The sequence below is a fragment of the Taudactylus pleione genome, unplaced genomic scaffold, assembly GCF_031769625.1.
Source record: "Taudactylus pleione unplaced genomic scaffold, aTauple2 ptg000154l, whole genome shotgun sequence".
Classification (NCBI taxonomy): Eukaryota; Metazoa; Chordata; class Amphibia; order Anura; family Myobatrachidae; genus Taudactylus; species Taudactylus pleione.
In genome coordinates, this window is record NW_028284556.1 from 9948935 (window position 1) to 10237292 (window position 288358).

Consider the following 288358-nt stretch of genomic DNA (forward strand, 5'->3'; position numbering starts at 1 on the left):
ATAATGAACCTCATTGAATAAATTCATTATTGATAATAATGTACATGCAGGATACTAATTTCTGATATTACATAGACAATTCGGGTTCAACGTAACATTACATATGGGATCTGTTGTGATTCCTAGTAATAAGGAATCCATTAGATATTATACATACAGGTTTCACCCTATATATTTATACATGGGATTCGTGGTAATTCCTAAAGGGATGATATAGTAAACCCGACTGTCAATTTTCTAATGAGGATGTGTGTGAGATTCAACTCATGATAATTTGGGTTCTATTTAAGACATTACTTATGGGATGTATTGTGATTCCTAATGAGTGAACCCAATAGCATGTTCTATGTGGGTTATTATTTCTGATATTACCTAGACAACTCTGGCTGAATGTAATATATCATATATGGAATCTGCCGTGATTCCTAATAATAATCAATTCATCCGATATTGTGCATATAGGTTTTACCCTATGTACTATGTATGGGATTTGCAGTAATTCCTAAAAGGATGATATAATATACCTGGTTGTCAATTTATCCTAATGAGAGAACCCGATGGCACTTTATATGTGGATTATTAACCACAGATTATTAGAATTGTGTACATTATGATCTATTCATGACAATTGGAAATATGGAAAAATCTGGTATCAATTTAATCCCTAAGTGCTCTTGACATACTTTTATATAACAAATCATGTTCATTAAGGGAAATTATTGAGTAACTCAAGATATTGAGAGTGAGTGAATGATGCTCTAATATTGTGAATTTCAGTTACCAGGGCTGTGATATTTTATAAACACATGGTAGCAGTGACATAACATCAGATCCTGAAATATAGGACATATATTTATTTTTAATTACAGCGTACTGGTTGTCCTTGTTCTGCAGACACCTACCGGTTTTAGATATATAGAATATACAATGTTATGAGATAACTATTACATTGATATAACCAGACATTATATAAATAGTAACACTAGACTTGTTTTTATTGAAATGAATGAACAAAAGAATATATAAAAATATTTTGCAAAAATATTTTATTTTTAGAGGAGACAATAAAAGTTATATTTTAATTTATATTTATTGTGAATAATGGGACATTAATAAATAATTGAATTTCTTGACATTTAGTGAGTTAATCTGAGTCCGTGAGTGCCCCAATATAGGAATACTTTTTCTTTCTTCTTTCTAAACTCTCACATTGGTCAAGTTTTTGAGTCTAAAAATGTGCGAGTTTGCATGTTCTCTGGCTCGATTACATTGGCAGAGTTTAAAAAGTGTGAGAGTTTACTGTTAAACTCACATTTTCTAAACTCTCACCCCATTACATTTGGCCCTCAGTTCCTGAAGTTGATGTGTTGGAAGCAGGAAAAATGGGCAGGCGTAAGAATCTGACCGACTTTGACAAGGGGCAAATTGTGATGACGAGACAACTGGGTCAGAAGAGTATTCTCAAAACAGCAGGTTGTGTGGGGCGTTTCCAGTATGCGGTGGTCCAAGGAAGGTTAAACGGTGAACCGGCTTCAGACTGATGGGCACCCAAGGCTTATTGATGCGCATGGAAAACGAAGACTAACCTGTCTGGTCCTATCCCACAGAAGAGTTAATGAAGCACAAATTGCTGGGAAAAAAAAAAAAAAAGTGTTAATGATAACTATGATAGAAAGGTGTCAGAACACACAGTGCATTTCAGATTGTTGCATATGGGTCTGCGGAGCCGCAGACGGGTCAGAGTGCCCATACAGACACCTGTCCACAGAAAGCACCTGCAGAGGGCACGTGAGCCTCAGACCTGGGCAATGGAAGAAGGTGGCCTGGTCTGATGAATCACATTTTTTTTTTTTTTTTTACATAACGTGGACAGCAAGTTGTTTACCTAGGGTAGAGATGGCACCAGGATGCACAATGGAAAGAAGACAAGTCAGCAGAGGCAGTGTAATGCTATAGGTAATGTTCTGGTGGGAAACCTTGTGCATTCATGTTGATGTTACTTTGACAAGTACCACCTTCCTAAACATTGTTGCAGAACAAGTACACCCCTTCGCGGCAATGGTATTCCCTGATAAAAGTGGCCTCTTTCAGCATGAAAATGGGCCCTACCACACTGCAAAAATTATTCAGAAATGGTTTAGCGAACATGACAAAGAGTTCAAGGCGTTGACTGTGCCTCCAAATTCCCTAGATCTCAATCTAATCAAGCATCTGTGGGATGTGCTGAAAAAATAAGTCTGAGTCATGGAGACACCACCTCGCAACTTAAAAGATCTGCTGTTAATGTCTTGGTGCAAGATACCACAGGACACCTTCAGGGGTCTTGGGGGCCCCCATGCCTCAATAGGTCAGAGCTTTCTTGCCGTCACAATGGGGATTTACACAATATTAGGCATGTGGTTTTAATGTTATGGCTGATCAGTGTAGGCTAACAGAAGACAGTTAACTAAGTTTAAAAATAAACAACAGGTATGTTGGTACAACTGATTAGATGTGAAAATGATACACAAATTTAATTAAACTAATAAATATAATTGGCATACACAAAATAATCCACATCATATATGAGACAAATAATTAAAGAGAATAATAATTTAAAGGATGCAATTAACAGAACAAAATGGAATGGCATTAAGCCTCATAAATGACATACAATTGCATTGGATAAAATAAATAGATACAATTAAGAGAACAATTCACATACAGAACAAATTCAGTATCACACAGGACAAAAAGTTATCAAGTAAATAAATACAAAGAATTCATACAATGAAGAGAAAATAAAATAGTTCTACTTCGCTTTCAGTTTAAATATAGGGCCTGATTCAGCTGCAGACGTAGTTGCTATCGCAGCTGCTAACATGGTAGCAGCTGCGATAGCTGTAATATGGTAACGCAGCAGGTGGTGTCATGCCTCCTGCATGCATTAGTGATCCAAGCTGTGTCCAAGGACACAGCATCGGATCATCTGTGATCCCATCTGCTGGCTGAGTGACCATGGGTTCACTCAAGACGGCCGCTGCAGATGCACAAAAGAGGCCAGGAAATCATCATCAGCCGACGGAGATCCTGACCTCTCCTATCCCCCCCAACGTTGGCAACACTCCTCCGTTTTGGGTAACGTAGGCTGTCTGCACCCCTTCCCGTTGCGAAACGGCAGCAGACTATCAATCTCTGACAGTGTGCTGCCAAACTCCATCAACATCGCAGACCTGTACTGGGGCATACGCAGATTCCCGACCATCGGGAACCTGTGATCAGCGCTGAATTTACAAATGCAGTAATCTTATAATCCATTTTCGGTTGGGTAAATTTTGGATAAAGCAGACAATTTTATGCTCCTCAATCCAGCAGAAAGAATAGGTGTGGTTAAATTGCCAGGCACTATATTTGCTTGAGAAAGTGAATATTGGCTGAAGTTGTGGTCTCCAAAAATCACTCAAAAATTTTATTTTTTTATGATTGAACTAGGTCAAGAACATCTATTCTAAACTTATCCAACATTATTCTATTCATGGTGATCTACCGGAACATCAATCATTGGACTATCACAACTTTACATTTCACCAGCGGCTGCTCCTCTCTGCAGGAGCCAGGTATTCACCGGAGGCTGAAGTCCAATTTATTTACATTTCTCTGGTGGCTGCAGAGTTGAGCAGCCACCAGGGAAATGTAAATGAGTGAGGGGTACCATCTGGCTGATCGATCAGCAGTGATCGCCAGCACGGCAGACAGTAGGGGATTGTGCAAGGATGCAGTGGGGCCATTGGAGGCTGCATCTGACAGGCAGTGGCGTAACTAGGGCAGGGCGAGCGGGGTGCGTGCCCTGGGCACCATGGGACCGGCGGCACGGGGGGGCGCTGCCGGCCACGGTACCGGCCCGCCCTAGTTAGCCAGTGTAGCGCCGACCGCAATGAGTGCGGTCAGCGCTACACATTTACACAGGACCGGCGCTAGGCTTCCAGCGCCGGTCCTGTGCTGCACAGCTGAGCCTGTTTCCTCCCCCTGAACGCTTGCCCAATAGCGCTAGGAGGTGGGCTCAGGCTGTGCATAACACACGCATCGCCGCCAGCAATTTAACAGTTAAACAGCAGCCAATGAGAGTCAGATAGACTCTCAATGACTGCTGCAGCACCCACTGTGTATGCAGCTCAAGACCTGGACTGTAATGGCGGAAAAGTCCAATATTAGAAAAGGTGCAGTCTCTGACAGACCAATTGTTTACTAGAGGAAATCACTTAAAGCAGTGTTTCCCAAACTCATTCCCGGGGAGCACTAACAATGCATGGTTTCCATTTTTCCTAGTTGGTGCACAGGTGTAGTCATTACTGGCTGACATTTTAAAAGATCCACAGGTGGAGCTAATGATTTCACTTGTGATACTATGAGGAGACCTGGAAAACATGCACTGTTAGTGCTCCCTGTGGAATGAGCGTGAGAAACACTGACTCACAGCATGAAAAGGTAGGTGAATAAATAGTCACTATCCCAATGTGTCCAGATATTAAATGTTACCATTTGTATGGGGTGATGACTCCATTAGGTCTTTTAGCAAATAGAATCCGCATCTGATTTTGCGCTGATGATAACTTCTCGCTTGCTGGGCTAGATATTAGCAGCAAATGCCAGTCTGGATAGGGATGATAAAGTCCAATAAGTGGTACAAACCGAACTGGTTATAGCAGCTTGATGCGTTTGACTGTGGTAAGCGCGCAGAGCTGGCCCTAGGCATAGGCAACATGGGCAAATGCCTAGGGGCATGCCAAGTCTTTGACCATCGGAGGTTTGGGGAACATGGATGGCAGCTTTGGTAACAGCTAAAATGGGCACTGGTCCGGTGGAACTAGCAGCGGTACAGCCGGTGCATAGCACCATGGCCCACCACTATGAAGGGGCCTGCAGCCGGCCGCACCCGACAGGTACTAATAATGAGTCAGACAGACTGACTCATTACAGTACGCTGGCAGCCGCAGGCCGTAATAAAGAGGGAAAAGTAGGAGGTCCGGCCGGAGGAGGGGATCCCTCCACTCACCTCTGGTCATCTCTCCCCCGGAACCGCCTCTCTGAGTTGGTCCTCTCCTCCTGCAGTTGATGGCAGGGATCTGACGTTTTATGACTGTCCCCGGCGCAACAAAAGAAAACACAGGGAAGAGAACCCTGCCAGCCCAGTACAGCCAAACCAGTCCTGTGACCGGTCTGCCTGACCTGCTCCTGGTAAATTATGTATGTATACTGTATTCGTGTGTGTGCATATATGTATATAGCTATTTAGACATTATAGATAAACAGTATATATATTCTTTTGCATACCTCTCAAATGTTCCAACAGTACCATAACTGCAATGTCCTGTGGGCAGGGGGATTAGAGGGGGGGCATTCTGTCAGCGAATAATGGATGACTGACCATGTTTGCATTTTTTAATGTGGGGGCAATGTATATGATTTTTTTTCCTGTGGGGGCAATGTATATGATTTTTTTTCCTGTGGGGGCAATGTATATGATTTTTTTTCCTGTGGGGGCAATGTATATGATTTTTTTTCCTGTGGGGGCAATGTATATGATTTTTTTTCCTGTGGGGGCAATGTATATGATTTTTTTTCCTGTGGGGGCAATGTATATGATTTTTTTCCTGTGGGGGCAATGTATATGATTTTTTTCTGTGTGGGCAATGTATATGATTTTTTTCTGTGTGAGCAATGTATATGATTTTTTTCCTGTGTGGGCAATGTATATGATTTTTTCCTGTGGGGGCAATGTATATGATTTTTTTTCCTGTGGGGGCAATGTATATGATTTTTTTCCTGTGGGGGCAATGTATATGATTTTTTTCCTGTGGGGGCAATGTATATGATTTTTTTTCCTGTGGGGGCAATGTATATGATTTTTTTTCCTGTGGGGGCAATGTATATGATTTTGTTCCTGTGGGGGCAATGTATATGATTTTTTTTCCTGTGGGGGCAATGTATATGATTTTTTTCCTGTGGGGGCAATGTATATGATTTTTTTCCTGTGTGGGCAATGTATATGATTTTTTTTCCTGTGTGGGCAATGTATATGATTTTTTCCTGTGGTGTCAACGTGTTTGAATTGTTTCCTGTGGCGACAATGTTTGAATATTTTCCCTTTTAGGGGCAGTGTGTTTTTTTCCTGTAGGGGCAATGTATATGAATTGTTTCCTGTGGCGACAATGTGTTTTTTTTCCTGTGTCAGCAATGTATATGAGTTGTTTCCTGTGGCAACAATGTGTTTTTTTTCCTGTGGAGCAATGTATTTGCTAGCCATCAAGCACAGGAAGGACTAGGGGCTGGGAAACAGCTGCAGGGGCGGACACACAGAAGCTGCATTCTTATATTGTACTTCAGCAAGCAGTTTCACAGGTAGCCAGGCTGCTCTAAAGAGTGAGTTTTAGACTAATGTTGGGGACACACCCGAATGACCGGCAATTGTTGCGATGTTCAGGGCGATTTTCCTTCACCCTGGACATCGCATGATTGCCGGTAAACCATACACGATTTAACGAACGACGGAAAGATTACTTGTTCCGTCCTTCATTAATATGTATTGTGTCGCATGGGATATCGTGTGATTGGCTGTGCACAATATGCCCGATTTGATGTTTTGATTTGCCCAAATCAGGCCGATATTGTGCAAGTGTGAAGCTGGCCTGTCAGATCAGCATGAGTGAGGGGTGCTGAGCTGACTGCTGTGAGGGGTTCTGTGTGCTGGCCGGGTGAGTGGTGCTGCTGCTGTGATCTGTGCTGCTGGGTGAGGAGCGCTGTGCTAGGTGCGGGATGAGGATTGCTGTGGGTGAATGTGATGGGTATTGCTGGCTGCTGCTGTGACCAGTGCTGCTGGGACAGGGGTGCGGGAGGCACTAGCCAAAATTTTGCCTAGGGCATCAAATTGGTTAGGGCCAGCTCTGTAAGAGTTGTATATATTGAAGTGCTGTACAGAACAATAGGGGAACTGGTCAGCTGATATTCTTGGTTCAAGAGTAGCTGTGAGTCCGGAACCTATGTACTTATGTGTAGCCTGGACCTTTTGAGGCGTTTATAAACAGCCAGGCTGGTTTTGCCTTTGAAATGCCACTTTATCATGCCGATGCCTGCATCTGGCAAGTTATTACATTTACACCTTAAGCTGGATAAACTGCTGGATGTGTGTACCCAGCAATGCGACCGGGAACCCCCCCTCCGACGGGCCAACATAACGGGCAACCAATACACACTAGACAATCCGGTGCCCGACCTCTGAAACTGTGAGGTTTGTATACACTAAACTATCAAAATATGCTTTTAACAACCCTTTGTATAGCCTACAATTTCTATATTATTTGCTCCCTCTTTTTAACCTATATATTATACAACATAAACTATGTTACTCACATAACACTCTTCATGGTACATAACTGTTCCATTCATAACCTAACAATTTCTTATACTAGAATATGCATGTTACCTAACCACTGGTGGCTGCCTGCCATAAATCAAACAGGGCAATGTTCATCAAGGTAAAGTCACACACAACACAAAAAAGCAAAAACAAAAAGCACCCAGAAAATAAGAACACTTTTTTGTTATATCTTAAATTTTAATTTATTTGTTCAATACTTTTATATTACAAGAGGATCCAAAATGAAAAAAGTCCATAGTACCATTTGACCCAAAGAAATCAATTTAGAAGATACAAAACCAATTAGAATTAGACGCATGTGGTGTACCAGTACGCAGTTACATGATGATACCATAATGATTAATGCAGAGACCCTGGTTTTAAGCAGTGCTGCCATTTTCCTGTTCTCCATAACAATAGAATATAGCCAACCTTTAAAAAACAAAAACATCGTATGCAGCAAAAATGTTTTTGCAACTCCGCAGTACCTCAACCTAGTTTATGAGAATTGTGCGATATTATTATGAAGCACAGTACTGATCCTGATAATGCAGGAGAATATTTATTTTTGTATTTTTTCACCAACGATTATTCAGAAACTATTTATCATACACTGAAAATATCAGACTTCTTCCACATATTAGAAATGACACAATGCTGATTGAAAAGATTTTGGCTTGTACAGCATTACCATAATGGGTCGCTTTTCATGAATAAACAGTTTTTTAAACTTGTTTGCTCAGAGCAAAATCTGTGTAGGATTACAGCTGACATCCCTCTATTACAAGAGAGATAGTAAAACAAAAACACTGTAAAACAGTTTGGAGAAAGAGAATTTTTGCAGCTGTAGATATTGTACCTTTGACAGATGGTAATATTGTTATCTATTTGGCTTGTTAAACTTGCTCTCTTTAATAATATTTATATCAAAAGTCCATATGTGCAAATTAAGGCTTCTTGTAGTCATCAATTTTGAAAGGAAAATAAAAATCGATATTGGCAGCAAGAACATCTGATATTCTGGACTCTGTTCTAAGCATACTGCAGAAACATAACTTTCTTTGATATTAAGCTGTATACCGATCCCATTACTCTGCTCCAAGTTTATAAATTATTTCCAAAACACATTTCAATACCTTTGTTTTGCCACTGGCTACCGTGCACAAGACAGCAGCAGATATATGTACATATATTTAACAAACACTCTTCACTTAAAAGCTTCTGAATTGAAACCAAAACTAGGATATTATTAACACACATTTAAATTATAGTTTAGATTCAAGACAATGGTACCTGTAAATATTACCAAGTAGGAGTGCATTTTTCTTTTTATCGATCACTTGGAACTGTCCCCTTTCATTGATTTAAGCTGTACAATAACACCCTGCCGGCAGGAATAGCGCAATGCTTTTTTTTTTTTCAGCCAACCTGAGTTGTAGTTCAAGTGAATAAATAGTAGTCACCAGCGGCAGAGCATCCAATATGCATTTCTGACTATCATTGATTATTTAGAGCAATTTACATCGTACAAGAAGAAGATTCCAGCTCCCGTATTTAAAAGACACAAAACAAAACGTCCCAATCACTACATATCCAATTTAGAGCAGGGATACTTTAGAAAATAAAAACAAGCATCCAATGCAATAAATCGCTGTCAAGGGAAAAAAAAAAAAAACCTTCTTAGTCTTCCCTAATGTACATGTATACATTTATATTTAACCTATAAAAGGTCAATAGAGAAAAAAAAAAAAAAGCCCTGAAAAAACAAAGTAAGTTATGGTTATTTGGTTGCAGTAGCATTGTCCATTCAAACAAGATTTTATTTTAGGCACAATTAGGAGGGATTGAAATTGCAGAGTTTGTACTAGATATTAAGCATATCCTCGTCGCTGTCATCATGAAATGAAGCTATGTTCAGCTCATCCTCTTTTTTATGCTGGACCGGCCTAAACTTTCCAGTCTTTTCTTGTCCTCCATTTACTATTCCTATCAAGTTGTCGTCCTGGCCAGCATTGTATCCGCCTCCGGCCTGCTTTGCATTCCTCTGTTTGCTCCTTGCAGACTGTATTCTGACCTCAGGTATCGTCAAGACTTCATCTTCGCTGTCAAGATCGTCAACATGCAGTGAAGTGAAGGCTTCGGCCTTGACGCTTCTGATGTGGCCGTTCTCGTGGTGTGGTTTTGCATGGTTTGCGGACACCTCTTCCATAAGCCACTCCGTTTCATTGTCCACCTCTTCTTCAGTATTGATCTAAAGGATATAAACCAAATGAGCATCACTGCATACATATAGAAATCTGCTTTAGGAATTGCTGTTCAAATTTCTCTGTTATCATTCTTACTACCTTTCAGCCAGTTAAAGTGACAGATTTAATAGAGTTTGCAGATGTGCAGCTGAATAAAGAAAAACCTGGGATTATTTATCATGGACTATATACATATTCTTAATTCTACCTCCATCATTAACGTCCTGAAAAATCTGATTCTATATATGCTGCAGAGGGATGGCGCTGCCATATTGCAGGTATTGCGATGATCATTTGTGACAGCAATGCAAGAGCCAGGTAGTATTATTGCTCATTCTATACATCTTACCCTCTGTACCACTATAGATTATTCTGTGTATGAGGAAGATTTTAGGGAGGAAATGTATATGATGACAGCAGGCTAAATAACTTCCTTCCCACCACCAGCTGTCACTGGCTCATTGCAGATGCCAATTGGCATAACCAAGCGGCTGGTCCTGCATTCATCCTATGACAAAGTAAATACTGCAGGAGCAGGTATCATGGAGAGAGCGAAGAGAAGCAGTTTGCTATTTAGTGTGTACATTTACATCATATTGATACATCCACTTTGTTTTTTTGTTTTGCCTATAATCTCCTTATACTGCTGAGCATTGGAACTTACAGACTGAGTATAAGAACGGTTGATAACTATACAGAGATGATACGTCAGCACGCCAGGGAAATGAGTCGGTCTAAGCTGGTGTTAGAGTAAAAGTTGCAATGGAGGCAGCATATACCTCCTTCCAGGTTTCCCATGACTGCTGTCCCAACAGTACCCTTTTACAGCATGCAGGGAGCCTGTAGATCAAAGGTGGGCAATAAGCAGCCCTCCAGCTGTTGTGGAACTACACATCCCAGCATGCCCTGCCAGTGTTTTACCATCAGGGCATGCGGAAACCATGGCAGGGATTGCTGGGATGTGTAGCAGTTGGAAGGTCGCTTATTGCCCACCCCTGCTATAGCGGAACCTTGCTACCTAAAAAGACCTCTCCCAGACACGACACCAAGTGCGCTGGGTGTGGGGAGAGTCAGCCCTGGGTACCTTTGCATGCTACTACAGATCGGACTTTGTGATAGCTGCTGATTTAGTAGGTCTGGTTGAAATGATGATTTATCTAATTTCGGGACTCTTGGTCCTGGAGTGCACTCAGTGAGATGGAGCATAGTCAGTATATAGTTAGCAATGTGTGAGGCTCAATCTATGCGCCAGTGGCTCCCAAAGTTTTTTAATCGCGGCGCCCTAGTGCATCAGAATTGTTTTCACAGCACCCCTAAGCCAAACGTTTGTTATTGAGATATTCAGAAAAAACTGTAGTAAATTGTGCTTACCTGTCATCCTTAGGGTCAGTTATGTGGTGGTAGACAGGTTTGCGCTTCTGTTTGTCCACATATTTATATTACATTGACCATAAATAATTTGATTTGGTGCTGGACCACCAACCTGAGGCACCCCTGCAAGTGTCCCGAGGCACCCCAGGGTGCCACGGCGCACAGTTTGGGAACCACTGATCTATTCTCATTATTGAGGAAACTTTTTTTTTTTATAAATATCTAACAATCTGAACCATCGGGAACTCATCTTTTTCTTTTTTTGTTAACAATTTGGATTTAACAAGACCAGCCAATAAACTGCAAATGCAGAAGTGTATTCAAGTTGTATAGCTCAGGATACCAGGGAACCCATGAGCTGTGATATTATCTTTCCCCACTTTGGAGATGTTAATGAATCTGTGTGTGTGGCTACTGGGAGAGAGACAGAAAGGGATTACTATGGAAGATGCACATTACCTTGGTGTACTTGTAAGACACATTGGAACTTCTTCTACAGCAATTGGTTATCTTGTACATCACCGTTTCCCTTCAAATAAACATAAAATTTTGCAAGTGTAATATCTAAGATGTCACATGTTACATGTTATAGACAATATTATATCCCATACATACTATATTTTTTGGTTTATTTCATATAGATTTATAGAAAATGTCTCCTAATCTAAACATGTAAGCATCTGAAATGATGTATTATATACCCATTTGGTAAAGAAGTGAGGGGTATACGTCTATGGTAGTAGACAGTGAGTCCAGTATATATAAATGAGGTATAGAAAAGGAAGGCAGTTATATACAGGGGTGCAATCGGTGTATAACCTGTAGCTGGGTAATAATGGAGGCAAATAGAAATAAAATGGCAGGATAACAGTAAATTTACCATGTTATTCAATCTATTTTTGGCATCTTGCATGGTGCGTAATGTAATTAACTAGAAAATATAATTCCCCCGTGACCACATGAAGAGGCCAGCCTACTGGTACACTAAGGGAAGTTAGTGAGCAGCTTACCTTCTCTCTTTCTTGTATAACAGCAGCACTATCAAACAGACAACAAGAATCACCAGGAGAATGCTGAGAACGGCACCCACGGCTTGGCTTCTCCCCGATAAGCCTTGGTACCGTTTCTGATTATCATCAGGATCCTCGGCATTATTCCCAGTGTCCTCCGATCTACCAAACACAATAAAAAGAAACCAGTTACATCAGGGAACACAGAAGTCCTGCAACACCACAATCAATGCACAGATGTTAAAGCAAAACGGGCAGAAAAGAGGAAATGCTGAAAGAAAACCAGCAGAACATCAGACACAGCAAAAACTGCCCCAAAGGAGTAATTTCTGCAAGAACGAAGCTTCCACTACAACTGATCTACCTTATAAGCAAATGTGTAATTAAACCCAATATGTTTGCAGGAGCCATTTCATTTAACTCTTATATAAACCCTCCTGCAACATGAACAAAATAAATCCACTTTATTGGTCTGGTTTCCTTCTGTGCTTTTCATGTACTTATATAATTAAGAAAAGTAGTTCTTTCCTTTGCATTGGGTAAGGAAACAGCTGTAATCAAAAGAAACCCAGTGCTTGAACCGCCCTAATGAGCTCAGGATATGGTACTTTGCCAGCAACAGCCTAAGGAAAGAGTCGAGGCCGCAAAGGTAAAGAGGGACACTCTAAAGCCTTTAGAACCTTGAAACGTCGATTTATTCTGTACTGATGTTTTCATCTATTTAAACACTTTTACATCAAGCCAACTGGGAGTGCTGCCTCGTTCCTTCCTTACTTTTGTGGTGCTGCCATGAATCACTAGAGGGAGAGCCTGTACAGTATTTGTTTGAAGGACGGCACCCCTATTTTTTTCTTTTGTCCAGAATGACAAATCTTTTGTAATATATATATATATATATATATATATATATATATATATATATATATATAACCCATTTGAATCCGGCACTCATAATGAAAAAATTTATACTAGCCCAGGTGCCCTCTACGCACACGATCTGAATCCAAATCTGTGTCCAAATAGTATCCAAAGTGTAGCGGCACTCACGGGACTTGTTTAGAGCAAGAAATTATAAACTGCTAATAGCAGGCTTGAATTCCAACGTTTCAGATATTTAATCTTTTTTCAAGGATATAGCACAATTGTAAACGTACAAATCTTACCTTATGTAGTAACACCACACGTGCAACACTTTCCGTCCAGCTCCCGCAACTCGTCCACCCCCGATGACGTCACGCGTCTGCGTCCAACCTGACGTGACACGTCATTGAGGCCATCAGAGAGCGGGCGGTTGCCTAGAGACAGGACGCCAACAATTAATGCAAATACACCAATACCATTAAGAACAAGACACACATCCATAAAACAGACACTATATATAAAGGAGCATCTAATACTGTCCGACGAGTGATGCCAACCTGTCACAGCTAAAGTGATAATGGCAAAACCAACATCACATATATAAATCGGGCAAGGTTTGAGAACACAAATACCGCTAAATTAAAGAAAACAACTTAGCGATAATTAGAGGGAAGAGACACGGATCAACCGGTCGCTCGTCATTTTAAGGAAATGAGACACACTTTACCTTCCCTCCGTTTTAAAATTATTGACTATGTTCCCCAAAATATCAGAGCAGGCAATAGAGAAAGAGCTCTATTGCAATTGGAAGCAAGATGGATTGCTAGACTGAACACTGTTCAACCTTTTGACTTAAATGAACAATTATCGCTAAGTTGTTTTCTTTAATTTAGCGGTATTTGTGTTCTCAAACCTTGCCCGATTTATATATGTGATGTTGGTTTTGCCATTATCACTTTAGCTGTGACAGTTTGGCATCACTCGTCGGACAGTATTAGATGCTCCTTTATATATATTGTCTGTTTTATGGATGTGTGTCTTGTTCTTAATGGTATTGGTGTATTTGAATTAATTGTTGGCGTCCTGTCTCTAGGCAACCGCCCGCTCTCTGATGGCCTCAATGACGTATCACGTCAGGATGGACGCAGACGCGTGACGTCATCGGGGGTGGACGAGTTGCGGGAGCTGGACGGAAAGTGTTGCACGTGTGGTGTTACTACATAAGGTAAGATTTGTACGTTTACAATTGTGCTATATCCTTGAAAAAAGATTAAATATCTGAAACGTTGGAATTCAAGCCTGCTATTAGCAGTTTATAATTTCTTGCTCTAAACAAGTCCCGTGAGTGCCGCTACACTTTGGATACTATATATATATTATATATTCACAGGTAAACACACCTATAATGTATAATGAAAATTTAAACAAATTCATCAATTGAAAATAACAGGGTCAGTTGATGTGCACTTACACAAGTGGACAAACCGCAGATGTGTGCCAGGAGAACAAGTACTGACAATCCGCTGTCTCATGCAGGAATTCTGGCCTGCCCTCCCCCTGTGTTTGGCTGCAATGGAAGACTATTGTGGAGGTGGCATTTTTTGTTGGATCTTTACCACATTTTGAGTTGGAAGAAAAAACCACATCTAAGTCATCATCTGAGAGAAAAAAAAAGATGTAAAAAATAAAAGTAACTGATTAATAAAGTATCATTCTTAGACAAAAAATATATATATATACACACACACAGCATGTATATATACACAGTACTGTGCAAAAGTATTAGGCAGGTGTGGAAACAATGCTGCAAAGTAAGAATGCCATTACAAATAGAAGTGTTAATAGTATATTTTAATCAATTAAAATGCAAAGTGAATGAACAGAAGATAAAACTAAATCAATAAATATTTGGAGTGACCACCCTTTGCCTTCAAAACAACATCAATTCTTCTAGGTGCACTTGAACAAAGTCAGAGATTTTGTAGGATTATAGTCAGGTGCATGATTAACCAATCATACCAACAGGTGATAATGATCATCATTTTCATACGTAGGTTGAAACAGTCATTAACTGAAACAGAAACGGCTGTGTAGGAGGCTCAAAACTGGGTGAGGAACAGCCAAACTTTGCTACAAAGGTGAGGTTGTGGAAGAGTTTCATGTCACAGGTCAGGATTAATGATGTCCTCAATGCTGGGAAATACAGGCAGGTACTTATCCATCATGCAATACAGTCAGGGAGGCATCAGATTGGCTCCAAATTTATTCTGCACCAGGACAATGATCCCAAATATACAGCCAATGTCATTAAGAACTATCTTCAGCGTACAGAAAAACAAGAACTCCTGGAAATTATGGTATGGCCCCCCACAGAGCCCTGATCTCAACATCAGCGAGTCTGTCTGGGATTACATGAAGAGAGAAGGATTTGAGCAAGCCTACATCCACAGAATATCTGTGGTTAGTTCTCCAAGATGTTTGGAACAACCTCCTTGCAGAGTTACTTCAAAAACTGTGTGCAAGTGTACCTAGAAGAATTTATGCTGTTTTGAAGGCAAGGGGTGGTCACACCAAATATTGATTTGATTTAGATTTCTCTTCTCCTCATAGGTGTGATACACCTATCCTTTTTATGCCATATAGCCCGAGACACCTGGCGCGATTCTCATGGTGAGCTCTTTTCCCTCAATTTTGCAATCATTGTTCATATATAGGGTCATATCCAATTATCCGCGAAAAGCCTAGTTTTGGTGAAGTGTTCGCAGGTGCAAACTTTTCCCACAAAAAGGCATATCGTGCTACCCTATTCCCGAAGTTTTCACACAAGCGAATACTCCATAGACAAACACTGGCGAACTGTTTTCACTATCTCAGAACAGGTGGGTAAATATGCAAGATCCCTATTTTTGCCTAAAAATGTGGGGACTTGTTTCAGAACCCCTTGGATACCAAATGACAAAAATAATTTTTAATTAGCTTAATTTGGCCAATAATGACATGTCATTTTTGAAGTGAAAAAGTCTCTCTTTGGTACTTTGGGGGGCTATAAGGATGGGACAGGTGTTTGAAACATTGCAGATGGCTGCAGCAGGTGTATTTTTGCCATTTTTTAAAAAGTGTACTTTTATGACACAAAAATATACTTGCACCCATATTCATGTAACCCTAATTTTACTGCAGCATTTATTTTGCCCCCAAAAAAACACTTTGCTTTTTATCATTTTTCCACTGTTACACAAATGTGCTAATAACAGCTATTAAACATAATTTACGAACTCCAAATACTCTTATTAGGTACAATAATACACTTCTAAATAGATTTCCTATATTAGCCTTTTTATGGGGTACAGACAGATTTTCCCAAATCTTGCTGTACTTTTTGCAGGTTTCTCCACTAATAGTTTTTACGCGAATGCATTGTCAAGTCTTTTGCAATAGGATAGTGGGAGAAATGGGAGCGCGAATAGACAAAAGATGTGAAAAGATCGCACCAGATCACCGAATTGTGCAAAAACTTTTCCGACGTTAGGTTTTTGCTTTTTCGCGGCTAATTGGATATGGCCCATAGTGTACTAGGTACTGAGGATTAGTTTTTGTATCGCAAAGGTATTCGTATAAAATAATATTGGACCTGTCTTTTGCCCTTTTTTACACAAACTGCATACTTTTTCATACATTTTACTACATATTCCTTATTTTTGCATCTTACCTTGCTTATAGTGTACTAGGTAGATAGGTATAGTGTTTTTGTAGTAAAGGAATTGGTATAAAGATGCAGATTACACAATATTGAATGGTGCTGGTCACTCAGACCTGTCTATTGCCTTTTTTACCCTAGTGTGCAATTTTGTTTTTTCTCAGTTTTGCTACTTTCTCCTCCACACTTTTCGCCATCATCGCCGTTTTTTTCAGGGATAAAGTATCGGGTGCGTGCCAGCTCATCCCCGTATTCAATTAGGATCTGGCGAAAATGGGACCCGGCAGAAAGGTAAGTAGCGAAAAGTCCTGTCAGTTTTTGGGGAAATCATGCTGTCACCCCCAAAAGATGTTCAGAAAGGGGGGATCATTATGGGTACCACCGATTTAGCCTGCTGAAGGTAGTCAGGGTTTTTAAATAGACGTGGCAGGTGCATACATGTGGCTTTTGAAGAAGTGGTGAAGACTAGCACTTAGTTTTTTGTTTTTTATTTTGGGGGGGGGGGGGGGGAGGGGGGAAATAACTAGTCCCATCAAATTGAAAGTACATGAAAATGGGTGCAAGCATATTTTTAAGTCCATAAGTCATTTTTAAAAATTCTTAAAAAATCAACCTGCCGCTACCAGCCACATTCTAGAAAACACCTGCCGCATACTTGGGGACCCCGTCAATTTCGCTAGTTTTAAAGTTTGTCCCCCAACATTATTTTTTTTGCACCCAAAATTAAAGTATCTTTTTTTTGGGGTGTCCTAAGGATTTTTTATTTTTTTGACACAAATTACATTAAGGGAACATTCCAAAGGACGCAGGCTATTTTTTTTTTTTCTGCACCCCAAAACCCCAATTCTGCACTTTTTTTCGCTACCTATTCAGTGGAGTAAACGTATCCCCGATTTTTTTAACAAAGACTTTTCGCACCTGCGAAAAATCTTTGAAATTGAATATGGGGATAAGTGAAACTGGTGAAGATAACAGACTTTTTGCATCAAATTGAATATGGCCCTTAGTGTACTTGGTACCTAAGAATAGTGTCCTGGTGCAGCAAAGTTGAAAGTCTGTGATGCACTAAACAGGGCTATTTGGCGCCATTTGGATATAGTTGTATGTGGACACATCTGTAGCTAGTGACCCGACAAATGACGAGTGTAAAATATACAGTTTACATGTTGCAAAGGGAAGGAGGCTTTTTAAAATAGAACAGAAATAACTCAATGCTTCAAAAATCTCTATTTTGAAAATAGTCAAAGCATATATCCCTAAATATGCCGTGTGAAAAGGGGGGTTAGAGACCCCACTGATCTAAGAGCAAATTAATATGAGTGGATAAACTGAAATAAAAACAAAGTATAGGTTGAGTCTCCCATATCCAAATATTCTGAAATACAGAATTATTTTGGAATGACAGATAATGAAACCTTTGATTTTTGATGGTTCAATGTACACAAACTTTGTCTAAGGCACAAATTATTAAAAATACTGTATAAAATTACCTTCAGGCTTCGTGTATAAGGTCTATATGAAACAAATGAATTTCATTTCTGTACACAAACTTCGTTTGAGCCACAAAATTATTGAAAATATTGTATAAAATTACCTGCAGGCTGTGTGTATAAGTTGTATATAACACATAAATGCATTCTGTGTGTATATTGGGGTCCTATTCCCAAGATATCTCATTATGATATGCAATTATTCCAAAATACAGAATATTCCGTTATCCAAAATACCCCTGGTCCCAAGCATTTTGGATATGGGAGACTCAACCTGTATAATATAAAAACTGAACACACTGTCTCTGCAGAATAGAAACGTCCGTATAACCCCACTCTTCTTGCAGCAGACTTAGCCCCTAGAATAGTCCTATCTGAGCAAATAAATGTTATTTTTGAGCAGTTAAGAGTAGGTGTAAACACTTGTACATAAATATATCTATAAAGAAACCTTAAATTAAATTTCTTTTTCATTTCTTATTTACTCTGGATCGATAAGGAGTGAAGGAAGAGTGACCTCACCGTCAAGGTAATATTTGGCTTTCCCAGAAGTGCCGACTACTCTAGTGAAATTTCCGTTTGTCTTTACTTGGCACACACTGGCACCATTACATTTCTGATAAGCAGAGTTCTCTCTCCCAGAAAGCTGAATTTCATACACATACTGATCCTTCAGCCTTAGGTCACCACTGGCACTGAATGATCTGTGGACAGAGAAACACATTACAGCAAAGAGAAAGGTCAAACTCAATTTGTAGATATTCTCAGAATGTTTTTTTTTTTTTGAAGATGAATCCAAAATACTTGGTGGCTAATATCACACATAATTCAACACACATATATGAGCAGCAGTGAAAGGGCTTCTGAAGCAACGGGCATGCCGTCATGGGACATGGCATGTCCCAACATAACACAGCCAAGTCCACACCTAACTGAGGCTAACAGCTATGTTAGAATATTTAATGCTCAGAGTTATAAAAGCCATCTGAACTATACGTTTGCTAGTTTAAGATTTCACAAGATAAAAATACTGGAAAAACTGTACTGAAATAGGCAAAAAAATTTTCATCAAGGAGGTCAATTCTATTGGGTACTAGTTGGGTCCTGCAAGCTGTTCTCACGGCGAACAAGCACTGCGAATGTAATTTGCAATTCAATCCCATCCCAAACTCGTATTGCTTTTCATAGGAAATTTGTGTTTTTATGTGCGCATCCTCCTGAGCAGGTGAAAAGGTAGGAAAATCTCGATTTTAAGGCAACAATGCTGGGACACAGGGCGTCTGGTACACCCCTACCAATGAATAATCCTGCTTTAGGAGAGATTTAAATAGCATAATTTGGCCGATAAAGACATGTCAGTATTCAGGTGCAATTCTTTAAAAAGCTCAATAATAGGGTAAATGATATGGGACAGGTATGTGGAGGTGTAAATGATGTGGGACAGGTACGTGGAGGTGTAAATGATGTTGGGACAGGTACGTGGAGGTGTAAATGATGTTGGGACAGGTACGTGGAGGTGTAAATGATGTTGGGACAGGTACGTGGAGGTGTAAATGATGTGGGACAGGTACGTGGAGGTGTAAATGATGTGGGACAGGTACGTGGAGGCCCCCCACATCCGAAAAGAGTGTGGGGCTTCACTGGAAGTGCGTGGCCTATCAGAAACAGGGCGGAGTCTCGCGGCAACCCTAGTTTATGTCACTATAGGGGGTGTGCCCACCACTCTCCGAGATGCTTTTCAGCCCCCAGTCTCTCCTTACACAGGTGAACAGATGCGCATCTGTTCACCTTCTGCGCACTCGCTGCTGTTATGCAGAGCAGCGGTATGTGCGCTCCCCAAAGCTGAATGCGGGACAGTTGGGAGGTATGGGGATGGAATAGCAGAGTGTGGAATGGTGGAGCCAGTGTGAGAGGGGGATGGGGGAGCACAGTGTGAGGGGGGGTGATGGGGGAGCACAATGTGAGGGGGGGGATGGGGGAGCACAATGTGAGGGGGGGATGGCATAGCACAGTGTGAGAGGGTGGATGGGGAGCACAGTGTGAGAGGGTGGATGGGAGAGCACAGTGTGAGAGGGTGGATGGGAGAGCACAGTGTGAGAGGGGGGATGGGAGAGCACAGTGGGAGAGGGGGGGTGGGAGAGCACAGTGGGAGAGGGGGGGTGGGAGAGCACAGTGGGAGAGGGGGGGTGGGAGAGCACAGTGGGAGAGGGGGGGTGGGAGAGCACAGTGGGAGAGGGGGGGTGGGAGAGCACAGTGGGAGAGGGGAGATGGGAGAGCACAGTGTGGTAATGGGGGTTTGGAGAGCACAGTGTGGTATGGGGGATTGGAGAGCACAGTGTGGTATGGGGGATGGGAGAGCACAGTGTGGTATGGAGGTTGGGAAAGCACAGTATGGGAGAGCACAGTATGGGAGAGCACAGTGTGAGAGGGGAGATGGGACAGCACAGTGTGGTATGGGTGTTGGGAGAGCACAGTGTGAGAGGGGAGATGGGACAGCACAGTGTGGTATGGGTGTTGGGAGAGCACAGTGTGAGAGGGGAGATGGGACAGCACAGTGTGGTATGGGTGTTGGGAGAGCACAGTGTGGTATGGGTGTTGGGAGAGCACAGTGTGAGAGGGAAGATGGGAGAGCACAGTGTGGTATGGAGGTTGGGAAAGCACAGCGTGAGAGGGGAGATGGGACAGCACAGTGTGGTATGGGTGTTGGGAAAGCACAGTATGGGAGAGCACAGTGTGAGAGGGGAGATGGGACAGCACAGTGTGGTATGGGTGTTGGGAGAGCACAGTATGGGAGAGCACAGTGTGGTATGGGTGTTGGGAGAGCACAGTATGGGAGAGCATAGTGTGAGAGGGAAGATGGGAGAGCACAGTGTGGTATGGGTGTTGGGAAAGCACAGTATGGGAGAGCACAGTGTGAGAGGGGAGATGGGAGAGCACAGTGTGGTATGGGTGTTGGGAGAGCACAGTGTGAGAGGGGAGATGGGACAGCACAGTGTGGTATGGGTGTTGGGAGAGCACAGTGTGGTATGGGTGTTGGGAGAGCACAGTGTGAGAGGGAAGATGGGAGAGCACAGTGTGGTATGGAGGTTGGGAAAGCACAGCGTGAGAGGGGAGATGGGACAGCACAGTGTGGTATGGGTGTTGGGAAAGCACAGTATGGGAGAGCACAGTGTGAGAGGGGAGATGGGACAGCACAGTGTGGTATGGGTGTTGGGAGAGCACAGTATGGGAGAGCACAGTGTGGTATGGGTGTTGGGAGAGCACAGTATGGGAGAGCATAGTGTGAGAGGGAAGATGGGAGAGCACAGTGTGGTATGGAGGTTGGGAGAGCACAGTATGGGAGAGCACAGTGTGAGACGGGTGATGGGACAGCACAGTGTGAGACAGGTGATGGGACAGCACAGTGTGAGACGGGTGATGGGACAGCACAGTGTGGGATGGGTGTTGGGAGAGCACAGTATGGGAGAGCACAGTATGGGAGAGCACAGTATGGGAGAGCACAGTATGGGAGAGCACAGTATGGGAGAGCACAGTATGGGAGAGCACAGTATGGGAGAGCACAGTATGGGAGAGCACAGTATGGGAGAGCACAGTATGGGAGAGCACAGTATGGGAGAGCACAGTGTGGGAGAGCACAGTGTGGGATGGGAAAGGGCACAGTGTGGGATGGTGATCACAATGGTGAACAGGTGAGCACATTGTGGGATGTGGTAGGTATGAGAGACTATAGTGTCAGAAAGGGGAACACAGTGGCATATGGAAGCAGTATGGGATGGGGATCGTATGTGTAAAAAATATATATATATATGCTTATGCAAAGGAGCTAATACCAGTCCCAAGCTGCTTAGGTTAAGTCCTTCGAGATCAAGTAGCCGGCAAAATCAAGCCAGCACCGAGAGACGAGAGGATCTGGTGCATGGCGAGCTGAGGGAAAGACACACAAGCAGAGTCGCTGCGGCAGGTATACATAGAATAAGGCAAGTGTGGGGCATGGAGGAAAACTGTGGGGGCTCAGAGGTTCCCCAGAAAAACCACATATAGGCATACCTCCCAACTGTCCCGCTTCTGGTGGGACAGTCCCGCTATTCATGTACTGTCCCACCCGCGGGCCACAGTGTCCTGCGGTGGGAGGAGCTGGGAGAAATACATTTCACAGCTGCTCTGCACAGCATCTCTTCACTGTGTAGGAAGGGCAGACTCAAGCAACTGGCTTGTTTCTGCCAGGGACCCTGGAATGTGGGGCCCCGAAAAGAATAGGCGCACCGAGCCCCATGATTTCTGTTGCCAGACCTGGGGACAGGTACATGGAGATTTATATAAAAAAAAAAAAAGAAAAAGAAATAATAATAATAAAAAATACAAGTCTGATGTAGAAAATCTATGTGGGAACCAGATATCATCTATAAAGGTATTTACCAAGTTTTAAAAATTGAAACTGCACCCAAAGGAAATACATTTTATGTTATGTTGAGTACAGATTCCTTTTCCAATATGGTATAAAATATCTCAAATGGTTTGAAAAGAATAATATCAGCATATGACATAAACCCACATATATAACACTTACTTGATGTAGATGCTAGTTAAGTTAAGGCTCCCACCATTTTGTACATGTACTATTCCATTCGTCATGGAGGCCTCTTTTGGATCAACAGCACAAGCTGCGCGCGTTTCCCACACAATTAAATAGTGACAAGATTGCGAATCAAACCTAGAGGAGACATACCAAATGTCACTTGTCTAATCATTCATGAATGGATGGAATTCTAGACAAATCAGCGGAAGGTTGACACCTATATACTTAGTACTGACACGATTGCAACTCCAATGGGAATTACCAATAAACAGCACAATAGATAATATAACATGACGGGCTTAAAATGTCCATCCAGCAGTTGTGCTTTAGAGTGGAAGGGAGGCGGACAGGGATGAGATGGGGTGAAGCCTCCCATTCACTCATGCACTAAAGGATGGAGCAGTGAATGTCGAATGGAGCAGGGCACACAACCTCTCTTCACCCTCCAGCACTGTATGAGAGTAATGATCTGTACCCTCCTGTCAGTAAAAGGAAGAGGTACCACCACAACACTTGCAGGGGAAAGAGGGGACTAAGATGAGAGAGAGATATGGGAGTGGGATAGAGATGAGAGGGAGAGAGAAAGACTAGGGTGGAGGGGGACAAAGTTGGGAGAGAGACATGTGGGGTGAGAAACCAGACAGATTTGGGCAAAGATGAGACAGACAAGGGGCATAGAGATGAGAGAGGTTAGAGAAGAATTGAGACAGATGTAGGACAGGGGAGAGGCAGATGGGGGGCATGAGGGACATGGATGAGAGAGAGAGGGTTCATGTGCTGGCAGGAGGGACAGGAATTAGAGAGACAGAGAGAGAGATGTCATGTGTTGTCCATGTTGGCATCAAGTCTGGAAATGTCATGGACATAATTATCTCACATTTCTGTCCAGTCCGCATGTTTCTTAATTGTCTGTGTGGACTGCACACATAAAACAGCATAGACTACAATGCGTTTACCGACATTATACATGTGTTCTATTTTGAATTCATGTATAGAATATGGTTAGTCTCAACCATCCATTAAAGTTACTTGTAATGGTGACTGTACATAATTTTCCTATTTTTGTAGTACATATTTCCCTGAATAAAAGAGCAAACTGTTGTATAAATATGAATTGACAGAGAAATTTTAAGAGACACATATAAATCAATATTTTCATTGTGGTCCAAAGTCTTTACCAATGTTACGTTTTAATGTAGGTAAACCATGTACACCCTTTGTTGTATGATTGAATGTCCTATATTACAAAGTTACTCATTCTGTACTTCCAATTACCTTTGTAGCATTGGCTTGCCAGTTATATTTGCACACTTCAGTTCTATTGTAGTAGACAACCTTTTGTCTTTTCCACAAGGGTCTCCATTTGAATAGCTCAAGGACACGACATCATCTAGTAGGTGCAGAAGATACTTTTAAATAGGTTGATTAAGTAATGCATCCTGCTAACATACTATTGTATCCTCTACTTCAAATCCACAGAATATAGACCCCATTAGTGTAAAACATAGTGCTAACATTTTTATGTTTGAGCCACTGAGCCTGATCACTCATGTCTACCAACCAAAGGATATACATGGATTGTGGAATAGGTCAACATTCATACAAGGGGAATATATGAATGTTGACCTATTCCACAGAGAGAACCTGTGCCACTTTCGCATTATGGATGCTTATACAAATGGGGTCTTTTGGTATAAAAAACGACACAATCCACTTAATTTATCAAGAAACGGAACAGAAGACACCATTGTAGATACTAATAATTTGTATCCTCTGTGATAAGGACAGTTGATTTAAGATAGAATCTTAAAACAATTGGGGAGATTTATCAAACCTTCAAGAGAGAGAAAGTTCCAGCCAATCAGATCCTGTCATCACGTTACAGGCTGTGTTTGAAAAGACAGTAAGGAGCCGATTGGTTGGAATATTCTCTCTCTCCAAGGTTTGATAACTCTACCCCCAATATCTTATTTTTTCACATTGGCAGAGTTGTATGTGCTAACTGCACTGTTTCCAAAATAATAGTTTTAATCAGCAAATATCTTTAACCCTAATGCCAAGGGTAGCAACACAGATATACAAATGTTGCATATCAAATTAATCAGTGCAGTCTCGTGAAGCGGTTTGTCGACTCAGACTGCGACAAACCGAGCAAAAAAAGCTACAAAATAAGTTGCTTGGCACAAGCAGTGTCACACGGCGCATCGAGAAGTAGCAAACAAAGGCTAAGATTCCTGTGGCCAATAAACTTCCAGCGTAGAAAGCGACAGGCCGTCACTACCTTAACAATGGAGCTTTATTTCATTGAAAACTTTGACCAGATACACTTTACATGCGACGGCACAGAATACTTAAACCATGTCCATAAAACAAATAAAAAATCAGTTTGACCACATAAAGAGCTATTCAAATTGACTAATGGGCATATTTAGCAGTATTATTTTTCCCACACTTTTCACATTATTTTAGTTTCACCTAACTATACTAAAGGGTAATTGTATTTGCAAAATCCTCCTCACATCCATAATTATCACATTGTTTTAGTAAGCAGATCGCATTTCCCATAATTGTACTGGTAAATGTGATCTGATTAGTCTACTAAACTTGAATTGTAAAAAATATAACGGGAGAAGCCTTGGAGATGGCGTTATTAGGGCTTTCCCCCATTTCACTGACTACTGCTCTGTGATCAGCCTTGTGTGTCTAAATAGACCGCAAGCTGAATATGTCAGCCAGCATCTCCGTTTAGAACTCAGAGCAGCTGGCCGGGGTCAGGGAACAAGATCGCTGCAATCAGCTGACCGGGGTCACAGAGGAGCTCACCAATGTGCCTTAAGAACATGCTTCGATCGTCTTACGATTAGTGCAATGACCATAAAACTAGTCTAAACAAACTGGGCACTATAACTTACCTTTCACAGTTACATTCTGAGTATGAATTAAACCTAAAATCTGAACATGTCCATTGCTTTCCCGGCATACACTTGCACTTCCTGAGCAGGCGTTAGGCCCTTGGTTTACCCTTTGACAAAGATTTAGATAATACCTATACATAATAAATTAAAATAGAAATTAGGTGTGCAATGCTCAATAAAATGTAATACTAACTTCACACTATATCATGCCGCAAACAGATTTCCAGTCATTCAGTGTGAGATGAACACAAAATACCACTAAGAATAATATACAAAAAGGACGTAGACAGAAAATCAAATAAATAATGCAGACACACAAGCACAGTACATGACACAGAAGAAAAAAAAATTACCTCCCAAAAATGTAAAAAAAAAAATAAAAAAAAAAAAAGTAATACTGAAGATGACTATACATACGTCCTTTTTTTTTATGGGACAAAAATCATTGAGCATTAAAACAATTGGGATTATGCACTGACAAGAATCCTTACCATGTTGCGTTAAGCCGCATATCCACTACACGATTTTTATGCCCGATTGAACGATATCGTTATCGTTCATAAATAGTTTGCAAATCGCTTGCAAAAATTTCTAAAACGATCAGCGATGCGCGTGCCCGCTGGTCGTTTAGACATCTATCATTGTGCAAGCATGCTGGACAATCTGACGATATCGTCAGGTTCAGCATGTTTGCAGATGATTGATGACCCTGCACTGAACGACTGCTCGTTCAGTGCAGGCTCATCACAGACTGACAAACGACTGCACTATTACAATGTTGTAATCGTGCAGTCGTTTTCAGATCTTGTAGTGGATGGGCACCTTTACTTTCCATAAATTTGGAAAAATGTCCTTTCTCCATTACCAATAGTAGTTACACAAATTTTATGATTATAGTTTAAAAAAAAAAGACAAACTGCATTTCAAACTTAAGCTGGGCACACACTGGAGCGATGTCGAAACGAATGCCCTTGAACGGGGATTTCCTGTCCACACTTGAAAGATAATGAACGACCTTTATTAACTTATTATAGGTCGCTAGCGATATCGCTAGGTTTGATGTGCAGCACATCAAACCTAGCGAACGCGGGAGCACGCAATCGTCGGTAAACAATGAGCAATGCAGGCGATTTGTCGTTATGAAATGGAAAACCATCTCAACATCGCTCCAGTGTGTACCCAGCTTTAGTGTTTCCGATTTGGTGTGGCCAAAATACCAACCAAAGCTTTGCCTTGAGTATTATGCTGGAACCACACTAGACTATGTGTCGTCCGATCCCGCGGATTGGAGCAACATATCAGGTAGATCGTCTAGTGTGTACCCATGATATGCGCGCTCCCTTGGGTCGTTAGCGACATTGCCCGTCAGCCCTATTGCAGGGGAATGTTGCCAACGATGTCATGCTGCATCGATGTCCTCCCCGTCGGACCCGGCATTGGCAAGTGTGTATGTACTTGCCGCACGCTGGGTCCCTTTGCTGGCGATGTCACGCTGGGTACACATAGTCTAATGTGTACCCAGCTTTAGTCAGTAGCAACTTACTTATTGCCATTATCAGTGAAATGCCAGGATCCGGTCATTGAAGACAGCATTCTCAGATCATAGGTCTTGTGGTGCATTATGAATTTGCAGTCCAACTTCCTTGGAAGACAAGTTAGCTGTGTTTTCCATTCAAAAGTAGCCGAGCATCCGCTGGTCTCACTGAGCAGTGCAGGGTTTCCCTTTCCAGCAGTTTCATCACATTTAAACAAGATGGTGGACTGTCTCCTGTCATGAGCTGGAAGTGAACAAGTTTGACACTAAACTAACATTTTACTGTAATCTCCAACATCTGTTAACTAACAATTGCTTTTTTCATGCAAGGATTAGAGATGGTGATAATTTGGCCACAGAGTGACAGTGTTCTTCTTTCTAAAGGATAGTTCATTCTCATTTACCATGTCCAGAAACTTTGCAGCTTGCACAAACATCTTAATGAACAGTTGTAGAACAATGATGTACACTTTACAGACTGTTGTAATATATATATATATATATATATATATATATATATATATATATAAAAAGTCAAATATTAATATAGTGGCAAGGTCTATAAGATTTAAGCTGTGCCGTTATAATTGTCAGGTTTGCATAACAACTCAGGCTGTTACAGGTAAGATATGCGGTTGATGCTGGGCGACTATTCATCTCATGAGACTTAGCTGAGCCCCTACGTAATACTGGGACAGAGCAGCCATCACATCACTTCCATTTGGATGTTCTACAGAATAAAAGTACTTAATGGGACCCAAAGTCATGTGTAAAATGAACGTGGACCTAGGCAGTGTAGGGAAGCTTAGGAGAAGTGCTGATGAGACAGGGACCTGAGGCGAGGGGCTGGGACGAGAGAGAGAAAACTAAAAGAGTGAATAGGTGAGGCAACGAGATAGGACAAAGAGAGCACTGAGTTATGAGAGAGAGTTGTGAGAGAGTGCTGGGGTAGAGACCGAGAACAGGTGAGAGTGTGCTGGGGTAGAGATAGAACAGTTGAGAGAGTGCTAGGGTAGAGACAGAACAGGTGAGAAGTAGCACAGACGAGACAGCTAGAGTAGAGGTGAGGGAGAGAAATAAAGAGCAGGGGAGAGGGGGAGAGATAAAGAGCCTGTGTGAGGGGTGAGGGAGAGAGTGCTGGGGTAGAGACAGAACAGGTGAGAGAGTGCCGGGGTAGAGACAGAGCAGGTGAGAGTGCTGGGGTAGAGACAGAACAGATGAGAGAGAGCTGGAGTAGAGACAGAGAACAGATGAGAGAGAGTGCTGGGGTAGAGACAGAGAACAGATGAGAGTGCTGGGGTAGAGACAGAGAACAGATGAGAGAGAGTGCTGGGGTAGAGATAGAACAGGTAAGATAGTGTGCTAGGGTAGAGACAGAACAGGTGAGAGAGTGCTGGGCTAGAGACAGAACAGGTGAGAGAGTGCTGGGCTAGAGACAGAACAGGTGAGAGAGTGCTGAGCTAGAGACAGAACAGGTGAGAGAGTGCTGGGGTAGAGAATAGAGCACAGGTGAGAGAGTGATAGGATAGAGAAAAAAATGCACATTAAACAGAGAGGCAAGGAACAGAGATAGCACAGATGAGAGACAGCTAGATTAGAGGTGAGGGAGAGAAATAAAGAGCCTGTGTGAGGGAGAGAACAATTGTGAAAAGAGGGGTCATAGGGGTGAGGCAGAGATATGGGGAAGAGAGATTTTGTGTCACTGTTGCCTATAGCTATGGTTGGTTGCTATAGGCAATTCTCCACTTCGGTTTTTCTTAGGAGGTTTGCTATATCTACCCCTATATGTACCGTATGTTACCTCCACCAAAATGTACATTGCATGCTACCTATGTACTGTACAGTGCTCTTCAGTGCGCATGTAACTGATGCTTTTCAAGTGTAATATGTTTTCTTCACACTGTCAGAAGGTTGGCCGTAAAATTACTCCGTGCCATCTCTGCGAATAAAGGTTTCTTTCTTTTAATAGTTTGTGCTCTTAAGTATTTTCTGTTATCAATCTGACAGAGTATAATGCTAACTTTAAAACAGCAATATCATATCTATATCTCTATGTGAGTATCCACCGTCCTACAGCAGCTAGGTCTGGCTATCATAGATCTTGCTCCAAATTATTGATAACTTTGTGCAAGGTGACTAGGCTATAAACTACTACTATCAGTTAGCCAGTAATAATAATGCATCTATTTTTTGTAGACCAATGAGCCTGAGGGAGAGAAGAAAACAACAGCTGCAGTACACTAATGAAGAAAGAAAATTAGACTTATGTACAGAACAATCTGATGACTAATATCCCTTGCATATGTATACAATCCTATTATATGTCTATTTGAAAACATGGGTCAATGGTACTGTATGGAGCTTTGTGTGTGTAAACAGGAACAGCAGACATTATAGTAACTTATCACTACTATATAAGAGGAAAAGGCTTACCTGATGGGCAGTCGTCTCCTCCAGAATACTGAAGCACTATCATATCTTCCTGATGGCGATACTCCATTCTCATTTGCTTTGTGCTTCCAAAAGAATAGGCTGTTTCCCCTGACTGAAGGCACACTGCACCGTCACATTTACCAGAAGGTACATTTTGGGCAGGAGAACACACTCCGATGTAATAAGGATTAGCATCAGATGTCTACATAAAATAATACAATTAAAGAACTCATTCACATTAGGCATTTTACTACTTTACAAAAAACATTCTGAGAAGCTCCATCATCTATAATCTTGTACATGGATCACTGAACTGGGCACGCCGATTCGAGCCATGACTGACCTGCAAGGCAACCGAAGGAGACTTCAGAAGATGCGCATGTTGGGTTAGAAGTGACTAGGCTGTCACTACCAAGGAATCAGTATGATTCAAATCGACACCGGAAGACCGGCAGGAGTGAAGATCCCAAAAGGGGATTAAGGTAAGTATCACTAACCCTACTCCCCCCCCCCCCACTAACCCTTCCCTTAGGGGTGCCTAACCCTAACCTTCCCCCCTAGTGCCTAACCCCCCTCTAATTGCCTAAACCTAACCCCCCCGTCCCAGCGGCCTAAAACTAAGTTCCCCCCGGGAGCCCCTAACCTAACCCTACCCCCCAGCGGATGTCCGCGCCCGGCTTACCTTCGTTTGGTATGCTGGGCGTCAGGCTCCCGGCGTAGGTATAATGACAGGCGTCGGGATTTCAACGCCTGTCATTAGTACCCTGCCGGGATTTGACAGTCGGGAAACCGGCAGTCGGCATTTCGACCATCGACTTCCTGACTGCATACCATTACCACAGCTAGAATAAAGTTCTGCCTCTGCTTCCCACTGGTAGGTGTTTTAAGCAATACATATTGTATCACTTCAAGTACAAAAAATTACCCAAAAGCACCATTGAACAGTTAACGGCAGTGCAGATGTAGAAGTGGGTACAAACTGTCCTGGTCTACCTTGGTGGCCCTGCGGAGAGGATTGTGATGGGGCAGATGGGCCATCATTTAAAGGCACAATCCGAGTTGTATGGTGGACAAATACCTTTCTATTATTCTGAGCAATAGGAAGATGATTCTATGATAGCCTAGACCAGTGGTTCCCAAACTTTTTGGAATCACGGCGCCCTAGAGTATCAGCATTGTTTTCACGGCACCCCTAAGTTTAAGTTTGATATTGAGAAATTCTGAAAAAATCTTAAAGTAAAGTGAAGTAACTTTTGCTTAATGGTCATCCTTAGGGTCAATTATGTGGTGGTGGACAGGTTTGTGCTTCTGTTTGCCCACATATTTACATTACATTGAGCATAAATAATTTGATTTGGTGCTGGACCAGCAACCTGAGGCACACGTGCAAGTGTCCAGAGGCACCCCAGAGTGCTATGGCACACAGTTTGGGAACCACTAGCATAGACTGAAGTCTCTTTTTTTCTAATTGGTTACTAGTAATCGATCACACTAGCTGCTTCTCCAAAGTGTCACAGTCTGTATTTGATCTTAGAGAAAGCATGCACCAATACCTATAATAGCAAACATAATAAGATGTTCTATATTAGCATTGGAGCTGGGCCATAATACCACTCTGGTCAACTTGGTGCTCCTTGCACAGACTGCTGTTGATCCCATCAGTTGCCCTGTTTTCATGTTTTAGTTTCCAAACCTGTACCTGCTATAGTATAGGGATTGTTAAAGTTGCAAAAGCTGATATGTCCACTCTACTAGTATTTATTGGACCTAATAATTTGTCTGCATCTTTGTGGGGGTGCTACCCCTTGACCTCATATATCAGTACACACATAGAAGAATAAAAAGGGAGGTGGTCTTTTATTGGATTCTAACCAGGATCATCAAGAGTCAACATTTAAAGCTAATTTTATTGATACTGTATGCTTTAAAGATTTGGTATTTGATTAACTTATAAATAGCAAATACAAATATAAAAAAAAAAGTATAAAGTAGGAAAAGGTGAAGTACTGTAATAAATGTTGTGTGCCTAGTGCTGCATATAGAGTATCAATAAAGCTAATAGCCTTTAAGTGTAAATCGGATATCTTAATTATGTAGCAGCAGGGACATGTGCCCTGGGTGACAGAGGGAGGGGGCGCCAGCGGGGGATCTGGAGCCTCGCTGAGCAGGGAGGGTGCGGTAGCACACAGTTGTACCCTCCCAGGGGCTGTGCAGCATTAGCCTGCATGGCTCCTCCTCCAGCAGTCTCGGTAAGACCTTCCTGACAGGCAGTTGCTTGATGTTTCCTGCTTCCTGAAAACAGTGGCAGCAACTAGAGAGGAAGAGATTCAATAGAAGAGATCTCCAATAGATAAGTTATTGTATGAGGGCACGGATATGGTTGAGAATAGTTTTCATACTTTCTGGTAAGTAATACTAAGAATAAGTGATCAAGAATTTAATGGGGTTAATTAGGATTAAGGGTTTTGTATGCGACTGTGGGAAGAAAGTTTAATGTACATAAATTAATTATTTTTTTATATTGGGGCTAATTAATTGTATCGATATGTCATGTTTCAATAACAAGATTAAAGAAAAAAATATGAATATTATGAAGGTAATTACTGTAAAAGGTGTTAATTATATAAAATTGGATTGTTTCTATGACGCTAAAGATTTGAGGAGGGGTTAATTATTGATGAGGTATGATATTGTAAGGCAATCAAAAATACTTTCTGTATTGTATGGCATGACACTCCTATTATAGTGTTCATTCTGGCACCCTGCACCTGTCACAACCTGTGTAGTTCCTCTTTCCTGCCTGGGGTGTCGCTTTCTGCTCTGGTGCTTCGACCACACTCTGGTCTGTATATTAGCAGTTTGTTGCACCAGCTGAATGCGCTAGAAGCACCACAGTACAGAGCGACACCCCAGGCAAGAAAGAGGAACTGCATGGGTTGTGACTGATGCAGGTTGCTAAAATGAACACAATATTATATGGCAGTCACTTATGCTTTATATATTGTACGTGGTCACTGATGCTTTCTGTATTATATGGCGGTCACAGTGTTGTTCTATTTATTATATGGTGATCACAGTGATGTTCTCTGTATTATATGGTGGTCACTAATGCTCTCTATATTATATGGCGGTCACTAATACTATCTGTATTATATGGTGGTCACTCATGCTGTCAAAATTATATGGCAGTCAAATGGATAAAGTGTGACTACTATTTACTGGTAAAAAGGAAGGAGAGGCACCAAGAGGAATCTTTGCCCCAGGTGACAGAAAGCCTAGCTTCACCCTTGTGCAGCAGTCATGGCACATACGAATTAACATTTCGTACAGCGAAGCACATATCCACTACACACCAGTGTGTTTTAGATGCATGACAAACTGTAAATGATGCAATAGTCCACTATACATTTATATACTTCTACTAACAAGGACAGAGCATTAAGAACACTGAATAACTGATACTCTGGGGATACTAGGCACACAACATTTTAATTCATCACCTTTTCTTACTTAATGCACGGTTTAAATAAATTAAAGATCGAATCTCTTGATATATTTGTAAAGTATACCAATAAAGCAAATGTTTTAAAAGTTAACCCTGGATACATTTTCCCTTTTTTTCCCCACCCATCTCTGACTGCAAAAGAATGACTAGTAGTTTGTGCAGGTAGCACCTAGCCGGAACCATCAGCTGACAGACTGCAATGAATGATGAAAAAGAACTGCAAGAAGCTATATTACACAAAAATGGAAGGAACGTTTTTAATATAATGGCTACTGCGTTTGTGGCTATTTCACGACCAAGATGAACCACTTTAGGATTAACACAAGTGACAAGGAAAAGCATCACAGATTTGTAATGTCTATTATTGCCCTTCCAACCATCCTCGCAAGTAAAGCACATGGGGCAAAAAAATAATCAGGATTAAACACATGACCTATACTATTCTGACACTGCATATAAGGAAAGTGGAGCTATAAAGGCCAGGCTGAATTACTTTGTATGTGTCCCCGGTGAGGCTGGACAAGTTGAACGTGTATTGGAGCTGCTGGTCTGTCAATAAACATCCTGAAACACTTTCATCATCTGGACACACTAATGGGGTGTCCCACTCAAATAGATAACTGCAGTCAGAACGCTGGTCAAACTGTGGTTTTCCCTGTAGATGAGAGAAAGGAAAATATTTTATTGTGCTCCAAATAAAGTCTTGTAGCTAGCAAATCTATGGGCCTCATTCCGAGATTTACGCAATGCTGATATTTACGCAGATTGAGTGACATTTAGCCATTGTGCATGCGTGAAAGCTGCACTGCGCAGCAATTGCTTTGCGATTACACTTGCACAGAAGATTAACTCGCAGAGTGAGGGGCAGGTACTCAGTGTATGGCGGAGGTAACGGAGGGTGGATAGTTAAATGCGGGCGTGTTAGGTTCTTTAAACGCTGGTTCATGGGTGTACATAAATTAGCCATTGGGATTTCATTCGCAGCATGAGAGCTCTCAGAGTGTACAGTGTTTGCGACAGGTCAGACGTCACTTAGAAGCTGCCTGGCTGCTCGATCTGCATCGATATTTACGGTGATGCACATCGGAGAGATATGAGAAGGCAGCTGTAGGTGTCCCTATGCTCGGAGAGGCTTTAGAAGACATTTGCATATTTTCGCTAATGTGATCCGTAAGAATTCGCTGATGCAATTGCATTAGTGTAAATCTCAGAATCAAGTTTCCATTCATAAGCTGTGTTTCATTGTGTCAGAATAGCATTTATGCACAAATTTAGTACAATACAAATAATTAAATTTCTTAGACAATAATATCAACGCTAACCAACAGGCAGCCCCGTGCAGTCTCTTGTGGTATGGCATAGCATAGCACGGTTAGTGATTGTGAAACCAAACACTCTCACTGCCCAGTCAGATTCCCTCTCCATTAACTAAAACAGAACCTGAGAAGAGGTAGCTGTGGAGTCACTGTTTGAACTTATTGTGGTTTCATTTTCTGAAACCACTTGTGATTCCTGAAGAATAGAAGCAACTACAATTAATTGGATGAAATGGCTGGGCTTCCTCGCTACAGGTCCACCACATACAGGCAGGGGCAGAACTATGGGAGACAATTGAAGCGTCTGCTGCCAGGCTGCAGTTCTGAAGGGGCACCTCCTCCATTGTCCACAACATATTCACCCCACTTAGGGCTGTAACTATGTACCCGGGAGTGTACCGTGACAGCCGCCCAATACATGGCACCCCTTCCTGGCACCTGAGAAGCCACCATACACTAGTGGAGAGCTCAGACCATCAGCTGCTGCCTTAGTCTATATATAGACTGTATGCATGCAAATTCGCCACATTACAGTGTCAGCAGCTGTGACAAATGGGGGGCACCAAATTATAACTTGCTTCTGGGATGAACTTATGCCACTGCATATAGATGTGCAGAGAACACTAACCACCTTCAAACAGAGAATGATTAATGCAGGAACACTTAAGTGGAGGGATAGAGAAGGAGCTTAGATGGGCATGACACATTTATGGTTGCATGAGTACAGAATAGTAAGGTTATAAGTATGGATTTTGTGATAACTGCAACCAGCCAATACTATTTTGAACACTTGATAAAAGTTTTCAAAATGGCACGAACCAACAGATATTATCGGGCATCAGTGGGTATCGGGATTAACACCCTCCAAATAACCAAAGACATCCTGCAGGTCATTCCTTGTGCCCAGTCCCTACCTACAGTAAGATATACAATGGAAATCCCCCCAACAAGCAATATTACCTACATTTCTGCAACAACGCTCAAACGCCTATCCATACTATTCATGTTTTCACCACTTTACCATACATGGTACATACATAAACAATTTTAGTATGTAATAGCTGGAGTACCCGGCGTTACCCGGGATTTTAAGAATGTTTGTTTACATATCATCCTCCAACCAACATCTCCTTAGGCAGACCTCACGAAAAGTGTGGCAAACTTCCCCATCAACAGTCCTAAGGTCTTCGAAGGAAGTAGGACCTGTAACGGTGTAAAGCAAACTTCGGAGATAGAAGCATTCAAAATTTGTTGGATGTACAGTGTAAACACGGCCAAGCGTTTCTGTTGCTCTGATACCAGGATGACCATCTACAGCGACCGCGTTTTCTGCGCATAAAAACTTTTCGAGAAGCATTCCATGTGTAGTATTTTGGCAGCTCACAGTACAGCAGGGTCCTTGCAAAATCATTTTGACACAGTTTGAAGAAAGAAGTCAATGTTGTTGCGTAATTTGGTATAGTCAGAGAGCTGAGAATGATGGCGAAGCCTGCTAAAGCTCTCTTCAATAATAAACATGACCACACAAAACGCTTGCTCCAAGGCCCTACACATATGCTGTGAGGCCCCATAATGAGTGTACAGCAAAAATAGTGTTTTTTAATAAAAAATTAACAGTAATTAATTTCGATTTAAAAATTTTTTTGTTGCCTCAGCCGTGTTTTAATACGCTCGTATGTAAAATTTCACGATCTTCGCTTGTAAACTGTGGATTTGTATAGAAAGGCAGAAGGACAAATTCGCTTTTATGTAGTAGAGAGGGTAGAAAAGAAAAAATAGTAGATAAGCTAAATCCTATTCTAATTCCGGGCCTAACCTGTAGAGGGCGAATGGTATGCAAAAATTGTGGTTTTTAGTCAATTAAAAATTAACAGTAATTAATTTCGATTTCAAATTTTTTAAGTTGCCTCCGCCATATTTAAAACATGCTCGTATTTAAATTTCACGATCTTGGCTTGTAAACTGTGGATTTGTATAGAAGGACAAATTTTCACTCCTATATAGTAGATATATTCAGTGCAATGTATGGTTTTATATTTAATGTTTTATATGTAGGTTGTGTAAGATGCAAGCATTTTTTTTTCACAGGTTTTTAAATACTTCTATTCCAAAAACTGTTCAATGCCTAGTTGACAATATATGGGTCCTAGAGACAACAGGTCCGCGTCATTTCTTCATCTTCTCCTTTGGGTAGTTTTTAGTGCGGTTGTGTTCGCAGTGCCTGTGGTGTCTACAAGTTATCATACTCCTGTGTTGATAACCGCGCAAGCTAACAAGCTTATTTTATTTGCACACATATTGATAGCAATTGGTCGCTACAGGTATGGTATATATTTTCTTGAGATTGATCATTTCGACATTTGTATCAAATCACGTTGACACTGATGAAATGTTGACATGTTTAGAAAGTCAACAAAACATCAGTTGTGGTCGAGTGGTCACCATGACATGGTTCACAGGCTCCAGTGGGGTCTTCTGGGTCTGGCGGGGACGTCCTGATGACGTCTGGCAGATCCTGCAGTGCTTCCAGTGGCAAGTCTGACTAACCCAAAAACCTAACCCTATCAGTCCCCCCCTACTGCCTAACCCTACCAGCCTAACACTAACTCTCCCTTGCCGGTTCAGCAGAATGTCGACATTGTGAACAAGTCAACATATTTTTTTTTTACATTTTAACAATGTCGACATCATAACTGCTGACATTGTTATGCTGACATTATGACTACATCCCATCACTACAAGTATTTAAATATATCCACAGTCAAATTGCTGCTAATCTGATTAGTAGCTTTGAGATATACAATTATCTAATACTTCAGCTGCATTTTTCTGTGATCTTCGGTTATATTCTTGTGCTAACCACAGTTATTTCTTTGCTGGACCCCGTGGCACCATTTCCTGAGCTCTCTCTACTTGCATAGTGTCAGATGCCATAAGTATATCAGAGGCATCACATGCTGAGCCAATACAAGCATTGCCTCATTTACCAATTAGACGCACATAACCAGAAAAATATAGGCTTCTATTATCAGGTCAGTAAGCACACAGATACACTTTTCATGCCTTTTCAGGAAAACTTGTGTCTCCAAACCAATAACACATAGGGGATTATTCACAGTTAGGAACAAATTGCATGTAGTCACCAACATAAAATGCATAATAAAAAAGCATGTTGCTACCTATATAGAGCAGGTGGCAAACGCAAGAAGAGACCTAGGCCCTCATTCAGAGCCGTACGCTCTGAGCAGAGCGCACGCTCTGAATGAGGGCCGGGCTCCATTTTCATGGAGCGTCCTCCTGGACGCTCGTATAGCTGTGGGTCACCACCCACAGGCTATACGAGCGTGCATTGTGATGGCCGCGATGGTCGAGACCATCGCGACCATCGAAATTGCGAGCCGGAGCCTGCGGTTGAGGTTTTCAACCGCAAGCTCCGGAGTGATTTTGGCTCTATCAGAGGCAAAATCACTCCCACTGACATCACTAGTGAGGTCAGTGGGCCGGCTTCTGACGGGAGGCGTTCCCGTGGGAACGCCCCCGTCAGGGAGGCACGCCCCCAGCACGCCCACCAAAGGGGGCGTGCTGTCAATCAACATTGACAGCACGCCCCCTTTGATCGGACACAACGAGCGAAGGACTTTCCTTCGCTCGTCGCGTCTGGCGCATGCGCACGACGGAGCTCCCTCCGTCGTGCGCATGCTCAGTCCATAACATCGACCCACTTGCGGGCGGACAGCCGCTCGCGAGTGGGTCTGAATCAGGCCCCTAGTCAGCAGAGGTAGCAAAATGTGTTTTCGGGACGCATTTTACATTTGTGATTACTTGCACCTTTCATTCATATAAAGAGAGCTGCACAGACCCCTCAATACATCCCAACCCTGTCTTTATCCCCTTCATTCAATGATCATAACTGCCAAATACGGCAAGTCCTGCATGTGTATGGCAATTTATGTCACATGCACAGTGCAGAAAGCCATAATCGGTGTGAAAAAAGGCAGCAAAATACATTTGCGTCTAACTCTGCATGATCCCCATAGTAATTTCAGGGGTTCTGAGAATCATGCAGCTGCACATTACTGCTCGCACGCATCAATAATTACAACAGAAGAAAGTTAGTGGTGCTGTATATGTAGTGACCAAACTCGCTTCATTAAATATCAGAACAAGTTTGAGTTGATCATGACTGAAGATGCAATGTACTTACCAGATCTGTCCCCATATTACAATGAAAGATAATCAGGGTGGAATAATTTGATTGGTTATCTGAATCACATGGTGTTGGGCTGTCCATTTTGATAGAAATTGTTTGCCCTGCTTGATCAATCTGTGGGGCACTAGTTGAGTGGCCAATGTCCTTCAAAAACCAGAAAGTACATCATTATAAACCGCCAAAGGTGGAGAAAGCACATAATAATTCACATTTACATTACCACTCTGTGATACGGGCACATTTTAATGCACAAACCAGCTTACAATGTAATAACTTTAAAATAGTTTTCATTAACATCCTCAAAGAAAGAAATTACAACAATGCATAAGGTATACACTTATGCTAAGATAAAATGTTACTGACAGTAAATCTGGGTGATGTTATTTTATAAATAAGATAAGTTATTGGAAAGAGGAAGGTGATGAAATTGTAGCAGATATTTTGTTTTTGTGTGGCATATTCCCAGAGGAACCAAACTATTTTAAACTTAATATATGAATTTTTTTTATCAATTACGTTACCCAATGCCCTTTTAGTATGTAGGTTTATTCCGTGCAGGGCCCTCTCTCGTCATGTGTATTATATGTCAAATTATTTATTCCTTAGGACAGCCCAAAAAAGGTAGTTTCCTTTTGGGGGCGAAAAAAAAATGTTGGGGAACAAACGTATAAACTAGCGAAATAGCCTCAGGGACCCCCATGTATGCAGCAGGTGTTTTCTAGAACGCGGGTGGTTGCAGCAGGTGGATTTTTGAAGAATTTTTAAAAATCACTTTAGGGGACTTAAAAATATGCTTGCACCCATTTTCATGTGCCCGAAATTTGATGGGACTATTTATTTTTGCAAAAAAAAAGATAAATGCTATTCTTCACAGGCATACTTATGCACCTGCCACGGCTATTTAAAATCCCCAATTACCTTCAGCAGGCCAAATCGGGGGTACTCATAGTGATCTCCATGTCATACCACCTTTTGGGGGGGTGACAGCATGATTTCCCCAAAAACTGACAGGGCTTTACGATACTTACCTTTTCACCACATCCTAATTGAATACAGGGATAAGCGGGCATGCACCCGAAACTTTTTCCCTGCAAAAAACGGCGATGATGGCGCAAAGTCCGACTTCTCACTTCAAAATTGAATATGGCCCTTAATTAAATGATCTGAGCTAAAATCATTGGTGTCCATGTACAGAATGAAACTCCCCTAATGCAATGGTCTGTATATAAATGAGTAATGAGGTTCCTTAGTTGCTTCCCAACCTACACGTGTATGAATATATTTAGGCACGTTAGTAGTGGCCATGCTTGACAGTAGCAGCAGAAATACGATGCCATCTGCAATCCTGAGTGCCTAGCACTTGCTACTCATGTTCAATCGTAAATCTATGAAACCATGCTAAGTGCAAAACCAAGTTCCTGACATTCTGCTATCCATGAGTAATCCTGGTTTTTGACACTTAACACTCTGCCACCCATAGGCAATCTTGATCTATGGGGCCGATTCAGCATTGCGTAGAAGTGCAATGCTGAACGCAGATTTCCGATCATCGCAAATCTGCACATGCGCAGAACCCGTTCTGCGAATGTGCAAAACAGGTCCTGCGTGATCGCACACAGCCACTGCTATGCCTCTGCCTGATTGACAATTTTTGTATGTATTTCAGATATTTGACTCCATTTGCAACATAATTCCTAACAATAATATTGGAAAATAGGAGAATATGATTTGAGATAGGTAACCAATCATTAGAAGAGTAACTACAACACACGTTGTTCAAGGAACACTTAATTACATAGAATGAATCTCTCTTTTTCTATTGTAACAAGGATGTCTCTGGTGTTTAAAGGGCTTTCTCTGATGTATTTTAAAGGTTGTGATTTCCTTGGTTTTGTCCATAACCCTACCCATCTAATTATATGTATTTTCAAACATCTAGGTTCTATCATCATTATTTATAACCTGTAGGCAGATGTCACAGAGAGAGATAAATACCTATAGTATAAAGAAGGTACTTATTTGTATGAGGTCACAATGTCATAATAAGTAAGCATTCACACCTTAGTCTAAATGTACACTATAAACCTCATATTTGGTATTAGCTATTGTATTATATAACAAATATCACTGAGTGACAGAGAGGGAGAAACATATAACTTACAAGTAAAACCACAACAGGGTATGAGAGGCAGAGGTGACAATAACGATCCAAAAGGAGCCGATAGTCCCGATTCACATAGTGAAAATATATGACAGCAAAGGTTGGGAACGGGGTCCAGACGGTCAGAATGCCGACAGCACCATCCCGACGGTCAAAATCCTGACAGATTTAGGTAAGTATTCCAACCTTTTCCCTAACCGTCCCCCTAACCCACCTCTCCAGTAGCCTAACATAACCTACCCCCTCATAGCCTAACCCTAACCCTCCCGTCCCGCATTGCCTAACCCTCCCGTCCCGCATTGCCTAACCCTCACTCTGCCCCTAACTCTAATACTTACAGCTGGAATGTGTCAGGATTCTGACGGACGGGATGCCGCTGTCGTTATTGTGACCGGCGGCATCCTGACCATCGAGAAGCTGACTGCATACCGGCAGCAAGTATGGTTTAGACTTTCTCCCACTCAAATAATGATATCTTTCTTTGTAATGAATGTGGAAAGAAAGAATAAAGAGGAAGAGGGGATGTTCCCCAGGCCCAATTTCTACAGTATATTCGCGTCTTTCTTAGGACTTATGACAAAGAGGGGCATGAGGTCTATTTACTAAGCCTTGGATGGAGATTAAGTGGAGAGAGATAAAGTACCAGCCAATCCGTTCCTGTCATTTTTCAAACACAGCCTGTGACATGGCAGTTAGGAGCTGACTGGCTGGTACTTTATCTCAATCCCAGGTTAGTAAATAGATCCCTTGGGTCTCCATAATCGTCTGGAGCCTGGGAAACACCAGCTATATATGCGGCCATGCTGCCATAGTGTTTGTGCAACTTCCCAGAGATATCATCTCTACTGAATAATGGCTGGGGAAAGTACATTAGAATTGGACCTCCAGATAACATAGTAAAGTCACCCTTTAACAAACGCGTGTCTCTTCTGTGCAATTTAAAGATTATTGCAGAACAAAAAGCGTGTTACCAAAAAATACAGTTTCAAAAGGACAATATAGTGATGACTCACATTTTACAAGAAATTGGTATACAAGGCCATTGCTATTACCATTTCTCTTGTGACATAAGAAATCATCAACAATACATTTTTAATGCTTGTGCACTTACGATGTATTGTCCACTAGCAGTCACCAAGCACGCTGCTGCCCCTGGTGGACATTTTACATCGACATCATTATTTAAAGGCTTGCAGACGTTGATGTAAAACTCTGAAGAAACATCCTCCTGAGTCCCTTGCACAACTTCATAGTTACCAAAGCGCATCATCAGAGGACTCAGATCAATAATGGAAGTGCCGTTTTCCACTGAGCATTTCATCTGTTGCAGGAATAAACAAACAAATAATTATTGGACAATGGACTATCATTTAAACACATCTTTATATTAATACAAAAAAACAGACCATCACATTGTTTTTATACACACCTCTTGTTCACAGACCAGGGGTGTGTGCCAGGAGAACTGCCATGTACACGTGTCTTGAATGAATGAGACCAGTGACGGCTGACTGCCGGCAGTATTGACTGCTCCACACACAAAGGTAAAGACACTACGGTGTTTCAGTAAAAGGTTACTGCTGCAGTGCTCACCATCCTCATAGACTAGTCTCAGCACCTGGTCCGAATATGTGATACGACTCTGAGACTTTCCTGCACTAAAGTGCTTCCCACCTTCCGATATACACACACCTGTCCAGCAGACATTTAAGAACAGTTAGCAATCCAGCAAGATAGCTTTAGCAGCTGTAACTTATCTGAAGGGGTCCTGATATAAACTCCTATTTCATGCTTTTATCTGAAAGCTATTCTGCCATGATATCATGGAGAGAATACAAGGGAAAGATGGGGAGGAGAATCCAGATAATGGCAACTGAATGTTAAGCTCTGCAAGCAGCACCAATTAGATGTCCTATAGTAAGAATGATCTGACACATTCATCATCGGCAGTTTTACTGTTAGCAACTTTGTGACAATGGGGCTATAAAATGCAGCCAATCAAAGCTCTGAAAGCCTCAGATTAATTGACAGCTACTCAAATAGATCATTTAATGCAATTGATCACATAAAACGGATGGCTTTATTAGATAGATCTGGTCATCCTGTGACCAGGCAGAAACACCTAAGCCAAGAGTGTCCGCCCTTGTAAGCAGTCTGTTGACCTCATGAGGATAATTGCAAGAACAGACTTTCTGCTCTGTCTGATCAAATCAGACCCAATTGTGAGAATGATCAACTAGCGCAGTGATTTTCAACCGGTGTGTCGCAACACAGCCAGCCCGGACACACACTGGCATGGCTACGGACGCACACTGGCATGGCTACGGATGCACACTGGCATGGCCACGGCACAGAAAAGAGACAGGCCGCGCAGGCGCACACACCACTCACACAGTATGGGTGGTGTGAGGCAGCTGCAGCAGGAGTCCAATAAAAAATATCTGAGCCTGACAGGAAAGCGGAGCATGTGAGTGTGGCACTGGACTGGGTGCACTGGCTGACATAATGTAGACTAAGGGGGCACTACGATGTGGCATAATGTGATCTATGGGTAGCACAAAGTGGTATAAGGTGAACTGAGGACAATGTAAAGATATCACTCTTTAACAAAAAACAAAACGTATGGTGTGCCACGATAATGTCAGCATTTCAGTGTGCCTCAAGTTGAAAATCTCTGATCTGGTTTAATTTAGTTACATGTTCTGCAACCATCAATACATCTGTACTTATATCACAGACACAACTTTCTACACAGGTTATTTTCCACTTACCAACTCCAGAGTCACATAATTTATTCTTAAGATCACCGCATATATTCAACTGAATTGACCTTTCTCCATCCTTAATAATATAATCATCCTTGCTTGATAATGATGACAGATCAAAGAGATAACCTGAAGGGGATAGTTAGTAAATTTGAACTCTATTATAGTCAAAGTACATCTAATGAGAACTATTACAATCACAAGGTGATTAAGCATATTATCTTTAAAAAAAAAAAAAAAAAAATCAAACTTAAAAAAAAACATGTATTAGTCTGTTTGTTTGTCTTTCTGTCTGTCTGGTTATGCATTCGGTCACTCCTGCACCGATTAGGATGAAACCAACGCGAGGTGGTCCAGTTGGATCCTGGACAGGTTTTATGGGGGTTAGGGCCCTGATAGGACCTCCCGTTGGTGTACGCTGGCCAGACTTTGACCCAGGAGTCTGAGTGGTAACATTGGATAATAATAAACTAATAGAGAGAAAGAAGACTTCTTGTTGGGGGCACTCGTTTGTAAATGAAAAATGTTAATATATAACTTTTAATATTGTATTATTAAAAAGATAGACTAAACAGACGGACATACATAAAACACATATTTAACCTTATAGTTAAGGGAGCCAACCCATATAGGGATAAAATACCCTATATGGAATCAAAAACATTGTTTGGCAACATAAAGTTAATCGAGTAATCCCTCTGTGATATTAGATTAACCACAAATGTGATGACAATAATGTGTCTGATGAAAGTAGCGCCACACAACAACCAGCAAAGATACAATTATGGCAAGTGATAATCATCAACCATAATTCAATAAATCAGCAATATATATCAGAAGATATAATCCATCTGAGCATAGGACCACAACTATCTCAAGTCAGGCTCTAAAACAGAACATATGTACATATAATTGAAATAAATACACAACTGTGTGTTGCACATATACAGAGTCCAAAAGTCTGGCCACCCCTGATATACAGTATTGCTGTGTGGGCAATTCTCGTGCTTCTCTTCCTTAAGAAAAAGTTAGATTTGATCAGGTCACTGGAATTGAAATATTTAAGTGAAGTATAACATCTGTGCACTGTACGATACTTCAATTACACATACAGCATTTAAAACACTACTTTATTACAAAGGGATTTTTTTATTCAAATACAATTGAGGTTTCCTATGAATAGTATAAGCATCATTACCTGTGGCAGGGTTTGTGACCTGACAATTATCGTGTGTGTTTATCGTCAATGGGCATGCAGCAGCCGTGCTCCACAACAAATTGAAGTCACAGTCCTCCAATGCGGTGATTAATTGAGGTATGGAGTCCTACAAATAAAAGATAGGTAAATGTAATCATTTATAAGAGAGTAGTTACTGTTAGGTAAGTGCTGATGTCCCTCCGTTTTAGCAACTCTAGACAAACTATGGGCCTCATTTATCAATGAGTGATTCTAATCTTAAATGGTGCTCCAACCAAACAGCTCCTGTAATTTCCTAACACATGACAGTTAGGAGCTGATTGGTTGGAGAACCATTTAAGATTAGTAACTAGTGATAATATGGTAAGAACTTACCCTTGTTTTCTCTATTTCTACGAAGTCCATAGGGTTCCACAGGATACCTTGGGGTATAGGCAGATGACTTCAGACATCAGGCACCACAGAGTTAAAGTTTTCAGCCTCCCAGGATGCACTGGGGTCCCCTTCCTATACCCTGCCCCTGAGCCAAGGCAAACCAGTTACATAACAAGCTATAGGCTGGAGGAGGAGCAGAAAGAGAGAGAAGAAAGTCTGGAACACACAAGAATCACATTCTCACCAGAAGGAGATGGAAACCTATGGACTTCGTAGAAATAGAAATAACAAAGGTAAGTTCTTACCATATCTCATATTTTCTACTTCAGGGTCCATAGGGTATCCACAGGATACCTTGGGGATGTCCCAAAGCAGTATCCTTTAAGGGTGGGGATGCTCCTGTGCTGGAAGGAGAATCCGCCGCCCGAAGGAAGCATCCTGAGAGGCGAAGGTATCGAATGCATAATACCTCACAAAGGTATGGACAGAAGACCACGTGGCTGCCTTGCAAAGCTGAACAGCAGAGGCACCACATCGAGCTGCCCACGAAGGACCCACAGACCTATTGGAATGAGCCCTAACAGAGGATGGAACAGGAAGGCCTTCATGAATAAAAGCCTCAGAAATTGCTATGCGAATCCATCCTGCCAAAGTTTGCTTAGTGGCAGGCCAACCCTTCTTCCGGAAGCCATAGAGGACAAACAAGGAGTCCGACTTCCTAAAAGAATTGGTACGGTCAACATAAATCCTGAGAGCCCACATCACATCCAAGGTGGCCTCATAAAACCGAGAGGTCTGGATAATTAAAGGCCAGCACTATGATTTCCTCGTTAATGTGGAAACTAGATACCACCTTCGGGAGGAAACTAGGGCGAGTGCGAAGCACCGCCATGTCCCTATGAAAAATTAGAAAAGGAGAGCCCTCAATTCTGAAACTCTTCTGGCCGAAGCAATGGCCAGAAGAAATACAGTCTTAGCTGTAAGCCATTTCAAATCCACTGAGCCCAGTGGTTCAAATGGCGGTCCTTGGAGAGCCCTCAGGACCACATCCAGATCCCAAGGAGCCACTGGTGGAACAAAGCTACGCTGAATATGAAGTACACCTTGCAGAAAGGTGCGGACATCAGGAAGAGTAGCAATCCTACGTTGAAACCACACTGACAGGGCAGAAACCTGCACCTTCAGATAAGCAAGGCGAAGACCGTGATCTAAGCCCGCCTGTATGAAAGCCAACACCCTGGATATCCGCAACACCTAAGGAGCATAGCCTCTAGGGTGACACCATTCAAAGAAAGTACGCCATACTCGATGGTAAATCTTGCAGATGCAGGCTTCCGAGCTCTGTGCATGGTGTTAACTACAGAGCTGGAAAAACCCCTGGACCTTAAGAGGGCAGTCTCAACAGCCACGCCGTCAAAGACAGACGAGCCAGGTCTCGGTAATGACAAGCACCTTGAGACAACAGGTTCGGACGTAGAGATAACAGCATCGAAGTGTCTATGGAGAGACTCCGAAGATCTGAGTACCAGTACCGTCTGAGCCACGCTGGAGCTATCAGCAAGAGCGTGCTGCCTTCTTGCTTGAATTTGCAAATCACTCGAGGAAGAAGGGGGAATGGAGGAAAGAGGTACGCAAACTGAGGTCCACCTGACCGACAGCACGTCTACCAGAAGTGCCTCTACGTCTCTTGTTCTTGACCAGGTAGCTTGTTGTTGTGTCATGAGGTCTATCTCTGGAAGGCCCCACTTGTTCACCAGTAGCTGAAACACCTCCTGGTGAAGAGACCATTCTCCTGGATGCACGTCTTGACGGCTGAGAAAGTCTGCCTCCCAGTTGAGGACTCCTGGTATGAACACTGCCGATATGGCAGGGAGATTGCCTTCCGCCCAAGCTAGAATGCGGGACTCCTCCACTCCAGGGCTTGCGGCAGCGAGACCCTACCGCAGGGTCTCATCGCAAGCCCGATGGTCGCTATGGTCTTGACCATCGCGACCATCATCATGGACGCTCGCATAAGCTGTGGGTGGTAACCCACAGCTATGCGAGCGTCCAAAAGGCCGCTCCAAATTTAAATAGGACGGCCCTGATTCAGAGCGAGCGCTCTGGTCAGAGCGTCCGGCTCTGAATCAGGGCCACTGCCCGAAGTTCCAAGGTGTTTTTCTGAAGCGCAGATTCTGCTGGCATCCACATTCCCTGGAAGAAGTGCGGACCCGTCACCGCTGCCCAGCCTCGGAGACTGGTGTCTGTTGTCAGAAAGACCCAGTCCGCAATTCAAAAGGGGCGCCCCCTGTTCAGGTGAGCAGTGTGCAGCCACTAGGCAAGAGACAGACGTACATCCGGGGAAAACGCCATTGTCTGTGTCTTTATCCGATGGGGCAACCCATTCCATCTGGAGAGGATCAACTTCTGCAGAGGTCTGGAGTGAAAGTAGGCGTACTCCACCATGTCGAACATCGACACCATGGATCCCAGTAACCTCATCGCCGAGTGATTAGACACCCGGCAACTCTGCAGGCAACTGCGTACTTTTGCCTGTAATGCAGAGATCTTTTCTTCCATCACAAAGATCCTCTGTTGTTGAGAGTCCAACAGGGCTCCGAGATTGAGCATCCTCTGTGAGGGAGCCAGGGAGGCCAGTTTATCAGCAAGCCGTGAGTCTGCAACACAGAGACTGTCAGTTGCAGATGGCACTGAAGTATCTCTGGAAACCCTGCCAATAACAGGAGGTCGTCCAGATAGGGCAACAAGCGGACCCCCTGCATCCGCAAGTGGGCTGCCATAACTGCCATGACTTTGGTAAACACTCGAGGCGCCGTGGCCAGACCAAAGGGCAGTGCCTGAAACTGGAAATGTTGGTCGACCACTGCAAACCTCAGGAAATGTTGGTGTGCTGAAACAATGGGGATATGCATGTAAGAGTCCTGAATATCTAGCGACACCATAAAATCCCCAGGCTCCATCACTAAAGTGATGGAACGTAGGGTCTCCATCCGGAACTGAGGAACCCTCAAGAATTTGTTGAGGGATTTGAGGTTGAGGATGGGCCGGTAAGGCCCATTGGGTTTCTGTACCAGAAAAAGATTGGAGTAATGCCCCGATCCCCTCTGGGACAACGGAACGGGCACTATAACTCCAGCCTGGAGCAGAGAGTGTAACACCTTGTAGGAATTCCAGGTCCTTGTCTTGATCTGACTGAAGGCCCGTGGTGAAAAACCGTCTGGGAGGCCTGCGCCGGAAGGTGAGGGCGTACTCCCAAGAGACCACTTCTCTTACCCAAGTGTACATGGTTGTTAGACACCAGCACTGGGCGAACTGAAGAAGCCAGCCTCCCATTTTTGGGGTCCCCCAAAGAGAGGCCCGTCCCGTCAGGCGGAAGGCTTATTGTCCGACTTGGGAGTAGGACGTCTTGTACTCCAAGCCTGCTTCTTAGGCTTGGCAGATTTCTTGGCCCCTGTTTCGGAAAGGACTGTACTTTGGACTTACCCTGGGCTCTATAGGGCCGAAAGGATGAAGAACCCGACCTTGATGGAACTGTAGCCGATGGCAGACATGCAGACTTAGCTGTTGCCAGAGTGGCCACAATTTTGTCCAGATCAGGGCCAAACAGGACCTGTCCATTAAAAGGCAAGCATTCAAAACCCTTTTTTAGAATCCGCGTCCGCTTTCCAAGAGTGCAACCATAGGGTGCGGCGAGACGCCACTGCTGCCGAGGAAATTCTAGAAGTGATGAGACCTATATCTAAGGCTGCCTCATTAATGTATGTGGCTGAGTCTCTGAGATAACCCACTAACTCCACCTGCTGGGTGGCTATGGCTCTGACCACCCAGCACACGGCCATAGCCGGTCTGGATGCACCCCCAGCAAGGGTATAAATGGATTTCAGGCATATTTCAACCTTGCGATCCGTAGAATCCTTCAAGTAGAACATGGAGGGCATGGGCAATGTAGCACTCCTTACTAGGCGTGTTACATGAGAAACCACTTGCGGAGGAGTTTCCCTCTTGGAAAAATAATTATCCGCAAAGGGGTATGCAAAGGCCAAAAGTTTTTGACGCTGGTACCGCTTGCCCGGATTTTTCCACGCCTCCTCTAAATGATCCACTAACTGACCAGATAGAGGAAATACAGTGGCATCACCTTTAATATCCTTAAAAGAAGGCGTATTTGGATTTGGCCACGGGGGGATCGTCATTCCTCAATAACCAAGGACGCACGGACTGCCCGTATAAGGCCAGGTATATAGACTTTAGACAGACTCTGCCTCCTTAGTACGGAGGGCCTCCTGGTCTGAAAAGTCAAAAATTTCAGTCATCAGACGACATATCATCCTCATCATACTGAGCCGTCTGAGACACTAAAGGCCGCTTAGGAGGCCGCAATGATGACTCCCCTTGTAAAACGTCCGACAGGTGTTGCACCGTATTGGACAATGAATTCACCCACGCAGGCTCCTGCGAGACCTGGGGGGTGAAAGCGGGAGACACTGGGGTACCATCAACTGCCTGGGGAACCCCTGCATGGGTGACGACACTACAGACTGCTGTGACAACCCCATCTGGGGGAACGCAGACGGCATCGCTAGCTGGCCCACAAGGGTTGTAAGTTCCTTAGCAAAACAACCCCAGGGCGGTTCCTGCACAGGCACAGTGACAGAAATTGGGCGTGATATAAGATAACATGCCCTACATAAACCCTCAGTGTTTCCATCACCCTCCGCTAATGGTACATTACATGTGGCACACTATAGCTGAAGAGAGAAATCACGTTCACTCACAGACATGATGAGTGTAACGGAGTGTATGTGACTCCCCTCACAGATAAATGTTCTTACAGTGAGGCAATGAACACCCTGCAACACCGCACCACAAGGGCTTTAGCAGAGGAAGAACAGGGACAGTAAAATGGCTGACAGTCAGAAGTGAAAGTACAGGCAGCAGCACTAGCAGTAAGTCACATACAATGCCGAAATAAATCCCTGCACTACCAGCACTATGATCAACTACACAGACACAGAGCCGGGTAGAAAACAGTGCTGTATAGACTGACCTTAATCGAAAGAGAGGTATGCGGGGGGACCCGGATCGCGATTCCACCTTATTCAGCATCCAACAGCGTTTGCACACTTGCTAGAAAACGGCCGCCGAGGGGCAGAGAGGAGGGGGGCCCGGGGGAGGAGCACTGACACAGCCCGCCAGACCGCTATGGAGAGGCACTGTGCAGCGGGGGAGGCGCCGGCTGTGAGACAGGGAAGGTGCACTCCCCTGGAATGCAATTAACCCCTGGGACGCTGGAGCTTAATCCGCTCTGCTCAGCCCGCTGTCCCAGGTGGTCTAGTGGAAGCGCAGGTTAATACCTGGCTCCACGTGCAGCCAGTCCCCAGGGAGCCCCTGCCTGGGGACTAAGGACTATGTATCGGCGGGTACCCTCCGCGGGACCCAGCCGCTTACCTGCCCCCTTGAATCCGGCCACTGTCCGGGTAATCCGGGGTCACCGCTAGCTGTGACCCCAGACACCCACCAGCATCCCTGGATCAGTAACGGCGTTCTGGTCCGGCGGGGTGGAGGAGTGACAGCATAGAACGTCAGTACTGACTGTCTATGCAGCTCATCTTGTGCAGCCACAGCTGCCTTGAAGAAGAACTTCAGGGGCCATTACAGCCCCCCTAAATGGTGATCCGACTCAGAGCTGGGCACCTATGAAACTGATTTGCCTTGGCTCGGGGGCGAGGTATAGGAAGGGGACCCCAGTGCATCCTGGGAGGCTGAAAACTTTAACTCTGTGGTGCCCGATTGTCTGACGTCATCCGCCTATACCCCAAGGTATCCTGTGGATACCCTATGGACCCTGAAGTAGAAAACAAGAATATCACTTGGTAAATTGTGAGACGATTTTGGGGGCGGGGCAGGGGGGCGTGACCGTGCGATCGGATCATTATGACCCTGCAGAGATTACCGGGGCCACGATGACGCGATTTAGCGCGAATCGCGTCATCAGCTGCCGGGCAATTATGAAAGGTGGGAGCGGACGCCGGCGGGAATTGCAGGTGGGTAGGGCGGGAGGTGCCGGCCGGGAGACTTGTCCACTCTTCCGGGGGGGTCGGAAGCGACACACAATTTTCAGGAGGCTCCCGACCAAGTATGATGCAATGAAAGGTGCTAGTATGACTGTTAATAATACTCATGAATATATATATATATATAGTTGCCCAGAAGATGGCCAAGTACAATGCTGAATGTAAGAAGGTGAATAGAGAAGATACTATTTAGCTGTGACATATGTCATTTGTTGTTTATTCAGATCTCACTATAAAGTGCAGTTTTATGCAGGTAATTGTTTAGCCCCCAAATGTCACTTTTTACTAAATCATGATTAGGTTGTGTTCAGATACATTAGGCCTTATTCAGGGATAGGAGTAAGAGCAAAAAATAGGAGCAAGGGCAAAAAAAGGTGAAACCATAAAGATTTATAGTGGGTAAGGGGCATTTCCTAGGTTAATTCTAAATTTCAGTGTTAAAACAAGCAGCCAAGTACTTGTTCACAGTGGCGTAAATTCATCCCAACCAACCAAGAAAAAAAAAGTGACAATAAATGTGGTGCATATCTATTTATTAATCTATACACACGCACGCACACAAAAACACTAAAACACCTCTGGAGTGAGAATGATCCTCTGGGACCTTATTAGCTGGTACTGTCCGTTCCACCTGGAGAGAATCAATCTTTGCAGAGGCCTGGAATGAAACTGAGCATACCCCATCATATCTAAGGTAGATACAATTGATATCCAGGCCCTGCATCGCTGATAGAATGGATACCCTTCGCTTGCATAACAGTTTGGGTACTCACAATGATAGGGCCGCAATCTTGTCCTCTGGTAGAAACACCCGAGAATCTACCTGAGAATCCAGAAGTGCTCCCAGATGTATCATCTGCTGTGCTGGAGAAAGAGAGGATTTCTGTCAAATGATGATCCAGCTGTGTTTTTGTAGGCAGGCTATGGTCAGATGAAGATGGTGTTGTAAAACAACTGGAGTTTGTGCCAATATCAGAAGATCATCCAGATATGGTCGTATTCTGATTCCCTGACGCCTGAGATAGGCCGTCATGACTGCCATTATCTTGGTAAATACTCGGGGGGCCGTTGATAGGCCAAAGGGCAGTGCCCGGAAATAATGTTGTAGGACAGCAAAACGTACAAATTGTTGGTGAGATAGCGTAATAGGAACATGCAGATACACATTCTGAATGTCCAAGGAAACCACACAATCCCCAGGCAACATTGCCAAAATAATTGAACGGTAAGTTTCCATACGGAACTTGGGTACATGAATAAACCTGTTGAGGGTTTTTTAATTTAGAATAGAGAAATGAGACCCAGGGCTGGCTCGAGGTAAGTTCGAAAAGTGCGGTCGAACAGGGGCGCCACCCCATAGAGGGTGCACCCCTCCCAACCATGCCGATTTTCGGCGGGATAGTCGCATTTTTCGGCCACTGTCCCGCTATTCCACCCACGAGCTAAAGTGTCCCGCTGGTGCTTCGGGAGGTTGTGCACCCCCATCGCCGCAGCTGCGTGGCGGTGCCGGCCCCGGAGAAGAGGAATGGATGCCGCGCGCATGTGCTCAGCAGTAGCCCAGCTATTGAAGGAGTTCTGGGCGCGCCCCCAGCCCGACGATAAATGGGAGGCATGCCGTACGGGTACGCCCCCAATTAGCGGCACTTAGGGGGCGTGACCTATGGTAATTAGGCCATGCCCACTTTTCGGGCGAGCGCGGCTTAGCCGCCCCGTGCATTACTTAACCGAGCTGCGTTGTTCAACACAGCATCAGTCAATCTGCGTACCATCGGCCGGCTGCAATGACCCATAGGGTCCCACAGCCGGAGTTTAAAGGAAGAGGCCCGGAAATCTCCGTCACCCGATGGAGCTCCTGGCCTCTTCCCTCCCTGCACCCCCTCCCCCAACGACGAGACATGCCTCCATTTCGGGTAACAGAGGCTGTCGCCGCCCCCTCCCCGTCCCCAAACGGCAGCAGACTGTCAATCACTGACAGTCTGCAAGCGGACTTGCAGACTCGTTCTGCACATGCGCAGAATGGGTCTGGCACCTGTGCAGAATCCCAAAAATCAGGACTCTGCGTTCAGCAGTGCTCGCTGAATCAGGTCTGTGAGCGTCTCATATACATCAGGCAGGTAGGAGGAGTGACCCAGACGCACGTAAACCTTTGAAGGGACTGCGTCTGGGTCGGAGCTGCCGGGAGAGCACCTACCTCCCCTAAGCTGCATCAACCGGCCGGGTACGCTGGCATTGTGCCAGCAGAAGTGTCTGCTGCCGATCCCCGGCGTCAGACGATAAGGCCCTGGTGGTCTAGTGAGGACGCGGATGCTCCGAGCCCTGACTGAAGCGGCTTCTGGTGCGTCTCCTATGCCGGAAGCAAGGACTGCCGCGCTCGATAAGCGAGGAATCGCCTTACCAGTCATCTCCATGCATCCGGTTGCAGACCAGGTTCCAGCATCGCTGCTAGCAATCTCAGCCGAGACCCGCCGAAATCACCAGCCCTGTTACGGGTGTTGCGGCCCGGTGGGGGTAGATGGAGTCACAGTACATGCGTTTCAATTCAGACGCTCAGTACTGCCAACCCAAAAACATAAAAAATAAATAAAACATAAAAGCTTAGGACTGCCTGAGCAGTCCCCTGTTACAAAGGTGCGCCTGAATCCTGTCGCACCAAATGAACAACTGAAGGCCCGTGGCTGGGGTATATATGGAGGAGGACCCGAGGAATCCTGGGAGCTGAAAGCTTTAACCGTTTGGTTCCTGAATCTCTCCAACCACATCCCTGTGGATCTCTATGGACAGTGAAGAAGAAAAGGTAAGTGTTTTATTAAATATTTTTACAAAAGAAAGATGATGCTGGGCTGGTCCGACATATGGGGGAAATGAGGCTGCATGGGATAGAAGCACAGCACAACAAGACCACAGGAGGGGGGCAAAAGCCACAATCTTGCCTAGGGCCGGCTCTGTATCTGTGGTACTAATTTTAGGCTATGTTCAGACTATTTTTCACTGCAGCTCATTCAAGAACTCTTAAGCTGGGTACACACTCGAGCAATGTCGTGCATATTGTGCAGTATATCAAACCTGACGATATCTCATGCGGGACCATGCAGTATAATGAAGGACGGAATGAGTGATCGTTCCGTTGCTCAGTACATTGTTCTGACGCGTGCCCAGGATCAGATGTGTCAGCCCGTCGGGTACACATCACTCAGTATGTACCCAGCTTAAGACATTTTGGATACACTTTTCTGCGGTCTAAGGTCAACTATTAAATACAGCTTGTAAAACAGTCAAAAACGAATGCTGGGTACAGCTGACCAACGATAGTTGGTCTTTCCCGTCGGCTGGTGTGTACAACCGATATTGGGGGTATCCAATTAGATGCAATAACCTGTTTTCTCTCGTAAATCCGTGGTCATGTGGTACAATTTTAGGGAGAGAACTTCTGTCCCTATCCTATTACATGTATTTAGAGTATTGTATTTAGAGAAACTTTGTAATTTTTCTCCAGAGAATTATTATTTGATTTTTTTTTTACCCAAAAAAATAAATCTCCGTAGTAAATCACGCAAAAAGGCTAACCAATTACAAGCGAGCGAGAATTTTTTTGGTGTTTGGGCTGCCTTTATCGGCAAATTCTTTTAACCACCTCTGAGCAGGTGATAAGTTGTGCAAAACCCTATTTTTGGCTAAAAATGTCGGGACTTGGTGCAGAACCACTGAGACACCCTTCTTAATAAATAGGCAAAAATTTTATTTTTTTATTAGCTTAATTTGGCCAATTACGACCTGTCATTTTTGGGGTGAAAAAGTGCAGGAAAATGGCTTAAATGATGTGGGACAGGTATATGATAGTGTTGTAGGAGTGGGATAGGTGTATTTAAGATTGCAGGTGGGTGTTAAAGGCGTATTTTGAAGGTTTTTTAAAAGTGGCTTAAAATGACCCAATATATAATTATATCCACTTTTATGCACCCCAAATTTAAATAGAACATATATTTTGCAAGATCTGTATGTGGGAGATATACACAAGAGCAAATGGCGCTAAAAGGGGCTATTCTAGGAATTCCAAACACAATTCTAAAATGTATCAAAATTATTATAGTTACAGAGCTGCATTATGAGGCAATACAAAGCATCAAAACAGACTTTGCAAATATATGTGGGCTACACTCCCAGCCAACCCAGCGGCCTGCTGGCCAAGTAGGGAAGCACACACACTTAGCACTCGGCTGCTCGATATGTCTAACCAGACATCACAACTGGACGAGCATTTAAATTTGCCCACCCAGTTGTAATGTCATTATAAGCGGTTCATGTTGACAGCATAACAGATCAGTCGGATGTCGTTCACAGATATATCGCAGAACTTCCAACATGACCCATTCCATCAGGTACACAATGTTCTGCTCCTGGACTTCCCAGGTAATTTATAATTGCAGCCATCTGTGTTGAGCTAGTTAAATGATCAGAAGGGTGTTTCAACACAGGTGGCTGCAATAATAAATTAAAAGAGAAGTCCAGGAGCAGAACATTGTGTACCTGATGGAAGGGGCCATGTTGGAGGGTCTGATATCGTGTATACACATGAACTGATGCACTGAATGATATATTGCTCGTCGTCTGTAAAGTGTGTACCCAGCAAAAGAAATGCCCTGCACTGCACTAAATCTGAAAAGATGATGCCTTTCTCAGCCAAGAGAAAAACAGAGCATCTATAAAATAAAAGCTATGGCAGAGGTTCCCAAATGCTGTCCTCAAGTCACCTCAACAGCTCAGGTTTTAGAGATATCCATGGTTGAGCACAGGTGGTTAAATCAAATTGACTGAGGTAATAATAAAGTCACCCGTGCTTAACTACGGATATCTCTAAAACCTGAACTGTTGGGGAGTCTTGAGGACCGCGTTTGGGAACCTCTGAGCTTTGGACTGCATGTACTTCTGTACTGTCACCAATATGTTCCATGGAGCAGTGGATAGGACAATTAATTTATTAATTCCTAATTTGATAAAGAAACAAGTTGATTCTTCACCTTCTGTGCATAGATGTAGATTTTTGTAAGAAACAGAGTTGCTCACTGTTTGCTGCATTACATGAAACCAGTGGTTAGAGCTGAGCAGTGTCATATCCCAAAGGGCATTGGAAACAACTCTACCAAGCGCATACAGAAAGAAAAACAGAAAGATAAAAGTGGGGAATTCAATTATTTTCGCTGTCGGCAGTAGTATTGCGCGCCGGTGACAGCTATTCAATTGTTCCTGTCAACAGGCACGATAGTATGATTTATGCTCGTAGCCCCGAGGTGACAAGCAGAAATGTTCGAAAAATCCTTGTTTTGGGCACCGCACTACCTAGGACTGTAGATGGGTTCTATTTGGGTGCGACATGTGCGGAAAAAGCAAACGAACAACTGAATATCCTGCAGTCAGTTTAGATGCGGAATGAGGCATGATCGAGCACGCAAAAACAACTGCATTCCCCCCTAAATGTGTAAAAGCAAAAATATAAAGGTGTTCTCATAAATCTAGCCTCAATACGCCATGCAACATGAGACGTCTAGTGTTAGTGAACCGCCAGGTCCCGTGTAACTCAGCTCGCACAAGAGTCGCAAATCAAGATAATCAGTAAAGTCTTGTGAATTGGTTTATCGCATCCATTTGCAAATAAGATGCACACTTGTACAAGCTGAGTCAGACAGGTCCTGGCGCGCTGAGAAGGGCTGTTTGGTGCGACTGCAATAGTATATGAGGGCACATCGGTATTTATTAATGATACAGGATCTTTTAAAGATGAAAGCAATCATAAAATTGGTAATTAACTTACGACTCTGTTTATATCACACTTGAAGCGTATGGTGGTTGTTCTGTTTCTTAAACCATCTGGACAGCGATCTCCATTTTTATACTGGAGAATGGCAACTTCATTTTCCCACTTTGGACTTGACGCAAGCTCTCCCAAATTTATGGCCTTCGCGCCGTCTATTAGGCAGGCGGCAGCGCCATGTGGACATGAATCTGTCCATGAACAAACAGAAACGTTTTTAAAATGTTAATGGTTTTTCTTAAGACAATGGACATTACAATTTGAAATTGCATTATGCTGTTATGTTCCCACCAATATCTATCTATAAGTAGGCTGTGTGAGACTATGGACAGATGCCCAGTACAGATGGCTTTTCACTGTATGTAATACTGTGCCGTCTTAATTTTGTTTTGTGCTTTTCTTTGCGGATAGAAGTTTAATTGGATTCATATTTTGAAATGCCTTCATTTGCACTTATTTACACCACACACTTGAAATGAACACTACCACCATGTGCTTGTAAATAAAATAATCATTTCAATATTACAGTATAGTACAGAATGTCTGTCTCACTATTATAGTACTGATTATAAGAGTGGTTCATTTGTTATAATATTAGAGCGAAACAAGGTCAGGTAGAAGAAAAGAGAAACCTTGATATAAGGGAGGGAGGGAGGCAAGGGGTAACAAAAGAGGACTTGTATGGTAACTCTGGTAAAGAAAAAAAAAAACAAGTGTGAAGATATAGAACTGCCCAAAATCACAGTGATACAAGTTATAAGCGCATAAGTAGCACCTAAGGGTGTGACTATGCAAAACTGAGGATTCTATCCTGGGTACCAGACCAGCTTTAATGACGGACTTATTTCTGGCAGCAATGGGAGCAGCACCAGCGATATTACTTGTTCAAATGACCTCTCAGTAGCGAGAGAAAACATAAAAACATATGCACATTAATTGTTATATCAAAAAATATGGATTATGGTTAATGTTTTCTTCATCCAGATCTACCAATCACAGGTTTACTAAAAGCAAAGTGTGTACATCGCGTAAAATAAAACAGAATGGATGGTGAAATAAAGTAGTTTAGAAATAATATCCTTACCCTTCTCTGGCACTAGAGGCATACATATATTTATGCGGTACTTTTGATTAGATCCGGAAAAAAGTTGAACTTCCCAGTTTCCACTGTAATTGGATAATGGTGACAGATCATAGGAATTTCCTAGTGTGTCCCTGAAAATTAATATCCAGAAAGAAAAAGGATAAGCATCCGTAAAGGTTAGGTAATTTATAGCTACATCTTACATCTTAAAAACGCCTTAACACTTTGGGCGGAATTCAATTGTTTCGCCCCCCCCACGCACCCGACAGGAGCTATTGAATTGTTGATCCTGTCGGGCGCGATCAGCTGCCGACGCACCATTTCAGCTCGCACCCCCCAAGGGGTGCGAGCTGAAATGGGCGAAAAGTGACCTGTTTGGGCGCCCAAACGGCACTTTGCGCCATTGTGCCCAGCACTTGGGTCGGGAGTAGCCACTTTACGTGGCTAAACCCAACCTCTATGAGCACAATCGGCACAATAACAGGCATCAATTAAATAGCGCCCCGCGACCTCCTGTCACTTTAGACAAGAGATAAGGTGCGCTAAAACAATTGAATACCGCCCTTTGAAGTTGTTTCATATTCAGTGAAAGTATTTGCAAACGTTGTAAAAAGAAAAGTTACTTAATAACGAAAGCTACAAGAATAACACAGTATTATTAAAGAAAAGGCTTGCCAATTCAAATTTGAGTCTATATTACTATTTATGAAATGCTGTAAAAGCGACAAACTGCACACCCTACATTAACAATATAAAAACAGACATTTCAAACTCAAGTGGAAAGCTCTAAATTAAAATATCTGGGCATATACATATATAAATTACTTTACCAACATTTCTAGGATGTGTTTCTGATGGTAACTTATTATAGTACGTTGACTTTTACAGATCTGCTCTCAGGGTGCCTCTTACCATCAGTAACCCACCATTAGTGACCTCTCCTACTGGTTCTTCTTTCCCACTAGAATTACCATGTTGGGAGATTTAGATCTAAAATCACCTGTCGTGCTCCCCCTTCCAAGCAAAATCTAGAAGGGTAGGACCCAGTGTTCGTGGCAGCAGACCTACAGTCTTCATAGCCAGAGCACTTTCATCAGTAACTAAAATGCATGTAACTGTTATGCAGGGTAAAGGAATTGCACATTAAGTATAAGATGGCGGGCAGCATGATAACTTGTTAAGCAGGTCTCAGAAAAGTGTAGGGTGGACATAGGTCTGTAAAGAACAGGACACTGTCACGGTGGCTACAGAGCATTATATGGGGGCATAGCCATGTGATAGACATGAGGCGTTATGCTGGCACAGAGCAATGCACGGTGGGTATGTGCCTGTGGTGTTGATCAGGCTGTAAGGCTGGCAAGGCTGCCATCAGAAATGATGGGGCCCGGTCCTGACAAAATAGGCAGTGTCTCGGATGCCACTTGTTGCTGATCATTTCAGTTTGCACAGTATATTCTGAGAATTATCTCTGATATCCATTTATATTCATATCTATTTATATTCATTTGTATTTATCATCTGCTACATATTTCACACATCTCCACACACATACAATTTTATATATTTGTAGCACTTTTAGCATTTTAGGAACCCACATTATTAACTGACCATTGTTTTAATATATGTTCTACAGATACATACGTATACTTTGTACACTATATCAAGAATAGGAAACACAGGAGAGTAACATAGAATTCATACCACCATGATACTCCATATATTTTTTTATGTATTAATGCTTGTATTTAATAAATGTATGAGTAGAACCCTAATTTTAATACCCTTTCTTATTATTATGTGTTGAACACAGCATAGACATATATCTTATGATATATCTTTATCAGTTCACACCCTCTATCCCTTTACCCGCCCTCTAATTTTCCCGTGTGCGCCCTATAAGATCTACCAAACAATTCAACATTTATCTGAGTGATCAAGAAAGTGATCACATTGATCTGTGTCAGCCACAATAACCCCGTTTTCCCACCAGATAACCGCTCTGCCCATACTGTTTCATCTCCTTCATTAAAATAGCGCAGATTACACATCACTCTCTATATCTTTGCACATGTAGTATATGGTGGGTGTAAGTCTGGTATGCTGAGCGCTGTATACTGTCAGTATGGGACTGAGAGTTTTGAAGTGAGCACGGTTGGTGGGTATTAGAAAAATCTCTTCATCATGGATCGGTTTTAAACAACACATTTTACTGCGGGAGCTATCAATCAGGTTGTATTCTGAATTATACACATAGTACAGTAGGTAAAAACAGTGGCATGGCCTTACTTGAAGGAGCAATCAACAGGTTTGAAGGGACAGGCACGTGGTGTACGCCACTGAAACATGTATGTGCAGTCAGGAGTCTCTTTTAGGAAGACCGGCTGAAATTAAATAATACAAGTAACATTTTTTACAAAGACTGTAACAGCAGAAAATGATCTATATTAAAGTAATTAATGTTTATAGTCAAGTAAAAAGTTGTAGTAATGTATAAAGAGATTCCAAAAATATAATGGCTGTTAATAACAAGCAATGGGCCTATTTCAGAGTTTCACGCTATGCACACAGCAGCTGCACCGGTATACTAATGATGTAGCAGGCGTCCGAGGACAAGAGACTTCTCCTGCCTCCATCGCAGATCCGAGCGCTGCGTCCAAAAATGGATACATCAGATCACCATCGAGACCTTAGGTTATATATTGAGCCACTATTGCAGCAATTCCCAGTTCTGCCAACGTCGGGGTCCAGGAATCAGGAATATGCTCGATTCCCTGATCTAGACCCGAAAATGGTTGAAATCAGGGAGTTGGGGGATTTTTTACGTTAAATTACCCTGTTCCGCCGACGGATTGACGATCATTGATAGTCGATCCGTGGATCGGGTTAGCAGAACTGGGAATCGGGACTTTAGATGTATGGGCCCCTTATATCTACTGAGATTGGCCGCCTCATCTGCGCTGCTGAGGCCAGTAAATTTGTGTCGGAAGACACAGACACTGGCCTTGGCACAGCCAGAAAACAGGGATGACGCTGCCCGGTGGCACACCCTCCCTGCCCCTAAAGGGCCGCAGCCTGTCATTCAGGTTGCAGCTTAGGGGGCACTGCGTGTTATGACGCTGGACTTGTTCTGCAGAATGGGTCCTGTGTATGCACAGAATGAGTTCTGCACTCTACCGAAGTTGTACGCAAGTTTTCGTACAAGTCTGAATCAGGCCCAGTGATTATATGTACATGGGCGGACACTGAAACCCTGGCCACACACTGTGATATTGGGCATTAGATCCTTAGCAGCTATGTTTGTAAAGTTGATTAGAAGATTACCAGGAACAGGCCCTGTGTTACCCTGTAAATTACCTGGCTGCTCAGATGCGGCTGACAGGACATTGATCCTGTTTACTTGACCTGTGTGTGGCTGGCTTAAGACCCGGATACAGACAATAAACATCATATTTTCTGACAGTGGGAAAGTAACAAAACCGATATAAAATTCAGCTTAGTGAGGTAACTGTACCAACCTTTCCTTCCGTCTTGTCACAGTGGAATATTATCAGAGTGGTACGTGTATACTTTTTGTGGCACACTTCTCCTCCAGTATAATTTAACATAATTAGTCCATCTTTATAAATCAGCTTTTGATTCGTCAAACCTAATTAAAAAAAATGAAAATTTAAAAATGTATGAAGCAATACACAGTGTAACATCACTGATATTACTAGGTATAAGAGCAAATACAGTACAATATAAAAACAAGCTACTTTTTGTATTATAATTTTTAATACAGACCATGATTTCCATGCTAGAAGCCTATTAGAAGAAAGATACTATTTTATACATTTCTGTAAAATAATCCAAATGGCTTGGAATGGCTCTTATTAGAAATAACCTACCGTTACTGCTCTACTCGTGCAAGTCAGTCACCACTCACTGACAGTACATGCCTACTGCGCAACACCCTAGTGCCCCCAGCTGTAGGAGAATAGTTGCTGCCACTACCAGACGTTGTCACCAGTACCAGAAGCCACTCTGTGTGGGAGGCATGGGAGGGGGGATCATCCACTGCTGCGCAAACTAACTTCCAGAATCTTGCTCCATAGTCTATAGCTCCACTTTGGCTGCAGGGGCCTCCAATCCCCCTTTGGAAGTAAAGCAGTAAAAACAGCCAGACCCTACTGTACTCTAGCTCCAGGGTTCACACACACATTGGGCGGAATTCAATTCTTTCCAGCCCCTATCGCGCCTGACGGAGCTATTCAATTCTTGCTCCTGTCAAGCACGATGAGCTGCCAGCGCTACATTTCAGCTCGCAGCCCCTGGGGGATGAGAGCTGAAATGTGCGAAAAGTGACATGTTTGGGCGCCCAAACATCACTTTTCGCGATCGCGCCCAGCACTTTGGTCAGGTTTAGCTGCTTTACGCGGCTAAACCTGACCTCTATGGGCGCGATCAGCACGAAAATCTTGAACAATTGCATAGCGGCCCGCGATCTCCTGTCACTTTAGACGGGAGATGCGGGCCGCGAAAACAATTGAATTCCGCCCATTGTGTCTGGCGCTCAATGTGAGAGATTCTAGCACTGCCAGCTCTCATTACACGCACTTTGGAATGGGGAGCAGCAGCCTCCTAACACTGGACCAGTAGGATACGGTTTATTCTTTCACTTTTAAACACAATCTTATTATGAACATTATATATATATATATATATATATATATATTCCATAGACAAAAAACCTTACGGTTTCATATGTCCCATTAAGGCTGCTTAGACATGATCTGAAAATTCACAAAACCTATTGATTTTCTGCCACTCAAACTTCAAGAAGCAATGAAATTACGACTAATGGACGTGTTCCTTGCGCAATACAGATATGGTATGCCATCACACCCTGTGGTTAACTGCAGATTCAGCTCTCACAGAATGAGATTGCTGTCACTCACAAAATGGTGGAGCTGCTAATTTGACGCCGCAGAAGCCCTGGATGTGCAGCGGCCGCGCAAAAGAGCTTACTGGCCACCGCGCTCCAGGTGAAGGTCCTGGTAAATAAAAGATTTAGAAGACTGTCTGTGTGTTTTATTTGAATATTTATTTTGCAGAGGTACTATAGTTGCCAGCAGGCCCTTAATACCCCGCCTGCTGGTACTTGTGGTTCTCCAAGTATATGCCCTTATATTATATATATATTAGGGATGTGCGCCGGACCATTTTTGCCGGATTTGGTTCTTATTCGTCGTCTGGCTTTGGATTTGGATTTGCCAAACTGTGGTGACTGGCTTTTTACAAAAATTGACAAAAAAAGCTAAAATCACATAAATTGGTCTTTTTTTTCTTCCTAGAGTATTATTAACCTCAATAACATTAATTTCCAGTCAATTTAGACCATATCACAGCTTATAATATTGTTTTCAACATTATTGGTCAAAGGTTGCAGTGAGCTGACTGGTTACTAAGCGACAAAGCAGCAGCACAACGACACAGACACCACAGTATAAAGCACATCTATGACACATTGCCTCACAGCAGTGGCAGAAATGAAAAGTAGTGCACCCACCCAGTGGGGTACGGCCAGCAGAATCACAGTACTTGTTTACATAGTGGGCTACGGCCCAAGGAGTCACAGTGCACAATCTTATTCACAGTACACCGCACATAGGACCTGATTCACATTACACCATAAAGTAGTGTCTCTTATTTATGTTACGACACACAGTAGTGCCCCTTTTACACAATGCCCACAGTAGTGCCCCTTTTACACAATGCCCACAGTAGCGGTGTCCCTTACACAATGCCCCCAGCAGTGGTGCCCCCTATGCAGTCCCCTTAGTAGTAGGGTCCCCTATGCAGTGCCCCCAGTAGTATGCCCCCCAGTAGTATGCCCCCCATTAGCATGCCACCCAGTAGTATGCCCCCCATTAGCAGGCCCCCCAGTAGTATGGCCCCCCCAGTAGTATGGCTGCCCCCAGTAGTAGGCTGCCCCCAGTAGTAGGCTGCCCCCAGTAGTAGGCTGCCCCCAGTAGTAGGCTGCCCCCAGTAGTAGGCTGCCCCCAGTAGTAGGCTGCCCCCAGTAGTAGGCTGCCCCCAGTAGTAGGCTGCCCCCAGTAGTAGGCTGCCCCCAGTAGTAGGCTGCCCCAGTAGCAGGACCCCCTCAGTAGTAGGCTGCCCCAGTAGTAGCCCCACAGTAGTATGGCCCCCCCAGTAGTATGGCCCCCCCAGTAGCAGGCCCCTCAGTAGTATGGCCCCCCCAGTAGCAGACCCCCCCCAGTAGTATAGCCCCCCCCCCAATAGCAGGCCCCTCAGTAGTATGGACGCCCAGTAGCAGACCCCCCCCAGTAGTATAGCCCCCCCAGTAGCAGGCCCCTCAGTAGTATGGCCCCCCCAGTAGCAGACCCCCCCCCAGTAGTATAGCCCCCCCCCAATAGCAGGCCCCTCAGTAGTATGGACGCCCAGTAGCAGACCCCCCCCAGTAGTATAGCCCCCCCCAGTAGCAGGCCCCTCAGTAGTATGGACCCCCAGTAGCAGACCCCCCCCAGTAGCAGACCCCCCCCAGTAGCAGACCCCCCCAGTAGTATAGCCCCCCCCAGTAGTATAGCCCCCCCCCAGTAGCGCCCCCAGCCCTAGCACAACTTTCACAAGTAAAAAAAAAAACCAAAAAACTGACCTGATTCCTGATTCCCCGCTCCCGCGCCGTCCGCTCTGCTGAGCCTGTCACACACTGCGGAGGGAGCCGGAAGACGGAGCTCATGTGTGAGCTCCAGCCGGCTCCCTCCGTGCAGCAGCCAATGAGAGTCTGTGTGACTCTCATTGGCTGCTGTGACAAACACACAGCTGCCGCTGGCGGCTGTGTGTTTGTGTCTGTGTAGGGCAGAGCGCTATCACAGCGCTCTGCCCTACACAATAGGAGACCTGATGTCGGATTCTCTAGTGAGAATCCGACATCAGGCGGCCGCCGTTCGGCCCCGAACGGGGATCCGAGTCAGGCGGTGAACACCCGAACAGGGTTCGGGTGGACTCGGATCCCCAATGTTCGGAGCGGTTCGGATTCCACAGAATCCGAACCGCTCATCTCTAATATATATATATATATATATATATATATATATATACACACACACACACACACTTTAAATTGTTTTCAACAAGACATGCTTTTCCAGCAATATGCGAGAACGTTACCTGCAGCATATGCAGGTTGTGGAAAGTTAGGGACCTGTACATTAAGCAGAAACTATAGGAATAAATTTGTGCTTTTTTTCTAATTATTTCTCCTCCAACCATCTGGAGAATTTGTTTATTTACTCTTGTGTTTTGTTTTTCCTTAGAGGAAGATTTTTTTATTAAGGGCTTTATTAAGGGCAGTAAGTATAACATAACAATAAAATTGTTTGGGTTACAAGCCAATATTTCTGACACAGAAAGCAAGTAACTAGCTAATAATCCCACTGGTGTATCTCATATATATACACACATATATATATATATATATATATATATATATATGATTAAAGCTATTTTCAAGCATGAAACACACTTTTTGTGCCCCTTAAACTTTATTAATTACTCGGTTTAGACAAACAATGCTTCCACATGAACAGTTATGTTGGTTCCCCCATGCAGAGGCCGGACATTTATATATTGTGCGCTGCTTGCTCCCCACAGTGTAATAGTAGTATACTGCATTGGAATCTTTATTTCTGCATATGTGATATTTCAATAAAAGTTTCCAGGTTGATACATACCTGCTAGCTTTCCTGTGTTACCCTTCACTTGACAGGATGAGATTGTGCTTCCAGCTGGTGCTTGGGACTCGCACAGAGATCCCGTAATGCTGCCGCAGACCTTGAGCTGGTACGTATAGTCACTATCTAGCACTTCCACAACCTTTTCACCTAGTGGCTTTAGGTCATACACATAGCCAAATTTTGGATCTGTTACTTGGCAGTTGTCACCTGTAAGAATGTTAGAAATAAGGGCTATATAAATAAGTCAATACAACTGAACAAATCCTGAAATTAGGTGCTGTTCTAAATGCACAGGACAAAACTATTAGGCAATATTACAATTTTAAATACAAGAAAAGTGATAAACAGATTCTGTGTAAACCCACTGGCCCCCAATCCAGGTGCACTCATCACCAATAGTAGAATAGGGAATTGGTATGTAATGCCGGCGGTTTAGCCGCCAGATCAAATACCGACAGCGGCAGCCCAGCGGGTTGCAATCCCAACAGCTGAAGGTAAGCACCCCAACATTCCCCTTCCCCCCCCCCAATCCTCACTTAGGGGAGCCTAACCCTAACCTCCCCCCAGTGTCTAACCCAAACCTCCCCTCTCCACACCCTAAACCTAACCCTCCCATGGGTGTGTCTAAACCTAACCCCACCCCCTAGTGGTGCCTAAGCCTAACCCCCCCCGTCCCCTTCCCTAACCCTCCCGGCGGGGTGCCTAACCCCAAATTCACCCGGGTGTCCCTAAACCTAACCCCCCCTTCCTTTGTTCGGTATGCCAGGTGTCGGGTATCCATAGAAGGGCTACTGATAGGCATCGGAATTTCGACGCCTATCTTTAGTCCCATGCCGGAATGTAAGTGTCGGAATATCTGCGGGCGGGATAGTGCCCGCCGGTATCCTGACTGCATCCCGTAGAATGGATACAGAATTCAATGGCTTTTTTTTGTTTTATAGCCCCCTACCCTTATAAGGTGTAGAAAGCATATATGAGTGAGAGCACCAATCACAAGCTGCAATCTCTTGTTTACAGCCTGTGATTGGTCATCCCTCTCATTTCTCCCAAAACAGGTCTTGGCTATGGTTGGGGTCCCTGTGCTCTCAAATTTTACTAGATGATGTCAAGAAAGGTTGTAGTAAATGTATTGACAAAATAACCCAACAGAAAAGGGAATTATTGTAGAAGTCCAGTAAACACAGTTGAGAGGAAATAGGTTCTAGGGAGACTTGTTTAGTGTATTTCCAAATGAATGGACATCTGTAGAGGCAGTAGTCGTTTTTGAATAATATGTGATCTCTGCTGTGTGACATTTGCGTGCCAGAACACATTTTTAGCCAGCTCAACCCTGGTTTTCTACAGAATGCAGACGAGATAAGAAAAAGTAGGCACAGACCTTTTATTCTTTGGTGGTTGTGGGATCTGTGAGTCTGCTTAGGAGATGAGGGAATTAAGCAGTAAGTTGCAGAGGCCTGATTGAACTAAAATGGTTTACTTCTATATGATTGTTTAATCCCTAAGGAAGTTGGGCTATACACCCCATCTCAATAACAGTGTAATTTCTGTGGCGGCTACTGGCGTACGGTCACAGGTTTTTGCGGAAGGCATTGCAGCTACTGGTAATCACATCGGCGGTACCAAATCCCAAAACAGCACCCCATGACACCCCCTCAGCGGGAACCAGAGATCACGATGGTAGATGTGGTTGACAGAATGCCAAGAGCATTCCTAACTGTCCAACTTTATGAGAACTCCACAAGAAAAAGATGAATATAAAATGATAATAAATCACTTAGAAAGCTGCCCCAGCAGCTAAACGATGATGGTGGCCACTCCATGGGCACAGGAAGATAGAAAGATTCCTATTGGCTTCTTTGAGACAGATGGGATGTAGAGGGGGAGGTCCTAGCTATAAACAAGTTTATTTTGATATGCCAGGTCCACACAGCGCCAACACCCCAAGGCTGCCAGAATGGATGAAAGAGAAAATAGAGACTTGATTCATACACTTTTCATTGTGTTTAATAAAAAAAAAGAAAAAAAAAAAAGAAAAAAAAGAAGAGGAGGTGCGTGGTCATATATCTTAGGCGTAACCGATTTACGCATCCTTGCTCTTCTTTATTTGCAATATTGGGCTGTCAGTGGGTGTTATCTCTCTTCAAAGATGTATAAGTGTGTGTTTGGGGGAACGCATTGCAATGTGAGGGTGTCACTGGAGAATTTATCTGTGTAATGCATACAGTACCTGACAGTTATGGGGGCTATATGTGCAATATATCAACGTCAATTAGGGTTATGTGCTCTTCACACATAGGAAATTTAGAGAATATGCATATTCCTAGACTATGAATATTCTAATTTTTAGCTATGATGTCCTGTAACCTAATAACCTCATTTACCTAAATATTTTACACACCACACAGCACAGCACGTCTAGACACTACCACCACATTCGCTGGCATGAAGATCCCATGTTCCACAACTGAAAGTGAATATTGGCTCTCACTCATGTCAAATGCAGCACAGAAACTATAAGCACTCATTAGTTTTCCCCACCTTCTACTCTCACAACAGGACAGGCTTCCGACGTTCTCCATAGAAAGATATATTCACAATCATCTTGCTCTTGGAAAATAGGGGATCCCTAATTAAAAAAAAAACAAAAAAAAAACATTATGATTATTATTATGAAAAAGCTCTGAAGCACAACATACAGTCACCCATGTACAGTGCATCCGGAAAGTATTCACAACGCTTCACTTTTTCCACACTTTGCTATGTTACAGCCTTATTGCAAAATGGAATAAATTCATTTTTATCCTCAAAATTCGACACACAGTACCCCATAATGACAACGTGTAAAAAGTTTTTTTGCGATATTTGAAAATTTAATTAAAAAAAAAAACCTAAGAAATCACATGTACATAAGTATTCACAACCTTTTGCTCAATACTTTGTTGATGCAACACTGGCAGCAATTACAGCCTCAAGTCTTTTTGAATATAATGCCACAAGCTTGGCACACCTATCTTTGGGCAGTTTCGCCCATTCCTCTTTGCAGCACCTCTCAAGCTCCATCAGGTTGGATGGGAAGCGTCGGTGCACAGCCATTTTCAGATCTCTCCATAGATGTTCAATTGGGTTCAAGTCAGGGCTCTGGCTGGGCCACTCAAGGACATTCACAGAGTTGTCCTGAAGCCACTCCTTTGATATTTTGGCTGTGTGCTTAGGGTCGTTGTCCTGCTGAAAGATGAACCGTCGCCCCAGTCTGAGGTCAAGAGCGCTCTGGAGCAGGTTTTCATCTAGGATGTCTCTGTACATTGCTGCATTCATCTTTCCCTCTATCCTGACTAGTCTCCCAGTTCCTAGAGCTGAAAAACATCCCCACAGCATGATGCTGCCACCACCATGCTTCACTGTAGGGATGGTATTGGCCTGGTGATGAGCGGTGCCTGGTTTCCTCAAAACATAACGCCTGGCTTTCACGCCAAAGAGTTCAATCTTTGTTTCTCATGGTCTGATAGTCCTTCAGGTGCATTTTGGCAAACTCCAGGCGGGCTGCCATGTGCTTTTTACTAAGGAGTGGCTTCCGTCTGGCCACCCTATCATACAGGCCTGACTGGTGGATTGCTGCAGAGATGGTGGTCCTTCCGGAAGGTTCTCCTCTCTCCACAGAGGAATGCTGCAGCTCTGACAGAGTGACCATCGGGTTCTTGGTCACCTCATTGACTAAGGCCCTTCTCCTCCGATCGCTCAGATTAGACAACCGGCCAACTCTAGGAAGAGTCCTGGTGGTTCCAAACCTCTTCCATTTATGGATGATGGAGGCCACCGTGCTCATTGGGACCTTCAAAGCAGCAGATATTTTTCTGTACCCTTCCCCAGATTTGTGCCTCGGGACAATCCTGTCTCGGAGGTCTACAGACAATTCCTTGGACTTCATGCTTGGTTTGTGCTCTGACATGCACTGTCAAGTGTGGGGGCCTTATATAGACAGGTGTATGCCTTTCAAAATCATTACCAATCAACTGAATTTACCACAGGTGGACTCCAATTAAGCTGTAGGAATATCTCAAGGATGATCAGTGGAAACAGGATGCACCTGAGCTCAATTTTGAGCTTCATGGCAAAGGCCGCGAATACTTATATACATGGGATTTGTTAGTGTTTTTTTATTACATTTGCAAAAGTCTCAAAAAAACTTTTTACATGTGATCATTATGGGGTTGTGTGTGTAGAATTTTGAGGACAAAAATTAATTTATTCCATTTTGGAATAAGGCTGTAACATAACAAAAATGTAGAAAAAGTGAAGCGTTGTGAATACTTTTCGAATGCACTGTACATATACTTGTAACAGTGTTTGCAAAGAAGTTCCAAAAATGATGATCAAAAATAATATGAGATATGGTAAGAACTTACCCTTGTTATCTCTATTTCTACGAAGTCCATAGGGTTCCACAGGATACCTTGGGGTATAGGTGTGACGTCAGTCGCAGGGCACCAAAGAGTTAAGCTTTCAGCCTCCCAGGATGCACTAGGTCCCCCTCCTATACCCCGCCCCCGGGCCAAGGCACCTCAGTTAGTTACCAAGCCATAGGCCGGAGGAGGAGAAGGAAGAGAGAGAACAAAGATCTGGACACATACAAGAATCACATTCTCACCAGAGGGAGACGGAAAACCGGTGACCAGAGCAAAGCCCATCTGCAGCACAGGTGCGACAGGGCGGGAGTCCTGTGGAACCCTATGGACTTCGTAGAAATAGAGATAACAAGGGTAAGTTCTTACCATATCTCATATTTTCTACTTCAGGGTCCATAGGGTATCCACAGGATACCTTGGGGATGTCCCAAAGCAGTATCCTTTAAGGGTGGGGACGCTCCTGTGCAGAAAGGAGAATCCGCCGCCCGAAGGAAGCATCCTGAGAGGCGAAGGTGTCAAACCTGTAATACCTCACGAAGGTATGGACAGAAGACCACGTAGCAGCCTTGCAGATCTGAACTGCCGAGGCACCACGTCGAGCTGCCCACGAAGGACCCACAGACCTAGTGGAATGAGCCTTCAGAGAAGGAGGGACCGGTAGGCCTTCATGAAGATAAGCTTCAGAAATAGCCATACGGATCCAGGCTGCCAAAGTTTGCTTTGAAGCAGGCCAACCCTTTTTACAGAAGCCATAGAGGACAACAAAGCGTCCGACTTCCTAAACAAAGAAGTGCGGTCAACATAAGTCCTTAAGGCCCGCACAACATCCAAAGAGGCCTCACCCACGGAAAGACCCGGTGAGTTAAAGGCCGGAACAACTATTTCCTCGTTAACATGAAACTGGGAAACAACTTTGGGAAGAAACTCGGGCCGAGTGCGGAGCACTGCCCTGTTCCCATGAAAAACCAAGAAAGGGGGTCTACAAGAAAGAGCCCCTAACTCAGAAACACGTCTGGCTGAAGCAACGGCCAGAAGGAAAACAGTCTTAGCTGTTAGCCATTTAATATCCACTGAGCCCAGTGGTTCAAACGGCGGTCCTTGGAGAGCCCTCAGGACCACAGCCAAATCCCAAGGCGCCACAGGTGGAACAAAGGGCGGCTGAATACGGAGAACACCTTGCATAAAGGTGCGCACATCCGGGATTGTAGCAATCCTACGGTGAAACCAGACAGATAGGGCCGAAACCTGTACCTTCAAAGAAGCAAGGCGAAGCCCATGATCTAGTCCCGCTTGCAGGAAGGCGAGAATCCGAGACAGACGAAACTCCCGCGGTGCATGACCTCTCGGTCGACACCACTGGAAGAACGTATGCCACACGCGATGGTATATCCTCGCGGAAGACGGTTTCCGAGCTCGTAACATGGTACGCACCACAGAGCTGGAAAACCCCCAGGACCTCAGCATGGCCGTCTCAACAGCCACGCCGCCAAAGACAGCCGAGTCAGGTCCGGGTGAAGACAAGGACCCTGAGACAGAAGGTCCGGTCGTAGCGGCAACCGCAGAGGACTGTCCACGGACAGACCCTGAAGGTCTGAGAACCAGTGCCGTCTGGGCCACGCGGGAGCTATCAACAGGAGCGTCCCTCCTTCCTGTTTGAATTTCCGGATTACCCGTGGAAGAAGGGAGACCGGAGGGAACAGGTATGCGAACCTGAACGTCCACCGGACGGACAGAGCATCCACCAGAGACGCCCCTTCGTCTCTTGTGCGAGACCCGTACACCGGCAACTTGTTGTTGTGCCGGGACGCCATGAGGTCGATTTCTGGAAGACCCCACCTGTCCACCAGTAGTTGAAAAACGTCCGGGTGCAGGGACCATTCCCCTGGATGAACGTCCTGGCGACTTAGAAAGTCCGCCTCCCAATTTAGCACTCCCGGGATGAAGACCGCTGATATGGCCGGAAGATTGCGCTCCGCCCAAACCAGGATCCGAGAGACCTCTACGAGAGCCGCCCGACTGCAAGTTCCTCCTTGCCTGTTTATGTAGGCCACGGTGGTAGCATTGTCCGACTGGACCTGCACCGGGTGACCCTGGAGAAACCGCTGTGCCTGCAGGAGAGCATTGAAGACCGCACGGAGTTCCAAGATATTTATTGGAAGCTCCGCTTCTGTCGGTGTCCACCTGCCCTGGAACAAGTGTGGACCCGAAACTGCTCCCCAGCCCCGAAGACTGGCGTCCGTTGTCAACAGGACCCAATTTGGAACCCAGAACGGACGTCCCTTGTTGAGGTGGGTCGTCTTTAACCACCACGCAAGGGACAGGCGAACCTCCGGGGTGAGCACAATCGTCTGGAACTTCAGAGACTGAGGCAGCCCGTTCCACTTGGACAGGATCAGGTGCTGCAGAGGTCTGGAGTGAAACTGGGCGTATTCCACCATGTCGAACACCGACACCATGGAGCCCAGTAACCTCATCGCCGAGTGTAAGGACACCCGGCGGCTGTGCAGACAACTGCGCACCCTTGACTGTAAAGCAGAGATCTTGTCCTCCGTCACGAAGATCCTTTGCTGTCCCGAGTCCAATAAGGCTCCAAGATGCAGAATCCTCCGAGACGGGATTAGAGTGGACTTCTGCCAGTTGATTAGCCAGCCGTGCCGTTGCAGCAGTGCAATGGTCAGGTCCAAGTGGTGTAACAGGAGCTCTGGAGATCCTGCCACCAATAACAGGTCGTCCAAGTACGGCAACATGCGGACTCCTTGCAGCCGCAGAGAAGCCGCCATGACCGCCATAGCGTCCTGTATGTCCAATGACACCATGTAGTCCCCAGGTTCCAGCGCCAGAATGATGGACCGTAGGGTCTCCATCCGAAACTTCGGGACCCGCAAAGACTTGTTGAGTGCTTTGAGGTTGAGAATCGGACGATATGACCCATTGGGTTTCTGTACCAAAAATAGATTTGAATAGAAACCCTGGCCCCTCTGGGAGAATGGAACAGGCACTATAACTCCAGCCTGGAGCATAGTGTGCAATACCTTCCGCAGCTCCGTAGCCTTGTTCCGGTCTGATGGTAGACCCGTGGTGAAGAATCGAGCCGGGGGTCTGTGCCGGAAGGAGAGGGCGTACCCGTGAGAGACCACCTCCAGAACCCAAGTGTCTGTCGTAGTGAACGACCAACACCGGGAGAACTGCAGCAGGCGGCCTCCCACCCTGGGATCCCCCAAGGGGAGACCCGGATCGTCAGGCCGCAGGCTTGTCATCTGGCTTGGGGGCCGGACGTCTGGTACTCCATGCCTGTTTCCGGGGCTTGACCGATTTCTTAGGGCCAGCCTGTCGAGGAAACGACTGTGGTTTGGGCCTGCCCTGGGCCCTAGATGACCGAAAGGACGATGGTCCAGAACCAGAAGGAGCAGCGGCCGACGGGAGACAAGCAGATTTGGCTGCCGCCAGCGTGGCCACAATCTTATCCAGATCCGGACCGAAGAGAACTTCTCCGGTAAACGGCAACGCTTCCAGACCTTTCTTGGATCTGCGTCCGCCTTCCAGGATCGCAGCCACAAGGTGCGACGAGCAGCTACCGCTGCTGAAGAAATTCTAGACACCAGAGTACTAATGTCTAGAGCCGCCTCGTTGATGTAGGTGGCCGAATCACGGAGATTGCCAATCAACTCCGCCTGTTCGGCCGGACAGTCGGATTCAAAAGAAGCCTCTAATGAATCCGCCCAGCGCTCCATCGCTCTGGCAACCCAGCAAATGGCCATAGCCGGCCGTGCTGCCCCCCCTGCAAGGGAATAAGCGGACTTCAGGCAGATTTCTACCTTGCGGTCCGTAGCATCCTTAAGGGAGGACATGGATGGCATCGGCAATGTGGCACTACGGACAAGACGGGTCACGTGAGAATCCACCTGTGGAGGGGATTCACACTTAGCAAAATAATTATCCGCGAACGGATAAGCCACCGCCAGGCGTCTCTGCGGCTGGTATCTTTTGCCAGGTTGTTTCCACGCCTCCTCTAAATGGTCCACCAACTGACCCGAAAGAGGAAAGACTGTGGCATCGCCCTTCACATCTTTGAAAAAGGCATACTTAGATTTAGCCGCTGGGGGAACTTCGTCCTCAATCACCAAGGCTGTGCGGACCGCCCGAATAAGTCCAGGAATATATACTTTGGACTTAGCATCAGCGTCCTTAGTATGGAAAGGTTCCTGATCGAAAGGATCCAGAATCTCCCCATCATCAGACGTCCCTTCGTCATCCTCATAAGGAGCGGACAGAGACGCCACCGGCCTTTTATGAGGCCGCATCACAGACTCCCCTTGCAACACATCCGACAAGTGCTGTACAGAACTCGTCAGGGAGTTAACCCACGCTGGCTCCTGAGAACCCGGGAGCGGGGAAATAGGGAGACTGTGGGGTACCACCAATTGTCGTGGGAACCCCTGCATGGGTGACGACACCACAGACTGCTGGGACAAACCCATCGGAGTAAACGCGGGCTGCGGAGCTAACTGGCCCACTAAAGCTGTTAACGCCTGAGCGAAACAAGCCCAGGGCGGCTCCTGTACCGGTGCTGTAACCGTAATAGGCCGCGCCATGGACAAACACTGCCGGCAAAGGCCCTCCGCGCTACCCTCCCCCTCCGCTAACGGTACTTTGCACGTGGTACACTGTAGCCGGAGGGGAAAATCACTTTCAGACATGATGGCACCATGTATGTGACCTCTCTCACCAATTAAGTATTAAATAGGCGAGAGACCACCCTGCAGCACCGCACCGCAAGGGCTTTAGCAGAAAGAACAGGGACAGTAATAAAGCTGACAGTTTAGAGAAGAAAAGTTACAGGCAGCGCTAGCACAGTCACATACAATGCAGAGAAATAACAATTCCTGCACTAACAGCGCTGATCACTCAACTACACAGACACAGGGCCTGGTAGGACACAGCGCTGCATACACAGACCTGAGCCACAGCGGAGGAGAGGTATGCGGGGGGACCCAGACCACGATGCTTCCTTCCAGACTTCCAGCAGCGTTCACCATGCGTTGCAGAGAAGATGGCCGCCGAGGAGCAGAGAGAAGCTGGCCTGGGGGAGGAGCGCTGACACAGGACCAGTCAGCACAGTGCAGAGAGGGCTGTGTACAGCGGGGGAGGCGCCGGCTGTGAGACAGGGAAGGCGCGCTCCCCAGGCATGCATTTAACCCCTGGGACGCCGCAGCGCTACCGCTCTGCTGCGGTCCGCTGTCCCAGGGGGTAGTGGAAGCGCAGGTTGGTCGCCTGGCTCCACGCTGCAGCCAGTCCCCAGGGAGCCCCCTGCCTGGGGACTTAGGACCATGTGATCAGCGGGGACCCACCGCGGGACCCCGCTGCTTACCTCTGTCCCCCTTGAATCCGGCCATGGTCCGGAACATCTGGGGTCACCGCTAGCTGTGACCCCAGACGCCCACCAGCATCCCCGGATCAGTACCGGCGTTCTGGTACCGGCGGGGTGTAGGGAAGACAGCATGGACGTCAGGACTGACTGTCCATGCTGTTCATCCAGATGTGCAGCCACAGCTGCATGAAGAAAAAGCTTCAGGGGCTCTTCTAGCCCCCACTCCAACAGGTGCACCCGACTCCGGCCGGGCACCAAACTAAACTGAGGTGCCTTGGCCCGGGGGCGGGGTATAGGAGGGGGACCTAGTGCATCCTGGGAGGCTGAAAGCTTAACTCTTTGGTGCCCTGCGACTGACGTCACACCTATACCCCAAGGTATCCTGTGGATACCCTATGGACCCTGAAGTAGAAAATGACATATACAAATTACCAAATTTAGCTTTGTTCAATATCTAAAAATGAAGACACAAAGACATAAAAAAAAAAGATAAACGTACCAAAACATGGTCACACTGAAAGTTAATCCGTGTAGAGTAATGCTTCTTATCTGTACATTTGTCCCCACTCATATAAACAATGGTGAGAGAACCATCAGCCTGTGCCTGTGGGCTCATCTGAATGACACCGAGATTAATGCTTTTATTGTCGGAAGTCTTCATGCAGGACCCCACTGCATTCCCTAAAGAGACAAATACAAATGAGGCGACAGCTAGCAAAGCAAATACATTACAGAGTTTACGTGTTTGTGACTCCTAAATTATAGTGCAAATCACAGTGCACATCTGTTACTGGTAATAAATCTGTATGTAGTTTACTTCTGGCGTCAGTATGTGCAAGGATGACCTCCATAAACTTACAAAAATATATTGTGTATAAGGAAATAACAAGTTACACACAGAAATGACTAAACTCCATGAGGAATGTATGATGTATGAAGAAGGGGCCATGCCATTGGCGTCACTAGGGGGGTGTGGGCCGCACCGGGTGACACCAAAATACCCGTCGGATGGTGTCACTGAGCAACCACAGCGCAAGGAGAGGTTGTGGGCTGTCCCCAGCAGCTGCTGGACTGTGGGCCTGATTTATCAACGAGTTTTATCACTCACAATGGGCGGAATTCAATTTATTTTGCGGCCCGCATCTCCCGTCTAAAGTGACAGGAGATCGCGGGCCGCTATTCAATTGTGCCAGCGTTTCACACTGATCGCACCCAAAGTAGTCAGGTTTAGCCGCGTAAAACGGCTAACCCCGACCAAAGTGCTGGGCGCGATCGCGAAAAGTGATGTTTGGGCGCCCAAACATGTCATTTTTCGCATATTTCAGCTCTCATCCCCCAGGGGCTGCGAGCTGAAACGTAGCGCTTGGCAGCTGATCGCGCCCGACAGGAGCAAGAATAGAATAGCTCCGTCGGGCGCGATAGGGGATGAAAAGAATTGAATTCTGCCCAATGAGTGATGGGGCTGGGGCAGAGCCACACATGGGGGGGCTGGGGCAGAGCCACACATGGGGGGGCTGGGGCAGAGCCACACATGGGGGGGCTGGGGTAGAGCCACACATGGGGGGGCTGGGGCAGAGCCACACATGGGGGGGCTGGGGCAGAGCCACACATGGGGGGGCTGGGGCAGAGCCACACATGGGGGGGCTGGGGCAGAGCCACACATTGGGGGCAGCCAATCTGATGGTCTGCTAGGCTGCCTGTCACAGAAGTCACTCCATGCTGCCGGGCCGATGTGTATGGACAGCCGCCTGGCAGCTGTCGGGCAACTCCCCCTCCCCAGGTGCAGGACCCCCAAAGACACTTGCCGGCCCTGTGTGAGTCTCCCGGCGGCCGCTGCAGCGCAGCGCCCACTATAGCACTTTGTGCAGCCGCTCTGCCCGGAACCAAAGTCATCATTTAACCCCCACCCGCTACCCGTTTACACTTACCTGAGGATGTCTTCACTCCGGGTGCAGAGGGCTGTCATCGTCACGCTAGGTCAGGAGCCGTCCCTGTAGTGCCGCTGGTGCAAAGCATGACAGTAAAGGCGCCAAAGCATTGCTTCTGCCTTTTATTGCCTATAGCCGGGCCAGGGTCAATCAATCATTCCATGAGGAGCCAGGGATTGGCCACAGCGGAACGCGTCCCTGGGGACCCAGCCATTCTGAAAAAAGTGAGTCCGTGATACCGCGTATTTGCGAACACCGATCATGCGCAATGAGTTTTATCACTTGTTGTGAGTGCTAAAACTAATTGATAAATAGGGCCTTGTGTGTGCAGAGACCAGGGCCATGACATGCAATCACGCTCCCAAGAGTGCCACACACAAGGGGGCATGGCTTTGCGGATCAAAGGTATGCCCCCTTGCACGCACCTGAGCCTTTGACGCGTACACATTCAAGCCACAGCCGCACCAGGTGTCACCAATGTAAGCGACGCCGTTGGAGCATGCTTCCTATAAAGCAGTGTCTCTTACCTTACTGGAATAAATACACACTTCGCACCTGTCTACAGCTGTGATAAGTTTGTGACTTTCCACACTAGGCATCAAAGAGCTGTGCACAAAGAAGTCTGGTTGCTTTAAAAACATTTATGTAAATATGAAGAACAGGTATTTTGGACCTGTCATTCACTGGGTCAAGGTTTTGTTTTTTCCACCCATCTATCTACAACTTTTGTTTTTCTCCCTCTCCTTATCTATGTTGTGGACTGGCATGCATTTGAGATACTGGCTTCTCGCAATTACGGCTATAAACTAACATTATTCCTGGACAAAAGTCCATGAAAGATGAAGTTTTGCCTCTTTCTGAGACCCAATTTTTGGCGGGAAAAATCTGAACTTGGCAGGAAAATTCAAACCTATCCGAGCCTGCACATCCCTATTTAAAATTATTAAATTTGTAGATAATATAGTTATTGTAGGTCTGATCAGGAATGACTATGCAACAGAATATAGAAATTTAGGGGTCTATTTACTAAGCCTAGGATGGAGATAAAGTGAACGGAGATATAAGGCCATATTCAATTAGAGGCGAAAAGCCTTTTTCGTCTATTTTTTTGCAAAAATTTTGCCTAAAAACTTTTTGCCTACTTCAATTCCAGGACAATTTCGTCTAAGCGGAAACTCAATGCATTGAATTTGCCAAAAAGGATTCTCCAATGAATAGCAGGTGAAAAGAAGTGCAAAATCTTTATTTTGGGGTGCAAACGTGGGGAAACTACTCAGAACCTTTGGGACAGCCCCCCAAAGGACAAATCTGCAAAAAAAAAACCCAAAACCTAAGAACACCCCAAAAAAGACATGTCATTTTTGGGGTGAAAATGTAAAAAGTGGGTGGACAAGCATAAAAACTAGCGAAATAGGCTTCTTGGGGGGCTGCAAGGATGGGTGAGGTGTTTTGGGGATTGCAGCAGGTGGATTTTTCAAATTTTTAAAAAGTTCACTTTAGAGACATAAAAATATGCTAGCACCCATTTTCAGGTACCCCAAATTTGACTGGACTACTTATTTTCACCAAAAAATACAGCTTTATGCCATTCTTCACCACTTTTACAAAGACGCTAATAGCAAGCAATTTACACAACTTAAGTATGCAAAATAGTCTTATTAGGGCTATTAGTACACATCTATATTGATTTCCTATGTTAGTGCATCTTTTTCTGGGGTGCAGACTGATTTCCCCAATTCTTTCAGTACTTTTCGCCTGTTCCGCAGCCGCCTATTTCCGTTTTCGCCTGTTTTGCAATTGAATTAAGCGGAATGTCGGGACGCGCATGGAATGATTTCGCCTCTGAAACAGGCGAATGAGGCGAAAAGTCGGACAGGGGAAAAATTTCTGACTTTTCGCCTCTAACTGAATACCCTTCAAAGTCCCAACCAATCAGCTCCTAACTTCCATGTCACAGACTGTGTTTGAGAAATGACAGTTAGGAGTTGATTGGATGGGACTTTATCTCCGTCCAAGACTTAGTAAATAGACAGTCTCTAGATGAGAAACATGAAGTTGTAAAAACCATTTGATTTTAAATTGAAGAAACCCAAACAGCTCATAGTGGATTACAGGAGAATTAGGAGACTGTTTCTTCAACCTGTAGTTTTGGATGGCATGGTTCTTGAGGATGTGAAGTCTTTCTAGATTTTTAAGGATAAATATTTCTAATGATTTGTCCTGGTTTCTCTACACTGAGTCTTTGGAGAAAGGCCCAGCAATGGAGTATTTTTTCTCAGAAAAACACAGACATCAGGTATGTGTAGGGAGACTTGTAAATGTTTATGATTGTATTGTAGAGAGCGTTCTGACCTACGGCATTGTTGTGTGGTATGGGAACTGCACAGCTGCTGAGCGAAGACCCTTAGAGAGGGTGGTCAGGACTGCAGGGCACGTGATTGGGCTGAAATTGCCAAGTGTCCAAGAAAACTATCAAAAAAGGTTTTTAACAAAGGCTCAAGACATACTTATTGATAAGTATGGCTTATTTAATATGTTGCCCTCAAATAGATGGTACAGTTCAATATTGTGTTGTACAACTCAACTAAATACATTTTCTTTCCAACGGTTATAAATAGGTTGAACAATAATAGTGCACCGAGCTGGAGTTTCTAAGTAAATTGTATTCTTGTTTTAGGATTATAGATGACTTGTATATATGTTTCCTTTGGCAATTCATGTATGTGAACTTGTTAATGACAATAAAAGCTATTGATTGAATCTTGATAGAAAAGGGTGGAGGGCCCTGGCCGTAAGAGCTTACATACTATAATACAAGACAGACTATAAATATCACCTTATCGACGCAGCTTGGTAAGATGCAGGAGAGCTGCAGGTCCCACTGGCCTGGGCCATTAAATCTCAAACACAGCGCCCAGGGTTGTTTTAAAACGTACATTTATATTGTGTGCATGTGTGTGGTATGAGCGACTGCAACTGCAGTGAGTTTATTTATATACACTTATCTGTATACATGGTTGCTTAACAGACAGTTGACATGAGCAGCTGAATGTCTTATCGGACTACAATTGACGTCTCATGATGCATACACATGGTACAACCTGCACCACCAACGATATCGCTGATAGATTTCCCTTCAACTTTCTGTTGTGCAGGGCAAATGATTTTGGGTGTACACACTGATAGATATCTATGATAGATATGTCTGTGAAGTAATCTTTTAACATCCAAATCGTGTTAAAATCGTTCAAGTTGGCCTGCATTTACGGATGACCATAGATATCATTATCGCCCATGCAGGAGCGCGCATCGTTAGTCGTTCGTTGATCGTTCGCTGCATAAAAATGAACCATATGAACGATTTATCATCGATCGATATAGTTATCGTTCATTAAAATCGTACCGTGTGTACGCACCATTAGACTATTTTTTTTGTTATTTATTATTGTGCCACTAATGTATCCAAAGTGTAAACTTGCCTTTGCATCCTCGAGTATATGGAACAGGTCTGCATATATTGAGATAAAAGGTCCTTTTTTTTGTTTGGTCAGATGAGTCAACAGCTGTCCATGACTCGTTTTCCAGTGTAAGGTCACTTAAATCATAAAAATTCCCTGCAGAATCTGGGAAATAAACAAAAAGCATTAAATGTTAAAGGAAGCACAAAGAGCAATCCACACAACATCATAAACAATTCGTACGCCACAAGATTTGCTGTAACCCACCAGTAACTTGGCAGTCAACAGGAGCTGGGGCACACGCCATTGCAGTTTTAAAATCAAAAATTGTGTCGTAGAGATTAGTTTCAGAGTTGATCTCCTCTCTCTTGAATGAAAGTTCACCAGGATAGAGATCATCATCACACACAAAATTTATTATAAATTTGTCTCCCTGCCCTGCAATGCAAAAATATAAAGGTTAGTGTTATCCTCAGAGACCGTGCATGTGTGCTTCATATTTCATTATTACAGACTGTCAGTGATGAGACAAAAAATATAAAAATAGAAGGCTGTATACAAAGCTGCAACATATAAGGTAAATAAGTTAGGAGGTGGTAGGTAGACAGACGGGCAGGGTAAACTATTTTTGATTTCTACCAACACCTTAAAAGCCCCCTGTGTGCATGGCATATATGGCTACCCTACGACTCCATTTTAAAGTAATTCTATTTCAGGCACATATGGACAGCTTTGCTGCAGAGGCATAATAAGAATATATGTAAAATCACACGTCATGAACAGAACTGGAGGGAGAAAGACCTACATAAATGCCCTAAGTAACAAATTCATGAACACATGAAACTGCACATAAATGCGAACTCTCCTCTGCAAAGGAAGGACTATTACAGAACCATAGAGATACAGGGATAAGGCACAGTCAGCTGCCTGGAAGCTTTTCTTTTTTTTTTCTTCTTGTTCCAGAAACTCTTTTTCTTCCAGTGCACAAATTATTTATATAGTGTAAGTGCAACCACGTTGTCAAACTGATCACATGTCTGCCATTACCTGGAGGAATGAAAGAACGGCCAATGTCAATGTTTTCATGAATATATTAAAGCTTCTGTACTGCTGAGGGCCCGATTTCCAGCTAAGTTGCAGCAGAGCGCTCTGTCAGTTCTGCTCTTGCTTGATCTAATTGTTGAACATCCCAGTGGTAACAGTTCTCACAATGGGACGTTGGACACTAAGGGGTCTATTTATTATGATAAATATATCAGAAGTGATATTTCAGTTTTAAACTCGCCACAAGTTTTTAGTTAAAAAAAAAAGGGGCCATTCATCTTTATCTTACTAAAGTATCACTTCCGAAAAGAGACAGCTTTTCGGAAGTGTGAAATACTTCCCCTGCTTCTCCGGAGCTCTATGGGGCTGCCTGTGTCTTTGCCATCCCCTCCACTCCGTCCGGCAGCTCACTGAGCGGTGTGCAGCCAGCGCCGCACTTATAGACTCTGGGCACTAGAGTGTGCCCAGAGTCTATAGCGCATGCGTAGGTCACCGGGAAAATAGCCGCAGTGGCCACTTTCCCTGTACTGCGCATATGACGGGAAAATGGCTGCGACGGCCATTTTCCAGCCGTTTTTTACAGCGCAGACACTGGTGCCAACTCCGGAGAAGTAAGTATAATATGGGTGCAGGGTGTGTGGTGCGGACCCCCTTGGACCCAGGGTCCCGTGTGCCCCACACACCCTGCACCCATTATAAATATGCCCCTGCCCCACGCTCCATCACCTCTGCTAGTGCTTAGTCCTGCACTCATACACTCGCCCCCCCCCCCCCCCCGCTGCCGGCTCCATCACCTCTGCTAGGGTTAGTACAGCGCTCGCACACCTGCCCCCTGCCCCAGACTGCCCACTCCATCACCTCTATGTTTATTACTACACTCGCACACCGACCCTTTGCACAAGCTGCCATATAAACAGCAGCTTATGTGGACTTTTGGGAGCTGTACGCCATCTCACAAGCTCCTCTGAAAAATAAAAAATGTCACCTACTTTTGTAGAAATGAAGTGACAGGGCTATTCATTAACAGTGTAACGTAGGAGATATCACTGATATCTCCTGATTACATTTTCCCTCGATGATTCCCACAGTCCCCATACTTTAGTACTTTATTCCACTTTAGTGGAATTTAATTCATCAAGTTCCGAAAAAGCATTTTTCTACAAAAGTAGGTTTAAGTTATATATACTCCTAACTGTGTAAGTGGCCGGGAACACCGATGATGATGCAGCAAAGGACTCACTTTATTCAGCAGCCTTCAGAACGTGACCCCGATATTCATTTGCCGGGTCCGAAACAGCTTCTATTAAAGTCCACACATCCAGTGATAAGCGCCCCCCGGGACACAGTGTCAAAAAGTCCAAATGGCTCATGTACACTGTTCATTATATTTGTGTTTTTCTATGTTACTCTTATGAGCTGTGTAAATAAAGAATTTAAAAAAATTTAAAAAAAGTCCAAAACCGGAGACTCTCAATTAGCGATCCTGACTGGCCGGGAGGTCTGTACAACATAGGCTGCTGTCTATGCAGTCCTTTCCTCCCTTGCAAACCAGGTGATTGACAGCCGATGTCATCAGGAAGCGGGGCTTAAAGGCGGGTATCCACTAATAGATATACAAACGAGAGCACGATTACGACATTGCAGTCATCGTGCTGTCGTTTGTATGTCTAGTGATATGCCTAGACTGAACGTTCACTCGTTCAGTCCAGGCACCTCCCCCATCCCCGCACATGCTGAATCTGACGGGATCGTTAGGTTGACCAGCATGTACGGGCGATGTCGGAAGCGACCAGTGGGCACGCGCATCGCTGGTTGCTTCCGACCAAAACATGCCCGATGCATTTGCGATTTGCAAGAGATTGCACGATAATGACGTCGTCATTGTGCAATCGCTTGGTTAAATCGCTAAGTGGATACCCCCCTTAAGGCTTATACACAGATGCTTATCACTGGATGTATGGACTTTAATAGACGCTGTGTCGGACCCGGCAAATGAATATCAGCGTCACGTTCTGATGGCTGTTGAATAAAGCCATTGGTGTCACAAGTCTATCTACAGGAGCTTATTCAGACCCGGCAGGTGACACGGTAAATGGAGCTCCAGCTTCCTTATAAAAATCATTGGGGGCTGTTGACAGACATTTCCACCATATAGGAGCATAGTTAAAAAATTGCTCTGACCCAGGCTCATATAATAACGGATTAAAAGCAAAGGTCTTTTTTGCATGAATTACTATCAGCAGTACAGGAACCACAGATTACCCTAATATTGGTTCTCAAGTCTGAGTCATTTGACTGCACACCGAGCTCTTTTCATAGAGGAAACCATAAATATATAAGTGGTGGGTGCACTCTTAGCCCACTTTAATGTGGCTTTATATATTTTATAGTAACGAGTTGATATCAACAAAGGGTTAATCTCTTGATCCACAGAGCGGCCCATGAATAATATTCTTCACCTAACTAAAAGGAACAGCCTTTCTATATGACCTGCAGTTACAATTAGTAACAGATAATGGAAGTGTAACAATCAATTACATTTATGTCTTATTAAGTAGAATCAGTGTATCAGTTTGAATGGTATTTTACTCCGTCTATGATTGTTATTTTTTATATATACACAATGGATTTTAGTTGAATAAATATAATTCTTACGATGTATCAGCATGTTCATAGAACTGATCCAATACTTCCCCAGTCTTGGCATGGATCATCATAATAATAAAATAAAGGTATCTGATTGGCAGCAATGCACAGATGTGTTGTACTAGTTTTAAGGGACCAAAATGTTAATGAGGGACAAACTCCCGCCAAACAACACTGCCAGTGGATGGATGTCCTCACTTTGCTACTACCTGTAGTAAGATTGTAACTGACAGACATGGCGCTCGGTGAGGGCAATAGCGGACATATGCGACAAGGTATGATGGGTTGTGGGCTCTGACCGGTCTCTTTCGGCACTAATGTTATATTCAGTAATTGACTGACTGTAGTCGGTCTGTTAATCTGCACAAGTCTTTTTAGCCTAGGTCAGCCCCATATACCTTTAGGAGAGAAATCGGGCTGGATTTTTTCCTGTTGAAAGGTTTATTTACTATTTATACATATACAAACAACTACAAATTATATGTACATTAGCTGTATCTGGGCCTTTTGCTTTCTCTTACCTGTTGCTTCATGTATTGCTCCATGATAAGTCAGAGTGATGGGACCTTCTGTAGACAGCTCCAGACTTTGGCTCGATTGGACTGGTCTAGATGCCATTTTGTTTTCAAATTCACAACCAGCAGCTTCCAAGTCACCAACAAGGCCACAATCTTTAACAGGGCCACATATATTTAGCTATTAAATAATAAAAACAGAAATGGATAAAATAGATGCCAATAACCTAAATAAGGTCAGCATAGTAAGCAAATCCACAGAAACTCTATTAAATGACATTTATTACACAATAGAAGCTTATATACCGATACAATTTAGCACCATTACTGATGCCCTCTCAGCTGCTATTAGTAACTGTCCAACACAATTTAGGGAATTTGATTAAGTTTAAATTTGTAATGTACTTAACTGTACAGAAATGTAGAACCCGAAGATACTAATTGCTGCGATTATATAAAAGTTAGCAGAATATGAAGCAGTTGTCAAAATAGGAAAATAGGTACTGTATATATAAAATGGAAGATGCATCATGAAATAATTCGATTTATCTGTAAAAAAAACATTAAAAACGATGCTAAAAGTTTAAAGAAAAGGTCTACTTATAACAGTTAAACAAAAAATATCCTTCCCAAAACATTTAGGGCTCTATCCACTTACTTGCAAATACACGCGGGAGCGAGTCAGCATGGCAGCAGGTGCACTTTATGGCAGCCTCCCAAAACTGCTATGGGGCTGTGAGCAAAAATTAGCTAATTCGGACTGAGAGTGGGCCGTGAGGGGTGCGAGATGCAATGCTGTTACCGGCGTATTAACACCATAGCAACTGGCACCCTTCACGGCTAATTGGATTAGAATAGAAAAAAAAAAACAGAAAATCATTGACCGACTCGCTTCACAATCACAGTTTAATCCGTATATATCAGTTCCAATAAGTTCCTAGGACTTTTACATGTTTGTTTTTTTTTGTTTTTTTTTTTAACTTTCTTGTAGTTGTTGCTGGGAAAAAAAAAAAATTTCATTGCATCCCTTGGGTGACCCTGCATTGACACATCGGAAATGAATAAGAAGTGCACACAAAACGTCTTCATAGAAGAAATCTCATCCTTTTCTTGGAAAAGTAAAAGAATAAACCAGGAAATATCAGAAACCCACCTACCTTATAGGTTTTCCCGTTCCCTTGAACAATATATCCGGAGTCGTTCTTCAGGGATTCAAAATGATACACAAATCCAGTGTTTGGGTTTTCTACAGAGCAGTCCTGCATGCAAACACAAATCTGGTTATACATCTACAATACAGCAGAGCCAATAAAAGGTAACTACAAATAATATACATTGTTAAGAACATTATTTGTAGATGACATTTTAACCAATCTCAAGTACACAACGTCCTGTGATCAGAAATTCTATCCTTTTCTGTAAATGTTGTTAAGCTAAACTGTAGTAAAGTGCAATGGAATATGCTGCGCTATATAAGAAACTGCTAATAAATAACTAAGTATGCTTTTATATTGTGTAATCCAAAGGTTCCCAAACTCTGCCATTACATTCCAGATTTTAAGGATATCCATGCTTGAGCCCAAATGGTCAAATCACATTGAGTGAGGTGCTAATTACCGTAAGTCACCTGTGCTCAAGCAGGGATATCCCTAAAACCTGGACTGGCGGAATTTGGGAACTTCTGTTGTAGTTTATTTCTGCAGTTTTAAGTTAAACAACATTACAAAAACAAATCGTTTCCTTTATGAACACAATTTATCTATATTATATGGATCAAATATATACTTAAGGCGAGACCATGGATGAAAATATTTGCCTTCTGTTTATCCAGGATGATAATTTGCAGCATATCACATTATTGAGCAGTTGAACTAGATTCCAAAAAATATAGTCCTTACTTTAACTGACAGCTTGTACCGTAAACAATTGAGATGTGGAGATAAAGATTTCCATTACATCAGCTCACTTACCCCTTTTCCATGTACATCTGTGACAATAGGACAAGCTGCTTCCGTGTACCATGTAAATGTGGCCTGGCAATTCTCCTTTGAGATATATATGGGGCTACTAGACTATAAAAACATAAAAAGAAAAATATATATTCAGATTTGAAAACGTGAGTAAAATTTTGGTTTGTAAACACATAATGCTCCCCACAAACCTTCAGTTTTCTGTTTGATCTAGTGCAATTAATGTCATGTAAATAGAACACTCATACCTTCCTGAGGATAGATTATACAAATTGGAACTCTTTTTAAACTGAATAAAATAAGGATACTTGATGTGTAATTTTTCTACAAATGCTATTCAAGCAGTCTCATCACACTATTTCCTTGGAGCATATGGCTGATGTGTTGCATTAAAAAAATGGGATTTTGGTACCCACCGATAAATTCCTTTCTCCATTTTCATAGGGGACCCTGGAGAACATACAATGGGGTATAGACAGGTGAGAGAGTGGAGCCTAGCACTTTAAATTTCTTTAGAGGTGTAGTTGGCTCCTCCCCCTCTATACCCTACCCGACCTCAGGTAAGATTAACCAAGCCTGAGTGGAGATGGAGAGCATAGACAACAGGGGAAGGAGAGACAAGGAGAAGTAGGAACCAACTAAAAATGTCCAGGACAGAGAACAGTCAGCAAAAGTGACAACAGGACACGCTGCAGACAATCAAGACGCAGATAAAAACTCACCAAACACTGTAGTAAGGAATAGCGATGCGAGGGCGTTTAGTGTCTCCTGGAATCGGAGAAAGGGATTTATCGGTAAATACCAAAATCCTATTTTTTTGATGCAGAAATGTCATCCAGGACCATACATGAGGTCCAACGTAGTTCAGGAGCTCAAAGTCATCCGATTACAGGTATCAGATGGGTTTGATGTAGAAATCACTACGAGGTTGAGATTCCATAGGGCGGAAGGAGGCACCAAAGGTGACTGGACTAAAGAGCTACCTACATAAGGTTTATAGATCAGGTAGCAGGGCAAGAAATACTGATAATCCTACTGAGAAGGCAACAATCTGTACCTTCCATGAGTCAAGGCAAAGACCAGTAGCCACTGCCGCCTGGAGGAATGACAAAACCAGGACAGCCAGAAGGAAGTATTCAAGAAAAAACACGGCGTGCACATCATGCGGCAGAAGACTTCTAATATGCTGGAAGCGTGCCAATGACACCGGCTTCCGGCCCAGGCCTAGTAGGAATGACAAACTTTGGGCTACCTGAGAGCTTCACGAGTATGGCTGCAACAGCCACAATGACAACGAAGATGCAGCAGAGTGAGGAACAATAATCGACCCTGCATACGAAGATCCAGGCAACATGGTAACAGCGATGGGTCACCAGAGTTAAACTACAAAAGATCCAAGAACCACACCAGGCGAGGCCAATGGTGGAGCTGTGCTAAAAAAGTCGGAGACCCCATGCCACGGACCTCTAAGAGAGGGCGTAGACCAATTGGAAAACACCAGCAAGGATCACGTGTACCATAAAAAGCCACCTATTCCGAGGGAGAACCAGGAAAAAAAAAAACTATGTCAGAGTGCAAGAGCAACAAGGTCAGGTAGCAAATGACATTCCCCAAGGATGTCATGTAAAGCCTAAGAGGGAACTGCGAAACCTAAACAACTCCACCTGCATAGCAGCTCAGACTGCATCAGGACCCAGAAAGATCCATCCAGTATACTCCTGGTTCATTCTTCTTAAATATCTGTAGACAGCAAACCAGAGGATAACTAAGGTTTGGGGATAGAAAAATGGACACACTCAGGAATTCACATGTCAAGAAACCTTACAACCCTTCATTATTGTCCCCTATGGATTTTACGATCAAATCTCCAGTCCAGCTTCAGTGAGAAACAGACCTTCGACTTTCTTTCACCCTTAAAACAATTAGAGTCTAGTCATCTCTCTTCTTTCTCCTTATCGAAATACACTATACCGAAAATGCATGTTAAACTGTTAAATAAACTGTATTTGAGTCCTTCTAGACTGCACAAGATATGGTTCACAGTTTCTAAACTCTGCTGGCGTCTTTGCCGCTCTGACGGTGCTCTCTTTCATTTTTTGGAACTGCCCCAGCCTTGCATCCTTTTCGGGCGGAAGTATTTACTCTTATACAAGACATCCTAGGTCTTACTCTACCGCTAGACCCGCTGCCTAGCCCTTTACACTGGTACCCCATCACTGGGGGAGATTAATTATGGATTGCAACAGCGTACACAGATCAGCCGATGGTGTGTACTGTGCATGAGTATGCACCGCAGTGCGCGTTCGTGAGTTAGCATTACAATCGCACTGCGATTCACCTACACAGATACAAAGCCGACGCAGACCGAGGGACGGTACATCAACATTTGGAGGCGGTGACAGGGGAATAGTTGGAGAAACGCCGGCGTGCTTGTCCCTTAGCCACTGCGACGGCAAACACAGCTTGAGTACATCTGCGTGCGACGAGGTTAGCAATATCTGAGTAAAGTCAGACCTTTTGTAATTGTGCGTGTAGGGCTGATGTTACTCCATGTTCCCAATGTATACGCACTGTATCACGGATGTGAGATAGCGGTAGGGGGGTCTCTATGCTGGCTGTGCGATGGATTTGCGATTACATTCATTAGCATATTTTCGCAGCAGACCTGATTGCATAATCACAGCCGCAATCCGTAATGAATCACTGTTCCCAAATCTGCCCATTATGTCCTCGGTCACATTTTAATATTTGCTAGGGCTACTATAGCTCAACATTGGACATCCCCCCTTCCTCCATTTGCTAAAGTTATAGCGAAAACGCAATTCCATTTTGAAATGGAGACGAGAGAAGCTGGTTATTCTATGGCTCCCTCTTCCCCTATTATGAAGTGGGATCCATGGAACTTATGTCACAGATGGTAAGGGTGCACCCCATGCACAACCTAGTTCATGGAATCCCTCTTGCCCTCTTAACCTATATGAGCCCCCACTGGTGGATTCAGATGTCTAATTTACTAATTTCCTATGTAATTACAGGTTTAATATATGTTTGATGTCTGTAGATGTCCTGTTACCTTTCCCTTTATTTGCCTCTTTATCCTTCCCCCCATGTTATACCCCTTTTCTTTTTTTCTGTATCCTCATAACTTTTTTGCATACACCCTAAATTTATTGATGAAAAAAAAAAAAAAGAAACCAAACGACCCATACTGCATGGTGCCCAGAGGTGAGCTATAATAAAAGCCAAAAAACGCAGAAGACTGCCGCTCCCTGCTATTTCACCCTAGTAGACGAAAAAGGACAGCATCAACCAAACCACAGCCACCTAGAAGCAGCAATGCGAGGCCACTTCGCGCTCAGAAGAGAGTTCCTCCATATTGATGATTAGTCTGGGCACATTGATAAGGCAAACTAAAGTTGCTCCAGGTGAGGCCTGAAATCACAACCTCGGCACTGATCTACGGATACTGTCTAATAAATACTGTATGCTGACCACTGGAGCACATACAAAGGTAAAAGTATAGAATGATAGTCCCCCTTTAAAAATGTTGTACCTTGATGATGGGTCAATAAAGAGCTCCGAAACATCTGTGAATTAATCACATTCCTGTGCTGTGTCCGTCATTCAAACAGAGTGCCGCCGGATTGGTATTTATATATACAGTACATCTGGAAAGTATTCACAGCTCTTCACTTTTTCCACATTTTGTTATGATACAGACTTATTCCAAAATGGAATAAATTCATTTTTGTCCTCAAGATTCTACACACAATACCCCATAATGACAAAGTGCAAAAAGACTACACCGACTCATCTATTAGCCAGGTGAGATAGAAAGGCCAAAAATTACCAGACAACTAATGGTTCAAACTCGTGATGAAATGACCACAGCAGTGGAGGCTTTGTCTGCCAGGACACTGGAATCAGAGACCCTCTACCTATTAAGGCAGAGCCTAGGTACACTGGTCTATTGTAGCACAGACACAGACGTTGTAGTTAACAGCAGTAGCTTATATTGAGTAGCAGGGTTTAAGCTAAGACAGACTACAACAGAACTGTTATGACAGTGTTAATGTCCACTAGAATAAAAAGGTATTTACTGTATCACAGTAGTTAAATTGATAGCTCCCTGCCAGCTACTGGTGCAAATATATATATGGCTGAAACGGGATGCGGTCAATGTCCCCACTGCGGGGATTTCGGCAGTGGGGTTGGGGGGAGGGTTAGCGTTAAGGGTTAGGCACTGGAGGGGGGGGGCGGGTTAGGCACTAGGGGGCAGGAGTAGGTTTAGGGTGCGAGGCGGGAGAGTTTAGGTTTAGGTACTAGGGAAGGAGGTTAGGGTCAGGCACCGGGGAGGGAGGGTTAGAATACTGACTGACAAGTGTCAGTATTCTAACTCTGTCTGGATGCCGGCATTGGGATTCTGACTGCCGGCATCCTGTTCCCATCCCAGCTGAAACTGCACATCTACTGCACCCTAGCAGGCATAGCCAGGAGGACTCTGCATGCATTGCACAATAACTCTATTTAGCCGCAATGCTAATTACTGCACCAACTGTGTGCAGATAAATAAAACAATAATGACACTGCCTGTTGCTTTTATGTTACTTCTCAAGATGCTGGTGTCTGGACTGTGTCACTGGTGTTCCGTGGAACACTAGAATGACAGGCGGCCCACGTGTGGAATTGTACCTGCTTGAAGAGAGTGTCCTGCCTTTTCCTGGGCTACAGGTATGGCCGGGTACATGGGGAGCATTAAAGCCTCCGGTCCATCCGAGCGGAAGTTGCTGCGCCGCCACTAAGCATCACCTCCAGCCCCCGGAATTCCATAACGGCACCGCTGCTAGCGCTATGATAGCGCTTGTGTACAGGTCAATGCACAGCAATAAGCTACTGACCTACAGCGTTAAATTATCAATGAATGTTAAAACAGGAGGGCTATGTGTGCAGTAGGAGCTCCCTGCTTGTTCCCTATGGGATACAAATTTGCTGCACTGCTCTAGGAAACTCTAGGTTATTTTATCCTTCTGTTCGGGGAGCTATTAAGAAATTTCGACTATACTGGATCAGAGTAGAAATGTGCTGAGTCGTACAGAAGTATTGCACATGTCACACAGCCGTGCTGGTCACTCACTCATAATGCGCTCTAACTAACCGCGCTGCGCCGGGGTACCCGCGACTTTGTAGAAGACCCCCCTTCCTGCTAGACAAGGAGAGTTGGGACATAGTTACTGCTGCTAGCCGGCCAGTGCGTGGTGGGCACACAGTGGTCCGATGACCCGTTGCCAGGGATACTGGACACTAGTCGCAGTAAGCTGTGGCGGCCCCTCCGGCGGCTCCTACGGTGCAGAAAAACTGCCGCAGTTTGCCTGTTGAAGTCTTGATAGACATCAAGCAAATAAAATTAAAAATAAAAAAGTAAAAATGGATGGAGACAGCCCTAATGTGCATCCGTCTCACTCGGGCACTAATCTAATACAGAGTTCGGGTGGGGTATAGAGGGGGAGGAGCCAACTACACTTCTAAAGAAATTTAAAGTGCCAGGCTCCACTCTCTCAACAGTCTAAACCCCATTGTATATGTACTCCAGTGTCCCCTAGTGGAGGAAGAAGAAATAAGCAGTGTATGGCAGCTTCACTAGTATTGCAGAAAAAAATGTTTTCTAACCAGAATAAATCAAGCAGATATGTTTATATTTAAACAAAATGGAATTTCTATTTACCTATAGGGTATTATTTTCCTTTTAAACTTTTTTGTAACACGATGATTTAATAAAGTTTAAGTTTTTTTTCTTCTAATTTTACCCCCAAATAAGGAATAACAAAATAAGCTATAAAAAAGATGAACAATACAGGAATGTAGTGAAATCGACATCCTTACCGTTGATCCCTTCTTGCATGTAAGATGTACTATTGACGAATAAGTGGTGTTCTCCTCTTCCAAATTTATACATTCAGAGCCATTTTTGTACTCAATAATTATTCGTCCAGTTTCGTCTATAATGGGTTTGCCACTTGCCACTCCCAAATTTTTGATTGCCACCGTCTCAGCCGGCAAACCCTGCAATGAAAAGATGGGCATTTAAATGTCTGTACAACAGTAAGGATTAACCACTTTACCGCTGAGCCTATTTTGGCACTTTTTGCCAAGGTCTAATTGGCAGGAATTATTTATGCAGTACCCAAAATTCATAAGACTTCAATTCCCTAATAATAGTAGTAGTAGTTGTTTATTTCTTCTCAAAGACAATCTATTAAAAACTGGCAAAAAAGTGTGTTTTTTTTATTGAAGTTGCAAGAAAGTGAATTAAAGCAAGTGTGTGTCTATTTCTTTTGATTATTAGGGATCGGTATGATTTACCGCCAGACGCATGGGGCACAGGGGGAAGAGGGGTGGGGCACAGGGGGAAGAGTACCTCCAGGCCCCCTTCTCTCAGAAAGCACCCCGGACAGAGCTGCTCCAAACCAGCTCTGGCACTGTTGTCTGGGAACAATTTTGCTCATCTCCAGCCATCGTCACCCTGCGCTGATGCTGGTGGCAGAAGCTGGAGACTAGCAGAATCAGTCCCCTCCCCGGCTAGGGTGGTGGCCGACCAGGCACCTATCTGCTTTCACTTGCTCTCCTCCTCTGCCCGCCGATGATGAGTCGACGGCACTGAGCTACAGATCTGGGGGAAGACGACGAGGAGTATGAGGCTTGACTCTTTAGCTGACCTGACAATGCTGGGGCTCTGGGAGCACTAAGCTGAAAGCAGCCAACCCCACTTAGCAGAGGTCAGTGAGCAAAACTGTAAGGATATGGGAGGGGGGGGGGATAAAAATTATTCAATATACTTTATAAGGCATGGAGTCAGAGGGGGGATCATTGAATATATAAGGGTTGGGAGTGAGGGGGAATCATTAAATCTATAAGGGATTGTGTGAGGGGGGGAAATCATTAAATATATAAGGGATTGTGTGAGGGGGGAATCATTAAATATATCATAATTGACGGGTCATAGGCACGCCGGGAAGGTCTTTTGTCCATGGTACTACTAAGACTAGCTATGGTTAGTGTGCCGATAGGACCAGGAGGTTCTTCCCCACGGAGGTGTCGGGAGAGGAGGTACGCACACAGCGGGGCAGTGCTGACAAGAGGGAGAGGACCCCGTCTTTAGTGCCCTGGGCACCCGAAAGCTTAATCCAGCCCTGTGGGCACCACCAAGTGTGTAGGTGCCAGGATGGGGAAAACTCTACACATTACGAGGGGAATTCAATTGACCACGATCATTTTTCGTGGGGTAAAAACGCAATTGTTTTTTTGGGCAATTCAATTACCCTCCATTTTTAATGCACAAAAAAATCCCGTTTTGGGCAAAATCACAGAGGATCCGGGCAAGGTTGCCGGATCCATGCGTTTTTGCATATGTGGCAACGAAAAAACGGCACTTATCGGGGGTTTTGTTTCACCTGCCCCTGGATCTACTCCTGGCTGACCTCTCCTCAGCGCAGCCTATTTTTTGTCCTGCGGGGGATGTGGTCACTCCTTTTTAACAATTAGGCCACACCTCTAATAAGTCCTGTCTTTGGGGCTAATCTATGTGCGGACCTGGCATAGTACAATTTTCTGATTTTAATCAATTCTGTCAAGTACCTTCATAGTAAACTTTGGGCCAATGGTGCCCTGAACTAATTGCTAAAAAAACTGAGGCTGCCAGGAACCGAGAAAGTTTGGGAACCATTACACATTACTATACGCATCTATGGTCCCTCACCTACAGATGTGTGCACATACGTCTATCCTCCGTGCAGTACAAGTTGCATTGCACAACGCCTTAGAGTCGTGTGACTCGGAGCCTAGCCGTGGCGGGACTAGAAGGGCTGTTTAACACGCAAGGAGGTTACATCAGTAACTACCAGCACTAACGTATTTGAACAGTTCAGCCTATAAAACCTTAGGTCACATCTCCTACTCACTTACTACAATACAGTGCTGATGCAGCTACAAACACATTACATGTTTCATTAACCAGCTTAATAAAAAAAGACACTAAGAGCAATAGTGGAGACCTGTGCATGGAAACAGAGATGGACTTCTTCAGTGACAACAGAGAGAAGGAAGTTTATACTCAAATTTTCACCAGCTCAGACCCTAATCCAAACCTTCCATCAGCCCAAGATCCAGGTATACACCAATATTTGTTTTTCAGCATTTAATAGATCCTCTTCAAAGTCTATTATACAATCTATATGCCTTGTACTGCTTGAGACTGAAAAAGAGAAAGCTTTGCAACCATGATGGACCAGTAGCTCCCAATATCCATCAGCTGGGCAATGAAGTTTATTCTGTACTACACAGATTTGGTTGTACTATATCATTATTTCTATATTTATTAGTACTCTTACAAATCCCTCTTGCTCATTTTCCTTTCCTTCATGTATCCCATTCTCTCATGCTTTCCTATGTATCCCAATTTCTGCTATTCTGCCCTTTCACTACCTGTATGGATGTTACCCTCAACTGCCACCTTTCACCAATCACAGATATCGGCAGACTGTTTTGTGTTTGTTTGAATTTGGAGTCACTACTGCAGAGATACTACACACTTCTCCAGGGATAGTGGTGCAGTGAGCTAAGGGCCTGATTCAGGATGGATCTCAAAACTGCGTTCGCAGTCAACCGGCCGCTGTGAAAATATGCTAATGAATGCATACGCACTGCCACCGCACCATATTATGAAGATGCCCAGCACTTCATAAAGACGCCCCCTTACCTTCACTCACATCCGTAATAATGTGGAAGATTGCGAAAAAATTGGATCAATCAAAAACCACCAGACCAAGAAGCAGAATAGTGGGTGACCTGACCCTTCCGCAGGAATTGCTAAACTTCCTGCATGCAGTAAGTACCCAGGCTGCGTATGGGTTCACTGTGGATAATTTATGCACGCCCCTGCAATAGTGTTCGAACGCACTGACATGCCTGCGTTCGCAAGACCACTCCCCGTCACCACCCACAAACGGCAATTCCTGCCAATCACTGAGTACTGTGTACTGCCTGCGTTTGCATTCCCGATCGCCGCGCCTGGTTCAGCCTTGCAATCCAACCTGAATCAGGCCGTAAGTCTGAAAGTTTGCTGAATCTTGTTTGAGATCAGCTTGCATTACTTTTAACCCTTGTGAGAACATTTTATTGTGTTTATTTATGGTTTTACACTATGGACGTTTTTCTATAACTGACGCATAGCTCTATCAGATCTATCTAACAAAGGATTTGAAGAAACCAACTATTGGTTTTGTGACAAGCCTTTTTATGTTAGTTTATTACAAAGTACGGGTCCATCTGGCTAATTTATTATTTACCATTGTGATTTAATATACTATGGGTGCTCCCTTGAGTTTATCTATTTGTATTAGAGAAAACTAAAGTTTTATCAAAAACTGTAGACATAAGTAAATATAAAACAAAATAATAAAAACTAACAAATAATGTATTGTACTAAATAGTTTTTCCCCAAAAGCTCCATGGTAAAACAATACAAATCCTTTCCAGTATTTGAAGGAATATCAGGGTAAAGGCACTGATATAATACTTCCTTCAGTCAAGATACGTTTTAGTTCTTACTCCACACGTGGTATATTTTCATCTCTATTTTTTCTCTAAGTTGTGCTGTGCTATGCAACTGGTGGCCCTCAATTTCCATGAAAGCTTAACCCAATCTGTTAAAGTCAGACACTAGGCTGGTCTCCATGTACTGTAGCTCCAGCTCTCATAGCTGGACTGGAGACATTACGGGCTCTATTTACTACAATCCGCATATTGAATGCAGATTGTAGTGTGATATTACCGAGTGAATTCGCATTGCGAATTCAGGCAATATCACAGGGATTTACTACAAATCCCTTACAGGGACAGAGCTTGCGATAAAGCTCTGTCCCTGCAAATCCCCTTCGGAGCCTTATCACGGTATTTTCGGAAAAAATACAGTGATTAAGTGCCCGCGCATGCGCCGACCGGTCGCCACTGCTACCCCCGGTGCTAAGCCCCGCCCCCGCAATCATGGACCCCCGCCCAACCCCCCCCCCTCCCTTAATAGCACTTACCTGCATGCTCCGGGCCTCCGGTGATGTTCTCCATTCCTCCGATCAGGTGATCTCCCATACTGCACTGGGGCCCGATCACCTGATGACCGGGCCGCAGTGCACTATGGGAGACCAGCTGACCGGAGGGGAGTCATCACCGGAGGCCCGATCACCGGTCCCTGGAGTCAGGTAAGTAAATTTTTTTTTTACTAATTTTTTTTCTCTTTTCTTACAGTAATCAGCTTGCGGTCTGTTTAGACCACACAGCTGATTACTGGGACCGACTCCCGGCTCTGCTCTCCCCGTTAGAGCAGGGAAGGAGGCCGGTAACCGGGGGAGACCCTTGATAACGCCAACTCACAGGGCTTTCCCCGATATTTTTTCACATTTTATTTTTAGTAACTCTGGTCGGATCACATTTCCCATTACAATTATGGGAAATGCGATCTGCTTTACTAAAAATATGTGATACTTAGGGGTTGGAGTAGAATTTTACGAATTCTACTCCAATTGCCCTGTAATAACTATAGGTGATACTAAAATAATGTGAAAAGGGTGTGAAAACACCTTTTTTCACATTATTTTAGTAAAAATAATGTTGATAAATAGAGCCCTAGGAAAGAGAAAGAAAGAAGAGACTACATTCTCTTTTATGTAGAAAAATCCTTTATCCATGTCTGAGATGAAAGATAGGACAGAATAGTAAACAAGTTGGCAGATGAGCACTGTACAAGCTAAGTCCTCATACTTAACACAATAATTACACAGTTATGTTCCTAAATCCCCAATTCTATGAATATAGTGTCAGGGCTTGATGAATGATAACCTGCATAACAGTATACTTTGTGCTGCCCTGCAAATTGTAGCTGCTGTAAACAGTCCGAAGCCAACAGAAGCTGTGTATATATAGTCCTAAGCTTGCTAATGTCCAATGCTGAATAAGAAAAACATGTTCCCTTCAGCCCAGTTCAGCAGGAAGTCCATAAATCCACACACGTACCGCATTCGGAGCAAAGGTTGGTCATTTCATTCATATAAAGTAATAAAAGGAGATATACTTACAGAATCTTTATTATTTTCCATCTGACACACAGCAGCAAAGGGATCACATCCTATGACTGGCACCAGGGAACGGCAAACATTAATGTAGTATTTGCTGCGCCCGTCTATGGCAAACCAATTGGAAGAGTGTTCTCCTTGTACCTTAGACAAGCTGTTACAGAATACAACATAAACGTTGGTAATTTATATATCGTTACTGCTGTTAGAAGTGCAGTTGAATAAACTGTGGAGCTATGGTAAGAAGACCGACCATGAAAATTAAAAGCAAAAAAAATCTACAAAATCAGAATCCCTGAGCAAATGGGCATCTTTACAGTCTGTTTCTCCTCTACTGTGATTAATGTTAGACACACAGGTACTCAGAGATCAATGACCTTTACAGAGAGACGCTAGAGCAGCGCACAAGGCCATCATACCAACACACAGCTGTAGCAAGATGGAGTAAAGTAGAACATGTTCTAGGTTACCTCATCCCTGTTCCATTATCGGGTTTTTGTGAAGTGCCTGTGTGCATGACACCTCTGCCTCTCTATACAGAACAATGATCTCTCAGTGAGCATCTGTCCTTTCTCCAAACACCAGGCAGAAAAGAGAGAGCATGGAAGAAGACATTCATATTTCCAAGGGCTTACTACAAATCCAAATGTTTACATTATCCATATAAGTTTTATTCTTACAGTCGCAGGACTTCAGTCAGCAAATTTAAACTTTCTCTCAAGATTTATGGTATTCAGGGATTTGAAACCTCCAAATCCATTAATGTTTTTAAAAAGTAATATAGAACATGAAATAAAATATAAGCATTTCCTAAAGACTAACTAAACAGGTTGACAGGCTATACATTTAACAAACTGCAAATAGCAATAACAAGATAATAATATAAAAAAAAAAAAACATGCAAAGTATAAACCAGTTCCAATTAGTTCTTAGCTTCTGATTAAGTTCAAATATCACCATATGGTTATTTGAATCACAAATAAAATAAAAAAATACCATTACAAGTATTTGGCCTCTGGCTCCCCGGACCCCACAGCAGTGATGCAGCGGTCTGTGACTACCGGCATCACTACCTAAATCATAGTACGCGCGGGTGACAAAAGTGCGAGGAAGGGAACTTCTCATATGTTATATAGTGAGCTCATTATTGTCTTAAAGAGGCAGAAAATATGTGAAAGGTGAAAAACTCCACTTCTAAAATACAATGTATTACAAATAAAAGGACCAACATCTTCCTTCAACATTGTACATATAATTTATCAAAGATAACACGTGGTAAAATGGTGAATACTATCCTAGGCTTACCTGGACAGATCATATTGCTCATTTGTATCTTCATCCACCACAATACACTCCACCGGTTGCCCAGGACAGGCGTATTTTGTGTACCACTTGAAGTTATATGTATAGTTATCTTCTTTCTAAATGCACAATATTAATTAATTTAATCCTTTAAAACGATCACTTGATACTTAATTTTAAACTGACGTTTGTATTTCAAATGTTATTATTTTACACACAGAAGACCATGGGGAAAATGAAATTATAGCAGTAAATTTCAGCATGCTAATTGATCCCCCTGGGCTATCCAATTTTTATTTGGGACCTCAGCAGGCTCAGAAAAAAAAATCCCTGATAAATTAGCCTGTTTTCGAGAAGCCGCCGGCAAAAACACATAGGTCCGTGAAATTATTATAGATTTAATTTTATTCACCCGCAAACAGCACAATTGTTCAGCATATGTACCACATTGAAATGTCCACGATGGTCCCACAGACAGAGTAGAATGTGTTGCCACTGTGTTTGAAACAGGGAGATCAGCCTGCGTGTAAGCTTGAGAGATAGTCATGCGCAGCCATCTAGCCAGAGTTTGTTTGTTAGTCACAAACAGCCTTGTTTGTGAAAAACATAACAAAAATAGCATCTGATTTTCTAAAACAGTTTGCACGATCCACATAGATACGGAGAGCATGAACCACATCCAGGGAGGCTTCACCTACAGAAAGGTCTGAAGACTGGAAAGCTGGAACCACAATCTCTTCATTCACATGAAAACCAGACACTACCTTAGGAAGGTAACCCATCCGTGTACGGAGAACAGCTCTATCCTGGTTAAAAAGCAAAAAGTGGGAGCGACAAGAGTGCTGCCAAATCAGAGACTCTGCGGGCAGAGGAGATAGCGGGAGAAAAAATGTCTTTGCCGTCAACCAGTTCAAATCTACTGATTCCAGAGGTTCAAATGGGGGTGCCTGTAGCCCCTTGAGAACCAAAGACAAATCCCACAGTGCCACCGGTGGGACAAAGGGTGGCTGAACTCTGAGAACACCCTTAGAAAAAATTGTAACATCCGGCAGAGAAGCGATCCTTCGCTGGAACCAAACTGACAGCACAGAAACCTGTACTCTCAAGGTGGCCAGGCGGAGAAGGAGGTCTAACACAGCCTGGAGAAAAGCAAGTAACCGGGAGACCCTAAAAACCTTAGGGTCATACTTTCTGTAGGAACACCATTGACCAAAGGAGTGCCAAACTCTGATTCAGACAATGCTTAGGGCAGCCTTCCTCTGCCCCCATCTATTACACAGAGCTGGAGAAACCATTGGCTCTTAAGGTGGAAGGCTCAAGAGTCCGCCGTCAAGATAGTCTAGGTAAGTCCAGATGCAGGCAGGGACCCTGCGTCAACAGATCTGGCCATAAAGGAAGAGAAAATGGAGTGTCTATGGACAGATTCCATATGTCGGTGAACCAATGGCTACTAGTATTAATGTGCCGCCCTCCTGCTTGAATTTCCTAAGGAACCTTTGCGAGGAGGGAAATCGGAGGAAAGAGATACACCAGCTTGACGTTCTGCCCAGATCACTTCCCACATGGCTGCGTGACTCCCTGATGGTTGAAATAGGTTACTGTGGTCGCATTGTCGGACTGAATCTGGATCGGCCTGCCTTGCAGTAGGTCCTGTGCCAGGATGAATCTCCAAGAAGTTTATGAGCAGGTGACTTTCCTGATTTGTTCATTTTCCCTGAAAGGTATAATAACCTGTCACCGCCCCCCCATCCGCGAAGACTGTCGTCCGTGGTGAGGAGCACCCAATTTGAAATCCAGAATGGGCGACCCATGTCCAAATGAGTCTTTGTAGCCCAAACCTCCGCAGTGAGAAGAATCCTCTGTGACCATAGTAGATACTGCCCATTCCACCGGGAGATAATCAATTGTTGCAGAGGCCTGGAGTGAAACTGAGCATATTCCACCCTGTCGAAGGTGGATACCATTGACTCCAAGACCTGCATCACTGATAGAATGGATACCCTTTGCTTGCGGAGCAATTTGCACACTCGCAACAATAGGGCCGAAATCTTGGCCCCTGGCAGAAACCCCCTTTGTGCCTGAGAATCCAGATATGCCCCCAGATGTACCATTTGCTGTATTGGAGAAAGGGAGATTTCTTCCAATTTATGATCCAAACGTGCGTCTGTAGGCAGGTAATGGTCAGTTGAATATGGTGTTGTAAAACAGCTGGAGACTGTGCCAATATCGGAAGGACGTCCAAGTATGGCACTATTCTGACTCCCTGACGTAGGCAGTCATAACCTCCATTATTTTGGTGAAGACCTGAAGGGCCAAAGGGCAGTGCCTGAAATTGGTAATGTTGTTGTAGGACAGCAAACTGTAGAAATTGTTGGTGGGATGGCGTAATAGGCGCATGCAGATACGCATCCTGAATGTCCAGGGAAGCCATAAAATCCCTAGGTTCCATCGCCAAAATAATTGACTGAAGATTCTCCATACAGAACTTTGGTACACGGATAAACCTGTTGAGGGTTTTCAGATGTAGAATAGGGCGATGAGACCCATTTGGTTTCTGAACCAAAAACAGATTGGAATAATAACCCCTTTCTTGTTGAACCACAGGAACTGGGATTATCACCCCTGCCAACAGCAGGGAGTAAATAGCCTCCTGGATGGCCATGGCCTTGATAGAAGCCGATGGGGGAGTTGTAAAAACAAAAAAACAAAAAAACTTCTGAGGAGAATGCCTCCGGAAAGTGAGGGCATACCACTTCTCGGACCCAGACGTCTGTTGTTGCTTGATGCCAGTAATTCACAAAATGAAGAAGTCGGCCTCCCACCCTGGGATCCCCCAGGAGGAGGCCCACCCCATCAGGCAGAGGGTTTGTCTTCCAGCTTGGAAGCTGGACGTCTGGCTGGCCAGGACATCTTAAGGTGCCCATCCACTTAAAGACATGAAAAAGACTGCACGATTACGATATTGTAATCATGCAGTCATTTGTCAGTCTGATGTGCCTACACTGAATGAGCAGTCGTTCAGTGTAGGCACATCAATCATCTGCAAACATGCTGAACCTGACATTATCGTCAGGTTGTCCAGCATGTTTGCCCGATGATAGATGTCTAAACAACCAGCGGGAGTGCGCATCGCTGGTTGTTTTAGACATTTTTGCAGACGATTTGCAAATGATTTATGAACGATTGAACGATATGGTTATCATTCAATCGTTCAACTTAATAGTCTAGTGGATGGGCACCTTTAGTTTGCTGCTTAGTGGTCCCGCGAGAACTAGACGGTCTAGAGAAAGACTGTCCTTTTGCTCTTCCCTGAGGACTGCCTCAGGATGGTCCTCCTGAGATAGACCTTATAGAAGAACCCGTCTCATCATCTGACTCCTCCGATGATGTGTCTGAATCTACATGCTGGGCAGACTGACAAAATTATATCATTCGCTTAGGTGCTTTAATGGCTACTGGTCTGTTCGTCTGCAACATTTGTTGAAACGCAGCTGATGACAGAGACTGACTTGAGTGGGCATAAACATCCATCCAGGATGGATGTATAGAGGGCGGCAAACATAGCAGGCTGGAACTGCTGTGGGTATCCCATTACGGGAGGCAGCAAGGGAGTAGCCAAATGGTCCACTAGCTGCATCATAACCTGAGACAAGGAGGATACCCAAGATGGCTCCTGTATAGGGGCTGATAGACTGGACTGGTGAGGTGGTTCTTTATAACAAATAGCACACAAACCATCCTATATAAAATCCTGAGGGGACAAGCCCGCCAAACAACTTTTACATGAAACCAGCACCGGGGCCTCAGTTTCCGGTTTCCCCTTATTCTTAGACATAATAAATAAGTGCAAATGTGACTGCCTTCACAAGCAACAATAAATGTGAAGTACAATTTGAGAAACAAACAAATATATACAGTATATATTCCCCACACACCTGTAGCAAAAGGATTGAGGAGAAATAGCAGTGATAGTTATACCTGACAGTACAGAAAATAAAGGCAGTAACAACACAGCAGAGCTAGCAAAAGTCACATACAATGCATATATAATATACTTGCAATGGGCCCTGAATCAACTGTTCTAAACACAAGGTTTGTTAGGATTTTGAGTGCTGTATAACCTGGCCTGTGTGGAGAAGTATACAGGGAGACTAGACCCAAATCCTCCTGAGACCAGCAGCTACAGCAGAGCACAGATAGTGGTCGCTAGGTGTCTCATATAAAGAGGGTAGGAGGAACAACCCAGACGCGGGAAAACTTCATCTGGATCGGCATCTGGGCTGGGGGAGGGGCTGCGGGGGAGAGCCGACCTCCCCTATGCTGTATTAACTGACCAGGTACGCTGGCCTTATAACATGGCAGCTGCCACTGTCCCAAACGCCAGACCGGTGGTCTAGTGGGAGAGCGGATGCAGAGGTCGCCCCACTACAGCAACCTCCGGCAGGTCTCCAACCGCCGGAGGTAGGGACTGCCACGTGGTTCCCCGCGAGCAGGGAACCACCTTACCTGCGTCCCCATACTTCCGGCTGCAGTCCCGGGTCCCAGCATCGTCACCAGCCAAGCTCAGCTGGTGCCCGCTGAAACCACCAGTCCGGTCACTGATGTTGCGGCGCTGACGGACGCCTAGTGCTGCTTGCTCTGAAGTTAAAATAAATAAAAAACATAAAATAAAAAGCTTGGGACTGCCTGAGCAGCCCTCCTTTAACAAAGGTGCGTCGGAATCCTGCCGCACCATACGAAAAACTGAACCTGTTTCAGGGTGTATGTGGAGGAGGACCTGAGGCATCCTGGGAGCTGAAAGCTTAATTTGGTGCCTGGATCACTCCAACCACACTTCCCCCATGGTATCACTGTGGACTCCCTATGGGCCCAGAAGAAGAAAAATGAGCTTTAATTGAATTGCTTAAATGGTGAAAAGTCCTATTTTTCGCCCCTAAAAATATATTGGGCTGATTGAATACCCGGGATATGTCAAATAAATGTACATTGCATTTTTGCCCTTAAGTTATTTTTATTCAGTTATTTCAATAAAATCATATTATTATACTTTAATCTGGGAAAAAAGGGTAAAGAATTCTTAGTACAGAGCAACAGAGTGTTACAAATCTGAGTCATTGAACAGACTGCGTTTATACTGTTATTGCCGACACAATAATATAGTCACACTTACAGCAGCTATGAAACACACTACTCTTCAGCGTTTTCTCGTACCTGATATTCCGGCTGACCAACATCAATATTTCGGTCACATAGGAAGGTTATGAGTGATGACCGAGCGGTTTTCTTATCATCATTGTAAGGTGTTCCTTCCATATAGTGGAGCTGTATCATTCCATCATAGTAGGAAAGCTTGGAATTACCCTTACCAATATTCCAATGACTGTCTTTACTGCAGAAACAACACAAAATGGTGTGAAACCTATAAATAAGTACATCAGTAACTAGGCTCAATGTACATAAAAGGACTGCAGATTATTTACCTTTTTGTCACTTGACATGCGCCCGAGTTGGCTTCACATGGTTCTTGTATTACATTGCCACAAACATTTATATAAAAATCGTATGTGTCCGTGGTAAGACTGTAGCTTCCATCTTTCTTGGTCAGTGGTGACAGGTCAAAGTAAAAACCTGCAAATAAAACAATAAGGTTGGATGTCAAAACTTCCCATTATATACCTGTGTGTATAATTATTACATTACAGTCGGCTCTGTTATACCGCTTTCACACTGCTAGCAATAAGCCGAGTTATTTCAAGTGAATGCACAGCAACCCGGGTTATTGTGCAGAGTGAAAGGACTCAGTTGAAATAACCCGGGGCATTTCAACCCGGGTAACGAGCAGGGTTGAACACGGGTTCAACCCAGCTCGCGGTGCAATGGGAACGGGTAACAGGTTGATGAGCCTGGGTCCCGTTCACAGCATATGAAGAGGCGGCGCTTGGAGATGATCCCATCTCGAACTCAACACGGGATGGCAGTGATGTCATCATCTCTGCAATAAGCCCGGTCGTGCCACCAGTCTGACCTGGGATGGATCAGTTTACAAAATCCTGGGTGCGACCTGGGTTTGCAATAGTAAAGGGGTATAATTAATATTCTAATTCTCTCATTGGCTACAATATGCTTTTAAGGCCAAAGTTTTTTACACTAGATATACAAACATCTGCTATAACATTAAAACCACCTGCCTAATATTGTGTAGGCCCCCCATGTGCTGCTAAAACAGCTCTCAGTCATCGAGACATTGACTCCACAGGACCACTGAAGGTGTCCTGTGGTATTTGGCACCAAGACGTTAGCATCAGATCCTTTAAAATGTGAGGTGGGGCCTCTATGGCTCAGACTTGTTTTACAAGCATATCACACAGATGCTTGATCGGATTTAGATTTGGGGAATCTAGAGGCCAAGTCAACACCTTGTCAAGTTCCTCAAACCATTCCTGAACATCCACACAGAAATATATATACTTTGTAACAAAAATATTTCACACACTTGTGGCTGCATGTTTCAAATGTTCATATACCAGTGTTCCTTTTTATATCAATGGACTATAAAGGACTTCTTATGTTCACTTAATTTATGGTTTGATTAATAAACATCTACTTTAGACCTTTTCCCTATAAAACCGCCCCAATGCAGACTGGGTTATGCTCCTGACGAAAGTACTTTGGTAAAAAAACGCGTTGAGCTATTGAGCGCTTGAGGGGAATTATAGACTTGTGGATTGTCAGATGAACAAAACATTGGAGCACTCACTGGCCAGTACTATCAGCTCCACAATTATCCAAAATAGGAGGCAACAGTTAGTGCATGCTCTTGTTTCTATATTCAGTAAAAGACGCGGCAGATAGTGAATAATCAGAGTTCTGGTATAACATACCTTAGATAACTCTTTTTCTTCGAGGTTCATAAGGTCCACAGATTCTACCTTGGGGTATGTAGTGGAAACGATCCATTGCACCAAACAGCTTTCAGCTTTGCAGCTCCCAGGATGCATAGGTCCTCCTCCCTATATATCACGCCTCCAGCCACACGCATTCAGTTTGTAAACAAGCCTAATGGTAAGAGACGGATAGCGGAGAAGGAAGAACATCGCACACAAGAAACACTCATCATACGAAGAGGGAATCAGGGATATGAAAAAACAGAAGAACAGATCCCAACTGAGGCCAGGTGCGTCAGGGAAGGTGCTCTGTGGACCCTATGGACCTCGAAGATAAAGAGTTATCTAAGGTATATTATACCATAACTCTTATTTTCTTCTTCAGGGTCCACAGAATCTACCTTGGGCACATCCTAAAGCAGTTCCCTTAAGGATGGGGTTGCTCATGAGCAGAGAGGAGAATCCAAAGGAAGCATCCTGGGAGGCAAACGTATCAAATGCATAGAATTTGATAAACGTATTGACAGAAGACCAAGCGGCTGCCTTGCACAGCTGTTCAGCCGAGGAGCCATGTCTAACCACCTACAACGGTCCGACAGACCGAGTAGAATGTACTGTCACCTTGTTAGACCAGGGAGATCAGCCTGTGTATAGACCTGAGAAATAATCGTACGCAGCCAGCGAGGCAAAGTCTGTTTGATTGCTGGCCAGCCTCGTTTGTGAAACACATATGACAAACAAGCTAGTCTCATTTCCTGATGGAGCTGGTACGATCCACGTATATACGAAAGGCTCGAACCACATCCAGGGAAGCTTCACCTGTAGACAGGTCTGAAGACTGAAAAGGCCGGAACTACAATCTCTTCATTTATATGGAAACGGGAAACTACTTTTGGAAGGTAACCCGCCTTAGTAAGTATAACAGTTCTATTTTGATGGAAAATCAAATATGGAGGGCGACATGACAGCGCTGCCAAGTCAGAAACTCTACGAGCCAAGGCGATAGCGAGGAGAAAAAGGGTCTTCCCTGTCAACCATCTTACGTCCACCATATCCAAAGGTTCAAAGGGAGCCGTCTGCAATGCCCCAAAGGAAGAACCAAAGTCAAATCCAATAGTGCCACTGGAGGGACAAATGGAGGTTGCAGCCGGAGAACCCCCTGCAAGAATGTTCTAACATCCGGCAGAGGGGCAATTCTCTTGATCAAAACTGACAATGCAGAAACCTGAACTCTCAAAGTAGCCAGACGGAGACCCAAGTCTAATATTCTCTAAGTATTCTTGCGACCTTGAAAATCTTAGGGTCATATTTTCTGTGAGAACACCAAAGAAAAAATGAATGCCAAATTCTGTGATAGCTGCGGGCGGAAGCAGGCTTCCTTAACCTCAGCATCATTTGAATCACAGAAGTCGAAAAACCCTTGGCCTTGAGGACGGAAGACTCAGTCATGCCGTCAAAGCCAGTCGAGGTAAATCCTGATATAGGCAGGGACCCTGCAGTAGCAGATTCGGCCGCAGAGGCAGTGGACTGTCTATGGATAGACATGTCAGGTCGGAGAACCAATGCCTCCTGGGCCAGTCAGGGGATAATGAACTTTCTGACGACCCTTGGGAGGAGAGAGATTGGAGGAAACAGGTATGCCAACCTGAAATCCCATCTCACCGACAGAGCGTCCACGAAGGCGGCTGATGGGTCCCTTGTTCTGGACCCGTACCTGGGGACTTTGTGATTGTGACGTGACGCCATGATGTCTACGTCCGGTACTACCCCTTGTCCACCAAGTTTTGAAAGACATCCGGATGAAGAGTCCATTCTCCGGCGTGTATGTCCTGGCGACTTAGGAAATCCGCTTCCCAGTTGAGAACACCTGGGATGAATATTGCAGCTAGCGCCGGAAGATGGCATTCTGCCCACAGCAGAATTTCTGCCACTTCCTTCATGGCTGCCAGACTTCGTGTGCCTCCTTGACGATTGAGGTAGGCCACTGCTGTCGTGTTGTCGGACTGACCCTGGACCAGCCTGCCTTGTAGGAGGTCCTGCACCAGTATGAGCGCCCTGTGCACTGCCCGAAGCTCCAAGATATTTATTGGTAGGAGACTTTCCTGAACCGTAAACTTTCCCTGAAAGGTGTGATGGCCTGTCACAGCTCCCCATCCTCGCATGCTTGCATCTGTGGGGAGTACCACCCAATCCGGGACCCATATTTAAATCAGTAGTCTCCAGCCACCAAGCGAGGGAGAGCCAAACCTTTGGCGAGATGCGGATCATCTGCGACCTTAACTGATGATACTGACCATCCCAATGAGCCAGAATAAAATTCTGCAGGAACCTGGAGTCGAACTGGGCATAAGCCACCATGTTGAATGTGGATACCATGGAGCCCAGCACATGCAGTGCCAAGTGTATCGACACTCTTGCTTGCAGAGAAGACTGCGCACACAAGACTGTAGTGCCACAATCTTGCCTTCTGGAAGAAGAATCCTCTGTCCCAGAGAATCCAGCAGCGCCCCCAAGTGCACCATTCGCTGAGTGGGAGAAATAGAGGACTTTTTCCAATCTATTATCCAGCTGTGCTCTTGTAGGCAGACAATGGTCATCTGGAGATGACATTGTAACATCTCCTGAGATTGTGCTAATATCAGGAGATCATCCAAATAGGTCAGTATCCTGACTCCTTGTCATCTGAGATGAGCCATCATGACTGCCATTATTTTGGTAAATACTCGAGGAGCTGTGGCCTGCCTGAATGGTAGAGCCTGAAATTGGTAATGTTGCGGATCTACCGTCAATCTTAGAAATCTTTGGTGAGATCGTGCAGATATGCATCCTGTATGTCCAAAGAGACCATGAAGTCCCCAGGCTCCATTGCCAGCATAATTGACCGTAGGGTTTCCATACGGAATTTTGGCACATGGATGAACCTGTTGAGAGACTTCAGATTCAGGATAGGGCGATGTAACCCTTTTTATTTTTGAATCAAAAATAAATTAGAATAACCCTTTCCCTTTTGCATCACAGGAATGGGGACTATGACTCCTGACTTCAGAAGGGCCCCAATAGACTCCCGGTAGGCCGAAGCCCTGTCAGGGTCTAAAGGGAGGTTTGTATCCACAAACCTCTGAGAGGGATGCCTCAGGAACATGATGGCATAACCCTGAGAGTCCAGTAGACTAACCCAGGCATCCGTAGATGTCTGGTACCAGGCCTGGAAGAGCTGTAAGAGTCAGCCTCCAACCCTGAGACTCCCCCAGGGGGAGGCCCATCCCATTAGACAGTAGACTTACTATCTAGCTTGGAGGCAGGACATTTGCCTGACCAAGATTTCTTGGGCTGACGTGTCTTGCGGGCATGACTTCGTCTAGAGGAAGACTGACCCTTCGCCCTACTCTGTGGGCGAAAGGACTGAGCTGCCGACTGCCTAAATCAAGGAGTAGTCATAGATGGCAATTCAGCCGACTTTGGTGTTGCCAGAGAAGTCATTATGTCATCCAGCTCTGGTCAAAACAGTACCTTCCCCGCAAAAGGCAAAGATTCAAGAGCCTTCTTGGATCCTGCATCCACCTTCCAGGTTTTTAGCCAAAGGGAACTTCGAGCTGCAACTGAAGTCGCCGAGACCCTAGAAGCCAAAATACCTGCGTCAATGACCGCTTCCCCCATATACACATCTGCTTCCCGCATCTGATAGAGAAAAGACGGCTGTTCTCTGGTAGCCTCAGACATAGTACCTTCCAGAGCCGTCATCCATTCTTCCTTAGCTTTCGCTACCCAGGTTACAGCCATAGCTGGTCTGATAATAGTTCCAGATAATGAAAACTGATTTGAAATGACCGTCAAGTTTCTTATCTGTAACCTCTTTTAGGATGTTGCAGGAATGGGTAATGTAGCGCTCCTAATCAACCTCGTGAAATGAGCGTTGATCGTCGGGGGAGCTTCCCATTTATTACACTCACCAAGTACAAATGGGTACCGAGAGGTTATATTCCTTGTAGGATGGAAATGCTTCCCAGGAGTACTCCATGCCTCAGACATAAGATTTGTCAGTGCTTGGATTGAGGAAAATAGTCTTTAGTCACCTTTTGATGCTTAAAGAACACCTTGGCTGTCGGCGGGGCCTCCTCTTCCTCTAAGGACAGATCTAACCGCTCTCACTAGAGAGGGGACATCCACCAGAGACTGATTGTCTTCTTCTACTGAGTAAGCCCCAGAACTCTGACTATCAGAGTCTGAAGAAATGTCCGGGTCGTCATTAGGCAACGGATAGGAACCTCTTATGCCCTGCTTTGCCGCCACTTTTCTATCTGGCTGCTGAGGAGCTATAGACAGCAGCATACTCTGACTAGAGTAAGCAGTAGAATTAACCCAACAGGAATTCATGGGGAAATATACATAGAAAGATGCAACTGCTGTGAATATCGCATAGAATGGGGAAATACCGCAGCTGGAGCCCGCACTTCTGTGACTTTGTCCACTAAGTTCGACAAAAGCTGATACCACCCGGGTGGATCTAGCGCTGGAGCGCTAGAAGTACTGGCTTGAACAGGTAGCTGTTTACAACAGAGGCTACACAAACCATCCAGGTTAACATCCTGCTCAAATGGGCCTGCCAAACAACACACACATGATCTGAGTACTGGCATCCTTCTCACCTACGCCTTTAGACATGACAAATGTATAAATGGTGCAAGGTATACAGTATAAATGCAATGTGACCCCTATCAATGAAACCCCACCCCTACACCTTTCAGAGGGATGAGGAGAAACACAGTGATAGGTATAACTGACAGGTTTGAAAGAAAAAGGCAGTACAAGACGGCAGCTAGCATTAAAGTCACATACAATGCTTAAATACGCACAATTCCGATAGCAAATGGTACTCTAAATCAACTAGTCAGCCCCAGAGGGGTAATGGTATGATATAGAGTTCTATATAGCAGTCCCAAAGGAGAGGTATACAGGGAGTCTGACAACCTCTGAGACCAGCAGCTACAGCAGTACACACACACAAACGCGATCTGCTAGCATCTCACCACAAGGTGGTCAAATATAGCAAACTAGACACTGAACTCTGTACCGGAAGTTGCGTCTGGGTTGGGGGAGGTGCGGCTGCGGGAGCGACTGATCTCTCCTAAGCTGCGATTTTAACGGCACGGGTACGCTTGCCTCATAGTAGTAGACGCTTACTAGTGCGTCTACTACCCGTCCCTGGTGACAGACGTTAAGGACCCGGCCGCCTTAGTGAGGACACGTCACACGAGGCCTTCCCCCGCAGCTGCACCAATGTGTCTTCTACATCGGATGCTAGGACTGCCGCGCACTTATCTGTCATCTCCGCGCCAGACCTGCAGTCCGGACCTCAGCACAGGCGCTAGCTAAGCCACACTGAGTTCCGCCGAGAACCTCAGGGCATATAGCGGTAGTGGTGTTTTCGGCCCCAGCGGAGGTAGTAGGAGTCGCAGTACCTGCGTCTTTAACGGAGCCTAGTTCTATTAAACTCGGTAGTCATTGAAACCAAGTAAATCATAAAAGAAAAAAGCCTGGGACTGCCTAGGCAGTCATGCTGTATAACAGGTGCGTCTGGATACTTGCCAAGCACCAAACAAAAAAAAACTGAATGCCTGTGGCTGGGGGCGGGGTATATAGGGAGGAGGACCAATGCATGCTGGGAGCTGCAAAGCTAGAAGCCGTTTGGTGCAATGGATCGTTTCCACTACATACCCCAAGGTAGATTCTGTGTACCCTATGGACCCTGAAGAAGAAATAGCAGTTATCTTCACTACGGCTATGCAGGCTGCTACATGCTACACACAGGACGAATCTCCCACTCACTGCAGAAAGGACATCGGATGTCCAGCTCGGATACACGATTGCAGTGGCTAGCTACACAGGCTACTATATGCCTCATACGGGACTAATGCTCTATCCCCGTTAACCTCAGAATAAACCTTGGAGCAGCGCTTCAACTTGGACACCCGGTATTTATCATTCGTCATACTTTTTTACCTGAACTATGCTATTTACTGTTGCACATGAGGGCTTATCATCTGAACACCCACAGTTTTCTCCAACTGCAATGTAATTCATTTTTTTATTTAATTACAAGCTCTTCATACAAATTTTCATGTCTATTGAGATTTTTTATTTTACTTTTATATGTATATTTGTCCATTTTGTGCATACATATATTTCTTTATATGATAGGTTTTTAATAAATGTACCTATATTTATCATGAGTTTATACTTTTAAAATATATTAGGTGAGACGACAGCGCAGTCTTGCTTGTTGTACTTTATACATCCACATGAATGCAGAACATTGCGCAGAGCATCACACTGCTACTGCTGTCTGTCATCCTTCCCATAGTGCATCCTGGTGCTAACTCTTCCCCAGGTAGACGACGCAGACGCATGATGTATAAAGAAAATGTGATTAGAGCAGACCACCTTTTTCCATTGCCCCATGGTCCATTTCTGCTCACGTGCCCATTGCAGGCACTTTTGGCAGTGGACAGTAATCAGCATGGGCCCTCTGTGCGGTCTGCAGCTACGCAGCCCCATATGCAGAAAGCTGGGATGCACTTATTGTTCTGACACCTTTCTATCATAGCCAGCATTAACTTTTTCAGCAATTTGTGCTGCAGTAACTCTACTGTGGGAAGTATTAATCTATCGTTTCCCATCACTGTCATAATTGGTTACTCCCCAAATATAACAGTCAAAGTAATAAGTAGATTTTATTAATTATATAAAAAAATGGGGGGGGGGAGGGGATAATATTGGCAACAACACATAGAACTACTGCCCTGTAAGCTCACCAGCCTGCACATCAGACACTCTGCAATCATCTCCTTCTGTCTTTGATAAGACACAGGCAGCAGCTGTGTGCCACTCAAATTCATAGTCGCAGTCATCTGCATGCTTCAGTACAGGGGGGCTCTCACGATTACCTATAAATGTCACAGATACTATAATTAGACGGAGAAGGTAATGAAATGGTAACCAATTAGACAAATGCAAATTAATAGAAACTGTACACGTAAATCGAGTCAAAAGGGAAATCAAACCCTTTTTTTCAGTCTGCACAGTCATCCTGCCTACAGACCTTCTAGAGACTAAAATGGCTGACAACAGGAAACCATAACTAATAGTGGTCTCCTCAGGTACGGGGGTATGGATGGAGCTATGAAAGGACAGATGAGTGCGCCTGCTGTACATTTTACCTCGATGTTGATAAAGTACAAGGATACACTGCAGGTCTCCATGGCCGATAGAGTACACATGGCCTTCTTCAATTAAATAGTTCATGGATACTCTGACAGCTAACAATTTTATATTTCCTAGTAGGTAGTGCTTTCTTTCATAAGCTAAAATCAATAATAGCGCTGCATAAAAAATGGTGCTCCTATATATCATATCTACCCGCAAATGATTATACATGGAAACACTTGAAAGAAGGTATGGCTAAGTGGGCACTGCCTTCCAAAGGGTTACCCTTGATGATATATTAGTGTTTTGCAGAAGATCAAATTCCCAATTGGTCTCAGCATCCTATACAGAAATTAGTTTGAAACTACACGGCTCCTACAGTATCTCACCCCTAAACTAAAGGTTCCTAATTGACGCCTCACCCACATCAGCTTGTTTCAAATGTACAGAAATGGAGGCTGCCCTCCTGCACTGCATGAGGTCTTGTCAAGGGTCAGGGGTTTTGGAAACTTGTCCAGGAATATGTTCTGAGTGTTTTAGGCATTTACTGACAAATGGGTGTGTTGAATATAAACTCTTCCAACCCCACTCTTCGATTAAAACATGGAAAGAGATCACTATTGGCTAAGAACACCCCATGGAAAATCACTGATACCCCTAGCCTAGCACTATTATTACCCCAAATCTCTCACCTGTTCACTATGGACTGGACTGAAATGTTCAATGATAAAAGTGAGCAGGGCAGAAATGATTTTCTATTTGGCTCCCACATGTTAAAAATGTATCTTCACATGCCAAAATTGCCTTTAGGGCTGCTTTCAATTGACATCCTGGTATAACATGGAGGTACTGGCCATGGGCTTCCCACTTTTTTGATCTTTCGTCTTTTATTGTTGTTTACCTATTTTGTTAGCTGACTTAGGCTGGATTTTTTTTTCTATATGTTGCCGAAAGACATAGTGAGTTTTTCTGTAAAGCTAGGTTTGACTGTTTTTTATTATAGATGAGCGGTTCAGTTTTGGCTCGGTTATGTTCGGATCTGAAAAACAAATCTTATTGGTGTCTGATTCTCACGTATTTTGGATAGCCAATAAGATAAATTCGAACCTGCACTAATTTTGCTGTAAATAATAGATTAGAACCGCTCATCTCTAGTTTTATGTATACCCCATTTGCAATGGTTTTTTACTTTGAACTTTTCAATAAATTCTACAAAAAATAAACAAATAAATAAATCAATTAACAGCAGCAACATCAGGAAATTGGCCCTATACTCTACAATGGCCAGGCCCTTACCTGCTTGGATTACAGTATGATGTACATGTATGACATTAAAGTATGCTATATTTAAAAAAACTTAGAAAAGTACCACAAGTGTATCATGAGATGAATATGCTGTATGCACTGCGCATAACAAATTTGTAGCAATAAGTCACCAAAAATATGTAATATATACATAGAGAGCTATAATCATGAACATACTAATGAGCCAGAGCAGTCCTATTCACTACCCCAGAGTTTCCCAAACTCAGTCCTCCAGGCTCCCCAACAGTTCAGGTTTTAGAGATACCCATGGTTAAGCACAGGTGACTTAATTAGTAGCTCAGTCAATTTGATTTAACCACCTGTTCTTAACTATGGATATCTCTAAAACCTGAATTGTTGGTGAGCCTTAAAAGGACCGCATTTGGGAACCTCTGCTATCCTATAACCAAACCCTTCTCTACGACTGTCACTTAAGGTGACCATACAGCTGCGACCAATCATCGCGATGCAGGGATGCGATCGGAAATTTCCGATCGCCCACCATCGATGTTCTGCGATCTGTCACCGGATCACAGACATTTGGCATGTTAATTGTCGGCGATTTGACGATCGCAATAATTTTTTGATCGCGATCATCAAAATCAGATGTTGGATTTCTGCTATCCAGCGATGCCGGGTTGCAGCATCGCGGCAATCCATCGCAGATGTATGGGGCCCATTAGTCAGAGTGCTATAGTTTATGCACACAACTTCCACTGTTTTTAAGCGTGGTGGGATAAGAAAGTGGTTCGACCATAAATGTCCAGCATAGGGCCCAATACATAGTCAATGGTCAGCTATGAGATGCAGTGGTAGATTGAATAGTCAAATACAACTAATAGAAAAGCAATGTACTCTATCCTGGGACACCCACTAATCCCTAATTACTATTTCTTCACTGGTGTTACCAATATATTGTATTGTTGCCATGGCAGTGTGCACATTTGTCAAAGGCATCTGTTCATAAAATTATCATAGTTTGTCTAATCACCTGCTAAGAATACATCAGGCGATATATTGGACGATATATCGTACAGACACGGATCGGAGCGATATATCTTCCATATCACTCAGTGTGTACCCACAATTGTGCATTCACGTGAGTTAACAGCGATGCCGTCCCATATGATGTGCTGCGCGTCAGATGGGCCAATCAGGCTGATGGCATGCAAGTGAATAGGGGATGGAAGGTTATATTGCGCGGTTGTACACCAGATCGTGCAGTGTGCACGACTGCCCAATATTTCATTCCATTGGTTGTCAGGTCGGCTGGGAAACACGTCATATTGATGTGTAACCGGCCTAAGAGTACACACAGGACTGCTCATGTCCACAATGTCCCAGACTTTCTACGCTGGACAGAAGTAGAAAAATAAATGGTGTGTAATAAATAATAATAATTGTAACGTAGGAACCAGTCTGGAGTACATGATTTGAATACTTATTTTCAAACACTAAAGAATAAGCTAAGAACGGCATCCGAGTACCTGGACTGCACAGAAGTGTTATGTTGGTTTGTATCCTTTTTTTCTCTGCACAGGTTGAGCCTTCTGTGTATTCAAGTAGGATATTACCATTAACCATCCTTGGAGGAGTAATAAATTTCCCTAAGTTTTTCTTCTGCCCGGAATGGTCTGTAAAACAAAATAAAGCAAATACCTAAAAACCAACATAGGATAGATTTGTCAGATGAACAATCTAAACGATTTGTTGAACAATTTGACCAACGATTTGAACGACGAACGATTTTTGACTGCATTAAAATGAATGGAATTGTCCAAATCTGACTGCAAACACATCAGATGTCAGAGATCGTTACCTGACCAGCGGGAACGCGCATCGTTCATCTGACAAACATGTCAGCTATAAAAACAGACAAAATCTCGGGTGCACAACTCCAAATTGTTGATAATATATAAATGCAATAACATTTGGCAATCAGTAGAGGTTTTTAGCATAATCTTGGCCATGGTTATGGGCCTACCCACCATATCCAGGTAACCTCTTTAGGGTGAGTCCCTAACGAAGTCCATGACAAAACGTGTTAGGGAGGGTCTCTGTGACGTTCTGAGCACCAGCCGAGCGCTGCTCCCTGGTCCCTAGTTGAGGTGCAGTTGTCTGCCGAGACCTGCAGCCAGCAGGTGACGACGACATGCTCCACCCGGCAGTGGATGCGGTAGGAGCCGGCTATCTGGCTGTGTGTGTTTTACAAACCATGTGGTATAAAGCCCACCCTGTTTACTTGAGGTACGGGCACAACTGATTTGTGTGCACCATTGATTTTAATATTAAAACTTTTATGCACTATGAGGCGCCCTCTCTCGTTACTTTTTCACACAATTATATATATATATATATATATATATATATATATATATAATATGAGATATGGTAAGAACTTACCCTTGTTATCTCTATTTCTACGAAGTCCATAGGGTTCCACAGGATACCTTGGGGTATAGGTGTGACGTCAGTCGCAGGGCACCAAAGAGTTAAGCTTTCAGCCTCCCAGGATGCACTAGGTCCCCCTCCTATACCCCGCCCCCGGGCCAAGGCACCTCAGTTAGTTACCAAGCCATAGGCCGGAGGAGGAGAAGGAAGAGAGAGAACAAAGATCTGGACACATACAAGAATCACATTCTCACCAGAGGGAGACGGAAAACCGGTGACCAGAGCAAAACCCATCTGCAGCACAGGTGCGACAGGGCGGGAGTCCTGTGGAACCCTATGGACTTCGTAGAAATAGAGATAACAAGGGTAAGTTCTTACCATATCTCATATTTTCTACTTCAGGGTCCATAGGGTATCCACAGGATACCTTGGGGATGTCCCAAAGCAGTATCCTTTAAGGGTGGGGACGCTCCTGTGCAGAAAGGAGAATCCGCCGCCCGAAGGAAGCATCCTGAGAGGCGAAGGTGTCAAACCTGTAATACCTCACGAAGGTATGGACAGAAGACCACGTAGCAGCCTTGCAGATCTGAACTGCCGAGGCACCACGTCGAGCTGCCCACGAAGGACCCACAGACCTAGTGGAATGAGCCTTCAGAGAAGGAGGGACCGGTAGGCCTTCATGAAGATAAGCTTCAGAAATAGCCATACGGATCCAGGCTGCCAAAGTTTGCTTTGAAGCAGGCCAACCCTTTTTACGGAAGCCAAAGAGGACAAACAAAGCGTCCGACTTCCTAAACGAAGAAGTGCGGTCAACATAAGTCCTTAAGGCCCGCACAACATCCAAAGAGGCCTCACCCACGGAAAGACCCGGTGAGTTAAAGGCCGGAACAACTATTTCCTCGTTAATATGAAACTGGGAAACAACTTTGGGAAGAAACTCGGGCCGAGTGCGGAGCACTGCCCTGTTCCCATAAAAAACCAAGAAAGGGGGTCTACAAGAAAGAGCCCCTAACTCAGAAACACGTCTGGCCGAAGCAATGGCCAGAAGGAAAACAGTCTTAGCTGTTAGCCATTTAAGATCCACTGAGCCCAGTGGTTCAAACGGCGGTCCTTGGAGAGCCCTCAGGACCACAGTCAAATCCCAAGGCGCCACAGGTGGAACAAAGGGCGGCTGAATGCGGAGAACACCCTGCATAAAGGTGCGCACATCCGGGATTGTAGCAATCCTACGGTGAAACCAGACAGATAGGGCCGAAACCTGTACCTTCAAAGAAGCAAGGCGAAGCCCATGATCTAGTCCCGCTTGCAGGAAGGCGAGAATCCGAGACAGACGAAACTCCCGCGGTGCATAACCTCTCGGTCGACACCACTGGAAGAACGTATGCCACACGCGATGGTATATCCTCGCGGAAGACGGTTTCCGAGCTCGTAACATGGTACGCACCACAGAGCTGGAAAACCCCCGGGACCTCAGCATGGCCGTCTCAACAGCCACGCCGTCAAAGACAGCCGAGTCAGGTCCGGGTGAAGGCAAGGACCCTGAGACAGAAGGTCCGGTCGTAGCGGCAACCGCAGAGGAATGTCCACGGACAGACCCTGAAGGTCTGAGAACCAGTGCCGTCTGGGCCACGCGGGAGCTATCAACAGGAGCGTCCCTCCTTCCTGTTTGAATTTCCGGATTACCCGTGGAAGAAGGGAGACCGGAGGGAACAGGTATGCGAACCGGAACGTCCACCGGACGGACAGAGCATCCACCAGAGACGCCCCTTCGTCTCTTGTGCGAGACCCGTACACCGGCAACTTGTTGTTGTGCCGGGACGCCATGAGGTCGATTTCTGGAAGACCCCACCTGTCCACCAGTAGTTGAAAAACGTCCGGGTGCAGGGACCATTCCCCCGGATGAACGTCCTGGCGACTTAGAAAGTCCGCCTCCCAATTGAGCACTCCCGGGATGAAGACCGCTGATATGGCCGGAAGATTGCGCTCCGCCCAAACCAGGATCCGAGAGACCTCTACGAGAGCCGCCCGACTGCGAGTTCCTCCTTGCCTGTTTATGTAGGCCACGGTGGTAGCGTTGTCCGACTGGACCTGCACCGGGCGACCCTGGAGAAACCGCTGTGCCTGCTGGAGAGCATTGAAGACCGCACGGAGTTCCAAGATATTTATTGGAAGCTCCGCTTCTGTCGGCGTCCACCTGCCCTGGAACAAGTGTGGACCCGAAACTGCTCCCCAGCCCCGAAGACTGGCGTCCGTTGTCAACAGGACCCAATTTGGAACCCAGAACGGACGTCCCTTGTTGAGGTGGGTCGTCTGTAACCACCACGTAAGGGACAGGCGAACCTCCTGGGTGAGCACAATCGTCTGGGACTTCAGAGACTGAGTCAGCCCGTTCCACTTGGACAGGATCAGGTGCTGCAGAGGTCTGGAGTGAAACTGGGCGTATTCCACCATGTCGAACACCGACACCATGGAGCCCAGTAACCTCATCGCCGAGTGTAAGGACACCCGGCGGCTGTGCAGACAACTGCGCACCCTTGACTGTAAAGCAGAGATCTTGTCCACCGTCACGAAGATCCTTTGCTGTCCCGAGTCCAATAAGGCTCCAAGATGCAGAATCCTCCGAGACGGGATTAGAGTGGACTTCTGCCAGTTGATTAGCCAGCCGTGCCGTTGCAGCAGTGCAATGGTCAGGTCCAAGTGGCGTAACAGGAGCTCTGGAGATCCTGCCACCAATAACAGGTCGTCCAAATACGGCAACATGCGGACTCCCTGCAGCCGCAGAGAAGCCGCCATGACCGCCATCACCTTGGTGAAAACACGTGGTGCTGTTGCCAGGCCAAAAGGTAACGCCCGAAACTGGAAGTGGTCGCTGCTGATTGCAAACCTGAGGAACTGTTGATGGCGCCAAAGAATAGGGACATGCAGGTAAGCGTCCTGTATGTCCAATGACACCAAGTAGTCCCCAGGTTCCAGCGCCAGAATGATGGACCGTAGGGTCTCCATCCGAAACTTCGGGACCCGCAAAGACTTGTTGAGTGCTTTGAGGTTGAGAATCGGACGATATGACCCATTGGGTTTCTGTACCAAAAATAGATTTGAATAGAAACCCTGGCCCCTCTGGGAGAATGGAACCGCCACTATAACTCCAGCCTGGAGCATAGTGTGCAATACCTTCCGCAGCTCCGTAGCCTTGTTCCGGTCTGATGGGAGACCCGTGGTGAAGAAGCGAGCCGGGGGTCTGTGCCGGAAGGAGAGGGTGTATCCGTGGGAAACCACCTCCAGAACCCAAGTGTCTGTCGTAGTGGTCGACCAACACTGGGCGAACTGTAGCAGGCGGCCTCCCACCCTGGGATCCCCCAAAGGGAGGCCCGGACCGTCAGGCCGCAGGCTTGTCATCTGGCTTGGGGGCCGGACGTCTGGTACTCCATGCCTGCTTCCGGGGCTTGACCGATTTCTTAGGGCCAGCCTGTCGAGGAAACGACTGTGGTTTGGGCCTGCCCTGGGCCCTAGATGACCGAAAGGACGATGGTACCGAACCAGAAGGAGCAGCGGCCGACGGGAGACAGGCAGATTTGGCTGCCGCCAGCGTGGCCACAATCTTATCCAGATCCGGACCGAAGAGTACTTCTCCGGTAAACGGCAACGCTTCCAGACCTTTCTTGGAATCTGCGTCTGCCTTCCAGGATCGCAGCCACAAGGTGCGACGAGCAGCTACCGCTGCTGAAGAAATTCTAGACACCAGAGTACTAATGTCTAGAGCCGCCTCGTTGATGTAGGTGGCCGAATCACGGAGATTGCCAATCAACTCCGCCTGATCGGCCGGACAGTCGGATTCAAAAGAAGCCTCTAATGAATCCGCCCAGCGCTCCATCGCTCTGGCAACCCAGCAAATGGCCATAGCCGGCCGTGCTGCCCCCCCTGCAAGGGAATAAGCGGACTTCAGGCAGATTTCTACCTTGCGGTCCGTAGCATCCTTAAGGGAGGACATGGATGGCATCGGCAATGTGGCACTACGGACAAGACGGGTCACGTGAGAATCCACCTGTGGAGGGGATTCCCACTTAGCAAAATAATTATCCGCGAACGGATAAACCACCGCCAGGCGTCTCTGCGGCTGGTATCTTTTGCCAGGTTGTTTCCACGCCTCCTCTAAATGGTCCACCAACTGACCCGAAAGAGGAAAGACTGTGGCATCGCCCTTCACATCTTTGAAAAAGGCATACTTAGATTTAGCCGCTGGGGGAACTTCGTCCTCAATCACCAAGGCTGTGCGGACCGCCCGAATAAGTCCAGGAATATATACTTTGGACTTAGCATCAGCGTCCTTAGTATGGAGAGGTTCCTGATCGTAAGGATCTAGAATCTCCCCATCATCAGACGTCCCTTCGTCATCCTCATAAGGAGCGGACAGAGACGCCACCGGCCTTTTATGAGACCGCATCACAGACTCCCCTTGCAACACATCCGACAAGTGCTGTACAGAACTCGTCAGGGAGTTAACCCACGCTGGCTCCTGAGAACCCGGGAGCGGGGAAATAGGGAGACTGTGGGGTACAACCAATTGTCGTGGGAACCCCTGCATGGGTGACGACACCACAGACTGCTGGGACAAACCCATCGGAGTAAACGCGGGCTGCGGAGCTAACTGGCCCACTAAAGCTGTTAACGCCTGAGCGAAACAAGCCCAGGGTGGCTCCTGTACCGGTGCTGTAACCGTAATAGGCCGCGCCATGGACAAACACTGCCGGCAAAGGCCCTCCGCGCTACCCTCCCCCTCCGCTAACGGTACTTTGCACGTGGTACACTGTAGCCGGAGGGGAAAATCACTTTCAGACATGATGGCACCACGTATGTGACCTCTCTCACCAATTAAGTATTAAATAGGCGAGAGACCACCCTGCAGCACCGCACCGCAAGGGCTTTAGCAGAAAGAACAGGGACAGTAATAAAGCTGACAGTTTAGAGAAGAAAAGATTGCAGGCAGCAGCGCTAGCACAGTCACATACAATGCAGAAAAATAACAATTCCTGCACTAACAGCGCTGATCACTCAACTACACAGACACAGGGCCTGGTAGGACACAGCGCTGCATACACAGACCTGACCACAGCGGAGGAGAGGTATGCGGGGGGACCCAGACCACGATGCTTCCGTCCAGCGCTTCCAGCAGCGTTCACCATGCGTTCTGGAGAAGATGGCCGCCGAGGAGCAGAGAGGAGGCTGGCCTGGGGGAGGAGCGCTGCCACAGGACCAGTCGGCAGCATGCAGAGAGGGCTGTGTGCAGCGGGGGAGGCGCCGGCTGTGAGACAGGGAAGGCGCGCTCCCCTGGCATGCATTTAACCCCTGGGACGCCGCAGCGCTACCGCTCTGCTGCGGTCCGCTGTCCCAGGGGGTAGTGGAAGCGCAGGTTGGTCGCCTGGCTCCACGCTGCAGCCAGTCCCCAGGGAGCCCCCTGCCTGGGGACTTAGGACCATGTGATCAGCGGGGACCCACCGCGGGACCCCGCTGCTTACCTCTGTCCCCCTTGAATCCGGCCATGGTCCGGAGCATCTGGGGTCACCGCTAGCTGTGACCCCAGACGCCCACCAGCATCCCCGGATCAGTACCGGCGTTCTGGTACCGGCGGGGTGTAGGGAAGACAGCATGGACGTCAGGACTGACTGTCCATGCTGTTCATCCAGTTGTGCAGCCACAGCTGCATGAAGAATAAGCTTCAGGGGCTCTTCTAGCCCCCACTCCAACAGGTGCACCCGACTCCGGCCGGGCACCAAACTAAACTGAGGTGCCTTGGCCCGGGGGCGGGGTATAGGAGGGGGACCTAGTGCATCCTGGGAGGCTGAAAGCTTAACTCTTTGGTGCCCTGCGACTGACGTCACACCTATACCCCAAGGTATCCTGTGGATACCCTATGGACCCTGAAGTAGAAATATATATATATATATATCTAAAAGAGAAATGGCATATGGGGGCGCTCAATAGTGCATAAAAATATTTAATGAGACACAGTAACAATGCTGGACATCACAAGGGGTATGCTCGTACCGATGTGGAAAACAGGGTGGGCTGGTTACCACATGATTGAATAGATAAAACAACCAGGCTAATCACCAACACGTCCTCCGGAGATCTCGCAGGTTGCCACTCCGCAGATCACCGTGGATGGACGCGGCGTGTCGGGACCAACGTGGAGCACAGGAGCCGGACGGTGACGCTGGAGCGGGATGACGTCACATAGGCCACGCCCTAACGCGTTTCGTCAACAGACTTCGTCAGAGGGCTGGCCTAAGTGACGTGGTGGCCTAATATTTATTCACCAGATCCACCAATCGGCGGACCTGGTGGGCGGATGTGTCTAAATGTCAACAGACACCGCCTCACAGTTGTGTAATTACAAACACCGAGGTTTAAGCCTCGGTGCTATAAAAGGCCATTATATTTAGCCACAGTTTACTCATATGGTGTAGTAAGCACATATTAAAATATCTAGAATCAGTACTAGACAGCATGGTTGTCTCTTTACAACCAATTATGCTAAACATATCTTATTAAAAAACACATATAAACAACTGGTAACAATTAAGATCACATGTATGGGGCAATAGTCTGTCCCCAATTTATACAGAACCATATTTATAACATTAAGACATGACGCATTTATACATACTAACATATTCACAGACAACAAATAAGGCACACAAATAGTGTGTCTCTAAAAAAAGGTGTCTAAGGCCTAAATAGTATCAGTCCTATTGGATGAATGGCGTAATCTCGTACCCCTCTTTCAATCCATTAGGGACTAGAGTGTCAAGACTTAAGATCCAAAATGTTTCACGTTTTAAAAGGGCTACATCCCGATTACCTCCTCTTTTCCGATAGGTACCATTTCAATCCCTTTGCATTTCAAACTTTTAGGGTCACTATTATGACACAGTTTAAAGTGCTTGGGAACACTATGATTAGTGACCATATTCCTGATGTTTCTCAGGTGCTCCAAAATTCTTATCTTTAGGCACTGCTTAGTTTTACCGATATATCGGAGTCCACAAGGACACATAAGCAAGTATACCACATAAGTGGAGTTACAATTGATGAAAGAATTGATGTTCCGAATATTTTTATTTTTATTATTATTTATAGTGCCCTTCTTCTCTGGCTTGTTGCAGATAATGTTGCCCATATCAATATACGGGCAAACCTTGCAACTGCCACAGGGGAAACACCCTTTAATATCTAAAAAGGTTGATGAATTTCCACTCGACGCTGCTAGAGGAAGAAGTTGACTTTTTGACAAGAAAGATTTCAGGTTTCTTGCTTTTTTATATACAATACTCGGGTATTAAGGTAAATGTTCCACGAGTATTGGATCCAATTTCAATATATGCCAATTTTTCCTAAGAATTTTAGATATTTCTCTTTCTGAACCTGAATACTGTGTAATAAATTTACAATCTTTCCTATCTTTTTTAGATGTTTTCTGAATCGTTTTGTATTCTAGCAGTTCAGAGCGACACTTAGCTCTAGCTTTTTTGAGTGAGGATTCAATGATCGCCTCCGGGTACCCTCTCTCCCGGAACCTATCAATATATATTTTGGATTGTTCCTCAAATTTCTCTATATTAGTACAATTTCTACGCAGTCTAAGGAACTGTGAAAAAGGTATATTATCTTTCCACATTGGGAAATGGCAGCTATTATATTGTAAATAGCTATTGCTATCAACTGGTTTAAAATGCGTGTAACTTTCTACAATAGTGGTCTCTGGAAATCCCTCTGTGGTGAGTACTAGATCTAGAAACTCAATAGATACAGCATTAAAGTTAGAGGTGAAGCTCAGATTAAAGGAATTATTATTAATTTCACATACAAAGTCAGTGAATTCTTTTTCTGAGCCCTTCCATATAATTAAGATGTCGTCAATGTAGCGCTTAAAAAATACTATATTGTGGTATTTTTCATTCTTTAGAATCTCCTGCTCCCACATACCCATGTATAGGTTCGCCAGGCTCGGAGCACAAATCGTGCCCGTCGCGGTACCACATCGCTGTAGGAACCACTCACCCAGGAACTCAAAATAGTTATATTGTAGGACAAATTTGAGACAATCACAAATAAAATTAATCCGCGACTGAGATAAATTAGCATCATCTGTAAGCGTACTGCGAATGGCTTGAATGCCCAGTCCATGCGGGATCGCAGTGTACAGAGATTGAACATCTATGGAACCCCACTTATAATTAATATCCCACTTTATCTCACGCATCATCTGAAGCAAGTGAGTGGAGTCTTTAACATAGGTATTCAACAAAGGGAGATATTTTTTAATATACACGTCCACAAACTCAGATAATCTCGAAGTTAGATACCCAATGCCTGCTACAATAGGGCGGCCAGGGGGCTGTGACACATTTTAGTGAATTTTTGGGATATGGTAGAAAACTGCCATAGTAGGAGAGTGATTAAAAAGATAATTGTATTCCTCTAAAGACAACACTTTTGCATTAAGCCCTTTTTGTAGTAATATTCTCAATCCTTCTACAAATTCCGCTGTGGGATCTTTCTCTAGTTTCAAATAAGCATCTTTGTCACTAAGTAATTTATATGCTTCGGTGACATAGTAATCACGATCCATTCTAACTATGCCACCGCCCTTGTCGGCATTTTTGATGACTATATCAGAGTTAGCTGCTAAATTTTTCAAAACTTCAAGCTCTTTTTTACTCAGATTCTTAGGTGAAACACTAGTGTTTAGATCATCAATATCCTTTTTGACCAATTTGGAGAACATCTCAATTTATGGTCCTTTAGACTCTACTGGAAAAAACGTAGATTTGGGCTTCAATCCTGAGGATGAGTGACTTGAATCAAATTCCCAGTTTTTTATCACTGCGTCATTTTTCCTAATGAAATGGCGCTTTAAGGTAAGTTTCCTAATAAATAGATTTAAGTCAATGTAAAAATTAAACTTATTTGCGCCGCATGTCGGTGCAAACGATAAACCCCTTTTTAGGATGTCTTTTTCCTCCTCGGATAATATGACCTTAGAAATATTAAAAATGCCTTTCACCTCTTTATCTAATTTATTAGACTTATTTTTGGTGCTCTTTTTAGAAGCCCTCTTTCCTCGTGGTCTTTTTCTCCCCAGCGTCTCTTTATACTGAGGGGAGTCCGTTGTATATATCGGGATGGGTCTCTTTGAGACCTGTCCTGACCTAAAAAAACTGATTGATGTAAATCATCATCATTCAGAGAACTGAGTCTCTCAAACCTATTAGGGTGAGAGAAGTTCTTTACATTTTTAGTGTGAGAGTCAATCCTAACCCGTGAACTGGTATTTTTAGGTATTTTCCATTCCGGTTTATAACCGATGTTCACTTTCTTAGTGGGACTTAGGCACTGATTGTATTTAGGTCCTCCATAGTAGGTCCTCCCCGATGTTATATGTGTTTTAGGAGGAATAAAGGGAGGTTGTCTATAAGTTCTCTGTGGAACTTGCTTACGTTTGATGTGCCATGTCCTGACCTGTTGTCTCACATAATCATCTTTATCTCTCTGAAATTTTTTATGTTTATTATCGATAATTTTAGTTTCAATATTTGCCACTTTTTGTTCAATCTCAAAAGAGACCTTCTGATATTGATCCTTTTCCTTAAGTTTAGATACTTCTGGTTCAAGTATATTTAATTCTTTCTCTACCTCCTTTAGAATTTTCTTTTTTTCAAATATAAGAAGTCTCATAAGTTCAAAGGAGCATTCATCTAAAATACGATGCCACTCTTTGAGAAATTTATCATTCTCATATCCCATAGCAGGTTGCTTAATTAATTGAAGGCCCCTGGGAATTCGCCTACAGGTAAGGTAATTGTCTAAACCTTTAATATCCCACCAGGTTTTAGTTTCCCTGATTAACAATTTCTCTAGGGAGTGAAAGATATTTTCTGCACCTGTTGGAATATCGGGACCCTCTGGACAAATATAATTGTCATCAAAAATCCTCAAACATTCCTGTGATCTTTTCAGGTTTAAATCATTACTCCTGAGCATCTTAATACTTAGTATAGTCACAGCTTAATGTGAACAATATCAAACAGTTTCAACGATAGAATATATAGCTGCACAGTACATATGAGATCAACAAAGGCAAACAATAAAAGAATTAGGACCGGCGCTGACAGTCTATCTTGGTATGCAGTCAATAGGTGAGTGCGTATACAGCTCACCACAGAACGACCAATGTTAGTCTTGAAGCAGTAGAGTCCACACATTGAGCTGGGACCGCTGCTCCCCAAATGATAAACAAATGAATCCTGGATCTCACAGGATGATGGAATCTAAAAGAGAAATGACATATGGGGACGCTCCATAGTGCATAAAAATATTTAATGAGACACAGTAACAATGCTGGACATCACAAGGGGTATGCTGGTGCTGGTGGATGGTTAGACACATCCGCCCACCAGGTCCGCCGATTGGTGGGTCTGGTGAATAAATATTAGGCCACCACGTCACTTAGGCCAGCCCTCTGACGAAGTCTGTTGACGAAACGCGTTAGGGCGTGGCCTATGTGACGTCATCCCGCTCCAGCGTCACCGTCCGGCTCCTGTGCTCCACGTTGGTCCCGACACGCCGCGTCCATCCACGGTGGTCTGCGGAGTGGTGTGTGGCAACCTGCGAGATCTCCGGAGGACGTGTTGATGATTAGCCTGGTTGTTTTTTCTATTCTATCATGTGGTAACCAGCCCACCCTGTTTTACACATCGGTACGAGCATACCCCTTGTGATGTCCAGCATTGTTACTGTGTCTCATTAAATATTTTTATGCACTATGGAGCGCCCCCATATGTCATTTCTCTTTTAGATTCCATCATCCTGTGAGATCCAGGATTCATTTGTTTATCATTTGGGGAGCAGCGGTCCCAGCTCAATGTGTGGACTCTAGTGCTTCAAGACTAACATTGGTCGTTCTGTGGTGAGCTGTATACGCACTCACCTATTGACTGCATACCAAGATAGACTGTCAGCGCCGGTCCTAATTCTTTTACACATATATATATATATATATACACACACATACACACACACACACGCTGGGGCCTATTTATCAATATTATTTTTACTAAATAAAATGAGAAAAGGGGTGTTTTTAAACCCTTTTCACATTATTTTAGTATCACATAAATTTATTAAAGAGCAATTAAAGTAGTTTTCATGAAAAACTACTCTATGCGCTTTAATTTGCATATTTTTAGTATGCGGATCGCATTTCCCATACTTGCAACGGGAAATGTGACCTACCTGAGATTTACTAAAAATATATTGTAAAAAAAAAGAAGTGGGAAAGCCCTGTGATAAAAACGCAAATCTTCAGATAGTGGGAGACCATCTGACCAGAGCCCCAGAGGGAGGACTTCCCCAGAGCACTGATCACTGAGATAAGTATAAGTTGGGGGGCCGCGGGGATAGGGACGGAGGGGGGGGGTTTTGGTGAGTCGGAGTTGCATGTATTGTTGCAAGTAATACAGCGAGAAGACTGTGGAGGGGATTCGCAGGGACAGAACTGTGGCGCAAGCTCTGTCCCTGCAAGTGATTTTTGATCAATTCCTGTAATAATTCCCGCAAAAATATCACACTACAATCGCATTTCAAATGTGGATTGTAGTATATCGGATCCACTAACCTTTTTGCTAAACATCTTCAGACAATATGCAGCCTGGTCCTCAAAGAACCTGAACAGACCAGGTTTTAATTATATACACAGGTGAATTGACTAGTACCTCATTCATTTTGGTTTAGCCATCTGTGCTCAACCATGGATAACCTTAAAACCAGAATGCAGGGCCAGCCCTAGCCAATTTGATGCCCTAGGCAAGATTTTGGCTTGTGCCCCCTAGCACCGCCATTAGTTCCACCTCTAACCCAGCACCTCACTCCCAGCAGCACAGATCATAGCAGCAGCCAGCAACACCTATCACATCCACCCGCAGCACCCCTCACCCAGCAGCACAGATCACAGCTGCAGCACCCATCACCCCTCACCCGGCCAGCACACAACACCTCTCACAGAAGTCAGCTCAGCACCCCTCACTCATGCTGAGCTAACTTAGTAAAAAACTCACTCTTAAGAGCTGCCGCCCCTGCAGTTGTTACCCCAGCTCCTAGCCATTCCTGTGCATGGTGGCTGGCAAATACATTGCCCCCACAGGAAAAACACACACTGCCCCAAACATGGAAAAATTCAAACATATTGTCCGTCGTCCATTATCCACTGCCAGAGGCCCCCATTAAACAATGAAGCATAACCTCTTTAACGCTCGCTGAAGGGGTTATGCCTCCCTTTCTGGTTTTAACAAACAACGGTAACATAAGATTACCGCTGTTTGTCAAGCATCAATCTAGAGCAATGCGTTCCCTATTACTGGCAATGGAGACCCGGAGGTGCCTTTCCGGCTTCAGCGAAGCCTTCCACGCGCTGCCGGGTCCCCGTGTCATGCACATGCGCATACAGAACGTTGTGCATGTGTATTACACTGGCCCACCAGTGAGCGGAGAACCCCGCCGATGAGGAGGACTTCGTGGGACCTCGACAGAGGAGTAAGTATTGATAAATACCAGAGGCATTTTCATTTATATCAGTGATACTAAATGAAAAATGCCGCTGGTATTTTCGTTTGTTTATAAATGTGGCTCAGAGTGTTGTTATATTTGGTAGGAAAGCCGGACAAAAGAGGATTGTAAAATATATATACACACACATATTATATTATTATATAATTATATATATATATTATATATATATATATATATATATATATATATATATATATATATATACATATACACACACACACACATACATACACAGTCCAAATAGGTCCACACTCTCGTCTTCAATAATAAATTGCTGGGGTGACACACCCATATGGGATCACAATAATCCTCTTCATGCAAAAGTAGAAAAAAAGGGGGGTAGCACTCACCAGTCTTCTTAAAAACATCTCTTTATTGCATCTCAGTAAAAATGTTACACCATTTCAAAATCCGATATTTCGGTCCTGTGCATGGACCTTTGTCAAAGGTCCATGCACAGGACCGAAACGTCGGATTTTGAAATGTTGTAACATTTTTACTGAGATGCAATAAAGAGATGTTTTTAAGAAGACTGGTGAGTGCTACCTCCCCTTTATATATATATATATATATATATATATATATATATATATATATATATATAATACAAAAGGTGGAAACAAGCGCCCAATAGTGTGATATTGTTGTAATAATTGTTACACGCACCACACAAATATGTTCTGCGTACCATATATACATATTTGTGTGGTGCGTGTAACAATTATTATAACAATATCACACTATTGGGCGCTTGTTTCCACCTTTTGTATTTTTCATGTTATCTGAGGACCATACAGCAAAGGTCATCCCTGGGAGACTGTGAGCAGCCACCTTCAGAACTGGGAATATAGTGTGTCAAAGTGGACTTGACTTAATAGAGACTGACTCTTCGATTGGAAATAACCTGTTTCGGACAGCGCTGTTATCAGTACTTGTGTTGTTTGTATGTATATATATATAGAGAGAGAGAGAGAGAGAGAGAGAGAGAGAGAGAGAGAGAGAGATCTCTCAAGATGGCTATATACATATATGCTCACACAGAAATGTAATATACTGTACTGTAAATGAATGTATAGTTTACCAGCAGTAGGACAGGCAATCAGGTCACAGGGCTGGTTTAGCTCAGCCTGTGTCTGCTGGACTTTTCTTTTTTAGCCCCGGGGACTGTCACAAAACGTGAGATCCCCAGCGGCAACTGCAGGAGCAGAGCGGACACACTCCGAGAGGCGTCGCCGGGGGAGAGATGACCAGAGGTGTGTGGCGACAGAGAGACCTCCTCCGACAGTGAGTCAGACTGACTCATAGTACGCCGACACTTGGCAGCTGCCGCGCGGGCCGTAGTGAAGAGGGAAAAGAAGTCGGCCTTCTTTTCCCTCTTCACTACGGCCTGCACGGCAGCTGCCAAGTGTCGGCGTACTATGAGTCAGTCTGACTCACTGTTTGTACCTGACTGGTGGGGGCGGCTGCAGGCCCCTTCATAGTGGCGGCTCGACCGTGGTGCTAGGTATCGGCCGTCACTAGTTCCATCGGTCCAGCGTCCATTTCGGTTGCTGTCCATGCCAAAAACTTCTGCCGGCCCTAGGCTTGGAATGCCCCTGGGCATTTGCCTATGCCTAGGGCCGGCTCTGCCAGAATGGTTAGGGTGCTTTGAAGTCAGAGTTTGGGAACCACTGATTTATCAGCACATCAGGTATAATTTTCCATTTAACTATGTAAGATGCATGTTCTGTACAGTCTCCTAATAAAATAGATTTTGAAAGGAAATAAAGTGTATTCTTACCCACTGCACAGATTGCTGCATCTTCCTCACAGCCCTCAGCACCTTCTTTCTTTAAGACCTCGTGGCAGACATTGATATAATAATGACTCTTATCTGACTGATATGAATTCACAGCCACCCAGTTTTGAGCAGTGCTAGACTCTGAAAGAAAGGAGAAGACTAACTACAGCGAACTGTGGGATCATTTTGGTGACTATATGCAATATTTTTCAGTTATTTTTATTTATTTAATCTGTAATTATGGATTAAATTGTACACGGAGAGATTTAAATCTGTTTTCCCTTTCAAAGGAAAAGTACAACAATATAATGGTTGAAACGGTATAGCCTTACAATAAAGAAATTCCGTATAATGTTCTTTGTAACAGTCAGGATAAACTGACTTTCTGATATACACAGCCTACTCACTGTTTCTAGATTACATCAAAACTAAAGAAGTGGGAGGATGTTTGTTCAAGATTCCTTTAGTATTATCAGAAGGATAGAGAATTTGATTAAACCAATAGACAAAATATTTACTTTATGAGGAGATTCAATTAGCTGCGGTATTTTATCGCGGGCTAATTGATCACTGTGGGCTATTCAATTAGCCCCACTTAACGGGGATTTCTTTTCAGGTGTCAGGAGACCCGAAAAGAAATCCCTGATAACTGTGCTGTTATCGGGTGATAACAGCCCATTAACGCACAAATCTGTGAACTTTACATGGATTCAGTGTGTTAACGCTAGATAACCAGTGTTAATGCCTGTTAACACATTCATTTAACAGGCGTTAACACAGCTATCGGGTGAATTCGGGAGGCTAATTGAATAGCCCCGGGTGTTAAAGCCTGAGGCTACCGCTCGTTATTACTTGTGGTAATCTACTGCAGTTAATTGAATTCTTAATTTAATACAATGATTGAACACTCAAAGGTCATTTTACAAACTTGCAAAACTGTACCCAACAGTGCTGTTTTTTATCATTATGAGGGTATATAATGCACCGAGTTTTATAGGAAGAGAACAACTCTGCATGATATGGGCCTCTGCTGTGGGGATGTAAAATAAGAATTCACCGATGGGGGGTGAATCGGGACATTTGCAGCTAGATGTGGGCTAGGCACAATGATGCTCTGACTTTTATCCACATGCGTAAATCAGTATTTTGTTTCCTAACATGTATGAAGAAGTTTATGGTTTGTGGAGTGCCATAGATCCTAATTGTCTGTAAATATTTTATGGATAGTCAGTAAATCAGGAGTCTTCTTGTACTTTAAAGGGCACACATATGAATAAGCACATTTATAGAAACAGTCCAAATTTCCCCTCACTCATGTTTTATCTATATCAGAAATAAAGTGGGTATGCTTATTTTTACCTAAAAGGCGGACATATTTGTTGTACCTAAAGGACTTTTATGAAGCCCAAGAAAAATAAGTCATTATAGCAAAAGAAGATGACAGGGAATCACTGACACATGAGAAGATTAAACACATACAGAAACACTAATGTATAATTCTGATCATTAATCAGCAACATAAATCCTAAACCTAGCAGATAATGATTAATATAGTAACTGAAGACATGAAAGCACATTGAGTAGGACACACCACTATTACAGTACATAAAAGTTGGGCTAAAATAAATAAAATAAAAATAATCAACATTTCAATAAGACTTTGACAAACCAATAACAAAATATTTCTCCAAAAAAATTTTGGCACTATTTTCAATATAACAAAATATTTCTAATTTTACACTAGCAGTACCCATATGCAGAAAGTGGACATGCAATGATGTGAATGAAATACAGAGAGCATCCACAGCGTTTTTCACAAATGACCTTCAGCCTTTTGGTGGGATGAAGTATTTGACCCTTTAGGTTTAGAAATTCGTGGAACCCTAAACAAGCCCTAATATATGGCAGACACCTTATTTTGGCACTCTTATTTAGGTCAATGGACGCACATCTTTCCTAGCTCCTTATGAACCCCTGCTAAGTATGGCGCAGCCCAGTTAACCAAAACTGGAGATACAGGATGTCTGGCTGCTCAGGAAACTCTGGACCCCAGTGAACATCAGTGTGAATGCAGATAGGAGCAGGGACTCCTGCAATACGAACTAGGGTCAATCTGCACTTCCCAGGTCAAACCCCAGGTTGTAACATTAATCCCTGTGTAAGCAATCACAGGGAGAAAAATCATACCATTTACAGTAAGAGTCTTCTCAAGATATACTATTCAGCTAAGTAATACAGAGAATATTATAATCTGCTCCTTGCATATAAATCAATTACACCGAGTGTTACTATCATCATATGTCTGGACTCAAAATACACTGTCCTCTCTTTGTTACTAATAAACACAACTCACTGGCTTGTTCCCATTTATAATCCTCATGATGGACGCAAACATTAGACCATGGAAGAGCTTGCTGCGGATTTAAGACATTTATTCTCTTTAAGAACCATGAATATGGTCTGCCTCTCACAGGAAGTGTTATTTATTAGGCATCCATTTGTGTTAAGTGTAACAAAAGGTGTATTATTTATTGCCAGATCATGAATTAATGGAGACCAATGTGTTTTGCAACATTAGATTAACCCTTTCCAAATTCATTAGCAACGTTAGTGCCCCTGAATCTCTTCAAGAGTCATATTCACAAACTTATTTCATGAAGACTGAACTAACGAAGACAACCAACATTTGCTCTAATGAAGACAACGGGATGCAGTCAATATACCGGCAGTCGGGATGCCAGCGCGGTTAGGCTGCTGGAGGTTAGGTTTAGGCAGCAGGAAGGGAAGGTTAGGAAGTGTGGGAGGGTTAGGACACTGCCTGACAGGTGTCGGTTATCCTAACCCTGTTGAGATGCCAACGTCAGGATTCTGAACGCCGGGATTCTGAGCGCTGATATCCCGTAACCAACCCAATACAACAACTGGGGATTTATCGTATTTATTTTTCAATCTGAAATAACCCTTCTCATTAATATAACCTGATGGAACAGTTAACACCAATCACCCTTAGATGAATATCCAGTAACATTAGGTAAAATTAATACAGGAAAAAAAGAATTATAAAAGGTTTTACAGTCGTTCTTCAATCTAACCATACATTGATCAAACCACCATTATTTAAAAAAAAATGTATTTGTATTATCTAAAAATATATTCGTAGACGTCAGTTCCTCTTAAAGTGGCATTTTATCCAATGTGTTTAGAATATCCATAAGGTGATTTAACACATGCAGACAGACAAGACACACAAACAATTTACCAGCATTGCGTATCAAATCAAACAGGTTGAAATGTTTTTTCCTGGCTTCCACATGGCAAAGGTCCTCCTTTTTTTTGGGACATGCATATTTGGTCTCCCAGGAGAAGAAATAGGTGCAGTCGGCTTCCGCAGAGAAACTTGGCTCACCCTTCCCTTCATTCACTGTAATAATGGCAACAGCAAAATTATAGTTAGACAGTGATAACAAGGACTACTTCTATTGGGTGTCAGGGGATTTCTGGGACATGAGCAGACATACATACTGTAATGTTGACCAACAACACCCAACCTTGATTGTATATAAAAAAAAAAAAAAAGAAAATACCACTTGGCCATCTTTGTTCTAATGCTGACAGTAACGGGAGATGCAAGTAACCTGCCCTGATGTAGGCAGCAAATAATATGAGAACAAAATAGTGCTGCGCCTAGCCAAAATTTGTTAGATGGGTCAATTAAAACATTTATTTATAACATAGGCATAAATATCATGTATAAACCATGCACATCTGAAGACCAGTGTTATTAGGTCATAAATGTAGATATAAATATAAACAGTATGTTAATGAATAATACTCAGCATAGGTGCATAAATAGAATCCACAAGATAACCCCTGAAACTTGCATCAGACAATCCAATCTATTTGTGCGAGTATTGAACTAATAGTCCCATAAGTTTCCATCAGATTTCTCTTTTACCAGAAACACATGGGTTTCATAGGTAGACACAGTAACACTTATTAGTTGCAAGAATGTAATCGTAAAAAAAGTCAGATGGTTAAAAATAAAAGGCCCACTTCACTATGAATACTGAATGAAAGGTGGTCTCATATCCTTAATAGTTGTTAGTTAGCACAGCTTCAATAATGGAAATGACAAATGGATGCAGTCTAATGAATGATACAATGAATGCTCCGTGAGTAATCAGAACGTATTGGTGTTATCTAATTACTGGTAGCCGAAGGAGTCTCGTGATTCACATAGATATTAGCAATGTTGTGTCAGCAGCTCTTACATTGCTCTGTCTAGGCACTCCAGTTGTCCGTGCTTGCTGTGATACTCCCTGCGGTGGTGTTGGACTGCGGGTCAGTCCTAGATGTAGTAACCGCCAGTAGCAGGTGTACGTGAGTAGCAGCAAAATCAGTTAATAGCGGAGGTGTTGCTGACAGGTAAATTCCTGATGCTGGTACAATGATAGGACGTGGCAGCAGTGTCCAGGGTATCCTTAACAATATGGCTGCCTCTCATACAGTGAACACAGGCAAACTAGTGGAACAATGTAAACATTGCTAATTTTGCAGTGTAGAGGGCTCTGGGTTGACACTAAAGGTAAAACTGCAAACTTGTATCCCAGATATTCCCCCTATACACTCCACCAAAGATGCTCAGTTTAACTAACAAAGCACATAGCATCAATCCAATCAGAACACTACTCAAAATAACAGAGTGAAAAAGAGGGTAGTGTATTTGATGGAAAATGCAAAAATCCAGGGGACTAATAACCATATAGTTGCAAGGCACAACCAAATGACCAAGGCTCTACTCAGTTGAAGCTCTCAAAAAATCTTTTAGAGGGGCCCATAATGGCATATGATGCCAGAGCTCTCTATCAGAGACATAGACTTGGTGGAAAGAAACTTCAAAATATCTTGCCACTGTCTGTGTCATAGCCTCCTCCTTGTTCTACAAGAAAGGATGGTTGGCAATCTGTCCTACCTATCTTCAAGGACCAAACCACATGTAGGAGTTTAAGACAGTTCACGCATTGCAATTCAAGACCCTGCCCCAGCTTAGAGATAACATCTTGATTCAGAACATTAGACACCAAATTAGTCTGGATCGCCCTCTAGCCCTGTGAAGACCTGATATGGTGACCTGCAAGATAGGGTAACTGGTCAAGATATCCTGCTAGCTGAAGCCATAGTCGGAACAAGAGACAGCTTCCAAGTAAGGAATTGAAAGTCCAAAGAATAAGGAAGGTAGGGGTGGTAATCATAATGCAAAGAGTCCTCTAAAAAAATGGTCCAAACCTCAGGAATGTCAGGTTTGGTGTATTGCGAAGAACCCCATGCAAAAAAGGTGCAAACATGTGGAAAATCAGCCAACATTCTCAGGCCACAATTCAGATTTGAGGGGAAAGACCATGGAGGCTACCAAAAGCTGTGGGAACATTTGCAGGACACTAGTTTTCTGGCCCTAAGCATGGTCTGAATGAACTTTAAGAACTATGGCCTAAACAGCTATCCTATTAAAGTAAGCCAAGAAATGTTGTTGTGGTAAATTGGTCTTTAACTAAAAACAACCTCTGTGGTGGTTCAGCTGCCCAAATGAGAATGTACGCATACCATGATTGCCCTGCTCATTTCCGAGCTACCAGAATTAATGGGACTATACTACTTGGCTTTGGTAAGTTCCAGAGACAGTATGGGGATCAAAGCAAAAGTTACATCAAGCAGTAAAGCCATAATTATCAGGAGATCCACTAAAGATGCTGTCGAATCCCTGGTATTTACACAGTTCCCACCTACATTGAGGTATATCATAGAGGCAACCACAGTGGTCCCTGGGCGATTCTACCACTCCACAATGTGGCTGAACGACTCAAAAAGTTAATTCCCTGGGATGAATGGCATGCTGGCTCACTCATCCCCTTTAGAATGTAAGCTCTCACGAGTAGGGCCCTCATCCCTCACGAGCTTCTCCTTCTCCTACTTGTACTATAATTTATTCCTAACTCCCCAAATGACATGTAACACTTGGTTGCTGGTGCCCTGCTGCTATGCAGCAATGTTTATAAACCATGTCCTTGCCCTGCATTGTTTTGTACTGCTAATAACTGTTTTACATGTAAGGCACTGCAGAACCTTTGTTGGGCCACATAAGGATAAAAATAATGATAATCCCCAGGATATAAATCAACAAGCATGCTTGCCCTTCTGCTCCACGGGAGGTTTCTGTCCTCCCTGAGCTCGCCTTAGGAAACCTGCGTTACAGTTTGACAGGTGTACCGACCGTCAGTCTCGGTCGTCGCCTAAAGATTCCTGGCATCACTCCCCCCTTATTGGTTCATATTTGCCACAGAAGTAGCCCAGTCTAATAAGAGTTTAAATTGGATTGATCCTCAAGAGCAGTGGTCAGGGAACAGGGGTAAATTACCCCACATGGGGTAAAAATGAAATTCCTGGGGGTAATGGACGGACAGCCGGGCATGCATATGAATCATTCATACGCATGCCCGGCTGTGCGGCAGGGAGGCTCTAAGCCAGACGCCCGCTGAGATGTTATTACCAGCGGGCGCCCAACTCCTTCCCTGCAGCGCAGCGTAATTGGAGGCTGGAGCTCTCTTCTGAACTCCAGCTTCCGCCTCTCTCCATGCGCACTATGGGAGAGACTTCATGATGTCTCTCCCATAGTTCAGAGGAGCAGCTGGGCGGACAGGACGGCGGCGGATGCAGGAGCAGGGACTAAGGTAAGTGTTTTTGGTTTGTTTTTTTTGTACAAGTGGCACTACAGGGGCATTATATGGGGGCACTACTACAGGGGCTATATGGGGGCACTACTACAGGGGCATAACTATGGGGGCTCTACTATATGATTTCCTTCCTTTCAAATGAAGTGGGTAACGCCGGCTTATCTAAATATATTTTGGGGTAAAAGGTAAAAAAGTTCCCTGACCCCTGCTCAAGAGGAATAGAGAGTGCAGCACAACATTTGCCACTTTTCTGAGAATCGGTAGCTCATCAATGGATCATGCTACTGCAGTACAGCAACAGCACTGCTCAATCTCTGCCCACCTGGTGTCTGTGGTTGTGAATGTCCAATGAGATAATGAGGGGTGACCTGACCCATGCCAAATTTTGCCTCTTTAGCCATAACAGCTGTCTGTGAAATAGCAAAGCTATTAATAATAAATGCCCATGCTGGGCCGGGTCAAGGCTGGGCTTCAGATAGCTTAAAAACCACGTTTCTAGCAATTCCGCTGTCGGCTACAATGTATCAGGAGAAGAGCTGCAGAGCTCACTTTCGCATGAGGGCCAACCAGGGTCAGGAAACAAAATGAAAATAATCATAGAGAATCTATCCAATATGAAAATAATAACATTAAAACCATTTGCCTGAGCAGCCAATAGAAAACTTCCTGACTCTTTGGTCACTAATATACCTTCCACACCGCTATCCTGGGCTGTACCCAGCATTTTATAGGTCCATCACGGGTGTGACCCCATTCAGACTGGCAGCCCGACCTGGCTTACTGCCGGGTCGATGATGTCACAGACATCATGTGCCGAGCAGGCGCTTTGAGATAAGAACATCTCCAAGCGCCGGATCTTCCTATGCTGAGAAAAGGTCCCAGGTTGCATCAACCCGGGTTACCGGTTCATACTGCACCGCGGAGCCGGGTTGAACCCTTGTTCAACCTTGCTCATTACCAGTGTTGCAATGCCGGGTAGGTTATTTCAACCTGGCCCTTTCACACTGAGCAATAAGCTGGGTTGCTGCGCATTCACGAGCAATAACCCGGGTTATTGCTGCCAGTGTGAAAGGGGTATAAGAAAGAAACTGGGCACCTATTGCGAAGTAGCTGGAATACATGTAGATTTACATTTGGTGCTATACAGGGGTGTTTTAAGAGAGAAGGGGAGGGGGCCGGTGTGCAGCCTCCGTTTGGGCCCCCTCCTATCTGTCAGTGCACGGAGCACGAAGGATTCTGGCTTCATACCAGAATCTACTGCACATGTGCGGATCTCCGGGAAAATGGCGCCCGTACCTATTTTCCTGGGGACATACTTTCAGTGATATGCGCATGCGCAGAAAAGATGTCTGCCGCCGTTTTCCCAAGTGATTTCTTTGCTGGTCTGCAGCGCCGGTCCGGCGCTACTGAGCAGCACGTCAGAATCTGCGGAGAGGAAAGTATATTAACTACGGGTGCAGGGTGTGCGGTGTGGGCCCCCTGGACACCGCTCACCTTGCACCCATTATAAAGACGCCTATGGTGCTATATACAAGGCTACTAGTGCCCCCAAAAAGTGTTGAAAAAGAAATTGTGTGATAAATACCTTCAATGGGATTAAAAGCAGGAAGTACTCTTTGCATATTCAAAGAATTTATTTAAAATAAGTACATATACATGAGAGAAAATCAGAGAGATACTAATCTGTGGGTCCAGAATGAATCTGTATGGTCCAGTGGTGTAATGTGGGGTACACACTTGAATGACAAATCGTTACATGGGCCAACAGCCGACCGATCTAAAGATTTAGCAAGATTGAGCACAACCAGCCTTGTGCATAAACACTTATCAATTGGACGACTGATATGTCTGGTCAGAGGAACCAGCTGTGATATCATTACCGCTTGGTCCTGTGGCCAGCATATGGGTTGTTTGGCTGGTCGTGTGTACACACAAGCAGGTGTGAATTATATATCTTTCAGGTATATATTAGCAATGCTCATGCAATATATCTGTAAAGACATCTTTCACAGATAAATTGTGTGTACACACTGCCAGGTGGATTAGCCGATATATATTGTTCATACCGCCAACGAACGATATATCGCCTAGTGTGTACCCAGCTTAAGACATGGGAGTCCAGCAGTGCCACTCTTTATATATTGATAATATTCATATTATTATTCATTTTGATATATAAGTAACCTCATATCATTAATGTTCTCTTACCTCTGTGATGGCACCTTTGGATACTCCCCCAATGTCTGCTGATAACTGCTGGGTGCAGTAATCAGCCGGCCCGACAACACCCCCCACCCGGCGGCTGCTCCTCTCTGCAGGCACCGGGGTATCAAAGGCAGAGGAGCTGCTGTAACCTGTGTAGACCCGGCGGCTGCTCTTCTTTGCAGCAGCCAGGGTAATGTATGGCAATGTCCCCAGTATAGACCCAGTGGCTGCTCTTTTCTGCAAGCCACTGGGGTAATGAAGGCAGAGGAGCTGCTGTAACCTGTGTAGACATGGCAGCTGCTCTTCTTTGCAGGTGCTGGGGTAATGAAGGCAGAGGAGCCGCTGTCCACAGTTTATCTATACATGGCGACTGCAGAGAAGAGAAGCCGCCGGTCAATCTAGCCTTCCCCCAGTGGCCTGGCCTGGAAGTGCAGCTGCTGCAGATAAGCCAGAATTCCAGGGTGTACTTGCAGTTCTACACTCAGCTGGTCCTGTATAACATTATATATATTATATATTATATATATATATATATATATATATATATATATATATATATATATATAAAACAGCAGGGGTAGGCACTCCTGTAACTTAAGGCATACTCGCCGTGGTGCACACTAAGGTAGATTGAGACAGCAAACAGGATCAGTGTCACTCTCCGGTCTTCATAAATGAAAAGTAATAGCCAGAAGCCAGTCACTGGCTTTTATATTATATTATATATATATATATATTCCATCTCACTCATCACCCGTGCTAACAATAGTTTTTTATTGTTTAAGACTATAAAAAGAAAAAAAAAATGTCCCCCAAATTTTTTTTTTTTTTTTAATTATCACATTATGTAAGTTATGGCTATTTAAACTTGATTTTACAATTTTGTTAAAAAAAAATAAAAATCGTTTTGAATCCAGTTTAAATAGCTCTTATCTACATAATTTTATTTAGAAAATAAATTTAAAAAAAGAAAAAAAAACACGACAATTTTGGGGAGATTTTTGGAAAAAATATTAGCCAGTTAAGTGGTTAAAAGAAAGAGCTGTGGAACATCTCATATCCAGCGAAATACAGGATCCCCCCACAGCATGGGTTTACCCGAGAGATCATGCCAAACAAATCTTACTTGACTTTTTTGAGTGTGTGATTAAAGTAATAGGATCAAGGGGGAGTGTAGTTGTAGCTTACCTAGACTTTAGTAAGGCTTTTGACACAGTCCCATATCTTAGACTGATAAACTCGAAAACTTGGGACTGGATTCTAAAACTGTTAAATGGATAAGAACTTGGTTGCAGGATAGGAAACAGTTGCAGTAAATGGAGTGCAGACCCATGAGGGAAAGGTTACCAGTGGTGTACCCCAGGGATTCTGTACTTGGACCATTGCTTTTTATATGCAACAGGGTAGACACACCAGGAGGGGCAAGACAAATGATGTTACTATTCAGATGACCTGAAAACAGGGAAGCAATGTAACAATTTTGGTAAATGAGAAAGGCAAGTCAGATGCTTGGTTGGATAGGGAGAAGAATCAGTAGCAGGAAGAAGGGGTTGGGTATGAGATGCCGGTGCACAGGCTCCTGGCGCTCAGAATCCTAATGCCGGCATCCTGACACGGTTAGGATACCGACACGTCGTCAGTATCCTAACCCTCTCCCTCCCTGGTACCAAAACCTAACCTCTCCCCCAGTGCCTAACCCTAACCTCCCCCTTCCTAAGCCTAACCCTCTACCCTTATTGCCTACCCCCTAACCCTCCCCCTAGTGCCTAACCCTAACTCCAGTACTTACCTTCAGGATGCCAGAGGTCGGGATGCTGGCGCCGGAATTCTGACAGGTGTTGGGGTCCAGTGCCTACATTTTGACCGGATCCCGAAAGATAGAGGTAATAATGCCACTGTATCGGTAATTGGTACAGCCTCATCTAAAATACTGTGTTCAGGTCTAAAGGCCACATCTCCAGAAGGATATAAATATATAGGAGATTGTACAAAGAAGGGCACCTAAAATGGTGCATGGCCTACATCACAAAAATTTACCAGGAAAGACTAAAATATCTTAATATGTCTAGTTTCAGCAGAGAAGGGATAGGGGGGACATAATAGAAATATATCAAGGGTTTCAACAAGGTACAGCAGGGAAACATTCTTAATAAGCAGAGAAGTACTAGAACACGAGGACATGCACTCAAACTGGACGGAGGTAGGTAAATTTGAGGAAAATTACTTCACGGAAAGGGTAGTGGATAAGTGGAATAGCCTCCCATCAGAGGCTAAGACAGTAGAGCAATTTAAACAGGCTTGGGACAGGCATAAGAACCGCCGTGCAAATAACTAAGGATCACATAGGGTTTAGGTTAAAAGGTAAAAAAGGGCAGACTAGATGGGCCAAGTTGTTCTTATCTGCTGTCAAATTCTGTGTTTCTATGAAGGTGCCCACACACATGGCGAAATTTTACACGATGTGGCCGATTCCATCGCATTGGAACGATAGATCATGTAAAATATGGCCAAATCGTGATTCCCCACTCATGATCACGATGTGCGTCCCCGCTGGTCGCACATCGCATCGTCAGATTTGCCATGCTGTAGGGCAGATCTGCCAATCTGGGATACAAATGCACTGGAAAATGTCTGAATGCACGATAGAGCGTTTGTAAATTGGACACTGCAAACACCAAATCGTGTGCAGAGCTGCCGAGGAGAGTTTTCAAGGGAAATCGTGCACGATGTCGGATCGTGAGCACATCGCTATGTGTGTGGGCTTGAGGAATGTATTATGCATTTATTTTTCCTGCATAGCTCGACCGTGTTTTTAGGTACACTTACCAGTCCAGTTATCTCTTACAGTGATTGGTGACACTGATAGGAGAGGGGTTCCTAAGGCTGGGATCCTTTGTGCATACCCATAATTCTCACATTTTCTATTTCATTTACAGATATACAAGTGTTGCAAATCAAATGCATCAGTGCAGTCTCGTAAAGCGGTATTGTCACACTGCGTTGTCACTAAACAAGCATTTTTAGGCAAAAAAAAAAAAAAAAGATGCTCTGTGCAAGCCGAGTCGCACGGGACCTGGCTGTGCAGAGAAGGGCTGTTTGGCGCTGCTGCAGCAATAGTGTATGAGGACACATCTGTAGGTTACAAAAAAGTTTTCATATATCCTCAAACAGGTAAGCAAGCTTTAATGTAGAGGCAGGACATCCTTAACAGCAATCAATGTTATAAGACAAGTACAAAAGCAGCAGATCAAAATACATGATCCTACAAAAGTTAGGGAATAAAGAATTAATCAAACCTATGCATGGTAAAATTAGGCAGAAGTGATACTAGATCAGATTGTTAAAGGAAAATTCCTCACAAAACTGAAAATCCGTCACACGGGTTTCTGTTATCGCCAGACCCCAGGTAAGTAATAATTTTGCACAATTCCCTTATATTATATTTATGATCTCCGATCAGGGTTAAACTGTCAAGATGTCGGAACCCTGTCTCCTGTTTCAAGCATCAACTTAAAGTAAAAACAACTGTAATATATAGGTTTATTCGCCAACAGAGACTGTTAGGGAGCAGCTTTACAACTCTCCCTACCACCATTCACTTTACAAATCAGAGTGTAACACAAAAATTGAAAGCCCTTTTACCTGCAGTCTCATTACATTCAAAATTAATTACAGTCATTCGCTGGAAGCCAGAGCTGCACATTTCTCCTCCAGGGTACGTCAATGTGATGGTACTATCTGAATATCTAGATATAAAGAAAAAGAAAGTATAAATGTGGGTTAACAAAATAGCATCAGAATAAACATTCCTAGCAACCAATCTAAACATTCCATTAATGCAAGGAAGCTTTTCTTAAAAGATCTCAATTAAACAACTTATGGCACAGTTAAATTACAATGAACGATCCTTACTAGAGGTGTACCAATATTTAGCCATACTGCTGACAGTCAGAGAGCAAGTGGATATTGTGAGTAACAAGATAAAAAAAAGGAGACCTGGAGGACAATATATTTTGTACCATATAACCCCTTTCCAATTGCAAACTTCAGAGACTCCTACTCATCATTATACAGCAAGGAAGCCACTAACACTATGTTCTGGAAGGGAGGGAGTGGTGGAGGCAGCCGCACAATACTACAGGCTGGTGAATGTTATGTGGTAAAAACAATTGAAAAAATATACATTTTAGCTTTAAAAAATAAAAAAATTCAATGTTAGTGTTAATCTTACTGAACGAAAAAAAAAATTATTATGAAAGGGTCGCTATTTTAAAGGCGATATATAGTGTTATTTTAATTTGTGTAAGGGAGAAGAAGATAGCAATTTCATTCAGTGTATTAGGATGGCTTTGCAACATATGGAACAATAGAAATAGTTTGTCATACTGCTACACTGCTAAATAAAAGTACGGCAAGAAGAACATTTTATAGACAAATTATAATCAAGTGATTTGTTACAAGGAGAAAATAAAATATTTAAGGATTAAGGACAGAAGTTATCTCCAGACTGAACCAACTGCTGAAATAGAAAGCGTTGCATAGACGTGAGATTAAATAAGAATCCTGGGGATTTTGCTGATTGGCAGCCTTGTAACTAGGCAGATTAAGTGGGTTTAAGAGGTCAGGTGGTTGTTAGCTGATCAATGGTGTGAATTGTGGGTGTACCTGTGATTGGGGGTATAAAAGAGGTGGTGTGCATGTGATCAGCCGCTTTGTCGCGTCTGGAGCACAGCCAAGTATCACAACCTGTGCTGCATAGTTTCTCCCTCTCTGTTCTTTCATTGCATTACCTCTCAATTTTCATGCTCTCTATCATTCTTATCTCTTTTTCACCATGCACCGTCCCAAGAGATCTGCCTCCACCCCCCAGCTGATTTTTCCCACCCACTCAGGTCTGCCCCTTCTAGCTCCCCTGGGCGCCCGCTCTTCCCCCCTCCTCCCCCCCCTGCGCCTTCTGCCCTGCCCTCCTGCTTCCTCTGGCTTGTGTTTTACTTCAAATTGCTGGCACTCATGCTGCGGCTACGGTTTCCAAAAGCCCCGCCCCCTTCAACGCCCTCCTCCCCCGCTTGTAGCACCGGACAGTGGGCCCAGCGGCCATCTTGGATCCCACTTCAGTAGTGGGATCCAGCCCATACTTCCAGACCCAAGTCAGCTTTTCAGCTGCGCAGGGTGGCAGGTAGCGCATCCTGCCTCCTGTACTTGCACCCCCCCCTGTTTACAGGGCATATCACCAGCAGCCAGGCCCTTTGCTAGCAGGTTCATTACCTGCCAGCACCTTTGCCAGCTCCCACCTTTCCTCCTCTGCCTCCTCTTCTACTTGGGCCCAACCTTCTTGGAGCGCTGGCCCTGCTCCACCCATTGTCTCTTCTTATTCCTCTGCACACCCCTTTGTCTGTTTATCCCCCATATGTTTCCCCTTCTTCTCTGCCTGGTTATCCTTATTGGCAGCCTTCCTGTTTTCCCGGCCCTTCTCCCTGGCAAACCTTCCCCCTCCTCATACATACATCACCACCCCCCACCCCCATTTTTTCCCATCCATCCCTGGTGCCTGTGCCCCGTTTCTGCCTCATTTGATCCTCCCCCTGCTGTTTCTGCTCCTTCAGTGCCTTCCGCCTCTCAAACTTCACCTCCTTTGCCTACTCCTCCTGTTCCTGCTCCTGTTGTTTCACAGCACCCCCCTCCTTCCATTGCCCCCCTTCCTCTCCTCCCCCCTATCCACTGATAAACCAGTTGCTGCTTTGGTCCTTCACGCGTCTGTTCCAGTTTCAGATTTTTTGTCGGCTTCGACCATTCCGACTGTCGCGGGGGCTTTCGCGGTTCCTGTTCCTGCGTGCGTCGAGGTGGACCCGGAGATTGCTCTGGCGGACCCTCTGTGTGAAGCGTCCGGTGATTTGATTCCTCATCCGGGTGTTGGGGAGTATGATATATCTTCATCTTCGTATTATTTTTCTGCCTCATCCTCTCATTCGTGTGGTTCCCCGGGGCGCCCGCGCAAGATTGCTAGATTGGTGGCGCTGCGTTTAGCAAAGAAGGATGAGGGCAGGAGTAAGACAAGTGAGGCTTCCGGCCATATTGAACCACCGCTGGGAGCTGATTCTGTGCATTGTGCTATTACTGCTGTACTCCGGGGTTTGCGCAAAATCGTTAAGGAAAGGATCCGCAGGTGTAAGTTCATTGATTTTTTTCACCCTCACGGACAATATGAATATGAAGAAGGGTTTAGCTCAGGCTAAGAAGCCGGGAGTGATTGGGGAAGATGTGTTCTGCGGTTACAATTCCTGGCTCAAAATATGCTAATTTTTGCGGCTTGCTATTTAGAGACGCGGCCGGAGGAACATCAGAATGTTATCGGGTATATTTACTTGGTGCATGATATGTTCGCTCGGTCGCGGGGCATGCCTTGTAAGGATTATGATTGTCAGTTCAGGCGCAAAAATTAGAGTAGTCGCATTGTCCCTCTCGTGTTAAAGTTGTTGAGGTTTGGCTCGAAGTTTTGCAGCAGCGGCGGTCTCCTTTGGATGCAGTGCCCCCATGCAAGGTTTCTTTACCTAGGTCTGGTGCGTCAGAGGCGGCGAGAGGGAAGCGTTTTGCCTTCAATGACTCGGTGTTCTCGTGGCGTCTCTTGTCGTTTTCGCCACTCCTGCCACATTTGTAACGGGGAGCACCCGGCCAGGGATTGCCGTTGGGGCTCCGTAGACACAATGTCTGATAGGGGCAATAGCTCCAAGACAGCTAGTTAAGGCTAGGTCGCCCGTTTGTTTGCCGGAGCTTACTAAGTGGTTGGCTCGTTATCCTGATAGAGAGGCTGCTGCCTTTCTTTTGGATGGTTTTCAATTTGGTATTGGTTTGCCTATTTCCAGCCCGCTCCACATTAATGCGCCCCGCAATTTGCGCTCCGTCTGGGAGTTCCCTCAAGTTTTGCGATCTAAGGTGGACATGGAGGTTTTCCTGGGCAGGATGGAGGGCCCGTTCCCTTGTCCTCCCTTGCTGAATCTTTGCATCTCACCTTTGGGGGTTGTCCCTAAGAAGGCGCAAGGGAAGTTTCGTCTGATTCAACATTTATCCTATCCCCATGGTAATTCGGTCAACGATGCTATACCCGATTCGGCTTGCAGTGCTGTACATCAGTCCTTTGATGACGCTTTAGGTCTGGTTTGTAGTTTTGGTCTGGGCGGTTTGCTGGCGAAGTTAGATGTTGAGTCCGCATTTCGCTTGTTACCTTTACACCCTGAAGCAATGCAGTATATGAGTTTTAGGCTTGGGAGCGATTTCTTTGTGGATAAATGTCTGCCCATGGGTTGTGCGGTCTCCTGTGGCTATTTTGAGAAGTTCACTTAGTTTTTACATTGGTGCATAGGAGCGGGCACTGGCCATGTAGGTGTTGCGCATTACCTTAATGATTTTCTCTTTATAGGTACAGGAGGGAGTGAGGTTTGTACGGATCTCCTCTTTTCCGCCACAGCTTTGTTTAGGGTTTTAGGGGTTCCTATTGCCCATGACAAAACGGAGGGCCCCTCATCTTGCCTTTCTTATTTGGGCATTGAGATAGACACGGTGGCGGGTTGTTGTCGTTTGCCGCATGATAAGGTCAGTAAGTTGCGCAATCAAATTGCGGTTTGTTTAGGAACAGATAGCGTTAAATTGCGCGTAGTTCAGTCTTTGCTTGGGTCATTTAATTTTGCCTGTCGCATTCTTCCCTTGGGACGGGTTTTTTGCAGTAAGTTGGAGAGGTCCCTGGCCGGGGTGAACCGGCCTCATCATCACGTTTGTTTGTCTTCTGAGATTAAGGAGGATCTTCGAAATTGGTCCAGTTTTTTCGTTTGTTTTAATGGTGAACGCATTTGGCCTTCTGCTCCTGTGGCGAATGCTACTTTGCAGCTTTCACTGATGCCGCTGGTTCATCTGGTTTTGGGGCCTTGTTAATGGGGAGTGGTGCACAGCGCCCTGGCCTACTGAGTGGCTTTCGCTGGAACTTTTCCCTATTGTGGTGTCAGTTGAGATACGGAGGGAGTGTTTGGCTAGTCAGCATGTAGTTTTCTGGTGAAAACGCTGCATCTCAGTGGCTTTATTGTGGCATCCCTAAAGGAGGGTTAGGGTTGGGGGTGGGGGGGGTTAGAGTTACTTACCTCCGCTGTCGGGATCTCCTCCTTTCGGCCTCACGTTGTCAGGATTTGAGCCCCCGGCTTTACAATCCCATTCCCTTGCTAACAGGTGCATAGAATTATAATTAGTAAAACATTAGTTGTAAAATGGGTTATAGTGAAGTGCTCAGTGACTTTCATTGGATGTAACCTTTCCACTAACAGAGCTCGGCCGCGAAGCGTTACGCCACACAAGCTCACAGAAGTGGACCAATTGCTGAAGTGCATAGCATGTCATCTCTTATAGATTGTTCTCTGGAAGGAAATCAGTGTAAGATCTGTTTATCAGGAGCTACATTTGACCTAAAGTATCTGGAAACCCAAACATCAGACTTATCTCATCTGTGCTTGTTGAACATCTCATTCCAAAGTCATATGTAGTTAGTCCTTCCCACCCCCCACCTTGCTGCTATAACAGCTTCCACACTTCTGGGAAGACTTTCCACTAGATTTTGGAACATGGCTGCAGGGATTAGCACACATTAATCCATAAAAAGTTTAGGGGCATGTTTATTATGCTACGCCTTTCAGCCGTAATAAGTGTAATTTCTTATCGCTGTATATTGGGGAAATAAGAAATTATACGTATCAGGGCTAAAAATGTAACAACCAATTATTATTACCTATAATTTGATAGTAGAGCAAAGTTTCTGCAGCGCCGTACAAGGAATATACATAAGTAATAATATGACTTGTTAAGTGCGATAGTTGTGTTTTCATACACCTAGCCTCAAAACGCCATGCGGTACGAGACGTATGGTGCCAAGAGGTGTTAGGTCTTTTACGCTGAAATGTGCGTCTTAGTCGCAACACAACATGACAAGACCACTTCAGGAGACTTTGCTGATTAATTTGATATGCTTCACTTGTAGATCTGTGCGAGTCTGAATCTGTACTATAGAACTTGGCGTGAAAAGCTGCGACCGCTGCATCGTAGCACTTCGTATACAGACTCAGTCACACACAGATACGCAGGTGTTGCATATCAAATTAATCAGTGTAGTCCCGTGAAGCGGTTTTGTTGCATCACATTGCGGCAGATCGGAGCGAAATATCGGGCACATCATCTAGTGTGTACCCGCTATGTCGCTGATGATGCGCGCTCCCGAGCGTTATCAGCGACATCCTGCATCGGCCCTACATGCAGGTCCAATGGGGGATATCGTTAGTATGAGCCATGCTGCATTCTGCCGGCATTGGCAAGTGTGTATGCACTTGCCGGTGCTGGCTCCCGTCGCTAAAGATGTCGGGCACACTAGACATCATCTAGTGTGTACCTGGCTTAAGACGCACATTCGAGCCAGTGTTAATTTTGTCAGGGATTTTAAATTAATTTAATCGCTTATTTAAAATCGTAGTTGGTTTAAAGTCACATTTTAGTCTCTTTTTTTTTTGCATTGTTTTAGTCAAGAGTGGACCTCAGTATTCATTTTAGTCTAATTTTAGTCAATGTTTTAGTCACTATTTTTGCAATCAGTTTAATGATACTGTAATGGATTTTATTGAAGAACTTTTCCCTTGAGAACTTGAAGTCAGTATACCTTAACTATGTATTTGGTAATCTAGGCTCAGTATGTGGAGTGAGAATGTATTACATACTGACTTACCATAGTACTCCTCCCATATATCGTATGCAAATTAATTCCTTAAGTTAGTTGGAACAGGTGTAATACACAACCATATTTCCTTCACAGGTCATATTTATTTTCTGCAAATATACAATATACAAGCACACACTGGTTCTTAAAAAATGTAAAATTACCCCTCTTCATAACTAGAAAGTTGTGTATGTAATAACCAGTGTTCATTTTGACAAGGATTTTAAATTTAGTTTTACGGGCATATCCAATTGGATACCGTGCGCTCCCCATACCCGCGGTATCAAATAAAAAAATATTTTAAAAAATTGGTTGCGGGGTTTTCAGCTTTGAAAACCCTGCACCGCATAAAAAAGAAAATAATAACACTTACCTACCAGGGAGTCTCCAGTGTTCTCCCCTCCATCTGTTCACTGGGGAGGGGCTGCTGGGAGGCACAAGGGCTGCTGGAAGATATAGTTCAACCCAGCATCCATAACAGGGAGGGAGGGGGGGGGAACATACACACGAGGGTCACAAACACACGCACTCACTTACAAAATATTACACACACTGACATACTCACCACTGCTGCAGGAGACCGGGTCCCAACGCAAGAAGAAGAAGACAGCGCTGTGGAAGGTAAGTAATTAAGGACTACTTAAGCTGATTGGAAACTTCCAATTGCTTAGTCCTCAGTGGGGATGCCGCCGTTGTCCCAGAGCAAGTCCTGCTCATTTTTACTAAAAGTAACGATTTTAGGAAAAATCAGAGTTGGAGATGCGTGGGAAAAAACTTCAGACACTCAAAACCTAAAAAACCCAGCACCTGATTGAATACCAAAAATCCCGCACTAGCAAGAAAAACCCAGTTGAATATGCCCCTTAGTCTTATGCCGCATATCTACTTGCAGATATAAATGAGCGACTGAACGATAACGACAAATTGCTCATTAATCGGGCATAAATCGGGCAGATAAGTGTCGGAAACGATCATCGATGCGCGCTCCCGCTGGTCGTTTCCGACATCAATCATCGCCAGAACATGACGGTCAATCTGCCGATAGCGACAGATTGTGCATGTTCAGGGATGAGGGAGGGTGTCTGCACCGATCTTGTTGTAATTTTCGATATTAAAACATTTATATTATCGTTACAATTTAGACCTAAAAAAAAATAAAAAAAAAAAATGGTGTCAACGATTACTTTTAGTCACAAGTTTTGTCAACAAAATTAACAATGATTCGTGTACAGAAGACACTTGGTGTAAGCCGAGTCGCATGGTACCTGGTATGCTGGGAAGGGCTGCTTGGCGAGACTGTGGCAATTATGTATGAGGCCATATCTGTAGTGTTCATTCTAGCACGCTGCAACTGTCACAACCCGTGCCTGGGGTGTCTCACACTGCTCTGGTGCTTCTAGGACACTCAAGTCTGTATCTCGGCAGTTTGTTGCATCAGCTTAATGTGATAGAAGCACCAGAGCAGAGAGCGACACCCCGGGCAGAAAAGAGGAACTGCACGGGTGCTAGAATGAACACTACATCTGCATAGTGTGAAACGGACATAACTATTGTTAACATCCTTACAGTGTAGCTATAGCTACGGTGCATATTTAACATACCTGAGGGTCTGATTTTGAGAAGAACCTGCTCTTTTTGCCTGATTACTTGACTTTATAAACTGGCAGGAAGAGACTGTGTCACCTGTGCAATCACCTCCCACTGTCGGACCACAAACGTTGAGGTAGAAAATATATTTATTGTCTGGATCTTCTGCATGGTAAGGTCTACCTGGAATGCAACAACAAAAATAAAACACAGTTTTTAAATTTTTTATTAGCATAGAGCCTTAATTAAATGTATGGCAGACAATTCAGAAGGTTAGAAAAGTAAGGTTCAAATAACTTTTTTAAAAACTAATTGAATTAGACTCCAACCCTCCATAAAAATACTTTTATTGCTTAACTGTGCCTAACTAGTAGGAATACATATGATAGACCGTTTTAAGGTTATCCTCTGTGCAGACTATAAACATTCCAAATAGTTTTGTATGTCATCTCTATCTGATCTACATGACCTGTGTACACCACTAATAATGTCATGCCCACTTGCAGTCAGGATACTAGGGTGTCTACAGTGAAGTCCAAAGGACAAGCGGATGCAGAAACAAATCTTAAACAACATTGATAAGCAGCACTACAATAGAGGAAAGTTTGGTATGAAACACTATAGACTATGAGCCTGTAACGATACGCACTCAGCAAATATACATTCACATGTTGAATGTTACAATGTCGACATCTAACATGTCAACGTGGTATTATTATCATCCTTTATTTCTATGGCGCCACAAGGGTTCCGCAGTGCCTAACAAAGTACATAAACAATTGTGTGAGTACCTTTTTCTTATAAAATGTTATACATTTAATAGACAATAAAAAATATACAATATTAAAATATTCATAAACATTAATCTGCTAGTTGGCATCAGCAATACATAATATGAGGTATAGCGTATTCCTCAGAGGATAAAGTCCCACAAACTGGTTTCAATCATTGTAGGTAACCGTTATAGTTCTATATATCACTTATAAATTACCGGTACCGCTCGGTTGGTATAAAGGAAATCGCAGTGTCCAGTAGGGTTGCTAATATTCTGCAGCCTGTGCAGTCCCTTTGGTTCTTTAATAGACACTTCCCAAGAAACATATAGATCCAGAGCGGCTTCAGTAGGAAACATCCGGTTATAATTTTGTGGAAAAAAAGACAGTCCAAGTACCAAAAAGTCCAATGCAATATCCAGTGTGGGGGTCCTCTACTAATCAGCCTGACGCATTTTACTGTCACAGACAGCTTTCTCAAAGGCAGGATTTTTGTAAAAAACAGAAATTCTTTTGCATTATTGTGTTGTTATATTAGGGAGATACCTAATTATAGACACACCGCATGCGCTGTTTGTTCCCCCCTTTTGTGTGTGATACTTTTCTCCCACGGAGACTACCCCGGTTATACGGCAGCAACTACAAGTGTGTGTTTTTCATATTATATCATTATCATATCTAGTATCAATATTCATTATAGAAATAATAATATTTGCATCACTATTTAAGATTCACCTGGGTTGACTCTAAAGCGCCTCTCCTATTTATGTACATATACAATTGAGTAGAACAATAGAACAGTGACTTTCAGTAAAAGACAATGCAGGACAAGTATGTGGTATATAAAGCCACTCAAGTAGCAGGGTGGCAGAAGTCAAGTGTTAAGGGACGAAAGTAATTGTAAGGAAAGGAAAAGCACATGGGGGAAGGGGGCACAATGTTTACATAGTAAAAATGTCCTTATTACCTTTAGGATTAGATGTCGACATTTTGAACATGTCAACATTATGCAGTTGACACACTGTATGTTGACATTTTTACAACCTGCATAAAGTATGTATCCCCCTGTAACTAGTAGGGTTCAGTACACGCAAAAGCAGGAATCACTGGAGCAAGGATAACTTATTACTCAAACAAAGAGTATATCAGGAAACTAACAGGAACCAAGATGGAGTCTTGTGAAGTAGTGCTGTCACCTTTCTTAAGTATGCTGAGGTGGCTTCTGGTGGAATTATCAGAGACAATCCCCACTACTGACAATGCATGAATCTCCTGCCAGTAGGCAGGAAGCTATTGTACATTTACCAGCTGTGTTATGGAAACAGGATAACGTAATAAATGGGGTATCTTTAATGGGGATTCGGTTAGAAATTCAGTCCATCCAACAAATTGATTGGAGCTATATAATGGATGATCTGACTATAAACCTAATTTTACTGAAATGTCCAGAAGTGCCAGATAAACGGCTGGATCGCCCATAACCCGCAGCCACCAACACTACACATTATCCCTGGAAAGAAGAAAATGTGCAATGTTGGGGAACCATTATTCTTGAGGACATCCCAGCTGCACATTGCAGGAACTGAATGACCCCCAAGAATATTATTATTATTATCGTTTATTTACATGGCGCCACAAATGTTCCGCAGCACCTTACAAAGTACATAAATAGATTGATTTACAGTGACTTACAGTACAATACAATACATTACAGGGCATGGATAATATACATTGCTACATTCGCGACCATAACACCCAGATAAGCAACAATGCAAAGCAACCAAGTGTTAGGTGCCCTGGTAGAGAGTAAGAAGTAGATGAAGGTAGAGTAAGGAGAAGCACAAGAGGGTAGAGGCCCTGCTCATAGGAGCTTACATTCTAAGGGAGAGGGACAGACAGACGGGTGAAACAGATGGGGTAGGCAGGGAGAGAGGAGTATGTAGCAGCAAGTTAAGATGAGAGCTGGAAGGCTTTGATGAAATAGTTGGTCTTGAGAGCCCGTTTGAAGGATTGAAGAGAGGTGGAGAGTCTGATGGGAAGCGGGAGAGAGTTCCAAAGGTGGGGAGCAGCACGGGCAAAATCTTGGAGGCGGGAGTGGGAGGAGGTAATCAATTGGCATGAGAGGTCGTGTGCATTTGTTGAACGAAGAGGGCGGACAGGAGAGTGAAGGGAGATGAGATCAGAGATGTAAATGGGAGAGGAATGGCTGAGGGCTTTGTAAGTGAGTGTGAGAACCTTAAATTGGGTTCTAAAAGGGAAGGAGAGCCAGTGGAGAGCTTGTAGGAGAGGGGAGGCAGATGCAGAGCATTGTGAGCGGAAGATGAGCCGAGCAGTAGCATTGAGGACAGACTGGAGAGGGGAGAGAAGGGATTTGGGGAGGCCAGATAGGAGGAGGTTACAGTAGTCCAATCTGGAGATGACCAATGAGTGAATGAGGGTTTTAGTGGCATCCTGGGTGAGAAAGGGTCTAATATTGGAAATATTTTTAAGATGAAAACGACAGGACTGTGAGAGATTCTGGATATGTGGTTTGAGGGAGAGGGAGGAGTCCAGGATAACTCCAAGACAGCACACTTTGGGGCTAGAGGAGATAGTTGTGCCATTAATTGATAAGGAAATTGTGGAAAGTAGGGGGAGGGAAGATGATTAGCTCAGTCTTAGACATATTAAGTTTAAGAAATCGCTGGGACATCCAGGAAGAGATGGCAGAGAGACAGTTGGAGACACGAGTGAGGAGAGAGGGAGAGAGGTTAGGGGAGGAAAGGTAGATCTGAGTATCATCAGCATAGAGATGATATTGGAGGTCAAAAGAGCTGATTAGTTCACCTAGTGAGGATGTATAGAGTGAGAAAAGGAGAGGTCCAAGAACAGAACCTTGGGGAACACCTACTGCAAGAGGCTGTGGGGGAGGAGGAGCCACGAGAGGAGACAGAGAAGGATCAGTCAGAGAGGTAGGAGGATAGCCAGGAGAGGGCAGTTTCACGTAGACCAAGGGAGTGAAGGATTTGCAGAAGGAGAGGGTGGTCCACAGTGTCGAAAGCAGCAGAAAGGTCAAGGAGAATGAGCAGAGAGTAGTGGCCCTTGGATTTAGCAGCAAGGAGGTCATTGCTGACTTTAGTGAGGGCAGTTTCAGTGGAGTGGAGAGAACGGAAGCCAGACTGAAAAGGGTCAAGGAGGGAGTGAGAGGAAAGAAAGGTGGTAAGGCGCTTGTAAACAACACGCTCAAGAAGCTTGGAGGCAAAAGGGAGGAGAGAGAAGGGATGGTAGTTGGAGAGAGTGTTAGGATCAAGGGTAGGTTTTTTTAGTATGGGGGAGACAAAGGCATATTTGAATGCAGACGGGACATTGCCTGATGATAGGGAGAGATTAAGGAGGTGGGCAAGATGGGAGCAGGCAGAAGGAGAGAGGTAGCGGAGGAGACGTGAAGGGATAGGGTCAAGGGGGGAGGTGGAAGGGGGGGGGGGGAGGACTGGATGAGGGACATGACTTCCTCTCCAGATACAGGGGAGAAGAAAGTTAGAGTCAGTAAAATGGAAGGAGAGGGGTGATCTGGGAAGAGAGGAGGTGGATAGCAGGGGGACTGGTGGGATATGATGTCCTGACGTATGGAGTCAATTTTAGATGTAAAGTAGGTAGCAAAGTCAAGGGCAGAGAGCGAGGAGGGAAGGCGAGGAAGGGGTGGGGTGGGCGGAGGAGGGAGTTGAAGGTGGTGAAGAGACGTTGGGGATTTGAGGACTGAGAGGAGATGAGGTTCTTGAAATATGACTACTTAGAGAGGGAAAGGGCAGCACTGTATGATGAGAGCATAAATTTGAAATGGAGAAAATCAGCCTTAGAGCGTGATCTTCTCCACTGTCGCTTGGCAGTTCGCGAACACCTATGCAGATATCTGATGCATTTGGAATGCCAAGGTTGAGGTGTAAATCTGCGAAGGTGAATAGTGATCGCCGCAGCAACAGAGTCCAGAGCAGAAGTAAGGGAGGTATTGTATAGAGAAATGGCTTGTTCTGCCATTCTAATGATACAGATAGTGCCATTTTATGCCCTGCCAACTTAATGACCCCGTTTTATATAATTTTAGATCAATAAGTCCCAATCACCTCATCTGGCAAACATGACTAAAATACATAAACCCAAGGACCCTGAACAGATTGTGGCTTATTACAGCAAATACTATTCATGATCTGGAAAGAAGAAAAAATAACTCAAGATACAAATCTCACCTGGAGGTTCTTTGAGGGGGGACAAGTCAATAGAAATACCCCTCTCCTTGCTGTTCAGCACACAGGTGTCACTTTCCAAGTAATCCGTGTGACAAGCATTCTCTGTAACCCACTCTACCTCGTAGCGGCAATTGGAGTTTGCAGTTAGTTTTGGGCTTGACACCTACAGCATATTGAAAACAAACATATTGTTCTTTTGTTTTTAAATGACACATTAAAAATACTTCTTATTTTGTTACTAGGAACCAATCGGATGCATGCATTATTATTTTCCTTGTGCAAGATAAAGTCTAGAAGATAAAGAGCTTACATACAAAACAGATTGTTTTGTAATGTGCAAGTTCCTATACCAGTACATGTACCTGGAAGATATGGCTTCTGATAGAACAAAGTGCAACCAGATATGTATATCTAAATAAAGGAAAATATAGTATAGAACTATATCATCTAAAACTATCCATTAAGGAAAGACATTGGAAGAGAAAACTCTAATAAACAAACTTAAGCCAAACCTTGACCCTAATATTCTAACATTAACACCCTAACCCAGGGGTGGCTAGACTTTCAGACTTTACTTTTAAAACGAAAAAGCTTTCGTTATCTACCGAGCCCAAAAAAGGGGTCGTGGTGTGCAATAAAGGGGGCGTGACCTTGCAGCAAGGGATATAGGGTCTGTCCTGATGAAATCCCCAATTCAAATTACTGCACACTGTAGCACAATCTTATTCACATTACACCACATAATGGTACACACAGTAGCGCCCTTTATACACAATGCCCACAGTAGTGCCCCGTATGCAATGCCCACTGTAGTAATGCCCCTTATGCAATGCCCCATACAGTTCCCCTATAGTAGAGCCCCATATGCAATGCCCCCTGTATTAGAGCCCCTTATGCAATGCCTCTCTAGTTGTGCCCATTATGCAATGCCCCGTGTATTACAGCCCTTTATGTTATGCCCCTGTAGCTGTCCACATTATGCAATGCCCTTGTATTAGAGCCCCGTATGCAGTGCCCCTTATGCTGTGTCCCCACCCAGTGTAGAACAGGCCCCACTCCCCTGTGCAGTACTTGCCTGTCTCAATGCTGGGCATCACTCCACGCCGTCAGCGCTCTCGCTTTCACTCCCTCAGCCGCTGCCTGAATCTAACTAGATCCGGCAAGCGCACAGGCTCCTCACATCGCGGGTGACGTCATGATGTCACCCACGCACCGCATGGAAGCAGTAAGAGGCTTCTTTAGCCTCTGATCGCTTCAGAGACCACAGTTCCCAGTTGCTGTAGAGCCAGGGTTGGACTGGCCCACAGGGGTACAGGGGAAATCCCCGGTGGGCCCCACTGCCTGAGGGCCCTACCACTTGCTCTAATGTCAGGTTCCAGACTGTGCACTTGAATTAAACATTGTTACACTATTAGAGAGTCAGTTACATGGTCTCTAATGTTTGTCCAAACCTCTGTGGGGGCTGGCCTCATCCACTTTAGGAACTGACCACATCCCAAAGCATGGGCCCCTACCATTGCATTCCCCCGGTGGGCCCTTCATGCTCCAGTCCGACACTGTGTAGAGCTACCGGTAAATCGCGATCGACCTCTTGGCCGGGCCTGCCCTAACCAAGCCCCTAATCCAACTCTACCCCTAACCCTAATAACCGCACCCTTAAGGGCAGACTACATGGGCTAAATGGTTCTCATCTTCCATCAAATTCTGTGTTTCTATGTAGCTCAGAGCATTTAGAGCTCTTCTCCTTCCCACATATATAGGGAAGTGGCTAAAGTATTCTCTCTGCCTTCCTTTCTCCATCCCGGTCCTGCTGGTGGCCGTTGAATGAAGAGACAGAGCTGAACCAGCCTCACCACCTCCCTATCTAATCAGAAGTGTTGAGAAGACCTTTCTAATGCTAATAGAGATTGTTACATTGTGAGTGGTTTTACTGCTGGACAGTTTTTATACTAACACTACCCCTGGAATTCTTCTCCAGATGAATCTGGTTAGCAGTGCTCCTCAAAGTGACTACAAGTGACTATAGGAAGGAATACATTTATGTACAGGACATCACCAAGCAGCATCAATTATTTACTTTTTTTCTCTTCTGGTTTTTGTAACTTTCTAGAAATTGGACAATTGGTTAAAAAAAAATAATAATAAAAAAATAATAATTGGCCACTTGTACTTACAGGTATGGGCTTGCCTAGATTTACATTTAGGCCTGGCGAATACGTACCTAGGAGTTGCAAAGACTGAGTATCATGTATATATGGGCACAGTGCACATGCCAGGCTTTTTCCAGCACAATGAATAAGTTAAACCTGTGGTCGCCAACCCATACCTCGTGAGCTACCGGTAGCTCACAGTCTTAATTTTGGTAGCTCATCTAGCTGCAGTACTGCCAACTAAACTAGGAGGAAGTGACCTCTGGCGTGTGCTCCACAGTGGTGTCGATGCCATGGGTGGAGCCACAGGAAAGCCCGTCAGGTGATTGCTGTAGAGGCTGCAGCAATCACCTGATGTGCTTCTCTGCGGTTCCACACACGGCATCCATACTACGGCGGAGCGAGTGACTCCCACCCAGCCCTGCCGGTAAATCACACAGCAGCCCTGCCTATACAGTATCTTTTGCGCCTCTCCTGCACGTACCTTCTTGGAGTCGGTAATTAAATGTGCCTGTGCTTAATTTTATTTACAAACTGCAACAATATCACTGTAATAATTAAATGCATTGTTGTTTTCTATGAAACTTTTTATCTTTTTAATTTTCATTAAATGACCTTCAATTATTCGGTTATTAGCCAGATATTTTTCTATAATTTTAGTAGCTCTTCAGGTGGTTTCATTTTACTAAAATAGCTCACACCTTAATTAAGGTTGGCGACCACTGAGTTAAACATAAGAGTTATGGTAGACTTACCAGGGATGCCTTGTGGAAATGTGGTTGGAGTGATCCAGGCACCAAACAGTTAAGCTTTCAGCTCTCAGGAAGCTATACCCCACCCCTTTCCACAGGCATTCAGTTTTGTACACAAGCCCAAGGCACGAGAAAGGACAATTTATACCAGAAACACTCTCACACAAGATGAGGGAATCCATGACCGAAAGAAAAATTACCCAATGCAGCCAGGTGTGTCAGGGTGGGTGCCTGTGAACCCTATGGACTTTGCAGAAAAAGAGTTAAAGGTAAGTCTACCATATCTCTTATGTTCTTCATCAGGGTCCATATGGGGTCCACAGGAATACCATGGGGATGTCCTAAAAGCAGTTCCCCTAAGGATGGGGACGCTCCTGAGCAGAAAGGTAAACCCACCATCCAAAGGATGCATCCTGAGAGGCAAAGGTGTCAAAGGCGTAGACAGAAGACCACGTGGCTGAGTGGCACAATTGTTCAGCAGAGGCAACATGACGAAATGCAAATGATGGTCCCAAAGACCAGGTAGAATGTGCTATCGCTGTGTTTGGAACATGGAGATCAGCCTGTGTGTAAGCCTGAGAGATAGTCATACGCAACCATTGAGCCAGAGTTTGTTAGCTAGCTGGCCCGCCTCGGTTGTGAAAACCATACAACACAAAAAAGAGCGTCTGATTTTCTAAAAGAGTGTACGATCCACATAGATACAGAGAGCATGAACTACATCCAGGGAGGCTTCACCTACAGAAAAGTCTGAAGCATTCTTGTCTAATCTATGCTTGGCGTTTGTCAGAATTTGTGGGTTTTTGTTTGTCCACAAGCCTCTTGAGGATTGACCACAAGTTCTCAATGAAATTAAGGTCTGAGGAGTTTTCTGGCCATGGACACAAAATTTAGATGTTTTGTTCCCCGAGCCACTTAGTTATCACTTTTGCCTTATGGCAAGGTGCTTCATCATGCTGGAAAAGGCATTGTTTGTCACCAAACTGTTCTTGGATGGTTGGGAGAAGTTGCTCGGAGGATATTTTGGTACCATTCTTTATTCATGGCTGTGTTTATAGGCAAAATTTTGAGAGATGCCACTCCCTTGGCTAAGAAACAACCCCACACATGAATGGTCTCAGGATGCTTGTATAATTCTCAAAACCTTTGGGCATGGCTGTACATCATGCAAACTAATACATCAAAATGTGCATTAATATAGATTTGTATTTGTAGCCTACAGAGATTGAGTTAACATGTTGCTTTAAAACAAACACAACACTGGCATGAAAAAGTATAGTAAAATGATTTAGGAATAGTGCTAATAACTAGTGAAACTATGGCAGAATCCACTTACTCAACAATTGATCAATAATTTGCTATTAATGAGAACTTCAATAGAATAATAATTAAAAGCAAAACATAAAATAGCACAACAAACAAAAAATATTAATATATGGAGAACGGTTCATATATAATTAACAGAGTAAGACATATATTATGCTGAAACCAATTATAATCTATCAGAGCAGACTTTACTCTACCTTAAGTACCTTAGGGACTTCTAAAGCTGCGTATCCACTACACGATTTCTATTCCCGATATCGTTGAATTGTTTATAAATAGTTTGCAAATCATTTGTAAATATATGTCTAAACGACCAGTGATGCTGGTCAACCTGACGATATCGTCAGGTTCAGCATGTTTGCAGATGACGCATTATCACTTAACACTTTTTTGGAGAGTTTTAATCACAATTATTTTGGGTTAAAGTTCACTAATATCACCAATCCGCTCTCGATTAATTTCTTAGACATTGCGTTAACAATAGGTGATGACCTTAAGATTCACACACAGACCTATATGAAAGAGGTTGATCAAAATAGATATCTAAACTATGGAAGTAGCCATCTACGTAGATGGAAAGAAAATATTCCAAAAGGGTAGCTACTTAGGTTAAAAAGGAATTGCTCAGAGTGTAAGACCTATGAGAAACAAGCCTTGGCCCTTTTTGGCTCTTTCTTGGAACAGGGATATCCCCAACAGGTGTTAGATGATGCCTATAATGGAGTAGCTAATTTAGATAGGAAGCAATTGATGCATGGTAAAAAGAGAGAAAAAGAAAATGAGGATAGATCCTGTGTTTTTGTGACACAGTTTAATTCATATTCATATGAAATAAAAAAAGTACTTAAAAAGAATTTACCTATTCTTAAATTAGATAATCATATTGGTCCATTCATTGTACCTCACAAATCAATAGTTTTTAGAAAAGCAGCCAATTTAAAATTAAATTTAGCACCTAGTCATTTTAAAAGGGACAAAAAATATACAGAAATATGTAATACCTGGCTCCCTCCCAAACCATTGGGTTTCCACAGATGTGGCAAAGATGCGTGTATCACATGTAAATATACAGAGAGGAAAACAGTACAATTTAAGTCCATCACCTCAGGGGAAACATTTCAAATTAGAGATTTTTTGAATTGTAGATCGACATTTTTGATCTATGTGATTGAGTGTAGATGCGGCCTGCAATATGTGGGCCGCACTACAAGAACCCTGCATGTTCGGTTTATGGAGCATAAAAGAAACATAAGTAACCAATTAAAAACACACACTTTATCTAGACACGTGGGACACTGCCAAGGGGGAGGTATGCAGGGGATTACAGTGATAGCTATAGATTTTATAAAACCGACCAAAAGAGGAGGAGATAGATTTAATGTTTTATGTAAACGTGAAGCATATTGGATTTTCCGATTACAAACTCTATTCACTCAGGGACTAACGATACAGTTGAACTAAATAATATCTATTAAATGTCCGAGTGATGTAAAATAGTTAAATATAGATAGATCAACCCTAGAATGAGTATTTTCAATAGCCCCCTCCCCTAATGAGGTAGAGGAGGCTATTTGTCCCCATTGGTTGGGAATATATATAGGTCAGGTGGTCAAAATACTCACAGTCTGTGGTGTTATGTTTGCTGTATGGTTAGACTGTATATCCAACAGCATTTTGGATTTTAGGCTGTATCAATGAGGTATATGACTAGGGTTAGAATGATGTCCCTCTTCGTGTCTCTGGAACGTATATTTTGATATGGACATTTTCTTTTTCTCTGCCTCATCTCTTCTTTCTTTGTTATTGTAATTCATGTACATTTATCACTTAGTATTGTTAGTGTCATCGTTACAATACATATGTTGAAATAGAACAGATTTTTAGTATGCTGTTCTGTTAGGTGGAGCATTATATATTGTGGTTGAAGTCTGCAGAAGATCTAGATTAAGCAGACTAGATAGGCGGTCATTTTGTAGCAACTCAAGCTCTATGTATTAGCTATAGGGAAAATAATGACCTAAATTATTATAGTAGGTGAAGAGGGGAAAATAGCAAGGATTAGTAAAATAACTGTGTGATATGTTGTTTAAGGAATTTTTGATTGATATTTTAAAGAGTGTCAAATACCTGTTATTTGAATTATATATATACACATCTAAAATGGGTTGATGATTGTAATGATTAGTGGGATTTATATTGATATCAGGTGTATTGGTCTTTAAATAGAAATATATATGGGCTGGATACGATGGAATAAGTATGTTGATAATCATCGTTACAAATATCCAGTATTTATAGGATCTAAACCACCTGATATCTTGTGTCCCAAAAGATATATGTTAAAAGTGTTAAATTGTTGTAACTATATATTTAATACAATGTATAAAAATGGATAAATAGCTATTTGTTCCGAATATATCTAGACATAGAAAAGATTGAAATCTATGTCAGAAAAATCTGGCTTGCAATGCAGCAGTAGCTGACACACCCGACATCTGAATAATGGGCCTGATTCAGACCCACTCGTGAGCGGCTGTCCGCTCGCAAGTGGGTCGATGTTCTGCACTGAGCATGCGCACGACGGAGGGAGCTCCGTCGTGCGTATGCGCCAGACGCGACGAGCGAAGGATTTTCCTTCGCTCGTAGTGTCTCTTCAAAGGGGGCGTGCTGTCGATGTTGACTGACAGCACGCCCCCTTTGGTGGGCATGCCGGGGGCGTGCCTCTCTGACGGGGGCGTTCCCACGGGAACGCCTCCCGTCAGAAGCCGGCCCACTGACATCACTAGTGATGTCAGTGGGAGTGATTTTGGCTCTGATAGAGCCAAAATCACTCCGAGCCTTGTGGTTGAAAAACTCAACCACAGGCTTTTGTACGCAGTTTCGATGGTCGCGACCATCGCGGCCATCAAACTGCACGCTCGTATAGGCTGTGGGTGGTGACCCACAGCTATACGAGCGTCCAGGAGGACGCTCCATAGTTATGGAGGACGTCCCTCATTCAGAGCGTGCGCTCTGCTCAGAGCGTACGGCTCTGAATGAGGGCCAATGTCTCTAATTAACAATCAGCTGAGCAAATTAGAGCTATGCTGATATAAACGGAACTACATCAGTACCATAGTACTCTGTCTCCTGAAGAAGCCGCCGATGTTTCTAAGGCGGAGAAACGCGTAGAGAGAAGGACGGGACGTGAGACCGCAAGCCGGGCAAGTGAGTCACTGACCACTCTACACTGACCACTTTACACGGAGGAAGAACAATAACGCTGCACACCGACGGGTGATTGCACCGGAGCCGATCCCTCTCCTCCGTGGATTACTGTGAGGCCACTGCATGTGAAAGATAAGTGGGGAGTACGGTATGACTTATGGTCACAACTGGATCGTGAGTGACAGACCCTATAAAGCATGCATGCTTGAATGTGCACTATTCTAAAAAAAATTTTTTAATTTTTATTCTCTGATATATTGAACAGAGCTGTCTGCAGCTGTGCGGTCTACACGTATTAGGAGTGGCTTCAAATGTTAGAAACAGCCAATGCTCCTAGATGAACAATCTATAAGCCCAGCTCCTAAGGGCTCAATCTATATTCTAACTTTTTTTCAGAATATCACTGGACATCAACAGTCACCCTAAAAATCCGTTGTGCCACATAGGCTGGAATACCTTTATTATGGTGTACTAATTAACATTCTCCTACAGTCTCAGATGTGTGAGAGACATTAATATATATATGTCTACACGGACCATCTAATGTTATTTGTGATTGTTTATATGCAAGCCACTATACACTGCTATTGTTGCTACATTTTTACAATTTATCTTGCAGGTTTATTATTCTCTGCTTGGTGCAGATTGTATGCAATTACAACAAGTATTGCTTTTATTTTCCTATTCATTTTTTATTGTCTTAGTTGAAGTAATTCTCTAATTTATTTATATATATATTTTTATTCTTTATTTTTATTTTTATTTTCATTATCCCATTATTATGTCATTTTAGCATTTCCTATCCTATATGTATTTTTAATAATTTTTTGAGTGTTTCATTTACTATTTACTGTGGTCTTCTTATTAAATATTAGTATCTTTAGCGCCTGTCTATCTGTGCTTTCGATTTCTTGGTAATTGTTGGGAGGGTCCAGATTCCTCCACCTCTATGACGGCTGCTTTATACTAATTAATCCCCTGGTCCTCTACACACTCCCTACATTTATCCTGGTCCACTGAGGTGGTTATAGTCCAGCGCCTATTTTTTGTCTGTAGATAATTGATTGACCCTGCACTGAACGACTGCTCGTTCAGCGTAGGCTCATCACAGTTGACAAAGGACTGCACGATTACAATGTTGTAATCGTGCAGTCATTTTCAGATCTTGTAATGGATGGGCACCTTTAGTCCCAATGAAAGTCTCTGACTCATAGCTCTTAATAAAAGACTGATTTACCCACTAAAAGTGTTACCTTCCAAATAAATACAGGTGAGCACCTGAACTTTGTATTGTATTTTAGCTGGACATGATCTCCTCAATTATGATCCACATCAGAGACTTATAATACCTCTTTTCCACCAAAAACCTGGGTTTTTGGACATGGTTCCAACCCAGGTCAGACCCAGGTCAGATCCCATTTACACTACACCTTCGATCTGGGTTACTCCCAGGTCAGCTCTGTTCACACTGAACTCAGGTCTGCCCTGCTAAACCTGTGAGGTCATAAAAAGTGGGAGGTGACTGCTTCACAACTACCAGTCAGCTAATTTTAGGCATGACCCAGGTCGGATAACTCGGGTCGCACCGTTTACTCAGCATCATTACCTGGGTCCAACCCTGCTAGCTATCTGGGTTGGATTGCTGGGTCACTTGACCCGGGTTATTTTTTCACGAACCATTTTACACTGAGCTGCAACCCGAGTAGACGCAGCAAAAACTCTGGTGTAAAAGGGGTATAACTGGTCTCCTGCTATGACCTGACATGGGATTGTTCTTCCATAAGATGTACTTTATACATCTTGTTAAATCAGCTCCAACACATGCTTATGTGTTCAGTCTTATTCTAAACTTCATCAAAAGCATGTTCTATCAGTAAGACCAGCCATACAGAAATTATTTGGACATTTGCTATTAAGAATATACATCCCCTCTTTAATCAGCAATCTGCACTATTAATCATTTTATAACTAAACACGTCTATGGGAAATGTATATATCCATTATATATATAAAAAAAAAAACACAAATAAAAACAATACAAACATTGCAACAAAAAGTTACAATATAGGTTCTATGCATACTTGAGAGCAGGGGTGGCCAACTAGTCAGAGGCAAAGAGACAAAAAATATATGTATTCAAGCGAAAGAGCCGATAGCTGTCACAAGGTCATGCCCCATTTTTGTGCGCACACCTTTGGTATGACATTTGTGTCACACCCCCGTTTTTAGCTACGCTGGGGGCAAGCCCAGCACATTGAAAATACACATTTTACATAATCTTCCCAATATACATTTTTCACTGTTGAAGTGAAAGAAAAAGAAAGAGCAAAATAGAAAACATTGAAATAACCACGTTCACATAAAATACACAGAAACAAGCCAGAGCCACATAAAATACATATTGAAATCCAGAAACACATAAAATACACTGCCAGTGCCCATTATGCAATTCCCCCTGTAGTTGTGCCCCATATTCAGTGCCCCCCTGTAGTTGTGCCCATTAAGGTAGTTGTGGCCATTAAGGTAGTTGTGCCCATTAAGGTAGTTGTGGCCCTTATGCAATGCCCTCTGTAGTTGTGCCCCTTCTGCAATGCCCCCTGTAGTTGTGCCCATTAAGCAATGTCCCCAGTAGTTGTGACCTTCTGCAATGCCCCCTGTAGCTGTGCCCATTATGCAGTGCCCTCAGTAGCTGTGCCCCTTCTGCCATGCCCCCTGTAGTTGTGCCCATTAAGCAATGCCCCCAGTAGTTGTGGCCCTTATGCAATGCCCCCTGTAGCTGTGCCCAATATGCAATGCCCCTAGTTGTGCCCCTTCTGCAATGCCCCCAGTAACTGTGCCCATTAAGCAATGCCTCCAGGAGATGTGCCCCTTCTGCAATGTCCACTGTAGCTGTGCCCATTAAGCAATGCCACCTGTAGCTGTGCCCCTCCTGCAATGTTCCCTGTAGTCGTGCCCATTATGTAATGCGCTCAGTAGTTGTGCCCATTAAAGCAATGCCTCCAGCAGATGTGCCCCTTCTGCAATGTCCCCTGTAGCTGTGCCCATTAAGCAATGCCACCTGTAGCTGTGCCCCTCCTGCAATGTTCCCTGTAGTCGTGCCCATTATGTAATGCGCTCAGTTGTGCCCATTAAGCAATGCCTCCAGCAGATGTGCCCCTTCTGCAATGCCGCCTGTAGTTGCGCCCATTAAGCAATGCCTCCAGCAGATGTGCCCCTTCTGCACTGTCCCCTGTAGCTGTGCCCATTAAGCAATGCCACCTGTAGCTGTGCCCCTCCTGCAATGCTCCCTGTAGTTGTGCCCCCTAATGAAGTGCCCTCATCACTAGCTTCCCCTCCCCGCCCACACCCCTATGAAGAAACTTACCTTCATGCCGTCAGGGCTCCCGGAGTCACGCTGTCGCTGTTTGCTATTGCTTCCGCCGCCTGCTGGATCTAACTGGATCTAGCAGACGCGCGGGCTCCTCACATCGTGGGTGACGTCATGATGTCACCCGCACACGGCATTACTGCGAACACTGGCCTCTGAAGTGATCAGAGGCTTTAGAGACCAGCGGTCTCAGTACTAATGGGAGTCTGCCGAGCCGGGAGCCGCATTAGAAACTCAAAAGAGCCTCATGCGGCTCCAGAGCCGCGGGTTGGCCACCCCTGCTTGAGAGAGATTTAGCTGGCATTCAAATCAATCACTAGTAGTTTCTCACCATAGAAATAACTCTAAAATATATTGTTTGTTATGATCCCAAATTGCAGGATAATAAACCAAATTCTACATCTTTATTAAGTGTGGCATCACAATAGTAACTCATGTTCTGCAGATTCATTTTATTCTAAATCACTCTTTAGAAAACAGGTGCCAACAAAGAAAAACAGTAGGTGACATATTTCTGCTTAAGACCCACTTACCTCAGTGGCCGCTGATGGACAGATAAACGTTATGGTGACTGCAGGAGAGTGACCATCACAAAAGTCAGGTTTGCTATCAGTTTGGTAATGAAGAACAAGCCTGGGGAGAAAAGGAGGAAAATACATTCTAGTCAATACTGTACATATTAGAGCTCAGGGGCAATATTTTACTTCAGTGGTTGCCCAGATAAGTTGTAACGATGCTTTAAGATGTATATAATATAAATTCACCACAACTAATGTGATATAAAGTATATGCCAACTGTAAGTGATGACATTGTCAAGTGAAAGGTCTAGAAGCAACAACAGCTTAGCAGCGAAGCAGGAAGGCTACGGGAACAGAAATGCTGAGCACTCAAGTGAGACAGGAATCTTGATGTACTCTGCGATATGCAGATAATAGGGTTAGAATATGGCGTAAACAGCATGAATTCATGCATCCATGGTGCCTCGTGTCAATGGTGGTATAATGATGTGAGGAAGATTTTCTTGCCACATATTAGGTCCCTTAATACCAAATAAGCATTGTGTAAATGTCACAGGCCATCAGAATATTACTGGTAACCATGTGCATCCTTTATTAGTATTACCATAGCTTGCTCATCCTCTGATGGCTACCTACAGCAGGGATATCAGCCATGTCACAGAGCACATGAGGTTTTTTTTACCTTTTTTCAATCTTAAAAATATTTTAGCCAAGATGGTTCCATGAACAAGACCATGGGCCTAATTCTCAGATGGGTCTACACCACAAAAGAGCAAGTAACTTGGTACCTTGGTAAAACCATGTTGTGCTGCAGGTAGGGCAGATGCAAAATGTGGAGAGAGATTTATGCTGGATACACACCAGACGATATTTTTTTTAATGATTTGGCTGGTTCAGACTCATTGAAACGACAAAATCGTTCAAATAGTCTAGTGTGTACCCACTATGTCTCTGGCGATGCGCACATCCAGGGGACGTCCTTAGCGAGGGCCATGCAGCCGAATCCAGCATGGCCCTTGCCATCGCTGCCGTCATTGCAAAGTGTGTATGCACTTGCCGATGCCAGCTCTCCTGCCGGGTCCGGTCATTGAAGATGTCAGGCTGGGTACACATAATCTAGTGTGTACCCAGCATTAGATTTGGGAGGGTGTGTCCAAATTCAATTTCAAATTGCAGTGTAAAAACAAAAGCTATCCAACATTTGTAGGCTACATGCAAAAAGCAGCCAGTATTTACCCAGCATCCAAAAAAATATTAAAATGATGATGTGTTTGCGCCCCTTCATGGTTTGTTCAGGTATAAAGTTACTTTCTCTTTTATGCTTTACTTCCAGTTCAGAATCAGGCCCAATGAGTTCAGTGCACTGCAAAAGCCTTTACAATCACTATGAAAGTGCAGCTCACAAATCTGCAGCAATTACTTGATGCTTTCATTTCAAATGGACCAGGATCTTTAACCGCTGGGATCCCGTACCCAACCCCTCTAAAGAATGTTTTCAGCCCCTTGCTGAATTTAACCCACATAGAATCCAGTATGTTCTGGGGCAAATAGTGCTGCTACCAGGGCCGTAACTAGGGTAGTGCGGTCTGTGCCATGGCACAGGGCACCGCAGGGCAGAGGGCGCTGTTTGGGCCTGTCAATTTTCTGTTTATTATCATTCTCACTTGTAGCTTCCTCTTATTTTATCCCCAGCATCTACTGGTGTCCTGTCTCCTCCCTGGCCCTTCCCCATGAGGCCACAGCCCTTTTTGGGGTGCGCTATGTCCCTATTTGAAAAATTATGCTCTTTCTGGCACAGGGCGCCAAAAAGTCTAGTTACGGCTCTGGCTGCTACCAATCACTAGAAAGATGTACCTAAAACTGGCCACTGAGGACATGATTCAAAGTTGCATGCGAGTTAGCCTCACTACACGCTCAGAAGAAATAAATGCTCATCTACACCTGTATTCAAAGTTGGCTGCATTTATGGGGCCGGACCGCCCCATCCACCCGCCTGTTAAATTAGCAGTCATAACCGTCAATGCGTAATTGCTCCATCCCCATCCTAGGTGCAGCAGAGACTGAAATCAGAGACATCTGCATAGATACGTTCATCTCTGGATAGGTCGCAATTTCGACTGCACACACATAACACTACCTTATGCTACTTCACCTACGTGCGAATGGCCAGTTGTCGACTAGACACAATCATTCAGCCACAAGTATGCCTCTGAATAGCGTGTACTTTCCTCAGACGTATGCGCATTGCAAAAAATCCTGAGATCTGTTTACAAAAGAGACTTAGGGCCTGATTCAGAGTTGTACTTAAGTGTGATGTACATCAGGGCCGTAACGAGGGGTGTGCGAGTGGTGCAACCGCACAGAGCGCAGCGCTCTGTGGGCGGCACCATCACTCACCCACAGCTCCTGCAACTGGCTTGCAGGGTGCCTGTAATGGCACCCTGCTGCCAGAATCTCTGCAGCAGTGCCGCCAGGAGCGTCCCTATGATGCTCCGACGGTCACACCGCTTCCCTTCCAGCAGCCCGGAGCATCCTGAGGTTGCTCCGGGCATTGCTGTAATCACCTGCTCCCGATGTAGGACACGCCCCCTCTTTGTGATGTTATGCAAAGGGGTGTGGCCTGCACCAGGAGCAGTAGCTACAGCACTGATGTACTGTGTATGTATTATGGCAAGATCAAGGTAAGGGTGCTGTCTCCAGTGGTAAATGGCTGCACTTGTCATGCAGGTGCCAAATAATAGTAAACCAGTCCAGAGCCTTGGTAGAAGTATACATATCGTTTTATTAGAAGCAAAAAAATAAAACTAAATCTTAGCCTGTCCGGCCCTAAGTAAACCAAATTATTCCCGCTCTCAATGTGGAAGGACCAAACGTCTCTCTCATAAAACAGTAGTCTTTAGCACAGCACTTACACAAACCCCACTGTGGTTACTGAATGTATCAAGCAGTTAAAAGAATGGAGAAGTGAACCAGTGGAAAAGTTGCCAATAGTGACCAATCAGCTTTAAAGTAGCATTCATCTGGTTCACTTCTCCAATCTTTTCACTGCTTAATAGATAAACCCCAGTGTCTCTCAGCGGGCCTCTGACCTGTTCCCCAGTCAGTGAGAGACTGACTCGCCCTTTATCAGCCACTCACAGGTGGTCTGGCAATCAAGGCTGCTAATCAGCTTCTGCCTACCAGACCATACCTAAAAACTTGAGGCATATCTCCCCTTCACAACCTTTCCAGTGTTTTTGTCACAGTAAGTACGTGGTTTATTTGCATTAGTATTTTACCAGTTTTCTTAAATCTATAATATTTAACAAATGTCTTGTTTTATTATTATTTCATGGTATTATCGTTAGAATAATGCTTCACACTCTATTATAGCTGTTGCCCCCCAACCCCATGCACATACCTCTTATTAACAATCATTAAATTTTTCCTAAAAGAAAACTATACACATCTTAGTCAATTTTGTAATTTCTCTCATTCTCCTGCCGCAATTAGCTGGTGATATATCAGCATATCCAGGTCCCCCAGCATTTTACATACACTGACATCGGATTCTGAACAGTATAGAATTCCAACAAACATCAAAAACATCACCTTCAAAGTGCTTTAAATGTGGCGTATGGAACACTCTTTGTTAGCAATAAATTAGACTCTAAAAATGAAGGAGTAATATATAAAGAACCTCAAACTTCTGTGAACAATAGCATTTTGGGCATTCACCATCAAATGAGATTCTCTAAGTACACCCAGGGGACACTGCCAACCTTGTAGATGCCCAGCCAAAGCTGCACACAAAACCTTGTAACATTTGGCAAAAGTATGAGCAGAGAACTAGGTAGCTGCTCTGTACAACTGCTCCACCAATGTACCATGTCACCCAAGAAGCAATCACCGATATGGAATGAGCCAAAATACGCTTGTAAAATAGGAATTGTTCCAAGACATACACCTGTAACCGTAATCCCGAAAGCCATTGATTTGTTTTGCTGCTGGTCAATGTTTTTTGTGTGCATCACACAAGAAAAAGACTATTCACATACAGTAGATCTTCAATTCCCAAACCATATCCAGTATTGATAAGTCATCTTTACTGCCGAGGCAGAATCTTGGCACAACACTGGAATTACAAAGTCTTGATTTAAAGTAAATGTTGACACCAACATCAGCTGACCAGTTTGCAGGACCGCTCTGTTCTGACTGAAAACCAAATATGGGGTCCTACACGAAAGGTCTACCAATACAGACTCTTCTGACAGAAGAGATGGCCAACAAAAAAAGACCACGATCCAGTTAAGGTACTTGAAGTCAAGTGGTTTGAAGTGTGTCTTTCCTTTAAAGGAATATAGAAAGAGCCCAAATCTGCACCTCCAGTGAGGCCAGCTTCCAATCAGCTTTCCAAGGAATCTTGTAAGAAAGACAAAAGGCAAGCCAACTTGAATGCCAAAGTATGCACCTTTTATTGCTTGCACCAAGAAACGTATATGTTCCAAACTTTAATGGTAGTTTTTGGAAGACACTGTTTTTATAGCTCTGATCATTGACTGGATGTACCAGTGAGAAAACCCCTTAGCCCAGAAGATCATGGATTCAACATCCACTCATTAAAGCCAACCAAGCTAGATCTGGATGGAAAAAGGTACCTTGACTTGTTACATCTGCCTACACAGAGGTTTCATCACCACAAGTAGTATGTCGGAAAACCAAGAACTCTCTGATTTAAACTTGAGCAGATGGGAAAATTGACAGAAAAAGATAACCCAGACATTACCATTGAGGAGCTATCATGGTGTCCACCAGAACTACCCGAAAATCCCTGGTCTTTGCTCTCCTAGCATGTTGGCTAAGATGATCGGCTTCCCAGTTTTCTACACATGGGCTGATCACCGCCCAAAATTCGCTGAAACGTAGCACTCTACTCGGAGAAGGATCGTGGACATTTCTGCCATCACAAATGAGTTTCGGGCTCCCCATTGATGATTTATGTATGCCACAACTGCGGCACTGTCGGACTGGATGGTAAGGAGTCTGCTCCAAGGTAACAGCAGAGCTTTTAGCTCAAGATCCATGCAGAAAAGAAAAATATTTGTACACAAACCAGATAGTTTATGTACAAATCCGATGGTGGAACACCTGCTCATACACAGGCTACGGCCATTTGGGGGCGGGGAGGAGGTGGTGACCAAGTCCGTTCCACAAACAGAGGCGTGTCGCCTCAGTTAAGTAGAAGTGCCGGGGGCCAGGATCCGCATCTTCCAAAGCAAACATCCTGGCCCTGGCAGCATAAAACCACAGGCAATCCTATGTAACCTGAGGGCTACTCAGATGGCCAATGCTTATGCAAGTGATTCGATGGCTGCATCCTCGCTAGCAGCTGCAGATCACTGAAGCATGCAGAAGGTGTCTTGCTACACAGACGTCTCCTGCTGCTTTTGCATATGTTAGCTAAATCCATCCACATTCAGAATCAGGCCCCAAGTCCCAACATCACCGTTCCCCAACCCAGGACTGGCATCCAGGTTCCTATGGACAGGATGTGTTTAGGCACCCCTGGAAGAGTAGGTTTGTGACCAAAAGGGCACTGCTCACCATAGTGGTGTCCCTCCTAAATTTGGACATGCAAGTAAGCATCCTTGTTGTCCATGGGCTCGAAAGTTACAATAATTACGGAAATGAGAGACATGCAGAAGTACTCAGAATTGGAAGGAAAGACATTATGGTTTCTGAACCAAGAACAGATTGGCGTAAAAGCCAAAGCCTTCCTAGGCTTTCAGTACCAAATAGCAGTAATGACTGAATGTTTCCTTAGATTCTGTCTCCTAGCAATTAAGCCACAGTAGGTGTCTGGCTACCACAACCAAAGCAGAACTTCAGGTTAGTGGGTAAAGTACCAATATAGAGAGAGAGATAAAATATACTCAATAGTCCAAACAACTGAACATTTAAAAAAAAAAATAATACAAAAGGCCATTTTAACATGAAATGGAAAACTTACCTCTCTTTAACAAGTGAAGTGAGAGCTTCTTTGGGTTTGCCAACATCATAAGCCTTCCCGTCCTTTATAAGGCAAGCGGCACTTCCATGGGGACAATTTACAGTATCTCCCTCTAAGCTGCCTGTTAAGAATAAAAACACATGGTTTAGAATAACAAATACACTGACACAATGCATTATATTCCACGAAAATGTAACAGGAAGAAAAATCCTGCTAAACCTGTTTGGAGAAATAATAAGCTAGAAAACTATTTGATCCAAGTAAGGGTAAATGTAATCAGCAGTGGGACCTTGTTATGGTACTATAAACAGCAAACTTAAATGAATCGGCCCCATTGTGTTTATTAACCAGGCTTATGAGTGTAATTTAATGGTTAACTATATATCTACAAAGAACCATAGAAAATGATTTTGCTTTTCTACTAAGAACCTGGCTCACAACAATCTTTTGGATGAAAATTACTCAGCAATCATTCAATTTGCCAAACATTATCATAACAGATAAATTAAAGGAGGGTGGTCATTGACTATGGTATCCGGATTAATGATAGACACTCAATAGTTCAACACCAGATGGTCGACAGTTACAAACGGTCAACTGACAAATTGTCGACGGAGATACATGATCAACACAAAAATAGTCAATATTTTTTTTCATGCTTTTAAGGTTAGGGTTAGGCATTTGCTGGAGGGTTAGGGTTAGTCTGGGGACAGAGACAGTTAGGGTTAGGCACTAGAACAGGGATGGGGAACCTCAGGCACAGGGGCCGATATAAAAAGGCTCCCGGAATCATTTGGTCTGGCCCTTGGAACTTTTTTGTGCTAGCCTCATCTCGATAGAGTGCCTATAATGGCACCCTGCAGCCAGAATCTATGCAGCACTGCCACCTGGAGTGTCCTTAGGATGCTTCAGACGGTCATACCGCCGCCCTTACTGCTCCCCGTAGCATCCTCAGGATGCTCCAGGCATTGCTGTAATCACTGGTGATTGTGGCCCCGTCCCAATGTGAAATCTCACGGAGGGGGTGTGGCCTGCATTGGGCCCGCGAATAATGTTATATATATCAAAATGGCCCTCGGCAGAAAAAAAGTTCCCCACCCCTGCACTAAAAGGGGGGTTAAGCACTTGGGGAAGGGTTAGAGTTAGGCACTAGAGGGAGGGTTAGGGTGAAGATTAGGCTTAAAATTCCAAAAACAGTGTGGCAACCCATGTATGTGTCGATCTATTGTATGTCTACCATCATCATCAGTTGTCGATCTATCGAGTGTCTATGTACACACTGTCGATCTTCTATACCACACCCATTGACGATGTACCTTATGTAACAAGTGACACTTACTGAATTGGAGGCTGTACAACCAAGAGGATTGAATATCAGGCACAGCTAAAAATGTTAAATTGCGTATATATGTATGTTGTCTAATTTTAAAAATATTCTCCAAGTTTAATAATCTTTTGCTTTTTTGGTTTTCATTTTAATATATTCCAAATGCTTTTATTTTTTTATTCATTGATGGTATAATATACTCTTTAGTTTCCATGGCCCTCTAAGCACGTGGTGGTGTACATACATGACTGGAGTAGGATCTTTCAGGGGTTTGGTTGCACTTGCATATTTAATGAGTGAGAGAGTGAGAGAGAGTGAGAGAGTGAGAGAGAGAGAGAGAGACTTTGAATCAGACAGATCATGTCAGTGGGAGAAGAAATAAATAGAGGAGAAACAAAAAGAAGCGGGGAGGCTGATGGGAGAGAGGAGGAAAGATGGGGAGAAAAAAAACAGGCAGTGTTGGGGACAACAGCTGGCTAATAGCTATCTATATCATGCAATGACAAACTGCTAGCCATTATACTGATAGACAATCATCTCTAATGCTGGGTACACACTGGCAGATATATTGGCCGATCAACTGATCGGCCAATATAGCCTGTGCGCGTTGACCAGTGTGTACCAGCTACATGTCTGTCAACGACGTTGTTCACAGACATACAGCGCCAGCTGTGCTGCACAGTCCTTGGCAGATATATCTGCTCATCATGCTGTGTGTACAGGCGGTCAGCCGACTGTTCCGTACACTTACTGCAGAGGCCGCGGGAAGGGAGCACGACATGATCACAGGTCAGCGGGACCCACGGCCAGGTGACAGATGATGGTTGTTCAGTGTGTATGAACAACCATCATTGCCAGATATATCTGCAGATCAGTCGATCTGCAGATAAATCTTTTAGGTGTGTACCCAGCTTAACAGTTTACATCATTTATATGACACGCATAAAATAATATAGGAATTGCTCAGTTTAGTGATTTTACTGAGGCTAACCATCTACAGTGTCTGGGAACATTTTATTTGGATTTGACCCAATGGCATGAAATTAAGTCACCCCTATTGCCTGGTGTTTGATGTAATTGTTCTGCATCATGATCTCGTAGTCTGAAAAACTTTGTTAGTGCATAGCCAAATTACAGAGTTATTATTAGCTTTTATTTTACACAGCGTGGACATATTACTCAGCACTATACTTTGGTTATGAATTATCTGGATGCCCAGCGGTCACACAATTACTTTGTTAATATAACATTCAAGAAAAACATGATGGATTAAACATATAAGAAGTACATACCAATAGTTCGACAAATATTAATGTACAAATCAGCTTCAGTATCCCAGTCATCCACGGAGTATACACCGGAGGTCTTTATGAGTGGATTCAGATCATGTTTCTTGTAATCAGTGTCAAAAACATAGCAGGGCACCTAATCAAAGAATTGCAAATAAATATATTTTGTTAACTTTATTAGCGATACAGTCAGACAATACTTTACTTCTGTAACAAGGTTTTTTCATCTTATTTTCTTTGGGTTTTATTAACAAAACTTTTCATGTTTACAGATGTATTTATCCATCACATTGACTTCAAAGTAAATACTGAATAGAAAAATCTACAAATAAACAAACATTCAGGGAGAGATTAAGTAAACATATTCTCTAACATGCAGCAGGCTTGGATGTCATTAGCATCCAAGCCTATTGTAGAGCAAATACATGCTCTAACACTAGGGGAACTACACGTTCACTTTTCCTATGTGTGGACAGACCATTCATGGTGCTGCAAGATTTAGCTGATGACACCCAACGTGCGGCACAGCCTCTGCCATAAATTCTACGGTGATAGCACTCCAAGTATTATTCCATGGAAGAGGTGAGGTCCTAGCATCTACTGTATATTCCTGCACCCCCATTAATAGGTAAAACAGCTCTATTCTGCACTTATTAGAATCTGCACCTATACATCAGCAAAAAGTGTATTTTTCTTCACAATTCCCAATTTATATTTTTTTTAAACAATTAAATGAAACTATACACAAAGAGAAAGTCATAAAAATAAGAAAATGACAAACACAAAATAAAAAAATAAATAAATAAATATAAGACATACCTCTTTAACAGGTTTAAATTTGTTCTTCTTGCAAGCAGTGAATGTAGTCCATTCAAAGTAATGCACACATTCATCAAATTTAATAAATTCAGGCGTTCCCTGCAGTGTCAGCAAATATAATACTATTAGAATACAAGAAAAAATGGTCTATGCCAATATCTAGCACACAATGGGCTAAATGTAATAGGTTACGATCTTCCGATGCTGCAGGGATTTATGCCAGTCTCCTCGTATTTTTAAAGTGACAATCATTTTAAAGGCTAAACCAGCTTGATACTTGCATAAACCCCACAGAATCGGAAGATCACAACCTATTACATTTAGTCCCATATATTTGTTTGTCCATTGGTGTTTTAAATTAGTGCAGCATCCAAGCATGTTGCCCAAATGCATACAAGCATAATCTGGGCCGGATTCAGAGGTGCACGCAGTGCCGATGGTTGCGCACTTGGGAGATGTTTTGCTAAGTATAGAAACCCTTACTGCGCACACATGGGCCGATGTTCACAATAGCGCCCACATTTCCGTAGGACAACGCCATGAATTGATATGGCTTCTGGGTCACTGGGAGGTGACCTAAAGTGATCGCAAAAATAGGAGGTGGCATGGGTGAGTTATGGGACTGTCATAGGTGTATGTCGGCGTAGCCACAGATACCATATTTTGAGAAAGTTACAAGGGAGGCTGTGTGCCAGGCAGGCTGCTTGCGAGCCAATATACAACTGATGGCGAGTCGATAGTGGAGATTGGATCCACACCAGCGCAGTTGAGCATTGCTCACATATGCAGAGTGGGTGTCGCAGGGTTTGCTCAGTCCGTCACAAGGAAGTACACAAGAGGAATGCTTAAGCTGACATTTGCATATTTTCACACTTACAAATCCATTAGAAACCGCAGCCACACATGAACTAGGTCCACCTCTGAACAGGCCCATGGAGAGGCAAGTCTACTACTGCAGAAATTGATAGATGGATTGGTACATACACTGACTGGGACCACTTTGCCCTACTAAGTAGGCATTTGCAAGGTAATCCAAATATATAATTAACCACATTTCTTTCACATACTAAATGCAACAAAAAAAAGGTAAGAGTTTATTAAATATATTCCTTATTTTGCAAAATATGTTCTCTCCATATATTTGATGAAATAGGATTTATGAACCAAGTTCCCCTTTATAGATATTACAGATGTCCACGTCACAATCTGCAGCTGATCACACAAATATTTTAAAACTTTATGGAATTTTTTTACAAAGCACTAAATAATCCTTATAAGGCGGTGGTTCCCAAGCTGTGCGCCATGGTTCCTTGGAATGCCGCTGCACTGTCTCCGGGGTGCCAAAACAGGCTCTCCAGTGGATTTATTTATTTTGTGTGTGTAAAATATTTTTTTTTGCGCACGGGAGGGAGAGGGGTTGGCGACGTGGAGTAGAGAGGAGCGGCGTGGCGTGAGGGGGAGGGTTGCGATGAGCGGGGGGAGAGCTGTCACTGTAAAGCAACAGGCAGTTTTTGGTTTCTTTTTTAAATACGTATAATGTTACTTTGACAATTACTTAAAAAATGGGACTGCTCAGTAATTATTTTGGTTTAGGGTTGCATTGAAACAATAATGGAGACCCCAAGGGTGCCTCAAACTGAGAACGTTATACCCTAGTTAGCATTAGACCCTTACAAAAAGGCATAGAAAATATCCCACAGAAAATATGTTTTTAATATTATTAAAAATTCTCAATTTCAGGAGAGAAAAGTCTATTAATACAAAATAATAAAATAAAATGCACTAATTGCTTTACCTTTCGAGCAACAACGCCAAAACTTTACATATAATATACAGCAAAATCACATCTTTACAATTTAATAAGCAAATCATACTTTGGCATATTAAATTTCTTTACATCACAATTTAAACTATAGATGAGAAATAAGTTTCAATAATTAAGGTTTCCAAGACATTACACAACTGAAAAGATTTGTCAATTGTATAAAATTGTTGACGAGCTCATTTTATTGCGCAGCTCCATGCCGAGGTATCCAAGTATTTCATAATTAGTTTTTCTGTTTGGCAGAAAAGAGTCTTGTGTACACAGGATACAATACTTCCACAATAAAACGCAGCATATCCCAACAATCATCAGTTCCAATATGGTCACAAAAAGGTTATATAGGTACATATGCATATATATTTTATGGGATGAAGTCTAGTATTTTAAATAATGAACACACCTAAAAAATAGAAAATATGTGAAATTACCGTTTGTTATATTTTAAGGTTCTGCAACTGTTCTTTTAAAGTCAAGGTAAAGAAGTCATTTATAGTTGTATGTATATAAATCTTAAATTAGGCAGATATCTTTGTACGCGGACCTGGCGGTCAGAATACCAACAACAGCATCCCTACAGAAGTACGTAAGTATACTACCCCTAACCCTCCCTCTAAGCGTCGGGATTCCGGCGCCGGTATTCTGAGGGCTGACATCCAGAACCCCGGGATGGTGACAACATCGCCTTTCCACTATGCTGTATCATATGGAAGATTCATTAGATCTAAGCTAAACTACATTACGCACCAAGAGAAATCAGTTAGACACAAGAAGAGAAACACGCATGCATTAAACACTCACCAATGACTTCCCGCACATTAAGTTGATGACACTTTGGATTTTATGGTCAGACCCTGGACAACTCTGAGTAGTATTAAACACAAGTACATTATTGCCATTCTGTGCTGGTAAAGTTCCTGAAAAAAGAAAGAAAACATTTTAAAATGCATGACATTGTGCATATGGAGCACAGAGTTATAATTAAATCTCCAAAGAAACTTTACACTTTTAGACAGATCTGTAGAGAGAGCTAAAGTGTTTTGCTTTCCCACTATTACAAGAAGAAAGTGCACAGGGCCTGATTCAGAGCCGGACGCTCTGACAGAGCGCTCGCTCTGAATCAGGGCCGGCCTTCTGTTTTGTTAGAGCGGCCACCTGGCCGCTCGCATAGCTGTGGGTGACCACCCACAGCTATAGCGAGCGGCCAGGAAGATGGTTGCGATGGTCAAGACCATCGTGACCATCGGGCTTGCAACGAGACCCTTGTGATAGGGTCTCGTTGCCGCAAGCCCTAGAGTGCTTTCGGCTCAAACAGAGCCGGCTCCGTCATGCGCATGCGTACTGGGCCACCATCGACCCGCTTGCGAGCGGGTCTGAATCAGGCCCACAGTGTGCTGTTTGTAGACAATGACAAAGCAGCTCTTGATATGAGAAAAATAAACATGTATTACAGTTATTTGCAATCAGTTAGTTCCCTTTTCACTTTGCAGTCTTAGGTGGTCACTGGCTGTCCTTGGTAAATAGATGTACTTAAAATGTGTGCGTTACATCCTGGCTCTATTGATAGAAAAAAAAAAAAGTGTTTAGGTATGATGTGTCAACATCAGAATGGAGACATGGCTTTAACCACTTGCCTGGCATGGTCGTATCAGATATGACCATACCAGACTGGGCTTTCCCTGACATGGTCGTATCTGATACGACCAGTCAGGAAAGCTCTGTGGGCGGCTGCTGGAAAATAATTTTCTAGCAGCCGCCAATCACAGAGGGACCTCCTGGTCCCTCTGCACACTGTCCCTCCCCGTGGGCCGGCCGATCACTGCTAGCAGTGATCGGACAGCCCAACGAAGGCGCACCCACCCCCAACAGCAGCCCGGCGGCTGCTGACAGGGCAGAGAAGGCAGCGCTGATAGCGCTGTCCTTCTCTCCCACCTCCAGAGCTAGCAGCAGCCCGGCGGCTGATGGCAGAGCAGCCGCCGCCGGGCAGAGAAGGACAGCGCTATCAGCGCTGTCCTTCTCTTTCCCTCCAACCCCACTAGCAGCAGCCCGGCGGCTGCAAACCAGACAAAGCAGCCGCCGGGCAAACAGAAGGTAGCGCTATCAGCGCTGACCTTTTCTCTGCCCCCACCACACCATCCTGTCGGCGGCAGCAAATAGTAGAGGGAGCAGCTGCTGGCCAGAGAGCCAACCCCTCCTTTCCCTCCTCCATGTTTGCAAGCCCCACCCCACATATAAACGCAAAGCCCTAGATGTATGTGTATGTATATTATATATATATATATATATATATATATATATATATATACACACATATACATATACACACACACACACTATATATCTATATATATATATATGTGTGTGTGCATTTATATATATAAAATGTGTGTATATATATATATAATATATATACACACACACATATATATATATATATATATATATATATATATATATACACACACACACACGTGTGATCTATACACATGGATATATACATATACTGTGTATATACAGTATATATACGTGTGTGTGTGTGTGTGTGTGTGTGTAGCCCCCAACCGATGTCAAACAATCGATTGGTTCAACCATCGATAGAAACAATCGGCCATCGATGGTACAGCTGTCAATGACCAGAACTGCAGTATACCATAAAAATTTACATTTTTATGATATATGGTGTTTAAAAAAAAAAATTGCGTTGAAATAGTTTTAAAAGGCTGTTCCTGACCTAATTCAATCATAAAAAAAAAACGACAATTTCGGAGCGGTTTTTGGACAAAAAATTTGTCAGTTAAGTGGTTAATGCAGACACTGACCTTGTTGAAATTAATCATATAGACATGATGAATTGTCGACATTGTCCCTGGTGGCCCAACAGTGCCACTTACCTGCTTCCCAACAGATGCAGTGGCTCTAGCAGCATCTTACCGGTCAAGGCAGTCATGTGACTGACTTCCGGTTTAGACCTCTGATCCTCCGGTGTTCGGGTATCTCTCCTCTATCCTTACCCCTAACACTCCCTCTAGTGCCTAACTCTAAAACCTCCCCTCCCTCTCAGTCTAACTCTAATGACTTTCATACATCAGCGAGGGATTGTCGCAATTCCCTGATCCCCAGAGGTCTGGCTCAGAACATCGGGGGAATCCAATATGGATTTCCCGGATTTGCCAATCCAGGCAGCAAGATGATCGGTATCAGCAAATTTGGGAATTAACATGCAAATTTTTCCCAGTTTCCCCAATTGATGGCCGATCATCGACAACGTTGGCATGGTCTTCCTTTCGATTAAAAAGCATCAGTACATAAGAAGTTTATTGTAACCATAAATATTGTTGTCTCTTCCATTTAGGAACCACATTTGGCGAGGTCTTCTCAAATTTAGCAGGATAACCAAAATCAATTGGACTATCATAAGACATGTTGGAAAATGTAACTGTGGTGTGGCACATTAGTGGTTAAAGCTGCAGTGCTTTGGTGGAACATCTGCATCAGGCCAAGTTGCTGACAGATCCAACTGTGTAGCCGGAGTACTGAAAAACGAGTGTGGGGAGAGGGGGAGAGGAGCGGGAGATGGAAAGAGAAAGAGAGAGAAAATGTGGAGAAGTTGTCAACCAAAGCAACCAATCTAACTATTATTTATCTAGCACAGTCTTTGAAATGACAGTGAGAAGCTGATCTGTTGCTTTGGGCAACTACTCTACTCTATCTCAAAGGCTTGATACCAGGGGCGTATTTATAATGGGTGCAGGGTGTGCGGTGCATGCGGGTCCCTCGGTCCAGGGGGAGCCCACACACCCATACTTTGTTTTTTTAATACTTACCTCTCCGCAAGTCCCATGGAGTAGCGCTACACATAACGCCTGGAAAATGCCCGCCACAGCCATTTTCATAGCATTTTGCGCAAATGCAGTAGGAAATCACCGGGAAAATGGCTGCCTCGCCATTTTCTTGGTGACCGGCACATGCGCAGTAGATGCCGGGCACACTCTAGTGCCCGGAGTCTACGGCTGCTGTCATTCGCTGACGGCAGCCAGGGAGAGAGGAGGGGGCCCCAGACAGGGAGTGAACACAGGCCTACTTGGCTCTTAATACGCCCCATCTCCCTATAAGCCTATTAGGTAGTGTACAATTTTCGGGGTATATTTTTACTTGTTTGTATGCTTTCTTGTAATCATGAGCAATAATAGTTGATTAATAGAAATTGTGAATATATTAAGCAGTTCCTGGATTCCAACAGTTAATTTTTTGTTTATGGCCAATGTTGATTCTTTTTATATTCTCTCTCCTTCAAGGCCCACTGCTATGCTGCACATCCTTATGCGAGTGCATTAATTTGTCAAGCACTTACGCCTTTATCCATCACCCCTTTCATTCCCATCTGGGTAATTTCCTCCATGCCGCACACATCTTCTACAATGTTCTGTGTCATTTTATAGGACTGTCCCCCATGTTCCAAAGCAGGGCTATAGACCAAGTATTTTTATACAGGTCAAAGCTCAAGGAAACTTCTTATATGCGTGATTGTTTACAGTATGTTCACTCGGTATCAATTACATTTCAATGTAAATGTGTTACACACTAATGAACCATCAAATTGAGACATTACGATGCCCTTTATATTGATCTCAACTATTGGCTAAAAGTCGAGTTGAATATAGCTGATGGCTAAGAAATTCCTCTATTTTACAGCTAGTGTATTAGCGATCAAATCTACTCATCTAGACAAGACCCTGGTGAAACTAGATAAACACATGTGCCCACAGATATACTTTGGACTTACCCACTGGCTGAAAAGTGTTCTTGTTTATATCATTAGCACAAATTGCACACTCCGTGTCCCCGCATTCACTTGCTTTCAGGTTTTCACAGACATTGATTTTGTAGAATACATTTTTCTCGTCATCTATTGCTCCCCACGTGTGTCTATCAGAAAAGCAGATCATCATTAAAACAAATTATTTACTGACTTTTAAAAGTGAAAATAACTTTAGAATTACATGCAATGAGTAGACAAGTGCAAACTATTGTGTATCCGCTATTTTGGGGGAAAAATAAAAAACTGTACATAGGAAAAATATATCTTTCCTCAAAAGTATTTGTTTGACTGCAATATTAACACCTGCACACACAGCATTTCCAACAGGTTGTGAGCCCAAGAACACAGGTGTAAAGTACCCAGAAATACAAGCTATTAGAACGCTCAGAGCAGCATACAGACACCATATTAAGCACATGTGTAATGCAGACTGCATAGGAGCACAGAGTGAACACAGCTTGGTATTTCCAGTGCAGTATAGCAGTAGTAAAGTACAGAAGCTGCACATTTATGCCTTTAGGAAGCATAAATACAGGAGCTACATCCACAACGGGGTTTATCAAGCTAAAAGGTGCAGAAAATTATACAACCTAGAAGTTTGCTATGGAAATGCAATTAAAGCGTGAAAAGTTGTGGAAGGTCACTGTAGAACCAGATGCAAGCCCAGATGATAGAGAGCCATGGGGTCGTGTTTTATATAACACCAAATCGAATGAATGTAACTGTATGAGTGATTACATAGCCAAAATGATGTGCGTCTCTCAGTAACTAATGTATTTTTGAGTGCAAGTGGATGATGAAGAGATTGATACAGCAATGCTGCAGAACTTAATGCCCGAGTTTGACTTCTTGGTTGTGGCAGTAGAGGCAAACACAGTAAAGTTAACAATAGACACAGTGAGAGCAAAGTTATTACAGTTTCAAGTACATGTGTCCTGTGATTTAAAAGCTGAGACAACGGCATTACATACAAAAAGTGAAACATTCTGAAAATTTTTATTTGTTCTACAATTTTAGAGAGGTCACAAAGCAGTTGAGTGCAAACAAAAGACTGTGAATCCTATACAAAGCTAGAAATGCAGCGGCAGAGATGAGTCAGCACTGAGTGTTACAGATAGCTGCAGAAGAGATTATTTGTATATTGATTCAAGCGCAACAAGGCATTTCAGCTACAATGATAAATGATTCACCAAGTTAACAAATAAAGTCCTTACAGCTGCTAAAGTTGGGACAATTAAAGCTTGTGATAAAATTTGCGAGAAAAATGTAAAAAGTCACAGAAAGTCTAGATGTGCTTTATGTACCAGAAATATGAACACATCTTATTGCCATCAGTATCCTAGAGCAGAAAGGCCACAGAGCTCACATCACAAATGGAAAGTGCAACAGAAAAGGTACTGTCATAGCTACAGGCACAAGATGTCAGCAATTGTACGTCCATGACACACAGCACTGTTCCACATTGATAACCAAGACACAGTCCTTAGAACTCTAGCATAGAAGATTGGATACTACAGTGTACAGAAGCTACAGAACAGGATAGTCACAGGAATGTCAGTGGCTAAATCAGATAAACCAAGATGTGAGAGCTGTATTACAGGGAAACAAAGTCATCAGCCATTTCCAAAATCAACAAGCAGAGCTACAAAGCCACTTAAGATAGTACATTCAGATGTATGTGGTTCAATTGATGTAAAGTCAGTAAGTGGATACAAATACTTTGTGACATTTATAGATGACCTCACAAAGATGACAGATACTTCAGAGAAAAATCTGAAGTGGCAAAAAAGATTGATGTTTTACAAGTCTTGTGTAATCTGCAAACAGGTTAAAGACTCGAGACCCCGCGATCGAATAATGGTGGAGAATATATAATACTAACAAATACAAATAAAAACAGAGGGCCTAATTCAGACCCGCTTGCGAGCATCCGATGGTGCCCTAATGCGCATGCGCATGACGGAGGGAGCTCCGTCGTGCGCATGCGCGAGACCCGGCGAGCGACAGCCAAGCTGTCGCTCCAGGTCTCGCACCAAAGGGGGTGTGCTGTCGATGGGCTGCCAGACGGAGGCGTTCCCGTGGGAACGCCTACCGTCTGAGTCCGGCCCCACTGACATCAGTAGTGATGTCAGTGGGAGTGATTTTGGCTCTATCAAAATCACTCCTGGGCTTGCGGCAGCGAGACCCAACCGCAGGGTCTCGTCGCAAGCCCGATGGTCGTGATGGTCGTGACCATCATCATGGACGCTCGCTATAGCTGTGGGTGGTAACCCACAGCTATGCGAGCGTCCAAGAGGCTGCTCCATTTTCAGGTAGGAGGGCACTGATTCAGAGCGAGCACTCTGGTCAGAACGTCCGGCTCTGAATCAGGCCCAGAGGTGGAACAATTGTTCAAAAAATATATAATAGATCATCAATTTACCATTGCCTATACTCCTGAGCAAAATGGTGTTGGTGAATGAGCAAACCGTACACTAGTAAGAAGAGCAGGATACATGTTAAAGGACGCAAGTCTAGACAAGCAATTTGGAAGTACTCCATATGTGCATATACAGTACCAAAAAGAGAAAAGAAAAAAAGCTGGATTCAAAGTCAGTAAAGTGCATCATGCTTGGCTATTGCCATGAGAGCAAAGGTTACAGACTCTGGAATCCAAATACCAGAAATATTGATTCTCTGAACTTCATTCTACACTTCTTTTTTATTTTTATTTCTTTGGGCACACTCATTGGGTCGGTGATTTAGGAGATCTCTGCGCTGATTCAACAGAGTTCACCCCTATCTACTTCACAAAAGCAGATGCCCTATAAACTTATTCACACCCTAGGACGATCAGAGGGTACGCTCACTCTTTGTACAAATGCATGTCTAACAAAAAGCAGCAGCTGCCTCCTTGATATGTCTGTAATTGGGGTAGCTATTTAAATAAAAAAAAAAAAAATGTTGGCGATACCTCTACACACTACCATATTTTTGGCAGAAGCTATTTCTCTTTATATATAACCAATAACTATTTTTGTATAGCAACCTACATAACTATTACATGATACTTTGATACATTAGACCAACATTTTTAAATTTTTCAATACCATCTATTTGATCCGACCTAATTGGCATATAAACTGTTTTTGTGGCTATAGGCTGATATGGTTTAGCAGACATACCAATTACCTGTACTACTAAACCTATACCACTGTATGTTTAGCGAAACCATTTATTTGTATTGATTTATTGCCGGTATTGATAGACGGCAATACTTATTGTACCATTAGTTGGTGCCATTACTAGTGTTCCCGCTAGACTGTTTCAGCAGAGCACGCGCCCTGCCCTATTTCTGAAGGGCAGAAAGCACCCTCCCCCCAGCGCGGCGCCCTGCTGAAACAGCCTGCGGGTTCTTGGGGGCCTGCCCGGCATGTCCGTAAGTGCCGGGCACGCCCCCAAGAGTGACGAAAAGGAGACGCTTCATAAAGACATGCCTCATATTCATTGGCGCGCAGAAGTGCCCATGCTCTAGGTCCGGCGCCCTGCCTGCCACCAGACAGAGTGAACACTATATTTTGAAAAACTGTATATAAAGTTATATGTTGGAGGTAAGAAGTAGTGAATGCTAAAGAGACTACAATTTGGTCTATCAGAAGACTATACTAGGTAACTATGTAAGCAATTACCAGGTACTATATATTTTTCTTTCTATGGAATATATACAGAGAGTTGCCTACTTACTTGAACATGACTGCTGCCTATACTACTGAGTATTAAAACTCAGTAATACCATATCATTTATTATTCATATTTTCGCTGCATCATCGTTTGATACTATTGTATGTGTTGTACGTTGTTTGTTTGTTAAGATCATTTTAACATACATAATAAAAAATATGAGATATGGTAAGAACTTACCCTTGTTATCTCTATTTCTACGAAGTCCATAGGGTTCCACAGGATACCTTGGGGTATAGGTGTGACGTCAGTCGCAGGGCATCAAAGAGTTAAGCTTTCAGCCTCCCAGGATGCACTAGGTCCCCCTCCTATACCCCGCCCCCGGGCCAAGGCACCTCAGTTAGTTACCAAGCCATAGGCCGGAGGAGGAGAAGGAAGAGAGAGAACAAAGATCTGGACACATACAAGAATCACATTCTCACCAGAGGGAGACGGAAAACCGGTGACCAGAGCAAAGCCCATCTGCAGCACAGGTGCGACAGGGCGGGAGTCCTGTGGAACCCTATGGACTTCGTAGAAATAGAGATAACAAGGGTAAGTTCTTACCATATCTCATATTTTCTACTTCAGGGTCCATAGGGTATCCACAGGATACCTTGGGGATGTCCCAAAGCAGTATCCTTTAAGGGTGGGGACGCTCCTGTGCAGAAAGGAGAATCCGCCGCCCGAAGGAAGCATCCTGAGAGGCGAAGGTGTCAAACCTGTAATACCTCACGAAGGTATGGACAGAAGACCACGTAGCAGCCTTGCAGATCTGAACTGCCGAGGCACCACGTCGAGCTGCCCACGAAGGACCCACAGACCTAGTGGAATGAGCCTTCAGAGAAGGAGGGACCGGTAGGCCTTCATGAAGATAAGCTTCAGAAATAGCCATACGGATCCAGGCTGCCAAAGTTTGCTTTGAAGCAGGCCAACCCTTTTTACGGAAGCCAAAGAGGACAAACAAAGCGTCCGACTTCCTAAACGAAGAAGTGCGGTCAACATAAGTCCTTAAGGCCCGCACAACATCCAAAGAGGCCTCACCCACGGAAAGACCCGGTGAGTTAAAGGCCGGAACAACTATTTCCTCGTTAATATGAAACTGGGAAACAACTTTGGGAAGAAACTCGGGCCGAGTGCGGAGCACTGCCCTGTTCCCATAAAAAACCAAGAAAGGGGGTCTACAAGAAAGAGCCCCTAACTCAGAAACACGTCTGGCCGAAGCAATGGCCAGAAGGAAAACAGTCTTAGCTGTTAGCCATTTAAGATCCACTGAGCCCAGTGGTTCAAACGGCGGTCCTTGGAGAGCCCTCAGGACCACAGCCAAATCCCAAGGCGCCACAGGTGGAACAAAGGGCGGCTGAATGCGGAGAACACCCTGCATAAAGGTGCGCACATCCGGGATTGTAGCAATCCTACGGTGAAACCAGACAGATAGGGCCGAAACCTGTACCTTCAAAGAAGCAAGGCGAAGCCCATGATCTAGTCCCGCTTGCAGGAAGGCGAGAATCCGAGACAGACGAAACTCCCGCGGTGCATAACCTCTCGGTCGACACCACTGGAAGAACGTATGCCACACGCGATGGTATATCCTCGCGGAAGACGGTTTCCGAGCTCGTAACATGGTACGCACCACAGAGCTGGAAAACCCCCGGGACCTCAGCATGGCCGTCTCAACAGCCACGCCGTCAAAGACAGCCGAGTCAGGTCCGGGTGAAGGCAAGGACCCTGAGACAGAAGGTCCGGTCGTAGCGGCAACCGCAGAGGAATGTCCACGGACAGACCCTGAAGGTCTGAGAACCAGTGCCGTCTGGGCCACGCGGGAGCTATCAACAGGAGCGTCCCTCCTTCCTGTTTGAATTTCCGGATTACCCGTGGAAGAAGGGAGACCGGAGGGAACAGGTATGCGAACCGGAACGTCCACCGGACGGACAGAGCATCCACCAGAGACGCCCCTTCGTCTCTTGTGCGAGACCCGTACACCGGCAACTTGTTGTTGTGCCGGGACGCCATGAGGTCGATTTCTGGAAGACCCCACCTGTCCACCAGTAGTTGAAAAACGTCCGGGTGCAGGGACCATTCCCCCGGATGAACGTCCTGGCGACTTAGAAAGTCCGCCACCCAATTGAGCACTCCCGGGATGAAGACCGCTGATATGGCCGGAAGATTGCGCTCCACCCAAACCAGGATCCGAGAGACCTCTACGAGAGCCGCCCGACTGCGAGTTCCTCCTTGCCTGTTTATGTAGGCCACGGTGGTAGCGTTGTCCGACTGGACCTGCACCGGGCGACCCTGGAGAAACCGCTGTGCCTGCTGGAGAGCATTGAAGACCGCACGGAGTTCCAAGATATTTATTGGAAGCTCCGCTTCTGTCGGCGTCCACCTGCCCTGGAACAAGTGTGGACCCGAAACTGCTCCCCAGCCCCGAAGACTGGCGTCCGTTGTCAACAGGACCCAATTTGGAACCCAGAACGGACGTCCCTTGTTGAGGTGGGTCGTCTGTAACCACCACGTAAGGGACAGGCGAACCTCCTGGGTGAGCACAATCGTCTGGGACTTCAGAGACTGAGTCAGCCCGTTCCACTTGGACAGGATCAGGTGCTGCAGAGGTCTGGAGTGAAACTGGGCGTATTCCACCATGTCGAACACCGACACCATGGAGCCCAGTAACCTCATCGCCGAGTGTAAGGACACCCGGCGGCTGTGCAGACAACTGCGCACCCTTGACTGTAAAGCAGAGATCTTGTCCTCCGTCACGAAGATCCTTTGCTGTCCCGAGTCCAATAAGGCTCCAAGATGCAGAATCCTCCGAGACGGGATTAGAGTGGACTTCTGCCAGTTGATTAGCCAGCCGTGCCGTTGCAGCAGTGCAATGGTCAGGTCCAAGTGGCGTAACAGGAGCTCTGGAGATCCTGCCACCAATAACAGGTCGTCCAAATACGGCAACATGCGGACTCCCTGCAGCCGCAGAGAAGCCGCCATGACCGCCATCACCTTGGTGAAAACACGTGGTGCTGTTGCCAGGCCAAAAGGTAACGCCCGAAACTGGAAGTGGTCGCTGCTGATTGCAAACCTGAGGAACTGTTGATGGCGCCAAAGAATAGGGACATGCAGGTAAGCGTCCTGTATGTCCAATGACACCAAGTAGTCCCCAGGTTCCAGCGCCAGAATGATGGACCGTAGGGTCTCCATCCGAAACTTCGGGACCCGCAAAGACTTGTTGAGTGCTTTGAGGTTGAGAATCGGACGATATGACCCATTGGGTTTCTGTACCAAAAATAGATTTGAATAGAAACCCTGGCCCCTCTGGGAGAATGGAACCGCCACTATAACTCCAGCCTGGAGCATAGTGTGCAATACCTTCCGCAGCTCCGTAGCCTTGTTCCGGTCTGATGGGAGACCCGTGGTGAAGAAGCGAGCCGGGGGTCTGTGCCGGAAGGAGAGGGCGTATCCGTGGGAAACCACCTCCAGAACCCAAGTGTCTGTCGTAGTGGTCGACCAACACTGGGCGAACTGTAGCAGGCGGCCTCCCACCCTGGGATCCCCCAAAGGGAGGCCCGGACCGTCAGGCCGCAGGCTTGTCATCTGGCTTGGGGGCCGGACGTCTGGTACTCCATGCCTGCTTCCGGGGCTTGACCGATTTCTTAGGGCCAGCCTGTCGAGGAAACGACTGTGGTTTGGGCCTGCCCTGGGCCCTAGATGACCGAAAGGACGATGGTCCCGAACCAGAAGGAGCAGCGGCCGACGGGAGACAGGCAGATTTGGCTGCCGCCAGCGTGGCCACAATCTTATCCAGACCCGGACCGAAGAGAACTTCTCCGGTAAACGGCAACGCTTCCAGACCTTTCTTGGAATCTGCGTCCGCCTTCCAGGATCGCAGCCACAAGGTGCGACGAGCAGCTACCGCTGCTGAAGAAATTCTAGACACCAGAGTACTAATGTCTAGAGCCGCCTCGTTGATGTAGGTGGCCGAATCACGGAGATTGCCAATCAACTCCGCCTGATCGGCCGGACAGTCGGATTCAAAAGAAGCCTCTAATGAATCCGCCCAGCGCTCCATCGCTCTGGCAACCCAGCAAATGGCCATAGCCGGCCGTGCTGCCCCCCCTGCAAGGGAATAAGCGGACTTCAGGCAGATTTCTACCTTGCAGTCCGTAGCATCCTTAAGGGAGGACATGGATGGCATCGGCAATGTGGCACTACGGACAAGACGGGTCACGTGAGAATCCACCTGTGGAGGGGATTCCCACTTAGCAAAATAATTATCCGCGAACGGATAAGCCACCGCCAGGCGTCTCTGCGGCTGGTATCTTTTGCCAGGTTGTTTCCACGCCTCCTCTAAATGGTCCACCAACTGACCCGAAAGAGGAAAGACTGTGGCATCGCCCTTCACATCTTTGAAAAAGGCATATTTAGATTTAGCCGCTGGGGGAACTTCGTCCTCAATCACCAAGGCTGTGCGGACCGCCCGAATAAGTCCAGGAATATATACTTTGGACTTAGCATCAGCGTCCTTAGTATGGAGAGGTTCCTGATCGTAAGGATCTAGAATCTCCCCATCATCAGACGTCCCTTCGTCATCCTCATAAGGAGCGGACAGAGACGCCACCGGCCTTTTATGAGACCGCATCACAGACTCCCCTTGCAACACATCCGACAAGTGCTGTACAGAACTCGTCAGGGAGTTAACCCACGCTGGCTCCTGAGAACCCGGGAGCGGGGAAATAGGGAGACTGTGGGGTACCACCAATTGTCGTGGGAACCCCTGCATGGGTGACGACACCACAGACTGCTGGGACAAACCCATCGGAGTAAACGCGGGCTGCGGAGCTAACTGGCCCACTAAAGCTGTTAACGCCTGAGCGAAACAAGCCCAGGGCGGCTCCTGTACCGGTGCTGTAACCGTAATAGGCCGCGCCATGGACAAACACTGCCGGCAAAGGCCCTCCGCGCTACCCTCCCCCTCCGCTAACGGTACTTTGCACGTGGTACACTGTAGCCGGAGGGGAAAATCACTTTCAGACATGATGGCACCACGTATGTGACCTCTCTCACCAATTAAGTATTAAATAGGCGAGAGACCACCCTGCAGCACCGCACCGCAAGGGCTTTAGCAGAAAGAACAGGGACAGTAATAAAGCTGACAGTTTAGAGAAGAAAAGATTACAGGCAGCAGCGCTAGCACAGTCACATACAATGCAGAAAAATAACAATTCCTGCACTAACAGCGCTGATCACTCAACTACACAGACACAGGGCCTGGTAGGACACAGCGCTGCATACACAGACCTGACCACAGCGGAGGAGAGGTATGCGGGGGGACCCAGACCACGATGCTTCCGTCCAGCGCTTCCAGCAGCGTTCACCATGCGTTCTGGAGAAGATGGCCGCCGAGGAGCAGAGAGGAGGCTGGCCTGGGGGAGGAGCGCTGCCACAGGACCAGTCGGCAGCATGCAGAGAGGGCTGTGTGCAGCGGGGGAGGCACCGGCTGTGAGACAGGGAAGGCGCGCTCCCCTGGCATGCATTTAACCCCTGGGACGCCGCAGCGCTACCGCTCTGCTGCGGTCCGCTATTCCCAGGGGGTAGTGGATGCGCAGGTTGGTCGCCTGGCTCCACGCTGCAGCCAGTCCCCAGGGAGCCCCCTGCCTGGGGACTTAGGACCATGTGATCAGCGGGGACCCACCGCGGGACCCCGCTGCTTACCTCTGTCCCCCTTGAATCCGGCCATGGTCCGGAGCATCTGGGGTCACCGCTAGCTGTGACCCCAGACGCCCACCAGCATCCCCGGATCAGTACCGGCGTTCTGGTACCGGCGGGGTGTAGGGAAGACAGCATGGACGTCAGGACTGACTGTCCATGCTGTTCATCCAGTTGTGCAGCCACAGCTGCATGAAGAATAAGCTTCAGGGGCTCTTCTAGCCCCCACTCCAACAGGTGCACCCGACTCCGGCCGGGCACCAAACTAAACTGAGGTGCCTTGGCCCGGGGGCGGGGTATAGGAGGGGGACCTAGTGCATCCTGGGAGGCTGAAAGCTTAACTCTTTGGTGCCCTGCGACTGACGTCACACCTATACCCCAAGGTATCCTGTGGATACCCTATGGACCCTGAAGTAGAAAAGTTATATTTAAATATTTTGGCTATGAGTGCCCCCAGCAACAATGAGAGTTCCTTTTCTTCCTTTGTCTTCTTAACTTTAACATATGTACTCTCAGGGGAGCACCTCCACACGAGTGACTATTGTTCACCAAATGTTATGGTCTTATTTAAATTCTAAAATTTACATTTTACAGAGTTTCTACCAATGTCCATTATAAATTCATTGTCATGAGCAGTGGCGTATCTATAATGGGTGCAATGTGTGCGGGGCACACGGGCCCCCGGGTCCAGGGGGGCCCTGCACCGCACCCATATTATTTTAGACTTACCCGGCGTGGGACCACGGACAGGTGTCTGCGGTGCTCAGAACACCGGAAAATGGCCGGTTTTCTGCGTATGCGCAGTAGACTCCGGGCACACCATCAGTCGGCTGCCAGCCACCGGGGAGAGAGGATGGGGCCCCGCATGAGGAGTGCACACGGGCCCCCTCCTCTCTTAAGACGCCCCTGTTCATGAGTATACAAATTAAAGAAAAAGGGATGTTCCTTGAAGAACTCACGGTCATCCTAATAGAATACAAGATATCTGACACTACAAAAGGATTACATTCATCTGGTGTAACCTTTATTACTACTTCTGAAAGCAGTAGAACAAGTTTAACAAAAATGCTATCTGTCCAGTGCAGAGGAAAGGCCTCTACTGTACAGTCATATGACTTTACGCACAAATCCTGCCACGTAGTTACTTTTACTTCGTATAATAGCTGGGAGTTTTTCCAAACACATCAGGAGCGTTTTAAGAGAGGAGGGGGCCTGTGTGTTTGGGCTCCCTCCTCTCTGATGGCGGCTCAGCGGCACTAAGCGCTGTAGATACTGGCTTAATACCAGTATCTACAGCGCATGCGCGGGTCACCAGGAAAATGGCGCCCGCGCCTACTTTCCCAGCGTTTGCTGCACTACAGCGCCGTTCCAGCGCTGCGGAGCAGCACTTTGAGAATCGTCGGAGAGGTAAGTATAATTGCCTATGGGTGCAGGGTGTGAAGTGTGGGCCCTCTTGGACCCGGGGGGCGTGTGCCCAGCACACCCTGCGCCCATTATAGATACGCCCCTGAAACACATCTATTTGCATAATACAGGCAGAAATTAAATATCCAAAAGAGACGTTAACAGTGCAGCCAGATGCCATAATATATTCCTTGATGTATACTGCTTTGTAACTATGACACTCATAAGATGTAATCATTGCAATGTGGAGAAAAGCTTTTAGGGAATGTCTCTTGGGTACACACTGACAGATATATTGGCTAATCAATTGATCGGCCAATAGATCTGCTGCCAGTCGGCCAGTGTGTACTCGCAATATGTCTGTGAACGAAGTTGTAAATGAAGGCCATTGTGTATTCACAAAGCCTACCCAACCTTCTGCCAGCATAGTTACACGGTATAAACACAACGTCAGACTAGAGAGAAAATAAATTAAGATGTACAAAGAAAATATGACTGGAGGAAACTAAAGTGGCAATCTGTATTTAATAAACAGGTAGAAAAACCCCCTACAAATGAATCCTCTAATGCAAATTAGCACCATCAGCATATTTCCATAATAATTACAGCAACAGACAAAACTGCTGCTATGACGGTAAATCTGGGTACACACTAGGACGAAGAATTGCCCCCTCGGCCAATCAGTTGTCCTATCTGACGATTGGTAAGTGCACACTTACCAATCGTCGGCCGATGCGTCGTGATTGACGTCACAACTGGGCGAATATTTAGATGTGCCGTCCAGTTCAGTTGTCAATCACTGGCGGCCTCTGTCAGCCGTTTGCCCGTGAACTTCCTGCAGTCGGTACACACAGCACAATGCACCAATGTATCTGCAGATACATTAAACATCAGTTGTGCTGCACAGCCAAAGTGATATGTCTGTGAACGTCGTCATTCACAGACATATCGCTGTTACACACCCACCGGTGCACCCTCTATATCATTTTTTTTCTTGGTGCTGTACCCCACTGTGTATACAAGCACTATGACTACTTGAGCCGTACTTCACTGTGTATACAAGCACTATAACGGCTTGGGCCATACCCCACTGTGTATACAAGCACTGTGACTGTGTTGGCCGTAGCCCACTGTGTATACAAGCACTGAGACTCCTTGGGCTTTTGCCCACTACGTGTTCATAGCACACAAGGGAATCGGTGTGAAATGCCGCCGTCCCTCTGGCCGGCAGTCCGAATCTCGGGCGCGGCAGGCCGACAGAAGCAGAGATCCCGGCAGCGGAAGCCCGACAGCGCTGGAATTCCCGATCGTCCGCAGGTAAGTAAAAACGAACCTAACCTAACCCCCTAACCCTCCTTAGGGGTGCCTAAACCTAACCTCCCCCGAGGGGGTGCTTAACCCTAAGTCCACCCCCAGTGGTGCCTAACCCTACCCCTCCCTTCCCCTAGCCTAACCCTAACCCTCCCTGGGGGGGGTGCCTAACCCTAAATGCCCCCCGGGTGCCCTAAACCTAACCCTCCCCCCCCCCCCCCCGCGGCTGTCCGCTCGCGGTGCCCGGCATCCCTTCGATCGGGATGCCGGGCGCATGTCTCCCAGCATCGGGAAAATGACAGGCGTCTAGATATAGACACCTGTCATTTAACCCTCGCCGGGATAAAGCAGCTGGTTTCCCAATTGCATCCCCACACAAGAACCGTGACAAGTCAACACAAGAAGAGTAAAAAAACAAACAAAAATAAAGTTTTAGAAGGTTAAAAAAAAAAAAAAAAAAAAAGTTTATTTCTGCTGTGCCCCACTGTGTATTGTATACAAGTACTGTGACTCCTTGGGCAGTAGCACTCTGTGTATTCAAGCACTGTGTCTATTTGGGCCATAGCCCATTGTATATACAAGCACTGTGACTCCTTGGCCATAGCCCACTGTGTATACAAGTACTGTGACTCCTTGGGCAGTAGCCCTCTGTGTGTACAAGCACTGAGACTCGTTGGGCTGTACCCCAATGTGTATACAAGCACTGTGACTATTTGGGCAGTAGCCCTCTGTGTCTCCATAACACACAAGTACTGTGACTCCGCAGTGACTGTCAATGTTTCATAGCTGTGCTTTTAAACTGCGGTGGCTGTGCCACCACTCTGTCGTTTAGTAACCAGCCAGCTCACTGTAGCCTTTGCCCAATAATGGCGAAAACAATATTGGAAGCTGTGAGGTGGTCTAAATTGACTGTAAATTATTGTTATTGAGGTTAATACTATAGGAACAACAAAAAAAAAAAAGCCCACATTATGGGACGTTAACTTTGTCAATTTTTGCAAAAAATCTAAATCCAAAGCCAGTCACAGCGGTTTGGCAAATCCAAATCCGGACGACGAATCAGAGCCAAATCTAAATCCAGCAAAAATGGTCCGGCGCACATCCCTAATTTAGACCGACCAACACTGCCCTATGGCAGGTGCAGTTTCTCCGTCTGACTATGGTTTCCTGGGCTTTCAGCGACATGCCTTTGTCAGCTTCACCACCCTTGTTATCTCCCAGGAATGTCCAATATAAATCTCAGACCGTGCACCCGATTCTGTGCTGTGTCTGTGTGCAATCAGGGCTGTACAAAACCCATTGGTCAGAGCTGTGCATATTGGCACTGCGTCATCTTCTGTATCATTATATTCAGCTGTAATCATAGGAAATGAAAATAAAATACTTGTGCAGGGCGATTTGAATACTTATCTATCATGCTGACAAATGAATGCAAAAGATAAAGCAACCTGTTTATTAAAATGTCCTGTCTGGCATGCAACATGCAAATAAAATAAAGGCATCTGAAGGTGAGCAGTTTCTTTACTTGAAACCTTACTTGAAACCTGACTGTTAGACTTCCTTCTAGTCTTCAACTGGCAAATTATTGTTCTACAGGAATTCACACTTTTAGATTGCATCTATTAGGTTGGCTCATTACTACATAAAATAATGGCTAAGGTAAGCGGTATAGCTCAGGGTCATATTACTGCAGTTCATGGTTTTGAGTTGGTCTTTAAATGCATGGGTTGGTTATTTGGAGAATTCCAGATCAACAAAGTTTTTTACTATAACACGCGTGGTCATGATATCCAGATGCTGGCTCTTAGATGAAGCAGGGTAAGCGGCTTACCGGATACATCTTTCAGATATGATCCTGGGCTCAGACACAGGTTTTTGGACACGATTTCTAACCCGTATCGCAGATAGGGATCCCCTTTCACACTACACCTTGGACTTGGGAAAATCCTGGGCTGACCCAGTTCACACTGAACCCGTGTCTGCCCTCGCAGTCAGTGTGTCATTGAAAGGCGACACTTGTTTGGCTCACAATAATCTGCAAGTACACAAAACAGCCAATCAAGTGTATTTTCAGCACAACCTAGGTTGCAACATACACATTCCAGACGACCAGGGTCGGTCACGGGACTAAAATGAAAATAAAAACCACACCTTGGTACTACTAGAAAGGCAGCAAATTATTACCACACTGCAAGTCACCAAATCCTGGCAACATAAACATATATAGCAATTTTGAGGTAATAAAGTTCTTGTTCCAAACGTATGGATACGTCTTAATGAGTCCACCAATTCCTTCCAATTTATAGAGTTTCACTACCCAGAAAAACGATAGTTCTCAATCAGGGAGGTATGTCATGACACACCTCCCTGATTAAGAACGATCGTTTACCTGGCATGTGCCACTAATAAATATATACATATATATACACACACACACACACATATATACATATACATATATATATATATATATATATATATTTATTTATTTTTTGAAGGAATTGGCGGACTCTTTAAAACAGTCCCTGGAATAACCCTGGTACTGAGCAGGGCCGTAGACCCAGGACAGCCGACTCCAGTCGGGTCTGTCTACACATTTCCGAGATTCTGGTCAAGCCCAAAGTCCCGTAAAGATCCCGGGTCAGTTCACACGGGTTGGGTACGGGATCTCGGTAGTCGGGATGCCAGCAGCCAGGATACCAACAGCAGCATCCCGACAGTCAGAATCCCAATGCCTGCAGGTAAGTACTCTAACTCGCCAAATCCTAACCCCCCCCTCCCGACAGCTTATCCTCGACCCTTCCCCCTCCCTGGCAGCCTAACCCTCCCCCCCTCCCGCAGCCTAACCCTAATGCCAAGGTTAATACTTACCGTCGGGATGTCAGCGGTCGGAATTCTGGAGCCAGAATTCCAACTGCTGTCTGAATATTGGCGCCAGGGTTCTGACGGTCAGCATCCCGACCACCAGGATGCCGACTACGGCCTATTGGCACACAACCAAAACCCGAGTCGAGTTGCAAGCCCCGGCAATATCCCAGGTCGAAAGGCTAGGTCTGAAATTAGAGGAATTTCTTGCCTGTGCGCTACACCCTGAATACCGTCACTGAACAGAGGCTGAGAATGTGGAGGATAAGGCTGAATATTCGACAAATAGCCCTAGCCTGTGCAGTCTCCTTTGAACCCTTCTGGCATAAGTGTACTTCCTCCACTTCACCAGTGTGTGTTTGGGGCGACTTACATGTTAAACTATTAGACCAGCTCTTACTGGATAAAAGGTAAAATGTGGAGGAGGAGCTTAAACAATCTGAAAATGCCCATATGGAAGAATCCCATTACATTTCAGATCCATCCACTATGAAGCTTGTATAATGCACTAAGAAGATAACTTTCTGTCAGTAACACGAATAGTAAATGATTTGCATATACACGCTGAATCTGCACTTATATTTCCAGACTATTAATTAGTCCCAGAGATACCTGCTACATTCATATAAAGAAATTAGACGTACATGCTCTGATTAAAATGTGACTCTGTAGAATTCCAGAGACATATTCTCACTGTCCTCATATTAAGGTATTTATTGCATTTCCATATGTAGCCCTTGCTGTTGGAAAAAAATTACCAATATCCTATGAAAGTTAGTACAGGGTAAAACTCCTGGTTTGTCAGGTTTCCACAGAGTGTACAGGGAATATATATATTTTTTAAGATTATCTCTAGATCGATAGATATACACAGACACGCACACATCTTATATATAAAACTGATTGGTCTGTTTGTTGTCTGTCCGGTTATGCATTCGGACACCCCTGCACCGATTGGGATGGAGCCAACTCTCCAAGTTTTAGGGGGGTTAGGGTCCCGATCTGACCTCCCATTGGGCAGAATTTTGACCCAGGGAGCCTGTTTTTAGCCTTCCATTGGATGGGTTTGGATGAAAACTTCACAGAGTGGTAACATTGAGTCCCAGAAGACATACTAGGAGGATGAGGTCCTGGTCGGACCTCCCGTTGGTATACGCTGGGCAGAACTTTGGCCCAGGGAAGCTACGCAGAACTTTGACCCATGGAGCCTGTTCTAGGCCTTCCACTGAATGGATTTGAAGGAAAACTCCACAGAGGGTTGGCAATTGGTCTGGGATGCCTAATGGAGTGTTTGGGGTCCCGGTCAGACCTCACGGCGGAGTCTGTTCTGGGCCTTCCACTGACTGGATGGATTTTAATTTAACGTCATCGCAAAATAAAACTTAGCTTGAAGTACACACACAATATAAATTATATATATATTATATATATATATATATATATATATATATATATAATCCAAAGTCTGCCGGCACTCACAACACCAACACAGCTGCCTCCGGTGCGCAATTAAATCAATCCAAAGATATCCAAAAGAAATTGGCACTCAGAGTAATTGAAAATGCAAATATAGAAATGTATTAAATTCGGTCTACAGCCGTTTCTGGGCCAAAGAACCGTCTTCAGGACCACAATACAAACAAAACACATAAAATAACCACATAACCCCCCATATGTACCTTACCATCAACCGGCGCGCGCCTCCAGCCGTCCGTCAGGAACCATCCGCCGGAAGCACGTGACCGTCACACTTCCGGAAACTACAGCCGACATCGTCATGGGGACCGCAGAGTGCGTTCCACAGACCAGAGAGCCTGCGTTCCACAGTCGTGAACCGGCCCCGCCCCCCAGCAGTGGCACCTAAAGACACAGCAAGACACCCACCGATTGGTGTATGTACATCACAAGCCCAACAACATTACATAAACATTAACAAAAAATGACAAACATCATAAAAACCGAGCAAATAAGCACATACCCCGTTAGGACCCCCACAATCCATAATCCCACACTCCAGAATCCCAATCGCAAACATAGCAATACAAAGTGAAAATAAAAAATCACCATCACAATACCAAATCAGTCATATGAGGCTATTCCAATTAATTTTTTCATTTAAGCCATGTGGGGCAATGGTATTAAGTCTTAAAATCCACTTGGATTCCTTGATAAGTAACTGCTTAGCCCTATCACCCCGTCTCCGAGTGACGGGCACATGGTCAGTCATAAAGTATCTAAGTGATGCCAGCGTGTGCCCGACCTCTTTGAAGTGTCGAGCAACTGGCTGATCAATAAGCCTCCCTTGTAATGACAGCCTGATGGCGGACCTATGCGCTGCCATACGCTCTGAGAATTTACGTGTAGTCTGCCCCACGTAATATAGCTTGCATGGACAGATAACAATGTATACAACATGATCAGTAGAACAAGTCAACACATATCTTATGTCATTGGAATAGCCTCATATGACTGATTTGGTATTGTGATGGTGATTTTTTATTTTCACTTTGTATTGCTATGTTTGCGATAGGGATTCTGGAGTGTGGGATTATGGATTGTGGGGGTCCTAACGGGGTATGTGCTTATTTGCTCGGTTTTTATGATGTTTGTCATTTTTTGTTAATGTTTATGTAATGTTGTTGGGCTTGTGATGTACATACACCAATCGGTGGGTGTCTTGCTGTGTCTTTAGGTGCCACTGCTGGGGGGCGGGGCCGGTTCACGACTGTGGAACGCAGGCTCTCTGGTCTGTGGAACGCACTCTGCGGTCCCCATGACGATGTCGGCTGTAGTTTCCGGAAGTGTGACGGTCACGTGCTTCCGGCGGATGGTTCCTGACGGACGGCTGGAGGCGCGCGCCGGTTGATGGTAAGGTACATATGGGGGGTTATGTGTTTTGTTTGTATTGTGGTCCTGAAGACGGGGCTTCGGCCCAGAAACGGCTGTAGACCGAATTTAATACATTTCTATATTTGCATTTTCAATTACTCTGAGTGCCAATTTCTTTTGGATTTCTATATTATATATATATATATATATATATATATATATATATATATATATATATATATATATATATATAATCACCCTGTCACTAAGCAAGCTAATCGCCTGCTGAGTAAACAAAAAAACAGCGCTCACGTTTAGATGAATCCACAGGTTTATTCACAAGGCATGTAAACAGACAAATCACATAGCTATCAGTGGTCCAACGATCGTTTCAACTGTACTTCAGTTTTCCTCAGGGGCTGACACATACTGAGCCCTGGAGCTCTTAATATACCCAAAAAGGGCGCCAAAATCAGTAAAGCCCAAATCATGCTGTGTTGCCTTGGCCACGCCCCTTGGCGTTGATTGGCTACAAGGCATCAGGTGGGTGGGTGGGCTTTAAAAGGTAAATAAACAGCCTCCGTTTGTTACACATACATGGCTGTCAGTATGAGTACTGTAGCCTGCGCTGTGGACTGGGCAGAACAAAACAAACACGTACACATATATGACTATGTAACAAGTAGTGAATCATCGCTGATATCAGTCTCTAGACAGCATCAATTTGGAGAAACCGGCCAACTGTTATCACAGCGCTGGCAACTCCATAATTCCATCATATAGCATTGATCTGTAACTGCATATAATCACTTACAAAGCCATATAGACATGAAACATGACAATGTTAATGCATACAGTACGTGTGCATTAGAAAATATGACAAGGCTCTTTGGAGCCATGCACCATAACACCATGCCATATGCATAAGAATGTACGGCACCCGGCTCTGATTATAACAGCACTGGAAATGTATGGCAACAGATCGCTGTGGTCAGCTTATATCAAACGTTGGTGTATAGACCTGCTGGTCTCTCTGCAATACAGCACCAATAACACCACTATTAAATTGCCAACACATTTAAATGAATATACAGCCAATAGTATAGTCCAGGCCATTTCAAAGGCCACTCCTGTACTGCCATATGTACCAGGATAATGAATGCAACAAGCACATGTATACTAAGAAATGCACACAAAAAAAGTGAAAGCACCATAACACCATGCCATATGCACATATGTGCACAGCACACGGTAAAATAAACTGGTCACACTTAGCCATTATGCGACATATAGCAATGTCCCCAAGGCAACTCGCGTGATACCAGTACTGTATGCATATCGTATAATGTATTGCTACCACCCATGGGTAACAAAGTCACATGTAAGGCTAGTGATAAAAAAAAATTATTCCAGAGAATATGTCTAAAGAAAATAGCTCATTTTGAAGTCCTCATTGAACCCATTAGGTGAGAGACTGTTCAATCGATAAATCCATTGTAGTTCCCTTTGTAGCAGAATTTTCTCTCTATCGCCACCCCTTTGGAGCGGTGGAATGTGGTCAATAATGTGACATTTAATCTGTCTAACAGAATGTCCTTTGTTTTTAAAATGTCTAGCTACTGGTAAGTTTGACAAATCCTGTCTCTGATCTGCAGTGGATACAGATTTCTTGATAGAAGACCGGTGTTGACTAGGAGGGGTATTCAATATGAAACGTAAACTTCGCCGTCTATGCGTGACAAAGTTTTCGCCGCACATCGGAGCTTTTGCCAGCGAAAAAGTATTGCACGCGCCCCCGCTTATACCCGTATTCAATAAGAAATCGGCGAAAACGGCACCCAGCGAATGTGAAATCAGTGTAAACGTGGCTGATTTTTGGAGAAATCACCCTAACACCCCCAAAAAGATGCTCTGACATGGGGGACCACTCTGGATACCCCCGCTTAGCCCTGCTGAAGGTTTGTGGGGTCTTTAAACGGGCTGAATAGCTGCTATTTTGGGGATTTGGGAAGGTGGTGAAGAATAGTATTTAGAAGTTTTTTTGGGTACTTGAAAATGGGGGTGAGCATAATTAAAAGTTGCTAAAGTGAAGTTGTAAATAATGTGAGAAATCCACCTGCCGCAAACACCTGCAATGAAAAAAAAACACTTGGGGCATACTTGGGGACCCCCCTAGATTGTAGTTCGCTAGTTTTTAACTTTGTACCCCCCAATTTTTTTTTTTGCCCCCAAAATGCAAGTGCTTTTTTTGGGGTCCTCTGAGGTATTTTTTTTACATTTTTTTGACACAGTTTACCTTTGGGGGAGTGTCTGAAGGTTGCAGGGTGGTTTCCGAAATGTTGCTCCCCAAAACCCCAATTCTGCACTTTTTTTCGCCACCCATTCCTTGGTGATACTTTTCAGCAAGTGGGAGGCACATATAGAAACCGTTGTAATTCCTACACCGTTCACCTGATTTGGATGTAATTACCCTCAAATTAAATCTGAAAGTCTGCAGTTAAAGCACATCTTGTTTGTTTCATTTCAAAGCCATTGTGGTGGTGAATAGAGGACAAAATATGAAAATTCTGTCAATTTCCCAATATTTATGCACCTGACTGATATGTGTGTATATATATATATATATATATATATATATATGTGTGTATATATATATATATATATATATATGTGTGTATATATATATATATATATATATATATATATACACACACATATATACATACATACATACATACATACCACACACACACATAATGAAAAACTGCACATCCAGCATATAATCAGCAAAGGTGGGTTGCTCCATTAAGGGCCAACAGAGTGGACCAAAATCTAAAACATGCAAATCGATGGGCACTCACGATGTAGAAAAATTAAAATTTTTTTTATTAAAGCTCACATAGTCACAAATTCATAGTCTGCACAACACAACCGATGGTCTCAAACACATTAAGAAGGCAAGTAATTCCACAGATTGACTCTTGACAAGGCACACCTGTTAATTCAAAACCATTCCAGGAGACTACCTCATGAAGCTGATTGAGAGAATGCCAAGAGCGTGCAAAGCTGTCATCAAAGCAATAGGGGGCTACTTTGAGGAATCTAAAATATGAAACATATTTTGATTTGTTTAACACTTTTTGTTTACAACATAATTCCATATGCGCTCTTTCATAGTTTTGATGTCTGCAGTATTAATCTACTATGTTGAAAATAATTTAAACAGAAAGCATTGAATGAGAAGGTGTGTCCAAACGTTCGACTGGTACTGTATAATAATATTATATATATATATATCACATATACAATACAGTGCAAAAGTTTTAGGCAGGTATGGAAAAATAATGCAGCAAAGTAAAAATGCTTTCAAAAATAGAAGTGTTAATAGTTTGCATTTTGTTAATTGATACAAAATAAAGTTCAGAAGAGAAATCAGTATATTTGGTGCACTAGGTACGCTTGCATAAAGTCAGGGATTTTGTAGGATTATAGTCAGGTGTATAATTAACCAATTATATCAAACAGTTTATAAATGATCATCCTTTTCATATGTAGGTTGAAACAGTCATTAACAAACAGCTGTGTAGGAGGCTTAAAACTGGGTGAGGAACAGCCAAACTCTGCTAAAAAGGTAAGTGCCACGACCAGGGTTTCTCGGCATAAGGGACGACGGGTATTACCTGTGAGGGCGCTGAGGCGTGGTCCTTCTGGCGGAGGGGCTGGTGTCTGGCGGAGGGCGTTGGCTGTGCGAGGTGTTCCGCAGGCACGGTGTCATTTTGGCTGGGGTAGGCCTGGTGGCGTTTCCATTCCACTCTGGTATGGGCGCCGCCATCTTGCTTCTGGTCATGTGACTTAGTTGCTCCAGTCCTGGCGTGTCACATGCTCTCTCTGATCTATCACGATACTGCACTGGGTACTTAAGGGAGTTCAGAGTTTTCCATAGTTGCCAGTGCAACGTGTTTCACAGCGTAGCTGTGAGAGTTACTGTGCTTCTGAATAACCTGTCTGTTTGAGCGCTCGCCCGTGCTCCTGCTGGATCCCAGCTTCCAATATTCTGGACTTTATTTTATCTGTATACATGTCTGCAAGTTCACCCATTAAAAAACCCACTTTCAATTTAAATCTGTTCAGGTGTCTGCTCCTATTACCACCCCCGGTCCACAACAAACCCAGATCCCAACAGTGAGGTTGTGGTGGACAGTTCCATGTCACAGGTCATACACTATGGCAAGACTGAGCACAGCAACAAGACACAAAGTAATTATACTGCATCAGCATGGTCTCTCCCAGGCAAAGATTCCAAAGCAGATTGGGGTTTCAAGATGTGCCGTTAAACTCTTTTGAAGAAGCACAGAGAAATGGCCAACGTTGAGAACCGTAAATGCAGCTGTCGGCCAAGAAAACTTAGTGCATCAGATGAAAGACACATGTTTCCCTTTAGCCATCAGCTCAGAACTGGCAGAAACCACTGGGACCCATGCACACCCATCTACTGTTCGGAGAAGTCTGGCCAGAAGTCGTCTTCATGGAAGAATTGCAACCAAAAAGCCATACCTTTGACCAAGCCAAGCAACTGAACTATGCACGAAAACATAGGAACTGGGGTGCAGGAAAATGGCAGCAGGTGCTCTGGACGGATTTTAAATATTTGCCTGTAACAGAAGGCAGTTTGTTCGCCGAAAGTCTGGAAAGCAGTACAATAATGAGTGTCTGCAGGCAACAGTGAAGCATAACTGGAGGTCCTTTGCAAGTTTGGGGCTGCATTTCAGCAAATGTAGTTGGGGATGTCTTTACGCATCTGCTTTGCTGCTTAATCTTCCCCCCCTCTCCACCCCACTCTTATCCCATCTGCGCAGCGCTATCTTCTGCTAAGCCCTCAGTTGCATAGACTACATGTGTGTATTCCAATGAGCACACAACTCTGTGAGAGTGCTGAATGATAACCACAGGGTGTGATGTGATGGAATACCATATCTGCATTGCGCAGCCTTAATGATCGAAATTCCATTGCTTTTTTTAGTCATAGGAGATAGATATATATATCTCTGTGTGTTCGTTAGGGCTCATTTCTTGAACCACTGGATGGATTTTGATGGAGTCTTCATTATTCTATACAGCATTGGTACAGGAAGGTGTAGGCATATGAACCATTCATCTGTGACAAAAGGGAGCCAAGCAGTCAAGAGTTTAGTGACGGAAGTCACAGAAAAAAAATATTGCAGTAAGTTTCTGTATAGGAGCTGACTTGGGTGCTGAAACAGCAAGAGAGCATCTGAAACTGAGACAATCACAGATAGCAATATGCTCTAGTCAGCAGCCTAGAGAGGGGAGGGAGTCAGGGACTCAGCAGGGCCACGAAAAATATAGAGAAGTAGGTGGGAATACAGGCGCTGGGATAGTCTGTTTCTCCTTGACCTCTCTGCTGCATTTGACACTGTAGACCACCCTCTCCTCCTGCAAATCCTTTACTCTCTCGGTTTACGTGACACTGCCCTCTCCTGGCTTTCCTCCTACCTCTCTAATCGTTCCTTTGCTGTGTCCTCTCATGACTCCTCTTCCCCTCCACTTCCACTAACAGTAGGAGTTCCCCAAGGTTCTGTTCTTGGACCTCTCCTTTTCTCCCTATAAACATCCTCTTTAGGTGAACTCATTAACTCCTTTGACCTCCAATATCATCTCTATGCAGATGATACTCAAATTTACCTTTCCACCCCTGATCTCTCCCCTGAGCTCCTTACCCGTATCTCCAGCTGTCTCTCTGCTGTCTCTTCATGGATGTCCCAGCGCTTTCTTAAACTTAACATGTCTAAGACTGAGCTGATCATCTTCCCACCCTCTTCCACTACATCACTTCCCACAATTTCATTATCTATTAATGGCACAACTATCTCCTCTAGCCCCAAAGTGCGCTGTCTTGGAGTTATCCTAGACTCCTCCCTCTCCTTTAAACCGCACATTCAGCACCTCTCGCAGTCCTGCCGTTTTCACCTAAAAAATATCTCCAGGATTAGACCCTTCCTCACCCAGGATGCCACTAAAACCCTCATCCACTCACTGGTCATATCCAGATTGGACTACTGTAACCTTCTCCTAGCTGGCCTCCCAGTCTCTCACCTCTCTCCACAACAATCGGTTCTCAATGCTGCTGCTCGGCTCATCTTCCTAACCAGACGTTCTACATCTGCTTCCCCTCTCCTTCAAGCCCTACACTGGCTCCCCTTCCCCTTCAGATGCCAATTCAAGGTTCTTACATTCGCCTACAAAGCCCTCACCAAATCCTCTCCCGCATACATTTCTGACCTTCTATGCCTTCACACTCCCGCCCGTCCACTTCGCTCAACTAATGCATGCCGCCTCTCTTGCCAACTGATTACTTCCTCCCACTCCCGCATCCGAGATTTTGCCTGTGCTGCTCCCTACCTTTGGAATGCTCTCCCTCTCCCTATCAGACTCTCCACCTCTCTACAAATCTTCAAACGGGCTCTCAAGACCCACTACTTCATCAAGGCCTTTCAGCACTCATCCTAACCCACCTCATGCTCTTTCCTTCCTATCTACCCCTTCTGTGTCACGCCTGTCTGTCTGCCCCTCCCCTTACAATGTAAGCTCTCATGAGCAGGGACCTCTTCCCTCATGTGCTTCTCTTTACATTTTCATCTACTCTCTACTCCCCATTAGGGCACCTAACATGTGACTGCCAACTCCCGGCAGCTTATTGTGAGTGCTTTAATCACTATTTCAGCAATGTATATAAGTCGTGTCCTTTTCCTTCACTGTAATGTACTGTAAGTTACTTGTTTCTTGTTCACCTATTAGTTCTATGTACGGCGCTGCGGAACACTTGTGGCGCCATATAAATAAAGGATAATAATAATAATAATACTGAGCAGCTGCTAAAACAGGGGTAGTCAACCCCATCATATGATAAAAACACTACCACCTGAACAAAATCCATCAATGGTTAATAACCATCGGATTCCGATGTCCATCCATGCTGAAACTGCAGGCAGACTCCGGCCGCCACTCCTCCACCGTGAAGGGCTCCCTCTCCAGCGTGATGTTCCCGCTCAGGCACACACCCTTAGGAGGCACCTCCCATAGAAGTTAGTGCTGTTCACGGACAGAGACACCATAACGAGAAAGCTCAGCTGGAAGTCCAGGAAACACAGGGTACATTGTGCAAAGAGGACATAGCTCATCTCCATGTTCGGCACTTGGGGAGGGGTGTGCATGGAGGCTACAGAAATATGCACAGGTGCGCCAGCCCCGGGGACGTGCTGCTGATGCGGTAAGCTACACTACAAATCTCTCATCCATGATCCTCTTGCCCTTCCGAGCACATCTCAGTGGCTGGGTCCCAGCTAGCTGCAGGGCAGCAGCAGGAGGGGGTTGCGGTGACACTGGCGAGATGCAGGGGGCAGGAATGAGAAGCATGGGGTTGTGGTGGGCTGCAAGGGGCAGCAGTAAGAAGCAGGAGGCTGTTGTGAGATGCAATGGGCTGTGGTGAGATGTAGGGCACTGTTGTGACATGACGTAGATTTTGATGAGAGGTTGGGGGCTGTGGCGAGATGTAATTGCTCCCGTGTGAAGTCGGGGCAGGTTGCTAGTATTTTATATTTTTATTAATGCAGCTAATAAATTGCTCTTTATTTAAGTTGCAACCAAGCCTTATTTACATTTCTTCTTTTATTAGTGAATGCAGATATTACTATTAGACATTATATATCATTAATTGTGATGGAATCAACAGTTTAGCAAATTTAATTGGTATTGAAATTTGATATTTTTTAGCGCCGTTTTTTCTTTTCTATGAAGAATATTCTGGGTTTCTGGTAAAGTGGACTAGTGCATTATAATTCCTAAGGCTATTTATGTATTAACATACTGCATTTTCAACAGCAATAGTTGAACGAAAACAGATTACATACAAAGGAAACTTTCACCAATGTTGATAAAGTGGAAAAATAAACGTTGTGCTGCTACGGTTTAAGGTGACATAAGAGTAGAGCTTGCCCTGTAGAGTAGAGCTTGTGCTGCTAAGTTTCAGCAGGTTTGGCTATTATGGGGCAATATTTCACTGTAAGCAGGGCCGGATTGAGGGCCACATGGGCCTGGAGCTGAAAATGACCAAGGGCCTATTATGCAGGTTTGCCTACCCTCCCGATTCGGCCTAGAGCCTCCCGATAAACGGGTGCAGCTCCCAGCCCCCCGGAAAGGCAGACAAGCCTCCCAACTGCCGAAGATCCCCCCTCACCCCCCCAAGAATACCTGTTAAACCCCCACAGTGGGGGGTGTGGTGATGCGATTCACGCTGAAACGCGTCATTTTGGCCCCGCCCCCTGCTTCACAATGCCTGTTCTATCGGCATTGTGTTGCAGGGGCGGGGCCACAATTATACGACCGCATGGCTCCGCCCATCACGCCCGCAAATGACATCTGCCTGCCCGGTCACGTCCGCTTTTGCCGGACACGCCCCCTGTCCTGCTAATCTGGCTGCTCCTTCCCGGAAGAAGCAGCCGGATAGTCGGCAAGTATGCTATTATGAGAAGCAGAGGAGGTGTGACCAGTGCTATGAGGGTGTGGTCAGGGCCAGTGCAAAGGTTCTTGGCACCCTAGGCATAGCTTCATCTTAGCGCCCCAACCGCGCCACCCCCCCCACCTCACACACAGAGCCCTCTTCAGCCGTAAGGGTCCAAAGTGCAGATGACTGTACACAGATGCTATTGCACATGCTCATTTTCTGAGCATACACAGTGTAAATTCACACAACATATTATAAACAGGTGTACATTTAACCCCACATCAGCACCATAGTTCATATTGATTATTAGATAGATCATAAAGTTATGATCTATCCATTGTTCAATGCAACTTCTGTAATTATACTAATTCCACATGATGTGTGAGCTGCTACAGAAAGTGTCTGACTGTATTTTGGGCTGAATATACCACAAATATAAATACCTCAGGTCACCTGTGTACTTTCAAAGAGGTGGAGAGGGGAAGAGGATGGATACTGCTACCTGCATGCAATGCTAAACCAGCCAAGCATGTTATACATATATAGAAGAACAAGGGAAAAGTATGGGTGCAGCAGCTGTCTACAGTCTGGTGCATAAATTTTCGGACATTGACAGAATTTTCTGGCCCCTTAAAAAGTGAGAGGCACATATAGAAACTGTTGTAATTCCTACACCGTTCACCTGATTTGGATGGAATTACCCTCAAATTAAATCTGAAAGTCTGCAGCTAAAGCACATCTTGTTTGTTTCATTTCAAAGCCATTGTGGTGGTGAATAGAGGCCAAAATATGAAAATTCTGTCAATGTCCCAATATTTATGCACCTGACTGTATATAATCCAATTTCTGCTGTCTGTACTAAGTAGCAAAACAATGTCTTCTTTAATTTTTGTGCTGTAGACTTCAGTCACCTCAATGGCACCCTTAATGGTAGCAGCGGCCCTGGGTGTGGTCAGTGCCATGTGGGTTTGTACTAGGGATGTGCAGGCTCGGATAGGTTCGAGTTTGCACGTGGAGTTCGGATTTTTCCCTCCAAAAAAACGGAACTCAGAAAGAGGCAAAACGTCATCTAACCTATCCGAGCCTGCACATCCCTAGTTTGTACACCACCTATACTCTCAGCCCCAATGTCTCCCTTGGGGGCCTATTCATCATTACTAAATATTTTATTGAGGTAATTAGGTTTAGAACTCGCATTGGAGTTCTACCCAATTCCTGGAGGAATTCATCATTCCTCCTCTCCTTCATTTTTGTGATGACAGCTTTTCGGGAAATATATACTTTGTCCTACCTGCTCCTATATTACCGCAGCTGTAATCAGTGCTGCGCATGCTCCGTACATCCGTAAAAGCAGAGCATGTGCAGCACTGCCTACAGCTGCGGTAAGTGTGTACCCCCCAACCCCCCCGCTCACCTCCCTGTCCCCCACTTACCTAGTCGCTGCAGCCACCTCCGGCTCTGGCTGCTGCTCTGACACTGTGTTATCCTGGCACAACACACTAAAGTTTGCCGGGAGAACACAGTGTCAGAACAGCACCCGGCGCCAGAGGAGGGACCAGGGAGCGACGGAGCAAGCCGTGGAGGACCTGCCCAGCTGACAGCAGGTAAATGTAACCCGCTGTACGCCACCTCAGATTGGCGTATAGTAACACCGCCAAATTCTGAAAATACATAATTTTCGGAATTTGATGAATAGCATAATTTCCATATCCCCATATTAATGTATGGGGGAGTGTGGAAATTAATGCAGGCGGACTTAACCAGGAGTTATCAGTGATATCTCCTCTTGTCACGAACCTGTCTAGGTTTTCACCTTTTGCCTGTTGACTTACCACTGCCAGCTGTCTCCATGGATCTGTATGTGTAATTTGCCTAGAGGACCTGTTCTGATCATGCTGCTGCAGCACTTCTCCCTGCATTCCTTCCACAGTGATCATTTCACCTGGGTCCTTTCCTGTCTGTGCACACTGCTAGCCCTGATTGGAATCACAGGTGTAGTTCTGAGTCAGTGCTGCAGAGATGAATACTCCCTCTGCATGTTGTGCCTTCCACCACTCAGAATGCTACTGCCAGACCACCTGTCCATGTCCACCAATTGCAGCCAGATTCAGGGTATATATTATCCTCCCCTGATAGCACTCTGAACATCTCGTTGGTGTATGGTTCGTGCTGTTTCTGTATACAAATGTATCCCTGACTCCTGCTGACAGCAACCTCTGGCGCATCCAGAAAACCTGTTACAGCTATACCTGGCAATCCAGTAAACCTGCTGGCAGCAACCCCCGGTGCATCCAGAAAACTTGCTACAGCTATATCTGGCAATCCAGTAAACCTGCTGACAGCAACCCCTGGTGCATCCCGAAAATCTGCTACAGCAATACCTGGCATCCAGTAAACCTGCTGGCAGCAACCCCTGGTGCATCCCGAAAATCTGCTACAGCAATACCTGGCATCCAGACGCCCTGTTACAGCAATCCCTGGCCTGTGCTCTGCTGCTAGCCCTACTCCTGATTGGTCCCTGGCACCCTGTAAACCTGCATCATGTCACCCTGCCTTGCTTCCTGCTGTGGATCAACTCCTGCTCCTTTTACCTACCTACTCCCTCCCTGAACCTCAAAATCCCAAACCTACCCATTCCTTCCTGAACCTGTTATTCTCAATTACCCAATCCAGCCTGCACCTGAGTTCCAGCCTTTGTCACAGCATTTCCGGATTACCCTGTTTAGCCCTCGTCTCAGCATTACCTGATTTCCCTTCAGCCATTGTCACGTTATTCCAGTCCAGAGGCAAGTTTCAAGTTCTTCAGTTCAATCCACGTTATTAAAGTCCAGAGTCAAGTTCCAAGTTCACCAGTTCAACTCAACAAGTCTTCCTGCTGGTCCCAGTCCGGTTCCTCCAAGTTCCTGTCATTCATCATCAAAGGCAGTTCTCACTGCTACATAAATCTTGCAATAGAGCTATCTACGTCATCTGTGGTTCCAGTCATGCCGGTCTCCGTTGAATCCCACTCATCACCTGAGACAGGTAACCCACAGACACCTTCCGTGACACCTCTGTTAAGTGCCATCATGAATACTAAAATAATGGTAATTAAGGAAAATGTCCTTAAAAACGTTATTTTAGTGTTGATGAATAGGCCCCTAATGATGTAAAAGAAAAAAAATGCTTCATTTTGTGAGGTAAATAGAAATATAATTTTATGACTTATGATTTGTGGCTGAACGTGTGGAGAGCATATGGCCAGTCAACATCAAGTTGTCATGACAATGGACCTATTTCTATGTGGAGGCCTGGTGCTGTCAGCAGCAAATAGACAGACAGTGACATTATATGCAACTTTCTCATGGCCAAGCTGCCAACTATATGCATTTGGGTGTGGGGATAGGTAGAGATACATACAGATGTGTCCTTACACAACTGCTGCAGTCATGGTAAAAAGCTCCTCTCAGCGCGCCAGGTCCCGTGAGACTCCAATAGAGATAGGGATATTTTCGGCAAAAAAAGATGCCCAAGTCGCAATGAGATGCGACTAGGACACACCAACAGACTGTTTATTAATTTGTATATTTGTGTTCTACTGAGTATTTGAATCTGTATACGAAGTGCTACAATGTAGTGGCTGCATCTTTTTTCATTCCACGTTCCGTTGCACTTCATATACATACTTAGGTGCACACAGATATACAAGTGCAGCATATCAAATTAATCAGCAGAGTCCACTGGTACGTCCTAGTCACATTGCATTGCGACTTAGACACATTATCTGCAATAAAAGACACCCGACGCTAGCAGAGTAGCACAGGACCTAGAGGCTCATTCACGCCAGGCAAGTCACGCTGCGTGGCGTATTGTGGCTAGATATACAAGGGCACATCTGTATATGTGCGTGTATGTCTAGAGATATAGGTCTGTATTCAATTAGCGCCAAAAAGCACAATCTAGTTGCGAAACTAGCGAAAAGGACTTCTTTTTTGGGGGAAATCAGTCTGTACCATAAATAAAGCATAAACGACCCTGGTAATCGGTATAGAAGTGTATTTAATAGCTGTAATAAAAGTATTTTGTGCCCCTAAATTGAGCCAAATGGATGTTATATGCACTTTTGCATTAGTGTGAAAAAAATATATAAAGCAGTTTCTTTATAAAACTAATTTAACTGCAGCAATTAATTGTTGTAGTTAATTTAGGGGTACATTTAAATGGGTACAAGTATATTTTGGAGTTAACAGGGTGCATTTAAAATACTTTATAAAAAAATACAGCTGCTGCAGCCCCCTGCAATCCTAATAACACCTGTCCCATCCATACAGCACCCCAAAATACACAACTCAATACTTAAAACCCATTTTCAATCGCCTTTTACATTTTCACCCCAAAAATGACATATTAAGACTTTTTTTTTTTTTGCCTAATTAGTTATGGGGGGGGGGGGGGGAGGGTTCTGCACCAAATCTCCACATTTTTACTTAAAAATATGGATTTTGCACATCTTTTCTCCTGGCTTTGGATGGAGGAACTTTTTTGCCTATGGAGTTTTTCGCCCAGGCAAAAACGTCCTGGAATTGAATAGGATGATACTGTGGAAACTGGCGAAAAGCGCTTATCGGTGATAACTTCTCACAGATCGCAGCTTTTCGCCTCTAATTGAATACGGGCCCTAGAGGGAGATTTTTTCTATTTTGAACTTGTCATCAAACTTATGTTTCTTTTTTTGAAAATAAATAAATGACAGTTTTTGGGGTTTTTTTTCCTAGTCCAAATGTTTACTCCAATATGTGCGTTGGGTTATAAACATGCCAATAAGACGACTTCATAACTGCCCTAGAAGTAAAATTGAGACAGTATCTTTCCTTTAAAAATGTTTAAAAACATGGTAATTATGGTACAGACACTCTAGTACAGGGGTTCCCAACCACGGTCCTCAAGGCACACTAACAGTCCAGGTTTTAAGGATAGCCATAGCTGGGCACAGGTGACTTAATTAGTACCTCAGTAATTTTGATTTAACCATCTGTGCTTAAGCATGGATATCACTAAAACCAGGACTGTTAGTGTGCCTTGAGGACCGTGGTTGGGAATCACTGCTCTAGTAGAACAACAATCTGGGAAGATTTGTGGAATGTGTTTTATTTGTAAAAGAAAAGAAAATGAGCTCACATTTCTTCTATCCGAAAATAGATGGGAAAAGCAGAAGATTTTAATCACTAATGCCGCCCATACACGGTGCGATATGCATCTTACGAGGGATCTGGAGGTGAGATGTACGACCGCACGGGAGCGCACACTGGTCGATATCATGCCCATACACGGTAAGATATAGCAGCGAAATCATGCCAATCCGTCGGATCACCTGCTACATCGCAACGTGTATTGGCACCTTAAGTAAAATAGCATAGGAAGGCAGTTAAGCACTCCTCTTCTAACTACTACACAGAACGCCATTTTACTTTGCTAGTTCTACAAAAATACTTCCCACAGGGGCGTATTTATAATGTGGCGCACATGGGCCCCCAGGGGGCCCACACCAAACACCCTGCACCCATATTTTTTAATACTTGCTCCTCCGAAGTCCTGCTTCGGCTGTAGCGTTGCATAAAACATCTGGAAAATGGTAGTCGCGGCCATTTTCCCAGCATTCTGTGCAGTAGAGACTCAGGGCACAGACTAGTGCCCAGAATTTACTGCTGCGGTGACCAGGGAGAGAGGAGGGGGCCCCGGACGAGGGAATGCACACGGGCCCCTTTCTCTCTTAATCCACCTGACTTCCCATGTACTGTGAGGAATACTGAAATAGTGTTTGAGGGCAGGTATATTTGTCCCAGGTTTCTGACCTACATGTTTTAAAAAAAAACACACACACAGGAAAAGGTTTAGAAAAAAGGGGGAGAGCAGGTACACCATACAGCCATTTAATAATTATACAGCATATATTTTGTCAAATTCGGCCAAAGATATGAGCTTACTCACCAACGTCATGGTAACCTCATCAGGCAAGTCCTTAACTTTATAGGGGTTCATGTCTGGGGCATGGGGCACCCCCAAACCAGCCTAGACAGACCACACTAAGACAGCAGTGAAGTGTTGAAATGTTATATAAGTAAAAGTATTTATCTTTAATTTGTGTGGTGCCCTTGGGTGGTCCGGCTGGGCAATTTTTTTTTTTCTATGTTGTAGTACTAGTCTCAGCTAGGTAGCACATCCCAATAGAAGTAGCTAGGGTGTGCAGTCCAGGCCCTCTTCCCCTAACAGGAAAAGGTTTTTTGTTGCTTAAACAGTTTGTTGAGAGCTTTTGACCTTTGGCAAAAGCCAATGGATGCAGAGTGAGGGCAGGCTCCAGTTCGCCCTCATGTTACTTATGTATTATATTTACGTTTTATTATTGAAAACAAAGATACTCAAGTATATTTTTGCCTCATAATAATCAGGATAGAATACAAGGTAGATATGTACTGTTTCTATTGACATGTAAAGAACCCAACCCACTGCAAACAATGTAATTGTCCAATGGAGAATGTCATCAGTTAAATCTTTACTTTAGTGCATGTTTTGGCTGCAATTTACTCTGCATCTGCTGTACTGGCGTAAAAATATGGTGTTTTGGAATAATAACAGACTGTAAGTACTCCATACACAGCCTTGCACATCCATGCAAAATGGGGAAACTAGAATTTTTCTGTCACCTGCTCATATGCAATATCACTTTAGCAAACCTCTACAATAATATAGAAAATGAGGAAGTGGTCAGAAATTGTGTGTATGTATATATATATATATATCTGTATCACAGTCTGCCGGCACTCAATATGAGCAACTTGCTCCGGTGCTCCTTATGTAGAGAAAACACAATCCAACGGAAAAAAGGGCACTCAGAGACAGCACAGGTACAAAAAACCGTGTATAAACGTTCAAACGTTTTCAGGGACACAGCCCCGTCATCAGGAACATACACATACAACAAGTAAGACACACTTACCACCACCGATATATACCCCATCAGAATGTCATACACCGCGTTGCTCCACCGCTCACGTCGTGTGTAGCCGCCTCCCACCGGCATCGGGCACTGACGCACTTCCGGGACACGTATACAGAGGTAGCCATAGGAACCACACAAGTGCGTTCCATCGGCTAACTGCATGCGTGCCACGCGTGCAACCACAGTAGCCTACCGCCGCGGGGTCGCCACAACACGAACAGCTGGTGGATCCAGCTATGTAAGACAATCCCCAAGCTGACAGAAACACAAAAACAATCCTATAAAAGACAATAATAAAACATAGGACAGTGACATATGAAATGCAAGATGATATCATGAAAAAACACTGCATAACAGCTGCATGTATATATGGCCCAAGCGTCCCACAGTCAAATGCAGGAACTCAACGACCAATACACACACATCATAATATAAACTATTGAAAATAACAAAGCAACCCCCGATTACATCAGACAATTCCAGTTAATCTTGTCATTCAACCCACCCAGTTTGGAAGTGCCCAAATGCATAATCCACCTGGATTCTTTAAGCAGTAATGACCTAGCCCGGTCGCCACCTCGTAAGGAGACCGGTGCATGGTCAATCATGTAATACCTAAGGGAATCCAATACATGACCTGCTTCGGCAAAATGCCGAGCTACCGGCTGGTCAATATCTCTGCCACTCAGCTGCATACGAATGGCAGAACGATGTGCTGCCATCCGTTGCCTGAATTTTCTTGTAGTCTGGCCTACGTAATACAGCTCGCACAGGCATACAATAACATAGACAACATAAGAAGTTGTACAGGTCAAAACAAATCTGATGTCGTAAGTAGCATCTTTGTGCGGATGTTTAAATGATTTGCAACTCAACATCATCTTACAAGTGGTGCACCTGCTACATTTATAGCACCCAGGGCTCTTAAAATACACATTAGGAGGAATAACCTTAGAAAAATCAGAAATATCAGAATGAACCAGTCTATCTCTCAGATTGCGCCCCCTCTGAGAGGCAGCCAAAGGTCTCTATTTGTAGAACATGGGTAATTCTTTGTCAGTACTGACAATCGGCCATAAGGCCCTAGTGGCTCTTCTAATGATGGGACTTGCAGTCGTAAATTCACTGGTCCACGGGATCACATTTAAATCATCCCGTTTTACTGGGTTAAGTAATGTGTCCCTTTGTATCTCAAGCACCTCCTGTTTTTGTTGCTTGAGTAAACCCACATCATAGCCTCTGGCAGAGTATTTCTCAATTAAACTATCTAACTCTACCTCTACTTTAGCTGGATCACTAATGATGCGAGCAACTCGCATCATCTGAGACCGAGGCAATCCTCTCTTTAAAGCCGGCGGGTGATGGCTAGATGCCATAAGGAAAGTATTCCTATCAGTGGGTTTACGAAAGAGCCCAGTTTGGATTTTACCATCAACCACTGAGATGGCCACATCCAAAAAGTTGGCACTATCAGGACTATGTGAATAAGTAAATTTAATGGGTGAGTTGGATTGATTAATCCCTACCATAAGAGACTCAAACTGTTCAACACCACCTAACCATATTAGGAATACATCATCTATATACCTGGTGAACATATAGATATGTTTACTAATCTCTTTCGATCATGTTTTCACTCCGCTAGAATTGAGGGTTTTGAATAAAGGTCTCAGCTTTGTGCCCACCAATAGACACGATGATTTCACTTGGAAATTGAATCTACATAAGTTTTCTAGAAAACTAAGATTGAAAGAACACTATGGTAATGTTAGCCCCCAAGCCACGGTTTCTGCCCAGGACATTTTCCTTAGAAAATCTTCTAGATCAAATTTCGACCCTGTGTCCACCAACGCGTCATTGAAAACTTTCAGTCGATTATTGGATGACTGTTACTAGATATGTTACCACCCCGTGTAAGACTTACCCAAATTTATCTAAATTGGAATTTCTGGCCCTCCAAGCCCTAGAATCATATAAAGATATCATCATTAGGCCCGCCGATAAAGGCGGGGCCATTGTTATCCAAGGGATCGATGACTATCGGAACGAGATCTGTAACCAGTTGGCTGATTCTGAGGTTTATTCGAAGCTGGCTTATGATCCTACATCATTATATCAAAAGGAGTTGTTTACCATCTTGTCTCAAGCTAGAGATAAATTATATCAACCCCAAAGTATACCATGCTTTATGTGTTCAACATCCGAAAGTGCCTGTGATATATACTCTGCCCAAACTGCATAAAGACCCTGTAAAACCCCCAGGCAGACCTATTATTTCGGCCCGGGGGTCTTTGTTACAGCCGGTGTCTGAGCTATTAGATTGTATATTGCAACCTATTGATATAGACCAATTACCTGAGGGGGCACTTTTGTGCTGTTTGGATGTCTGCAGTTTGTACACTGTGATTCCGCACGAAGGTGGCATGTCCGCTATGAAAAAGTTTTTACACGATAACTTGGATAGTTCTGCTTTTGACCATGTTGTTTTGATCTCTTCTTGAATTGACATTGCGTCGGAACTATTTCCTTTTTGATGGGTCTTTTTATTTACAGCTACGAGGGTGTGCCATGGGTTCTTCTGTGGCCCCCTCGTATGCCAATGTATACATGTTCGACCAGGAAAGGCGCATGTTTTTTCAAGATCAAGAGATTAGTAAACATATCTATATGTTCACCAGGTATATAGATGATGTATTCCTAATATGGTTAGGTGGTGTTGAACAGTTTGAGTCTCTTATGGTAGGGATTAATCAATCCAACTCACCCATTAAATTTACTTATTCACATAGTCCTGATAGTGCCAACTTTTTGGATGTGGCCATCTCAGTGGTTGATGGTAAAATCCAAACGGGGCTCTTTCGTAACCCACTGATAGGAATACTTTCCTTATGGCATCTAGCCATCACCCGCCGGCTTTAAAGAGAGGATTGCCTCGGTCTCAGATGATGCGAGTTGCTCGCATCATTAGTGATCCAGCTAAAGTAGAGGTAGAGTTAGATAGTTTAATTGAGAAATACTCTGCCAGAGGCTATGATGTGGGTTTACTCAAGCAACAAAAACAGGAGGTGCTTGAGATACAAAGGGACACATTACTTAACCCAGTAAAACGGGATGATTTAAATGTGATCCCGTGGACCAGTGAATTTACGACTGCAAGTCCCATCATTAGAAGAGCCACTAGGGCCTTATGGCCGATTGTCAGTACTGACAAAGAATTACCCATGTTCTACAAATAGAGACCTTTGGCTGCCTCTCAGAGGGGGTGCAATCTGAGAGATAGACTGGTTCATTCTGATATTTCTGATTTTTCTAAGGTTATTCCTCCTAATGTGTATTTTAAGAGCCCTGGGTGCTATAAATGTAGCGGGTGCACCACTTGTAAGATGATGTTGAGTTGCAAATCATTTAAACATCCGCACAAAGATGCTACTGACGACATCAGATTTGTTTTGACCTGTACAACTTCTTATGTTGTCTATGTTATTGTATGCCCGTGCGAGCTGTATTACGTAGGCCAGACTACAAGAAAATTCAGGCAACGGATGGCAGCACATCGTTCTGCCATTCGTATGCAGCTGAGTGGCAGAGATATTGACCAGCCGGTAGCTCGGCATTTTGCCGAAGCAGGTTATGTATTGGATTCCCTTAGGTATTACATGATTGACCATGCACCGGTCTCCTTACAAGGTGGCGACCGGGCTAGGTCATTACTGTTTAAAGAATCCAGGTGGATTATGCGTTTGGGCACTTCCAAACCGGGTGGGTTGAATGACAAGATTAACTGGAATTGTCTGATGTAATCGGGGGTTGCTTTGTTATTTTCAATAGTTTATATTATGATGTGTGTGTATTGGTCGTTGAGTTCCTGCATTTGACTGTGGGACGCTTGGGCCATATATACATGCAGCTGTTATGCAGTGTTTTTTCATGATATCATCTTGCATTTCATATGTCACTGTCCTATGTTTTATTATTGTCTTTTATAGGATTGTTTTTGTGTTTCTGTCAGCTTGGGGATTGTCTTACATAGCTGGATCCACCAGCTGTTCGTGTTGTGGCGACCCCGCGGCGGTAGGCTACTGTGGTTGCACGCGTGGCACGCATGCAGTTAGCCGATGGAACGCACTCGTGTGGTTCATATGGCTACCTCTGTAGCGTGTCCCGGAAGTGCGTCAGTGCCCGATGCCGGTGGGAGGCGGCTACACACGACGTGAGCGGTGGAGCAACGCGGTGTATGACATTCTGATGGGGTATATATCGGTGGTGGTAAGTGTGTCTTACTTGTTGTATGTGTATGTTCCTGATGACGGGGCTGTGTCCCTGAAAACGTTTGAACGTTTATACACGGTTTTTTGTACCTGTGCTGTCTCTGAGTGCCCTTTTGTCCGTTGGATTATATATATATATATCTATATCTATATCTATATCTATATATATATATATATATATCACACACACTTCACAGATGCATAATTATTAATAAATATTTCCTTCTCATTATAAGGGGCCTATTTATTTAAGGTAGCCCCATAGAAATCAGGCGGAAACAGCAGTTTCTGTACGATTTATCTTCCACTACAATTTACAAAAAGGAACATGCAGAAAGTATCACATATTACTCCAGCGTTCAGCTGAAACCCCTTTCCTCTGAGTGAAAAACCAGGGGTAATTGCTAGTCAACCCGAGTTGGACCTCAATGGAAACGGCCCAAGGTTTGCAGTGTGAACGCGGCAGACCAGAGAATAACTGGGTCGAAGTGCAGTGGAAACTTGATGTGAAGTCAGGTCCAACCCAGGTTGGGCCAGTGTTCAAAATCCTGGGACTTTAATGTAAAAGGGGTATTAGTAACGCAAGATTCCGAAGTTCCCATTTTTTTATTATTTTTTTTAAATTGGGGGCTGCAGACTGTTTAAATTGAGCAAGTGCCAAAAAGCTTTATCCCCCTATAGCCAACGCCATCTTGAAATGCCATTGGCCATTATAGCCTATGGCAAATGTTCCCAAATTCCACCATTACAGTCCACATTTTAAGGATATCCATGCTTGAGCACAGGTGGATTAATTAGTACCTCAGTCAATTTGATTTAACCATCTGGACTAAAGCACGGATATCCTATTTATTTGAGAACCTCTGGCTTATGGGCTACAATATCACATTTTGTTGTGCATACTGCTGGAACTCCTCACAGACATCACTAGGCTGCCGGTGAGGGGGAGGAAACCACTTCTTAGGAACAAGGTTTTCACCAGGACGCCAAGAGAAGCCTCAGACTGCTAAACTGGAGTCTAAAAAAAAATGGTCACCATATGCTACGATAAGGAAAGTAATTGTTTAAGGCAATAACAAGATCATTAATAAATAGGCCTCTAACCAATCTACCCTATTGGTTTTGACTTTAAACAGATACACATCAGCATGCTTACTGCAATCAATAATGGGCAAGAGGCAAAAGTCAGAGCATGGAACCTGAAAATTATAACGTCAACTAATAATGATGCAGTTAAAATGAATGGATTATCATCAGGTTTTTTAGTACATATGGCCTGATTCAGAGGTGGACGCAGGAGTGATCGGTGCTGCATCTTAGATAGCAGCAGATCTGGGGAAGTATGTAAATGAAGCAGGTGTCGTCTTTTTAAATTAGGCGCCCACCATTGGTACCTCAGATCCGCTGCATGCTTCTGAAGATACAGCATCGGATCACCATCTGGAACATCGGGTGGATTATCGGACATCTGAGTTACCCTAAGGTTACTCAGAATGTCCACCGCATCTAAGCTACTGATGCCAGTGAATCTGCGTCAGAAGACAAAGCTGCTGGCTTCGGCATGCCTCAAAAATGTGGCCAGCACGCCCTTGTTTACCAAAACACTCCCTCTCCGCTCTATCAAACAGTGTGTCAATCACACTGCGAGAGAGTTCACAGTGCGACCAGAGCTGAAACACCATCACTGCACATGCGCAATGCGGCTCTGGAGCACGCACAAATGAAAAAACTTTGATCATTTGCGATCATATCCATATAGTGTCCACCTTTGAATATACCCCATAGTCACTATCCTGCATGAAGACTTTGAGTACATACTTCAAACACTCTTAAAAGCAAGTAGAAAGTAGAAGGTTTAATCAGCGCTTATTGCAATGCATGGGCGTACTAGCACTTAAGGAGCCTGAGAAGATGTAAATAAATTGTCATCAATTGAAAGGACTCCTACAAATGACGCACAATATTTTTGGTTCCTGGGTTTTGACCAGCTATGGGAAAAGTAGCAAAGGCTTAGACCAGCTATGGGAAAGCAAAAGAATACATGATGCATAAATTCTCAACGACAGACAAAAACTATTTATGAAAAGATTAGGTTGTTTGACTGTTTGGTTATTTGAACTATAACTCGGATGAAACTGAAGCTTACTATATAGTATGCATAGCTACATATTGTGAAGTCCTTAATTATATATATATAAAAAAAACACTAACAATTGCATTACACCAGCACATAAAGAACAAAAAGGCAATAGTTAGTTGACTGTAATGCTGTTCACAGCCAAGATGCTGGCATTATAATTTTATCATGATCGTAAAGCATAATGTTTAAAGTAATAATGCAGACACTGTGAAAAAGTTTTAATTAATATTACAGCAGTGTTGACATTGTCTAGTCTTCATTCTAGCACCCTGCACCTGTCCAAATCCATTCAGTTCTTCTTTCTTGCCTGGTGTGGTGTGACTCTCTGCTTTGGCGCTTCTAGCACACACTGGTCTGTATATCAGAAGTTTCTTGCATCAGTTGAGAGTGCTAGAAGCAACAGAGCAGAAAGCATCACCCCAGACAGGAAAGAGAAACTGCACGGGTTGCGACAGGTGCAGGGTGCCAGAATGAACACTAATTGCCCATACGTTTAAATCCCAACAAAAAGGGGCGACATGAAAACCTCATGTTTAGATCATGTCCTGGGGTGGGGGGGGGGGAATCTACACAATAATTGTAGATGTTATGTCCCATCTCTGACATGCACAGTTGAAGCTGGATGCACTCCCTCTCTCACTACCGGCTCTCACTGCAGGAGATTGAGAGAGTGGCCATGGGAAACCAGTCCAATATGCTAGTATGCAAGCATGTGTCTGAAGATATTAGCATAGAGATTATTATTATCTGGGCATGTTAGTAAATGCTAGAGGGACCTGCCTGCTCCTCTGCACTCTTGTATCTTCACCCAGTGTGTGCCGTCCAGATGATCACTGATCGGAAAGCCTGGCGCCTGCTCCACTCTGCAGCCGCTTGGGAAATGCAGCCGTCAGGTCCCCAGTGTATACCCGGTGGCTGCAAAGAGGACAAATAAACATAGCAGAGCCTCTGCCCCCGCTGCGTGCCACATTGCTACAACCACTTACTGGTATCACCCATCTATCTCTACTTGATACTTTCCTTTGTTTTTATCCGTTATTTCATTTACTTGTTTTTAAGATTTTATTTTTTATTGCCATATATGAGGTCATTAAATTAGATTTAATTAATTTAACTTATTGCCTCGAATCTTTGGACTATCGCATCCCATTATTCATAATACCGACGGAAAGCAGGTTTTTAAATGAATTTACAAAGCATTCTTCCATTCTATTGAGGAACGGTCGGCAGCCCAAATGACATCCACATTGCTTACGCAACCACTGTATGACAACGGTGAGAGTTTGTATAATGCCAACCTTTCTTTTTAAAAAGAGTGAGTAGGTTACATTCATTTATTGCACTTTTGTCATTCACATATTTCTGGGAGTTTGAGAACATTATTGGAAGAATTAATTTATGTGATCCACTACCCATAGACTAAAGACAGTGCCAGAACAATTTTCCCTACTCTATATTGAGTTTTACGAGAATATTGGGAGAAAAATTGTTCTTTGGAATAAAAATTAATATTGTCCTTCATTTCATGCATCCTTTTGATTATGGAAATCCCATATTGATCAAGGATATTGATATGAGACAATTAGGGATGATTAAAAAGTTGAAGTCTTTACAGTTCAAGTTCATGCACGGTACACAATAAAAAATGCTAATTTTACAGCATGTGGAGTTTAAAAAAAATAGAAATTTTAAATAGATGTTCCTAGTTCAATCATAAAAAAAATAAAATTTGAGCGTTTTTTGGGAAAAAATAGTTTAGTCTTTAAGGTTTATAGTACATTTATGCTATATGCCTAAAAATATGAGATATGGTAAGAACTTACCCTTGTTATCTCTATTTCTACGAAGTCCATAGGGTTCCACAGGATACCTTGGGGTATAGGTGTGACGTCAGTCGCAGGGCACCAAAGAGTTAAGCTTTCAGCCTCCCAGGATGCACTAGGTCCCCCTCCTATACCCCGCCCCCAGGCCAAGGCACCTCAGTTAGTTACCAAGCCATAGGCCGGAGGAGGAGAAGGAAGAGAGAGAACAAAGATCTGGACACATACAAGAATCACATTCTCACCAGAGGGAGACGGAAAACCGGTGACCAGAGCAAAGCCCATCTGCAGCACAGGTGCGACAGGGCGGGAGTCCTGTGGAACCCTATGGACTTCGTAGAAATAGAGATAACAAGGGTAAGTTCTTACCATATCTCATATTTTCTACTTCAGGGTCCATAGGGTATCCACAGGATACCTTGGGGATGTCCCAAAGCAGTAACCTTTAAGGGTGGGGACGCTCCTGTGCAGAAAGGAGAATCCGCCGCCCGAAGGAAGCATCCTGAGAGGCGAAGGTGTCAAACCTGTAATACCTCACGAAGGTATGGACAGAAGACCACGTAGCAGCCTTGCAGATCTGAACTGCCGAGGCACCACGTCAAGCTGCCCACGAAGGACCCACAGACCTAGTGGAATGAGCCTTCAGAGAAGGAGGGACCGGTAGGCCTTCATGAAGATAAGCTTCAGAAATAGCCATACGGATCCAGGCTGCCAAAGTTTGCTTTGAAACAGGCCAACCCTTTTTACAGAAGCCATAGAGGACAACAAAGCGTCCGACTTCCTAAACAAAGAAGTGTGGTCCACATAAGTCCTTAAGGCCCGCACAACATCCAAAGAGGCCTCACCCACGGAAAGACCCGGTGAGTTAAAGGCCGGAACAACTATTTCCTCGTTAACATGAAACTGGGAAACAACTTTGGGAAGAAACTTGGGCCGAGTGCGGAGCACTGCCCTGTTCCCATGAAAAACCAAGAAAGGGGGTCTACAAGAAAGAGCCCCTAACTCAGAAACACGTCTGGCTGAAGCAACGGCCAGAAGGAAAACAGTCTTAGCTGTTAGCCATTTAATATCCACTGAGCCCAGTGGTTCAAACGGCGGTCCTTGGAGAGCCCTCAGGACCACAGCCAAATCCCAAGGCGCCACAGGTGGAACAAAGGGCGGCTGAATACGGAGAACACCTTGCATAAAGGTGCGCACATCCGGGATTGTAGCAATCCTACGGTGAAACCAGACAGATAGGGCCGAAACCTGTACCTTCAAAGAAACAAGGCGAAGCCCATGATCTAGTCCCGCTTGCAGGAAGGCGAGAATCCGAGACAGACGAAACTCCCGCGGTGCATAACCTCTCGGTCGACACCACTGGAAGAACATATGCCACACGCGATGGTATATCCTCGCGGAAGACGGTTTCCGAGCTCGTAACATGGTACGCACCACAGAGCTGGAAAACCCCCGGGACCTCAGCATGGCCGTCTCAATAGCCACGCCGCCAAAGACAGCCGAGTCAGGTCCGGGTGAAGACAAGGACCCTGAGACAGAATGTCCGGTCGTAGCGGCAACCGCAGAGGACTGTCCACGGACAGACCCTGAAGGTCTGAGAACCAGTGCCGTCTGGGCCACGCGGGAGCTATCAACAGGAGCATCCCTCCTTCCTGTTTGAATTTCCGGACTACCCGTGGAAGAAGGGAGACCGGAGGGAACAGGTATGTGAACCTGAACGTCCACCGGACGGACAGAGCATCCACCAGAGACGCCCCTTCGTCTCTTGTGCGAGACCCGTACACCGGCAACTTGTTGTTGTGCCGGGACGCCATGAGGTCGATTTCTGGAAGACCCCACCTGTCCACCAGTAGTTGAAAAACGTCCGGGTGCAGGGACCATTCCCCTGGATGAACGTCCTGGCGACTTAGAAAGTCCGCCTGCCAATTTAGCACTCCCGGGATGAAGACCGCTGATATGGCCGGAAGATTGCGCTCCGCCCAAACCAGGATCCGAGAGACCTCTACGAGAGCCTCCCGACTGCGAGTTCCTCCTTGCCTGTTTATGTAGGCCACGGTGGTAGCATTGTCCGACTGGACCTGCACCGGGTGACCCTGGAGAAACCGCTGTGCCTGCAGGAGAGCATTGAAGACCGCACGGAGTTCCAAGATATTTATTGGAAGCTCCGCTTCTGTCGGCGTCCACCTGCCCTGGAACAAGTGTGGACCCGAAACTGCTCCCCAGCCCCGAAGACTGGCGTCCGTTGTCAACAGGACCCAATTTGGAACCCAGAACGGACGTCCCTTGTTGAGGTGGGTCGTCTTTAACCACCACGCAAGGGACAGGCGAACCTCCGGGGTGAGCACAATCGTCTGGAACTTCAGAGACTGAGGCAGCCCGTTCCACTTGGACAGGATCAGGTGCTGCAGAGGTCTGGAGTGAAACAGGGCGTATTCCACCATGTCGAACACCGACACCATGGAGCCCAGTAACCTCATCGCCGAGTGTAAGGACACCCGGCGGCTGTGCAGACAACTGCGCACCCTTGACTGTAAAGCAGAGATCTTGTCCTCCGTCACGAAGATCCTTTGCTGTCCCGAGTTCAATAAGGCTCCAAGATGCAGAATCCTCCGAGACGGGATTAGAGTGGACTTCTGCCAGTTGATTAGCCAGCCGTGCCGTTGCAGCAGTGCAATGGTCAGGTCCAAGTGGTGTAACAGGAGCTCTGGAGATCCTGTCACCAATAACAGGTCGTCCAAGTACGGCAACATGCGGACTCCTTGCAGCCGCAGAGAAGCCGCCATGACCGTCATCACCTTGGTGAAACACGTGGTGCTGTCGCCAGGCCAAAAGGTAACGCCCGAAACTGGAAATGGTCGCTGCGGTTGCAAACCGAAAGAACTCTTGATGGCGCAAAAGAATAGGGACATGCAGGTAAGCGTCCTGTATGTCCAATGACACCATGTAGTCCCCAGGTTCCAGCGCCAGAATGATGGACCGTAGGGTCTCCATCCGAAACTTCGGGACCCGCAAAGACTTGTTGAGTGCTTTGAGGTTGAGAATCGGACGATATGACCCATTGGGTTTCTGTACCAAAAATAGATTTGAATAGAAACCCTGGCCCCTCTGGGAGAATGGAACAGGCACTATAACTCCAGCCTGGAGCATAGTGTGCAATACCTTCCGCAGCTCCGTAGCCTTGTTCCGGTCTGATGGTAGACCCGTGGTGAAGAATCGAGCCGGGGGTCTGTGCCGGAAGGAGAGGGCGTACCCGTGAGAGACCACCTCCAGAACCCAAGTGTCTGTCGTAGTGAACGACCAACACCGGGAGAACTGCAGCAGGCGGCCTCCCACCCTGGGATCCCCCAAGGGGAGACCCGGACCGTCAGGCCGCAGGCTTGTCATCTGGCTTGGGGGCCGGACGTCTGGTACTCCATGCCTGTTTCCGGGACTTGCCCGATTTCTTAGGGCCAGCCTGTCGAGGAAACGACTGTGGTTTGGGCCTGCCCTGGGCCCTAGATGACCGAAAGGACGATGGTCCAGAACCAGAAGGAGCAGCGGCCGACGGGAGACAAGCAGATTTGGCTGCCGCCAGCGTGGCCACAATCTTATCCAGATCCGGACCGAAGAGAACTTCTCCGGTAAACGGCAACGCTTCCAGACCTTTCTTGGATCTGCGTCCGCCTTCCAGGATCGCAGCCACAAGGTGCGACGAGCAGCTACCGCTGCTGAAGAAATTCTAGACACCAGAGTACTAATGTCTAGAGCCGCCTCGTTGATGTAGGTGGCCGAATCACGGAGATTGCCAATCAACTCCGCTTGTTCGGCCGGACAGTCGGATTCAAAAGAAGCCTCTAATGAATCCGCCCAGCGCTCCATCGCTCTGGCAACCCAGCAAATGGCCATAGCCGGCCGTGCTGCCCCCCCTGCAAGGGAATAAGCGGACTTCAGGCAGATTTCTACCTTGCAGTCCGTAGCATCCTTAAGGGAGGACATGGATGGCATCGGCAATGTGGCACTACGGACAAGACGGGTCACGTGAGAATCCACCTGTGGAGGGGATTCACACTTAGCAAAATAATTATCCGCGAACGGATAAGCCACCGCCAGGCGTCTCTGCGGCTGGTATCTTTTGCCAGGTTGTTTCCACGCCTCCTCTAAATGGTCCACCAACTGACCCGAAAGAGGAAAGACTGTGGCATCGCCCTTCACATCTTTGAAAAAGGCATACTTAGATTTAGCCGCTGGGGGAACTTCGTCCTCAATCACCAAGGCTGTGCGGACCGCCCGAATAAGTCCAGGAATATATACTTTGGACTTAGCATCAGCGTCCTTAGTATGGAAAGGTTCCTGATCGTAAGGATCCAGAATCTCCCCATCATCAGACGTCCCTTCGTCATCCTCATAAGGAGCGGACAGAGACGCCACCGGCCTTTTATGAGGCCGCATCACAGACTCCCCTTGCAATACATCCGACAAGTGCTGTAAAGAACTCGTCAGGGAGTTAACCCACGCTGGCTCCTGAGAACCCGGGTGCGGGGAAATAGGGAGACTGTGGGGTACCACCAATTGTCGTGGGAACCCCTGCATGGGTGACGACACCACAGACTGCTGGGACAAACCCATCGGAGTAAACGCGGGCTGCGGAGCTAACTGGCCCACTAAAGCTGTTAACGCCTGAGCGAAACAAGCCCAGGGCGGCTCCTGTACCGGTGCTGTAACCGTAATAGGCCGCGCCATGGACAACACTGCCGGCAAAGGCCCTCCGCGCTACCCTCCCCCTCCGCTAACGGTACTTTGCACGTGGTACACTGTAGCCGGAGGGGAAAATCACTTTCAGACATGATGGCACCACGTATGTGACCTCTCTCACCAATTAAGTATTAAATAGGCGAGAGACCACCCTGCAGCACCGCACCGCAAGGGCTTTAGCAGAAAGAACAGGGACAGTAATAAAGCTGACAGTTTAGTGAAGAATAGTTACAGGCAGCGCTAGCACAGTCACATACAATGCAGAGAAATAACAATTCCTGCACTAACAGCGCTGATCACTCAACTACACAGACACAGGGCCTGGTAGGACACAGCGCTGCATACACAGACCTGAGCCACAGCGGAGGAGAGGTATGCGGGGGGACCCAGACCACGATGCTTCCTTCCAGACTTCCAGCAGCGTTCACCATGCGTTGCAGAGAAGATGGCCGCCGAGGAGCAGAGAGAAGCTGGCCTGGGGGAGGAGCGCTGACACAGGACCAGTCAGCACAGTGCAGAGAGGGCTGTGTGCAGCGGGGGAGGCGCCGGCTGTGAGACAGGGAAGGCGCGCTCCCCTGGCATGCATTTAACCCCTGGGACGCCGCAGCGCTACCGCTCTGCTGCGGTCCGCTGTCCCAGGGGGTAGTGGAAGCGCAGGTTGGTCGCCTGGCTCCACGCTGCAGCCAGTCCCCAGGGAGCCCCCTGCCTGGGGACTTAGGACCATGTGATCAGCGGGGACCCACCGCGGGACCCCGCTGCTTACCTCTGTCCCCCTTGAATCCGGCCATGGTCCGGAGCATCTGGGGTCACCGCTAGCTGTGACCCCAGACGCCCACCAGCATCCCCGGATCAGTACCGGCGTTCTGGTACCGGCGGGGTGTAGGGAAGACAGCATGGACGTCAGGACTGACTGTCCATGCTGTTCATCCAGTTGTGCAGCCACAGCTGCATGAAGAATAAGCTTCAGGGGCTCTTCTAGCCCCCACTCCAACAGGTGCACCCGACTCCGGCCGGGCACCAAACTAAACTGAGGTGCCTTGGCCTGGGGGCGGGGTATAGGAGGGGGACCTAGTGCATCCTGGGAGGCTGAAAGCTTAACTCTTTGGTGCCCTGCGACTGACGTCACACCTATACCCCAAGGTATCCTGTGGATACCCTATGGACCCTGAAGTAGAAATATTTATTTTTAGTTGGGGGACTGAGAGCAATTTGCAGGTTACACTGAGCTGCTACTTGTGAGATTACAATATCCATATATAAATGTACATTTGGCAGTTGACCAATGGTTTAAGTGTGTAATAGGTAACATTTTGAAGGCGTTTTGCATTGTTCAATTATGGTAGAATCGGACATTTTGCAGAATCTGTATCTGCAGACTTATTTTTAAATTACTTTAATGCTGGGTACACACTGACAGATATATTGACCGATCAATTGATAGGCCAATATATCTGCTGCTCGTCTGCCAGTGTGTACCAGCGATATGTCGGTGATCGTCTTCGCTCACCGGCATATCGCATTGGCTGTGCTGCATAGCCGATGGACAGATATGTCTGTAGACATATCTGTCCATCAGCAAGTGTGTATGGGTGGTCTGGTGACCGCCCCCTACACACACAACGCCAGCCGCAGGGAGGGGGATAGGACACGCTCCCTGGCCGCCAGGACCCGCAGCCAAATACAGATGATGGCCGTTCAATGTGTATGATATATCTGCAGATCACTCGATCTGCAGATATATCTGTATAGAGTATACCCACCTTAACAATGCTTTTTATCATAATGAGTAGCATAAAGTGTAAAAAGATTCCCAGACACATGCAAACACCTCACTAAAAAGCAAGATAAATAATAAGATTAGAAATCCAGTTTATAGCAGGATGATCAAATAAATTTACAGGCGTTTGCCAGCCAAGCTTCCTTCAAAGCAAGTTTTTAATCAGACAAAGGGAGTTCACTAACTAAGTGCCATCATTTAAAGATTAAAGGAAACTATAACTTTGAACAGCTCAACGAAAGTTGGGTAAATGCAACAGTTTGTGCAGTTGCTTAAAGTTTCTAGACTTGTAGCCACAAAGCCAAAACCCAATGTATTGCATGTACAGTATATTGCACAGTAACTGACACTACTTACAGATATGTGGCAAGTTCTGTACAAACATTGATGAATGTGATAAAATGAAAATATGAAAATGTTTCATCCAGGGGTAGAATGCACATTCCCTATTGTACTTAACCAAGAAAAAAGGAATTTGAGGTAAGTCTATTTAGATGGATTTCAAAATACAGGAATTTGGAAACCATATCGGCTTCAAAAAGCAGAATAAAGATCTCAACATCCTGTTATCTATTCAAAACACAGCAGCACTTGGTATTATAATAGGATATATTCCTTGAAATGTTAAACCTATGTACAGTATATACCAGTTATTGTCCCTAAAATATACGTAAGCAGTAAAATATGTATATCAATAAAAAAAAAATACAAAGTAAAAAAATATAGATAATATTGAAACAGAACTTGGCAAATAGAATTGCAGATGGCACTTGAGAAGAAGCACATGTTCATAAACTGTGCAAAGACTTTGATAAATAAGATACATTTCATAGTATGTCTTTTTTGAGGAGTACATTAATAATAATGATAAAACCAATTAGATGTTATTTCCTGTGTAATAAGTGTTTCCCCTCATATAGCAAGTAGGTGGGGTCCTCTCTATTGGGGACCCTATATATTATCATAAATAAGACAGCTGCAGAACTTCCAACATCTGTGTTCATGGCAGCAGAGCAGGTAGACTTTTGTCCATACCAGATACTTCATATCTGGATTACGAGGTGCTTCCTGATAAGACACCTACAGCTTACTGGAACAGAGCTCCAACTGGCAAGCGTGGTGTGATATCAATTCTAAAGGAAGGTTCTCTAGTGGTGGTGAACGCCGTACACCTTCTGCAGAGAGCACCACAATGACAAAGTCAGAAATTCTGCATCACATCCTGTCCAGAACACACAATATGTGTTTGCTAGACACCTGAAAAGTTCCAGATATAAAGAATCAGGACCGGAATTACCATTAGGCAACCTAGGGCCCGTGGTCTTTCAAGGGGCCCGTGGTTGAGCCCCCCTACTACTCGAAATCTGGCCTTGAAGTGAACCTGTTGTGCTGTGTTCGAAGTTGAACTGCTGCGCCGCTGGCGAACACACAGCAGCATGGTCCAGGGCCCTGCCCCTAGCATCTAGTCAGCCCCTTCTAACCAATCCCCAAGCAGCCTCTAGTCAGCCCTCCCCCCCCCCACAGTCGTGCAGCCATCCCCCTCCGTCATTACTGTCCCCCACAGTATAGCGAGCAGTATACCCCGCGCCGTATAACAAGCAGCCTTCCCCCTCCCCAGTATAACAAGCAGTCTTCCCCCTCCCCAGTATAACAAGCAGCCTTACCCTCCACCTGTAGTACAGCAAGCAGCTTTCCCTCCCCCTCCGCATTATAGCAACCAGCCTTCCCTCCCCCTCTGCAGTAAAGCAACCAGCCTTCCCTCTCATTCCACAGTATAGCAAGCAGCCTTCCCTCTCATTCCACAGTATAGCAAGCAGCCTTCCCTCCCCCTCTGCAGTAAAGCAAACAGCCTTCACTCTCCCTCCGCAGTATAGCAACCAGCCTTCCGCTGCCCCCCCTAACAGTATAGCAAGTAACCTTCCACCGACCCTCCCCCGCAGTATAGCAAGCAGCAGCCGCCCCTCCCCGCGCAGTATAGTAAGCAGCCTTCCGTCACTACCCGCAGTATAACAGACCACCATCGACCACCTTCCCCCCGCAGTGTAGCAAGCTGCCTCCTCCAACTCTTCCTCCATTCGGATGTGGGAAACGCGGGAGACATACACTCCCGACTCATTATTCCACCCGCCAAGTGAGCTGGGTAAGTTTAACTGAGATAAAAAAAAACTTCTGGTGTTAAATAGCCAAGCTCTCTCTAAACACAGACACACTTACTATAGAAGCACCACACCTGCGGCACTCTGTAGCAAAAAACACATGGATAGCAGGCTGCTTCAACGTTTCGATGTATTGTTACATAGTCAACAATACATCGAAACATTGAAGCAGCCTGCTATCCATGTGTTTTGTGCTACAGAGTGCCGCTGGTGTGGTGTTTGTATTGGAGCCCCGTATGGTGTTTCCAACGGAGGGCATCTGGACATTATGTAATTTGTGGGAGTGCCACCTATATGGACCGTGCATAATATATATTATAATTCTAAAAAAATTGTGTGTTTATAATTGTATAATAAATATATATATATATATATATATATATATTATATATATATATATATACATACATACATACACACACACATATTCGCTGAGTCTACCTCTGTTCTTTACCCTTTTCCTTCTGTCTCACCATGTTTTCCCCTTTTCCCTCTCCCTGTTTGTCCCCCTCCCCTCCCCTATACTCCCGTCTACCTCTATTTGACACTCTTTACTCCCATCTACCTCAGTTTATCCCCTTTTACTCCCATCTCCCTCTGTTAGTCCCCCTCTCTTCCTGTCTCCCTCGGTTTGTCTCCTATTACTCCCATCTCCCTCTGTTTGTCCCCCTCTCTTCCTGTCTCCCTCGGTTTGTCTCCTATTACTCCCATCTCCTTCTGTTTGTCCCCCTCTCTTCCTGTCTCCCTCGGTTTGTCTCCTATTACTCCCATCTCCCTCTGTTTGTCCCCCTCTCTTCCTGTCTCCCTCGGTTTGTCTCCTATTACTCCCATCTCCCTCTGTTTGTCCCCCTCTCTTCCTGTCTCCCTCGGTTTGTCTCCTATTACTCCCATCTCCCTCTGTTTGTCCCCCTCGGTTTGTCTCCTATTACTCCCATCTCCCTCTGTTTGTCCCCCTCTCTTCCTGTCTCCCTCGGTTTGTCTCCTATTCCTCCCGTCTACCTCTGTTTGTCTCCCTCTCCTCGTCTTCCACTGTTTGTCCTCCATTCTTCCCGTTCTACATTGCAGGCTTGCCAAAGGAGGGCCTTGGCCATTCACTTAAAATTTCCATTCTACAAGTGAGTGAGTGAGTGAGTGAGTGAGTGAGTGAGTGAGTGAGTGAGTGAGTGAGTGAGCGCACAAGTGGTATTAATCTATCATATTTGATGTTTTTGCCTTACTGTCATGTTTTCTAGTGTGTATTTGATGAAAGTAATAACTGCATACATTACAGTAGTGTCACTGGAGCAAGTTAAACAAAATTGTTATATATATATATATATATATATATATATATATATATATAATGTGTGTGTGTATACAATTTGATTTGTGTATCTTGCTCCAGCGACAGATCCTGTAATATATATACAGAATTGTTTGAGGGTGGGGGGCCCCAGACCGGCATCTTGCCTAGGGCCCTATGAGGTCTAAATCCAGCTCTGTAAAGAATATCTGAAATAGTCATCTAATTGAAAAAGGGAGAACACAAATATGAAGGGGAGAAAAAGGTGTGAGCTGGAAATGGTAGGTGTGCTCTACAGTACAGGATATGGACTCCAGGGTAACACATCTGAGGGTAGTCTGTCTGCATACTATTACTAATACTATTACTAATTCCAATGATTGAGAAACTACGCACCATCATTCTTCCCCTTCTGCTACAAAGTTCTAAAAAAAGCAACCAGCACGTGTCACAGATAACTGAAGCCACACAAACAGAGAGGATGATGTGGCATTAATCAGCAAGCACAATGATAGCAAAGGTTGTCAATTCAAATTATCCATCGCTGACTAACAGTAAATGTTAACATTTAAGGATGACAAAACATGAATAAATTATTTTCCACCTTCCCCTGGCCAACTCAATATCTGCACAATATCAGTGAACCATGGATGGCGTAGTGGTTAGCATTACTGCCTCTCAGCACTAAGGTCATGAGTTCAATTCCCGGTCATGGCTTATCTGTGTGGATTCTCTGCTTGTTGCCATGGATTTCCTGCTGGTGTTCTGGCTTCCTCCACATACCAAAAACATTCTTATAGGTTAATTGGCTTCTGATCAAAAATGACACTAGTTTGTGTGTATACATAGGGTAGGGATTATAGATTGTAAGCTCCAGGGTTGGACTGGCCCACAGGGGTACAGGGGAAATCCCCGGTGGGCCCCACTGCCTGAGGGCCCTACCACTTGCTCTAATGTCAGGTTCCAGACTGTGCACTTGAATTAAACATTGTTACACTATTAGAGAGTCAGTTACATGGTCTCTAATGTTTGTCCAAACCTCTGTGGGGGCTGGCCTCATCCACTTTAGGAACTGACCACATCCCAAAGCATGGGCCCCTACCATTGCATTCCCCCGGTGGGCCCTTCATGCTCCAGTCCGACACTGGTAAGCTCCACGGGGGCAGTGACTGAAGGATGATGGCCACCTGATCTGCGTTCAATGTTTCCGGTTTTGTCTGTGAGTGGCGCATGTGAGATGCTTTCAGTGGGACTCTCCATAAGATTGCAATCCATAAGAGATCACAGCTGCAATATATATCCGGCTCTCCCTGTAGATTCCGATATTGCACTGGGTGCTAGCGCAAAGATAGTTAGATACACACGTAGGGGAATGCAGTACTCCTAGCGACTTGTAAACAATTACACTCTAAAACGGCATGTAGTTTCAGCAACGTTTCATTGCCCTTTATTATAGCACTTTCATCAGGCTTACAACAAGTAAGCCTGATAGATATCTATCATCTCTGAATCAGGACCCTAATGTGGTAAGCAATTTAAGTTTGCAACTGCACCCCCCCCCTTCCGTACATGGATCAGACACGGCCGGAATATGACTAGAAGTGTGGCTTCATTAGGAGTACTGAAAATGCTAAAAATTGCAGTACACAACGCAGAGACATTACATTTAATAGTAGCATATTGCAAACAATAACTGCCCAAGTTACTTAGACCAACTGAAATGTGAAGCAAACCAGGCATAAATATTATGACAATACTTAAAAACATATCTGCATGCTTCTCCTTTCCCAAAGCATTGTTTGCGTAAAAGGAGTGTTCAATGCACTAACTGAAAACACTGTTGCAGCAGTGTTATGGTTTTTTGCATAAATGGGTATGTTACAATAATCATCAGTGTGCAATTTAAACCAGGGTTGAAGCACTTGCAATTCAGACAGCTACATTTGTGACTTTTCAAAGGTCATTTTGGCTGCATCATGCGTCTACATGGCCACACCACATCCTTACTGTACTTTGACTGAATCAACGATTACAAATCCCCGCCTGTGCCCCCCTAGATGGACTCAGTAGCAAATCCGGCATAACCTGAAAAGGGGCACATTGCCCAAAGATGTGTATGTGCACTAAAGGAAAAGCACAAGTTGCAGCTGAACAAAGCCAGTCTAAAGCCGCCCATACACAGTGCGATATGAACCGTGTGGCGCGACAAGGAATCAGACGTCCGACGTATCGAGCGCTCCCCACACACCGAGCGATCGGGTGGCCGACCGCTCGATATACCGGCTCCCCCCTCCCCCACCCGCATAGTGCTGCATGGGATCGCACATTGCATCCCCAGACCAACTGAACCTGCAGTAACATCTGGGGGTGCAATGTACGACCCCACGGGTGCCGCACTGGCCAATATCATGCCCATACACAGTACGATATAGCAGCCAAATCGTACCAATCCGTCGGATCGGCTGCTTTATTGCACCGTGTATGGGCACCTTTAGCACCTCAGGCCTGATTCAGAGATGGGCGCAATGCTAATGTTTACTCAGTTGATTATTGGTAATTTGCGCATGTGTCAAGTTTAATTATTGATGTCGCTTGCAGTTATTCACATAGTGATTGACAGACAGGGACAGTGTGTGGGCGGCAACAGGGAGGTGGCAAATATACACAGGAGTTTCTCAGCACGAGACTGCGATCCTGTACAGTGTCAAATTGGCTCGGCGTCACAGTTCCCATGGCCATTCTGTGTGACCAGACCATAGAGTTACTCGGAAGGACAATCATCAACTGATCTGCGTCTTTGTACGCAGTCGCTTGGATTTGTGAAGCCACTGGTGGGCGTCTCAATATAAATATTGGTGGCTGAGACATTTGCATATTTTCACAGCACTGCTGCATACAAATCCGCAGCTACGGCGGCATTAGCATACATCTCGGAATCAGGCCCTCAGTGAGGTGGGAAAACACCAGTAGTAGATTTCGGAAGTGAACACAATTATATAGAAGTATCTAAAATGCGATCAGGCCTACAATGCATGTCCACCAGAGATGATCATTTGTGCCGCACTGAAGGTCTGATACAGGAGGACAAACACATTCATGTTAGTGATATTGCTGATGAACTGAACACAACATCGTTAATGATCAACTGGGGTACAGGAAAGAGCGTTCACGCTGGGTACCGAAGCAACTCACCGAAGTTCACAAAACCAATAGGATGGGATTGTCTCTCCTGCACTTGACACGGTACCATGAGAAGGGAGTGCAGTTCCTGCAGCATATTACAGGCGATGAAACGTGAGAGTGTCATCTGACACTGGAGATGAAGCAAACATCCATGACATGAAAACACGCATCGTCCCGGTTGCTGAGAGCAATTCGACGAAAAATGACCTAGGTTTCTGTGAACAGATGTCAAATTGCTGTAAGATAAGGCCAGGCCACACAGCCAACTGCATGCATGAGTTGTTACAGCGCTACCATTGGGAGGTACTGGACGATCTGCCCTACAGCCCTGACCTGGCACCGAGTTATTTCCATCCCTTTAGACTACTGAAGAAGCACCTAGGTGGAAGGCAATTCGCAAGCGACGGTGAAGTTCAGCAAGCCGTCATGTCCTAGCTTCAGGCTCTTGAGACAGATTTCTTCTATGCCAGGACAGATGCCTTGGTGTACTATTGGAACAAATTCTCAGACAAGTATGGAGACTATAAGGGAAAATATTCTGTACCAAGGCCATACTATGGATCATAAGTTTATGTATGAGTTGAATACATTTACGCAATGAGAGATCTTGTTACCTTATTATATTGAACCATCCTCATATATAGTGGAATAATAGCCAGTACCAATTTAGTCCTCCTATGGAGAGGGCCAAGCAGAGCTGAAGAAACCTTGGTCTTGGTTATATGTCAGTGTAAGTGACAGAGGGGAGGGATGCGATTTAGAAAAAATATATAAGTTTAAGCTACTGCGGAGTTCAGTATTCTTTATTAAGCACTTAATGTACTAGACAGCCTATTTACCATACGGAAAAGTCTTCAATCCAGCAAAAGGGGGCTCTTCACCTGAGGTAGCCTTCTGTCTAACTAACAAGCCCCACAGCTAGCAAAAGCTGTTTTTATTTTTTCCCTGAACTTTCGCAATAGTGGAACTGGTAATGCCTCCATGAGCAAATGGCCCCAAGACTGACTGGCAAAGCTGAAAAAGTCCTCTTACCCTACCAGCCCAGATCGCCAGGAAGATGAGAATCATTCAGTTGTCCCACTGACAATTCAAAATATAGAAGATTTTCTATCAATGCTATAAAAAAGTATTTTCAAATGCTTCATAAATGAGAAATAGGTACCCTAGTTATTTTACCACAGAACTCACTGGCAACGTTTAAGATCTTATACGTCATCAAGCATACCAATCTGACAACACATTTTTAAAGGGGCCTCAACAAGTAGATACTACAGCCATAAATGGTTCAATTCCAAGGAAGTTTTAGCTCACACTATGAGATGAGAAAAGCAGCGTGAGCTGTTTCCGACAGGCTGCACTACTCTGTGCCATCAGAATAGCAAGGTAAGGCACCAAATAAGAAAGAGGAACATGTGCAAACCTCATGGATGACCTCATGCAAGCTTCTGGGTCCATATATAAATATTACAATCAGCTCATAGGTGAAAAATACTGTATAGAATTGTGCCAGTAGGCTGATTGAGCATGATGGTCAAGGATATAAATCGGATAATTGCCAGTTTGTTCTGGATCGTGATGTATTTAGCCCAAACCCCAAACAATACACAAACTAGGAGGTTAAAAAGATCCACAAAGAACATTCAGGACTAGCAACAATATTTAAGATACAAAGCTGTCTCATATAGCCTCAGATGAACTGCCTTCCTCGCTTTTGAGAATGATGAGGCGACAATTTAAATTTGCAACTAGCTCAATAATACACCTGTATAAACTAAGAATGTCTCTACTTCAGTAAAAAAAAAAAAAAGTTGAAATATGACAATAGTGGTGTAGCACAAAATGATAGCTGACAAGATGCAGAGGAGGGAGGAAACCTCTGTAACAGGGTTCAATGTGTGATACTGAGTTATCTCAGGACTGAAAGTTTGTGGGTGGAGGGTCCTGATGAGAAGTAGCTAGAAGATGATCTGTAAAGGATAGATCAGTCTACAGCATGCCACCTATGTTTTTCATGTGAGAATGATGAACAGTTACTTCAGCTGATGTGGAACTACACATGGAATCAAAAAAGAAAGTATATAGTAGTGTGAGGCTTCAAAGTCTCACACTACACATACTTTCTTTTTTGATTCCAATAGTAATCAGTGAGCTAGGTAGCACCATTCCCTTTACAGTGGTTTTGAATAAATTACAGAACATATTCCATATCTTAAATATAACACAATTTAAAATACCAAGGGAAAAGGAGACAACAATAAATTTGATAATTCAAGATAATCTGTGCGGGACTCCCACTAAGTTTGTGGAACTACACATCCCAAAATGCCCTGCCACAGTTTTGCTGTTAGGGCATTCTAAAACCGTGGCAGGGAATGCTGAGATGTGTAGTTCCACAACAGCTTAAATGCCACACGTTGCCTGCCCCTGAGCCATTACCGTTACAGCAACTGTTACATACTGATGGGATAACAACACATGAACAATAGTGGGATGTTAATTGTCTAGAAAATATGCCGTATAATCTATTATTTATCAGGATGCATAATGGTATACAACCCAGTATCTGAGACCATTACAGACACATCATCCAAACAATGTGCACAGCGTGCTAGCGAGACATTGATAAAGAGCATTAGATAATACAGATATTAGATAACACAGATGCTGCATAAATGAAATACGGGGGCTGTGCACTGTCATGTTCTGCACTATACAGAACAGAGATGGCAGAGCTGCGGATAGAGGAAGTGCCCGTATACACAGGACAGGAATACTCACCCGCACAGCTCCTGCGCTGCTCCGCTCTCAGTCTGACCGGCGGTGCCGGTGCTAAGCAGGAGCAGTAGTGCCAGGACCGGGGTACCCCGGGGTCTCATGCTGCGGCCGAACACACACAGGAAAGCCCAAAAGCAGATGCACAACAGCCAGCAGCAGCAGCAGCAGTCCACAGCAGAGTCATGTGACCGTCACCTGACAGCCCCTCCCACTGTGCAGCATGTGACCTGCGGTCAGATCCTGGACTCCCCCTAGTGTACAGCCAGAGACGTTACCAGCTTCCTTGTGTGTCTTGTATTGTTTCAACTCTAGTTTACTGTCTTTTTATCGATGTGTGATATGACATTTATAATATATGTGATATGATATTTATAATATCACTGATATTATAATTTTTAGGAAGACTAACATACGTTTGATTTATCCCATGATTTGTATTTTAATAAAGCTTGATAAAAGAAAAAAATATATATAATTGCTATTGGTACTTCCTCATCTTTGCAGCCCTCTGCTGGAGGTGCTGGTTACGCTACTTACGTATCTTCACTAGTCAGTGAAGATACGTAAGTAGCGTAAAGATCAGCCAGTGTCCAACGTCATTCCCTACCATCCAAGTGGGCATGGAGAGGGAATATATCTTTGTGGTGAGCGAAGCGAGCCACCGTGCCCGCATCGTGGCCCAACGAAGCGAGCCCGCAAGGGGCCGAATGGTATTTCCTCATGTTTACACTACCTACATATCTTCACTGACTAGTGACGATACGTAAGTAGCGTAACCAGCGCCTCCAGCAGGGGGCCGCAAAGATGAGGAAGTATCTTGCTATTTTTTCTATAGGTATGAGACACAAGTTTAATTTATTTAATATTTAACACACTACCAACGTGGCCCATTTTATCTGTGACACATTACTTACCTTCTGTTCTTTAGTTAGTTTCCTGACTTACACTGTAGCCTGATTCAGAGTTGTACTCTGTTAGCATCACTGCTGTCTCAGGGCCTGATTCAGAGCAGCTCGGAAAGCGGCCGCTTGTTCGCTCCGAGCGATGTTCACACATCTGCGCATGCGCCACCCAGTCAGTGCGGTCGGAAATCGTGCGCTCGCAAAATAGCGAGTGCCTGCTAATTTGAGTGACAGAATGAGGCGTTGGTGGGTGGTAACAGGGGAAGGTGCTTGAAAATGGGGAGTGGAGATCCGAACGCAGGCGTGCCAAACGGTCAAAATGGTCGTTTTAAGGGTGTGCATAATTAACAAAGCAGCGTCATCGACCACATCACTTGGTTGTCTTTTAGCCTGAACTGCTCGCATGATTGCGGTAGGAAAATGCTACCACAAGAATAGCGGGCAGTTCATACGCCTTTCGATGTACTCGATTAATCAAATAAATAGCGGAGATGACGTATGATGCGAGCGGCCAGGGGGCGTCTTTACAAAATAGCGAGCGCATGTTTCGGACACTCGCTCAGACATAGAGGCGTCAACAGACTGCAAAGAGCGAGCGCTCAATTTAAATAGCCAGCCCCTTTTTCTGAACGAGCGAGCGCAAATAGCGTCCGGCTCTGAATCAGGCTCTCAGTACGTAGCAGCAATGCTAACATACGCTAATGCCGCAGGGGGCAAGTTGTGTAAATAGAACCCTTCGCTGGCTACTATGATCTGCTCCTGGTCCAAAGGTGCAGATTCAGATCACCATCGGCCAGCCATCCGCCACCTGCTAAGCTTACTCAGAATGTCCAAAGGAGCTTCTCTCTCTGCTAGGGACAGGAAAACTGTGTCAGATGATGCAGACCCTGGCCTCAGCACATCCAGAACACAAGACCATCATGCCCCCGTTTTCTGGGACACAGCCTGTCTCTGCCTCACCCCGGCCTCCAAATGGCCACAGACAGGTAAATCAGGCTAAGGCCTCTCCGACACTGCAACCGTAGCCACAGTTGCATCGTTGCAAATGCGCACTGCGGTTCCGGTGCATGCCCAGACAACTCACCATCGGAGATATACGCAAACCATTTGGTTTGCGTACATCTCTATATTAGGCCCTTAGTTGACATGCCTCCCAACCATCCAGATGGGCATAAAGTACATAGGGCATCACTGCCACACACTATGGCCCATGTAATTGGATAAATCAGACAGCAATCTGCTGGAAGATCTATAACAACTATAATATATATCAGGAATAGATGGCTGGCACTTTGGACATCTAGGGCCTGATTCAAAGATAGACACTAAGCTATGCTAATGGTTCCAAAGATCTCCTGAGCATGAGGACGCCCACCGCTGCATTCTTATATGCGTACGACGTCGCTCACCTGCATAAATATCCGTAATATTGATGCACATCCAGCGACCATCTTGCCCTTGAGGCATGTCTGATACACACACACACACAGACACACACACACACACACACACACACACACACACACCTCTCTTTCACACAAATGCAGCCAGCCAAATAAATAAAACTGCTTGCGTATGCCTAATTAGAGTGATGGAACTCAGCCGCATAGTACATGTGGGATTTCCCGTTCAGTAAAAGATTCATTCCGAGATTCACGATACACACCCACCTCAGGCTCTCATTATCATGTTTTGGCAACAACACGCATCATAACGAGGGGACCTTCCCCCCATGTTCATTACAGGCAGCTGATGTGCTCCAGCAATGGAACACAATTTAGATTCTAAACAGATTTACCGTGACTGAAATAAGGTATGTCACAGTTTGGGATATACAGTATATGTTATGCATATGGGATGTGCAATGCAAATGTTTATAGTTGGAATTATATTGGTTTCACATTACTTCGATTCTGGTAATTGTTCGTGTTTATTGCTTGGACTTCACCCCCTTGATAGACTAAGAAGTGAGGGTATATAAGTTGGTTCTAGGTTCCATTATTACCATGCCTTGATAAAGACCTGCAGGTAGAAATGCGTATGGACTATCTGGACCCACGAATTGGATTTTACTGACTTTATGTGACTGATCCTATTGACTCTGTGAATTTTCCGGATATTTCACATTGAGCCCTCACTGAGGATCTTTTTACTGCGAAGATTGTTTGTATTTTTTTATGTTTATGAATTAAAACCTTTTAAGTATATGAAGATCGTGTGGATATCCATATCTAGGACCAACTTAAAAAGATACCTACTGTATATAGGAGAGCACATCTGATGCTATATGTGAGTATATGGTACGCTCAATCACAAAGAAACTGCTATAGGAGTTAGTGGGGTACGTCCCTTACTTATCCTATGTGTTTTCTTCTTTTTATGAAAATGTGTTGTTAGATACCTTGATACTGTATATGTACCAATTTACAATTTTCTGTGAGTAAGGGTACGTTTAAGGAATATTCTCAATTGTCATTGTATACAAGTGAAAACTTAAATAAGGACCGACACATTGTCTTTTCCTTTCTTCTCTTCCTTTTTTCCTCGATCCACGTTCATCTGCACCATTGAGGAGGAAAGAAAAGAATACATATAAAGAAAGACTATTATATGGACAGTGGAATCCACTTTATTCCTTCATTTTTTGTATGATTATTATATTGATGTATTGTCATAGCGTTTATATATGAGGGCTTAATTCTTTATTGGGTGTGTTGTGACACCTCAAGTCCTTGTTGATTTAGGCAGCAGTAGTTGCGCTGAATTTTTGGATCCAAATAATAATACTTGAATTCCATGAAGACGGACAAGTATGCGTGTTACTTCCAAACATCAGAAGTAGCATCTTAGGCTGCCCCTTGTCTAATACAGAGCAACAGTGGAGGAACATACCAACCCCAATGCAGTCCTGAACATGAGAGCGGGACACAGCCAGGGTCGGATTAATAATGGGATAGGTGGAGCTTCAGCTCCATGACCCATATGAAAATAGGCCCTTTAGGATCCACTCCAGCGCAGATAGAAAAAACATTTTCTCCTGTAACCACCTACAGGACTCCAATGCCTCGTGGCCCATCCATTCACCCTCTGCCCAACCAATCAGAGTTCCGAAGCCCCTATTCTCTACTTTAATGCTTCTGTGTGTGTACCTGTGTTCATGTGTGCAAAATATGTGTGTGTCTGAGTGTGTGTGTGTCTGGGGAGGTTATGGTGTGCTGAGAGATGACATAGGGGGAGATGGTGTGGCTAAGAGATGCAGGGGGCAGGAAGTTACACAGGGGGAATGAGTCTGGTTGAACCGCTGTTGTAAGATGATGACCTTGTTAATATTCCCACACAAACAGGAATCTTCCAGAAGATGTGACCTACATGAATAGTGAATGCCGACTGAAGATGCCGTCTTACCATGGAGGATATATTTCTTCAGAGGTTCCACATTTTGAGAAACCACCATATAGGTAAGGTGCATATGGATTGGAAAGAAATATTCCCAGAGTGACGAGAAATGGGTGGTGTGTAATGAATGGAACGCCACATTTTCAGTGGCCATGCACCTTCAGTATGTGACAACGCCCATGTTTTTGATACGCGCCTTTGGAGCGCATATGTTTTCTATATGCGTGTATGGGGGGGTGCACGCCGTTCTTCGACTTGCCCTGGGCTCTAAAGACCCTAGTGATGATGCCTCTGGCTGTTTTTTTTCCTAGGGAAGAGGCACACATGCCCCTGCAGAATAGGCATGGACTAGGTGACAGGAGGACCCCACACTTTGGCTTTTTTTGTTATAGCATCAGCTGCACAGGATCATAACACAGAGCAATTGCCTGGGAGACTTGGCAGACTGATTAAGGCATCTCGTAAGTGAATGTCAGCCAAATATGTCAGTTTTAAATCATTCATAATGGCTACCTGTTCTGCAGGTGCACCCCACTGCTACCAAGTCTGCAGGATGATTGCATTAAATAATGCAATTGGGCAGGGTATGCAACCTCTTTAAGGAATACCTTGAAAACCATCCTAAATATTTGCTATTTAAAGGGACTGTAACCTTCCATATGTTGTTTGCTTCATTTTGTCCAGCACTGAAGAGTATATATGTTTGAAAACATTTTATATTTCTATTTCACCTGGTCTCTTTCATATTTTGTGTCCTTTCTGGACTTGACCACTTCCCCAATGACATCATTTACCACCGCCATATCCTGCACATTGCCATTAGGTCATAACCTTAAACTACTATGTAGTGAGAAGATTATAAAATCTTAATTTCTATTTACAGGATGGTTCTGGGAGGCGTGAAACAGATTTTGGGTGAAAGAAAACAGAAGATTGGAAATTTAGTAAATGATGAATTTGGTAAGCAATCTTAGTAGTACCAACATATAAATTGCACCATGTTCTGTATGAAGATTATTTGCATATATTCATTACTTAATATTTATATGAGAAAAGAAATACACGGTAGGAATCTCTGTAAGATTTTGACCCGGATTGTGCGTAAACAAAGTATTTGTCATTGGGACCCAAAGTTATCATATCACTCCTGAGGTGCCAGTAATCCATATGAGCTTCATAGAAATATTTGATGTCATTCAGAATACAAGGCCTTTAGTGCTTTGAATGTCATGAAATTAACATAACATTTTTGTTTTTTATTTTAATTTCTTCTTTGTTTTGGTCAGATTTTGTTTCTTTGTAAAAAAAAATTGCAAAATGTCACTGGATCCTCTTAATATTTTCCATACAACTCATTTTACCATAGTTGTAAAGGAGACAAGTGGGTAACAACAAGTACGGAGTAAGACCATATTCCTGATTCTGTAGTCGCAGATATACAGTATTTAAGAAGAGATTATGACCTCATTTACTTTGTTAGACCTCACAGGCTCTTAATCTTCTAAGAGCCTCCATTATGAAAAAAAAAAACAAAGACCACATCAAGCAAAATCAATTTTTAAAATATATTTATTATGAATTTTTAGCACAAGGAAAACAACACTTTTTATTTTTACTCTGCACTGTAAAATAAATTAGCGCCCAAGATTAGCCGGAGGCTCTTACAAGCTTGTCCAATAAGAGGACCAAGATGGTGGAAGCATCGTGACTCACAAAGAGTCATCCTTCAGCACTCAGGAGAGGTGAAAACCCCCTGTGGAGGAAACTTCTGGGGATCCATGGCTTGAAGGACTGCCCGTCCCTCTGGGCACTAGGAGGCTATGCAGAGTATAATTTCCAAATTGATTTAAAATATCAACATTTGACACTGAAATACAGTATACATTTCACCACATTAATAAATAACATTGGCTGACGTCATTAATATAGCTCGTGTCCACATCTCCTGACATTACCCAATTTATATTCCTCACAAAGCTGCGCAATTTGCTGAAGAGGATGGTCATCCACTTTTGAGAAGCACCGAGTTTACCCGAATGGCTGCTACATTGCGATAGATGTGCTGTGCTGCTAGAACCTCCAATTATAGAAATAAACAAGCTCAAGGTCATATTTTAGTGTAGTCAAGCTCCAAGTCTGCAGGCACATCCAAGTGAAACGCCCTTGTCTTTGATGAGATACTTACCTCAAGCGGATATCTTTCCCTCAGTGGGCTGTGTGCAAGATATGTATATGGATTATGTTAATGACAGCAATGATAATGCTATGTCCATGTCCTGGGCGGTTAAGACTAGAGTGGTAGCAACAGCAAAGAGTTACCATTATGACATCACAGCATGACCTCACTTGTGTTCTACATTCCTTAAAGGAGAAGTGCATAAGATAAGCTCTACTGATGTATGATAAGTTTATATTCCTCCATCACCTCTGCTTCCCACGATACACCTGCCATTTATTACGTGTCTGTCCCTTTGCCATCTCCTTATTCGCCAAAGTTCTCTTTTACTGCATCCACTCATTCAATGACTCAGTTCCTATCAGCCCTTTCTCATTTCATTAACCTTCTGCTTGTGTCCAATTTTCATTTGTCAAGACTGCTACTTGGGTAGAAAACAAGCAAGGGATTAAATGATTATAAAAAACACAATTTCAAATTAAAATACTGTTAGGATGTTTATTATATATTGAAAAGACATTAATAGCTAGGCCAAGACTAGTTATTTCTGCAGCTTTATAGGTGGGAGCAAAGCCGTGCAAGGTTTTCCTGCAGGATGACCAGCATTACATCAGCGTGCAATATTCTGATGGAAACGTGCTGCTAATTGAATCTCCCCAAATAGTCTCTGTTCCCAGTATAGAATATAATTGGCCATGATGAAGATATGGTGGAGGACCTATTATGCCCATTATACGGTAGACCTTCAGGATTGATAAAAATTCAGTTTAGCCTAATGTAACTTGATCAGTCTGCAATATATCCCTATTATGCTTGGCCACTATACAGATTAGGCCCACTGTGCTATATATACACTCTGGGGGTCATTTACAGTTGGATGTAAGGCCTTTATTTAGAGTGTAAAATGTGCTTTTTTAGACATCTCATGCACATGAAAAATGCGTATCCCAGCGTCCATTTAACACTCTTTGTGTATCCCTGACTTGTGCATCCTTGAGTCTGGAGATGGAGAATGCGGGAAGGAAGGGTCTTGTATGTGCAGGAAAGAGGATTAATTACACTCTGGTGCTGAATTGTAAACCCACAATTAAAGTAGAGTAGTTTATTCTGGGTTTACATTCCAGCACTGGAAAGTAACCCTCTTTCCTAACATAACCCCAGGGTCTCTTTGGCAAGTTCCACTTCTTCCAAGATGACAAAATTTAAAGTATTTACCTTGTGGTATGACTCCAACACTGCCGGTCTAATTCTCTGCATACGTGTAGGCCAAGTACATTAAATTGGTTAAACAAGGTTTGGGGAAGTATTTAGTCAAATCAACCATTTTGTCACAAAGTTCGTGGGTTTTTGTGTTTTTTTTTCTGTGGCACTACAGGTCCCAGCAGGTCTTGGATGATTTCTTCATGCCTTAGCATGCTTTTTCAGCCATGGGTATGCAGGCACTTGTAGTGCTAAAAGCGCCTGCATACGCAAGCAGTTTTATTTATTTGGCTGGCTGCATTTGTGTGAAAGAAGTGTATGTATTTGTGTAGGCTTTTGTATGTCTGTGTGTGTCTGGGGAGGTGATGGTGTGGGTAAGAGATGCAGGGGGCAGGAAGTTACACAGGGGGAACGAGTCTGGTTGAACCGCTGTTGTAAGATGAAGACCTTGTTAATATTCCCACACAAACAGGAATCTTCCGGATGATGTGACCTACATGAATAGTGAATGCCGACTTATGATGCCGTCTTCCCATGGAGGATATATTTCTTCAGAGGTTCCACATTGTGAGAAACCACCGTATAGGTAAGGTGCATATGGATTGTAAAGTAATGTTCCCAGAGTGATGAGAAATGGGTGATGTGTCATGAATGGCGCGCCCCATTTTCAGTAGACACGCCCCTTTGGTATGTGACCACGCCCATGTTTTTTGTGCGCGCCAAAGGCGCGCATATGCTTTTCTTTTAGGGGTGAGCGGGTTCGGATTTCTGAAATCCGATCCCCCCCGAGCCCCCCCGATCCGAGGCCGATCCGAGTCAGGCTCAACTTTTCCCGCCTGACTCGGATCTGAAATCGAGGCAAAACGTCATCATCCCGCCTTCCGGGTCTCGCGGGTTTTGGATCCTATATAAGGTACCCGCGTCGGCGCCATTTTCTCACTCGGCTGTGGACAGTGAAGAGGGAGGGTGGGAGTTAGGGCTGGCTGGGCTGTGTAGTGTAGTGTAGTGCAGAGTAGTGTTGTGCTGTGCTGTGCTGCGCTGTGCTGCTGTTGTCCATAGGGGCTGTGTCCACTACTTCAAAGTCCATAGGGGCTGGCTGTGTTGTGCTGTGCTGCTGTTGTCCATAGGGGCTGTGTCCACTACTTCAAAGTCCATAGGGGCTGGCTGGACTGTGTTGTGCAGTCAGTTGTCCATAGGGGCTGTATCCACTCCAAAGTCCTGTGCAGTGTCCCAGTCCTAAAGGGGTGCTGTAGTGTTGTCCAGGGGGTGCTCTGTCTGTCAGGGGTGCTCCCCCCAAGTGCTAAAAAAATATATATTTTTTCTGTGTTTGTGAATTGTGTGCACTGTGGCTGCACGTGCATCAACAAAGGAGCAGCGCCAAGCGTGCGCCTGTGTCCCATTAGTAAAGGGCCGGCTGGCTTGTCCGTTAAAGGGTGCTCTAACCCCCAAAGTACACTCCAAACAAAAAAAAGATATATTTTCTGTGTTTGTGAATTGTGTGCGCAGTAGCCGCACGTGCATCAACAAAGTAGTGCCAAGCGTGCGCCTGTGTCATAAGTAAAGGGCTGGCTGGCTTGACCGTTAAAGGGTGCTGTAACCCCCAAAGTACTCTCCAAACCAAATAAAAAAATATTTTCTGTGTTTGTGAATTGTGTGCACTGTGGCTGCACGTGTATCAACAAAGGAGCAGCGCCAAGCGTGCGCCTGTGTCCCATAAGTAAAGAGCCGGCTGGCTCCTATCTTAAAGGGTGGTGTAACCCACAAAGTGCACTACTCTCCAGCAAAAATAAAAAAATATTTTCTGTGTTTGTGTGCGCCTTAGCCGCACGTATATTTCAAATCGATATAACATAAATGGAGGACCAAACTTTCTCCGATAAAAATAAAATAGAGAAAGATCAAGAACCACTTCGTCCTAGTGCTGAAGCTGCTGCCACTAGTCATGACATAGACGATAACATGCCATCAACGTCGTCTGCCAAGGCCGATGCCCAATGTCATAGTAGAGGCCACATACAATCCCAAATGACAAAGTTCAGGAAAATGACCTTAAAAAAAACATTTAAATCATCTGAAGAGAAACGTAAACTTGCCAATATGCCATTTATGACACGGAGTGGCAAGAAACGGCTAAGGTCTATCCCTATGACTAGTATGTTTCATACTAGTATGACTAGTATGTTCATGACTAGTGGTTCAGCTTCACATGACGATGGAAGCCCTCCTCCCGCTAAAAAAATCAAACGAGTTAAGCTGGCAAAAGCACAGCAAAGAACTGTGCGTTCTAAGAAGATATCACAAATCCCCAAGGAGAGTCCAAGTGTGGTGGCGGTTGCGATGCCAACCTTCCCAGCACTGGACGGGAAGAGGTGGCTCTTTCCACCATTTGCATGCCCCCTGCAAGTGCTGAAAGGAGCACCCACAGTCCACTTGCTGATATGCAAATTGAAGATGTCATTGTTGAAGTACAACAGGATGAGGATACTGGTGTAGCTGAAGCTGAGGAGGAAGTTGGCGAGGAGGATTCTGATGGTGATGTGGTTTGTTTAAATCAGGCTCCGGGGGAGACAGTTGTTGTCCGTGGGATGAAAAAGCCCATCACGGTCATGCCTGGGCAGAAGACCAAACATTCCACCTCTTTGGTCTGGCAATATTTGTATCCAAATCCGGACAACAACTGTATTGCCATATGTACCATATGTAAAGTTGAAATAAGTAGGGGTAGGGACGTTAACCACCTAGGAACATCCTCCCTTATACGGCACCTGCAGCGTGTTCATAAAAAGTTACTGTCAAGTTCAGAAACTTTGGCTAAGACCGTAAGCAGTCCAGGGACACCTAAATCCCGTTGTCCTGTTGTATCCAAGCGCCTGCAAACCACACCATCAACTCCCTCCTCGTCAATTTCCTCCTTAGTCAGGATCGGAAGTAGTCCTGCAGGCCATGTCACTGGCATGACTGACTCTCCTATCCGGGATTCCTCCTACACCTCCTGCTGCCGCTGCTGCTGTTGCTGCTGCTGGGAGTCATTCATCATCCCAGAGAGGAAGTAGGAACACCACTACTTTTACTAAACAATTGACCCTCCAACAGTCCTTAGCGAGGAGGATGAAGTACGACAGCAGTCATCCTGAAGCAAAACGTATAACTGAGGCCTTGACTGCTATGTTGGTGTTAGACGTGCGTCCGGTATCCGCCATTAGTGCAGTGGGATTTCGACAATTGATGGAGGTAGTGTGTCCCTGGTTCCAAATCCCATCTAGGTTCCACTTCACTAGGCAGGCGATACCGAGACTGTACAGAAATGTCAGAAAAAGTGTCCTCAGTATCCTGAAAAATGCCATTGTACCCAATGTCCACTTAACCACGGACATGTGGACAAGTGGAACAGGGCAGACTAAGGACTATATGACTGTGACAGCCCACTGGGTAGATGTATCACCTTACGCAGCAACAGCAGCAGCGTCACCAGTAGCAGCATCTCAGAAACGCCAGCTCGTTCCAAGGCAGGCTACGCTGTGTATCACCAGTTTCAGTAAGAGGCACACCGCCGACACCCTCTTAGAGAAACTGAGGGAAATCATTGCCCAGTGGCTTACCCCACTTAGACTCTCCTGGGGATTTGTGATATCTGACAACGCCACCAATATTGTGCGGGCATTACATCTGGGCAAATTCCAGCACGTCCCATGTTTTGCTCACACAATAAACTTGGTGGTGCAGAATTTTCTGAAAAGTCACAGGGGCGTGCAGGAGACGCTTTGGGTGGCCTAAAAAATTTCTGGCCACTTTCGCCATTCGGCGACTGCGTGCCGAAGACTGGAGCACCAGCAAACACTCTTGAACCTGTCCCGCCATCACCTGAAGCAAGAGGTTGTGATGCGGTGGAACTCAACCCTCTATATGCTTCAGAGGATGGAGGAGCAGCAAAAGGCCATTCAAGCCTATACATCCACCTATGACATAGGCAAAGGAGGGGGTATGCACCTGACTCAAGCGCAGTGGAGAATGATTTCCATGTTGTGCAAGGTTCTCCAGCCCTTCGAACTTGCCACACGTGAAGTCAGTTCAGACACTGCCAGCTTGAGTCAGGTCATTCCCCTCATCAGGCTTTTGCAGAAGCAGCTAGAGAAAGTGAAGGAGGAGCTAAGACGGAGCGATTCCACTCGGCATGTGGGACTTGTGGATGAAGCCCTTCATTCGCTTTGCCAGGATTCCAGGGTGGTCAATCTGTTGAAATCAGACCACTACATTTTGGCCACCGTGCTCGATCCTAGGTTTAAAGCCTATGTGGTGTCTCTCTTTCCGGCCGACACAAGCCTGCAGAGGTGCAAAGACCTGCTGGTGAACACACTGTCAGCTGAAGCAGAACGTGACACGTCAACAGCTCCTTCTTCATTTTCTCCCGCATCTGGGGCTGCCAGGAAAAAACTTAGGTATCCTAAGCAACCCGCTGGCGGTGATGCAGGGCAGGCAGGACCAAGTTTGGACATCTGGTCCGGATGGAAGGACCTGGCAACAATTTCTGACATGTCTACTGTCACTACATATGATACTGTCACCATTGACAGGATGGTGGAGGATTACATCGGTGACAGCATCCAAGTAGGCAAGTCAGACAGTCCATACCTGTACTGGCAGGAAAAAGAGGCAATTTGGAGGCCCCTGTACAAACTGGCTCTATTTTACCTGAGTTGCCCCCCCTCCAGTGTGTACTCCGAAAGAGTGTTTAGTGCAGCCGGGAACCTTGTCAGCGAAAGGCGTAGGAGGTTGCTTCCTCAAAATGTGGAGAAGATGATGTTCATAAAAATAAATTATCAACTCTTCCAGGGAGACCAGCCTCCAGAACGTACAGAGGGACCTGTGGTGGTGGATTCCAGTGGGGACGAGTTAATACTCTGTGAGGATGAGGATGTACACAACACTGAAGAGGGTGAGGAATCAGTGGATGAGGAGGATGAGGACGACATCTTGCCTCCGTAGAGCCAGTTTGTGCAGGGACAGATTAATTCCCAGCTTGTTTTGTGGGGGCCCAAACGAACCAATCATTTCAGCCACAGTTGTGTGGCAGAACCTGGCGCTGAAATGATTGCTTTGTTAAAGTGTGCATGTCCTGTTTATACAACATAAGGGTGGGTGGGAGGGCCCAAGGACAATTCCATCTTGCACCTCTTTTTTTTCTTTGCATTATGTACAGTTTGGGGCCTAGTTTTTCAAACTGCCATCCTATCTGCACTGCAGTATCACTCCTAGATGGGTCACGTGTTTGTGCCGCCCACTCGTGTTGCTTAGCATAGTCATCCAGCTACCTCAGTGCAACCTTTTGGACATAAAAACACTATTGTGAGGTGTGAAGCGTTCAGAATAGACTGGAAATTAGTGGAAATTAAGGTTATTAAGGTTAATAATAGCATAGGAGCAGAAAAACCAACACATTCTGTGATTTTAGCTGTTTTTATGCTTTTTTAAAACAAAAATACAGATCCAAAACACAAAACCCAGAACCGATAAACACGGAAGGGTGGTTTTGGCAAAACAAATCCAGATCCAAAACACGAAGAAAGATCCAGATCCAAAACCAAAACACAAAACATGAAAAGTGGCCGGTGCACACCCCTATTTTCTATGTGTGTGTATGGGGGGGGCACGCCGTTCTTCGACTTGCCCTGGTTTCCAAAGATCCTAGTGATGATGCCTCTGGCTGTTTTTTTTCCTAGGGAAGAGGCACACATCCCCCTGCAGAATAGGCTTGGACTAGGTGACAGGAGGACCCCACGCTTTGGATTTTTTTATTATCACGTCAGCGGCACAGGATTATAACATCGAGCAATTGCCTGGGAGACTTGGCAGACTGAATTAGGTATCTCGTAAGTGAATGTCAGCCAAATAGGTAATTTTTAATCCATTCATAATGGCTACCTGTTCTGCAGGTGCACCCCACTGCTACCAAGTCTGCAGGATGATTGCATTAAATAATGCAAATGGGCAGGGTATGCAACCTCTTTAAGGAATACCTTGAAAACCATCCTAAATATTTGCTATTTAAAGGGACTGTAACCTTCCATATGTTGTTTGCTTCATTTTGTACAGCACAGAAGAGTATATATGTTTGAAAACATTTTATATTTCTATTTCACCTGGTCTCTTTCATATTTTGTGTCCTTTCTGGACTTGACCACTTCCCCAATGACATCATTTACCACCGCCATATCCTGCACATTGCCTTTAGGTCATAACCTTAAGCTACTATGTAGTGCGAAGATTATAAAATCTTAATTTCTATTTTCAGGATGGTTCTGGGAGGCGTGAAACAGATTTTGGGTGAAAGAAAACAGAAGATTGGAAATTTAGTAAATGATGAATTTGGTAAGCAATCTTAGTAGTACCAACATATAAATTGCACCATGTTCTGTATGAAGATTATTTGCATATATTCATTACTTAATATTTATATGAGAAAAGAAATACACGGTAGGAATCCCTGTAAGATTTTGACCCGGATTGTGCGTAAACAAAGTATTTGTCATTGGGACCCTTACCACAGCCCAAAGTTATCATATCACTCCTGAGGTGCCAGTAATCCATATGAGCTTCATAGAAATATTTTATGTCATTCAGAATACAAGGCCTTTAGTGCTTTGAATGTCATGAAATTAACATAACGTTTTAGTTTTTTATTTTAATTTCTTCCCTGTTTTGGTCAGATTTTGTTTCTTTGTAAAAAAAAATTGCAAAATGTCACTGGATCCTCTTAATATTTTCCATACAACTCATTTTGCCATAGTTGTAAAGGAGACAAGTGGGTAACAACAAGTACGGAGTAAGACCATATTCCTGATTCTGTAGTCGCAGATATACAGTATTTAAGAAGAGTTTATGACCTCATTTACTTTGTTAGACCTCACAGGCTCTTAATCTTCTAAGAGCCTCCATTATGAAAAAAAACAAAGACCACATCAAGCAAAATCAATTTTTAAACTATATTTATTATGAATTTTTAGCACAAGGAAAACAACACTTTATTTTTACTCTGCACTGTAAAATAAATTAGCGCCCAAGATTAGTCGGAGGCTCTTACAAGCTTGTCCAATAAGAGGACCAAGATGGTGGATGCCTTGTGACTCACAAAGAGTCATCCTTCAGCACTCAGGAGAGGAAAAACCCCCTGTGGAGGAAACCTCTGGGGACCCATGGCTTGAAGGACTGCCCGTCCCTCTGGGCACTAGGAGGCTATGCAGAGTATAATTACCAAATTGATTTAAAATATGAACGTTTGACACTGAAATACAGTATACATTTCACCACATTAATAAATAACATTGGCTGACGTCATTAATATAGCTCCTGTCCACATCTCCTGACATTACCCAATTTATATTCCTCACAAAGCTGCACAATTAGCTGAAGAGGATGGTCATCCCCTTTTGAGAAGCACCGAGTTTACCCGAATGGCTGCTACATTGCGATAGATGTGCTGTGCTGCTAGAACCTCCAATTATAGAAATAAACAAGCTCAAGTTCATATTTTAGGGTAGTCAAGCTACAAGTCTGCAGGCACATCCAAGTGAAACGCCCTTGTCTTTGATGAGATACTTACCTCAAGCGGATATCTTTCCCTCAGTGGGCTGGGTGCAAGAGATGTATATGGAGTATGTTAATGACAGCAATGATAATGCTATGTCCATGTCCTGGGCGGTTAAGACTAGAGTGGTAGCAACAGCAAAGAGTTACCATTATGACATCACAGCATGACCTCACTCGTGTTCTACATTCCTTAAAGGAGAAGTGCATAAAATAAGCTCTACTGATGTGTGATATGTTTATATTCCTCCATCACCTCTGCTTCCCACGATACACCTGCCATTTATTACGTGTCTGTCCCTTTGCCATCGCCTTATTCACCAAAGTTCGCTTTTACTGCATCCACTCATTCAATGACTCAGTTCCTATCAGCCCTTTCTCATTTCATTAACCTTCTGCTTGTGTCCAATTTTCATTTGTCAAGACTGCTACTTGGGTAGAAAACAAGCAAGGGATTAAATGATTATAAAAAACACAATTTAAAATGAAAATACTGTTAGGATGTTTATTATATATTGAAATGACATTAATAGCTAGGCCAAGACTAGTTATTTCTGCACCTTTATAGGTGGGAGCAAAGCCGTGCAAGGTTTTCCTGCAGGATGACCAGCATTACATCAGCGTGCAATATTCTGATGGAAACGTGCTGCTAATTGAATCTCCCCAAATATTCTCTGTTCCCAGTATAGAATATAATTGGCCATGATGAAGATATGGTGGAGGACCCATTATGCCCATTATACGGTAGACCTTCAAGATTGATAAAAATTCAGTTTAGCCTAATGTAACTTGATCAGTCTGCAATATATCCCTGTTATGCTTGGCCACTATACAGAATAGGCCCACTGTGCTATATATACACTCTGGGTGTTATTTACAGTTGGATATAAGGCCTTTATTTAGAGTGTAAAATGTGCTTTTTTAGACATCTCATGCACATGAAAAATGCGTATCCCAGCATCCATTTAACACTCTTTGTGTATCCCTGACTTGTGCATCCTTGAGTCTGGAGATGCAGAATGCGGGAAGGAAGGGTCTTGTATGTGCAGGAAAGAGGATTAATTACACTCTGGCGCTGAATTGTAAACCCACAATTAAAGTAGAGTAGTTTATTCTGGGTTTACATTCCAGCACTGGAAAGTAACCCTCTTTCCTAACATAACCCCAGGGTCTCTTTGGCAAATTCCACTTCTTCCAAGATGACAAAATTTAAAGTATTTACCTTGCGGTATGACTCCAACACTGCCAGTCTAATTCTCTGCATACGTGTAGGCCAAGTACATTAAATTGGTTAAACAAGGTTTGGGGAAGTATTTAGTCAAATCAACCATTTTGTCACAAAGTTCGTGGGTTTTTGTGTTTTTTTTCTGTGGCACTACAGGTCCCAGCAGGTCTTGGATAATTTCTTCATGCCTTAGCATGCTTTTTCAGCCATGGGTATGCAGGCAGTTGTAGTGCTAAAAGCGCCTGCATACGCAAGCAGTTTTATTTATTTGGCTGGCTGCATTTGTGTGAAAGAGGTGTATGTCTCTGTGTAGTCTTTGTATGTCTGTGTGTGTCTGGGGAGGTGATGGTGTGGGTAAGAGATGCAGGGGGCAGGAAGTTACACAGGGGGAACGAGTCTGGTTGAACCGCTGTTGTAAGATGAAGACCTTGTTAATATTCCCACACAAACAGGAATCTTCCGGATGATGTGACCTACATGAATAGTGAATGCCGACTTATGATGCCGTCTTTCCATGGAGGATATATTTCTTCAGAGATTCCACATTGTGAGAAACCACCGTATAGGTAAAGTGCATATGGATTGGAAAGTAATGTTCCCAGAGTGATGAGAAATGGGTGACGTGTCATGAATGGCGTGCCCCATTTTCAGTGACCACGCCCCTTTGGTATGTGACCACGTCCATGTTTTTTGAGCGCGCCAAAGGCGCGCATATGCTTTTCTATGTGTGTGTATGGGGGGGGCATGCCGTTCTTCGACTTGCCCTGGGTTCCAAAGAACCTAGTGATGATGCCTCTGGCTGTTTTTTTTCCTAGGGAAGAGGCACACATCCCCCTGCAGAATAGGCTTGGACTAGGTGACAGGAGGACCCCACGCTTTGGCTTTTTTTATTATCACGTCAGCGGCACAGGATCATAACATCGAGCAATTGCCTGGGAGACTTGGCAGACTGAATTTGGTATCTCGTAAGTGAATGTCAGCCAAATATGTAATTTTTAATCAATATGTTTGAAAACATTTTATATTTCTATTTCACCTGGTCTCTTTCATATTTTGTGTCCTTTCTAGACTTGAACACTTCCCCAATGACATCATTTACCACTGCCATATCCTGCACATTGCCATTAGGTCATAACCTTTAACTACTATATAGTGCGAAGATTATAAAATCTTAATTTCTATTTTCAGGATGGTTCTGGGAGGCGTGAAACAGATTTTGGGTGAAAGAAAACAGAAGATTGGAAATTTAGTAAATGATGAATTTGGTAAGCAATCTTAGTAGTACCAACATATAAATTGCACCATGTTCTGTATGAAGATTATTTGCATATATTCATTACTTAATATTTATATGAGAAAAGAAATACACGGTAGGAATCTCTGTAAGATTTTGACCCGGATTGTGCGTAAACAAAGTATTTGTCATTGGGACCCTTACCACAGCCCAAAGTTATCATATCACTCCTGAGGTGCCAGTAATCCATATGAGCTTCATAGAAATATTTTATGTCATTCAGAATACAAGGCCTTTAGTGCTTTGAATGTCATGAAATTAACATAACATTTTTGTTTTTTATTTTAATTTCTTCCTTGTTTTGGTCAGATTTTGTTTCTTTGTAAAAAAAATTGCAAAATGTCACTGGATCCTCTTAATATTTTCCATACAACTCATTTTACCATAGTTGTAAAGGAGACAAGTGGGTAACAACAAGTACGGAGTAAGACCATATTCCTGATTCTGTAGTCACAGATATACAGTATTTAAGAAGAGTTTATGACCTCATTTACATTGTTAGACCTCACAGGCTCTTAATCTTCTAAGAGCCTCCATTATGAAAAAAAAAACAAAGACCACATCAAGCAAAATCAATTTTTAAAATATATTTATTATGAATTTTTAGCACAAGGAAAACAACACTTTATTTTTACTGTGCATCGTAAAATAAATTAGCGCCCAAGATTAGCAGGAAGCTCTTACAAGCTTGTCCTATAAGAGGACCAAGATGGTGGAAGCCTCGTGACTCACAAAGAGTCATCCTTCAGCACTCAGGATAGGAAAAAACCCCTATGGAGGAAACCTCTGGGGACCCATGGCTTGAAGGACTGCCCGTCCCTCTGGGCACTAGGAGGCTATGCAGAGTATAATTTCCAAATTGATTTAAAATATGAACGTTTGACACTGAAATACAGTATACATTTCACCACATTAATAAATAACATTGGCTGACATCATTAATATAGCTCCTGTCCACAGCTCCTGACATTACCCAATTTATATTCCTCACAAAGCTGCACAATTAGCTGAAGAGGATGGTCATCCCCTTTTGAGAAGCACCGAGTTTACCCGAATGGCTGCTACATTGCGATAGATGTGCTGTGCTGCTAGAACCTCCAATTATAGAAATAAACAAGCTCAAGGTCATATTTTAGGGTAGTCAAGCTCCAAGTCTGCAGGCACATCCAAGTGAAACGCCCTTGTCTTTGATGAGATAATTACCTCAAGCGGATATCTTTCCCTCAGTGGGCTGGGTGCAAGAGATGTATATGGAGTATGTTAATGACAGCAATGATAATGCTATGTCCATGTCCTGGGCGGTTAAGACTAGAGTGGTAGCAACAGCAAAGAGTTACCATTATGACATCACAGCATGACCTCACTCGTGTTCTACATTCCTTAAAGGAGAAGTACATAAGATAAGCTCTACTGATGTGTGATATGTTTATATTCCTCCATCACCTCTGCTTCCCACGATACACCTGCCATTTATTACGTATCTGTCCCTTTGCCATCGCCTTATTCACCAAAGTTCGCTTTTACTGCATCCACTCATTCAATGACTCAGTTCCTATCAGCCCTTTCTCATTTCATTAACCTTCTGCTTGTGTCCAATTTTCATTTGTCAAGACTGCTACTTGGGTAGAAAACAAACAAGGGATTAAATGATTATAAAAAACACAATTTAAAATGAAAATACTGTTAGGATGTTTATTATATATTGAAATGACATTAATAGCTAGGCCAAGACTAGTTATTTCTGCACCTTTATAGGTGGGAGCAAAGCCGTGCAAGGTTTTCCTGCAGGATGACCAGCATTACATCAGTGTGCAATATTCTGATGGAAACGTGCTGCTAATTGAATCTCCCCAAATAGTCTCTGTTCCCAGTATAGAATATAATTGGCCATGATGAAGATATGGTGGAGGACCCATTATGCCCATTATATGGTAGACCTTCAGTATTGATTAAAATTCAGTTTAGCCTAATGTAACTTGATCAGTCTGCAATATATCCCTGTTATGCTTGGCCACTATACAGATTAGGCCCACTGTGCTAAATATACACTCTGGGGGTCGTTTACAGTTGGATGTAAGGCCTTTATTTAGAGTGTAAAATGTGCTTTTTTAGACATCTCATGCACATGAAAAATGCGTATCCCAGCATCCATTTAACACTCTTTGTGTATCCCTGACTTGTGCATCCTTGAGTCTGGAGATGCAGAATGCGGGAAGGAAGGGGCTTGTATGTGCAGGAAAGAGGATTAATTACACTCTGGCGCTGAATTGTAAATCCACAATTAAAGTAGAGTAGTTTGTTCTGGGTTTACATTCCAGCACTGGAAAGTAACCCTCTTTCCTAACATAACCCCAGGGTCTCTTTGGCAAGTTCCACTTCTTCCAAGATGAGAAAACTTAAAGTATTTACCTTGTGGTATCACTCCAACACTGCTGGTATAATTCTCTGCATACGTGTAGGCCAAGTACATTAAATTGGTTAAACAAGGTTTGGGGAAGTATTTAGTCAAATCAACCATTTTGTCACAAAGTTTGTGAGTTTTTGTGGGTTTTTTTCTGTGGCACTACAGGTCCCAACAGGTCTTGGATGATTTCTGCAAGCCTTAGCATGCTTTTTCAGCCATGGGTATGCAGGCACTTGTAGTGCTAAAAGCGCCTGCATACGCAAGCAGTTTTATTTATTTGTCTGGCTGCATTTGTGTGAAAGAGGTGTATGTCTCTGTGTAGGCTTTTGTATGTCTGTGTATGTCTGGGGAGTTGATGGTGTGGGTAAGAGATGCAGGAGGCAGGAAGTTACACAGGGGGAACGAGTGTGGTTGAACCACTGTTGTAAGATGAAGACCTTGTTAATATTCCCACACAAACAGGAATCTTCCAGACGATGTGACCTACATGAATAGTGAATGCCGACTTATGATGCCGTCTTCCCATGGAGGATATATTTCTTCAGAGGTTCCACATTGTGAGAAACCACCGTATAGGTAAGGTGCATATGGATTGGAAAGTAATGTTCCCAGAGTGATGAGAAATGGGTGACGTGTCATGAATGGCGTGCCCCATTTTCAGTGGCCACGCCCCTTTGGTATGTGACCACGCCCATGTTTTTTGTGCACGCCAAAGGCGCGCATATGCTTTTCTATGTGTGTATGGGGGGTGCACGCCGTTCTTCGACTTGCCCTGGGTTCCAAAGACCCTAGTGATGATACCTCTGGCTGTTTTTTTTCCTAGGGAAGAGGCACACATCCCCCTGCAGAATAGGTTTGGACTAGGTGACAGGAGGACCCCATGCGTTGGCTTTTTTTATTATCACGTCAGCGGCACAGGATCATAACATCGAGCAATTGCCTGGGAGACTTGGCAGACTGAATTAGGTATCTCGTAAGTGAATGTCAGCCAAATATGTAATTTTTAATCCATTCATAATGGCTACCTGTTCTGCAGCTGCACCCCACTGCTACCAAGTCTGCAGGATGATTGCATTAAATAATGCAATTGGGCAGGGTATGCAACCTCTTTAAGGAATACCTTGAAAACCATCCTAAATATTTGCTATTTAAAGGGACTGTAACCTTCCATATGTTGTTTGCTTCTTTTTGTCCAGCACAGAAGAGTATATATGTTTGAAAACATTTTATATTTCTATTTCACCTGGTCTCTTTCATATTTTGTGTCCTTTCTGGACTTGACCACTTCCCCAATGACATCATTTACCACCGCCATATCCTGCACATTGCATTAGGTCATAACCTTAAGGTACTATGTAGTGCGAAGATTATAAAATCTTAATTTCTATTTTCAGGATGATTCTGGGAGGCGTGAAACAGATTTTGGGTGAAAGAAAACAGAAGATTGGAAATTTAGTAAATGATGAATTTGGTAAGCAATCTTAGTAGTACCAACATATAAATTGCACCATGTTCTGTATGAAGATTATTTGCATATATTCATTACTTAATATTTATATGAGAAAAGAAATACACGGTAGGAATCCCTGTAAGATTTTGACCCGGATTGTGCGTAAACAAAGTATTTGTCATTGGGACCCTTACCACAGCCCAAAGTTATCATATCACTCCTGAGGTGCCAGTAATCCATATGAGCTGCATAGAAATATTTGATGTCATTCAGAATACAAGGCCTTTAGTGCTTTGAATGTCATGAAATTAACATAACATTTTTGTTTTTTATTTTAATTTCTTCTTTGTTTTGGTCAGATTTTGTTTCTTTGTAAAAAAAATTGCAAAATGTCACTGGATCCTCTTAATATTTTCCATACAACTCATTTTACCATAGTTGTAAAGGAGACAAGTGGGTAACAACAAGTACGGAGTAAGACCATATTCCTGATTCTGTAGTCGCAGATATACAGTATTTAAGAAGAGTTTTTGACCTCATTTACTTTGTTAGACCTCACAGGCTCTTAATCTTCTAAGAGCCTCCATTATGAAAAAAAACAAAGACCACATCAAGCAAAATCAATTTTTAAACTATATTTATTATGAATTTTTATCACAAGGAAAACAACACTTTATTTTTACTCTGCACTGTAAAATAAATTAGCGCCCAAGATTAGCCGGAGGCTCTTACAAGCTTGTCCTATAAGAGGACCAAGAAGGTGGAAGCCTCGTGACTCACAAAGAGTCACCCTTCAGCACTCAGGAGAGGAAAAACCCCCTGTGGAGGAAACCTCTGGGGACCCATGGCTTGAAGGACTGCCCGTCCCTATGGGCACTAGGAGGCTATGCAGAGTATAATTTCCAAATTGATTTAAAATATGAACGTTTGACACTGAAATACAGTATACATTTCACCACATTAAAAAATAACATTGGCTGACGTCATTAATATAGCTCCTGTCCACATCTCCTGACATTACCCAATTTACATTCCTCACAAAGCTGTGCAATTTGCTGAAGAGGATGGTCATCCCCTTTTGAGAAGCACCGAGTTTACCCGAATGGCTGCTACATTGCGATAGATGTGCTGTGCTGCTAGAACCTCCAATTATAGAAATAAACAAGCTCAAGGTCATACTTTAGGGTAGTCAAGCTCCAAGTCTGCAGGCACATCCAAGTGAAACGCCCTTGTCTTTGATGAGATACTTACCTCAAGCGGATATCTTTCCCTCAGTGGGCTGGGTGCAGGAGATGTATATGGAGTATGTTAATGACAGCAATGATAATGCTATGTCCATGTCCTGGGCGGTTAAGACTAGAGTGGTATCAACAGCAAAGAGTTACCATTATGACATCACAGCATGACCTCACTCGTGTTCTAAATTCCTTAAAGGAGAAGTGCATAAGATAAGCTCTACTGATGTGTGATATGTTTATATTCCTCCATCACCTCTGCTTCCCACAATACACCTGCCATTTATTACGTGTCTGTCCCATTGCCATCTCCTTATTCGCCAAAGTTCGCTTTTACTGCATCCACTCATTCAATGACTCAGTTCCTATCAGCCTTTCTCATTTCATTAACCTTCTGCTTGTGTCCAATTTTCATTTGTCAAGACTGCTACTTGGGTAGAAAACAAGCAAGGGATTAAATGATTATAAAAAACACAATTTAAAATGAAAATACTGTTAGGATGTTTATTATATATTGAAATGACATTAATAGCTAGGCCAAGACTAGTTATTTCTGCACCTTTATAGGTGGGAGCAAAGCCGTGCAAGGTTTTCCTGCAGGATGACCAGCATTACATCAGCGTGCAATATTCTGATGGAAATGTGCTGCTAATTGAATCTCCCCAAATAGTCTCTGTTCCCAGTATAGAATATAATTGGCCATGATGAAGATATGGTGGAGGACCCATTATGCCCATTATACGGTAGACCTTCAGGATTGATAAAAATTCAGTTTAGCCTAATGTAACTTGATCAGTCTGCAATATATCCCTGTTATGCTTGGCCACTATACAGATTAGGCCCACTGTGCTAAATATACACTCTGGGGGTCATTTACAGTTGGATGTAAGGCCTTTATTTAGAGTGTAAAATGTGCTTTTTTAGACATCTCATGCACATGAAAAATGCGTATCCCAGCGTCCATTTAACACTCTTTGTGTATCCCTGACTTGTGCATCCTTGAGTCTGGAGATGCAGAATGCGGGATGGAAGGGTCTTGTATGTGCAGGAAAGAGGATTAATTACACTCTGGCGCTGAATTGTAAACCCACAATTAAAGTAGAGTAGTTTATTCTGGGTTTACATTCCAACACTGGAAAGTAACCCTCTTTCCTAACATAACCCCAGTGTCTCTTTGGCAAGTTCCACTTCTTCCAAGATGACAAAATTTAAAGTATTTACCTTGTGGTATCACTCCAACACTGCCGGTCTAATTCTCTGCATACATGTAGGTCAAGTACATTGAATTGGTTAAACAAGGTTTGGGGAAGTATTTAGTCAAATCAACCATTTTGTCACAAAGTTTGTGGGTTTTTGTGTTTTTTTTTCTGTGGCACTACAGGTCCCAACAGGTCTTGGATGATTTCTTCAAGCCTTAGCATGCTTTTCCAGCCATGGGTATGCAGGCACTTGTAGTGCTAAAAGCGCCTGCATACGCAAGCAGTTTTATTTATTTGTCTGGCTGCATTTGTGTGAAAGAGGTGTTTGTCTCTGTGTAGGCTTTTGTATGTCTGTGTATGTCTGGGGAGGTGATGGTGTGGGTAAGAGAAGAAGGGGGCAGGAAGTTACACAGGGGGAACGAGTGTGGTTGAACCGCTGTTGTAAGATGAAGACCTTGTTAATATTCCCAAACAAACAGGAATCTTCCGGACGATGTGACCTACATGAATAGTGAATGCTGACTTATGATGCCGTCTTCCCATGGAGGATATATTTCTTCAGAGGTTCCACATTGTGAGAAACCACCGTATAGGTAAGGTGCATATGGATTGGAAAGTAATGTTCCCAGAGTGATGAGAAATGGGTGACGTGTCATGAATGGTGCGCCCCATTTTCAGTGGCCACGCCCCTTTGGTATGTGACCACGCCCATGTTTTTTGTGCACGCCAAAGGCGCGCATATGCTTTTCTATGTGTGTATGGGCGGTGCACGCCGTTCTTCGACTTGCCCTGGGTTCCAAAGACCCTAGTGATGATGCCTCTGGCTGTTTTTTTTCCTAGGGAAGAGGCACACATCCCCCTGCAGAATAGGTTTGGACTAGGTGACAGGAGGACCCCATGCTTTGGCTTTTTTTATTATCACGTCAGCGGCACAGAATCATAACATCGAGCAATTGCCTGGGAGACTTGGCAGACTGAATTAGGTATCTCGTAAGTGAATGTCAGCCAAATATGTAATTTTTAATCCATTCATAATGGCTACCTGTTCTGCAGGTGCACCCCACTGCTACCAAGTCTGCAGGATGATTGCATTAAATAATGCAATTGGGCAGGGCATGCAACCTCTTTAAGGAATACCTTGAAAACCATCCTAAATATTTGCTATTTAAAGGGACTGTAACCTTCCATATGTTGTTTGCTTCATTTTGTCCAGCACAGAAGAGTATATATGTTTGAAAACATTTTATATTTCTATTTCACCTGGTCTCTTTCATATTTTGTGTCCTTTCTGGACTTGACCACTTCCCCAATGACATCATTTACCACTGCCATATCCTGCACATTGCCATTAGGTCATAACCTTAAGCTACTATGTAGTGCGAAGATTATAAAATCTTAATTTCTATTTTCAGGATGGTTCTGGGAGGCGTGAAACAGATTTTGGGTGAAAGAAAACAGAAGATTGGAAATTTAGTAAATGATGAATTTGGTAAGCAATCTTAGTAGTACCAACATATAAATTGCACCATGTTCTGTATGAAGATTATTTGCATATATTCATTACTTAATATTTATATGAGAAAAGAAATACACGGTAGGAGTCCCTGTAAGATTTTGACCTGGATTGTGCGTAAACAAAGTATTTGTCATTGGGACCCTTACCACAGCCCAAAGTTATCATATCACTTCTGAGGTGCCAGTAATCCATATGAGCTGCATAGAAATATTTTATGTCATTCAGAATACAAGGCCTTTAGTGCTTTGAATGTCATGAAATTAACATAACATTTTTGTTTTTTATTTTAATTTCTTCTTTGTTTTGGTCAGATCTTGTTTCTTTGTAAAAAAAATTGCAAAATGTCACTGGATTCTCTTAATATTTTCCATACAACTCATTTTACCATAGTTGTAAAGGAGACAAGTGGGTAACAACAAGTACGGAGTAAGACCATATTCCTGATTCTGTAGTCGCAGATATACAGTATTTAAGAAGAGTTTTTGACCTCATTTACTTTGTTAGACCTCACAGGCTCTTAATCTTCTAAGAGCCTCCATTATGAAAAAAAACAAAGACCACATCAAGCAAAATCAATTTTGAAACTATATTTATTATGAATTTTTATCACAAGGAAAACAACACTTTATTTTTACTCTGCACTGTAAAATAAATTAGCGCCCAAGATTAGCCGGAGGCTCTTACAAGCTTGTCCTATAAGAGGACCAAGAAGGTGGAAGCCTCGTGACTCACAAAGAGTCTTCCTTCAGCACTCAGGAGAGGAAAAACCCCCTGTGGAGGAAACCTCTGGGGACCCATGCCTTGAAGGACTGCCCGTCCCTATGGGCACTAGGAGGCTATGCAGAGTATAATTTCCAAATTGATTTAAAATATGAACGTTTGACACTGAAATACAGTATACATTTCACCACATTAAAAAATAACATTGGCTGACGTCATTAATATAGCTCCTGTCCACATCTCCTGACATTACCCAATTTACATTCCTCACAAAGCTGTGCAATTTGCTGAAGAGGATGGTCATCCCCTTTTGAGAAGCACCGAGTTTACCCGAATGGCTGCTACATTGCGATAGATGTGCTGTGCTGCTAGAACCTCCAATTATAGAAATAAACAAGCTCAAGGTCATATTTTAGGGTAGTCAAGCTCCAAGTCTGCAGGCACATCCAAGTGAAACGCCCTTGTCTTTGATGAGATACTTACCTCAAGCGGATATCTTTCCCTCAGTGGGCTGGGTGCAGGAGATGTATATGGAGTATGTTAATGACAGCAATGATAATGCTATGTCCATGTCCTGGGCGGTTAAGACTAGAGTGGTATCAACAGCAAAGAGTTACCATTATGACATCACAGCATGACCTCACTCGTGTTCTAAATTCCTTAAAGGAGAAGTGCATAAGATAAGTTCTACTGATGTGTGATATGTTTATATTCCTCCATCACCTCTGCTTCCCACGATACACCTGCCATTTATTACGTGTCTGTCCCTTTGCCATCTCCTTATTCGCCAAAGTTCGCTTTTACTGCATCCACTCATTCAATGACTCAGTTCCTATCAGCCTTTCTCATTTCATTAACCTTCTGCTTGTGTCCAATTTTCATTTGTCAAGACTGCTACTTGGGTAGAAAACAAGCAAGGGATTAAATGATTATAAAAAACACAATTTAAAATGAAAATACTGTTAGGATGTTTATTATATATTGAAATGACATTAATAGCTAGGCCAAGACTAGTTATTTCTGCACCTTTATAGGTGGGAGCAAAGCCGTGCAAGGTTTTCCTGCAGGATGACCAGCATTACATCAGCGTGCAATATTCTGATGGAAATGTGCTGCTAATTGAATCTCCCCAAATAGTCTCTGTTCCCAGTATAGAATATAATTGGCCATGATGAAGATATGGTGGAGTACCCATTATGCCCATTATACGGTACACCTTCAGGATTGATAAAAATTCAGTTTAGCCTAATGTAACTTGATCAGTCTGCAATATATCCCTGTTATGCTTGGCCACTATACAGATTAGGCCCACTGTGCTAAATATACACTCTGGGGGTCGTTTACAGTTGGATGTAAGGCCTTTATTTAGAGTGTAAAATGTGCTTTTTTAGACATCTCATGCACATGAAAAATGCGTATCCCAGCGTCCATTTAACACTCTTTGTGTATCCCTGACTTGTGCATCCTTGAGTCTGGAGATGCAGAATGCGGGATGGAAGGGTCTTGTATGTGCAGGAAAGAGGATTAATTACACTCTGGCGCTGAATTGTAAACCCACAATTAAAGTAGAGTAGTTTATTCTGGGTTTACATTCCAACACTGGAAAGTAACCCTCTTTCCTAACATAACCCCAGTGTCTCTTTGGCAAGTTCCACTTCTTCCAAGATGACAAAATTTAAAGTATTTACCTTGTGGTATGACTCCAACACTGCCGGTCTAATTCTCTGCATACATGTAGGTCAAGTACATTGAATTGGTTAAACAAGGTTTGGGGAAGTATTTAGTCAAATCAACCATTTTGTCACAAAGTTTGTGGGTTTTTGTGTTTTTTTTTCTGTGGCACTACAGGTCCCAACAGGTCTTGGATGATTTCTTCAAGCCTTAGCATGCTTTTCCAGCCATGGGTATGCAGGCACTTGTAGTGCTAAAAGCGCCTGCATACGCAAGCAGTTTTATTTATTTGTCAGGCTGCATTTGTGTGAAAGAGGTGTTTGTCTCTGTGTAGGCTTTTGTATGTCTGTGTATGTCTGGGGAGGTGATGGTGTGGGTAAGAGAAGAAGGGGGCAGGAAGTTACACAGGGGGAACGAGTGTGGTTGAACCGCTGTTGTAAGATGAAGACCTTGTTAATATTCCCAAACAAACAGGAATCTTCCGGACGATGTGACCTACATGAATAGTGAATGCTGACTTATGATGCCGTCTTCCCATGGAGGATATATTTCTTCAGAGGTTCCACATTGTGAGAAACCACCGTATAGGTAAGGTGCATATGGATTGGAAAGTAATGTTCCCAGAGTGATGAGAAATGGGTGACGTGTCATGAATGGTGCGCCCCATTTTCAGTGGCCACGCCCCTTTGGTATGTGACCACGCCCATGTTTTTTGTGCACGCCAAAGGCGCGCATATGCTTTTCTATGTGTGTATGGGCGGTGCACGCCGTTCTTCGACTTGCCCTGGGTTCCAAAGACCCTAGTGATGATGCCTCTGGCTGTTTTTTTTCCTAGGGAAGAGGCACACATCCCCCTGCAGAATAGGTTTGGACTAGGTGACAGGAGGACCCCATGCTTTGGCTTTTTTTATTATCACGTCAGCGGCACAGAATCATAACATCGAGCAATTGCCTGGGAGACTTGGCAGACTGAATTAGGTATCTCGTAAGTGAATGTCAGCCAAATATGTAATTTTTAATCCATTCATAATGGCTACCTGTTCTGCAGGTGCACCCCACTGCTACCAAGTCTGCAGGATGATTGCATTAAATAATGCAATTGGGCAGGGTATGCAACCTCTTTAAGGAATACCTTGAAAACCATCCTAAATATTTGCTATTTAAAGGGACTGTAACCTTCCATATGTTGTTTGCTTCATTTTGTCCAGCACAGAAGAGTATATATGTATGAAAACATTTTATATTTCTATTTCACCTGGTCTCTTTCATATTTTGTGTCCTTTCTGGACTTGACCACTTCCCCAATGACATCATTTACCACTGCCATATCCTGCACATTGCCATTAGGTCATAACCTTAAGCTACTATGTAGTGCGAAGATTATAAAATCTTAATTTCTATTTTCAGGATGGTTCTGGGAGGCGTGAAACAGATATTTTGGGTGAAAGAAAACAGAAGATTGGAAATTTAGTAAATGATGAATTTGGTAAGCAATCTTAGTAGTACCAACATATAAATTGCACCATGTTCTGTATGAAGATTATTTGCATATATTCATTACTTAATATTTATATGAGAAAAGAAATACACGGTAGGAGTCCCTGTAAGATTTTGACCTGGATTGTGCGTAAACAAAGTATTTGTCATTGGGACCCTTACCACAGCCCAAAGTTATCATATCACTCCTGAGGTGCCAGTAATCCATATGAGCTGCATAGAAATATTTTATGTCATTCAGAATACAAGGCCTTTAGTGCTTTGAATGTCATGAAATTAACATAACATTTTTGTTTTTTATTTTAATTTCTTCTTTGTTTTGGTCAGATTTTGTTTCTTTGTAAAAAAAATTGCAAAATGTCACTGGATTCTCTTAATATTTTCCATACAACTCATTTTACCATAGTTGTAAAGGAGACAAGTGGGTAACAACAAGTACGGAGTAAGACCATATTCCTGATTCTGTAGTCGCAGATATACAGTATTTAAGAAGAGTTTTTGACCTCATTTACTTTGTTAGACCTCACAGGCTCTTAATCTTCTAAGAGCCTCCATTATGAAAAAAAACAAAGACCACATCAAGCAAAATCAATTTTGAAACTATATTTATTATGAATTTTTATCACAAGGAAAACAACACTTTATTTTTACTCTGCACTGTAAAATAAATTAGCGCCCAAGATTAGCCGGAGGCTCTTACAAGCTTGTCCTATAAGAGGACCAAGAAGGTGGAAGCCTCGTGACTCACAAAGAGTCTTCCTTCAGTACTCAGGAGAGGAAAAACCCCCTGTGGAGGAAACCTCTGGGGACCCATGCCTTGAAGGACTGCCCGTCCCTATGGGCACTAGGAGGCTATGCAGAGTATAATTTCCAAATTGATTTAAAATATGAACGTTTGACACTGAAATACAGTATACATTTCAACACATTAAAAAATAACATTGGCTGACGTCATTAATATAGCTCCTGTCCACATCTCCTGACATTACCCAATTTACATTCCTCACAAAGCTGTGCAATTTGCTGAAGAGGATGGTCATCCCCTTTTGAGAAGCACCGAGTTTACCCGAATGGCTGCTACATTGCGATAGATGTGCTGTGCTGCTAGAACCTCCAATTATAGAAATAAACAAGCTCAAGGTCATATTTTAGGGTAGTCAAGCTCCAAGTCTGCAGGCACATCCAAGTGAAACGCCCTTGTCTTTGATGAGATACTTACCTCAAGCGGATATCTTTCCCTCAGTGGGCTGGGTGCAGGAGATGTATATGGAGTATGTTAATGACAGCAATGATAATGCTATGTCCATGTCCTGGGCGGTTAAGACTAGAGTGGTATCAACAGCAAAGAGTTACCATTATGACATCACAGCATGACCTCACTCGTGTTCTAAATTCCTTAAAGGAGAAGTGCATAAGATAAGCTCTACTGATGTGTGATATGTTTATATTCCTCCATCACCTCTGCTTCCCACGATACACCTGCCATTTATTACGTGTCTGTCCCTTTGCCATCTCCTTATTCGCCAAAGTTCGCTTTTACTGCATCCACTCATTCAATGACTCAGTTCCTATCAGCCTTTCTCATTTCATTAACCTTCTGCTTGTGTCCAATTTTCATTTGTCAAGACTGCTACTTGGGTAGAAAACAAGCAAGGGATTAAATGATTATAAAAAACACAATTTAAAATGAAAATACTGTTAGGATGTTTATTATATATTGAAATGACATTAATAGCTAGGCCAAGACTAGTTATTTCTGCACCTTTATAGGTGGGAGCAAAGCCGTGCAAGGTTTTCCTGCAGGATGACCAGCATTACATCAGCGTGCAATATTCTGATGGAAATGTGCTGCTAATTGAATCTCCCCAAATAGTCTCTGTTCCCAGTATAGAATATAATTGGCCATGATGAAGATATGGTGGAGGACCCATTATGCCCATTATACGGTACACCTTCAGGATTGATAAAAATTCAGTTTAGCCTAATGTAACTTGATCAGTCTGCAATATATCCCTGTTATGCTTGGCCACTATACAGATTAGGCCCACTGTGCTAAATATACACTCTGGGGTCGTTTACAGTTGGATGTAAGGCCTTTATTTAGAGTGTAAAATGTGCTTTTTTAGACATCTCATGCACATGAAAAATGCGTATCCCAGCGTCCATTTAACACTCTTTGTGTATCCCTGACTTGTGCATCCTTGAGTCTGGAGATGCAGAATGCGGGATGGAAGGGTCTTGTATGTGCAGGAAAGAGGATTAATTACACTCTGGCGCTGAATTGTAAACCCACAATTAAAGTAGAGTAGTTTATTCTGGGTTTACATTCCAACACTGGAAAGTAACCCTCTTTCCTAACATAACCCCAGTGTCTCTTTGGCAAGTTCCACTTCTTCCAAGATGACAAAATTTAAAGTATTTACCTTGTGGTATCACTCCAACACTGCCGGTCTAATTCTCTGCATACATGTAGGTCAAGTACATTGAATTGGTTAAACAAGGTTTGGGGAAGTATTTAGTCAAATCAACCATTTTGTCACAAAGTTTGTGGGTTTTTGTGTTTTTTTTTCTGTGGCACTACAGGTCCCAACAGGTCTTGGATGATTTCTTCAAGCCTTAGCATGCTTTTCCAGCCATGGGTATGCAGGCACTTGTAGTGCTAAAAGCGCCTGCATACGCAAGCAGTTTTATTTATTTGTCTGGCTGCATTTGTGTGAAAGAGGTGTTTGTCTCTGTGTAGGCTTTTGTATGTCTGTGTATGTCTGGGGAGGTGATGGTGTGGGTAAGAGAAGAAGGGGGCAGGAAGTTACACAGGGGGAACGAGTGTGGTTGAACCGCTGTTGTAAGATGAAGACCTTGTTAATATTCCCAAACAAACAGGAATCTTCCGGACGATGTGACCTACATGAATAGTGAATGCTGACTTATGATGCCGTCTTCCCATGGAGGATATATTTCTTCAGAGGTTCCACATTGTGAGAAACCACCGTATAGGTAAGGTGCATATGGATTGGAAAGTAATGTTCCCAGAGTGATGAGAAATGGGTGACGTGTCATGAATGGTGCGCCCCATTTTCAGTGGCCACGCCCCTTTGGTATGTGACCACGCCCATGTTTTTTGTGCACGCCAAAGGCGCGCATATGCTTTTCTATGTGTGTATGGGCGGTGCACGCCGTTCTTCGACTTGCCCTGGGTTCCAAAGACCCTAGTGATGATGCCTCTGGCTGTTTTTTTTCCTAGGGAAGAGGCACACATCCCCCTGCAGAATAGGTTTGGACTAGGTGACAGGAGGACCCCATGCTTTGGCTTTTTTTATTATCACGTCAGCGGCACAGAATCATAACATCGAGCAATTGCCTGGGAGACTTGGCAGACTGAATTAGGTATCTCGTAAGTGAATGTCAGCCAAATATGTAATTTTTAATCCATTCATAATGGCTACCTGTTCTGCAGGTGCACCCCACTGCTACCAAGTCTGCAGGATGATTGCATTAAATAATGCAATTGGGCAGGGTATGCAACCTCTTTAAGGAATACCTTGAAAACCATCCTAAATATTTGCTATTTAAAGGGACTGTAACCTTCCATATGTTGTTTGCTTCATTTTGTCCAGCACAGAAGAGTATATATGTATGAAAACATTTTATATTTCTATTTCACCTGGTCTCTTTCATATTTTGTGTCCTTTCTGGACTTGACCACTTCCCCAATGACATCATTTACCACTGCCATATCCTGCACATTGCCATTAGGTCATAACCTTAAGCTACTATGTAGTGCGAAGATTATAAAATCTTAATTTCTATTTTCAGGATGGTTCTGGGAGGCGTGAAACAGATTTTGGGTGAAAGAAAACAGAAGATTGGAAATTTAGTAAATGATGAATTTGGTAAGCAATCTTAGTAGTACCAACATATAAATTGCACCATGTTCTGTATGAAGATTATTTGCATATATTCATTACTTAATATTTATATGAGAAAAGAAATACACGGTAGGAGTCCCTGTAAGATTTTGACCTGGATTGTGCGTAAACAAAGTATTTGTCATTGGGACCCTTACCACAGCCCAAAGTTATCATATCACTCCTGAGGTGCCAGTAATCCATATGAGCTGCATAGAAATATTTTATGTCATTCAGAATACAAGGCCTTTAGTGCTTTGAATGTCATGAAATTAACATAACATTTTTGTTTTTTATTTTAATTTCTTCTTTGTTTTGGTCAGATCTTGTTTCTTTGTAAAAAAAATTGCAAAATGTCACTGGATCCTCTTAATATTTTCCATACAACTCATTTTACCATAGTTGTAAAGGAGACAAGTGGGTAACAACAAGTACGGAGTAAGACCATATTCCTGATTCTGTAGTCGCAGATATACAGTATTTAAGAAGAGTTTTTGACCTCATTTACTTTGTTAGACCTCACAGGCTCTTAATCTTCTAAGAGCCTCCATTATGAAAAAAAACAAACACCACATCAAGCAAAATCAATTTTTAAACTATATTTATTATGAATTTTTATCACAAGGAAAACAACACTTTATTTTTACTCTGCACTGTAAAATAAATTAGCGCCCAAGATTAGCCGGAGGCTCTTACAAGCTTGTCCTATAAGAGGACCAAGAAGGTGGAAGCCTCGTGACTCACAAAGAGTCATCCTTCAGCACTCAGGAGAGGAAAAACCCCCTGTGGAGGAAACCTCTGGGGACCCATGGCTTGAAGGACTGCCCGTCCCTATGGGCACTAGGAGGCTATGCAGAGTATAATTTCCAAATTGATTTAAAATATGAACGTTTGACACTGAAATACAGTATACATTTCACCACATTAAAAAATAACATTGGCTGACGTCATTAATATAGCTCCTGTCCACATCTCCTGACATTACCCAATTTACATTCCTCACAAAGCTGTGCAATTTGCTGAAGAGGATGGTCATCCCCTTTTGAGAAGCACCGAGTTTACCCGAATGGCTGCTACATTGTGATAGATGTGCTGTGCTGCTAGAACCTCCAATTATAGAAATAAACAAGCTCAAGGTCATATTTTAGGGTAGTCAAGCTCCAAGTCTGCAGGCACATCCAAGTGAAACGCCCTTGTCTTTGATGAGATACTTACCTCAAGCGGATATCTTTCCCTCAGTGGGCTGGGTGCAGGAGATGTATATGGAGTATGTTAATGACAGCAATGATAATGCTATGTCCATGTCCTGGGCGGTTAAGACTAGAGTGGTATCAACAGCAAAGAGTTACCATTATGACATCACAGCATGACCTCACTCGTGTTCTAAATTCCTTAAAGGAGAAGTGCATAAGATAAGCTCTACTGATGTGTGATATGTTTATATTCCTCCATCACCTCTGCTTCCCACGATACACCTGCCATTTATTACGTGTCTGTCCCTTTGCCATTTCCTTATTCGCCAAAGTTCGCTTTTACTGCATCCACTCATTCAATGACTCAGTTCCTATCAGCCTTTCTCATTTCATTAACCTTCTGCTTGTGTCCAATTTTCATTTGTCAAGACTGCTACTTGGGTAGAAAACAAGCAAGGGATTAAATGATTATAAAAAACACAATTTAAAATGAAAATACTGTTAGGATGTTTATTATAAATTGAAATGACATTAATAGCTAGGCCAAGACTAGTTATTTCTGCACCTTTATAGGTGGGAGCAAAGCCGTGCAAGGTTTTCCTGCAGGATGACCAGCATTACATCAGCGTGCAATATTCTGATGGAAATGTGCTGCTAATTGAATCTCCCCAAATAGTCTCTGTTCCCAGTATAGAATATAATTGGCCATGAGGAAGATATGGTGGAGGACCCATTATGCCCATTATACGGTACACCTTCAGGATTGATAAAAATTCAGTTTAGCCTAATGTAACTTGATCAGTCTGCAATATATCCCTGTTATGCTTGGCCACTATACAGATTAGGCCCACTGTGCTAAATATACACTCTGGGGGTCGTTTACAGTTGGATGTAAGGCCTTTATTTAGAGTGTAAAATGTGCTTTTTTAGACATCTCATGCACATGAAAAATGCGTATCCCAGCATCCATTTAACACTCTTTGTGTATCCCTGACTTGTGCATCCTTGAGTCTGGAGATGCAGAATTTGGGATGGAAGGGTCTTGTATGTGCAGGAAAGAGGATTAATTACACTCTGGCGCTGAATTGTAAACCCACAATTAAAGTAGAGTAGTTTATTCTGGGTTTACATTCCAACACTGGAAAGTAACCCTCTTTCCTAACATAACCCCAGTGTCTCTTTGGCAAGTTCCACTTCTTCCAAGATGACAAAATTTAAAGTATTTACCTTGTGGTATCACTCCAACACTGCCGGTCTAATTCTCTGCATACATGTAGGTCAAGTACATTGAATTGGTTAAACAAGGTTTGGGGAAGTATTTAGTCAAATCAACCATTTTGTCACAAAGTTTGTGAGTTTTTGTGTTTTTTTTTATGTGGCACTACAGGTCCCAACAGGTCTTGGATGATTTCTTCAAGCCTTAGCATGCTTTTCCAGCCATGGGTATGCAGGCACTTGTAGTGCTAAAAGCGCCTGCATACGCAAGCAGTTTTATTTATTTGTCTGGCTGCATTTGTGTGAAAGAGGTGTATGTCTCTGTGTAGGCTTTTGTATGTCTGTGTATGTCTGGGGAGGTGATGGTGTGGGTAAGAGATGCAGGGGGCAGGAAGTTACACAGGGGGAACGAGTGTGGTTGAACCGCTGTTGTAAGATGAAGACCTTGTTAATATTCCCACACAAACAGGAATCTTCCGGACGATGTGACCTACATGAATAGTGAATGCCGACTTATGATGCCGTCTTCCCATGGAGGATATATTTCTTCAGAGGTTCCACATTGTGAGAAACCACCGTACAGGTAAGGTGCATATGGATTCTAAAGTAATGTTCCCAGAGTGATGAGAAATGGGTGACGTGTCATGAATGGCGCGCCCCATTTTCAGTGGCCACGCCCCTTTGGTATGTGACCACGCCCATGTTTTTTGTGCACGCCAAAGGCGCGCATATGCTTTTCTATGTGTGTATGGGGGGTGCACGCCGTTCTTCGACTTGCCCTGGGTTCCAAAGACCCTAGTGATGATGCCTCTGGCTGTTTTTTTTCCTAGGAAAGAGGCTCACATCCCCCTGCAGAATAGGTTTGGACTAGGTGACAGGAAGACCCCATGCTTTGGCTTTTTTTATTATCACGTTAGCGGCACAGGATCATAACATCGAGCAATTGCCTGGGAGACTTGGCAGACTGAATTAGGTATCTCGTAAGTGAATGTCAGGAAAATATGTAATTTTTAATCCATTCATAATGGCTACCTGTTCTGCAGGTGCACCCCACTGCTACCAAGTCTGCAGGATGATTGCATTAAATAATGCAATTGGGCAGGGTATGCAACCTCTTTAAGGAATACCTTGAAAACCATCCTAAATATTTGCTATTTAAAGGGACTGTAACCTTCCATATGTTGTTTGCTTCATTTTGTCCAGCACAGAAGAGTATATATGTTTGAAAACATTTTATATTTCTATTTCACCTGGTCTCTTTCATATTTTGTGTCCTTTCTGGACTTGACCACTTCCCCAATGACATCATTTACCACCGCCATATCCTGCACATTGCCATTAGGTCATAACCTTAAGCTACTATGTAGTGCGAAGATTATAAAATCTTAATTTCTATTTTCAGGATGGTTCTGGGAGGCGTGAAACAGATTTTGGGTGAAAGAAAACAGAAGATTGGAAATTTAGTAAATGATGAATTTGGTAAGCAATCTTAGTAGTACCAACATATAAATTGCACCATGTTCTGTATGAAGATTATTTGCATATATTCATTACTTAATATTTATATGAGAAAAGAAATACACGGTAGGAATCCCTGTAAGATTTTGACCCGGATTGTGCGTAAACTAAGTATTTGTCATTGGGACCCTTACCACAGCCCAAAGTTATCATATCACTCCTGAGGTGCCAATAATCCATATGAGCTGCATAGAAATATTTGATGTCATTCAGAATACAAGGCCTTTAGTGCTTTGAATGTCATGAAATTAACATAACATTTTTGTTTTTTATTTTAATTTCTTCTTTGTTTTGGTCAGATTTTGTTTCTTTGTAAAAAAAATTGCAAAATGTCACTGGATCCTCTTAATATTTTCCATACAACTCATTTTACCATAGTTGTAAAGGAGACAAGTGGGTAACAACAAGTACGGAGTAAGACCATATTCCTGATTCTGTAGTCGCAGATATACAGTATTTAAGAAGAGTTTATGACCTCATTTATTTTGTTAGACCTCACAGGCTCTTTATCTTCTAAGAGCCTCCATTATGAAAAAAAAACAAAGACCACATCAAGCAAAATCAATTTTTAAACTATATTTATTATGAATTTTTATCACAAGGAAAACAACACTTTATTTTTACTCTGCACTGTAAAATAAATTAGCGCCCAAGATTAGCCGGAGGCTCTTACATGCTTGTCCTATAAGAGGACCAAGATGGTGGAAGCCTCATGACTCACAAAGAGTCATCCTTCAGCACTCAGGAGAGGAAAAACCCCCTGTGGAGGAAACCTCTGGGGACCCATGGCTTGAAGGACTGCCCGTCCCTCTGGGCACTAGGAGGCTATGCAGAGTATAATTTCCAAATTGATTTAAAATATGAACGTTTGACACTGAAATACAGTATACATTTCACCACATTAATAAATAACATTGGCTGACGTCATTAATATAGCTCCTGTCCACATCTCCTGACATTACCCAATTTACATTCCTCACAAAGCTGCGCAATTTGCCGAAGAGGATGGTCATCCCCTTTTGAGAAGCACCGAGTTTACCCGAATGGCTGCTACATTGCGATAGATGTGCTGTGCTGCTAGAACCTCCAATTATAGAAATAAACAAGCTCAAGGTCATATTTTAGGGTAGTCAAGCTCCAAGTCTGCAGGCACATCCAAGTGAAACGCCCTTGTCTTTGATGAGATACTTACCTCAAGCGGATATCTTTCCCTCAGTGGGCTGGGTGCAGGAGATGTATATGGAGTATGTTAATGACAGCAATGATAATGCTATGTCCATGTCCTGGGCGGTTAAGACTAGAGTGGTATCAACAGCAAAGAGTTACCATTATGACATCACAGCATGACCTCACTCGTGTTCTAAATTCCTTAAAGGAGAAGTGCATAAGATAAGCTCTACTGATGTGTGATATGTTTATATTCCTCCATCACCTCTGCTTCCCACGATACACCTGCCATTTATTACGTATCTGTCCCTTTGCCATCGCCTTATTCGCCAAAGTTCTCTTTTACTGCATCCACTCATTCAATGACTCAGTTCCTAACAGCCCTTTCTCATTTCATTAACCTTCTGCTTGTGTCCAATTTTCATTTGTCAAGACTGCTACTTGGGTAGAAAACAAGCAAGGGATTAAATGATTATAAAAAACACAATTTAAAATGAAAATACTGTTAGGATGTTTATTATATATTGAAATGACATTAATAGCTAGGCCAAGACTAGTTATTTCTGCACCTTTATAGGTGGGAGCAAAGCCGTGCAAGGTTTTCCTGCAGGATGACCAGCATTACATCAGCGTGCAATATTCTGATGGAAACGTGCTGCTAATTGAATCTCCCCAAATAGTCTCTGTTCCCAGTATAGAATATAATTGGCCATGATGAAGATATGGTGGAGGACCCATTATGCCCATTATACGGTAGACCTTCAGGATTGATAAAAATTCAGTTTAGCCTAATGTAACTTGATCAGTCTGCAATATATCCCTGTTATGCTTGGCCACTATACAGATTAGGCCCTCTGTGCTATATATACACTCTGGGGGTCATTTACAGTTGGATGTAAGGCCTTTATTTAGAGTGTAAAATGTGCTATTTTAGACATCTCATGCACATGAAAAATGCGTATCCCAGCGTCCATTTAACACTCTTTGTGTATCCCTGACTTGTGCATCCTTGAGTCTGGAGATGCAGAATGCGGGAAGGAAGGGTCTTGTATGTGCAGGAAAGAGGATTAATTACACTCTGGCGCTGAATTGTAAACCCACAATTAAAGTAGAGTAGTTTATTCTGGGTTTACATTCCAGCACTGGAAAGTTACCCTCTTTCCTAACATAACCCCAGGGTCTCTTTGGCAAGTTCCACTTCTTCCAAGATGACAAAATTTTAAGTATTTACTTTGCGGTATGACTCCAACACTGCCGGTCTAATTCTCTGCATACGTGTAGGCCAAGTACATTAAATTGGTTAAACGAGGTTTGGGGAAGTATTTAGTCAAATCAACCATTTTGTCACAAAGTTCGTGGGTTTTTGTGTTTTTTTTTCTGTGGCACTACAGGTCCCAGCAGGTCTTGGATGATTTCTTCATGCCTTAGCATGCTTTTTCAGCCATGGGTATGCAGGCACTTGTAGTGCTAAAAGCGCCTGCATACGCAAGCAGTTTTATTTATTTGACTGGCTTCATTTGTGTGAAAGAGGTGTATGTCTCTGTGTAGGCTTTTGTATGTCTGTGTATGTCTGGGGAGGTGATGGTGTGGGTAAGAGATGCAGGGGGCAGGAAGTTACACAGGGGGAACGAGTCTGGTTGAACCGCTGTTGAAAGATGAAGATCTTGTTAATATTCCCACACAAACAGGAATCTTCCGGACGATGTGACCTACATGAATAGTGAATGGCGACTTATGATGCCGTCTTCCCATGGAGGATATATTTCTTGAGAGGTTCCACATTGTGAGAAACCACCGTATAGGTAAGGTGCATATGGATTGGAAAGTAATGTTCCCAGAGTGATGAGAAATGGGTGACGTGTCATGAATGGCGTGCCCCATTTTCAGTGGCCACGCCCCTTTGGTATGTGACCACGCCCATGTTTTTTGTGCACGCCAAAGGCGCGCATATGCTTTTCTCTGTGTGTGTATGGGGGGGCACGCCGTTCTTCGACTTGCCCTGGATTCCAAAGACCCTAGTGATGATGCCTCTGGCTGTTTTTTTTCCTACGGAAGAGGCACACATCCCCCTGCAGAATAGGCTTGGACTAGGTGACAGGAAGACCCCACGCTTTGGCTTTTTTTATTATCACGTCAGCGGCACAGGATCATAACATCGAGCAATTGCCTGGGAGACATGGCAGACTGAATTAGGTATCTCGTAAGTGAATGTCAGCCAAATATGTAATTTTTAATCCATTCATAATGGCTACCTGTTCTGCAGGTGCACCCCACTGCTACCAAGTCTGCAGGATGATTGCATTAAATAATGCAATTGGGCAGGGTATGCAACCTCTTTAAGGAATACCTTGAAAACCATCCTAAATATTTTCTATTTAAAGGGACTGTAACCTTCCATATGTTGTTTGCTTCATTTTGTCCAGCACAGAAGAGTATATATGTTTGAAAACATTTTATATTTCTATTTCACCTGGTCTCTTTCATATTTTGTGTCCTTTCTGGACTTGACCACTTCCCAAATGACATCATTTACCACCGCCATATCCTGCACATTGCCATTAGGTCATAACCTTAAGCTACTATGTAGTGCGAAGATTATAAAATCTTAATTTCTATTTTCAGGATGGTTCTGGGAGGCGTGAAACAGATTTTGGGTGAAAGAAAACAGAAGATTGGAAATTTAGTAAATGATGAATTTGGTAAGCAATCTTAGTAGTACCAACATATAAATTGCACCATGTTCTGTATGAAGATTATTTGCATATATTCATTACTTAATATTTATATGAGAAATTAAATACACGGTAGGAATCCCTGTAAGATTTTGACCCGGATTGTGCGTAAACAAAGTATTTGTCATTGGGACCCTTACCACAGCCCAAAGTTATCATATCACTCCTGAGGTGCCAGTAATCCATATGAGCTGCATAGAAATATTTGATGTCATTCAGAATACAAGGCCTTTAGTGCTTTGAATGTCATGAAATTTACATAACATTTTTGTTTTTTATTTTAATTTCTTCTTTGTTTTGGTCAGATTTTGTTTCTTTGTAAAAAAAATTGCAAAATATCACTGGATCCTCTTAATATTTTCCATACAACTCATTTTACCATAGTTGTAAAGGAGACAAGTGGGTAACAACAAGTACGGAGTAAGACCATATTCCTGATTCTGTAGTCGCAGATATACAGTATTTAAGAAGAGATTATGACCTCATTTACTTTGTTAGACCTCACAGGCTCTTAATCTTCTAAGAGCCTCCATTATGAAAAAAAACAAAGACCACATCAAGCAAAATCAATTTTTAAACTGTATTTATTATGAATTTTTATCACAAGGAAAACAACACTTTATTTTTACTCTGCACTGTAAAATAAATTAGCGCCCAAGATTAGCCAGAGGCTCTTACAAGCTTGTCCTATAAGAGGACCAAGAAGGTGGAAGCCTCGTGACTCACAAAGAGTCACCCTTCAGCACTCAGGAGAGGAAAAACCCCCTGTGGAGGAAACCTCTGGGGACCCATGGCTTGAAGGACTGCCCGTCCCTATGGGCACTAGGAGGCTATGCAGAGTATAATTTCCAAATTGATTTAAAATATGAACGTTTGACACTGAAATACAGTATACATTTCACCACATTAATAAATAACATTGGCTGACGTCATTAATATAACTCCTGTCCACATCTCCTAACATTACCCAATTTACATTCCTCACAAAGCTGCGCAATTTGCTGAAGAGGATGGTCATCCCCTTTTGAGAAGCACCGAGTTTACCCGAATGGCTGCTACATTGCGATAGATGTGCTATACTGCTAGAACCTCCAATTATAGAAATAAACAAGCTCAAGGTCATATTTTAGGGTAGTCAAGCTCCAAGTCTGCAGGCACATCCAAGTGAAACGCCCTTGTCTTTGATGAGATACTTACCTCAAGCGAATATCTTTCCCTCAGTGGGCTGGGTGCAGGAGATGTATATGGAGTATGTTAATGACAGCAATGATAATGCTATGTCCATGTCCTGGGCGGTTAAGACTAGAGTGGTATCAACAGCAAAGAGTTACCATTATGACATCACAGCATGACCTCACTCGTGTTCTAAATTCCTTAAAGGAGAAGTGCATAAGATAAGCTCTACTGATGTGTGATATGTTTATATTCCTCCATCACCTCTGCTTCCCACGATACACCTGCCATTTATTACGTGTCTGTCCCTTTGCCATCTCCTTATTCGCCAAAGTTCTCTTTTACTGCATCCACTCATTCAGTGACTCAGTTCCTATCAGCCCTTTCTCATTTCATTAACCTTCTGCTTGTGTCCAATTTTCATTTGTCAAGACTGCTACTTGGGTAGAAAACAAGCAAGGGATTAAATGATTATAAAAAACACAATTTAAAATGAAAATACTGTTAGGATGTTTATTATATATTGAAATGACATTAATAGCTAGGCCAAGACTAGTTATTTCTGCACCTTTATAGGTGGGAGCAAAGCCGTGCAAGGTTTTCCTGCAGGATGACCAGCATTACATCAGCGTGCAATATTCTGATGGAAACGTGCTGCTAATTGAATCTCCCCAAATAGTCTCTGTTCCCAGTATAGAATATAATTGGCCATGATGAAGATATGGTGGAGGACCCATTATGCCCATTATACGGTAGACCTTCAGGATTGATAAAAATTCAGTTTAGCCTAATGTAACTTGATCAGTCTGCAATATATCCCTGTTATGCTTGGCCACTATACAGATTAGGCCCACTGTGCTAAATATACACTCTGGGGGTCGTTTACAGTTGGATGTAAGGCCTTTATTTAGAGTGTAAAATGTGCTTTTTTAGACATCTCATGCACATGAAAAATGCGTATCCCAGCGTCCATTTAACACTCTTTGTGTATCCCTGACTTGTGCATCCTTGAGTCAGGAGATGCAGAATGCAGGAAGGAAGGGGCTTGTATGTGCAGGAAAGAGGATTAATTACACTCTGGTGCTGAATTTTAAACCCACAATTAAAGTAGAGTAGTTTATTCTGGGTTTACATTCCAGCACTGGAAAGTAACCCTCTTTCCTAACATAACCCCAGGGTCTCTTTGGCAAGTTCCACTTCTTCCAAGATGACAAAATTTGAAGTATTTTCCTTGTGGTATCACTCCAACACTGCCGGTCTAATTCTCTGCATACATGTAGGCCAAGTACATTGAATTGGTTAAACAAGGTTTGGGGAAGTATTTAGTCAAATCAACCATTTTGTCACAAAGTTTGTGAGATTTTGTGTTTTTTTTTCTGTGGCAATACAGGTCCCAACAGGTCTTGGATGATTTCTTCAAGCCTTAGCATGCTTTTCCAGCCATGGGTATGCAGGCACTTGTAGTGCTAAAAGCACCTGCATACGCAAGCAGTTTTATTTATTTGTCTGGCTGCATTTGTGTGAAAGAGGTGTATGTCTCTGTGTAGGCTTTTGTATGTCTATGTATGTCTGGGGAGGTGATGGTGTGGGTAAGAGATGCAGGGGGCAGGAAGTTACACAGGGGGAACGAGTGTGGTTGAACCGCTGTTGTAAGATGAAGACCTTGTTAATATTCCCACACAAACAGGAATCTTCCGGACGATGTGACCTACATGAATAGTGAAAGCCGACTTATGATGCCGTCTTCCCATGGAGGATATATTTCTTCAGAGGTTCCACATTGTGAGAAACCACCGTACAGGTAAGGTGCATATGGATTGGAAAGTAATGTTCCCAGAGTGATGAGAAATGGGTGACGTGTCATGAATGGCGCGCCCCATTTTCAGTGGCCACGCCCCTTTGGTATGTGACCACGCCCATGTTTTTTGTGCACGCCAAAGGCGCGCATATGCTTTTCTATGTGTGTATGGGGGGTGCACGCCGTTCTTCGACTTGCCCTGGGTTCCAAAGACCCTAGTGATGATGCCTCTGGCTGTTTTTTTTCCTAGGGAAGAGGCACACATCCCCCTGCAGAATAGGTTTGGACTAGGTGACAGGAGGACCCCATGCTTTGGCTTTTTTTATTATCACGTCAGTGGCACAGGATCATAACATCGAGCAATTGCCTGGGAGACTTGGCAGACTGAATTAGGTATCTCGTAAGTGAATGTCAGCCAAATATGTAATTTTTAATCCATTCATAATGGCTACCTGTTCTGCAGGTGCACCCCACTGCTACCAAGTCTGCAGGATGATTGCATTAAATAATGCAATTGGGCAGGGCATGCAACCTCTTTAAGGAATACCTTGAAAACCATCCTAAATATTTGCTATTTAAAGGGACTGTAACCTTCCATATGTTGTTTGCTTCATTTTGTCCAGCACAGAAGAGTATATATGTTTGAAAACATTTTATATTTCTATTTCACCTGGTCTCTTTCATATTTCGTGTCCTTTCTGGACTTGACCACTTCTCCAATGACATCATTTACCACCGCCATATCCTGCACATTGCCATTAGGTCATAACCTTAAGCTACTATGTAGTGCGAAGATTTTAAAATCTTAATTTCTATTTTCAGGATGGTTCTCGGAAGCGTGAAACAGATTTTGGGTGAAAGAAAACAGAAGATTGGAAATTTAGTAAATGATGAATTTGGTAAGCAATCTTAGTAGTACCAACATATAAATTGCACCATGTTCTGTATGAAGATTATTTGCATATATTCATTACTTAATATTTATATGAGAAAAGAAATACACGGTAGGAATCCCTGTAAGATTTTGACCCGGATTGTGCGTAAACAAAGTATTTGTCATTGGGACCCTTACCACAGCCCAAAGTTATCATATCACTCCTGAGGTGCTAGTAATCCATATGAGCTGCATAGAAATATTTGATGTCATTCAGAATACAAGGCCTTTAGTGCTTTGAATGTCATGAAATTAACATAACATTTTTGTTTTTTATTTTAATTTCTTCTTTGTTTTGGTCAGATTTTGTTTCTTTGTAAAAAAAATTGCAAAATGTCACTGGATCCTCTTAATATTTTCCATACAACTTATTTTACCATAGTTGTAAAGGAGACAAGTGGGTAACAACAAGTATGGAGTAAGACCATATTCCTGATTCTGTAGTCGCAGATATACAGTATTTAAGAAGAGTTTATGACCTCATTTACTTTGTTAGACCTCACAGGCTCTTAATCTTCTAAGAGCCTCCATTATAAAAAAAAAACAAAGACCACATCAAGCAAAATCAATTTTTAAACTATATTTATTATGAATTTTTATCACAAGGAAAACAACACTTTATTTTTACTCTGCACTGTAAAATAAATTAGCGCCCAAGATTAGCCGGAGGCTCTTACAAGCTTGTCCTATAAGAGGACCAAGATGGTGGAAGCCTCGTGACTCACAAAGAGTCATCCTTCAGCACTCAGGAGAGGAAAAAACCCCTGTGGAGGAAACCTCTGGGGACCCATGGCTTGAAGGACTGCCCGTCCCTCTGGGCACTAGGAGGCTATGCAGAGTATAATTTCCAAATTGATTTAAAATATGAACGTTTGACACTGAAATACAGTATACATTTCACCACATTAATAAATAACATTGGCTGACGTCATTAATATAGCTCCTGTCCACATCTCCTGACATTACCCAATTTATATTCCTCACAAAGCTGCGCAATTTGCTGAAGAGGATGGTCATCCCCTTTTGAGAAGCACCGAGTTTACCCGAATGGCTGCTACATTGCGATAGATGTGCTGTGCTGCTAGAACCTCCAATTATAGAAATAAACCAGCTCAAGGTCATATTTTAGGGTAGTCAAGCTCCAAGTCTGCAGGCACATCCAAGTGAAACGCCCTTGTCTTTGATGAGATACTTACCTCAAGCGGATATCTTTCCCTCAGTGGGCTGGGTGCAGGAGATGTATATGGAGTATGTTAATGACAGCAATGATAATGCTATGTCCATGTCCTGGGCGGTTAAGACTAGAGTGGTATCAACAGCAAAGAGTTACCATTATGACATCACAGCATGACCTCACTCGTGTTCTAAATTCCTTAAAGGAGAAGTGCATAAGATAAGCTCTACTGATGTGTGATATGTTTATATTCCTCCATCACCTCTGCTTCCCACGATACACCTGCCAATTAATAAAGTGTCTGTCCCTTT

The 288358-nt window shown here is 44.0% G+C and overlaps 1 protein-coding gene across 3 annotated transcripts; it reads right to left on the reverse strand.

The window, feature by feature from the left end:
- Window positions 1-7582: 7582 nt before the first annotated feature.
- Window positions 7583-241946, reverse strand: IGF2R (insulin like growth factor 2 receptor). 3 transcript variants are annotated; one of them, XM_088474370.1, is made up of 47 exons: window positions 241776-241946; window positions 184303-184445; window positions 180321-180436; window positions 177698-177796; window positions 176882-177014; window positions 174263-174383; window positions 168288-168387; window positions 156953-157115; window positions 151971-152139; window positions 144273-144376; window positions 134957-135118; window positions 131698-131838; window positions 116390-116536; window positions 113207-113338; window positions 104991-105138; window positions 104722-104899; window positions 99514-99629; window positions 98212-98362; window positions 92969-93148; window positions 87089-87190; window positions 86276-86377; window positions 85125-85299; window positions 81181-81351; window positions 80935-81078; window positions 76027-76208; window positions 68295-68382; window positions 65754-65963; window positions 61536-61666; window positions 60307-60401; window positions 58021-58151; window positions 56937-57127; window positions 44682-44808; window positions 43490-43612; window positions 42148-42410; window positions 41830-42039; window positions 38552-38701; window positions 33525-33686; window positions 29527-29728; window positions 27103-27337; window positions 25557-25690; window positions 23920-24034; window positions 22636-22779; window positions 18591-18772; window positions 14353-14539; window positions 12021-12182; window positions 11470-11539; window positions 7583-9644 (listed from the first exon to the last, which is right to left on the reverse strand). In XM_088474370.1, the coding sequence occupies exons 1-47, from the start codon at window positions 241871-241873 to the stop codon at window positions 9258-9260; spliced, it is 7176 nt and encodes a 2391-aa protein (XP_088330496.1). In that variant the 5' UTR covers window positions 241874-241946; the 3' UTR covers window positions 7583-9257. The 3 variants fall into 3 exon arrangements, with proteins under 3 accessions (XP_088330496.1, XP_088330497.1, XP_088330498.1); XM_088474371.1 differs by lacking the exon at window positions 177698-177796; XM_088474372.1 differs by lacking the exon at window positions 131698-131838.
- Between the last annotated feature and the right edge of the window lie 46412 nt (window positions 241947-288358).

Excerpts from the sequence above, each read along its gene's own strand:
- IGF2R (XM_088474370.1), bottom strand. The coding sequence starts at position 241,873 with ATGAGACCCCGGGGTACCCCGGTCCTGGCACTACTGCTCCTGCTTAGC. Across the intron at positions 86,378-87,088 it reads CAGATGTACATGGAAAAGGG|GACTGCTCTGTAGAAAACCC; the intron begins GTAAGTGAGCTG and ends GTTTGCATGCAG. Across the intron at positions 27,338-29,526 it reads AGGAGACGACTGCCCATCAG|CTCATGACAGGAGACAGTCC; the intron begins GTAAGCCTTTTC and ends GTTCACTTCCAG.